Source organism: Phalacrocorax carbo, chromosome 21 (genome assembly GCF_963921805.1).
Source record: "Phalacrocorax carbo chromosome 21, bPhaCar2.1, whole genome shotgun sequence".
NCBI lineage: Eukaryota > Metazoa > Chordata > Aves > Suliformes > Phalacrocoracidae > Phalacrocorax > Phalacrocorax carbo.
Window position 1 is genome coordinate 2389812 of NC_087533.1, and position 260013 is coordinate 2649824.

The window sequence follows — 260013 nt, forward strand, 5'->3', positions numbered from 1 at the left end:
GGCTTAGAGCTCTTGAGATGAGGTTTTGTAATTAGTCTTGATAAACTACACTGGCACTTGATGGCAGAGCATCAGAAGTGGGAGGCAGGACCCTAAAGGCGGAGCATGGCAGGAGATGCAAAACCTTCCCGTGCTCCCCTTCGGCGATAGCAAGAGCGAACCAGGCTCATCTGGGAGGGAGTTCTTAATTTTCCGTGCTGCAGCTTGGGCTGTGAACTGCAGAACTGGTTTGCTGGTGGAGTTCAACTGGTGTGGCCAATTTAGCTATTATTTTTTAACATTGTTTTTGCTTCTGCTTCTGCAGAAGGGAGCCAAACCAGCATTCAAAGCTCCTGGTGGCTGTCGCTCACTCTGATGTTAATGGAGGGGGTTTTTTTGTACAAAGCTTAACGTGTACAGAGCATACGTGATCACCAATAAAGTACTTTAATGAACCACCTTGATGGATCTCTTTAATACGATGCCTTGAGAGTGAAGGCATGGCTAAGGTGATGTCCAGCTTCAAAAGGGCTTGTGGGGTGGGTGGAATATCAGAAGGATGGGACTGTGTGTGATTTAACATGGCCAGAACTGCCTGGAGAAAGGGGTGGGGGGCCAGCGGATGGAAGGGATGGAGCTTTCCCCATTAGCACTGTCGCGTTGCTGCTCCCTGGCATGTTTTTAATCAGGAGCTGAGAGGGTGAGTTAGATAGGTGAGGCAGCCTGGTTGCACTGGATTTTGAGGTGCTTGGGAATTGGGGTATTCGCCGGGCAGGGTTCAGCTTGCAGAGACACCCTTGAAGCAAGAAGATGGCTTCAGCAGGCCCAGGTTGGGCGTACGGATACTCCTGGTGAGTCTCTCAGAGCTGGGCCGTGCAGCAATCTCAGCTCAGGTGTGGCTTTCCTTCTCAGCCAACATCTTTATTCCCTCCCTGGAGCTGGTCGCTTCCAAACAAAACCTGTCACTTCTCAGTGTCTGCTTTGCGCTTGGCATCCAGCGGTACGTGGCTTTTTTCCTTTCGGTCTTTCATTTGGTTTGCAGCAGAATTATACAGGGAGATCAAGATCAAAACTGAATTTAAAAGGCGTCATTAAGCGGGATTAGTGAAAGAACAGCAAGTTCATCAGAAAGTTCGTCATCAACATTTAAAATGCTTGTGCCATATCCTTCACTAAGGGCTGGGCTAGGTGAGCAGGGGAGCACAAACAGCGTTGTTATTACCTTTTAGCACCTTTGCTGTACTCCTCCCCAAAGCTGTGCAGAAGACAGCTCGGTCTAAACCCTTCACTGCTAGTCTGCACAACTCCAGATACTCAAGGAAGCATTGGGAGGAAAGGAAAATCCCCCCCTGGCTCAAGCGGTTGCAATTCCCAGCCCCACAGGAGGTCCCTAGAAGAGCAAACACTTTGTATTTTATTGTATTTTCTCTTTTTGGAGAAGGGCTGGAAGGACACCAATGCTTTGTGCTGCTGGTGGCTGTCAAGGAAAGGACCTTGAAGAGCAAAGAAACCAAGGCGAGTGCAGTGTTTTGGGCCCTCACGTTTGGCACCCACACACGGAGGACCATTATTTGGGGTTGTAAAGCAGGCTGGCGTGCACGGGCAATGGTTTCCCCAGGATCTGGTGGGGAGGGTTGCCTTTAACTAGGGCTGACGTCGGTCTCCCCTGCCAGCGTGAGAGCTTCAAATGTGCTCCGTGGAGGTGATGTGCTCTGGTTATTAATAATCCTCGTGGGACCAGAAGCAGGGTCGTTCGGTCAACTTGTTATAGACTAGCTGCCATTAACGGGAAGCTTAGTGCATAGGTTATAACCTTATGTACTGCACTTTGATTGAAAAGAAAGGGAAAAAAAATCTCTTTCCCCTTTGATCAACTACTTTTTTTCCTAGGTGTTGTTGGTTTTTGGTTTTTTTTTGTCTTGCCCTGGTGTTATCAAGCTGAATCCCTCGCTTACTGAGGTTTTTGCTACTTAAAATGCCGGTCTTCAGCGGGGATGTTTCTTCTTCCCTTGAATAAATGTAAATAAAAGTGAATATTTAGTGATCTCCTAGCTGTGTGTTTTAACAGGCTTAGCAGGGTCACGCTGTGAGCCTAAAGCTAACGCACAAGGGTTTCTTCAAACAGGGCGCGCAAGATTACCTGTCATCTAGTTGGGTGACAGAGATGCCCCGTATCTGAGATGTGATTGACGTTCGTTGGGTCAATAGAGTAGAAAGAAATGAGGTCGTCGTGGCTGTAATTGCCTTTGCAGAGCAGTTCCTGGCTAGGGGGGTGTGGGGTTGGTATCTTCTGCAACAAGCCTTTAACCTAAAAGCGCTCTTTCCCATTGAAGGTGGAAGGCAACAAAACTCATTGTCTAAGTGCGGTATTGATCAGGAAAGCCGCACTGTCCACCCGAGACCATCGCTCTCCATGCCGGTAGCGTGTTACGGACAGACACGGGCGACCCTGAAATACAGCGGGAGCGTGGACCTGTGACCTCCTGCTCCACTGCGATCCCTGCCTCTCCGAGGTGGGCTATGATGTGTGCCCGCGTGGGTTTAATTACCAGAGGCCTCGTTGTTATCCACAGACCCAACCGATGCTGTTCCCTTGCTGATGTAGTGTTATTTTGTGAAGGACTCTCTGATTCCTTGTGATGCTCCTATGCTGTCGGTCCCCGGAGAGATAGCAGCGAGGCAGACGTGCCGCTCCACCGCTGAATTTTCTCTTGTGATGGTTCTGGATGTCTGTGGGCTGTGATCTACTCCTGGAAGTTACCTTGGCCAGAAGGTGATGCCACAGCTCTTTGCTGATTTGCACGTTATCAACTACCTGGTACTGCACGAGTCACGAGCTGAGGTAATACCTGCAGTTTATCTTTGTTTCCTGTCTATTAGCGTACAGAAACACTAAGGCTGGTGTTCTTAGTGGCAAATATTTTCTGCTGCACCATGAGACTTGGGAATTGATTGAGCTACCCAGAGCGTGTACGTGCTGAAGTGTTTGGAAGGAATAGAGACCCTCATGCTTCCAAATTCAGGTCAGCGAGTGGTTAAGGGCTGTGAGAAGACCACTGAAAGGGGGAGACGAAAGTTTTCCCCTTTCCACAAATCCTCTGCTGCTGGCAAATGTCAGGGACAGGCTTTTACCCTGGAGGAACCGGCTGTGAAAGCCTTTGGTGGATGGGCTGGTGACTGCGAGGTGTGATGTGGTACCCTCTTGCTGCAGCTGGAGGGAGGAGAAGCTTCTTGAGACCGTACGGAAAGGTGCTGCTAGAAGACCTGAAGCACTTTGCAGGCTCTTGGTACCTGACATCTTTATGCAAAACTTTTTTATTGTTATTACTGACAGACTTGCTGGAGATTCACGGTTTAAAGAAGAATTGAAATTGGTGCTTTAAGCACCATTAAAATCTGCTGTTTCTGTTTAATTAGGGAACTTAGTTTCCAAACTGAGTTTCCAAACTTAGTGCAATTGCTGTTCAGAGGACAATTGGATTTTCTAGGTTACTTTTCTCTTCCAGAACGTATAATATTAAAAAAGAAAAAATCTTAATACTTTTCTTGCCCATTAACTCAAGTGATTTAAATAACAAGAGTAAGCAGTATGTGCTTACACATCCTTGTAAGTAAGCGTAACTCGAATCTCATCTGACACTCACGGGTAGGCTACGTACGACACCAGCAGCCTGTAACGAACAATTTAGCAGTTTTAATGATGCAGTAGCATCCTGCCTATGCTGGCTGCTTGTGCAGGGCATTACTAGAGAAGGGGTCACCCGCTTGCTGCCTGCCCTTCGGCGTTCGGAAGTTTGGTCCAGCCCAGGGACCTCAGCTGCAAACAACCACGCCGGAGGGGCCAGGACAGGGCAGCTGGTAAGACTCGTGGCAAGCGGGACGGCAATATTCAGCCGTTTTCACCCCTGCCAAATGCATGCTAGCTGTCGTCTCGCGTATGTCAGCCAGGTGCAGCAGAGAAATGTTGGCTGAGGGAAGGTCCATCCCAGCTGCCAAAAGGCTGTATCGGTGCCCGGTGAGCTGTGCCTCGCAGTACTGTTGGAACCAGCACCCGCATCAAGCAGCTTTCATTGCAGCTGCCTGAAGAGATGGAAGAGGATCTCGAGAGGCACAGATCAAGATTGAAAACCCAAAGCCAGGCAGGTTCATCTACCCTGCCCTCCCTGCTGGCTCCCGCAGACGACTTGCATGAGGCGTCGCAGCCGCTGCCTTTATCTCCTGCGAAGTAAGAGGTATTTTTAAAAGAAGCAATTTGGGGTTAGGCTTCAGTGAGGCTGTAGAGTTGATGCCTCTGTGGAGGAAGCCTGATATTTGTTCTGGGATAAGCAGAGGGTCACAGTGTGGGAGGCCTGCTATATTAGTTGTATTTGAGCTGCTCAGATCGAGTGTAAACATGTGTGTCTGTTAATTTACAAACTGAGTATTGGGCTGCATAAAGAAGAGGGTGCAAGATTTCATGGGAAGTCAAAGTGTATAGATAAGTGCTGCCACGGAGGGGAGAGTTTTCCAGCTTTGGCTTGAGTAGTTTTTTCTGGTGAGACTGCTGGGGTGTTCACCTACCCACGTTGTGTTTGCCAAAAGATGGTGCAGGCGCTGGTGAAACTTGGTGAAAGGGTCCCGTACTGATGGTGGCCCTGGTTTGAAGGCTGGGTGCCTGATGAGTTTGGCCATGGAAGGTTTATTTCTGAGCGCTTGCTTGCAGACATGTTGGCCTGGGTGTTGGGATAACTGCAGGTTCCCTTTCTCCAAAGGGCTGGCTGTAAAGGCTCTGTCGTCATCCAGCCAAGGGTGTCATCATGCAATGCTGGTGGAGATGCTGCAATTCTGGTCTTAAAACTGGGCAGGCATGTGCTTTAGCATCACCCTGGGTCACCCACCTTGGTGGGTTGAATTCCCAGCTGGTGCGTGCTCACCGGCATAGGCCGGCACCTTGGCTGTGTCCGGATGGTGGTCATGAAGCGTCCGGTGGGAAGGTGGGGAGGAGGCTCCTGCTGCACGATGCGCCGGCTGTTCTCCTGTTGTGTAGTTCTCAGTTTAATCACGAGTTATACGATGTGATAGAGATGATAAACTAATCGTGTTTGTTAAAATATTTGTACTAAAATTCATGGGACTCCAGACGAGGGAACGTTTTGCTGAATGCCTGTGTCTGTGACATGGTGCTTGCAAATGCTGCATTTTAAGAGTCTTGGTGACGCTTGTGTTGGAGGGGCATTACTGAAATGATGTTCAGTTTTCCCTTGATAGATCATCTATGGGCTCTAACCTGTCTGGTACTGCTCAGATCGCTCCTGTCTTGCCTGGCACGTGGACGGGTGTATCAGTTTCTGGCAGGGATTTTTTCCAGAATTGCTTTGAAAATAGATAGGAGTCACTGTATGTTTCGAGGGGCGGAATTAAAATTAAACACCCCCCCCAGGTATGCCTATGTGTTTCACAAAACGCAGTGCCGTGTTCGGAGGGCATCCTTTGGTATCGAACAGCAGCACTGTAGATTTATGGTGGTTCAGCAAACAGGCAAGGTGTAACGTGCTTGTTACTTCAGATAAGAGCAGCTGCTTTGTGAAAGAGGGAAATGTGCTGGCAGCTTCAGGTGAGCCGAAAGTCTGGGTATAGTGGAGGTTATTTCAAAACATACTTAAAACAAACCCCAAACAACTACAATCTATATTTTATACTTAAGGTTAGTAATACCTGTTGGCCATACCGGCCAACACGTAGGGCTCACACGTCATGTCTACCTGCCAAGACTGGTCTTGGGCTACCGCGTTGTGCTGGAGGCCCAGCTTGTGCTGGTTCTGTGGGGCGTTCTGAAGTTCAACCAGAGCATCCACCTCCTCGCAGGAGGCACCGTTGATGCTGGACCAGTACAGAACCGTGTTGGCGACCCAAGAAGTTCCCAGGTCAACGTCGTGTTGAGAGAAGTTTTCCTTGTTGACTTCAGGCAAGTCCCTGCCCTTGTCGCTCTCGGTAGAGCTCGGCTGCACGTGGATATGTGTAGGAGGAACGTCAGCGAGACGGAGCCCCGCCAGCTTTCCCCAGCTATTGCTCAGCAGTTGGTGTGTCGCCGCTGTAAAGATCAAGGCAATGAAACACAGTAGGCAGCCAGGGAACAGCTGCGTGCACCGATAGTCGTGGTAAGTGCTAAGTGCTTTCAACATTTCCCATAGAGCAAAGCCGGGTCCAATGAGTTTGTAATTACCTGGCCTACTGTTTTCCTTAAAGAAGTTTGAAAACATCTCGCATGCAACTGCTAAAAGCTGGTAAACGGCTTGTCCTCAGAACGCCTTAGCAAACCTGAGGTCATCCTCGGCGTCCTCAGCTGCGCTAGCAGTCAGGCTTATCTCTGTGGCTCCTGTCTTGGGTGCTTGTGGCTTATTGCACGTGCTGAGGTGTAAGAGGTTGGGTATAAATATAAAGAAAGGGTTTTTTTGGTTTTTTTTTTTTATTGCTTAATGGTATTGTCAGGACGCTCCTGGTTTGATTGTGTGTGCTGGGTAGGAACAACCATGTGTGATAACACTGTGCTGGGGGCATAAACATGAAGTACCTGGCTTAAAGGGTGAGCTGCCAGCACTGCTTGGCGATGCAGCTCAAGCCATTGATGTTGTATCAAAACCTGGAATAGCTTTTATTAGCTATTCTCCATAAGTGGTGCCGTGATGATGAAAGAACAGCAGTTGCCTCTTACTCACCTCCCAGCTTTCCTCCCCTGGTGACTGTAATTGCCCCTCATTTCTCCAGGCGGAGGGTGACGCTGCTGGAAAATCAAACGGCTGTACTGCCTGCTTTGATGTGTGAGCTTAGCAGAAAGATGGTTTTATTTGTGACTCTATTAGATAACCCGTCACTTGATTTGCAGTGTTTCTGTAATACAGCTCTCTGCTGACCGGGCTGCCACGGCTCCCCGCGGCGTGGCCACTGCTCCGGCACCTGGTGAGTGCTGCCACCAAGATGCCAGGGCAGAAAAAAAAAAGGCTGTTTTATTGGGTTTAGGGCTTTTATTTTTGTTCTTTGTGGGTCTAGTGGCATCTGCGAGACGTGGTGCAGCTCTGTTTCCTCCTCAGTGCAAGACTCTATTTGCAAAACCATGGACAAAACCCACCCATTTCATGAATTTGTCTGAAAGACCCACCTGGGCAAGCTGTGGCAGGGCCTGAGGGAAAGGCTTAGAGAAGATGTCTGGGTCTTAACTGCAGCTTCGGCCCCAGCAGCATCACATAAATTTGTATACTGAGAGGTTTTATACTTGACCTCTTCTTACTATGAGCTTGATTTAGATTTAGCCTAGCTTTAAATTAAAAATATTTGTCTTAGTCCAACTGAACTACTGGTTGCACACAGAAGACCACAAGATAAGTGTTTGGGTTTAAGCTTTTGCTCTGTGCTACCACTGCACTGTAGTTCTGCTTTAAATTAACACTGCAACAAAACTCGTTGCTACAAAAACCTTTGGAAGGCGTAACCAGAGTCAGCCTAGACTTGTGCATCGACCCTGTCTTTCCGGGAAGATCCAGTGAAGGCTGGAAAAAGCTCAGCTCCTGTTTTTTCTTGTTGACTGAAGGAAAACTAGGTTATCATGCATGTGTGTGTCTACAGTTGAAGCCAGCTGATGATGTTCTATAGCAAAGTGCAGGTAAACTTTCTTTTTGCCATTTAAATCTGAAGGACTGGAGATGTACTTTACAGCTTAGTTCCTGGAGCCATGTGGGTAGCAGTTTTCTTGATTAACTGTCCCTTGGGGTTGAGACTTTGGTCTTTATAAGATGAATCAATTTAGAAGCTAGCTTATATTTTGGACCAGGCTTAGGCTCCAGCACTGCCCTTAAGAGCCAGCAATGGATTATAACCAGGACTGTAAAGCCCTTGCATTAGCTCTCTGGGGGTAAAGAGTGAGCAAGGAGGAACCCAGGGCTGTTCTTGTTCTGACGGAAAGCTTTTAGTCTCTGTTTTATGCTTTAGTCTAAGTGCTGTAAGCTTTCTCTTGTTGCTGTGATTCAAGAGGTAACAGGTATAAGGGGAGAAGCTTCAAAATAAAAATTACTTTTAGCAATGGCACAGGGTCTTTTACCTTGGTACAGTTTGGGTAAAGAACAACATGTGGATGCGGATGAAGGCATAAACCCCTCTGCAAGGAGTCACTTACTCTAAGTCTGGTCAAGTGAAATAAACCCCTAAAATAATAATGATACTAATAAAGAAAAAAATAATTTTTAATTTTTGTTTTATTTTTAAAATTAGAAACATAGGAACAACCACCTCAGCCATAGCCAAAACCCCTAATTGAATTGTTTCTCTGAAGGGAAATGAAAATTGCAGGCCCCCCCCGGGCTTTGTATATGGGGAAAAAGAAGTTGTCCCCCACCAAAAAAAGAAACACAGTCATGGGTGGGGGGATGATGATGATAATTTTTGTGCTGAAGCTTGTGTCTTTTATCATAAAGATTTTTCAAACGTACCAGTGAAGTACTGTGTTGCTGGATGGACTCAACCCATACTTCCTTACTGATTAGTCTGTAAAAGTAGAGAATGCTTGAAAATCTCAAAAATAAGCCCACATCTAAGTCCCTTGTCAAAACACGAACTGGCAGCACAGGGGAAAAAAAAGGCACCGTCTAAACCAAGGGCGTGCGACACCCAGTTCAGAGCGCGCCGCGGCCCTGCGGGCTACCAAAACTGATTCCTGGGGAAGATTCAACTCCACGAAGGATTTTGGGTCATGGGAAACGCAAGTGTTCTCTATTTTTAAAAATAATCTTCAGCAAATAGGCCTGACAGTAAAACGCAATGACTTTTTTTTTCCCCCCTTATCTTTGCCTCGTTCTTGATGCATCATCCTGAAAAATGAAGGATGCCTCATCACGTACTGCAGTAACATCCTCTGCGATGTTCTTGAAACTCACCCTTCAAAACAAGGAGAGAGCAGAAAGGAAAAAGCCTCCCCGAGCAGAGGGCGGCACCAAATACACATCATTTTTACAAAAGGGATTATTACATTAAGCAGCTGGAGCTGGGCTCGGTGACCCAGCAGAACAGCTGTGGTAACCGAGAGCTCGGTCCAGACGCTGCCGCGGGGGCACGAGCCCCGCGATCATCCTGCTCTGGCTCTGATTTTCGGTACCTGGACCGAGTTCCAGTGACTTGCTCCAAGCTTGCGTTGCCAGCAAGTGGTAAAACCAAAACTGAGCCCAGAAAAAACCCCACAAACCACCACGCAGGCACCCCCAGCAGAGAACAGCCAGACCATCCCTTTGCCTGCAATTTATTTCTCCTCCAGCACGCGAGTACTCACGGGGCAACGAGCCGTTCTCCAAAGATGCTGCGCGCGGGGTGTCGCCTCCCTCGCGCCTGCTGCAAACTCACGTCCACAATCGCGTCTTCGCAGGGTGAGACGAAATCTCGACGCTTGTAACGCGGATTATCCTGTTACCTCAAATAAAGAGCGACAGCCAGGCCCTTTCCCTCCGGGGAGGAGCAGGGTTTAGCATCGCAAGGACTGCATCCCCAGGAAGAGAGCGCCGCATAAATAATTACGTTTGCCCAGTGGAGGTAAAAAGAATGCATTTCTCCTGTGGCCCACTGTTAAGATGGAGTAGGAATTCACCTTTAGAGCTTTACTGACCTCATATAATAACCCACAGAGTTTTTTCATGCCCCAAAACCCGCTGATAGAGGAAGGGGAGCCGCTGCGGAAAAAAGCAGCGTTATATTCAACCGCGCAGCGACCTGATCTGACTTCAGAGTTGGCCCTTTCAGCGGGAGTTAGGTGAGATGCCCTCCAGAAGTCCTTTCCAACCTACATTCCTCCATGAGCCTGCACCAGCTGCAGGACTATTCCCTGCCAAACCGCCACGCCGGGGGAAACTATTATTACTCACCTTGCATTTGATTACGCGGTGCCGGCCCCGAGAGAATCGGCTCTGCTCTGTTCTTGTGCCAGTCGGTGCTGCAGAAACCAGAAGCCTGGGTAAACACGCAGAAAAACACCCCGGCCCCGTTCCCAAACGCACCCTGCAAACCCAGGCAGTGGGCTAAAAAGCCCACCGTGTAGAGCCTCTTTTCAGCTAGACCTCTTTTAGGACTGCCTCGCTTTGCTTTGTGTTCAAAGGCACGTCCTGGCACACCGAGCCCAGCTCCAGCCAGCGAGGTCGGAGAAATGCAGGTCGCCACTGGGTACCCTTCCCAGCAGCTCCTCGGGGAGCAGGCAAGGGAATCACTCCCCCCTCTGCTCAGAAAGCCTTTACACCCCTTTCTCCCTGTGAGTATTTTCTCTGAAGCAGCTGCGCTTTTAGCTAAAAAAAAAAATAAATAAATCCACCCTGGCACCATCCAACAGACCAGAATTTTCCTATATTCTGAGCTTGCCGTCGTTTGACCCCTTCACCGCCGCGACCTTGCAGGACGACGCACCGAACAATTGCTACGATACCACCCAGCAGGGCTGTTCGGTCCAAGCCAGCCACGACTGCATCTTCCTTAGCCCTCTTCTACGTTGTCCAGTGTGAGCAGCAGAGCAAAAAGGCACCCTCGGCCTCTTCGACATTAGAGCAATAAGTTTTACAGGGAGAGAATTTCAAAACTCTTCAAGCCCGTACTTGTTTCTCCCCACAGAAGAGCCCACCGTACCCGGATCTGGCGTAATCAGCAGACGAATGCGTTACTGCAGGGCACCCAGCCTCCTTCACGGCATCACCTCCCAAGGATTTAGGGTACGGAACTCAGCCCCACTGGGGAAAGCAGCCGGAAGGGTCCCTGCCACCCGGCAAGCCCGCGGGGCTCGCTATCGTGGGAGGCAGCAGCGCGAGCTCGGGGCCTCGGGGCTGCAGGCCAAGCGCTCAGGGTAGGAACAGGACCTTCTCAAGGCTACGGCACCAAAGCCACCTCTCATCATCTTCATATCTATATAATTTTATAATCTATAGGTATAGGACTCTAGCAGGTTGCTGGAGTCACTGTGGCTTATAGGCTAAGTAAAGTACCTTTCATCCTCATGATGAACAGCTTCCTTTCTCGCAGGAAAGGTGTCTTCTACTTCCTCCGATGGAAGAGACCCCACAGCTCCTGGTAAAATCAATGACGCGCTGCAGGCTCAGAGGTCGCCAGGCTTCGCGTCGGAGGCAGCCGCCGTGGGACACGGGAAAATCGCATCCTCCTCCTCGCTCCGCGCGCAGGTGCCTGGAAGGAGCAGCAACGCACACAGCCGGCGTGAGGAGTCTCAAAGTAAAAACAAACACATTCAAAACCTCAGGTGATTCACTTTCTGCTACGCAGCCAGGCGGGGAAAAGCCGCGGTTGGGGCACGGACTCAGAGGCGGTCCGTGGGGCCGCCCCACGGGCTCTCTGAGCATCCAACGCCGTCTCCAGCTGGAGAATAGACCACGTAACATTTGCAGGGGGCAGGTGAGGAGGCAGAAGGGCTGAGGGTGCCTTCGGGGGGAATCCGCGCTTCCACGTGGAAGAAGCGCCTGGTCCTGGGCAGCCAGCCTTCTTAGGTTTCTGCCTCCGGTGTGGCATCCAGCCCAGGCTCAGGGGAAGGATTTGGACTGGTTCACATTGCCATGGAGACTGCAGGGATTTAGAGGATGCTAGGAGAAAAAATCACAGGTAGAACTGGCTCCCCCGCCCCTTCTGCTCTCCTATCCAGAGATCAAAGGCACCGTCTATGGCGCAGCAAACGGGAGAGCTGCTAAGTCGGGTACCGTCCCGCGACGCGCGCAGCCAGGCTGTAGGACCCTCAGCTCCACCCAGCTGTGAGGAGGGAGGATGAGGAAGCGTCCAGAAAACAGGAATATCCCCAAATTGTTCCTGTCAGAGCTAGAAATTTTGGAAAAGAATATTAAGCTTCACAGGCCACGCTCCATCACCTCCTCCTCTTAGCTTTGCCACTGCAGGCTCTTTACCCTTCACACTGACATACCCGACGGCAACCTTCTGGGGAGATGGGGCTGCTTCCCTCAGGCCCCAGCCTTTCCCATCACCGATGCTCCCGAGCACCAGGGTTTTTCGGCACGGACACAGCAGCCGCTTGGAGAACCTCCCAGATGCCATCCAGAGGCCGGCTGATGGATTTAACAGCCAAGTCCTTTGGGCCGCAGCCTGTTCTCAAATTGCTCTCGGGGAAAGGAGAGCTGCTTCAAATAAACCAGCCTGCATTAAACTGTCCTGGCAGACCGCACGGAGAGCCCACAGGCCAGAGGTTAAGTGCTCCTGCAACAAAGCACAGGCTCCCCACGGGTCACTGGTAAATACAGGAAAACTGCTTTTTAACATGCTCGTTCCTGCAGAATCGTGTATACCCGCGTTAATGCCCCGTCCCTGCCACGACTGTGCTCAGCAGCGCCGTCTCACCACGCCGCAGCGAAGCTGCCAGTGCCCGCTGGGATCAAAGGGTGGGTTTGGGGAGAGGCATCCAGCACGTCCTGGTAAGCAACAGCACGGGTTAAGGATGCCCTGACTCCTGCACTGGAGAAACAGCTTTTAAGCCTGCTGCCTTACAGCTCCCCCGGCTTTCAGCCCGTGCTGTTGCTAAGGATGGCAGCCAGGTGATTTGCACATGGTCCCGCCGAGACCCCAGAGCACGAACAGCTTTTTACAGGGGCTGCGAAATGGCTGCGGAGCCGGCGCGACCCGGAGCGCAGCGAGCGGCAGCGCCTGGCTGCTGGGACGTCGGGTCAGCACGGACAAGATTATTACAGCGGCTGCGTTTGCCGTCGTGCGTACGGCGCGGGGATCAATGCTCATTTCCAGCAGCCCACCGTTTTTCAAAGGCTTGACTGATATATTTTCACACTTTCCAAACCACCCAACGTAAGCATTTAGCTCCGCTTGCCCTCGCTTTCCCTGCCTTACTCTTTATTACTCTGCTTGCCAAGTACTCCGTGCTATAAAAACGGGCTTTCTCCCGGCTGATCGCCCTTTGACCCTTGCCGTGCACATCTGAAAGCCTCTGCCGCTGCAGCAGAGCCACGAGCAAAGCGCTGATGCCAAATACCGACTTGCAACCGCTCTGGAGACCCACGCGAAGCAATTCCCCGCGCGATGACGCCGACTCCAAGCGCTGCACTAGAGCTGGCCAAAAGGACATACGATGCCGTAACACAGCCCTGCAGCTCCCACGCAGAAACACGGACGCTCAGGGCTAGAACACCCTGGGTCTAAGGACTGGGTTTTATGTCTCCATCAGGTGAACGGTACCTTTTGATGGAGCAGCGCAGAAAAGGCACCACATCGCCACGTGCTCCGGCTCCTCTCCTCGCACGCACCTTCCAACTCGTCTGTTGACCGGGGCTGGGTGTAGCGAACGTGCCCCACACGCACCTCGGTAAGTATTGCTTTCCACGCGAAAGACAAGCGAGGCTGGTAAAGTAAATCCGCCCACGTTACACCCACACGGCACGGTTTCAACGCACGCTGCCCCGCTGAACCCTCGGAGGAGCGACGTTAACCAGCAGCTTTGCAATAAGAAAGGGGACAAACTGAGCCAGCGCTTCCTCCTCTGCTCCGCGCTCCCCGTTACCAAACATCCTTTTTCCTTAACAAGGAATCACGCTGCTCCTCTTAAAAGGTAAACAGAGGACTATTTCTTTAAAAAAAATGAGTTTTCTTCTGAAATGCAGCTCCCTACAACACCCTGCAAGTCTTTTACCGACCAACGACTCCACTGAGCTTTGGATGATCTGATTTTAAGCGTCTTATGGCGATGAAACTTTTGAAGCTTCCCCCAACTCTCCTACGGCCTCTTCCCTGGGGTACCAGCCCTCCATTTGCGCAGCGGATACCAGTAGCTTCTGGGACGTGCCTTAGCCCCCATCTTCAAGCAAATACTTTTAAACATCAGTTTTTCAGAAGCTGCGGTCAAAAGCCGTCGTAAAGAATCGGTCCTGAGCCCTTGGCAGTCTGCGCCGAAGCACGTAACCGATAGACTTTGATTCCAGCCTGATGTATGTATTTTGTAGGACCAATAGAATTTATTGAAGGGAAAAAAATCTAATACCCGAATGCAATTCTGGAATTCAATCCGCAGCCTCTGTGATTTGTTTCTCTTTCAGGTCACCTGCATGCGGGGCGCAGTCCAAGAGCGAGCTTTGGACTGAAGATTTGCTCCAGCATCATTTAAGTGTACAGTTTAAAATCAAAGCTCTTTCCCAAGGAGTTGTGACAAGCCAACAGACGGCGTTTTCTAGGACGGCATCTGTTCTTTCCTGCGGAGTCTGAATAATTTAACCAGACCGTGGAAGTTCCAGTGGAACCAAGGAGCCCACGTCTAAGGAGAAACAGGGCAGCCGGTTGTTTCCTATTCAAAATTGCTAAGCTTTCATGTTTCCTCCCACCTCCTCTCCCCCTCCTCATTCAGACCTATTGGGAACCGCTCAGATCAATGCGAAGGAAGATTAGTTCTGTCTCTCGGCCTCCTAAACCAGCGCTCAAACGGCAACGACTCGCCGGTCATTTCACCGAGACGAGGAATTTGCGTTCAAGGTCACACTTCAAAGAAGGAAAATAGAAGAGGAATGGCATACAGGAGCAGAGACAGCTGTGAGCTTTACAGGCTGTTAGTTTTAGGTGTTCTAGAGGAGAAAGTTAAACCCAACAGTCAAGTTATTTCCCTTCGTAAAACAAAAGCATTGCAAGGGATAACAGCGAACGCTCACCATAGGTAGCCAATTACTGCCCCGCGCTCCTTTCGCCTTCAAAGTATTTCTGCCCATCCACAACGGGAAGCATTCAAGGAAACCCTGTCGCTGCTTGAGGCCTGCCTTTCCCTACACCCTCTTACCTAGGAATTTGAAGATTTCCTGCAGCCCCCCCACCCCGTTCACCCCATTTCTGAGGCTCGCGGGGCAACGCAGGCTCCGAGCAGCAAGCCAGCACAATCGCCGCGCTGCCCAAAGCCGCCTTCCCCACGCCCTGGATCTGTTCCTACAGCTCGCGAGGAAGCGCAGGTGGACGGCCGAGCGGCAGGAACAGCTTGCTTTTGCAGAGCGCTTTGGCTCTGCTCGCTCCGAGGGGCCGTGCCAGCGGCCGCCTTCAGCCGGGGTTTTTACCGCCGCAGAAGCGTTCGTCACCTCCTCTACAGCCAGATGGCAGAGAGCAGCCGCAGCTCTTCACTCACCTGCACTCCCGCGTCTAACGCTGCAGCGTGAGGGTGTAGCCTTACTCAGGAGTCCCGGGTGTTGGTTAAGCGTCGCACCTCCTCCTCTCCGCAAAGGGCTCCAGGAGCTGGAAGGACCACAAAAGACTCTGGGCAAGGACACGGTGGGAGCGGAGGGAAACTTAAGCGAGCCCGTGAATAAAGAGAAGCAACGATCTGGAAGTTAAAGTGTTTATTGATGTGTTTAAACTTTGTACATTCCCCACAGACCACACTAAGGAGTTTGCAGGTAAATCTGTGCATAGTGGGAAGAGACACGGAAGGGGGAAGAAAAAATAAAGTCACAGGAAAAATAGAAAAAATACACCACAGGTTACCAGAACCTCCAGATTTAAAAAAGCCGTGAGCATTAACACCAACTATACAAGCATTACAAAGACATGATGGTGAGTGGAACAACACCCCTTTTGTTCTTCTCGGGGCCTATGCATCCAATTTCCCTTAAAGCAGGCAGTATCCCTTTCCCAACCTACCCCTCTCTCAACCCCAGTTAAGCAAACCGCTGTTCTAACCCCGGTTAAAGCGAACTCCACGTTCGTCAGCCCCCAAGGTGCTGATTATTGCAGTGATTTGTCATTTCTGGGCAAACACCCAAAGCCGTGCCTATGGCCCAGCGTCACCGAAAGAGACGCGAAGGCTCAAAAACCTGCGTCTCAGTTACTTACCACGTCGGTGAGGCAGGAGAGCTGGGGAAAATTAGAAAGTAGTAGCAGGAGGGGGCTGTTAATGCCAGGTGAGTACTGAAGGAAACTGGTTCGGAACAGAGGATTTAAATTCAATACCAGGAACTTCCAACTCTAGAGCAGAACTGAATCTGGAAGGGGAATGTGCAGACCCCAGTATGCACAAACCATGTTCTAACATTCCACTAGAATAACTATAAACAGAGATGCTAGAAGCCTTTTAACTCCTTGCCTCCAGGGAGCCTTGATTCCTAGAGCCCAAACTGCTAAGCAGCAGGTGCACATCACTGGCGTATGAGGATGGGTTTTTTCTTTTTTTTTTTTATTCTTTTTCTTTTTCTCTTGTTATAAGGGGTTTTTTTTGTTAGATACCATTCCCAATTGCTTCCTTGCTTATGCTGTCATAGTTCCTATCCCTAAATTAATCTCTTTGCAACTCCCAGTGAAATTCACTTAAAAAGAAAAAAAAAAAAAGAAGGAAAAAAAAATACTGCTTTATATATAAAAGCCAAAATGACTCAAGAGCCACAACTGTCTCCTTTTTACAAGGCGGGCTGGTACAAATGACCCTCAATATACAGGTGGTCTATCAGAAATAAAAATCAACATTTCCCATTTTATATATATATAGAGCTTGTATCAGACAACAGTACAACGGAACTGGTATTTTTCAGATCATTTAAAAAAAAAGAAAACTACATCTCAGTCAAATATCTGCAATAGATCCATTTTTCCCATTTAAGGAGATTTATATATCATATTGTTATATTATCATTTCTTCACCCATTTAAAAGAATGGAAATTGCAACTCTACAGTAGTAATTATAGTCTTAATGATCCAGGAGTTCTGAATGTAAGATGAAGTCCTCTCGAAGCAACTGTTGGTCAGTAGTTGATCCAAAACGCTGGACCACTTTGGCCCTCCGCCCTGCTCCTTCCCCGGTCAGGGCTGCTGTATCTTCATCTCCTTTATATCTGCATCTGCTCCAGGTATTTGTAAGTGGGGTTCTCGTAGCCGTGGTTTTGCATCTTGCTCAGATGCCGCTCTTCTGGGGTAAGCATCGGGTCAACCTTTAGAAAGACCACATGGTTACCGGTCAAACGGAGGCACGTGTAGGCCTCGTTTCATAGTAACAAGAGGCGACAGACAAAGGCTGGATAAATACCGTGGCAGGCAGTAAAGAGGGAAAAAAAAGCTAAGCCACTAAAAATAATTTGCTTAAGAGAGCTCGTCATTCGGGTGCTAATGCCTCCTTGCCTAGCCTGGCCTCTCTGGGGACGTTCTCCGCAAACCTCTAAGAAGTTGGCTAACGTTACGAACCTGGGACCCGCTTCTCTCATTAAAGAGGTCGTTATAGTTTCCCGCATCGGTTGGGCAAAGGAGAAAAGCAGCTTTCTCCAGACGCCATTAAGTTGTCATTAGAAGCGTGCATGTTGGGAGCAGAAGGAAGGAGGAGGAATTGCTTCTCGGCGTTCAGCCGATCGCGCTGTCTTAATAGTTGTGCCATTAGTTGGGAGGACAAATTGCTATAGATTGACTGACTTACTCCGCTGCTAAAGATACCGCCTGAAAAGCTCATTTACTGCTAAATCCTACTCTGAGCCAGACAGGGAAGCCTAATTGAATTCCTGCGATAAGCGAATACAACCGCCAAGTGACAGGTCGCAGCATGGCACGCCGATGACCGATACCTGCGCATTAATAAATAAGCGATGAAGATGTTGGCAGCTACAGAGTTAAGTCCCGCCTAGCTAGGAGCAGAGCAGCTGATGGCTTGGCAGCTGCTGCCATCTTCGCCCCCTACACACAACATGTGATTCAATGCTGACTATTTTCATCCTTGGTTATGGAGCAGGAGTTGTTTCTCACCTCCACAATTCCATGGCTGATGGTCCCGTACTGCCTCTTCCTCAGCATCACCAGGCTGATGACTATAACAGTAGCTATGGCAACAGCAATCACCAGCAGACCAATAAGGGCGCTGCTGCTGAAACTGAAGTCATCGCGAAGGGAGTTGTCATTATCCTGGAGGGAAGAAAACAACGGAGCGGGTAGAGGAAGAGCGATGCGGGAGATGTGCTGCTAAGCGCAAACCTAAAAGGTGGCCACCAAGGTCTTCAACCGTCTGCGGCATCAAGACATGACTGATTACACTGGACAATGTAAATATTTCACCTCTAAATATTTCACCAAAAGGACAACGAACACACAAGCGTTTCCCCACTTTGGCATTCTGCACAGGCACTGACCCACGCCGCTCTCCTATCCCACAAAACACCTTTGCAACTGAAGAGCCAGGTTAGCATCTACACGCGTTGACTGTTTCCATCTTCGCACAGACGTGCCGTGCTGCATTATACTCTCCATGACCTCCCAGAGCAGTGACGTGGCACCGAACCCCTGGAATTCAGCACCACACAGGAACCGAAATCCAGCTTTAGGAATTTGCCGATCACTAGGCTAGACTCGGTAGCCACATACGTACCGGCTCGTCCACCAGCCCGCCGACACGCTCCGCGTTGAAAATCATTTCCTTCACATCAAGGGTTTCATCAATTACCTGAAAACAGTCACAAAAGCGTTTTATGAAAGGAGCCATACAAAACAGGTGGGAGAAGGAATACGAAGGCAGACAAGAGGCCTTTAACGAATACTAGGCAAAGGCTCCGAACCACCTACCATCTTTCCCCTGCTCTCAACAGTGTGGGATGTTCTCCAACTTTTAAAGCCACCCGAGTTAGTACTGCAACCATTTGGACGTTACGACTACCTCAAACTAAAGACCCAGTTTAAAAACTAGGCACTTGCCGTGGACACAGCATTTCTGTCGCGTCAGATCTGACCTGTGGCTTTAAAACAATTTTGAGGAAACACTCAAAAGTTGACTTGTTTTTTTTAAACCCAGGGAACTGAGGAAAGGCAGCTGCCACTCTGACCTAGTGAATTCTTTACACTGTGGGTAGAGCTAAAACCTACTGGGTCGCTCACCTTCCGAAGGTGGTAAGGCCTTTCTTGCCATGAGAAATAGGTGGGAAGCCTGATGGAACACACCAGCGTTCGGTGTGCTCCGACAGCAAGCTACCTAGCTCAAATAAAGGCGTATCAAAGGGTCTCAGCTTGGCAAAGCAGTCACTAAATCGGCCACTTCTCCAGCTCAGACTGTCAAAGATCTAGATCTCTCTCCTTCCCTCGCCCTCCCACCCTTCTGATGCTAATCAGTATTAAGAGCCTACAGTAGTCAGAAAACTGACTCCCCCACACCATATGGATAATGAATACAGTGACATTCTGGAAGCAGGAAAGGGGACATGGAAATAAGCCACTGCTATTAATTAGCGTCCACGGCAGACTTTGCTCTACAAAATAAAGGTGGAGGGCTCACCACATTTTCATCCACTTTGTTCTTGCTGTTAATCACTTTTTCTTCAGCGCCAATCAGCCCATCCAGCTCCGTCATGCCAGAGCCTGCACCAAAAGAGCAAGGCAGGGACCGTTAGTCAGCCCTCAGCGACATTTGGGAAGGGTTACCTACTCTCTGTAGAGCTGCCATGGCTAGCGTGTTTAACCGCATGGACCGCTGATTATTAATCTGTCTTCATGCTGTTGTGTCAGAAGGGGAGCTCATAAGCTATGCTACAGTGACAAGTGATTGGGGGGGGTTCTGTTAATGAGGGGAAATGAGGTGGCAATGAGAGGAGCAGACAAGACTCACCAAAACCAGGCTGAAGTGTAAATCCAGAAATACCATACTGTTAAAGTGCTGCTGTTAGAGAAGGTCCGAGGCAACGCTTAACACAAACTGCGAGCGCACAGCTCCTTCCTGCAAACGCCACCCTGGGTCACCCGCCACCACCTTGCCGTGACCCCCGGGACCGACGAACGCATCTCCGCCCCGCTGGGAGCCGGCGCGCAGGGAACGCTTTCCACCCCATGGTCAGCATCGCCCGTTCTGTTGGGATCGAGCGCAGCAGCAAGTGCCTCGGGAATGAGAATTTCAAGGTCGCCCAGCGCGGCTCTGTAATGAGCTGCTGTCCCGTATCTGGCACGAGCCCAGAAACAATAAATCCCAGGGCAAGGGAGGAGCAAAGCACTACACTAGCCTTTGTATCAGAACATCACTCACCGATTCTAGGCTGAAACTAGCATAGGCTCCAGAGAAGAATATCAATTAACAGAAGGCGGCTGCTCTGCACAAACTGTTTTGATCTGAAGCGTTTATAAATAGATTAGATCAATAACAGAAGAGCCTGATGCAAGATACTCAGAGCTAACCTAACGTAGCAAGTCAGAACGCCGGTCTTCCGTTACCAGTAAGCACAACGTAACGTCCTTCACAGCACCTGTGCCTCCCTAATGCAAAAGCAGGAGTGACAGCGAAGCCTCAGACCTGCAGCAGGGTCTCTCTGACGGGGAGCACAAGGTGGGGGGAAACATTACTACAGCACTGAACACCTTGCCAGTGATTGCGTACTCCTCCGCAAGCTGCTGAGCTTGCAGGTTGCCTAAGACATTATGTCAGCTGCTGCTGAAATTGGCAGCATGTTCTTTCATGAGAGGGAAGGAAAGGCTAGTTTGGCTCCAAGGCAAGTTTTTACAGTGACAAGCTTTTACCACCTGAAAACGCCAAGGAAAGTACCGTTTCACTCCAACTCCTCCCAAAAGAGACATCTCGGGTTTTAGGGCATCCCCTTTTCCTGTACGGTTCTTTGGAGACAGTAATCAGATTCCAGGCACGGCCAAGACTGCCAGTCTGACTTCTCACGGCTGTCGAAGCAGGTCATGTTATTGTGGAAGTCAATGATTGGGATTTTCTGGAGAGACTAGCCACAAATAGTTGTCAGAGAACTCCTGTGTCAGCTTTTGGCCTATGGCTGCTTTATTCAATTCTCAGGAGCCAATGTAGCCGAGTCTCCAGGGCCGGGAGTTCAGCTGCAGCACTGAGCTTTGCCATTTGTCACAGAGCGCCGTACCAAGTAACGGGCCCAGTTCCATGTAGCTCAAAGGCACAGTTTAGATTATACACTTCCCAGGGAAAAAAGCCCTGCACAAATAAACCCCAAAACTCCCTTAGCAGCCCTCGTGAAATGAAAAGGGAAGGGAGAGAAGGGGCAAGTGCAGGATATAATCTTGTACCCGAGTCATCAGAAACTCTTCCATTTGCCCAAATGGGGAGAACCAGCCCATATTTATTGTCTTTAAGCCAACAAAGCAGTTGCCAAAAAAAAAATTCAAACTAAAGGCTGTCCCAATTCTTTCCAGAGCAGTCAGTACACTGAATTAGCTATATGCTGTTCCACACGAGGGATGAAGGTGACTTGTATTTGTAGAGTAACGTTGGTAATGAGAAGAGTTTCGAGCTATCTGGCCTTCACCATGTCACAAAACTATTTGCGCTCATATTAAATGGTTATTAGCAAAATCCTTTGCTCTCCTTTGAGATTCTGCATAATTTTTTTGGAACCAAAGGCAGATTAAAATGCTGGGTTTACTGCCCACACATGCACCACTGCTCGGCAAGAGCATTTTAAGAATTAGCCTTCCATTTCTACTTCAGGAACTAGATTCATCGTACCAGATCAGCCAGGCCTGATCTCTACCTGAGACTGTACCTCTAGGAGAGGATTTAATTTAATGCCAGTATTACTGTGCTGCTCTTAAAGCCCAACCGGCCCCTTTTCAGCCAGGCACTGAGTTACCGCGGAATTAATAACAAGCTAAAGGAGACACAGGTAATCACACAGGACTTTGCTAGGTCAGATAGATGCTAAGTGTGAAAAGGTGATACTGAGAAGACCACCAACACCAAGAAGGAATCTCCTAATTTATCCCAGACTAGCTGCACTCGAGAATATCTATGAGGACATTTAGCTGGGAAGCACCGCCTATGTCTGCCGCAGCACGCTCATTCCCAGTTCAGTGCTGTCATCGGGTGGTAAGGACAGATTCCACAGTGGCAGAAGAGCCTCCAGACTATTTACCATCAGCACTGCAAGGTTTATTCTGAGAAGTGTCAAACACGAGTACCCATGGAGAGATGCAAAGTACTGCACGGCTGCAGACAGACTGCTAGGCCCACGTTTCTTGAGCTACTCCATGCACTCTGAGACACCTCGTGAGCCCATCAGGGAGGAACGTACACAATCAATTAGATGCTCAGACCAGCTCATTTTAAGACTAGACCTAAACAAGCAAAATCGAAAAGTTACTGATCTAAATGACAGCAGGGAAATGAAAACAAAGGTGAGTATGAAACTAAAATGAAGCTATCAAACACACTGAGAAGGTAGGAGAGTGATTGAAAGCACTGTGAGGGAGCAGCTTAAAACCAACCTTTTTTCATTGGATGGTACAAATCCGGCTGAGGATCTAGCAGAAGGGAAAACAAAAACAAAAATAGCAGAGAAAGGAGATTAAGAGAGAAAGGAAAAAAGGCTTGCGCATGATTTCTGACTCAGACCCTGGGAAAAGCTTTTAGTCTACAGATTCCTTTAAGCTCAGGACTCTGTTCAAGCATTTTTGAAGTAAATACACACATACACACCAGCTGTCAACACCCGATGACACAAAAAATATAGATATCTATTTAAAAAAAAAAAAAGAGAATTCCTGCAGCCCCGCAGCAGGTCACGGCACAAAGACTTAACGTTACATGAGAGCATTTTGGTTAAAGACTGAAAATTAATTCCAGAGCCAAGGCACGCAGTAAAAATTTAACACTCCCTGCAAAATGGAAAGAGATAAAACAATTTTGCAAAGAGAAGAATCGGAAAAATCAAGACAGCAGCTCAGTGCAAATTACAAGCAGCACTGCCTCTTTCCAGCGGACAGAGTCTGAGGGGTACTGCTGGGATGACTGCTTTTACTCTTAAATCACCCAGAGGGATGGAGCTTGCTGTTCCACCAAGCTGAGCCTACCGGCTAAGGAAAAGCACCTACGTTTTGTAAAGCCAGTGATCCCTATTTTCAGTTCCACATACCTTCGCTTTCAGGCACGGCTGGGAAGGTTTTCACCTGGAAGGGACGGAAAGGTTTGCCCTCCAGGGGAATTTCTTCGCTCTCCTCAGAGCTCACTCTGACATCCACCTGGGATTCAGAAATGGAGGATGTGAACTGATCCATGTCTGCACGTTGCTCCTGAAGCAGCTCATCTGAAAGGAGTAAGAGGAAACGTTACACAAACGGCATGAAGCCTGGCAGGAACAGAAAGGGGCAGATGGTCTGAACCTAGCTGAGGCAGGGCTGCAGGGGAACACTGGTCGGGGCTGCCAGGTTATCTTATCTTGCATGCTCTGAAGTCTCATCTGGAATTCTCAGGAAAGATGTTGGCTAGAAATACAAACAAGTAAGGGCCAAGAGGTTTGATGCAGCAAGAGGTTTTGGCAAGATGGGACTGAACTCCTAATGAAGTGGGAAAGTATCTGCTTATTTTTATGGATCTTTTATATCTCCCTCAGAGAGTTTTGCTATTCTGCATGCTGTTGACTATTTTTTTTTTAAACAGAGAGTGAAAGTTCTTAGGCACGAGCTATTCTGACTGCCTCTGTTGCAAAGCCCAGACAGAGAATATCTGCCCTGCGGTACCCACGCCTAAGCCCAAGCGTTGATGTGGGGGGCATCCCCTCACAGGAGCTAGCAGCCGTTCTGGAGCCCACTTTGTTTGGTATAAAAGCTTGTAGTCCACCACAGTGGCATGGGAGCTGGCACACCGAGACACTCACCAATCTCATCCTGGATTTCTTCAGCCACATATGGTACTTTGTAGAGCAGAGACAAGCTTTGATTCATCCGCTCCTCAATCACATGGAGATGTGTCATCACCTGCAAATGTACAAGAGTGTGTTGGAGTAGGCAAAGACTGTCAGTCACTCGGCTGGTACCGATACTTCACTTGTTTAATAGAAAATCTACTACTGGTGCATCTGCTGTGACAAACGGAATGGGACACGGGTCCATCTAGTCCAATTCTGATTGATGCTAACACGTCACGCTTCACTGGAACTGCCCATTTGCGTGTGGCGCTCTCAGTATTTTGGGAAAGGCTGGGGGTGAGAGGGAGGATTCAGCTGACTCTCGCTGTAACCACCTCGCCACTGGAAACACTGAAGCTGGTATTTCCCATATGCCAGATGCGGTCATAATTCATTTCCTGCAGCAGCTACAAGCAAGTGCTTTATTAAATGGATTATCATTCCTGACTACTAGAAAAGATACGTGCAAAGGGAGCAGACAATATTATTTATCAGCTCTGGTTTCTGAACAAAGGTGCCTTTCAGAACAATGGTGACATTACATTTGTCTTACACCCACAACACCCACCCACTGCCAACAGCCTTCTCCCTTCGTCTGAGAAATAAATTCGAACTCTGTGCAACCTCAAATCGCTCTTCCCTAGCATATTAAATTCACTGGTGAAATCAAGCCTGACCTGAAGAGGGTGCTGCATAATCAGGGATCATGCAGAACAAGAAAAACATTTATATGGATGGCCAAATGTTGGAAAAAGCTAAGGAGTTGAATGGACCTGTTTTACAATCTGACATGTGCCTGACCTTTGAGAGCAAGGATGAAAGCAATTTAATTTTACGTGTGGCAGCTTGTCAATCAAGGGAATCGATTGAGGAGCTTAAAGTGCATCTGAAAAGTGAAGCGAATGGAAATTGAACTGTACCACCCACATCCCTCGCATGTTGATTTGTTGACACTGCAGCCTTCAGAATGAATTAAGGACTGTTTGGGTTTTAGCTTAAGAATACAGTTCACACACTCCCTCTTGGGCTTTGGCGGCATCAAAACAAAGGGTCAGGGTGGACTGTGCTTGATATGCTAAGCTGCCTCTGAAAATGCTACCACATATTCCGCATCACAAGCCAAACAGCAGCGTGTAAATACCACAATTGCTACCGCTCCTTCTGAGGATGTGCGCCTTAACAAGAACCGCAGAATCGCTGGCAGACAACCCGAGAGACGGGGGTTGAAGGTACGCCGCCAGCATCCAGAAACAACACAGAGCCCATGGGACCAGGCACCTCCAAGCGTGAAGTTTGCTTCTAGAAAATCACTGCGACATTACTCTACACCTCACCAGAGATGACAGTAACAGACTCCAGTCCCTGTCTTCCTCTTAAACCACGACATTTCCATCTACTGATTATACAGCCAAGTCACAAAGCATTTTTCCCTCAGTGCCTGTATCTTTCCATTTGGCAGCACTGGGTGTGCTCGACCGCATTGTTGCCTTGCAGCTCTCCACTCTTTTCTGTTCTTGCACATCTTTCACACACTACAGAATTAAAAGACATTTCAGAGCAGCAGACCAGCCACAAACTGGGCCTGGTAAAACACAGATTACATTCCTACAGCTGTGAGCAGTCAGGTCTCTCTGCTTCTCTCTGAACGTGTGAAAGGACATACCCTTACGAACAGACTTTTCAATGTTAACAGGCCATTCTTAATTTGAATCTTAGGCCTTTCAGTACATCTTTCACCATTTTAAAAGTGGGTTGTAAAAACAGGAGGTCATTCAAAAGATTTGTGGAATATCTGCAATTACTCTTACAAGTACATCGGCCAGGTTTGACACCCGCTTGAAGTGACATATTCACATACACCACCCAGGAGAAGGAAAATGACTTCCTGGCTACTCAGGAGTAAAATACACGGCGACGGGACAAAATAAACTCATCAAAACAGACCTTCTAATAGAACTAACAATGATGATCAAGTGCTTGGCGGGGGATCATGTATTATGCTTTGGAAACAAGGCAATAACCCTGCGGAGGCACAAGAGAATTCCCACAGACCCAAAACATGGGCATCCTGAAGAACGAGCCTAATAACAGGAACACACGGGCGCGAGGTCTTGAAAGAAGTGAGGGAGCCTGTTCAAAGGTGACTAAGTCCCCAGAACAAGTAATTTCATGGGTGCTTGACATAAGGAAACACAAGAACAATACCGACCTGGTTCTAAACCCCTGGCCTTGTCCTTGTGACCAACAATAATTCACGGCTAAAACCAGAGTCCCTACTTTTAACACTGAGTCAAGCACCCAGGAAAACTGTACAGACAGCATATCTGGTGACAGGCAATATGCCTACAGGACGGGAGATCTCTCCACAAGTATGACAAGTTGCTATAGTACCCAGCAAATTTGTGTGAGGACTTGACGCATGGCTTCTAGAGTCTCCGATAGCCAGGGCTGGGTAACAATGCCTCCCTTGATAGAAACATCCTCGTACCTGAGATTTCATCTGTGCAGCCTTTTCTGGGTCAACTGCCAGGACGTGCTGGTAATGGCGGATGGTGTGCAGGCGGTCCTTGTTCTCAGCACGGACGTAGCGCTTCAGAGCTTGCAGGATGCGGTGGGGCTGCGGGGTTTGAAGAGGGGAAGAGTTCAAATCCATTTGATTCAAATAAAATTCACAGCTGAAATACAGCACTTCAGATGCAAGCCTGCTTTGTTAATGGACAGATCAAGGATCTGCGCTAACCTCTTATATATTTTCTTTTTAAATTAAGTCTGTTTGACTCAGAACACTATGCCTTATGAACACTAAACAAAGCGGAGGGTTTTTTAACCAGGCAGAAGAAGTAAGTCAATTAGGAGACCCACTGCTAGGTCTTCAGCACAAACTGACACGATGGAGAAAGCTGCAATGGGGACCTATTGCCAGTTCTGTACTGGCAAGTCAAGGGCAGTCTTCTCACCCAGCCGTTGCCACCTTCCACCCTACCCAGCCAACGTTTGCCGCAGAGAAGCTCACCCGCGGTGGGTCAGCCTGCAGGGCAGCCAGGTAGTTCTCCAGAGCAATCCGACGGCGATCATTCAACATGGCTTCCACACGAGCCAGGTGAGTTTCCACAAGCTGCTGCTTCTCACTTGCTGCCTCTTTCTCCAGAGATTTCACCATTGCCTGGAAGTGCTAGAACAAAGAAAGCAGTCAGCGTGAAATGCGCTGTATGCATCAGGGTCACCTATTCTCACTCGCATAACTCCTTAGAACAAATGGAGCCTGTCACACTGCACGGCCTAGGCGTTTACAGCAGGAGAGAAGGCACCAAGAAATGTTGATGCAGGTTTCAACTTTGCAAATTCAATAGTGACAATTTGCCTTCCAAACTTCCTTCACAACCCATTTCAAAGGTCTCAAGAGGGCACGTGGCCTTGCAGATAAAGGTCATGTTGAAACTGGGAGATGCAGGCTGTACTGAATGAATGACACCGCATTAACTCTTTCCCTCGACCCTGCAATACGGAAGCAGGATCGATCCCTTCAGCCTAGAGCATTAATATGCATTTGCAAACGTTTATGAAGGTATTGCATAGGGGTTTTTTCATCAGCACGCCTTCAGATCAAACCTCTATATACTCTATTACAAAGGTCATAACCCACATCTCCAGATGAACCAGAAGAGTCCATTAAGTGTTATTATGTTTCCACAGAGATGATGAAAAACTTTTGGACCTGCACAGATTTCCAAACAGCGGCTTACATTAAAAAATGTAGAGAAAAAACTATGCTCCAGGATAAAATCCAAAGAGGGCTTAAAAGCCGGAGTCAGTCACTTAGTTGTATATTGGTTTGAGAGAACTTCATATAGTGGTGGCTGCCAGAAGAGCCTGCCCCTAACAATCCCATACTGAGAATATCCCGATTAACTTCATCGTCTAACTGAACTCTCCTTGTAAGGCACAAGACTGGCATTTTGGCAGTAAACCAGCTTTATCTGCTGTCTAAGTAGTTTTCACTAAGTCTGCCCAAACAGGAAATGTGTGTCCAGAGATCCAGGGACAATCTGAACTGGGCTGTGAGGCCACTGATTAGTGCAAAATGGGCCACTGGTCTGAGGTTACAATTTGGCTCTGCTGTGGCTGCACTTGAGGGGTGAGATAGTTTCCTACTACTGGGCTTAGGAAAGGACCTGGCACAGTATCAGATCATCTCCAGCTTTAAGAACAAAGCACGCAATTGAATCAGATCTCCTCTGAAAGGCAGCTGTTGACAGAACAGGAAAGCTGGTATTCCATCTCAGTCGTCTTTTGGCTTTGAATATTACTACCTCTCATTTAGTTTATTGGGAAGACGAAGGCCAAGCTCCAGTAACTGTCTTCTTTTGGTCCTTCACCTCTTACCTGAATGAGAGTCTGCCTTTCTGCCTTGGGGAGATTTACTGCTTGGTGTTCCGCTTCCTCCCATTCCTTTTTCACCTGGACAAGAAAAGGACAACCCACATCAACAAGAGGCAAATTTACGTCTGTTTTTCGCGAGCTAATTTGCCTTCTCGGGCAGATCCTTGTACAGCCTGGCTAGGTTTTGAAGGCACAATGGAGCTGCTGTGGGGTTTAAACCTAGCACTTAAGCCCTCTGAGCAGCAAGCCAAACACACTCAGTGATTCCTGTCTCCCAACACTGAAGAAATGAAAATCTAACTGCCACTGTGTGGTCATATTGCAAGAAACACACAGAAGGCTAGTGACTGGAAAGGGAGTCAGTTCACTGTCAGTCATCCAGAAGAAAACCAGGCAGTGGCTATGCAGTGCAGCACCAAAGACTGAAGCTAGATGCTCACCCGGTCCATGCGGTTGTGGTGCCTGACCTCCAGCTGCTCCTTCGCCTTCTGGAAGCGGGCATGTTCGTTGTCATCAGCTGGGGTTTCAAAGTAGACATCCACATCATCAGTTGGCACTGCAAAGAGAGGGAACAATTAAGCAGAGGTTCAGAAAACTGTGATCCTGGATTGCAAAGGACAGGTAGGGAGAGGAACCTCCTTGCCTGCATAATTAACAACCTGGCAGACTGAGTTTACTGAACCGCCACCTACCAGGAGTCCATTTTGGTATCTTTAAGCTGCCAATTTACTGCACAACATCAGTTAGTTACATCATCCCCAAAACACAGCAATGCACTGCGGCAACCAGCACCTGTTCAGTCTTCTCATTAGCTCTGAGACGAGCATTATTCAGCTCCAGCAAGAGAATGACTTGGATTGCAGAATAAAGAACTTGTTTTCTCTTCCTTTTCACATTGGCTTTGGATAGTTTAAATGACATTTTGTGCATTAGCTGTTCGCTGACAAGCTGGCTCCAGACATCATTAATATGATTAGGGAGCCTGACAATAAATCTGCACAAAACACTACCCAATATTTTACACTTCAGACCTACCTTCCCTACCAGATGCACCATGCAGGACTAACAGGCAACGATATTAGACAAGACAGCAACAGAAGGAGGCTCAGTGTGACAAATTGACTTGTCCAATAAACTGGACGGTTTGTATCTTTAAGACATTTAAATCCAACAAGGGGAGAAATAAAATTTCAGAACTGACAATTTCAAGCATCTGCAAAATCCACAACAGGGGCTCTGTACTCCATATACTGCAGTTCAGGAAATGCTGAATGAAGTTTCTGTGCTACAGTTTTACAAACTACACATCCCAGAGCCCTTTCCGAAAGGATCCACAACAAACACGAGGCACTCCGTTGTTGTCCTTTAGCAGAGGGAGGGCAAAAGGGAAAGTTAAGGCAACCTTCCAACCATTTCAGAAATTTGGGTGGGGAAAAAACCTCCAATGCGTCACTGAAAGACAGCATTCTTCAGAAAAAAATTTACCTTGCAGTTTCGCATGCACCTGAATCCACGAACCTTTAACTAGGGAAGGAGTGGAAAGAATTGTTGCGTGCAAGGGCCGACGTCAGATCGGTACTGTATTCTGGGCCTGATCATGGCATTTCTGAACCAAGCTTGGACACAGACAACTCTCTCTCCAGCCTCAAATCCCTCTAGTAACAGGACAAACTTTGGTACAAAAAGCTCCTGACATCCGCATCTTTTATTTCACCACTTCAGTTAGATCAGCCCAATCTAAAGCACTTGCATGAAGCCCATTTTGTAAATAGGATTATGGCTGTATAGTCAGACTGCCAAGCCCCAGATAACACAAAAAGCCTTTCAAAAGGCTTTAATGGTAGCTGAAGTGGAAGTGCTGGAGTTCAACAATAAGATTAATAAGGAGGTTAAAATGTTTTTGGTAGTTTTATCATCTGACATAAAAGCCAGTTGAAATTGGTGCCAAAAACCTCAAGCTCTCAAAAATGCAGGGATTGAGTCATGATTCATATTTCAAATCGAGCTGAAAGTGGGAATCTGAGTTCTGTACTACTTCTCTGATACTCTCCCAAAATACAATAGCAAGAAAACGCCTACTAGCAGGAGAATGGCGAGTAGCAGCCTGCTTTTCAGGACCAACTGGTCAAACATACGCACGGTAACACAACTGGGGAAAGCAAGTGCTTCCTTCCATGTAGTTGGAAAAAAAATTGCCACTTACACAAACAGGCAAGCTATGTGTTTTCCCAAGAGGTTAGAGAGAGCCCCTGGTCCTTGCTATACATCTGGAAGATGACAACTAAGCCCGTAGCGAGAGCTGCAAAGCCAACGGTGAGCACAGTGTATGCCAAGAGCCACTTTCCCCAGGAAAGTTCACCCTAAAGACCTAGAGAAGCGGAGACAAGAGGAGACTACTGCAAAAGGACAGACAGTACTGCTGCAGACACCAGAACCAAAAGGATGAGCTACACACGTATCCTCTCTTGACCTAGGCAAGGAGGAGGAGACACCACACGCCAGACAGACAGAGGCTAGCTGCAAAAGGGCCAGTGGGAGGCAGGACTTACTCATCTTTTTACACACAGCCATACAATACTCCTCTGACTCAAAATTGTTCCTGTTGCCTCCGCAGCCTCCATATATAAAGCGAACGCATTTTCTCTTGTTAGGGTCGAAGTACCAACGAGGCCTCACAACCCGGCAGGGCCCTGTCATCGCCTCCTGGGAGCAGACAGCTGTGTGGAGACGGGTTAGAACATGAGCTAGTGAGGAGCACAGGCCTTGCCGAGCAACTTAGACATAGCAGTGGTGGCTCTAGTTCACACCTTCTTCTGGGGCACCAGCGCTGGCCTCAGCATCGTCACTTCACCGACCAAAGGGCTTTTGTCAGGTTTTGGGGTGATTTTTAGCATTGCAAAAACAGCCACTGCAAACAAGGGTTGCCAGCACTATTCAGGGAAGCGCCTGCACGTGGTGCTTTGGAGCGAACGCGCAGCCGTGGGCTACTCGAGCAGTTGTCTCGACATGGAGCTCTCATCTGCTAGAGTGATTTCTCCGTAGCTAGAGGCTGAAACACCATGGATCTCTTTTGCCGATGCCACAGCATTATGCCTTGGGTGTCCCAGCGGTGAAGCCTCCACTGTATAAAACCAACATGATGGAAAGAAAACCCAATAGGGCTGCTTAAAGCATTCAAAGATGCCCTACTCCGCTGCACTCTACCTGGGTAGACCTTCACGTCTTAAAAGGTAAGGTGTAAGAGCAAGCGAAAAAGCTAAGCAGAAGGAACATGATTGCCATGGCAATCTCGGCCGCTGGGTTTTTAAGTTTTGAAACATCCATACACTAAATATTGAAACTGCAGGTAGCCACAGCATGGGGACTGCTTCACAATAAGCGGGCAATATAAGCAGCCAGGTTATTTTGAGGCAAGAGAACACATACGGTGTACAAGTTCGCAACTGTTCATGGTACTTTGGGGGGAAAAAAGACAGCACACCCCCAAAACAGACACCCCAATCACATTTTTCCAATTCTGTTTCAACACCTGCAGATCTGTAACAGCCCCGTACATATATGAGCTAAGCCCTGTTTCAGCAAGTAAAATCATCTGCAGCATGCTGGCATTTTACCAAAAAGATGCAAGAACTGCTGGCAATGATTCAGTGATCTGTAGCTAATTGAATTTCATTCCCTCTCCCCTCCTCCTTCCTCTGCAGACACTTCTACACGTAAAGTATAGGACATCGTATAACGCTGAGGCCCCACACGATCAGCAGATGCCCTCTGCAATGGCACCTACCACTTAACAAAAGCTACCGCAAGTATAGTATATATTACTACCGCAGTAAGTATATATTACTCATGTAATAAAACCGGGCCAATTGTGTTGGCTGACTTTCTGTCACAAAAGAGAAGGGTTTATGCAAAGGCTAAGCTGTTAAGGCAGCACCAAGTATCTTCTTCAGACTCAAATGGCCAGATGGCACCTTTATGCCACCTCTGCAGAGCACAGCCCACCATTTTCAGCTCCCTTTTCCTAAACTGGTACAAAATACCAAATCCAAGATAATCACCCCAAACTAGGATTTTCAATTCTTAGCATAACCCCGAATACCTCTTCAAGATTTTTCCAAAATTAACCTATGCAGATATGCTTTTCTGACTCAAACACTGCACCTTCACGGAGGTGCTCCTTCAACGTGCCAAACACCGGGCTTTCTGCCAGCAGAACTGCTGTTTATCTGGAAACATATGGCCCATGCTCTAGAAAGTTAATTTCAACACTTGAAACATAAGCATCATCAGCTTTTCTCTGTTTGCTAACTTATCTGGCAAATAAAACTTCCAAGTGGCATTTATTGACTTGATCAAAAACCCATCACCAACTTACAGCCAACAAGAACACGCTCAGGGAAGCGAAAGGCCTGTAGGCTAGAACGTGTCTTACATTTCATATCGCTGCTGACTTCTTTTTCGGCAACAACCTTCTCGTTGCTAGGCTCTGTGGGGGTCTCTTCGTTGTAATCGTCAACTTTGTAGCTATCATAGTAGTAATTGCGGTCTTCCACCACGTCCTCCTCCTCTTCCCCTTCGTCGTCTTCATCCTCATCTTCTTCCACAGCTGTTCCTGTGAAGTCTTCTACACCTGCCTCTGTAGGGAACTCACTGAAAGGATACAGGTAAGTTAGGGGGTGAAGTCATGGCTAGCCACTTTGCAGCCAACCTTTAATGTACCAGATTAACAACTCTCTTTTCACCTGTTCTAGAAACACAAGAGATGGGAAAAATAAATGTACCAACTATTGATCACCCCATCGACTTCCCTCATTACAGACACAGCTGCTCCTGCAGGCAGAGCTTCTCCATGCCTCTGGCTTAGTGGGGCTTCAGTGCATCTTCTCATCAGCTTCTTTTCAGTAAGTGGAAGTCCCCCTTACCTGGGGGGGAGGTACTGTAGCAATCACTCTGACTATCTAAGAATGAAGGGAGCGGGGCTGCTCAGCTTCTCCAGTAACAGGAGCACTGCAAAGTCAATTGTCCTTCTGCAAGGCTTTTGCAGGCTCAGGACATTCCTTTGGGAAATTCAAAAGCACAGAAACGCTCCTCTCAATCCTCACCACAAGGGAGTCACTGCATGAAATATTCACATATGGCAACTTCACATACAGAGCTGTTAACGTCTATGCCAATAGGCACCTTACCTTTTATAAAGGTCATAGTCTTCATCCTCATCTTCATCCTCTTCCTCTTTGGACAGAGCCTCATCCACAACGTTCGTCTGAGGGCAACATACATATTCTGTTCCATGGAACCGGTCTACTCCACAGGGCAGCAGCATGCCATAACTGTGCAGGATCATCCCGTCTGTCAGACAGGCCTGAAAGAGGAACCCATTTAGGTCAGTTTAGCACCACGCTCTTACTTTGGATAAAGCTGGAGCCTACCTATCATTCAGCCCAAGAATGCTACCTATGGTCTAAATTTTACAGAAAAAAGACAAGAGCAGCATGCAACCTAAGTCTGAACATCACAGGAAAATGGATTTGAAACTTGTAGCCTAAGCAGAATCTGCAGGAAAGTCCCAGATCAAGAGCCATGTAGTGCTTCCTGGTCTTAACGTATCAAACACCCTCCAGCCCTAACGACTGCTGATTTGTCAGCCTGGCTAAGTTCAGGAAAAATAACTGCACGTTTTGTGCCAACTCAGGGGAAAGAGCACTTGAAAGAAACAGAACTGTTGTTTGCTTTTCTGGGCTGGCCATTTCATTAAACTTTATCTATTAAACTTTACACTGGAGTAAGTGAATAATCACTCAAACGGACTCTGTGTCAGGATTATTTTAACATGCTGTAGATGAAAAAAATCAATCGGGTAATTCAAGAAAAAGCCAAATGCAAACTGTGATTAGACATTATGTCTATACACTTCTCTTAAGCTAAGGAAATACATGGCTTTGTGGTGCCCCAGAAAAGGAGGAAGTAAGAAAGGGTTTATTATGTGCATCAGAACCCTTGTGTGCTTTGCTTTGTTATGGCACGGATGTAAAATGAGTCAAATATTTCTGGAAAAGTTCTCCAATTACATTGAAAGCAAGTGATTTTTAGATTTGCGAGACATTAACAAGTTTATCCTCAATTAAAAGGTGATTCCTCTAGCACAGCTTTATTTAAATGCGTGCTTGCTCCTGGGATTTTAAAGAAATAGGAAGTTTAACTGGTGCATCCGTAACCTCATCTTTTCTAGCACCATCACAACTAGCCTTTGTGTTGCTATTTCTACAATTGCTGTTTCTACAAAATAGAAAACAAGTACATTTCATCACAATATTGTTTTTATTACGCTCAGTTCAAACGGGTACACAGAGAATTTGCAACATTTTTGCTAGTCAGATAAAACAAACAAAAAAACCAATGCACAAAACCCCCCATGGGCTAGATTTATTCTGAGAAGATTATCCGTCTCTTATGTAAAACCTCCACTAATCAGTCACAACGAAACTCAGAATGTCCCCAGGCAAGCACTCCCAACCAAACCCCCAGCAGCAGCAGGTACATTAATGCAAAATGTGCAAGGGAAATAGGAACCATCCTACGACCACTGTAGCTCTCTGGCCTGGCAAGAGGGATGAGCCATCGGTTAAAGCGATATCCTAGAGACCTGACTTCAATTCCTCGAGTATGGTCTTGGGCAAGCTACTTAGGACAGCTTTTTGTGAATAAAAAGCCTGGGTAGCTAACTGAGCTAAGTCACTTGAGTACTTCTACATTTTTTTTCATTGCTCTCTGGCTCAGTCCGTAGCCTGCAACATGGGAATACCAGATCCCACAAACGCTGTTATGCTCCAATGCTACTACAAGCATCCAAGTGGACAGATCTAGACAAAACATTCCTGCCACAGCAGCATTACCTCTTTTGCCACAGTTTGCCAATGCTGATGGCTTTCACACACGTCCATCCGCTCCTTGTGGAAGAACTGGCACTTCTCTGGAACCAGCAGGACATCGCTTACAAACTCACCCACTGAAAAACAAGACACGTCCATAGTCCGCTTGTCTCATCACACAAGTCCAACTTCCAACAGAAAACAAAGCCAATATCAGAACTTCCCTAAAGTACGTACACTTTGCTGCAAGTGCCTTAAAGATTTGGTATATATTCTTAACAGGGACAGGTCAGACCGGCTGCTATCTCTGCAAATTTACAGAAAAACAGAGCCTCAGAGTTTCCAAGGTACAAAACAAGAGTAGGGGCCAATGGGTGAAACATTATGTGAACCCTAAGGCAGAACTGAAGGCAAAGTTTACAATGCAAATTAATAAATAGTTGTTCATGGAACAGACAGGATTGACAGAAGAGATTTCATGCAAATCTTTGAAAAGATTGCATCTGCATACGGAAGTTTTCAAACCACTTCCCCACCAATTTCTAAATGAGCTGCATCATACCAAAGCTAGTTCATACTGTCTGGTGCTGTAACAGCCTGGAAATGTTTATAAGCCACAAGCGTTATCTCTGTTTTCAGTATCTGGGTATCTGAGCAAGTCTTGTTTGGTTTTTTTGTTTTGTTTTGTTTCCAGATGGTTGAATTCAGGATCAACTACGGCACATTCCCTGACTCGGACAGTCCTAACCAAAACACAGAGGGCTGGAAAAATACAAACTATACAGCCCGAAAACCAGAGTACAACCTGAGTCAGCAAACAGACTGCATTCCAACATTAGGTAACCACAGCCTCACTAGCACAAGGAGATTTTGGTACACTCTTAAAACCAGACTTTTGCTTTTGAGGAAGGTGGGAAGGGCAGAGAGAGAGAATAAGTCTGCTCTACAGACTCTGCGTGAGTTGGACCTGAAAGCTATCCAGCCTAAACTTCCACCACAACTCAGCCGGGTGCCAACACACGTGAAGTAAGTATCAGAATTATGTGAGCATTGCTTTCTGTTCTTAGCCCAAGTTGCCACTGGAATCCAAAATGTGAAGTTTTCTCAAAGTTGAGATTCATTCTTCTTTCTTTCTTACAGACATAAATGCCGCTTCCAGTAATTTTAAAGTAAGGAGATATCTAGATACCCTGAGAAGATCAGGAAAAGATCTTCAGTCCAAGTGTTTCAAAGCAACATGCCTCGCACACATTACTGGCAGCTTTAGGGATCGTTTCTTAGAATTGGAGAAAAGATTTTGAGGTCAGAGGCCTTTTCTCACAGAGTCTCGACGGAGCAGAATTATTGGCCCAACCGATCTTCAACATTATCTTCTCAAAATAGATTTTAATATTTTGCATGACCAATTTTTTTCTGCAGTCCCTTAGTACCGATACCAAAAGCTCACGGCCACTGCTCCTATGCACAAGTCAAGTAGAGTTTAGGGACAGATTATCTGATGACAATCACAAGATAACGCAATCAACTAGCATTCATCACCCCTTTTAAATGGGTTAGATTTTGAACTAGTAGACACGACAGAGAAATGTTATTTTGCCCACTTCCTGCTCTTGAAACAGGCCAGTTACAATTTTGAGTTGTTAATCCTTCCTCCTTCCCTCTCATGAGAGGTCAGTTAAAAAGTTTTCGAGAAGAAAGCTAAAACTGACCAAACTTTAAAATCAAGAGACTGTGGTTCTGGGGACTGAAGGCAGAAGGCTCAAAAACTGATGAAATACAATAACCAGTAATAAACAGCAGCCAAACAGCTTCACTGTTTTTCAAACACTGAATCCTAACGCCTTTGCATTAGGCACACGGAAGGTCCTCTCCGTTCACCTAGGAACTGGCAAACCCCTACACACTGCGCGTTCATGGACACCTTCCCCATTCATGGCCATTGCTATCGAAAAAGAAAAATCCTCTCCCTTTTCAGATCAGCGCCGGCATCAGAGGCCCCTCCACGCCACCTAGCAGCTTAGCCAGAACTGTCAGCAGTTTGTCTTTTCACACCTCACCAGGCTCAGCCCTGCTCCCATCATCCTATTGTTACCTTTATTTTACAGTTCAGTGAGAGTGCTAATGGGTTCTCCTCTTCCCCCTCTTCACCTTTGAAATACAAAAGAGCTTTCGTTGGTGGGGGGAGGCACGAGAATGTTAAACTTGGTATGACAGCAAGATCCTGCCTCAAGATAGCCTGTGCATTACTGTAGCAAGGAAGACACAAGCAAGCATGGGAACAACAAAAAAAAAAGCCAACAACGTAGTTTGACTGTAATCAGAGTGTCATGTGCGCCCCTGAGAAACACAATCCACTTACGACGAGCCATTTGTGGACTGCTAAAGACAATGAAAAGGTATTTTATACATGTAGAGACTAACGACTTGTAATTCAGATCTGAAAACCAAAGCTGCCTTGCAGGCTGGGCCAAACAAGTCAGGAACACTGTGAAAGACGCTAATTAAAAACTTTAACAGATAGTTCAACGTTTAACAACTTTTAAGGCAGCGTCACTAAAATCAGCTTATTTTTCAGCTGGAGAATAGGCTTGGGGAGGATTATTTCTAAGAGAGATGACTCCTTATAAATCCAGAGATCTTGCTTTCATCCTTATTTCCATTAGAAGTTCTCTCTATAATCAGCTGGGTTTGGTTGCTTCTCAGACCTGAATTTCCACCTCTATAAAGAAATGCATCCTTCTCCCAGGATGTATCCACACCAAATTTCATTTCTTATGAAGTGCTTTATGATTGTCTAGTGGAGGGTGTTACATACAGGGGAACAGTACTCCTACAGTTCCACAGATTTTGCTTGTGTTCTCCTATGTCAAACCACACACCAACCTGAGATCAGATATGAATTATGAAAACCGGTTCCCACTGAATGCTCCCAACCACCAGATTCTCCAAGATTGTGCAAGCCTTCTTGCGGAACAAGTGTTTTCCAGAAAAAAAAGAAGAGATTCAGCCAGCTGAGACTAAGCTTACTGCTAAGAACACACGCAGTGCACCACAGTGTCAGGCGCAACCTACAGGTCAAAAGCTGCAAGGTAAACAAGCTAAACATGTTGCCTGATTCAAGTGGGTGGATCGATTCTGGAAAGCACCAAGAAATCCATCACAGTTTATCTCATATTCTTTCACAGTTCAAAGTAGGGACATGGGATGCAGCTGCAAGAAGCAGGGCCTCTTTGAAACAGCAAAGTTTAAATATAGTCGTTGAAATAGAATGGAGATCTCTTGCCAAGACCAAAGCAGGAAGCCTGAACACACTGAGCATTTAAGTCTCCAAGGCAACAAAATATTAAAGCTCCACAAAAATAGGATCAGAGTATTAAATCCCAATGTCTTTGTGATACTCAGATACAATAGCCTTCAGGTTTTTATGGCAGTTGCAGAGAGAATGGGGATTTCTTTTTCACGCCAGGCACCATTATTCCACCACAGCTGCTATCAAGCTGTCGATCTGTTCGAGAAAGGCAGAGTTCCATCTTGTGGAAATAAAAACGTGTAAGTGGAAGCTGGATGTGGAAATGGTAACCTGATACAAGAGAAGCCTTATGAAATGAGTTGTTCTCTCTGCAAGATGCCAGGAGGCAATCCTTTGCTCCTCCCACAAGAATGCACAAACACATCACACCAGGCACTCACCCAGGCACTTGTAGGGCACGACAATATGAGTGCGGTCTTTGCACTGTTTCTTCCCTCTCTTGCACCAGTTCTCGATGCTGACTGGTTGATTGGCTTCCACAACGTTCGTAATCTGAAGGTCTGGATACATCTGTTGAACAAGACACAGAGATAGTTTCTCTCCAGAAAAGGATGTCCAAAGTGGCTCCCACCCAGAAGTAGCGAGGCTGATTCTCTACACAAAAGCTAGTTCAAATGTGCATGTGGATACACATTCTCTTCTGGATCAAGCTTACAACAGCTGAAGACATAAAAAAATCCCCAGCCGTTTGTCACACAGGGCTCGAGGAACGGAATGTGTCATCACTTTCTTGGGGCAGCAGAAAGGCAGGTCAGGGGCAAGAGCCTTCATCGACACTAAGCTGAGGTGTTTGGCTTTGCACCGTAGCGGAGAAGTATTTACCTGTGCTATTCTGCCTGGTGCAGCACGATACCCTCTGGAAGAGGGCAATCACCAACAAATAGGGTTTAGTAACATCTTCAGACTCTCTCGTCACTTGCCAAGCACCTACCTCCTCAGGTTTCCCTACGCCTGCTCCATTTATGAAGCATTAATATGATCCCTACATCCTGCTCGAGTCCTCAAGTCCAGACTCTGACTTATATTTAGGCTTCCACTGCATGAAACAAATGTAGCCCCGGTTATATCAGCCTTGTAGAACAGTTTTAAACATTTTCCAGTTCAGACGTGGTGTGCTCTAACACTTTCCTCGCTTAAAAAAACACATTCCTTGTGGTATTTTACGTGCCTGCCACCTCAGAGGAGCAATTAAAGACACTTATCAAGGCCAATATGCTACAGTGTATCTGGAGCACATTGAAAGGAGACTATGTTTTTTACAATAAAGTATGAGCCTAAAAATACTGTCAACATTTTGATGGCAATATTTCTCTGATATGCTGGCTGATCTGAACACATCACTGAGAACAACACGGGCACGTTCTGATTAGAATAGGCATCACAGGTTCCATTTTGCACAGACACGGAGCGGATGCTGATTAACTGCCTCAGCAGCAGAACCTTTGAAGAAACCCCTGCAAAGACAGCCACCGATACCTCTCTGACTTACGGACCAAGGACCTTCTGTAGCAGCGTAAGCTGATCTGAATCTGTGATAGCCCCTAAACCCCACCGCAGCATCCCCCCTGCTCTCCCAAGGCAGTAACCCAGCAAGACAGTTCAGGGAACTGAGCGAGTCAAGCGCAAGTTAGTCTCCTGCAGGGTTAATTTGCTACTGACAGGCTAAATTGGAATCCAATTCCTCAGCAGCGGTGAAGATTCAGGATCACACAGACAAACTCACCTCCTGACAGTACTGCAGAATCTCTTCCTTTTTCCCAAAGCAGCTCTTGGTCCCGGAAGTGTCAGGTTCCCATTTCCCAGTCTGGATATTCACATGCATATTTAGCTTCCCACAGAACATGGCAATTTGAGGCTCTGGCACCGCAAACCCTGTCCCAGCATTGGCTGCGAGAGCCTGTGAAGACAAACAAAAACATGTTGATTGCTTTATCTGATCCAAAGCAGAACAGCTCAAAGAACCAGAAACCCTCTGGCATCTTCTCAGAGTGCTCCCGCTTAAGCCAGCTATCAGTGGAGTCTTGCAAACTTATTTCATAACCATATTCCTTCAAGCTGGTGAGCCCACACCAAGGTTTCACCAGTAAGGTGTTCGTTTTTCCAAACTCTGCTTTTATCATTGCAACAACAGCTTTCCAAAACCAAAAGTAATTCACACTTAAAGGTGGCACCCACAAAGGCTAAACCAGACGTCTGAGAAACTTAAACCGATACTTGAAGATAACTCACTCGTAACTTTTGGCAGAAACACTGCTGTGAGGTTACACACAAAGCAGGAATTGCTCCTACTAATAAAATAACTCCTTCCAACTGCACGGCGCCCGTTCAGCATTTGAAGCTGTGTGTTTCTCCCAAAATCTTCAAATATTTGGGATAGAAACACCTGAGCTTCTTGCCCAAACACACAAGTAAAGATGACTACCCTTCTCAATCAGAAAAACATAGCTGTTGCAGCCAACTCCTCAAAGCCTGCTGTCTCTCCTTCGGTGCACTCCTGTGGGTATTTGTACCGCCTGGTTTCTGATGAGTATTCTCTGCACTTCCCACCCTGCACCAGCAGACAAAAGCCCAACAACCCAGCCCCACATTCAGGTCAAACTGCAGACTGATCAATGAAAACAAGGTCAGGTTCCCTTTCTGAAATCTTGCTGGCTGACCAAAAGAAGAAAAAGGGGATTAAATTAAATTGCAGAGTTGGGGTTTTTCTGAAAAGACTGAGTGGGTGCTGGGAGCTGAACATCCTCTCCCTACATAACTACTAGCTTTTGTAAAAGAAAAAAAAAAAGAAAAGAGGTATGAGGCAAAAAAAACAGATGGACTCCTAAACCGAAAGCTCTTTAAGGTGTTTAGGGGAATGAAATCCATTTCAACTACTTCAGACAAGGCAGATTAGAGTACAGAGGCTTCGGGGCACCGCTGCCCCTAAGCTGCTTTCTTCCTGGCAGGCAGCACCACCCTCGGCCACCAGTCCCACCTTCATACTTAACTTTTCACGTACTCAAAAACGCATACATTACAGTGGGTGCTGTTCCCTCCCTGCTGCCTGCAGATCTCCATCAACTGAGAAGTCATAGAATCATTAAGGTTGGAAAAGACCTTCAAGAACATCAAGTCCAACCACCAACTTACATCAATACGTGTATGCTTAAAGCAATTAGAGGAGCGAAGGAAAGACTTCAACGGGATAGCCCCTGCGTACAGCTCCCAGTTGCTGGATATTAGGAAAAAATTAACTCCATTATAATTAGCCCATTTCTTCCCCTCCCCGTTTACACACAAAATCACTGCCTGGAGATAAGATGTTTCAACACTCGGAGATTCTTTAGTGCTGAACACATGGCTAGTGCCCGGGGCATAAAACCAACTTGAGACACAAAAGCATAAATTCATGTCTTGACTTCAGAAAAATTACCCCATGAGTTTTAAGAACTATTCCACTGCATGTCACTTAGGAGAAACAGTCTTACACAAGAAACAGGCTTCTATGCACTCTAACCCCTTCACCCAGCAGACGCTCAAAAGAGCAAGTTCTAGCACAGGTCACAAAGTAATGGGATATTGAACTACATGTAACAGATACTGGCGTCGATGTCCCAGGAACAAAATGCTTCCAAGTTATTCTATGCTTTCAAGCTCGGTGCAGGTACATTTGTTGTACTCTGTCCCAACCAAGGAAAGACACTTCAGGTACAGGAGGATTTCTGGTGAATACCCTGAGGCTGGGGAACAGGGTGCAATAACTTTGCTCTTTCAGAAATCATTTAATATAAAACGTGTGCTTGTAACAAGTGCCAACCGATATCACTCAGCAAAACCTAGGCTTTTGCACTGCCTTCCTCCCTGACCTATCGTTTCAGAAGAAAAAGGCAGACGTGGAACGATCCTTCATAACTCCATAAACACACACATACAGACTTTATAAGAGGGCCTTTTTATCTCTCTCCAAACAAACACCACTTCGGTACCAACAACCGCTTTCCAGAGAGCACAAGACTTGACACGTTAAAGGAAACAATCCACAACATGACTTTGTTTGATGACAAAACTACAGCTACATCCAAGATTCAAGCTGAACTCTGAAAAGAGCACGCAAGATGAAGCATGCACAAAGCATTAACCCACGTAAGAAGAACACAGTGCATCAAAAGAGAGTAACATGTACGTGTTATGAACAGTTTGGAGATCATTAGCACTGCCTATGCTTGAAATCTGTTCCCTTCAAAGCAAACTTAACAAGTATGCAGCAAAACAAGGTAACTGCATAGGCAGGAGGGGTGCAGGCTCCATCCCGAGAGGCAGAAACATCCATCAGTAATCCATTTGTAACAGCTCCCGCATGAGCAAAACTCCTGTTCAAACACATACCAACCTCCTGATATCATGACCACCCCCTATTTACATACTGATGCGAGCTTGTGTTTATTTTTGCTGTCTCTCCGGCCTGACACCTCCACACTGTGGCAAAGGTATCAGTCCTCCTCCGCGGATTGCTCAAATAGTTTGCATATCAGTAGAGTGCTGTTGCCCTAGCTACCAGAACATGCTAAGCCCCAATTCACAGCTGAACAAACGAGACTAATTACTTGCTTGATTTCATCACTTTTAATCAAATGGAAGGAATCTTTTCTTGAATTGCACTGTTAAGTTAATGAACTCTGATATACACAAGTTGAATCTTTAACCCCGTGACCTGCAAGATCAGGGTTTGAGTAATGGGCTTCAATTTTTCACCACTGACAATCCACTTCAGCCACCAAACACCTCAGTTACTTAATTTAGCATTTTCATCTCATTCTACCCGTCATGAGAGAATACAGCACAGCAAATTTCATCTGTAATGGTGGAGGCCACACCTTTAGCGCTGCTACTTTAGTGAAGAAAGTCACCCAGGAGAGTTTTCTGGGACAAAGTCAGCTTCTGTTGCTCCCCACAATTGCCTTCGGCATACCAAAAATAAAAGCAGATTGCTCGGGCTGGCGATGCCTGAGGTTAGCCAGTCTACATTCAAGCATCCCTTTGCAAAAGGAGGGCTGGGGAACATGTAAGCCAGCACGAAGCTTGGGATAAAGCCATGTCCTTAGTTAAGCTCTTCAGTACTTCAGAGAATTCTCCCATTCCACATTGCAGAGGGCTGAACAAACTGACAGCACATTTTTCTTTGGGAATTTCCCAGCCATAAATGGAAGCAGCCGCCTCTTTCAGCACTGAGGAGCAACTATCCAATCTCTTAAATAAGCAGACTGACAGCTCGGGAGGGGCAACATACACTTAATGGAAGAGAGTTCATCCCGTTGTGTACGTCCTTGGCTAACGTTATTTTAGAAGCTATTATCCTATTAATACGTATCCATAACACGAAGGCAAGATGAATGTTATTTGGGAAAAGACTGTTACATACATAAACCCTTACCTTCCTTGCTGGCACCTGCATTTACAAGATGTTTCGTCGTAAATGCTGCCCTGCCTTTTGGTATAATTCTGTAATTCAGTTTGCTTTCCAAGACCAAAGAAGTATTTGATTCCGTAAACACATAAATCTCTGGCCAGTTCACGACAGTCGAATTCCTCACCTTGTCATGCAGTGCCTGATTTACAGTCCTGAAACACTGCAATTCAAACCTCTAAATCTTCTTCTTCTCTGATGGAAGTGTCTCTGCCCAAGTATCCAGTCTTTTATTTACTACTAGCCCCTTCCAACTTGTGACAGCAGGTTTGATCGGTGAGCTTTTTCCATGCAGAGGCCTGGGCTCTATGCTCTGAAAAAAGGCTCATGCCTTTTCTTCCTGCAAGTATCTATCATCTCAAGGGAGGGATGCAAGGCTGGAGAGATTATGGACATGGCATTGCACAACAACATTCTTTAGGGAGGATTTTTTGTGAATTTAAGTCATTTCTGCTCTCTAGTGTTCCTCTACTTCAATGCAGGGAACAAAAATGCATCGGAATTCCTCTCAGCTTATGTGAAGTAACGAGTATTCGGCATCTACCCCCAAACTCATGCAATACACTGCAGTTCTGGTTCAAAAAAGGCAAAAAAATGAAAAACACAGTCATTTACTTTGCCTCATATTTCCAGGATCTGTTAAACCTTATCACAGCGTAGCTTATTGAGCATGCTGTCTACTCAGCTCCCTATCAAATGCTATTCAGGAAAGCCTTCTGGCATGCTGCTGGGGACTTTGGGTGACTGGAGTTTCTCAACAAGAGCGGTTGTTCATTATACTTCATATAAATGAGTTCCTGAGAGCTGTCCTTTATAGCACAGAGGTATCTGCAAAACGTCAAATTTAACTACATTCCGAATCTTCCGTGAGGGCAAACATTACAGCAGCCTTGCTCATCTGATCAGAGTAGCCACAACACGAGCCTTTACTCCAGCAGAACCAGAGTGGACGGGAGCTTCGCAGGAAATCTTAGATTCGCTTTTCGTTTACGCTAAAACGTTGTTCTCATCGCATATTGCTTCTAAAGAAAATCTAGGAATATGCATTACAGAAAAATCAGTCTCCCAGCTAACGCGTTTGGTGCAAACGCATCAGCTGCTGGGCACGTGGACTCCCTGTCGCACAAGCACAACGAGAGACGCTGGCCCTGGTTACAGGGCTGCAAGGTTTGAGAAGGATCGAGAGCCTGCTAGGAAAGCTCCTACTGCTTATGCTTTCCATCAGGCTTCCTCTGCAGCAATACACGAGCGGCCCTGGCCAGATGAAACCATGGAAGATTAAGTTGCTTTAAAACTGAAATGCCAGCCTCTAGAATTTATAAGCTGCTGGAAAAAAGCTCTAATTGTGAATTGCATTGACTTGGTGGCCAGAGAACACAGATTAATGGCTGCTGAGGGCATTCACTGCCTTTTGCAGGACTGTCTGCAGGTCCGATCGGATTTCCTCCTCAGAAGAGCTACAAGTGTTCCACAACTATTTGCTGCTCCACTGACAAAAAAATGCCAGGCAGTACTTTGAAAGATTACTTGCGCTGTTTGTTTTTAATTAAGCAAAAGCCCTCGAAAGTAATTCTGCTTATTACATCAGAACGCACGTGAACCACAACCTGAGGGACTTCAGAACATGCTGTTCAGCACAGTCCTTATCCAGATCAATCATGCTTCCCACCTTTATTAAAGAATGAGAAAAAAAAAGCTTTTCTGAATATATTCTTTTAAAATACATATCCTGTTCTATCAGTAGTGCAACACAGGGATGATAGCACTGCAGCTCTTCCTATACCATCCACAGATATGGGGGATATAGGTTGAACCCTTTCAAGACCAATGAGGAATTCTAACATTTCCTTTGATAAAAAAAACGAGTCTTGCTACCTTATCAGCCCTCCTGTGAGCATAACCCTTGAAGGCTGCTACTTTTAAATGTGTGAGTATTCTAACTTTTCACCCTTTCCTTGGCTGAAAAATTGGTATGTGTATTTGTGCAGGGACTTGACTGCTTCGAAACCCAGCTGCACACCCCACATTACTGCTGTCTACAAAGCTGAAGCTGTGAGCATTTCTCTTCTGTAAGGAGAGGCCAGCCCTCCTTGGCAAAATAAAAATTTAAAAAAAAAAAATCACGAAGAGATGCTTGTAGTCACAGTCTATCACTGCCATCTGATGTGAAGTGTTAAGCTGAAGCTTTTGGAAGGAGAACAGCTGGGTTGGAATTGTAAAGCTGAGCCTTCCTGGGTCTCGACGTACCACGCAGCCCTTAAACCTAATGCTCACTGCTGCGAACCTCACCTGTGAATTAATGGTTTATGGCAAGCTAGTATTCAGGAAACCAACACTTCAATTAAAAAGTAGGGAAAGTTGGCAGAAGGACTTTATGCACAAGAACTTCTGAACACAATACTTAAAATTCCCAGGTTTTGGATTTTTAACTTGTAAACATAAGCAGAGCTTTCAATTTGTGCTTCAAATTGTGTTTCACGCTTTGTTTTCCTTAGCTTCTCTTCCTGCTTTTATTCAGCAGATAGGTGGCTTGAACCCAGGAAGGCTAATGAATGCCTGACACAGCAGGCAGTAAATCTACAGACTAGCAGCTCATCCTAGCTTTATTGCTTTATTTTTTTTTAAATTGCTGATAATTACAATAATGCACATGGGCAGGGGTCCAAGACAGGAAGAATTATTGTCTGCAGGCAGATCTGGTGTGAGCTGATAATACCAGCCTGTGTTTGCTTTCGAATTTAAATGGCAGAAATCTCAGTAAAGCAGTCTTTGGCTTACTTTAACTTGCTGGAAGGGGTGGAGTTCTCATCTGCTCGTCCTTTATTGACTTTTGTGGTAGAGGATTCTGCACCAGCAGAAGACTGGAAACCAATGCAGAAGCTGCAAGGCTAGCTCGGGTGCAGTTTATATTTAGATGGCTGCTGTTCATGGCTAACGTGCAGCCTCGGACGCTCTGACGTTCAGCGACAGTCATCTATGTACTTTTGTATGTGCCGACAGCAACCGTAGCATTACAAAGAGCAAAACATTGCTGAAGCCTGAAGCATTCCTTCCTGCTATTGCACCTTCCTCTGCCTTTCTGCAGAGAAAAAGGGAGATTTCCAAGTACCTGTGACTCAGGGCAGCCTTTTTGTCCTTGAAATTTTTACTAATGAGTTAGCAGGTTACTTCCCCCTCCTCCTCTGGTTTATCATGCTCCATAAACCAAGCCTACATGAGTCATTGGGCAGATAATCTGCCGTCAGACATTTGCACTCAGGAACTGCCACATTCAGATAGGGAAAGCAATGCTGCAGGCAGTACTGGTGCCTAGCTAGTCTCAGGGAGCAGAGATCAAATTCAGTAAAACCACGATTCAGCCTAGCCTTGGTTTCCTGAAGTTGTTTGTGTAACATGGTTGCCTTTGGCATCCTCTCTTCTGTCCCCGGAGAGACAAAGTTCAGAAGAACTCAGTTGGAACATTCCCTGAATAAATGTTACTGTACCCAGAACAGTGTCCTTTAAAATAAGATTGATAGGCCTCAAGCTTTCAAAACTAAAGGTTGTGTGTAATGGCTGGGACTGCTGCACTTTACCAGAAAAGCCACCCTAAAAATATAAGGGTGAGAGAAGAGGTAGGCAGTACTATGATGCCGTTAACAGTTGTTACACAGCACACAGGCAGGTCCAGATACACCTGTTCGCTCAGGCTGCCTTCTGCTCCTCACAAGGGCATCAGGAACAATTTTCACACGAAGTATCGGATGGCTGCGCTTACGGCCACTTCCCCTTTTCAGCAAAACACAGCAAGGGTGCTATTTAAAGCACCTTTTCTTATGGAGCGATTCTAAGTCATACTACAGCACATGGAGGCTAGACCTATTTATTACTGGGCTAAACTAAGGCACAAAGTCAAGTGACTTGCCTGAGGTCACCCGTCAGTGGGCTCAGCCCGGTTTAATCCTCAACCCCTCATCGCTCCAATCTGTGTCATCATTCTGTCTTGCACAGCAAGACTAATTACTGCTTTCCCACATGAATTACCTGGGCATCTGAACCACAGAGACTCAAGATGTCTCGTTAGCTAGCCAGCAAGTGAAAACTTCAGTGCGAGTTAAATGTTTTCACGTACACTAAAAATCTACTGAAGAAAATGGCCACAGGGGAATTTTGCCTTCCTGGACAATTGGAAGGGAGATCCAAAACACAACGTAGGAAAAGTGGCTATGATTTAATAGTGCTTCACTCCGCTGAGGAAAAACATTTGACTCTCCTTTCAGATCTACCTTTCATTAGCGAGCTGTTAACGTGAACTATCTCCGTTCGTAGCACAAAGGCTTCACCGACAACAGCGCACACACGGAGGAGTACTGAGATATCATTTTTTGCAAGAAACTTCTCCACATGGTTTGGTAGCGAGTCCTTTCCATCTTAAGGCACTTCAGCTACATGAGAGTTAGTGAATATAATCACTGTGGTTACCAGGATACAGAGATTCCATAATACACAGGAAAGTACATTTACAAAAATCTTTCATCGCTTCAAAACAATTTGTTCAAAGCAAAAATAACTTCTGGACTAAAACTCATCACAACTCACACACACACAACTTGTCAGCTAGCTTTCCTAGTGGACAAAGTTGGCAGAAAGAGACCGAGAGAATAATTTATTAACATCAGGCAGGCAAAAAACAAACCCTTGCTACTGATTCAAAGTGATTTAGCATTCCAGGGGCGACAAAATCAAACCAAAAAACCTCCCCAAAACAGCATGAATATTTGTTTTACAGATTTTGTGAAGCTCATTGGGAGCTTCACAAAAAACCCTGCAACAGAGACCACTGTAGGAACCTGTGGTTACTCAGTCTAACCACGTATCTAACCGCTCAAACGACTTGAGATAAAAAGGCTGCACAGATTGTGTTTTCATCTAACACACAACTAGCCAAAAAACAAGCAGGAAACAGAGGGGCATATTTTAACAGAGCATCGAGAATTTGAAGTAGCAAGGGAAAATACCTGGGAAAAAATGCAAGAAAAATGAAAGGTAACAAGCGGGAACACAGCTTGCAAATACAGTTTGGTTTTGGTTTCAACCACTCGTGAGCTCAAGTATCCCTCTCTTTAAAGATGGTCACCATCACATATTGGCTATTTATGCGCACAGATTTGGAGTACCATAAAATACTCATTCAGTATCTAAAGGTCTTGCAATTAGGCTACACCCAAAGTTCCCTAGGGCACACAGGCATTGCTCTAACCCTGCTGAAGCTCTGCGGGTCATGCTGATCGCTTTCCACCCCCAAATTCAGTCTTCGTGGGGGAAAAGGGAAACCAAACCCCAACAAATCCCCCACCCCAAAAAAAACCAAACCCCAAAACCGAACAATTAATTGGTAATTCTGCCCTCCAAACAGTCCAGATGAAAATTCAAATCTGGAAAAAAAAAACCCATGATGTTTTTAAGTCTAACAACCATCTTTTGAAAATAGGAAACCCGCAGCTAAAATACAGGGCTGCTTTCATCTTTGCTGCTGCTGCTCCCGAGGCTTTGCCAAGTATATGGTGAACCAGACCAAAATTAACATGTTACCAAAAAAATTATGGAACAGACTTGCTGCTTTCAGCGTCCAAACTGAGGATATGTTTATAGTTAAAACTTCCAAAGTTCTGTCAAAAGTGCAAGTTAATTCTATAAATTACAGGTCTATGAAAATAGTCAGCAGTTAGTAGGTATTACCGAGAGCGGGTAACTGAATTCTAGCTCTTATTAAATATACTTAGGAAATAATGCAAATCGGGGTTTTAAACCAAAAACATCTCCCACGCACCTTCCCACACACCTCCTCCTGTTATTTATTCTGAGAACTACTTATGGCTTGTCACAGAGCATCTTTCAGGCAGCACCTTGTATCATTACTCGCACACAAAACAATCTTTTAAGACCCTTCAATGTCTAAGGGCGCAGAAATCAGTGCTTTGAAAAAAACCCCACACCTTTGTATTTGCTGTTTAAAAATTCCCATACTAATATCATAAGTTTGTTCAGCTACAGTAAATGACTTTTTTTCTTAAATAGAAAACTTCAGTGTGAATATTTCCCCAAGAAAGTTTAGTTTTCTGTTAGCTGCTCATTAGGAAAAGTTCCTACCACTTATGGCCAAAACACACCTGCAAGAGAATTAACTCAGTAAAACCATCTGAGAGTCTCACCAAAAACCAGTCTTTAATTTTCCTGACTGCAGCTATTTTTGATCCCAGGAAGCAGCAATGCAACTGAAGGCAGGCTGCCAGTTTCCTTCCACTAATGGTGGCAACCTGGAGGCGAGCGAGCAAGCGAACAAGAGCAGGATAAAGAATAAGCAGCACTTCTTACTTAAGTAGCAAAGAGGCTGAAGTGCAGGAAGATGGCTCACAGCAACATTGCGTACTTCCAAGAGTCAGATGGTGAAAGCTTTACTGGTTTATTTTTAAGCTTGTCACCCAATAGCCAAACATCTCTTAGAAGGGTCCCGGTATTATTAGCAGAATTTAGGCTCAAATCTCACAACTTACTTCCTTCTTCCAAAGCAGAGGATAAAAGGTAGACTTCTATCTATCCCTGAGAGCTCAAAACCCTAGAAAGGGCAGTCTGACACAAGAGAGAGGTTGAATGACAACAAGCCTTTTGAAGTACCCCTAAAGTTGTGTCAGCAGCAGGGTCATAGAAGGTGAAGGACCTCACTTACGGCTTAATGGATTTCAACTTTTTTACTCTATAAAAGCAATTCTGACTAATTTAGTAGCATTTTATTTCCAAAGCATTAATTTATCAGCTGGGGTTTAATAGTCACAGCGTCATATCATAGCTAGGCAAGCATACTGAAACTCTAATGGATGTATTAAACAGTTCCTTTAAGGGAAGCAACAGATCTCTACTTAGAAAAACTGCTTAATGCTATTAGAAAATTAAGTGGTAATTTATAGCACAGACTAAAGCTGGCTAGGCTGAGCTCCCCTTTACTGGTTTTGCTGATCCAGAAAGTAAAACTAGTTCAACAGAAGCTAACCTAGAACCTCAAATATTCCAGGGCTATCAGCACATAACATTTAACTGGCGCTGTATGTTGCCGACACACACCCGATTCTCACGTGCTTGAGTTTTATAGCTCTTCAGTCTACTGAGCAGTATCAGAGTGTGTAGCATCGCACCAAAGTAAAAACAAAACAGGAGAACTGATTTTTATCTTTGATAAAATGAGATTTCAACTTGCTAGCAATTTCTTCTGCGTTGCAGCGAGATGAATGAACCCTGTGTATGCTCATACCTATTTCCTTGAGGTCTCCTTAAGCATTTTCTGGACATTTTCAAGGTCGGGGATAGAAAGCAGCGCCTTCTTTTTCTGTCTACTTAGTTGAAGTACAATTGGTGGAAGAAGTTAAATGCTGCAGCTGCATACACCTGATGGTTGGTTCTTTGACATGTTTTAAGAAATGTGACACATCAGTAAGGGCTCCGAAGCACAAAACCATCAGGAGCTGAAAGCTTTATTACAAACGTGGAAGCAAAAACTGCCTGTTCTGCAACAGGGAGGGAAATTGTTCTTTGAAAAAGAGCAGGCAGAACAGTTTCAGACAATCTAGTTGTGCCTTAAAGAGGCAGTATACACTGAGAACTCCCATCACTTCAACAGAAATTCCTCTTCAAGGTCTCTGAAAGATACTACTATTTTTATATTTTTTTTAACCCTTTGTCCAAGCTGTCCATTGGGGCAGCAAAACTACTCCCCCCCCCCCCGCCAGTACTCTCCACCTGGAGGAACGGTAAAGCAAAACTTCAAGATGTGTTATTCTGAACATAAGGAATCCAAACAATGCTTTATTTTCCTGGTTGGAAAAGGCTATCAGACAGGAGAAGAGGGGAACTATTTACTTTTTCCTCGGAGAAGCTTTTTTGCCTGCTCAGACGCTCTCATCCAACATCACACACACTTGAGTGAGGAAGAAATAAATGGTCAGCCATCACAAACAAGTTTTACTTTCCTTGAGCCTACAAGCAATATGGACAGCAATGGAAATGCTGACTTAACACATAAACCCCATCACTCGGGCAAAGATCGGAGGGTAGATTGATTCGTGTATCGATGCAACAGGCCACTCACCATTTTCCTAGCCATAGGCTGAGTAGTTTCAATAGAGCTTATTCAAAGTCAAAGGATAAAAATGTTGCATAAATTTCTAACCCTGGGAGTGGTGGGTTAGGTTTTTTTCACTAGCTGACTTCAGACATGGCCCACTAAGGTGTTTTTTTTTTCACTCAGTAACATGGCTGTGTATGTACCTCAGCTGCAAATATTAACCTTGCCAGAATCTGCCAAATCACTGTTGTGGATTAACCCTATGGAATATATTCGGCTGTCTCACACTGTAATGCATCAGCAGCTGACAAAGCCATGTTGAAATTATAGCTTGATGATGCAATAGTGAGAGACAGCCAGAAACATATCTCATTCTCATATCCTTATTTTGGACATCTTAAAAGAGAAAAAAAAAAATAATTGAGAGCCTGAACGAGCTCCTTAACAGACTAGGTCTTAATTATCTTTGAGGCTGCCTCTCCCTGCACAGCCGCCAGCTAGCCTAGACAGCAGCAATACCAGCACTAGATGAATTTGCGTTATGAGGCTAGGAACATTTAGAAGACTCCGAGAACACTGCACTGAGAATTTTTCTATCCGATTGTAATACCGGTTTGAGGAGGAAAACAGGTTAGGCAATCGGCACAAAATGAATTAATGTGTGTCGAGGCTGCGCGCCAATTCTAAAGCCTGGACAGCAAAGACAAATGGACTAACTATCCAGCTGCACAATTCCATTAGAGGCTGTCTACACTTTCATAGTTATGCCTATCAATAAAAGGGGTGTGAATATTAGCCCAGAGAGGCCGGAATAATAAGAACAGTCCTCTGCTTTGGGGCCACTATTTGTTCCCAGAGTTAGTTTTCACCACTACAGCAAGTATCCTTACAAATACTGCTAAGCACACGATCGTAGGTTTGACTCAGGAGCCGAGGTGTTGCAGAGGAGACCTACCATCCGTTCATACAGAGGAGAGAAAATGAAAGCAAGAAAGTGTCTACAAACAACAGGCCGAGTGTTCCCATATGCAAACTCAGCCCCAGTTTCATCTTTCTGCAATATGAACATTTGAAATTTGGCTGGAGTTAAAGACGTTCACATCCTGATGCATTCCAACAGATCGCACCACTCCAGCGCGTTCAGTCTGTATCCTTATTTTGTGCTTCACATGACATGTGGTGTATTTTGCAGCTTAATGACTATTTTAATCCTCTTCATCACTGAAGAACGTCATTCTAGATGTGATGTAGGTACATAATGTTAGATGGATGCTGCTCAGAGATGTATTTGAAGAGATATTCCAAAGCACAGAAGTCATTCCAAGGCAAATATTAGAAAACAAAAAGCTCTGCTTTACTTGATCTGGAGTATTTAAAGCTAGCTGCTCTAGACAGTAAAAATCTACCAGCCCCCTGTTAGGGCATGACAAGCAGCTTACATGCAGGTCCTCTTAAAAAAAACTCCAAAGAATAACTATGTGAGTGGCAATGCATCTCAAAGTCAACACCAGGGAAATAGCTGCTGGAAGCGTAGCTACAAACAGCTGTGCACATTAAGCCCATCTTAGACAGTTAACTTCGCTTCCAGCTGCAGCTAAATGTTTGTTATGCCCTCAGTTACAGGATCAAAATAAATTTAATAATCACAGACTGTTAAATAAAATAACAGAACAGTGTGAGTAGAGCTATCAGCCACTTACATAATGGGGAATAACGATTTAACTGTCACAAAAGCCTTAGCAAGACAGCGACAGGAAACACAAAAAGCCGAATCGAAACCAAGGACAGCAAGGCAAAGGAAGCAAAGTCATCTTTGCTTTCGCCTGAAGCAAAAGGCCATTTAGAGCCTTGGAAAGCAGTGCTCCTCACTTTTTCTCTTCTACAGTACAAATGAAGCTTGCAGCCCAAAATTCTGTGGGAATCTTCATAATATTCTTCTCCGGAGCGATCAGTTTAGCTGTTTGCATACACACGACTAAGAAGTATGACACTGTCCGCTTCAGAACAGTAATGCTCTTGAAATACGTCGGCATCCATTACAAAAGGACTACAATGATGCATTCTAGTCAGTGCCCTGCAATGAAAGGGGGAATTAACATGCTATAGATGCCCTGTGGAAAACCTCCCATACAGTTATACTTTGAAAAGTATTATTCTCATCATGCTAATTCCCACGTGAAGCAAGTTGCAAAAGCTTGCTCAATATAACTGAGCACAACAAATCCATCCAAACCTAGGAATTTCAGCCTCAACTTCAAAATGCCTTTTGTCTGTATTGCAGATTTTATATTTAGGCAAATTTGAGATAAGGTTTCCTGCCACCTTAACAGCCCTGCTGCATCAGGAATCCAGCTCTTCTCCTTCGTTTACCTTGGAGCCATGTTGCTGAGTAAAGGACCTGGTGGACAGGGAGAGAAGACAAAAGGACTTCGAGGTGACCAGCTGGGTGATGGTCATTTCTTGGTCTCTTGACCTGAGAAACGAAGATGTTCTGAAGCAAGATGCAAGCATTTAAAATGAAGGATTAATTTATCTAAAGCACTACGCACAAAACAGCGCTATGGATTCGAATGTAATAGATATCAGCTCTTGCAGTTAGTGAGAGTTCTTATTTGCAAACTCAGGTGTATCTTGTACATGCATACAGTGAAGAAACCGATAAAACCAACAGCATAAGCAGGTGGCCAGAAGGTGAGGGACCTACGCAAATCACAAGCTGCAATTCAGACCATAAAGCCAGCTGCAGCCAACGCAGGGACACAGCAGTGCAAAATATTACATTGCATCAAGCCTGCGCTCTGGCAGGCCATTCATCTCCTGCCTTTGTTATTGGTAAATTGCTTCCGAGAAAGCGGCTGCTGCCCTGAACAGAATATCCACATACTGACCAGCTTTGTTGCAGAGCAAGTATTGATGCAATTTGAACAAGACAGCATTTATCAGGAGTGGCGGGGGCAGGAGCACTTTCTTCCCCGTTTTTAGAGCCTCCAGTGTCTCTCTCGTGCTGTGACGTGATGCTCCGTCCCAGGCCCAAGCTTCACGCATCCACAAGAATGCCCTAACTTCATCCTGTGACCCCCGTCAAGAATTCACTCGGCCTCCTCTGGGGGCCGGCTCTTGCCCAGGTAAGCCCGCAGCACCACATACGTTCCTGTCTGAAGGCTGAGCTCTAATAAACCAATAAGTCACAAACAAAATCCCAAGTTTTTTGGCTGGCTACCAAGAAAAGAGGGAAAAACCTCCCTTGCTTGACGTTTCCAGTGCTGAGGCTACAGGGCTTTACTTTAAGACCCTGGAAATGAAGCAGCTATTTGAAACCCTGCAACTCAAACTACTTAGAGGCACTTAATCTTATTCCAACAGTTCAAATGGGAGCTGCGAGCATCCTGCTGCATTCAGGAGTAATAACTGGTTTCCACAATAACGTGCGCCCTCAACAATTTCTCGGTTTCCTTTTTGCTGACAGGCAGCCACGTTAAGTACGTGCATGAGCACTGCCATACCCTACGCTTGAGAGTTCATCTTCGACCAAGACCATCACACCAAATGTGCTTCACTTGGATCCTGACACCGCCTCATTCCTTAGGCTTTCTGAACACGTATGCGATCTTGCTGCATAAAACAAAACAGACACCAAATTCAATTTCTTCAGCAAGAGCTTTGATAAATTATGCAGAGAAAGACTCACGTTCAAATGCCGATATACTCACTGGGAACTCAAACCACAGGTTTGAATCAACATTTTGCATTTAATCTTTTGAGAAGAATACTTAGCAGATTAAAGCAAATCTACCCCTCTCTATTTCAGGCTACAATTATTGAAAGACGACCAGCATAAAGAGTCAACCAGTGACTGGTATTAGCGAATTATACTAACTCATGCAGATTCCTCCAGGACCAATTCTGGCAAGTTACTAGTCTCAGTATGAATGGGAAAAGATTAAACACCAAGAAAACCCCCCTACTACTTAACTTAGACTTGGCAACGTGTCATGCCAAGTCCAAAACCATACAGAGAATTTGGTGATTAGAAGCTTTATGCTGGAGGTTACCGTATGTCTAAGCAGAGACCAGCTTCTGTTGTGAATAAGCAATCCAAATCCGCTTGAAATCTAACATGAGTGCATCATGTTTATTGTAACAGATGGCATCGGCTAGATTTTTCCTTTTGTTGCTGTCAGTTCACACTACGCAATGACATCATAACTAGTGGGATTCATCAACCCAAAATCCAAGAGAAGAGGGACAAAGCTTTTGGGAAGGGAGCTGGAGCTAAAAATAACATAAGAGCCTTTAAGGAAAAGCCCAAAGATTAAAAATGCAAATGTTTCGCTTTTGATTTAAGCATCTCAGTACTCAAGATAGCATGGGGCAACTCCTGGAAAATACCAAGTACTTTACCAAACCACCGTTTCATCTTTGCAACATCATCATCAGAAGATGATTTTTGAGGTCTCCTGACTCTTTTAGTGCTTTGAGGTGGCAGATTAAAGAACCCAAGCACAGCAGCTGCGTGAGAAATTGCAAGCCCCCATTATCATAGGGAGTTAATAGAACAATAAAACTCTCTAGCACAAGAATTTAAAACCCAAAACACTGACCAACACCTCAGATCGTATCAGACACATGAAAATATAACCCAAGCAGCAAATGTTTGTTGGAGGAAAAAAAAAGAGCTAAATGAGTAAGGGAACTTACAAGGTTAAACACTAAAACTTCCAACATGAAGTCATCAATAAGGAGATTTCTTAAATGGAAACCTCATTAAGTATCAACCTACTGTTACAGTAAGGAGGAACCAGGGCCCCAGCCACCTGCGTGCTTGCGTGTGTGGCTCCTCTCTCTGTCCTTGACCTGAATCAAAATACACTTTTGGCTGTTATGATTTCGTTAGAGAGAAGCTTACTGTACGAAATTACTTAAATGCATCCCTGTCGCTGAGCCAAAGCCCGGGACCCGAGAGCTGAAGCGCAGTTATCAACCACACTGCACCTTTGCGTGATACCATGTGTTCGTCACATCGTAAATAGTGGAGGTGACACTACTGATGACTCAGTGCCTTACCCCAGAGCTAAGGCATGCAAAGCTTTACCCAGACAACGGGGAAAGAAAAGTCAGCTCCCACCTTCTGTGTTTTTGGTTTTGTGGGGTTTTTTGTGTGTGGTTTTTTTTTCAGGCTACATCTAAATTACGCTGGCAATTTTTAAACCCTTCATATTTGGTGACCTGGAAAACTTGAATTCAAAGTCATCATTTCATAATGTCTTTCAGCTAGTCTCAAAACACAGAAAAGCCATGCGAGCCAAACAGTTATTGATTTTGTCTCCTCTGCAAACTTCTCTGAAGCTCGTGCGCTGCATGGAATAACAACTTCAGACCCCGCTTCAGAAACCAAAGGGCTCGTCTAGCCACAGCGACCTGCCGTACTGCCCATCTGTACAGGAAATCCTCGCAGTTGAAATAGCCGGTGGAACTCTCAGAGGTTTGGAGGAGGAATCCCCCAGAAAGGCAGCTGCAAAGAATAGTTTAAACTCTAGCCAGGCGCTGTTCAGGAGGCTTCAAAACTTTGACTTCCCCTAAACCATTGCTAAAAGATGTTATTGCTGGGCTTAACATAGTCATCTTTAGAAAAAATTCTGCAGGGAAAAAAACCACCTCAAGTGAAGCCATTACACTGGAAGCCAGCACACTGACATCGTGGTAGCCCCACAGCAGCAGCAGTCCTCACGGACTATTGTGCCAGTTTGGCCAGGATGTTTTAGATGATTCCTTCATCTAAAACAGACGAAGAAATACACACACGTATGTTCAGGAACCAGGTCTGCCTGTAACAGAAAACAAAAGACTTTCTGGACCGTGCCTCATCCATCAGTTCTCTCCCTTACAAAACGCAGAGAACAAACATGTGATTTGACTTTCCATTGTCGCCAATGAAAAAAAGGAAAGCGAAATAAAACATCAAATGCCAGGGAAAGCGGCAACACTTGACTCTGCAGAACACTAGTACAGAGCGACTAGCACACTGCTGAAGATATAAACCGAAATGGAAGGTCTGCAACGTTTAAATTTATAAAAGAACATGATCATGGCTGACAGCGTGAAATATAACAAAGCGTTAAAACTAAATTTAATACTCATATGGGTCGTTCTCTCAAAAATAACGAACGCATTCTTTTACCCACCAGGTATGCAGAAACCACCCACTGTAATACTGCAAAACGAAGTGCTGGTAAGCAGCTTAGCTGCCCGTGTTTCTTATCAGGTGGACACCCGATAACACAGAGCCAAGCAGGCTATGGTTCGCTGCTAGAAAGATCAGTTTAACAGCATTTGCAAAACATTAGAACATTGATCATTCAGCTCAAGTTGGAACTTAAACTTTTACAAACGCACAAACCCAATCAGACTGTGGAGCAAGCATTAGAACTTATCGACCATTTAAAAAGCCACGCTAGAAGGTGAATTTGACTTCTATCTTCTATTGTAGGTGGGTTTTCATGTTCTCACATGAGGCAGCAGAGCTTAGTGAAAGCGTGGTCAGAAACATGTATTTAACTCCAACTAAGAAGGGAGATCGGAGTCAAGGTAGTAAATCTAGTGCTGAACAAGTTAAAAAAAAGTGTGATCCACATGCAACGTCTACATGTTGATTATATCCCTGCTTACCGTTGCAGGGATTCACAGATTAGAAGAAGTGCACATCTAATGGTAAGAAATTACCCATAAACCCCTCCCCCCAGTCAAACTATTTCTCCCGAAATACATGTGTCCTTGTGCACCGCTGCTCAGGAGTCAAGGTTCAGTTGTTTCTTTCCCCTGTAGCACCCAACCTGCCCTATTTACGTAAGAGTAGTAACACGCTGAAGGTCCCTTTTAGCCTACTGTACCCAGTGAGGAGCCAGCCGCTCTCCTGAACCACAGGAAAGAAAGCAGGATGCCATTTTGGTCAATCCACAATAAAGAGAAGCCTGACAACCTGCTCCGCTCGCATGTTCCTTCTTACTGCTTATTAAGTATGTATGGAAGAGTTACTTTGAGACTTTGCGTAACGTTGTCAGTCCATTTCCCCGCCTTCTCCCCACAGATCTGAGACTTATTGGCACAGCAAAAAACTGAATATGCAAATATCGGCATGGAAGCTACAAAATTAGTCAAAGCACCCCAAGGACTCCATTTAAGGTAAGCAGCAAGGTAAAACCCATGATAGGCTATGCCATTTGCCTGTGACAAACTCGCTGCTAGTAAGAGAAACCCGAGCATGCCCATTATGGGCATAGACAACACTTCTGGAGACAAAAGGGGGCAATCTTGCAAGTTCAAGTACAGTTCTGAATTAGAAGCCTTAGCAGAATGGTTTCTAGGCCACTGCAAGTATTTGAAGCCTTCCAATTAAGAGCAAGCATCCTCTTAAATGAGCAACGTTTCAGAGGTGCTGACTGCATGAACTAAAAATCAATGATGCTAAGTTTTACTGCACATAAGCAACGTGAGAACGAGCATCTGAAGGATTATGTCAATTTAGAAAACCTAAGTAGTTAACGAGACTAGTCCGAAATGCCAAAGTGTAGAAACAGAGGTAAAGCAAGCCTTCGTTGTTCTAACAAGATAGATAATTGGGGATAGCGTATTTCTCTTTTATTTTCAACTGAAGAACAAGGTTATGGGTTAAGTACGTTCGTAGAAGCAGATGCTGCAGTCAAAATAACTTACGTTTACAACACTGAGTCCATACGCCTCCAAGAGACACACGCATAGCAAAAAAGCAAAGGCAGAATTTTTACAAGCGGCACCTAGAGAGAAGCATAACCGGTATATGGAACACCAGCAGCGCGCTAATCCTTCCCTGCACTGTAAGGTGCTGAAAGAGGAGCAGTACGCACCCAACAAAGCTCACATCCAGCTAAAGCCACCTACAGAAGAGGTTTTGAATAACTCCCAGGCTGTGCAACAGACATATTAACAAAAAACCATTTAATCCCTGGTAGAGATATTAATGCCTGACTAACATTTAAGAAAGGTCATAAATATTTCACACGTGAAACAAGGAGAGCTGAAGGCCTTCCCCAAAGAACAGAGCTTACCTTCATGTGGCATTGTACAATGCAGCAGAAATTCCAGAGCCTCTCTGCAATATCAGATGTGCACCTGATTTGCTTTATTTCTTTATACGTATCTCTGCTTCAGAGCAGCTTTTGTTGAAGCTTAGAAGAGGCATTGCATATAATCCCCTTCGTACCAAAGTGTATTTCCTAACACTTACCGGGAAGTGAAGTTTTAGGAACTGAAAGCAAACTAAAGGGCACACGCTCAAGACTGGAATTTTACTGAGCTGTTTCTGCTCAGGACTTCAACACCGAAGTGGAAATTTCCCCTAGGTGGAGTTCTTTGTTCAATGCAGCAGGCAATTAGAAGTCCCTAAGGTCTGCAGAAGCGGCACAAGACTGGTATTCTTGTCAGTGAAAATTTAAGATTACAATAGAAAAACAATAACATGAAATGCAAAATTCTGCTGTAAAACATACTGTTGTTCTTTCCCTCCCCAAATCCCGGTCATTTGAAACAAACAGGTAACAGCCATAAGCATTCGAGATTGCTTTAGAAAAAGACCACTAAAACCCAACATGATTAAAAAAAGCAATATCGAGTCTGCATCACCCCAGATTTGATTATACAAAAAGGTCAAGTGATAAAAAAGAAACTTTGCATCTTTAAAAGCCTTGAGGGCACAGCAGAAGTAGTTTATCATCGGAATACAGATCAAATTAGAATAGATTTATTTTCCTTTTCCAGTTGGCACCAGTCTAAAGTTCTCGGGGACTTCACAAGCAAAACACAGCAGTCACTGAATTCAGACACAACCCTAGGACACATATTAGTATGGAAAGAAAAACAGTAATTGCTGGGTATCAGTGATTTCTCCAAGCTCTTCTATTCAAATTTATTTCGAAGAGAGATTGTCAGAGGCTATCTGCCATCAACACAGGATGATCTGAAAGGGAGACCGACTGTCACCAACAACAAACCCTTGGGAACGCCCTACTCAGAGGTTCACGTACCAGCAATAAAAGAAAAAAACCTGCCACTCCCCTTCCTCTGCACAGGAAAGAAAGAAAACCAAATTGTAGTCGATAAGAAGATTACCGGGTGTTCTAGGGACAGGGACTGGTAGCTACGATAATCAAGCAAAAGAATATCCACCTAATGGGACCACGCCAATCCAAGTCAACTAATAATTGCAGGCATTGCTACGGATTTTCTTTAACTCCAGTACAATTTTTTTAAAAAAAAGATGATGTCTGAAAAAAAATCTCTTACATATTGTTCATCACATTACCTGATATCACTCAGTAACAATCACAGTATGAAAAACAAGTAGCCATTTCACTTCCTAGGCTCTGCATCCAGATACTATTCTGGAGAAAATCTGGCAGCAATAAAGACTCAAGAGCTGCAGTCCCCCACGGACAAGAAAATGGGAGAGGATGTTGCAAAAATAAGAATTAACGTGTCAGAGTTGACATTTTCTGTCAGCAGATTAAGGTGGCTGTCCTGCCTTCAGAGGGTGCAAATTCTGCTGCAGGAACGGCTCAACACATTGAAGAGGCTCCGAGGACGGCCAGGTGCGCTAACATAACCCCACGCTAGTACCGGTCCGTGCCAGTGAAGACTAGACTGCCGCAGGTTAGGCGCGAGCCCACAGCCTGTAAAACCAACCCGATCGCAATCCTCCGAGAAAGAATGAGGCAGAAACCGTTCCATTTGAATCCCTTTCAAAGAGGTCAACACCCCCATCCTCTGGAGCTGCCAGCCCCTCCTGGGGTGCCGAGGTGCGAGGCTGCTGCTCTCCCCTCTGCGCCAAACCCTTCGCCACTCCCGTGACCGGTGAATCCTGGGATCGGCTTCTTCACATGGACACAGGGGTTCGGAATAAGATTACAGCTAGATCTGTTTCCCAACTTGGTATTTTGTAACACACGTCGAAAAGCAGCAGCTTCCAGAAGGGATGTGCATAGCAGCCGAATTTGTCTCGGATAGGAGAGAGGAAGTGACCTACAGCTGGAGGAGTTTCCAAACAGATGCAAGAGATCGGATTCACCAGGGCCACAGCAGAGCAGCCCCCAACCACCAAGGCAATGCCAAGTAACCTGATCTTGGCATCAGCCAGACACCCCCGGAACAGCCCTCCCGAGTCTTAAGTTATCTTTCCTGCAAAATTAACGCCTGCACAAGTTTTTCCAAAGACAATTATCACCACGTTCCATTGATTTATTGAAATTTAACAGAAGGACTGGTAAAAAGCAGATAGAACATTATTCCTCAATAGTGGCCGAACAAGCAAAAGTCATTAACAAGATTCATTTCACACGACACATACTAAAAATATTGAAGAACCACGCTTATTGCCAGTTAGTAAATACCACCAGCTTCAGGCTTCAGATTTTCGCACCGCGCCGAGGTGCACGCTCTGCTTAACCACGCTTGTTCAATTTCACTGTAAACTGTCAAATGAAGCCATTCACAAGCAGCCACAAGCCTGTCCTTCATCCACCCCTAAACAACCCAGAACCTATACAAGACAGGTGTAGCCGCTTTGCATTTCCAAACGACGTTCAGGCGTAGATTATAAAACTCTATTTATGTGCCATGTTTGAAGCTCAGCATGTGCTTTACTCTTTGTTTTGCTGTTTCACTCAAGTAGACAGGAAAAAAAACCTTGGCAATTAAAAAACTTTGTGCTATAACCTATCCATCTTGTCGTTTAGATAGCTCCACTGCACAAAGTTTTTGTTTTCAGGGATAAAGTTAGAATTTCCCCCCTCCAATTACTTTTCTAGAGAGAGATACAAAGGTAATATCTATCCATATAGATACACCCCTATATAGAGATACAGATGTAATAGCTATCCATGTATACACACCTAAGTACGTAGGTGTGTGCGTGTATATGTGATTGGGGTGTTGAAGCCATCTCTACATTAAAAGCACACCCCCTGCACTTGGCCGAAGCATCCCCTCCGAAAGGCAACAGTTCAAACCCAAAGATTTACCTGGGATCTATCAAGCAGAGAGCAACCAAACGGATTGCTTTAACCGAGGCTTTTCTCTACGAAATTGCCCTCTAATACTCTTCTAAGCTTCTAGACCAATCTGAAACTCACGGCTCTTGCCACCGTGCCAAGAATGCAGAGGTCACTTCTCCAAAAGAAAACCCAGCAAACCCCAAGCATCCCAGCGAAACGAGGCTGCTACACCATGCGATCCTTGGGCAGATAATGCGGTGTCTGGTCGGAGCGCCTTCCCGAGAGCCGAGGGGAAAACACCGGCTCACCGCCGCCCACCCCTCGCAGCAGCCGGTCGCCCTCCGGCTCCTTCCACGGCAGCAGAGGCACCTTCAGCACGCCGCAGATTTATCTCCTGCCTTCACAACCCCAGCCCAGCTGCCGGCTGACCCCGGGCGATAACGCGTCCCCTCCCCGCCTTCGCTCACCGCCGAGGGGGGGCGGGAGAAACACCCCAGGAAAACGGCGAGAAAGTGTCCCCCCCGCCCCCCCCTTCGGCGGCGCCGGAGCCCCCCCCTCCGCCAGACAACGCCCGGCTCCCGCCGTCCCCCCGCGGGGGGAGCCCGCCGGCAGCGGGGCCGCGCCCGCCGCCTCAGCCGCCTGAGGGGACCCCAACGGCAGCCCGCGCGCCCCCGACGGCCGCCCGAAGCCTGGCCTCCCCGCAGCCCCTACTCACCTCGATGTAGCCGGCCAGGGTGACCGCGGGGCCGGCGAGCCCCAGGAGGAGCAGGAGGGGAAAGCGCAGCGCGGAGCCCATGGCCGCCGCGGAGCCCATCGCCGCCGCCGCCGCCGCCGCCACCACCTACCCTTCCGCCGCCGCCGCCGCCCGAGCGCGACTGCGGCCTCGGCGGCGCCTCGGGAGCCGCCTCGCGAAGCCCCGCCTCCCTCCCCGCCCCCTGCCCTATCGCGAAGAAGGAGGGACTGACGTCCCGCAGCCCCCGGCTGGCAGCTAATCGCTGCGCCGCCGAGGAAACCCCACCCCCGCTCCTGGGTAAGGAAGGAGGGCTGGGGGAGGCAACCGCGCCCCCTTCCCCGTTAGCAGCCAATAGGAAGGCACGGATCAGGCTGCCCCGCCTACGGGGAAGGGTTGTCCCGCCCACGGGAATGGTTGCCCCGCCGGGAAATGGCGGCGAGCTGGGGACTGAGGCGGCGGGCGGGCCCTGCGAGGAGACACCCCGGGGGCAGCGCCTCAGCCCTCTCGTCTCTTGAGGCCGATACAAAAATTAACCGCCCTGGCGAAACTCCTTACATCGAGGAGCCTATAAGGCGGCGGGGCTGTATGGCGGGATGGGTGCCTATGGACTAAAAGCCCTCGAGCCTGGTTGCTGTGATGAGGAGGGGGTTTCCTGAGGTGATAAAAGGATAAATGCAGCAGTTTCCTCATCTAAGAAGTAAACGATGCGGTTCCTCCCACTCTCAAAAGAAAACCATCCCCACATCTATCCCTGATTTCTTAAAACCCTTAACCAATGTGCAAGCAGCAAACGCCTCTCATTTTGGAATAAAAAAAAACAAAAACAGTTGTGGGTTTCTTTGTTTATTTCTTTTGGGTTTTTATTTTTTCTTAAAAGAGAATTATTGAATAGTAATCACAGGTTGCTCCATCCCACCACCAACACTGAGACCAGGTGCTCACCAGGCACTACCTGGAAGAGATGACAGCACGGGTGCTGCCGACCTCTGTAAACACAGCAAAGCTCCCCATAAACTTTTTAATTAAAACAGCAGGCACACATCCCAGCGACACATCAGCACCATCAGCGCCGCCTTCCCCAGTTTGTGTGCCATTCGGTGTGAAACAGCCATGCTGCCGGTTTCTTTTGAACAACCCGTTTCTTCCAGTGCAGATGTTCTGCCACAGCTGGTACCACTACATTTTTTTTCTGGCTTGAAAACCAATTGCTCTAAATTGGCATTGCTGCTATATCAATGTCACCACCTTACATATAAAAAAAAGCAAAGAAAATCCTTGTTAAAAATGTTGCATAGTTATAAAACACTTGCTTTCTCGACTCCAATATTCCTTAAGTCTCTCCTGCAAGTGCTATTTTCTGAAACAGTTAAAGGGAATATGGCTGAAATGTTGCAGATGGGGGTAAATCTGCACGAGAGATCAATAAGCAGCCCAGTTTTAATTAAAATAGCTGACTGGTCCACTAGTCACTTATTATAGTCTCTATTTCATGTTATTTGAAAACCTTTAAATCTCTTTTACTGCAGTCCTCTGGCATACATAATCTTTCCAACTGGGCCAAAGTCAGTTGGAAAATGGAGTTAACAAGTTCTTTTTGAAAACTGATACGTTTTTATGTAAATATTTATTGCGCAATATGAACACATGAGTACATAACAGGACATTGAGTGAAGCTTTTCTATTTTCTTAAGAAAAGGAGGTATTTTTCCTCTTCCCCAGGCCAAAAAGTACAAGCTCTTTATAAATCTTTGGACCAGAGGTTTCATTCGAGGTTGAATGTATATAACATTTAAAGTGCTATATAAATTAATACACTTTTAATTCTGAATATTTACATAGTGCTTGTCAAGTATTAATTAACTTTCACAACTCCTCTGTGAACTAACACATTTAGGGGATGGCAAAAAAGCTGAAAAATAAACAAAAAAAGGGCCTTGTTAATTTGGGGTACGTGACAACTCCATTTTTGGGGCACGGCAGAAACTGCAGTAGGTGGATGCACGTCACCGAGCACCTCCTGAAATCAAGTCGCAAATGCAAAGTATGAGGGCCCTCATGAGAGTCCGAATTTCTACAGCCACGTGGTGCCGGTGTCAGAGGTCCCAGCAACAGTACAACCAGAATACACCTAGCGCTCTACCTCAGTGTATTCAGAAATAATAATTTACGGGCAGGACAATGGCTGCTAACACAAAAGCAAGCAGCACCCCCCTACACAGGCATGACATACCAAACAGATACTTGATTCGCTTTGGGGTATTTTTACTGAGTTAGACTTGATTACAAGAGTGTTATCCTCGTTCTTTTGAAAAGCAGTTTCAGTCTGTTGACTTTTGGGGAAGTCTCACAGATAAGCACAAGGTATGACCTCAGCTTCATTCTCACCTCCAACGAGCACAGCCTTCTCCTGGAGCTACGCCGCGTAAGAGCTGAAGTCCCACCACAAGGCTGCAACACAGCATATTCCGCTTTGAAAGCGAGACCAGCAGTGCTCAGTTCACCATCTAAAAAAAACAAGCAACAAATTGAAATTTGAATTCATTAAGAAAACCTGATTTCCCTTCATATAGAGATCAGTCCTCTCCAGGGAAAAGGGAAAAAAAAAAACAAAAACAGGAAAAAAGTTCTAAGCACCCAGATCTTGTTCTTTCCTTGGTGGTCACCAAGAGCTCTGTACGCAACTGAATTCGTGGGTGGCAGGGAGGAAGGGCGATTGCCTCCAGCAAGGTGCAAATGCAATTCTAGTAGTTGAAAATAAGCCAAACACTTTCAGCAGGGAAAGGCTTTGGAGGTGGTTGCTTTCAGATGAGTACAGTCAACATAGGAACAGCAGGTTACGCTGCTGCAGGTATGATGACACTCACAATGGTCGTGGTTAATTCAGTACGTAGATATATTCCAAGTGAGAACTGGTAGTTATCTGTTGCCTGTGACAACAGTACCAGTTTGAATGAATGCTGCAAGGCTGCGGCATTCCCTAGAACACCTTTCCTGCTGTTAACCCTGTTTGGTAGGTGGCAGCTTTCATTTCTTTCCAAGAATCCCATTTTATGCGCTCAGTTCCAGGGCTTTTAGTGCCCTTTTCCCAGCAGATCTGTGCTAATGAAGCACCCAGAATCTTATCCTCACCTTTGGCTGCTACTGTTTATTCCATATGAAATGCTTCAAGTGAACGTCTCTACCCATTATCGCTCACAAGACCACAATGTGCGAACGGAAAGAACATATTCATGATTGCAAAAGCGTGCCCTGAAACGGCAATATTAAACTCTTGATAAAAAGGGCAAACGGAAGTCAGCGAGGAATGTGCCTGGTACCAATAAAGTCACTGGGAGCAGCAACTTTAGCAAACTGACACACTGAGATCCTGCCAGTACCTGGAGGATGAGTTCACAGAAACGAGGAAATCTTTGACTATTCTCACTATTCTCTTAAACTCCACAAATTAAATCATAAAATTGATCTTGCCTGTGAATGGTAATATTATGCAGGTCTCTTAATTAAAAAATTTGATTGAAGATTTAAATGGCAGATCATATCATTCGTACTAGCTCTATGTGACAGGTAGAGGTTGCAGAGGCAGAGCTGAGTCAGCCTTAGTTTTAGGAGGTAGAATGCAAATTGAATTTAGAAAATTACTCAAGCCCACCCATGCTGTGGTGGGCTTGAGTAAAGAGAGCTCCTTATTCCAGCACAATCCAGCAATCTAAGAAATACTGAACAGTGCTTCTAGAAAAAAATATGCCACCCAACTTGCATGAATGATATAGAGTTAACTTCCACAACTCATCACAAGCCATACTGCCCTTCGGAGAAGGCCTCTATCTGCTAACAAGGCTGTATGCAGGGCGTAAAGCAATGCAAAACTTGTATTAGCCAGCTAAAACTTGATCTGGCATCCAGCTATAGAAGTGCCTTTGGGAAATAGTACTTCTCCAAAATCCATAAATAACAGCAGAAAGTTGCCAGCCTACTCTGGAATTGGTCATCTATATTTAGCAAAATTTCTTTGTGGAAGTCTAGGGTTCCTGTGGTTTTGCAAATCAGTCTTCCATCTGTAACTCAAAAGGACAACACGTTGCAGACAAGGTGTAGAAAGTCCTGCAGCAATGAGATGAAGGAAAACGCTGAAGAAACTGGGCTTAAGATACACTGTATACACAGAGGACTAAGGTGTTCTGTAGAAAGAGGGTAACAGAAAAGATGCAGAGACCTTCAAGGCCTTGAAAGATAATGCAAGGCAGTCAGGAGTTCAAAAGAGAGAAAGGTGATTTCTGTGGGAATACAATGAAGCTTAGAGAAGTGAAAGGATGGAGAATAAGTAAGGACCGATGCACTGTGAGTGGAGTCGTACCTTATAAACGGGGATAAAAGGAGTAATTGCAGGTGTGAGGAAAAACAGCACAGGAATCTGTGCAAAGGAAGTGACGCAGTAGCTAGCGGTGGACAACAAGCCTTTCTGTTTCTACTCAAAGACATCTTTAAAAGGGCTTGGCAAGGAAGGGAGGAAAAGTCTACCCTTTGTTGTATCAACGCATCCTTAACTCTTGATGGCCATTTGCCTGCTGCTCTGTTCTGTGCCTGTAACAGAGCTGTTAATCTGGCTTTCACATAACAACTTCATGCAGGTATTCCGAGATTTTTCTGGGGGGAGATTTAAACAGCAGTTTGTGCTATGTTAATCTCAACCAGGGCAATCCTGGCCTACGGCATGTAACAGACTGTTAAGGAACCCCATCGTAACATTAACGCTCACTCTACTGCGACCGCTGACTTCAAAATCACGCCATCTTTTAGGTTTAGAAATATTACTGCTTTGCTGAAGCACATCAGAACAGAAAAGGTGGCAATGCATTGGCAAATGAAAAATACATCAATCGAGGATGCTTAAGGCTAGAACAACAAGAGCGTGGCTGCTAAAGGAAGCAGCTGCTCCGTCAGTACTCTGCATATGAATCTTAGCATCCGGAATATGTGCTAGGTCTATGATCTCCTCGCATTTTATAGATGGAGGGCAAAACCAACGATCACAGTGATTTGTTTGTCTGAGGAAGACAACTTCCAAGACAAATGCAGGGTCTGAAAGGTACAAGCAATCCTTTTTGGAATAGATTTACACATCTGTAGGATTCTATCCAGGAAAGGAAATTACCTCAAATATATAATTCAATAGAGTAATGAGCCCACGCTCAGATTTAGGATCCCAAATGCAAAAAGAGAAGAGAGCCTAACCACCTTTTTAGCTAACCATCGGTTTTCAGAAGATACAAATGGGTATTTATGCTGCTTGTTTTCTCTCTCCAGATGGGTGTGAGGTTTTGGGCACTGGCAGGATCTCAAGGCAGAACAACGCCTGATACTTCTTCAAAGAGCTGTAGCAAACACTTAACCTGACACACAGAACTCAAAAGGCAGGGGTTCTGGAGGTCTACAAATAAAGCATAGCCAAGACACTGCAGGGAGAGGGGAAGGAGCGGCTGTACTGCAGAAAATAGTTAGTAAACTCTTACCCACTTGCATTGTACAATGGGCTGAAGGTGTCCTGTCCTCTTTATCTCTTCTGGTCCACCTCTGAAGATGAAAGCATTGTTTAGTTTCTGAAGGTGGCAGGATCACCCGCTCATAGATCAAGGCAACCAAACCATTCCAACCTGAATAAGCTGAGCAGCGCAATTTATGGTAGAGAAGCCACATGAGACCTTAAAAAAAAAAACCCCACAATTAAAAAAACACAAAACACCAACAACTGAGTCTATTTTCCACACATATTGGCTCATTATGACGCTGAGATGTCTCCTCTTGTCCTTGTACAACATTTCTTTCCTCTCCTCTCGTCTGCTTGCTGGTCTCAGTCTCATTTGAACAGTGTGAAAGGTCGTCCATTTTATAGAGGCCTTTCATGAAAGATGAAAATTCAGATACATTATAATTAGCTGAAGTTCTACATAGGTCAGTATTATTGCAGCTTTTATACGAGATCTGAATTTGTCCCACAACCATGTGTATCAATATTACAGTAGAATGATTAATGATATCACACGTAACGGAAGGATTAAGCATTAATGCAGGAGAGTTGCTCAAGAGGAATGATATTAACTTCTTTCCACTCTTATTTTTGTCCTGTACTATAAAGGAAACCTGAAATTGAAAAAAAGGCTTGTATTACTGGCAAGCAAAAAGAGAAGATCTGATTCATGATTGAATTCTTCATTCAGTATTCATTGGTGGATTAAAAGCCAAATCATCTTAACAAGCAGCATGGCAATGAACAACATTGACTGTAAAAAACTCAGGACTTGTCCTGCTGAATAAACGTAGAATCATTTCCAGCAGCTTTGACAGTAAGTGCAATTCAACAACAAAAAATCCTCCCCTCCCTCCGCAATCAGGTCTGATTCAGCGCCTGTTACATCAGGCATCGTGGAATAACCTGTGCTAACAAGCTCTTTTATGGAACGCTGAAGTTGCTGTTATTTCCCTCCCCCCATCCCTTGTTTGGGCAGTTACTCAGTTTGCAAGCAACAGAGTGTGTTAGGAAGTATCTTGTGACACAGCAACAGACAATAAGGAATTTTAAGAAGTCTTGGAGGCATGTCATGTCTGATACTGCTGAGCTTTATTACTGGGAACTGCTGTTTTCCATCAGCTGCAGGATACCGTTAAGTGCTTATTTTTCTGGTGCACTTAAAAGCAAAATAACTCCACCAAAACCCCTCCTTACTCACTTTGATATTGGCATAGACAGCTGCAGTTTGCATTGTTCTATTTAAACAAACGTTAAGGTGCATTTCCTGTTATAATCATCATTAGAAGCCTCACGGCTCCCAACCCCACAACCATTCCTCTTACATCAACGTGGAAATATTTTAGTTTCTTGAAACGCACCCCCTGGAGACACGGGAATTGTGCACCAGGTCCTGCAGGGACCTGCAGCACCTGCCACCAGACCACACTCTGGGAAGGAGCTGAAGGGCCTTATGCCCATGAGCAGCCTAGTCTTCAACACAGTTAGGGGGAAATCAGTGCGATTTTGGAATTCCCAGGTACAGGAATTCATATTTGCAGGCCTTGCTCTACTGCTTCTTTTTTAAATGCCCCAAATACAGACAGTCCTCTCTAGTACTATTTATTTATAAACTCATTTAAGAGAGTGGCTTTATGTTCCACACTGGGGTTTTTATAACCTTTGAAACGTACAGTTCTTTGGAGGACCACAAGAAAGTAAGAAGTAGCAGTACTTTTACAGCTTTCAAGCTCCTGAGGCAGCAAAAAGTCAGAATATAGGTTCTCTTGGCGATAAGAAATAAAGAAATACATTTATTTGAAGTCTGTTTTGGTTGAATAAAGGCATACAGCAAGACACAGCTGAAAGGAACTGGGGCATCTGAGTAGATGAATCCCGATGTCTCCAAGGGAAGGAGTGGACCGCCTACAACTTCCACCCGAAAACCCATGGCCCGAGGGGGAGAACAGCCCCCTCAATTCCTCTCCTGAATCACATCCTCAGAAGGTGACTCAGCTGCTGAGACCTTTGTTTTAACAAAACCCATGTCACTTCTCCTGTAACTTCCCAGTTCTCATTTCCCATGCCTTGAAAATGGCTGAATTAAAAGTTGCTCTTTTTATTTTACAAGTCCTTTTTACTATGTTATTCCCTCGTGCAAGGGAAGAGAGAGTAGCTGTGCTCTAACTGTCCTGGTTTGCCAAAGGTTGAAGGTCCTTTCCCCCAACAATAAAGGCATTTTGCCCCACAGTAACAAAAACACCAGTTCGCAGGAGGGCTTTGCGCCAATACCAGCATATTCTGCATTATATGAAGAAAATGACAAGGCTTCTTCCAAGTCTCCATTTTCCTGCCTTGTCTCAGTCATTTGGTTGACTCCCTAAGGTCTCTACCAAGATGTAGCTCATTGGCTAAGTTATATAAAAGGAGTCTTAAGTAGAGCACTCTATTGAGGTTTGAGTTTTCCCTTTAAAATGCAAATGGCTGGTAGTTAATTCCCTTTTGGGATTTAAGAGCTGAATTTAAAATGGGAAATGATGATACGAAAATATACTTCAGAAAGCATCGCAGTGCGAGTAATGAAACATTCGCTACACGAATACAGACTCTTCTGGTCGGCCAGACATCTGCATTTATATGTCTTTTAATAGTTTCCCTCAAAACTGCTTTTGGCTAAATTTTTCCTCAGCATATTACCTGGTGCAGTCTCAGTGGACTACAACAAGGGCAAGATTTGGCCACGTTTTCTATTTTTTTTTAATATCTCATATGTCAGCACATTTAAGTATATCAATAGACTATCAGGTATTATAAATACCTCCCTCTTTTCTGTTAAGAAGTCTAGCAAGACCTTTTCCGTACTTCCTGAAAATATAGCTAGGTGACAGACCTGTTTGCCAGCTCCTTTGTTGACTGGGAAGGCTAAAAAGCTGTCCAAAAAAGTGTCTGCTTTGCAATGATAAGCCAATATTTACTTAACAATTTCAAAAGGAACATTTTCCATCTCACTTTTTCATAATTACCAGTTTACTTCTAAGGCAAAAAAGCATATTAATTATGTCTTTAGATCAATTCATGCTTAGACACAAACATATACATGTGTGCATGCAGACACACCCCGAGAACCTTACCCGGACCCGGGGGCCGCCAAGTGCTCTAACCCGCATTTAAAATTCAGAGTGCTCCCCTCCTTGCACAATCGGGCCTTAAGTAACTCAACTGGATTCCCTGTATTTGTTCTCTCTCCTGGAAAATACACCTTTACATAACCCTTCAAAAGAACTCATTGCACATGGACACCAGCACAAACACGCCAGTTTTAATAAGCCTTATACCAGCAAAGGATGGAACTCTGTTGTCACGATATGAAACTCACAGGTCGCGTGTCCGGAAGGGAGCAGCGAAGTTTCTCACCTATGTTTGGAACAGCCCAACTCTGATCTAGTTGAAGAACTAGAAATGATTTGTATTTGGATAGGCTCGCTTCAGCTGTGTGGGCGCAGAGCCGGGGCACGTGCAGTGGTGTGAAACAGGAGCAGATCACAACCCAGGTCCCCCCGGCCAACGCTACCGGCTGATCCAGCACCGACTGCAGTAGCCCAGTGCGGGCACACGGGTACGTCCCTCAGCAGGGTCAGCGATTAAGTGCCTACACCACCTCAAAACCTGAAAAACAAGGAATTACGCAAGTCCTGTTTCAAGATTTTCCTCTGTCTATACAAGATGAGATAGAATATATCAAATGCTCACACTTTTCCTTTTTGCCCCTTTTGTTTCCGTGTTTTTCTGCAAACGGCATACTGCCCAAGTTCTCCGGCCTCTGTTCTCTCTTTTTTTGTTAAAGACTGACTTCAATCAAACCCTGGATCTAAGAGTCCCCAAACAACCAACAAAGAACGTATTTCAGTACGTTAAATTTGAGAAGTCACAACAAGGGCCGTGGTATAATACTGTGATATCACTCACAAAGGACTATTACTTCATTGTGAATGAAAACAGCATCTGGCACGGGGCAGGAAATCATCTACCAAAAAAGCATCCAAGAAGTACTGCAATGAAAAATGAGAATCAAATGAGTTTATGGCTACGTAAGTTGTCTTCATTAAAGGTTCTTGTGTTTTGAAAACGTTTCTTTAAAGTAAGGGAAGGAAAAATACCGCGCACAGTAAGTCTTTTTTCCACCTTCAACTCAAACACTCGCCAATAGCTTTTCAACAATTGCGTGATTCACAATTGAGTATTTTCAGTCGTGAAAGAAGCCTGCGTTCTGTACGGTAGAGGGCTCTTTCATTCATTTTTATTTTGTATTTATGTTATCACAACCAACATGTCAGCTGTTAAAGAAAACCTGGTGAAAGACTATGAAGGGAGATAAACCCCCAGCAGGTGTTACAGAAATACTGAATTGCCTTTTAGTCTTAACTACACCTTTAACGTGCTTTCACTGTGCTATATTTCTATACTAAATGAAATAGTGTTTTGTAAAATATTTGCTCTACAGTTTCTGCAAGAGAAAGTGAATGGGTCAAAATAAAGCTAGGTAAGGGCCAAACCTGGGGAGGAAAAAACAAAAACGGACATCACCAGCAGGTTTCCTGGAAGTTCTGCAGGGAATTAGTGAGGAGAAGGCAGAGAAGGGGAGCCAGGGCTCTGGGATTCATTACCAAGAAGAACACGGAAAGAGAAGTCTCATTCCAGCCTTTTGCATTTGAGGAAGGCTGCAAAGATGTGAAGCAGCTCATGAAACTTATGAGGGGGTTGCTGAGTGACACAGAACTCGCTGGGGAGATTAATTCGGCCTTATCAGACTGATCTGAGAAGTTTAAAGAGACCTAGTCATCTTAGGCATACTCCTCTCCTTTGCCTTTCTAAATACGCCAGCAACAAAATAGTAACTTTGAAGACAATCTTACCACCGTGGCAAAAAGATATTTCAGTGTAAAAATTGGCTACTGATTGGATGGGCCTGCAGCTGGCAAGTCTTTCGATCAAAATGACTCCACATTTGCTTTAAGAAGTGCCCTTGCTATTTGTGTAGTCCTCCACTATTCACACAAATCCACTAAGCAGCAAATTTCAGAGCATTTTGAAAATCAGGGGTCAAATTCTGGGGTCCTTTGATAAAACGTACAGCCCAGATCCTACCTGAGCTCCCACCATAGCATGTTATCATTAACGAGAGTCTTCCCAAGCAAATGGATTTTAGAGCACTGGGAAATATCAATTCTGCTCTGACAGGGCAACCCTTGAAACAAGCCTCCAGAAGAATCCCTGCAAAATTAAGGCAGAGCAAACCTAACATGACGCAGGACACACAAACACTCTCAGCTGGAGCTGCGGCAAATATCTTATTGTGAACTGCAGCCTCATGCTCAGACAAGCAAACCCTGAATTTTTCCACCGTATGCAGGCTGAGGTTACAAGAGTTCAAAGCAATAGTTGAACAATTCTGTAATAACAGAGAAACGCTAAGTACTGTCACAACTGTTTGAAAGAATGCTCTCACCTTACCATGTAAATCCACCGCTCTGAAGAAAACGCCTCTGTTTCAGGTCAGGCTGGCCAGGTGCCCAGGCACACCTGGAATACATAACATTTGGGTGCACCTGAACAACATCACATGAGCTTTAACAACGAGGAGATTTTCCTGCAAGAAAAAAAAGAGAAGAAAAAAAATGAGACTGGCTCATCAGGTTACATTCTGTTCGCTGAAGGATTTTGGGGAAGCAGATTGATGCATTATTTCTTCGTAGCCTACAGTATCTGCATCCTTCCTCCGGTGTCATTTCTCTGAAGCACAGTCGAGGCTCTGCCAGAATTCCCTGCTCTGGGCAGCTCTGCGCTTTTTCCTCCGTGCAGCAAATTTTCATGTTTTTCCTGGCTGGCTGGCAGCTGGAGTTTTTCATTTGTAGCCATCTGCACCAGGGCAGAGGCTGCACCTTCAATCTTAATGGCTGTCTTGGGTGATACCATTTTCTGTCAGCTTTAGAGATAAAGCAGCATTGAACTCACTGACAGATCTTGGCACTTGCTATACATTTACTCCATTTGATACCTACTGTTCTCTTAAGACACTTGTTTTCAAAGGCATTCAGGTATCAGTCTATAGTGTGGGTGGAATACACTTAACTTTCAAACTCAGTTTAGCTTCAAAACATCCCCTCCTTTAAACTAATCAGTCACTAAAGTAAATATTTCCCTTCTACTGAGACAACTATCCTCTTGAAGGACACATCCAACTGTAAAGAACCACTCTGCAAAAATATCCTGAACGCAATCCAAAGCGACAACTAAATCGATGCAGCCCCGCGCTGCTGCGGGTGTCTGCTCGCACAGCGCTCGCTGCGGGGTCGGGAACTCACGCAGGACACTGCGGTCTCCTGTGCCAAAGATGCCGAGAGCAATGCAGCGCCGCTAACGTTGCAAAGGTTGGTTTCTTTCCCTTAGACTCAACCACAAAATCCCAGAAGCCTCCGGGAAAATTTCAGCAGCATTTTTCTTTCTGAAGGTCTAACTTTCTAATTGCTACAATAGAAGATTAGGGAAAAGCTTGAAAATAAAGCAAGCTAAGACTCAAACTTCAGAAAAAAGCAAAGCATACAACCTCCTCCAAAATTACAAGTGCTTTTTTTTGAGTCAGACCCATAAGCTTTTAATAAGTAGAGTAACAATATGAACATTACACTTCAGACAGAGCCTAAAGCAAAACTTAAGAACCAAAACTCCAACACCCTACTTTACTTAAAACCAGCGCTACTGCAAGGACAAAGCCTCACTCTCAGCACCCAAACAGCCACAAGAGCTCCCTGGCAGGGACCTGAGGCCACTAATAAATCTTCCTCAACCTGAGCAGCTTCACCTGGGGCCTCCCCACCAGGCCTCCGAGCTCTCTATCAGCTGAGCCCTGGGACCTCATGCTGTGTTTGAATGACCCCAGGGAGGTGTTGGGGTCCAGCTACCTGGCTATGGATCACCAATGTCACTTCCCAGCTTGATCTTGAGTTTGCTTTGTTATTATGGGCTTGGTAAGTGATTACTGGATTTTGCCTAATCCTGATTGTCATTACTAGGCTGCATCATGATCTGCAGATTTAATTCCTGTCTGAATGCTCAGACCTGCCTCATCCTCTTGAACTTGCCTGATGACCTGGATTTTTAAATGACCCCGACTACCCCTTCCAGGTAAGCCTTGCTCATTTTGCTCAGGTGCTGAGGGATGAGGCTGTAGCTACTTTCACAGGTTTGGGGATCCAGACTTTTGGGTAAGAGCCAGAGTCTTCTCAGAGGAAGATTTTTTTTTTCCCTTGGAACTCAACAGGGATTTCTAAAGCTGCTTTAGAAAATGCATAAGATGAAAGCTTCTTTCTAAAGCCCTGTTGCCCTGCTCCATCAGAGGGGCCAGTAAGGCAGATGGGGGAATGAGGAACATTTGCACAGGAGAAGATGAAAGAAATGTGGCTGGCTTAATCTAACAAAATAAACTTAAGGAGAGGCTATGACTGCTATCTATAAATACATCAGGAAAGTAAACACCAGGGGAATAAAAAGTTCCATATTTAAACTACATAAAAATGTTGGCACAAGAACAAATAACTAGAAATGGGCCTTGGGGGAAAAAAAAAAACCACAACAAAAAAACTTCATTGACATTTTTAGTCTCTTGTTCAAGGCTGCAAGAACGCAAGTTTCAGTTTTTTGTAAGGGAAAGCCTGCTCAGGTTATATACTGTGGTGTCTGTGATGGAGAGGACTCAGAAGCTCCCCTGCCGGTTCCTACATCCGTGAGAAAGTCAGAATTCTTCATTTCTAAACTCTGGGGAAGGAGGAAGACTGACCATCTGACAGATACAGTATCTTTGTCTTTATCCATATTGAAAAATCATACTGAGTTTTCCCAGCTGGGGGATTGACTTTTTGCTGTTCTATAAAAAGCCCAGATAAACAGAGTGCACAGTTGGCACATACACTAAATTAGATCATAAAATATGATTTTGTTAAAAATAATGTGGCTGCTGTTTAAACATCTACTGTGAGTTATCACTGAACTTTTCTCCATGTCGCCTCTCTTCTTTATCAACTAAGTATATCCAGAAGCAGGAGTAATATCTCTGCAGATCCCTTCTTTCCCAACAGAGGCTGGGTAAGACTGACTCTCTCATCTCTTCATGACCCATTTGAAAGCAGCTCTCAAAAGGATGTGCATTAACTAGTCCTTCCGCAGGGCTGGAGAGAGGGCAACTCTCTAGAAAACTTAAAAATCCTTTAAATCCCGTAAACCTTTACGATGATTAATTAAAGACTGCATTACAATGCCTAGATACAGTCATAATTTTAACTGAGAATATTCAACCTTTGTTTCTATTCAAATTTCTAGCAGACTTGGACTTATCAAAAAACATTGTTAATAATTTCCCGAGTCGTCCCAGCTTGCTTAATGGAGAGGGAACCCAAACAGCCTCTGTGTTCACTTTGCAGTGGATGCACGAATCATTTCCTACCACTGATGATACTTCTCCATCACCAGAACTGGATAGCAGCGACACCTGAGCTCGAGTGAAAAACCAGCCGATGAAGTCGGGTACTTTCGGTTGAGTATTGTAGGGCTCATCCTGGTTGAACATCTTTCCAGGAGAAGAAAGGCACGCGCGAAATAAAGAGTAATCCCAGGTGAAAAAGTAGTTGGCCTGGATTTGAGGTTGAACTGCATCTGTCCAGTGCAGACTTCTGGGGAATGCTCCAATAATTACGCAGTCTTGCAGTGCGAAGCACAACTCTGCTGCATCGGTGCTCCTGCCGTAGCCCCTGAGCTTGGACGCTTGTAAGTACCACGACCAGCTGGCTGCCTTGCTTAAGGGCCAGGACTCGGCAGTAGCAGCTGTGCACAAGAAGAATGAAAAATGCTTTTCTCACCCTGGAAAAGCTTGCAGACAGGCAGTTGACATCAAAACTTGCAAAACAATAAACTCTTGTCGTCTTTCCCTAAACCCAATGATCTCAAGACACCATCAGAAGCAGCAGCAGCCTTAATAAATATTGTTATAATGGAGCCAGGGAGATATCGGCGTGCGAGTGACAGAGTGTTTTCCCTGCAGGCATTTTGGCAGCCAGAACTCGCTTCTGTCCCTGCACCACGGCGTGGCTTCGCTAAATAGGTTTTCACGGTGAACTGAACAGATCCCTTTTCCTAAGGCTTGATGCACCTTTTACCAAACGCACAGTACAGATTACAGGGGGCTACACAAACCGTTTCCTCACCTATTGCCTATATTCCTTATGAAATATTGGGGGATAAATGCCATTTGGGTGGGTACAGAGCAGGCAAAAGGGCAGCCAATAGTGAATGTAGGTGATGAAATGCTTTCTGCAATGGTAGGTTTTTCATTTAGTTTTTAAGTAAAATGGCTTTTAAAATTTTGAGTTGATTAGGCAGATGCTATTAAAACACACAAACCCCCAGACTCCTTAGTCAAACCTTTCCTTGCAGCATAAGGGGATTAATTCAGTTCTTTTTCAAAAAACACTAGTTAAATGTTTGGATTTTTTTGTTGTTGTTTTTTTTTTTTTTTCTTGGGAGGATATGACCCAGAGAACTGAAACAGGATAACTTTGTTGTATTTCTATATGTTTTACATGAGGCCATCTTAATTAAATTTATTCTGGCTTGTGCTAAATCAGTAAACTCATATCATTACCTTCCCCATGTTTTGCATTCTCTGTGCAGGATGTAAAGTAATTACATTTCAGTTGCATTATAATTTAGCAGGTTCTAATGGAAACGTGGAGTGACCCGAAGTTTTTCCATCTTCTAGATTGGTGTTTTAAATCACAGCCAGCCGCTGACTCGCACAAGGGAAGCAAGATAGAATTGGGCTGTGCACTGTGGTACCAGTGGACGGATTAATTTGGAAATCTAGGCGCAAGTACCTACTTATCATGCACGGATGTAATCCGGGAGGTCAACAGGGCCAGCGAGGAATTGTCTGCTTCCATAACGCAAATGAGTTTACAGCACTTGAACATTTTTCTTAGTCATGTTTTAATCTACGTGCTTCTCAAAATGGGATAACGTCGTGAAGAAAAATCAAATAACCCCAACAAAACCAGGAAGAATGAGGTATAGACAGGAAAAGATGATAAAAGCTTTCTAGGAGGCGTGAAGGAAGGGTTGGGGAGCTGCTTTAGGGGACTGTGGTCCAGGTGCTGGAGATTTGCTTTTAAGGCAAAGGCTTGTGATGGGTTTTACTGGGTGAAGGGAATGGATAAAGAGGTTCAAATGGAAGAGTTAGGTCAGAAAGGTATTTGCAGGTGAATGAAATGGGTTGCAGTACGCTCTTCCACCTGGAGCGTGAAACGAGGGAGAAAAGAGCCCTTGCTGGAAGGATGTCAGTAGATGCGCTTCCATGTGGGAGACGGTGCTGCAGCCTGGAAAAAAAGAGCCTCGTTGTCGCCACGGGGGAGAGACAAACCAGGGGAGACAGGACAGATGCAGCAGAGGCGGTGCTGAAACAGCTGTATACAGATGAGATGATGCAGAGGTGGAGATACAGGTCTGATGACCTAGGACACGACTGGGAAAAGGAGGATTCAACAAAGGGTTATGGCACTGTTCCAGACAAATTGGCAAATGGGGAAATTTTATGTAGTTTATTTGAACTATGAAGATTAGAAGTAAATAAACTTAATGTGACGGCTTCTCTCTCTCTGACAGCGTGAGGCTGTTGGAAGAACAAAGCCTCAAAGTGCTGGAGTATCAGAAACAACACATTAAATGGGGGAAATACAATAGGCATTACATCAGATTCCAGATATTGCAGATGATGAATCAGAGCAGCACGCTTTTTCTGCATCTGGCAGCTTGTTGCATCCACTGTGCACTTGCACCAAATCCATCTTTCCAAGCTAAAAGGCGGGGATGGGGGGGAAATAATGTGTTGGAATAACTTTTGGAACGTGTACCAGGGAGGAACAACCCATGAGGTCCTGCACCAATTTGTGCCCAACTGTAGAACTACATGTTTGCATGAAAACATGGCACAGTAGCATGTGTCGGAAGAGCAAGGCTTCGAAATGTTAGGGAGACTCTCAGAAATCCCAAATAAAAATACACTGGTTTGAAAATGCTTTGATGATTTTGTTTAAATGAATCCAAAATGCTGTTACGACATACAGGAGATAAAGCAGTTTTGTTTGGTCTTGCGTATTTCCCCGTGCTATTTGTTATCCCAACATTTCAGCATGGTATAATGACATCAGAACTGTTTCGATAGCATAGAGGAATGAATTGACTCCAATAGCTTTTACAATTCAAGTTAAGAGAACTTGAGGAGAACTTAAGGCCCGGAGGAGTCGAGCAGTGTTGTGGAAGGGAAAAAAGAAACCCAGCTACTCCTAAGTGGGCAAGTAATTCTGCTCACTTCAGTTTTAAAATTGTCTCTTATCTAAAAATTTACGGTGAACTTACTAAACACAAGGTGGAAGATTCATATCTCTATTTTCATCTTCATTACTCATGGGAGAGGCAGTCAGTACAACAGGGGATGATTTCACTAGACACCCGTGCCTCTTAATTTGTAAGACTTTAAAAAGTCTTTATCAGGCTTTAAAAAGACAGACCTAGCGGAGAAGTTAAATGAAGTTAAGCTTATGCTTAACTGCACCAAGATCTGACCCTCCCGCTGTTCTCCTGGGGCAGAGAATGAGCAGAACCAGTTTTTGTAAAAGCAGCGATGTGATTAATCTTTAAGCAAAATTTACCCTTCCTCTATTTCGGGGTTCGGGGTTGGCTGGCCACAGCAGCCCATCACAGGATCCATAGCTGCCCACGCTTCAGTGGAACAGTGTTCGTTATGTACATGAAGCCATTTGGAATAAACTTAAATGGTATTTAACACAGAGATGGTCTTATTTAAGAAATATCTGCTCAACTATTACATCAAATAGCTTTCTGAGCATATGCTAATCACAAATAAGGAGTAAGAAAAGCAGTATTTTTCCATGCTGCTGTACTACAAAGACGAGCAGTGACAAAAGTATGGCAATAACCCCACCAGAATGACCAATTAGTCAACTTTCCGAACAACAGCAATTATTATGCTTCTCTGAGATGACATTTAGGACTTGGATGTGTACAAGAGAAAAAAAAATAGGAACACTAGCACTGATTTGGGTCCCTTTAGGCAGAAGGAGAGCTTTAGGGGGCATTTCCTCATGGGGTGACCCTCGACAGATATTAAAGTCTCTTGCTTCGGATTTTAAATTGTAAGTATATAAGTAAAATTTCAGTGAAACTTGTTGGAATGCTGGTTTTGACACAATTTCAGAGGGTTACACTCTGAAGGGCTGCGGGATGGGTCAGAGGCGGCTGCGGAGGAGCACGGCAGGGACCCCACAAGGGATTTGGGGCTCACCTCCTGGTCTAGCAGGGTGAGGAACACGGACCCGGCCCTCCCTGCCGCCTAAATTGGGGTTTGGAGGGGTGGGGTGGGGGGCGCCCCCGGCCGCCCCCCGCCCCGCTAAATCACTGCAGGGCGCTGGGAGGCCGCTCCTCCCCGCCGGCAGGGGGTGCTCTGCCCCGCCCGCCATCCCCCGCCCTCCCAGCAGGGGGCGCTGCTCCTCGTCTCCCCCCCACAATCCTCCTCCCCCAGCAGGGGGGCGGAGCGCCGCGATGAGACGCGCGCTCCCATTGGCGGCGAAGCACCCGGCGGAGCGGAGAGGGGATGAGAGAGGCGCTCTGATTGGTCACGGGTACCCATGGGGGGAGTAAAGGCCCGGGCAGGGGTCCCTGTCCCCGTCCCCTTCCCCTCCCCGTGGATCGGGGCCCCCCCCACCCTCCCTCCTCAGGCCCCTGACCTGGCCGCCTCCGAGTCTTTTCATGAAGACTTTTGTGCCCCGTCTTCGCGGGCGGAGGCGTTTCAGCCAATCAGCGTGCGGCGTCGCGGCTTGTTGCCAGGCAGATTATGGTAATGAGGCCCAGACGGCCGCCCGCCCCCCCCCCCCCCCTCCCGCTCTGCAGCTACCATTGTGAGGTGAGGACAGGTGGGGGGTTTGAGGCCGCAGCGGGGCCGGCGGCGGCGGCCGGGACGCGGCAGCCGCACGGGACCCCCTCAGGTAACGCGATGGGACGGTCCGGGAGGGAAGCCCGATCCGGGGGCGCCGCGGGGACCCGCCGGAGGTTTTGGACTTGTTGTTTTAGTCGCACCCAAGATGGCGCCCGGAGCTGGCGGCTCCTTAGCGCTGGGGACGGGATAAACCGTTCGCTCCCGCGAGTGGGGGGGGGTGGAGGGGGGGGAAGCAGGGCGCAGTCATTCCCCTTCCCCCCCCCGCGGAAGAGGTACAGTCCGCTTCCCCCCCCCTCCCCGCCCCAGCCGGGATCCCCCACCCGCCCCGGACGGAGAGAGAGGGGGCTGCCCCCACCCATTTCCCCCCTCCCTGGATGGTACGGTCCGGACCCCGGCACCTCAGTGGCGGGGGGGTGCTGGAGCCATCTTGTTCTCCCTCCCCAGCACTGTGGCCGCCTCACCCTCCTAACCCCCCCCCCCCCCCCCCCCCCCCCAAATTACTCTGGGCCTCACGTTCCCCTCGCCCCGTGGTTAAACCAGCTCCCCTACCCTCGGCTGCCAGGCCGCCCCCTCTCCCCCGTCCGCCTGCCGCCAGCCCCCTTCCTCCCCCCCCCCCCGCCATGGCCAGAGTGGTTGGGGCTCACTGATCGTTGGGCGCCCCCGCGGGGGGCGCCTCGCGCTCCCTCGGGGCTGGGGGGGGGAGGGGGGCGTGTGTTTCTCACACCGGGCAGCGGTGGCGGGAAACGAGCGCGGGGGGCACCTGCGCCTCCTGATTGGCCGCGTGACTCGCGCCCCTGCCTCCTATTGGCTTAGTTAGGGGAGGGGGCGTCGAACCCCCCCATTCTAGGATTGGCGGCTTTGCTGGCGGCGGTGGGGGCGGAGGCTATATAAAGGGGAGCGGGTGGAGGGGGAGTTCAGTCTGCCCCGAGGGGTGCGGAGGGGAGGTGCTGGTCGACTGTTTTTGTGGGGTTCTTCACACCCACGGGTGGGCCTTGGGGACCCTTTGGGCGCCAATGTTGGCCCCCACAGGGAGAGGCTGTGGTCTGGGGTTTGGTGTGGGGGGAAGGCAGCCCATTCCCCCTCACCTTGAGGTGGTGGCTTGCTTGGAGAGGCTCTCCCAAGGGCAGAACAGGGCCAAGATGGTGGGTTTGGGCCTTCTGATAGAGGTGGTTCCATCCATTGAAAGTCTGAAGGAGGGAGAGAGAGGCCTATGGCTGCAGGTGGAGGCTGTGGTGTTCGCCACTGTCTTGCTAATGTTGGTCTTTGTGGTGGTGGTTGCCTCTGCCAAATATGCCCTGTCTTGTGGTCTGAGGTATGGTTGTAGCGTGTGGCTGTTTGACTTTGGGGACCTTGTTACCTAGCTTTTGGTGTGGAGTTGCTGCCCCCCCCCCCCCCCCCGTGCCACAGTTGTGTGGAAGAACTACTAAGGGGAGCTTATTGTTAAGTTGGAATGGAAAAGCGAGGCCCTGGTGCTCTCTTTCAGAGCTACTCATCCTGAAGGGACAACTACAAGATGCGTGCCAGTGTTTGAGTTTCAACGGGAATAGAGGCTCTACTGAACTTTAGCTTTCTTCTGTTACATTTTGAATAATCCACTTTTCTTTATTGTTTAAGTTAGATGATGAAATGCTAATGAATCATCATCTGATTTTACAAGAGGGTTCTTTGGGTCTTTTGTGGAAATAAAGTAATTGGCAGCCTCAAGCCTTCTAATGCCTTTGTTTCGGGGGGGGGGGGGGAAGTAAGAGTTGTTATTTCTTGAGTCAGTCCTTAAATGGAGAACTTCTCTCCCGAATGGCAATGATGCTTTTTGGCACTTTGCTGCGTGCAGGCTTCTTTTGTGTGTTAGGTGTTTAAATTGAAGACAGCTTTATTATTGTGGCTGTGGGATGAGACATTGATGTCATTGCTACCATTATTATCTGATGGAATAATTGATAACTTGTTTTTAGAGAGAAATGGGTCTGTGTTGTTGCTCGATCCCCTCTGGCACCCTTACCACTAACCTGCAAGGAGAATCCCTGGGTGAACTCGCTTGTGGTAATTTGCTCCGTAGTCAGCAGCTACTTCAAGTGTGTTTGTGACCACCTGCAGCTGCTGTCAGCTGTGTAAACTGAATTTTAATTGACTTATAAGTGTAGCTAATTATGGGGGCTGTTTTAGCACAGTGAATTTTGCTGTGACTTAAACATGAGGTTGGGTCTGTTTGTCACTTTTGTTTCACACTAGTAAAACATATGGAAATAGAAGCTGTGTCGTAGCCTTAAATTGGTGTTGTGTTCAGTCCCTGCCTCTTTTAATATACAGATAGCCTAATTTGTTCTCTGTGGCCTGCAGTACTCCAGAGAAGCGGCTATTGTGGAAGAGACAATTGGGTTGTTTCTTTATGTGCAGAAATAAGGTCGTTTTATCTTCTGAATTTTAAGAGCCTGAAGTAGCAGGGTGATTTGGTGCAGAGAGGGAGGGAAGATGCAGCGCCATCCACTTGTAGGAAGGGGAATGACCTCCTTCTCCTCGTTGATGGTAGCTTTGGGAAGAGTTGCCTGAGCAGGAGAGGGGATGGGAGACACAAGATGGTGAGAGGGGGCCGGAGGGGAACTGAGCGGTGTGGTGGTGTTGGTGCAGTTTGGTTTTCTTTCTGTAAAAACCGAGTGCGCCCCCTTGACGGTTGCGTACGCAGCACTGCAGGTTTTAATACAGATCTTTTGTTTTCTGCTTTTGGCCGTGTCATACTTTAAATAAGTTTTCCCTGTTTTATTGCTTTATTGTATTATTTATAAACCAAAACAATTAAGTAGACAAGGGCACTGCCTCGAGCAGCCTGCGAATGGCAGCGTGTGTGATGCGAACAGGCGATGATGTCGTAGGGACCTTAGAGCATGAGACACTTGGAAGAAGATGACATGAAGGATGTGGTTGCGTGTTTGGGAAGCTGAGGACAGGAGGAAGAAATTAGTTGCTGGAGTGGATATATAGATGTTGAGCAAATGGGAGGAGAGGTGATCGAGTGAAGCGTGTGCGTGCAGGGGAGGGTAATTCGCTTGTCTCTTGGCACACTCAGAGGTGAGGGACGGATACGGTGATGAACGCGCAGTCGGACACAGTAACGGAAGCCTGGCCTTGCGGATCCAAGAGACCTCTTCCAGCTCACGGTTGCTTTGATTGATGTGCTGTAAGGATATAGATTGATTCATTATGCACAATTGCAGTAACGAGTGAGTTTGTGTTTGGCTGAGCTTTTCTATTATATGTCTAAATAAATTGAAGCCCTTTTTCCTTTGGTGGAAATAAATAACTTTAGCTGCCCCAGCCCCATGTATGATTTCCATTTCTAACTCACCAGTAAAACATAAATACTGTGGTTATATATTACCTGATTATTAACATTCAGCCAAAATGCACCAGAGCCAGAGTTCCTTGAAACAATATGCGCTTTTGATAGATGAGAATGCGGAGGAGGAGATGGCAGTCGTGACTCAGTCCTCAATGAGGTTAGAAACCTTCTTGCCGCAATGAAAGCGCGTTCTTGCCAAGGGATCTCAGGAAATGCACCGACTCTGCCTTCTAGGCAAGCCGGGGTAATTAACTTAAGTGTGGGATATAGCTTTTTGCAGGCATATGTGATGTTCCTTTTGAGCATAATAAATCATTTTCATATTAAAAGCTGGAGGAAGACCCGTAGTCATAAAAAAAAAGCAACAACCCCTTTTGTAACAATTCTTGCTGTCCTTGCATATGGTCGGCGATGGAAAAGAGTGGTGGGTGAGCTTAGTACTTAAAGGATTAAGCTAATAGCCCTTGCTATTATTGCTGCAGGGAACCCCAATCTATATGCAAGCCTCTCTTACACTGGGGAGTAAATCACATTAGCTGTTTTATGTGCCATTATTGTATAAGTGGATTCTCGTTTGAGATACTGCAGTGGCTTTATGGCTCCCTGAGCAGGGAGGTGGGCTTTTCCCCTTGCCCAGCTTTAATATTCCCCTGTTCTTCTCATCCCAGAGAGGGACAAAAAGGGATATTTGGCAGGCGCTGGCTGGGGCGCTTTCCCAGCAGGATGCCCTTCATTAGGCTTGGAGGGGCTGCTGCAGATGAAGCCCCCAGTCTGTGTATCTCCTTGTGTAGTCCCAGCATTGAAAGAAATTGTCATTACTTAACAGCAGGTGTGCCCAGAAAATGTGGTTACGCTTGGTTGTTTTTTTTTTGTTGGTCCTTTTCTCTGAATTTTGGAGCCCAGCTTTCCTTTGAAGCACCATGTGAGTATATTCAACTTGTATCAAAACATTGTTAGGTGCTGGATGCAAAATAAGGGTGACTTTGCTGGTTTTAGAGGTTTTTTCTTTTAAAGCGCTGTTTGCTGCCCTTCCCTGGGTGTTAGGGGCCATAGGTGCACCTGCAGGGTGACATGGCACGGGTGCTGCAATGGCCGAGGCTGCGGTGTCCTGCAAGGCTGACGAGGACGTTGCTGTTGGACAAGGAATGAGGCGCTTTGCCCTGAGCAGTGCTTTCTCATATTCTGGAGCTGAATACAATGGCTGGGGAAAGCTGCTGATTTAACAAGACCGCTTCGGAGAAAACAACGTGCTGCAGGAACAGGAGAGAGGGGTTAGAGAGTATTGCAGTGGTCAAAAGGATTTTTTGAGTGAGTTTTCCAAAAAGAACTGTTCAGACAGATGCTTTCCAGGCTTCAGGAGCTGCAGAGGAGAAGCTTCACTGTTAATGAGATTTTTTTTTGGATTGAATGTAAAAGGCCGTAGGTCTCTGACACCAGCAGGTCCCCAAGGGGTGTTGAGAAAAGGAAGGTCGATGTGAATGCGTAGTTAAACAACCCTGTTTTGTCTTGAAGAGGTGGTGGATTTACTTGCACTTACCTGATGAGGCAGACATCTGGATATTACAGGTGTGTGGGCACGTAGGAGGATATTCTTCCTGCCCCGCGTGTCTGCCGACCGTGCTCCAGCTCTAATTGGGATGCTCTCCAGTTGTACCAGGTTGTTCCTGCACTGATAAGCCTTGCCGAGAGACAAGCATGGCCGCATGCTGGTGCTGCTTGTGAACTCCGAGTGTGCTTCCGCCTGTGAAAAACGTGGGCACGTTGTAGGGAGCTCAAGGGCAGCACCCATGGGTGCTGCCTCAGATACAGCTCCAGCAAACACAAGTCAGCATGAGCTTATCTTCCACTGGAGTAGATGGTTTTTTGTGCCAGGATGTGCACCAGAATTTGGGTGTCTGCAAGGTAATCATCAGTGCTGAATTAAATATGCCATTCTTCTTAAAGTAATGGCAGTTTTGTGGGTTCTTGACTCACTTTACATCTTGATTCACTTTATATGTGACACGCTGTGTCTTGCCACTGGTGTACTGGAGCGATACCAGCTTATATCTCTGCCTGTTACCATTTCAGCTTGTGTCATCATCACCCAGCATGGACTGGGTGAGGCGTGCCTGCTATTCTGGGGAGGAAAATGCTGTCCTCGCAGTTTCTGTAAATGGTTTAGCCTCTCACATGTTGGCATTGCTTCCTGCTCACGAGCACGCCACTTCTCAGTTTGTACGCGAGCCTTGGGGTAGTGACGGAATTGCGGTTGATGTATTGGGTGGTGGGTCTCATAACATGCGTGCATCCCTTGGACGCAGCAGAACTTCCCCTGCAGGTGCTCGCCTCGGCATTTAGCTTGTCTGACAGTGTCTGATGTGTGTGAGGTATGGGGAGAAAACCCAAAAAATCAACAATTGTAAAAGATAATCCGAAGGATAATCCATGGTGTGGAGAGCAAGCAGAGAGCGTTTCCTTGTGTGCCAGCTGTTAGGCAATGCTTATGCCCAAAGTCTCATGTTTGTTTCTGCTGAAAGAACCAGAAAAGCTTCTGGCTTCTTCTCAAACAGACACTTTGAGAAGAAATTAGTATTTTCTTTACCTCTATCTCCCAAACTGGTGTTGCTAACAGGCTTAATGCAGATGCTGCATACCCCGACATACTCATCACGAGTCTTCTGCAGCTCATTTGAAAAAATACTGTGGCTGCGTGCTGAGCTGGACATCTGCCGCTTCCTTGTGCAGCGAGACGTCTCTGCTGAGAAAAGACCACAGGGAAATCATTAAAATCTTGAGGCACTCTGGCTGTCCGTGTCATGGCTGTAATGGATATTGAGAGGGGGATTTAAGGAAGAAAATAAGATCATGCAGGATTAATGAGGGAGAGCATCCTATGGAGGACTAGTGAGCAAAGTTATTTTGGACTCTTCAGTCATCGGTATTGGAAAACTTACTGGGGGTTTGTTTCCTGGCAGTTTTGTTGTTGGCGACTTTGGACCAGGTCATGTTTTCTAGCTCCTGACCTTAACTGTGGGTCTCGTTTCGCTATTGCCTTTCCTACCAGCCAAATTTCAGTGCTCGCTCCTGCCTCGGGCCCTCTTGATTGCCTGGCCTTGGGACCTCTTCGGGATGCGGCCTGTCTGCTCTTGCACCGACTTCTCACTTGGCACATCCAAATTTCTAGGGAAATGTGCTTTCCTCTGTATTTTGGTGGTGAGAATTCACAGCAATCCAGTCTTCGGTAGGGGTGCATGCCAGAGAGGCGGATCCTAGGATGTGTTTTGTAGTACAGTAGCTGAAAGCATCAGCAAATCCTGCAGCTCCTAATATTGTCTGATTGCTATTGCTACGCAATTGGCTGGGCTGAGCAGTATATTTTTTTCATTTCTGTGAAGAACAGCAATAACACTGATGTTCATAGAAACCACACCACCGAGCCACTGAATTTGGCCCACGTTGCTTAGTTTTTCATGGACGTTTCAGATTAATGCAACTTTTAAAACCATGGCAAATCTTGAAATGACACTTTTACTTCCTTTTCCAACTTTTAGTACTGTTTTTTTGCAGATACGAATTTAAATGCCCAGTTTTGCCTATTAAAGACCTACCTGAACCCTTCGGTCTCCTTTCCACTCAAGTTGTAAATTATTTGTGCCAAAATGAGTCTGCAGGAGTGAGTCAGCATCTTCCTTCAGCCCTTCAATATCTGCTTGTAGGGAAGGTCAGCCAAAAACTCTGCTACTTGTTGCACCATGTGGAATTAGCCAGAATTGTGTCTTTCTCTTAACTCAATCACTGGTTAATTTAATTGCATTATTACTGACAGCATAATTGTTTTTTTAAAATACCAAACTTTAAACCTGTAGCATTTATTTTTATTTTTCTAAGCAATTAGGTAATTGATTAAACCAATGACTATTGTTAGTGCAATTACCTGAATTGACTCTTGATTAATAATGACAGTCAAGAAAAAGAGCTGTTTGGGATAAACCAGCCAAAGAATAACAAGAGGATAGGCCTTTAATTTTATGTAGAAGTTGTTGTTTGGATTACGGGACTGACATAAATGCTGTGCTGTTTCACACAAGCAGTTCTAGACTTCTCGGTGATCGTATGCCTAGTAAAATTAACGATGGAGTTCAGCGAAAGTGGTGGATTAGCTATGAGAAAATCCCTGAGTTAATCCTTAATAGCTTAGCAAGTAGCTTTGAGGTGCCTGGCTGAAAGGTGCTATGTAGGGATGGGTGATACTTGATATATCAGAGCTTGTGTGTGCTGGAATGTGTATAAAAATATTATTTATTTGTAAGTGACCCTGGCTTTCAACACTTGGAGAGTAATGCTGGTGTTTATTAGTGCTAATCGTTGTTTGTGGCACTTCATTCTTCTGCACTAAGGAGATCCCCTAGCTAAAGCATTGTGCACAGGTACGCGTGTTTCCTTTTGCCTTTTCTCTTAAGTGTTTTTTTGGATGTTTTGTATCAAATAATATCAATGCAGGTAGGAATTTTGTTCCTTTATCCCAGAACCTAAGGGTGTATGTGTCTAATAAGAAATCAGAACAGCCACCGCACTGCTCCTCGGTCTCTGCACGCGTGGGGGACTGTGTGGCACGCGTGTACTGTGTTGCTTGGCGTGAGCAAGCAAACGTTGGGCTCTAGTCACCAATAATGGCATGACTTACTGCCTAGCGATGCCCAGAAGTATCGTTCCCAGTTTTTCTTTGTATATGTGGAAGCAAGATGATTCTTTTCCGCCATGCAGTTCAGTGATGTTAGCCTGAGACTTTTCTGTACTATTGATTTACACGTTCTGGCCAGGACCAGTGGTACAGTCAGTGCTCAGGTCTGCAAAGCTTATCTGTTGCTGGCAAAATCAGCAGAAGGCAGAAAGTGCTTGCTGCTTTCTCTTTTTTCATCATCTTTTTTTACTTTGTCAATGACAAGCCAACTGCTAGCATTTATGGCAATAAATTATGACTAAAAGAATTTGCATTTAAAATGCAAATGAACGAAAGCGTCAGCAAGGAGCCTTCTGCTTTCTTCCTGGTGCACAGGCGGGGTACTGGCATTGGATCAGCCCAGCAAGGCACTCGGTATAAAATAAAGTTAATTGCACTGGTTGAAAAATGAAATGGCTTCAGCCTCGCACTAATTCCTGGGCCTGTGATTTAATATGACATTAGAGACGAAGGATTGGGAAGGTGCTGAACCACTGACTAAACCAATCACTGGGGCTGTAAATTACACTTTGGAGATTCCCAATGGCAGATTGAGAGGCCCCGATAAAATTACAAGAGGTGAATAAAACCTAGGTTGGAAGCAATTTGTCTGGATCTTTGGGCTCATGTGAATTAGAGTTTTAGTTTCATTGTTCTTTTCCTAAAAGTTGTCTATTGTAACGCTGCCTGAATACCAACTGGGACTGCGGTTTTGCACAAGGTGAAAGCTGCCTGTGGATGTAAGCCAGTTGGTTCTTGAAGAAAACCTCTTTCAGATGAACCGAGAAGCTGGCGATGTCTCTACAAATGTAGTGTGTTCTTGCTGAAAGCTCTTGTTGTCAATTTTCTGCATCATTTATTGATTTCTGGCCCTGCAGGTGCCAGAAGGATAAGGTGAAGAATATTTTGTGGACTGCCTGTGGCCAAGGAAAGAAGTGGAGGAGGAATTCAGTATAATCCTTCAGTGCAATAGTAGCAATGGTTGACTTGGTGTCTCCTTAATAGGACATGGAAAGTATTATGCAGCAGAATTGAGTGTGGTAGATGGGGAAGCATGTGTTCATGAAGCCAAGCCTGCTTTACTCTGGCAGTGTGTTGCTGAAGTGCTGTAGCTGATGATACTATCTCCGTTCCATGCGTCATGCTTGTTTAATATCTCCGTCTCTTCTCTTTTTCTTTTATAGCCATGCTACTGAAGATTACCTTGTCTTCTGGAAGTAGAAACATAGTGAACAGATGAATCTATTCAGCCAGACATTCCTCCAGTAGATCTCTGTCCTCATGGAGCACCACAGCAGGGAGGAGATGGACTCAAAAGAGGAAAGTCCTCAGGTGTGGGCTGACTCTGCTGAGCAGGAGCAGAATACTGCTCAGGTGACTAGCGCCTTCCAGAGCTCTCGGTGTCTGCTCAGACCGGATCGGGCTCGGTACGGTGGCTCAGCAAGCAGGCGTTCCCATTCGACCGCTTCTTATGGTCTGGAAACTCAGCTTTCATTTGAGGAGAAATACAGACATGTCTGTGGTGATTTCAGATGAAAGCGTCAGAAAGTGGGCTGTGCAAACCGCAGCAGTGAATGCACAGACATCTGAAACAAACTAAATGCAACCAGCCAGCAGCTGTGGAAGTTTCAGTGTCCCAATATATGTATAACCTTGTGGGAAAGTGAAAGGGTATCCAGATTAATGAATATTAACAAAATCTGTGGTCTGTTGTGGCCCATTTTGATGGCATCAGTCAAATCAGTTGGAACTGTGGGTGGACCTTGGGGAAAGTAATATGTATACTTTTTTCCAGTCAGACATCTGGGTAGTGGGGAAGGGAGAAATGGTAATTGTTAGTGACTAATACAGTCGGGTTCTGATGTATGCAGCTAGTCCTTCTGTCTCTGAGACAGTGCAGCTGAGAGTTTCCAGAAGACCGTAAATTGATTTATTCTTTTGATATGTTACGAAGAGGGTGCTCCATGTCGTTTGACCCACAAGTCGAGAAATTCTGGCTCTCCTGGTAATTTCCAGCTTAGAAATTTGCAGAGAAAGGCACTTTTCAATGGCCTGTGTTGCATTATCTGTACAGTGGGATAACTGTACTGTTGGTTGCACATGGCAGTTACAAGGCTTAATTAGTACTTGCGGAGTGCTCTCCAAACATGAAATGCTGCACGCGTCCTTACCGTAGTGTTTGCGTGAGGATTTATTGTATGGAGTAGGCACTGAGCATCCTTGCGGGAGTACCAGCTGTCTTCTAAAACTAAAGCTGAAAGGTGAAACAAAGTAAATAAAATGGCACAGGTTTTTTTCTTTCACATATTTTTATGTGAAAACGTTTTCTGTGAGTATGGATGCTAAAACTAGGTTTCCTCGGAACTGCCCCACTTTACCCATGCACTGAAAATGGTTTTCAGCATGTAAAGGGTGTCAAAAGATCGACATGTTCCTACTGCCACTGGAATTAAACAAGCTGGAATACTGGAATACTTAATGTAGGCCACTGATCATCATTTATGACCGTAATATTCTGTCAAAATCAGCTTCTTTGGATTTAAACTGCTGCCCTAGAAGTAACTTGTTTCAGTAGTCCTTGGAATCATTGCTTAATGTTACAGTTATATGTTTCTCTGTTTAAATAGTTAAATTTTCTACTGATGCTGCATATCTGTACTAGGGAGAAGCAATCCAACATACACTATTGTTTCCTCATGATGGTGCAATCCTGTTACTTGAAGCAGTATCAAAGTTAATAGGTTCTGTTAGCCGTTCATCAAAAGGAAAGAATTGCCTCTAACTACAGAACTAGCTGAAGGAAGTAATTATCATAAATCCAGAAAGGAATATGAGCATAAAGGGGAAACAATATACTAATAAATCCCATAGATATACCAGTTCAGATCTGAACTTTCTTCCTCTTATGAATTTTCAAAGTGTCATGCAATAACTAAGAATGGGAAGGTGCCCTTTATACAGGTTAGGTATTGGGATAAAATGCAGAGTAAAACTGACGTTTGCTCTCATGTCCGGCTTTCTGTGTTGCTGGCATAAATCAGATGAGGTTTTAAATGTGTGTGTTGAAAACAGTTGGCTGGGGCACAAGGTGCTCTCTGCTTTCCAAGGCACCTCTGCACCAGATATGTTTTGTGTTGTGACCCATATGTGTATGACTGTGGAAGTTTCACTCCAGGATCTGTGTTTTTCCTCTTCCAGGTGCACTTTGTCCCTGAGGGCGGGACAGTGGCACAGATTGTGTACAGTGATGAGCAGGACCGTCCCTCGCAGCAGGTGGTCTACGCGGCGGATGGCACCTCCTACACCTCCGTGGACACCTCGGAGCACACGCTCGTTTACATCCATCCCGTGGAAGCTACGCAGGCATGTGTGGTTCTGAGCCCGCCCTGTTTTGGCACCTAGAAAATGAAAGGATCTTGTTTGAAATTAAAGCCAGCTACCAGCCAAGTGATATGACTGGAAAATAGCAGGCAGTTGCTCTTAACACTTTTTTTTTCTGCCCATTGCTGATCAGGGACTTCATGCTGTTCATTTGTCTGATGTGCAAATGTGGTAATCAAAGAATATCGAGGCTATGAATTATGAAATGCTGGTTATTTCACTGAAGGTGGATGAGATAATTAAATCAAAGGTGTTTTCCAAAACATGGATAATCTCTCCAGAAATGCTGCCTCTGCTGTATGCGCTGAAATGCTAAGAGCAATCTGTGTCTTCTGGAAGAGTCCTTGTTTTGCATAGCGCAGTTATAATAATTGATAGTTACAATAACAGTCGTGTCTCTTTGCAGAGCATCTGAGTGTATTTGCTCTAGTTTTGCAGTGTCTCTTCAGAGAAGTTGTTGACTTTATAGACCCGGGTTCTTTTTCTTGAGAATTATATCAAACACCCTTTATTTTCTGACAGCATGTGTTTATATGGGGTTAATAGGGTATGCATCTGTATCTCTGTGGACAGATAAAAAAGGGGGAACAGGCATGCTTTGTCAAGAACATTTTATATTGTCTTTGCTGATAGGACAGATTAGCAATGCTACGAGGTGCACGTACCTGACACCCCCAGCAGTGCTGGCGTAGCCTCGTGCGGCGTGCTCTCCCTAGTGCGGTTCTTAGCTGTTATATAAAAACAATGCCTACGTGGTGGGATGTTCTGAGAGGATGAGGTATTTTGAGAGGATGTCTCCAACAAAGTTACTGACCAAGTAACTCCAAACCTCTGAATACTATCATTTTTGTCAAAAGGAATGTAGCATTAAGACGCTGCCACGCAACTGAGATGAAATTATCAAAGCGCTAGTGGAATTTGTATTATGCCATGCCTTATTTTGTTGGAGCCAGACTGCTACAAGCTCAGGAATTTCAAGTTTTGGCCAAATAAGTAAGGATGACCTCAGTCAATACTTAGTTTTCATCTGAGTCTCGCTTTTCCCTCAGGGGAAGCCCTCCCATCAGGCCTGTTCCTGCAGACTACTGTAAGAATATTGGAGTTGGTGTGTCTTCTATGAAATTAAAAAACTGACATTCTGGCCTGATCAAAATCACATGTAGGAGATGCCTGCTGCTTTCTTCTGAGGAGCTCACTTGTGAATTTGCAGAAAGAGAAAGTTTAGTCATCTTCTGTCCTTTAATAGTCATCTTCTCTCCTGCCCTCAAGTATTACTTAGCTTTCATACAGCTATTGAATTTAATTCTGTAGAATTCAGTAAATTGGCAATTGGCAAAGTGATTTTGTATTTAAAAAAGAAAAGTCCCATGAAGCGCTTCAAGTATATAGATGAAAAGTGCCACATGAATATGATATTATCTTTTTATGGAGCACTACCTAATTTTAGTTGAACCTCTAGGCGTGTAGGTTCACATGGGTAAGTTGAATTAGTCTGCTGTGGCAATAGGCATGTTGGAAGTTAGCAGAGGATCGAACGTAGATCACTTCTTGGTGGCAGGGTAATATTTGTGTGAGTTGGAAGTAAACAACCCCAAGGCCGGTTTGATAAGCCTTTTTCACTTTGTCTAGACTCTGTTTACAGATCCATCCCAAGTGGCTTACGTCCAGCAGGATGCCACCACCCAGCAGGTAAGAAGGAGGCATTATTTTCCTTGGGCCTGAGACCGTAAGGGAACTGTTAGCCAGGGTAAAGGGGCACTGTGGTGGTGCTAGAGCATAATAACTATCTCTGAACTCATCAAATAGCAGTCATCAGTCATGGATGGTCATCCCAGTGATCAGGGGCAAAAAGCTTATGATAACAAGCCGCTATTCTCTTGGCTAGTTTGTTCATGAGTGACAATAAAAAGAGATTTTGAGGTTTTTGGTTTTGTTTCTTAAATTAATGTTCAACAAAAATACTAATTTGCTGTCCCAGATATAAAGAAAAATCTTTTAACAGTGTCCCTTTAAAGTCAGCAGGCTGATGTGGCTGACCTTATTGTAATGTTGTTTCGGAAAGACTGGGTCCTTGTACAGCTTCTGATCCGAATCCTCTAAATTCGTGAAAGATTCTCAAGGGATAGAAATTTTGGATCAAAATCTAGATTAACCAGAAACTTCGCAGGAAATGAATCATAAAACCTGAAGAAGTTCAATTACCGGTTCCTTTACCTTACCAGGGCATCCCAGGTCTGACGTGCTTGCCTGTGTGAGGTGGGCTAGGAACAGAATAAAACCAGAGCCTGTGTTTATAAGGTGTTGATGATGCCAAGTTTTGATAATTCTTCTTTTCTCATCTGTCACGGATGGGAGGGTTTTTGTTGCAAACTCCTGGTTTCTTTGGGGACTGCGTTGTGGTAATCGGGTCCAGGTGCTTCCAGCTCTACATCTCTAGTTCAAATTCTCCGCTTGTCATAGGGATTTAAAATCATTACTGCTTGGTGAGTCTTTAATGGCACGTGTGAATTGACATGTTAGATCTGAATCGTTACTAACGCTGTCGTTGAAATGCGTATTTATTGACAGTCTGGGGGCAGAGTGAGGGGTTGAATGTGCACTGAAAGTAAATTTTATTCTTGCTAAAAGACCTTCTAAACTGTTGGGGCAGAGGCAGGAAACGATATGATTGATGCAGGAAAGGTGCTACCTGTTTTATTCCAGTTCTCTGGAGGTATTTGGAGTGTCATTCTGGAATTTCTTGCCACATCAGCTTCCTTGCATTAAGAAACCAAAAAATCCGATTTAATTGTCTTAAAGCTCATTTAACAAATATATGATCTAATTAAAAGCAGAGATTGCTTCTGTGTGCAGAGCAAATGACCCTGGCAGCAGAGGTGGTGTGTCATTACTATCCCAGGTTGAGTATCAAGGGTATGAGCCCTTGTCTGTGTCCTCAGACCTTCCTCCCCTCCAACACTGTCTTGACAGCAGTCCCAGTGGAGACATTCATTTGTTTGTGAATGCTTAGTCCCTCATTATGGCAGCTCCTGCCTTTGCAGGTGTTTTTACATGAACGTTTTATGTGGGACATCCCTGAACTGACAACAAATGTTAAAATAATATTTAAACCTCCTCTTTCAAAAGGAAATTTATCTTAAAGAAATTGAAACGTTTTTAAAATAATGCCTATATTTCTAGCAGTGTCTGACATGGAAGTGAAAGCAAGGATACGTTTGAAGTGTGATTAGTAGTCAGAAATGGTAATATGAGGTACAAATAGACACAAGCTTGCGTGAACCTCTCATCACTGGCAGATCTGGAGGTGTGCCATTGAATAATGATGCCTCTTCTGTTGCCGTTTGGCATCAGAAATGTCAATACCAGACAGCTTGGTTCAGCTGTCGCCTTGGTGGTTTCCTCCTTGCTGCCACACGATTCCCTGAAGTCTTTCTGCTGAAGTTTTTTAAAGGGTTTTGTAAATTACTCTTAAGACCTATTTAAACAGAACAGCTAGATTTGAAGTTTTAAGACTGTCTATCTGCTTACGTTAGGGATTTTCTTGTCTGCTCCTTCACTGTTGGCACAATTTGCTGTTCTCAGTTTTATCTGCTATTTATTAAACCCTCTGTAGAGGGGCAGGGGATGCAATTCTAGTGGAAAAGCTGTTTAACAGTCAGAGGCACAAAGCAGAAGCCACACGGTGTTGACTAGAGAAGGATGAAAAGTCATGTGCGATAAGGGTGCAAATTCCTGTAAAGATCAGCAGGAAACAAAAGACAGGAAAAAAGATTCTTGGGCTCTTCATTCTGCTTTTTTTTTATTGCTGGGTGGATGGGAGCAGTATGGAGATATGCATTCATTTTCTTGCTACTACAAAAAAAAGAGAAAAAACCAAAAATGCATAGTGTGATCAAACAATGTAAAGAATAATTGTTGGAATCCTCTCATTTGAGTGCTTGATCTCCCAATGAGTTTCATACACCATCTTGTTTTTATAATGGGTCTTGGTTGGCTTGAGAAGGGAGGAGGATAGGCAAAAAAGGAGACACTTCTTTTTCCTTCTTTACCTTTTCCTTAAAAAAAGAAGTAAATTTGGAGATAGAAGAGCAAAAGACCCCAAATCACTGGTTTTACCAAAAGCTGAAGAGCTCCTTACATTTCTTTTTAGTGCACTTTGAACCCTGGCTGGATAGGATCTTAGTTTAAATCCAAAAGTGGGAGATAGGAAATTCAAAAGCTGCAAAATCTAGACTGAGTTTTGAAGCCTTTCCTGTTGCCCTGGGGTCTGCAGGTTTTGTCCAAGTCCATAATCCCTACTTTAAAAGAAAAAAAATCATTAATGCTGCAGGTTTTGATCTAGTGTAGGACTCCAGGGAGCTTTGCATGCAGGGCACTGCCCGTATGTAAGTGACTGATGGAAATGATGCAGCGCTAAAATGAGTGCCTATAATTTTAGGTAACTGTGCTCTTGCCTGCTGCTGCTCAGAGCATGAATCCCACCAACCTGTCCGTGCTCGGCAACGTTGCCGAATCCCCCCAGCAAATGGCTCTGGAGCAGGGTCCACAAGCAGATAGAGTAAGTTGCCAGGCACCCTTTTCTTTTAAATGTACGAGTACACTGATTTCATTGCTCCATTGTCTCAGGGGATGAACTATGTCTGAGTGAGATGGGAGGAGATGCGAGAAACCGTAGCACAGATTTGTACTGTCTTTCATAGTCTCATCATGGAATGTGTGGGGTTTTTTTTAGGGAGAGATCATGTATTTAATATACAGAGAAACCTGTTGTACAGATTGTTCTGTCTTGAGCAGCCACCTTAAAATACCCCTCGCAGCTTTGAAAAGCAAAGTTAACAGAAGGTGTAATGCTGACTGTCACATAGGACCAACATCCACTGGGTCTCTTTGCCAGTCTTTTAAGACAGCTTTCCTGTGTGTAGCATTTCTTGTTCTCTACCTGAGAAACTGGCTTGGGTGATGGAATACTTTGTGCAGCGCCCTTCAATTAATTTTTGCTTTTTTATACAGAAAGGATAAACTTTAAAATTAGTGAGAGAACACAATGCCTGCAGCTGTCCTCTGTGTCCCATAGTTTATATCTAGTCCCTGTGTTGTCTCATCCCTTGTTGATCTCTACATGTGTGCTCTGGGGATTGTTCTTGTTTGATTGGCGTGTGATCTTTTCTCTCCTATCATACAAAGTGTAGGATTCTCTCACTCATACAGAAGAAGTTAAAGCTTTAGGCTCTAGATAATTTCCACAGAGCCTGGACTTTGTTTCAGACCTTCTGTGAGGGTCCAGAACTTCTCAGATTTCAGTTTCTTCTCCTAAGTCAGTCCTTGACAGGGTAGAGCTAGGTAGTGACGCAGCTGTCCTGAGCGAGGCTGTCGGCGGCAGTGATGCGAAACATCCCTCAGCAATCATTTGTCGTGTCGCTTTGCTGTCGCTTGTCCTTCTTTCCATTGCCAAAGGAAACAGAAAGGGTAGGCTAGCAAGGACCTTCGTTGCTTGTCTTTGTAGGAGTTCTTTTTCCTCGTGAATCAATTTTGATTGTCTGCTGTGAATTCTCTCCTCAGGCATCGTTACCGGTGCATAACCAGGTGTTACCTCCTATGGAGGCAGTGGATGGTTCTGACCCTTTAGCACCTCTGCAGAATCAAATGGAAAGGATGGAAACAAAAGAGGAAGATGATGAGGATGAAGATGAGGATGAAGATGGGGATGACACTGACATGGATGAATGGGATCCAGATCCACCTCGACCCTTTGATCCCAATGATTTGTGTAAGCGCCTATAGTAGTCTGTAGTGTATCAGCTGCCCTCCCCTGTTCTCTTCCCCTCTATTGGCCCTCCAGTAAATGGAGTTGGAAGCCATTCAGACTGTAGTAGTGATAGGTAAACCCTTTATACCCAGAAATGTAGACTCATATTAGCCTGCTTTACTGAAAAGACAAGATTCTGTCTCAGGTGGAGTCTCTGAGCTGCTTTGTTCTTCACTTTGCAGGAGGCTGCCCTCTCCAATGTTTTAAAATGTAGACAGGCTATTGGAATAAATGTTCCCACAGCTGAGCCAAAGATGTTTAGAGGGAGATAAGGCTGTCTCTTCTGAGCCGGTGCGCGAGTGTCTGCCTGACGGTCATGTCCTCTCTGACTTTGTGTTGTAGGGTGTGAAGAGTGCAATAACGCACACCCCTCTGTGTGCCCAAAACATGGACCTTTGCATCCAATCCCAAACCGGCCTGTGCTGACCAGGGCGAGAGCCAGCCTCCCCTTGGTGCTCTATATAGACAGGTTTTTGGGAGGTGTGTTCTCCAAAAGGCGTATCCCGAAACGCACGCAGTTCGGACCTGTAGAAGGACCCCTGGTGAGACAAACCGAGCTCAAGGACTGCTATATTCATTTGAAGGTAAGGGGTTTTGTGCGCGAGAGGAGATTGATCAGTTTGTGCCTGAGCTTTAATTTTCACTAATTTTGTTGCTCTGCCTTGATCAGATCCTTCCCTAGATGTTCTTTTGTTACTCCCATCCCTGAATGTAACTCAGAAATACCCAGATTGCTTTGGCTTCAGATCTACCCTGTTGTTCAGGGAGACACTGTAATCGTGGTGAATATTCTGGCACTATGGCGTTATGATATATAGGATGTGTAACGTGGAATGCTGTGATTCACGCTCATGTGGGCTGAAGCAGCATCTGTACATAAAAATAGCTGCCCCATCTGAGGATGTTTTGCAGCCATTATTTTGTGTCATGCTGTAACCTAAGTTAAAAATAATTTTCTTCCCCTCCTCTCCCCTACAAGGCGTAGGGGAGAAGAGAGATTTCTCCTCTACAAGCCAAGTTGTAGATGTTGAGGTATCATGGATTTGACTGACTTTATCCATTTACTGGTTCCGTTATAGGAATTGGTCCTTTATTTGCTGCAGATTAGGTCTGCAGTCTTAGGAGCGCTGGTCTCTGGTCAGCGTCTGACAAGGAAGCTGGGAGGCAAATTCAGTAACCCAACAGAAGTTCAGCTAAAGAAGCGCTGCTTCCAGCTTGAGGCAGTGTCACAAGTCAGGAAATGAAAGGAGAAGTGGGTCTGACAGAAACATCTGACAACTGATGCTGTACAGCCTACTAAAGCTACGGTTTCTTGTGTGCCTCATTTATAGCCACATGTCAAGTAGGGTGCCTGACCCTCTTAATGAGCGCTTCTAGCCCTGGAAGAAGCCATGGAAGGGTCTATTGTGTCTCCTTAGTTAAATCTCAACCTGGTTTTAAGTATTTTTCGAAGTGCTGCCTGTTTCTGGATCCCTGTTAGCAAAGGGAAGATGAGCTATGCCTTTGTTCCTTTCCTAATGTAAAAGTTGCATGGTGACAGTAGGTTTTTTTAGAAACTCAAATTCTTTTGAACCTGCTGCCAGGCAGTTACAGTGATATGTAATTGGGTTTTGCTACAGGTGTCTCTTGATAAGGGTGACCGAAAAGACAGAGATTTGCAAGAGGACCTGTGGTTTGAACTTTCTAGCGAGGCGCTCTGTAACTGGATGATGTTTGTGCGCCCAGCTCAAAACCATTTGGAGCAGAACCTGGTAGCGTATCAGTATGGCCACCATATTTACTACACAACCATTAAAAACGTGGAGCCCAAGCAGGAACTCAAGGTATGACATCGCTCGTGTTTCGTGACTGATTTTTCTAGTGATGAAATAAAATCTTAGAGTTGCTACCTAGTAAGTGCATCTGCAAGTGCCAGAGATGATTGCTGTAAATAGTTTCAGGGCTTTTTTTCCTCTGATAAAGCACATGGTGGCCTGAATCAAATGTCACCGAAGTCAGTAAGTAGTTAGCCACCAAGTTAGGGATTTAAATGAGCTTCGGCTGAGGTATAAAATGAAGAAGTTTAAAATAAGAGCATGTAAATGATTTGTCTGTCACTGTCATGCTTTACACTGCCTATATTTTGCTGATGCAATCTAATTTTTATTGCAGCAGTCTTATTCTTTTTAGTTCTGGATGCCCTTTCCAGTTAGTCCTGTGTGCCCTTGACTTGTTTTCTGGTGCCTTAAGTGAATATGGTCTCTCACTTTACCTGGCTTTCCTGGAACTTTTGAAACTTTGCATGTGGAAAATGATAAAGGATATTGTGACTTCCCTGTGAGTTACTTTTTGTTCCCTCTAAAAATGTATTGATTACTTTGAGCTCAAAGCGGCGTTGCTGGCTGAGGTGGCCGTTGTTTTCAACATCTTTTGGGGAACTGGGGGTAACAAAAAAAACTTTGGTATCAGGAAATGGTTTGTTCTTCAAATCTTTTCTTGCATTTAAATTTCAACAATCTAACAAAAAACCCACTTTTAAACACGCTTAGCTAAACCAGGGCAAAAGCCTGCTTATACACTTGTTGCTGGTTTTTGAGTGGGATTCTTTTTGGTTTCTCTGAAATCGGTCCTTAACAAGGTTTCTAGTGATTCATCTTAACCAAATGAATACATTTTAACTGTATCCAAACATCATTTTCTCAACAGTTTTTAAATCAATTTGAAATCAGACTCTAATTAAACCTGTACAGACCTGCCTGTAGAAGAATCATTTTTCTTGCTTCGTGTGTTAGTAGCGTCTTTTGGGGTAAAATTGGTTTGATAATTGAAAGCTAATTACCTAGGCTCTGTAATGGGTTTTCCTCCCCAAGCAGATGTAGGGCATTTGTATAAACCCTGTCCAGAGATTGGACTAGGAGGATCAGTCAAAGTTGAGAACTTGAGTTGCATGACAGGTGAGTAGTCCAGGAGCTCCCGGCTTCCTCCTTTGTCCAGCTAGTGAGGTGCCTGCAAAGTAACCTGCACCTGCCAGGGAGTCTTTGAAGGAGTCAGAAGTGCCACTCACTGCTGCTGTGAAAATGCCTGTGGCCCACTACAAGTTTAAACTTGCCTGGGCCTTTCCTGCTGAAAATCTGTTCATGCCTTCTTCAAGAAATCTCTTCTAAAACTGAACCTTTTTAATCAAACAGTAAGACAAAATGAGAAACGATGCAAGAATTCTCAGCTCAATGTGAGCATCTGCTTCTAGGCGCTAATAAACCTTGTCTTTCTGCCTCCTGTGGTTTTTCTCTGCTGAAGGCTTCCTAAATCCCTTGTGTAACGAAAGCAGGTCCAGCATGCTGCAGCCTGGCAGTTCTTTGTGTTGGGAAGCAGGACCATATTGCTCCAATCCTTCAGAAGTTCAGAAACACCTTAAATGAGTCTCTGTGGATGGTGCTGCCTATTGTCTATGCAAAGAGAGCAGGAAAGAAGTGGGAAATCCCCCGAGTTAAAAACTTTTCCATTCCTCTTGGTACAACAAGTAACAGAACTCTGCTGACATCCATCCTTTTCAATGACACAGTTGGGTCTAAAGAGATAAATTTTACTTCCTTTAGAGCTACCGGTAGCCATGTGTGAGATTAACATTCATATTAGGAGGCTGTACCTTAAAATTAAATGGATATGCTTTGTGAGCAAAGCTCTTTTATTCCTCAGTGGGGGCATATTGATCTCAGTAGGCTTTATTATTGAGGATGAAAGGAGCAATAAGAGTCAGTGGTTGAGGCGAGTGAAGTAAATGTATTGCTTAAAAACCATTTTCAAATGAATTCCCCTTAGTTCTGGTTCCATCTAAGAAAGCGTTCTATTATCTTGTATATCCCTGCCGCAGGTGTGGTACGCTGCCTCTTACGCGGAGTTTGTGAACCAGAAGATCCATGACATATCTGAGGAGGAAAGGAAGGGTAACTTGGGCTTTGTCACTCGGTTTTTGCAGTGGGGGGGGTGGCTGGGTGTTCTACTTCTCAGTTGCAAGTATACGGCCTGTACAGTGCTCCCAAATTTCTGCTAGATTATGAAAAGTTAAACCAGATCTAGATTGTATTATTGGGACTTAGTTCTGCTAAGTCTTCTCATGCTAATATTACAGTAAGTTAACCTTCTGCCTCAGTTTCTGGGAAGCGTTAGGTTGCTGCTGGGAAGAGGTATGTTTCGGTACTTGATGTCTGATGTTGGGTCTGGGTCATAAACCAATGTGCTGATGCTTTAGATGAAGAAATTCCTCTTGACCTCCCCTAATTTATGCCAGAGTCACAATCCTGCGGGTGCTCTTCTGTACAAGGGTGTATTTCAAAATCTCCCTGAATTTCACACAGTGGATATAGTCCACATGAATTGTCCGCAGTGACCTTTTTGCCTTTCTGCGATGAGCTGTAGGCAGGCCACAGTGCAGAGGGGATAAAAGCAAAGCTAAATGGAGCAGTGCTGGGTGTTCTGCAGCTTGTCTAACCTTCAGGGGAGAAATACGGCCCACAGAGGACAGAAAGGCTTGGGGGAAAAAAATGAGGCATTTAATTGGTGGTGACTGAAATGCTGTTATTGACATTTCCAATTGAACATAGTTCTCAGAGAGCAAGAGAAGAACTGGCCGTGTTACGAGTGCAATCGTCGTTTCATGAGCTCAGAGCAACTCCAGCAGCACCTCAACTCCCACGATGAGAAGCTGGACTTCTTCAGCAGGTACTGAAAGTTTTAGCTTTGTCTGCGTATCACTGTGGTGCTTCCCCAAACTTGCAGAAAGGAGGGCCTTTGCCCTACAGATCTTACTGACCAGCTTGGGTGCCCGTGAGAGTACCCAGGCTCAGCACCAGGAGGTAAGAATATGGTGCCAGGAAGCTGATTGGTGTAAGAGTCTCTGCGAAGGAGGTAGCTTGAGGGGAAATAAATACCATGTTGAAATGGGTGAGATTTTCTTGCTTTGATTTTGGGTTTTCGCCCACGACTTACAAATTGCAGTATTTCGGTACCACAGTATGGAAATACCGATGCTTCTCAGATGTGTGTAGGAACAGAGCTTGGAGGACTAAACTTGCGGTGCTTTGGCTCCTCATTGGGCTGGCAAGATAGTTTATCCTGACCGAACCTACAAACGTCCATCAGAGAGCAGAACACATCGGTGCCGCCTTTTTCCTTAAACTCAGCAAGTGGCTGCATTTTTTTCTTCTTTGACACAGAAAATGGTGCTCGTGAGTTTACTGCCTGACATCAATGGCCAGGTGCCTTTTCGGGGAGGGATGTTATGGCTTCAGGTTTTAAATTGGTTTCCTTGTGCTCTTGTTCCGTCTAGCTGAAAACACTTTCCAGCACACCATACGCTGGGGTGTTGTGAGTAGGAGAGTTGCCATGGCAGAGGTCTTGTTAGAAGCCACTAGTCCTCTCAGTCCCACGATTAGTGAAATAAATTTTAATGCGTTCTGGACTTTGATTTCTCAGAGCGCAAAATAAATAGGTACCAGCCAGTGCCCTGTTTTTTTTCTGCCAGAATTTCTTCAGGTATTATTGTTTGCTGCAGGCCATCATTACTGACTTGAAGGGGGGAATAGCGATGCTGAGAAGGAACGCATAAAATCAGCGGAGATTGCAAATCCATCTTCTTTTTGTCTCTAACCTGGAGCACTATGTATTCTGCAGAGCTCGAGGCCGAGGTCGTGGGCGAGGGAAGAGGCGGTTTGGACCAGGCAGACGCCCAGGGCGCCCTCCCAAATTCATGCGTATGGAAGTAACGAGTGAAAATGGGGAAAAGTGTGAAGAAGGGACGCAGGTATATTTTTGGGGATGGGGAGGAGGGGGGCGGTGGAAATCACATGGGATTTACACTCCTGCCTAAACAAATTTGGGGCGTTGGTGCAAATTGAGGGCGTGCTTTGGACTTATACCCAAGTAATTCTTGGTTTTCTAGCTGTGATTCTCTGCCAGGGGAGCACGCTACTTTCCTTCTGTAAAAACTGTAAAATGACTTGCATTTCTACAGCAACTTTCATCCCAAAGCACTTAGCAGTGAGATAGGTTATTGCAGCAGTTTTAGCAGCATCACAAAAGTAATTTAGACAGTAAAACTGTAATGGGAATTTAGGTTCGTATTTGTCCTTTCTGGAACGTGAGGTCAGGATCTGCTCTATAACTGTTGCTGGTAGAATTAAATCAGTTTGAGCTATGATTCTTTATGATGCTTTAATATTAACAAAAGGGCCTCCTGTAGGCGTTCTTATTGCAAAATGTTCTCTCGCCTGTGCCTGTTGGCTATATTCGGTAGGGACCTAATGGGATGCATTTATCTAAGTAAAATGCTAAATCCCCTCTGATGCTGACCATGCTTAGGTTACCACCGAGTCCTTTTGTGAAAGGTGTCACAAGGGATCAGTGGCTCTGTTTTATGACTTAGCTGAAAGCTGATGTCTGGAGTGGTAATTTTCCTCTGGCATCTCGCTGGGTCACGGTTCAGTGCTGACTCAGAAGGAGGAATAGACACGCTGCCTGTGAATGCCTGCCGCTCGTTTTTTGAGCGTGCAGAACTGCCCTAAATGCTGCATTACATGCAGGCAGTTGGGAGATCAGCCTCTCTGCAAGCTGACGTGACCCAAGGCAGCTCCATTTAGACAAGTATGCACCATGCTGTTCCCAAACTCCAGAGAGACAGGGCTTACTGGGCACAGTCCCATGCTAATGTGCCTGCATGGCCTCTGGACTGGCGGTGGCTCACATCCTGCCAGCTTGGAGCACGGCCCAGAGCTAGCTCACGTGCGTCTATACAGTTGGGCAGGGCCATGGTTATGTCCCAGGCCTTTGGAGGTCTGCCTGCCTCAATAATGACTAGACGTGAGTTCATCTGCCTGAGAACTTGAGGCTCAGGATGCTGTGGGCAAGTGCAGTTTCGTGTTGGCAGGTGTGGAAACTTGCCACCTAGACCAGGACTGGACGTTTGGCTGGTATAGTGCTCTAGTAAGTGACCCTGTCTGGTAAGTGTTCACAGTTTAGCAGCTGCCCTCCTTCTGGCACCTCCCCGGTTTTCTTCTCCCACACCTGCTTTTGATTTTGACAGTACCAGCCTTGAGCTGATACACTTCTGTTGAGCTGTCTCCTAGCTTGTGCTTTTAAGTGTCCTGACTTGCATTAAGGGATGTCAAGGAAGGATCTATGGGTGTTGTTTTTTCTCATAATGCAAGAGGATTCCATCCCAGAGGAATTACAAGAATTTATACAGAAAGAATGTAGATTTTTGGTATGTGCTTTCTGCTCCCAACACCTTCCCTTTTCTTTTATGCTAACAAAGGAGGAAAACAGCTTTGTGTGATCAATATAAGTGATGTATGCAGCTGGGTAGGTGAGAGCATGCAGAGCTTGGAATCTGGGTAGCAAAGCACGTGGTGCACAGTAGAACAATCTCGTTTGTCACTCTGAGTTCAGCACTGCAGCTAGTTCATTGGAAAGGAGAAGACACTGCATAACAATTCATGGTAATATTTCAAAGTGACAAAAATTTCAACAAGACGGAAATTCTTTGCTTTCCCTGGTCTGTGCTAGCCGCTTTGGTCTTAATTTCTCCCAGGTCAGCCTAAATCACCTTTAGTTAAAGCAGTAATAGGGTCGTGAGTGCAGAAGAACTTGCTTGGCTGGGTTGTTCTGATTGTCTGTGTCCGATGGGACAATATGATGGCCGAGAGGGTTGCCTACCTGCAGCGCGTCTTCCCTAGTGCTCTGAATCTCATTGCTGTAGGTGGAGGTGATCTGCTGAGAGCATCAGTGGAACACAGCAGGAAAGAGCATAGACACATCTTCTTGATAGCTTTTGATTAAATATGTAGAAATCTTGTTGTCTGAGTATTATCGAAGCATTTTTCAGTGGGTGGGGGGAATAATCACTGGTTGTATGATTTGCGATTTCAGGACTTGCTGCATTTTTCCAGCAAGGGGCAGTTTGATGAGGCCGGACAAGCCACCCTGAATGGGCTGGAGCAGCAGGAACAGACTCCAGTGCCATCAGAGACGCAGTCGGCACTGGAGCAGCAGTCAGAAAGCCACCCGCTACAAATCCAGCCGCAGCATGATGAGAGCACGGTGCCTACGCAGAGCACCATGACAGCAGATGACATGAGGCGAGCAAAGCGTATCAGGGTAAGCAAAGAGGACGGCAGCTCCTGTCTTCTCTCACCCTCTCCATTTGCTGTAACCCAGAGAATGCCAGACCTGCCTGCCAGGACCAGCTGGTCTTTCTCCCACTGCCGTATCCATTTCCAAATCCTGAATAAAGCATCTCATTCCTAGCAATTTTCTTTGCGCTGAGAGGAAGACAAATCTCATGTAAAGAGCTAGCGTCTCATGAGATGCTGGTGAGAACTGGTCACCGATTGGAGCTGATTCAATTCCAGCACAGTAATTCTTTCATAGAAACGCAGTCCGTCCAAGCTGGCAAGCAGGAGTGCTTCAAACAGCCGGCTGAATCATGGTACTGTGGCACAGAGTAATGACTTGTTCACAGCACCATCTGTGTCTCTCAGAACTCTCGTCTTGCAAATTGTTGCCAGAGAGGAACCACGACCCCAGTTTAGATCCTCTTAGATGATGATGATGATGTTTAGCGATAAAGTCCTTTCTTGGGGTAGGAAAACCTGCCTGTCTTTGAGATTAAAACCTGTGCTAAGAGCTTTGTGTACTGACAGCAAACACTTTGAGCCTGAGCTTTGTGTCAGCTGGCTGAGCTGTTTTTCCTCTACTGTGTGTGGGAGGGAAATGATTCAAGCAAATAATCCTTCAAGCCGTGTAACTGTGAGATTGGTTTATTTAGCCTAAAATCTTTTTCTTTTTCTTCTACGTGTAAAATTTTGATTACAGAAAGGAACAGCTGCAATTGGGGTAAGACTCTGTTTTTAGGGGATGAGAAAGGATTAGAAAAGAGTCGAGTAACTGTTCGGTATAGGAAGACGTTGAGCCAGATTTTGCTCTCGGTTTATAGCAATATGTATGTGAGACCAGTGGTGGTGTTACCCCATAAATGCAGCAGCATGTCTTGACGGAAGACTCTGGCTCAGTCACATCAAGACGGAAAAATTTTTAACCATATAAAATGCCTGCGCTCTCTGAACGACGAGTTTATACCAGTACTTTGATTTTCATGTTAGAAGCTTGGGGGAATTTTACTGAGCATACTGAAGGGTGGATAATGGAGTACAAAGGCAGATGCAGAGTTTTGACAGTAAAGAGCATGTGGGTATTTACTGGTTACGACGTGCCACAGCTTCCTCAGTACAAAGCTGAGGCCCAGGTGCAGTGGAAAGAGAGTGTTGCCTGTTTCCCCGAGCTTTTGAACCCAATATGTGAACTTAAGATCATCTTAAAGAGTAAATGTGTGAAGAAAGGGATAGAATTTCTGAAGTTACTACTTAGTCTTGTGGCTTAGATTTTGTTCCCTGGAAATTCATCGCGAATGGGTGACAACTAAGAGGAGTGCAGTGGTGGTTTAGTCCTTGGTGACACGTTTGTATTGCAAATCTCCCTAACTTCCCATACATCTGGCAGCTTGTGTTCAGCAGAGTCCTGGAGATGTTTCAAGACAGGGGCACTGGCAGAATGGCAGATGGAGGGTTGCATAGGATCTTTCCACATTGCATCAGACTGTGAGCAATGAGAACTTGAAATAAGCTAGCAAGCGTTGCTTTTTTCTAAGCACTGAAAAATCACAGCAAGCTGTAGCACCCTATGAGCGCTCTTCAATTCAACTGTTCACAGCGCTGCCTATAACAACATGCACTTAACATTTTAAGCAAGAAAACATTTGGTTTTAAGGTGTGTACTACATCATTCAGTTCCAAAGAACAGGTAGAAAGTCTTGACTGCTAACTATGAACTGGAGACCGTGTAGCTCTAGTTCCTCCTTATCACATGTATAGGATTTAATTTTCAAAAATATTAAGTCTTTGTGAATTGCTTCAACTTTTCTAAGGTTGAAGGCAGTGATGAGCTCTGAGAGCTCTTTCACTCTACCTGGGAGCACTGATCTCTGGTGCCCCAGAGCCTAAGTCCTGACAGGATCAGTTCATTTTTCAGCCTCTGCTTTAGAGCCTGTGGAGCTTCCTTGGAGATGAGACCTTAAATATGGCAGTCATGTCCTTAGTACTGAAGAGATACACCCACCCTTCAAGATACTCTTGTAACAAATTAGAGGAATATGTGGTCCACAGCCAAGATGAATATTTGTTTTTAATTCGGTTCTCGGCAGTGTCCAGAGCATCTATGGGCTGATCCCAGAAACATCTGCATTTCCAAATTGCCTTTATTTATATACTAACCTGATCCTAAAATGTCCTATGTGTAGGTGACTGCTTTGCTTGGAGGAAGCAACTGGCAGGGATAGGGATGTGATTTGGAAAGCGCAGTCACTTCCTTCATACTGAAAGAAACGCAGCCGGTTGTATAACGAGGAGTAAAAACAGCAAGATGAAGTTAAAAAGAAGTCCCTACTCCTTAACTTTTTCAGTCTTCTAATCCTTGCCTTGTTGTCATCCTGCCCTAATTAATCCCTTCTACTAAAAGCATTTCATTCTCACCGGGGCTCTGCAGTACGCATTACATCATTATTAATCAACTCTGAGAAAACAAGAAAGGTCACAAAACACCTTCAAGATAATCTGTGGGTTTTATCTTTGCCCTTTAACTCCCCTTGGACAGTTATTAACTGCAGGGTAAACCTTGAAGATCTGCTTAGTGTTTCCTGAGGCAAAAACCTCCAAGGAGTTTTGCCTAAGAGTAAACTCCTGCTGGAAGAGCTGGCCCTCGTAGTGCCCCGCAGAAGCGTGACTATTGCAGGAGTCAAGGCTTCTGTTTCTAAAGTCCATTGCATAACATAAGTATTTTTCTCTCCCTCAATGCTGCCTGCTCAGCTGGAGCTGCAGGTAGGTTTGATTCGGTTTTTTGTCTCGTTGGGTTTTTGCTGTATCTAATCAAATGGTACGTAGCAACATCGCCTTCCATGTTGTTTTGTCCAGCTCCTGTTTAGTGTCTCCTGACTGACCCTGCATTGTAAATTGTCACATCTGTTCTTCAAGCAACCGATGTCCAGAACTAAGTGTTATCTGAATAACAATTTGCATTCGTCTAGTTCTTTTCATACTAATTGCCAGTTTAAGGTGAATATTATAGGAGAAAACTGCTTGGATGAAATACTATAATATCCATCTTAAAGTTTTGCCGGATTTGCTTATGCAGCTGGATCAATGTTATCAGTTAATGAGACAACACTTAGCTCTCTTTTTTTCTGTTTTTATAGCTGATAGTTTATCTAACCAAAGAGCAGTAAAAGATTCACCCTTCTGTAGCCTTTGAGATAGTAATGGGATGGTGTTGATTCTCGTGGTGTACGAGCCTGGCCTGCTGTCTCACCAGTCAATTGTTGGGGGTTACAAATAGCAGGGTACAGTAGTAGTGGAGGGTAAGGACTTGAAGTGCATCTCTTGGACTCTTCGGTTCATTAGCATATCCCTGTAGCTAAGGGGAAAATTACATACTTCAGACTCCAAGCGATGAGTTAATTTTCACACAGCACGTGTCTGTCTTCCCAGCTCACAGTATGACTTACAGCAGATCCTGTGTCTCCCGTTGTCTCCACTTCTCCACTTACAAAATGGAGAGTGGAGATGATGGCAATTCATGGGAGGGCTCGTTTGGGGCTGCTCTATGAAACTTAGCTTTTTTTTTATTTATAGCAAAACGGTTGCCCTCATGTTCCTTGTTCTGGAATGAAAGTGTAGGTTTCCCTCTGCAGTTCAGATGGTGAAAAGGATTGTTCAGGTTCACTAATTTAATCTCTAGTGCAGCATTTCACAGTATTCCCAAGCTGTTCCCTCATTCCAGCAGAAAAGCTCCTAACTTTAGTTTCTCAGTGTCAGCTGTTGGCACACGCTTAAGGGACGCGGCAAATGTCAGCCCAGGCATTCCCTCGAGAAAAGGAGAGAGGAAACCAGGGAAATCTGTTTGCAGAAGCCTGGATTTTGTGGCTCATGGAGAAGCATGTAATACTGTTGGCACCTATGCTTACACAGGTTCAATGTTCTAAGCGCTATTCCTCTGACTGTTGTGATGTAGATTCTGTGTGTAACATCTGAAAAGAGAAGACATCAACAAACGCCGATGTAGGATAGTATAGAAGAGTAAATCTCCCTTAGACTTCTTGCAGAGAAATGGCAATACTGCAGTTCACTTTCAGTACTGTATGGGTGGTAGCGTGCTGTGGGATTTCATGCGTGCGGAGGTATGACTCACTTCCAGTTTTGCAACCACCCAACATAAAAGCTCTCATCCAATATTGAAATGCAGGCGTAGGGCACACTCGCCTGTTTCTACAGGCAACGTGTCCAGCAGCATCTGTTCCTCCATCAGGCAGCGCTGGTATCGGGTCCGGCATGGCTCTAACCTTCTTCGTCTGAAGGGGAAAGGGAGGAAAGGAAGAGAGAACAATCACAAAATGTTACAGAAAAGGTAGACTGAAGGGAAGCGCACACACAAAGCAGGGACTGAGAAGAGAAATTGTGCACAGTAGGAGTGGAGAAAAACAGAGGAGAGCAGCCTGGTATATTAAATTTTAAAATGAATGTTCGCACAACCTGCATTATGCTCAATTCGCAATATTCTTAGTTTTCTCGCAATACCAGGAAAAGCAATTTCAAGTTTGACTGTGTGTAATCAACTACCCTTTCAGTAGACAACAGAATCTATCAGAGTTCCTCTTGATTTGGCATCAGTGTGTTTCTTTCATCTCTTTCTTCATTTTCAGGCTCTCGCACATGATATATGCTAAGTGGCAAAGATAGGCGAATTGCTCACAAGTTCTTTCCTGTTGCTTGTAAACCTGCCATTCTGCCCTTGCTGTAACGTTTTGAAACTCTATTCTTTTTGATAATAACAAAAAGATTGAATGTATATTCCACCAGAAGTTTTCCAGGCAATGCTAAACCACTGCTGCACATCTCTGTGGCGATCTTTGGTGCAGAAGCTGATTTTATAAAGGGCTCTAGAACTTCCTAAGCCCTGCTCCTGTGTGTAAGACAGGGCATTAGCTTGCCCTTCCTTTGTATGGTGGCTGAACTTCTGACCCAGTCCCCCAAAATCAGCTCGAATTGCAGCTTTTCTCGGGCCTGGGTCTGTACTTCAAAGAGGATTTGGGTTTCTTTTATGGAAAGATGCTATGCTAAAGACAAAAGTTAGCTCAATCAGCAGAAAAACAGGGCCTGGAGAGGCAACTCCTGCCTTGTGTTATCCTAACTTGGTGTGTGACTGCAGTGATATCCCTTAACTTCTGCCTGTCACAGCCTCCCCTTCTCTAAAATGGAGACAGCATCTATAATTATGTTTTTTAAGCTTAGGTTCACTGATCATCTGGTGTGTTTAATCTTGAAAATACTTGGATGTGGAATCTACACATAATAACAAAAGCTAATGGTCTCTCTGACGTTCCTTTCAGAATGCAGCTCTTCAGCACCTGTTCATACGGAAATCCTTTCGGCCATTCAAATGCCTCCAGTGTGGGAAGGCCTTCCGTGAAAAGGACAAACTGGATCAGCATTTGCGGTTTCACGGGCGGGAAGGGAACTGCCCTTTGACTTGTGACATCTGCAACAAGGGCTTCATCAACAGCAGTGCCCTCGAGAGCCACATGAAGTTCCACATGGACCAGAAAACGTACTCTTGCATTTTCTGTCCCGAGTCCTTTGACCGCTTGGATCTGCTTAAAGATCATGTGGCCATCCATGTCAATGATGGCTATTTCACCTGCCCTACCTGCAAAAAACGCTTCCCGGATTTTATCCAGGTGAGGTGCCCTACTGATTTGAAGCTCTGCCTTCTTGGGTCTCTTGCAAGCCACTCTGTTCATGAATTCTTCAGTACTGTTCTCATGTAACGCTGCGTGTCAGTTCATTCTCACAAGATAAAAGGGTCCGTATCGGTCAGAAATCAAAAAGGAGGAGCAACCAAGTGTTGCTAGATGTTGCCTTATTCTGTTGAAGTGCTCTTTGTGCTATATCATTACATGCAGTACTTCAGTCTGGCATGAGAAGGCACTGTGCTGTGGGAGGGGGTGGTTCCTTATCCCCAGAAAGTCCCTAAAGCAGAGGTCCCGACTACGTTTGGTCAGTACAGATCCACGGCACAGAAAGCAATAGTCATTTGCTGTATGCCGCTTGTGCTTGGATATACCTTGTCCTTTGTTTTTAAAACTCTGAACAAAAAAAGAAGTGGTTTTTACGTGATACAAATACCTTGTAATCCCTTGACTGTTTCTGTCAGGGTAATTCATTTGAACACCTTGCAGAAATGTCAGAATGGATCAGGAAACTCTGCTTCCTGACTTCCCCCCTGGGCTTCAGCTGGGTACTTTATTCCTCCTCCTCTCTGCACACTGCTTAAGAGAGGTTGCCCTGGAGTAGTGAGTAATGTAACGACTTAGTGCAGTGTGCAGAGCTGTTGGAGATTGTTAATAGAATTTAAGGATGCTATTTCAATGTTCAGTAAGAAAAAACTGAGGCGTACCACGTAGGTATTCATTATCCTTCATATGGACAAAGAGTGTGATTACATCTTGCTGAGCTGCCTGACTTAAACTGGATTTCTGTATTTCAATTTATGTCAAGTAATAGGAACCGATAGCCTAGCCGATAGGCTAAAGACGAAAAGATGGGGGAAAGTGATTTACTAATATAATTCCGTCCTGGCAAAAACCCTTTATCTTCTGTAAATGTTGAACAAGGAAAAATGATGATGGTGATTCAGAAATACTATACCGCAACCTAATTCCCCATAAACTTGCTCGTGAAACTGAGCCAGTTAGAAGAGGGTCCCATGGCTTTTTTCAGCTGTATTTTGGAATTTAAAGATATTTTTTTTTTTAATCCAGTGCAATGTGGGTAATTAAGGCTAGTCACCACAGATTGCTGCCTACTGAAATATTTCTATGTGGAACAGATAAAGATACCAAGTTGTTCCATATATGATCAGTATTAGAAGGTGGTAAAGAATTAGAGATCCATTTCTTGAGTAGTGTGTGGATTTCAAATGTCAAACCTCATTAGTTACTTTATTGGGGGTGGGGGTGGGGGGGCCACCAAATCCCACCAGATGCTTGAAGAGGTCAAGGATTGTCCCAAAGTATGCAAAAGTAATCACCAGTCAGGAATGGCATGCGAAGGCTTTTCTGTCCAAGGTTGGCTCTTTTGCCACTTGCAATTGCAAGCTCATTCTCTGACTGAAAGGAATCAGTCCTTGCCTTTAGACTTCTTACAAATGAAGTAGAGATAATGAACCTCAGATGAGCAGTGTTAACTCAAGGATGAGTCAGTAAAACAGGTACATCATTGAGTTGCTACCCGTTAAGTGCTCAACTGGGCAATGGCTGATGCCTTCAAGACCATTCCTGAGGAAATAAAATTGTCCATCTAGATAGATCACACAGATGTTATGGCTTTATAGAAACTATTTCCAAGATGTCAGCTGTTCTGATAAAACACTTTTTAAGCCAAAGCAGATTAGAGAACTCTTACAACCTTTTTTGTCGTCTTTTCTTTTTTTGCTAAGAGTTTCCTAGACTGTTCTACTACACGCTCTTCTGTTTTGAATAAATTCCGTTTTCCTATGATCTGCAATTCCAGGTCAAGAAACACGTGCGCAGTTTCCATTCAGAGAAGATTTACCAGTGTACAGAATGTGACAAGGCTTTCTGCCGTCCTGACAAGCTGCGACTCCATATGCTGCGACACTCGGACCGCAAAGACTTCCTGTGCTCCACGTGTGGCAAGCAGTTCAAGGTAAGAAGGCTCCTGACTGGATCATTCTTGATACAGGTGGAGAACACCATTCCTTGGAAGGTCTCCTAGAAGGAGACAAGCTCACCTTCTTCAAGGTGGAAGAAACGAACATGTGTAAACCTGCTAGACTTGCCTCCAAGTTGCACACACTGCTTTGTGTGATGAGCTACGACACTCATTTCTGATGGACAAGGGGTGAGACCTACCCCAGCGTGCTCTGCTGTAATATGGTGTCTCATCTGAGATGTTAATTCTAATAATTTAATAGCAAAGGAAGCTTCATCTGCTCATTAAGAATTGGGTCGTTATACAGCTCGATCGCCAGGTGCTTGGATTGTATTGCTTTTATCAGTTTAGTTAAGAAAACTCCAGCTGTACAGAGTTGAACACTAACTTTAGATCAATTCAAAGAAAAGCCAGAGCGGAGGGGTTTGTTCTCACTGAGGCTGCTAAATTAGCATTAGTGCGGCTCCTGCTTTTGTGGGTGAGCAACCTCAGCTTGGTTTGAAGTATAAACTTAAGCCCGAAGGGTTCCTGTTGGCCTGTCCAACACTGAGCAACTGTCTCACAGCAGCATTGGAGAGGAGAAGCCAAAGAGATCTCTGAACAACTTAAATTGTGGCTCGACCTTGTAACAAGCAGTAAGGCAGTAAGTGGTGCTGATATTTTGCTCCCTGATTGCTCCTTCCCTAGAGGAAAGACAAGCTGCGAGAGCACATGCAGAGGATGCACAACCCGGAGAGGGAGGCCAAGAAAGCTGATCGAATCAGCCGCTCAAAAACATTCAAGCCTCGGATAGCATCCACTGACTACGAAAGCTTCATGTTCAAGTGCCGACTCTGTATGATGGGTTTCCGCCGGAGGGGGATGTTGGTGAGTGTCTCTGTGCTCTAGCTTCTGTTACAACTTCCGTACTCAATTTTGATGAATAGTTAAGGAGTAAAGATGGACTTCCAATGGCTGGAGCACAAGGGTGCTGCAAAACTGGGAGGATTTCATAGCTAAGTTGAGATTATATATCTTGTTTTTTAAAACTGTGCATCTTCACTTTGGCAAATGTGTGTTTTTGCATGTTCATTGTCCGTGTTGTATGTCCAGTTGTCACTACCATGTCTCAACGCTAATGCTGATTGATGTGTAACGTATTAAGCAAAACATGAGATTAATGTAGTACCTAGTTCAGCCTTACTGCCTCAGTTTTTTTCCTGCCGCTCTTTCCTGGTTTTTTGTTTCTCCCCCTTCTTGAGGGGCCTCTCCTGGCCATACCTGGTAACTGCCACTGTGTAAAGGCTGTTACAGCAAGAGACCTTATTTGCAAATATTTCATGAGGGTTGTTATCCCTGCTAGCAAAGGCTGCTCTGGGCAGGGGTCCTTTACATTACCTCACTCTCAGCTGCAAGGGAGTTCCGGCGAGCTATTTTACCCCTTCTCATCTTAGTTTGATTAGAGACACTGTAGATGAGCTCTAGTAAGACCGTGCTTACCTTCAGCAGCTGATTTTGAATGCACAATAACCCTGCAGCAGCAAATGCTTCTGGTGCTGCTGGCTAGCATGACTACAGTTTTGGTTTGGCTCTTATCCATGTCTAGGGGAAGAAGCAATTGTTCAGCTTCTCTCTGTAAAATGCTCTTGTGATCTCTGTTCTTTTTTCTAAGGTGAATCATTTATCAAAGAGACATCCAGACATGAAAATAGAGGAAGTGCCAGAGCTCACGTTGCCCATCATCAAACCCAACAGAGATTACTTCTGCCAGTACTGTGATAAGGTATGTAAGGGAGTCACCCCACAGAGGGCACCTCGGTCCTAGACCTGTATGCAACCAATTTGTCTTTGCATAGAAACATTTAGCAGCATTTGTAGCTTTTTGAGGTGTTTGCCGGCAACATTTCTCTAGCAGCATCCAAAAGAAATAATGACGAAATGCGCTTAGGCCAAGGCAGCTGAATCCTAACTGAAACCAGCAGTTCTCCTTTTCTGCTGTCTTTGGAGTTGGTAAAAGTCAAATACTGTGGTCCCGCAAGCAGTCACCCACCATTAGTCCGGTATCACTTCTTGCAACCCAGAACTAAGTATCCTATCTGCCTGTAATTCCTGAGCACTAGTTTATTTTGGGTTTTTTATCACTTCTAAAAGTTAGTCTTTAACTCCTTTTATTTTAAGCTGCTTAATTAGCCACATGCCAGTAGTTCCCAGTGTTCAATGGAGCCTGATGCAGCTTCTGCACTGCCTTTAGGTTCCTGTTCTTACTCCCTGGCTTTAGCTTCTTGTGCATGTGGGCTTCTATTTACCAGGGAGCGTGTTTTTACTGAGTGTTCTTATCATTAGTACATTCTTCCATGATGCCTCCTTCCTTTTTCTTAAAGGGAAAAAAAACCTGTCGTTTTAAATAACATTACAGAATATTCATTTGTTGATATGCCTAAAAAAATATTAAAATATATTGATCACTGAAGGCTACTAAAACAATTCGATGCTTTGTGTGAGAGTGGAGGCATGATAAATTAGCACTGGACAGCTTTGGTGATTGGTGGCTTTGCTGACATTTGAACTTAAGCATCAGTAGAAAAACATTATCCTTTTACCTTCCTGTCCTGCTTTGCTTTGTTGTGGCACACAACACGTTCTCAGATGGCTTCTGCGTGCTACACAAGAAGGGGTTGCTTTTACAGGTTGATGAAACGCTGGAAGGTGTATGTCTATTCATGCATTATGTTGTAATTGTTTAGGGATTTGACTAAGCGTACTGTCTAAAGCAACACACAGACCTTCCAGATGAAGATAACTGGTAGCTGTTTTCTGCGCAGGCATCAGGATTACACTGTTTTCATGCCAAATCTTCACCCTGCAGGTGTACAAGAGTGCCAGCAAACGCAAAGCACACATCCTGAAGAACCATCCTGGTGCTGAGCTGCCTCCAAGCATCCGGAAACTGCGCCCTGCGGGCCCAGGAGAGCCGGATCCCATGCTGAGCACCCACACGCAGCTGACAGGCACCATAGCCACCCCTCCGGTCTGCTGTCCCCACTGTTCCAAGCAGTACAGCAGTAAGGTATGGGGATTGTCTCATAGCCCCGGAAGTCTGCCTCTCCTTGGAGATGCTTTTTCTACCACGGTCTCTGTCATCTGTCAGTCCACAAGCAGAGCTCTTTTAGTCTGAGTCAGAGTGCTGGTTTCATGCTGTGCGCTGACAATATAGGCACAGCCTGCTTGTTTTATGACAAAAAGGCTCCCTAAATAGAGGGCATGAGCTTCAGAGAAAAAATGGAAATGTTATCAGAGTGCGGTCACAAACAGAAGAGCTTGGAAACTGCTCACTGACAGTGATGAGGGAGAGGAGTAGGGAAACAAAACGTAGAAAAGGTGACCTCTGGAGTAGATTCCCAAAATATTTGGCTGTGTTGGGGTAAAAGGCTTACGGGTTGTGATGTGTGGGGCAATGCTTCAGTATCAGATAGCTCTAATCAGCAGGAGCTTTGTGATCCTTGTTTCCCTCTTGCTGACCAGAGCACCCTGTAGGGTGAATCTTGACGCTGCCTTACTTGAGGAAATCTTAAAGCTGCAATCCACAGCGCTGTTTGATTTCAGCTGGCCCAAAGCAGAGCTACTGACCATCTTTGTAATGCTCTTTTGCACCTCTCTGCAGACAAAGATGGTACAACACATTCGCAAGAAGCACCCGGAGTTTGCTCAGCTCCCGAACACAATACATGCCCCGCTGGCGACAGCTGTCATCAGTTCCACTCCTGCCGTTCTAACCACCGACAGCACTACCGGAGAGACTGTTGTGGTAAGGATTCAGGACACCTTAGATCAGGCCAGTGGGGGGAAACAAAAACAGAGCAGAAGCCCTCTGGTATTGTAGTCTCAGTGTTTACTTGGCAGGCATCATTTTAAAGCATGTGCTAGGACATGATTTGAGATCACTTCTGTTCCTGAGTCTGTGTGGCATAGCTTTGCTCTGCCAGCAGCTATGTATTTCTCTTTCTGGAGCTCTAAGGATTTGTCTGTCTTCCCTACTCCATTCCCTTCCATTCAGACCCAAATGCTACTGACTCCACGTAATACTTTCACGCACGCCTAATTATTTCAGGAATACTCATCTCGTGGATTTTCACTGAGACTGTTCTCTTGAGGTGCTTGCAGTCCTTGGGATCGAGAGGACGTGTTTAACGATGGCTGGGGACTGGATCAGATTGTTCAGAGGAGTCAAAATCTTCCTGTAATCCTTTGGACAGTGCAGAACTGAGCAATACGAACCTCCAGTGGCTGATCTCTCCACTGTTAATACATCAGCTGCTACAGAAGTCAAAGCTGAGACTAAAAAATCAGTCTTGTGTCTTTTAGCAGTGCCTGGATGCTGCAGAGTTTTAAAAATCTTAACCACAGTTTAAAACATCCTATTTGAAGACTGAAATGGGGTAAAAGACTGTTTTGCTTGAAAACGGGCAGATTCAGCCAGGATGGTGTTGGCTTCATAAACCTGATTGGTTAGGTGCTAAAAGTCTTTACACACTTCAGAAATACAGCTGTCAAGATGAGTATTGCACTGGCAGGTGAGGAGGAAGGGTAGAATGTCAGAGAAGCAGTTTTTGACTTGGAAATGAAGTCAGCTCTTTACAAATGCAGGTTATTTGTTGTCTAATAGAATACTGTTAAGTCTGAATATTAAAATAATTTTATTATCATAGTATGTTAGGTCAGCCCTGAGTGGTTCTGACCGGTGTTCAGTCAGCAGAGAGCAATCCGGGTACATGATCCCTGAGGATTGCTTATGACCCCGTCCTCTGTACACATTAAGCTCTTGTAAATAAATGATGAGGCCCAGTGACGTAAGCATAGATTCAGTGCGATGAAAGAAGTACAGCCCTGCAAAAGTATTTAATCCAGTGAACAATACGTGATGACGGTCTGTATCTCTCTACCTGCTCAGACAACAGATTTACTGACACAAGCGATGACCGAGATATCCCAGACCCTCACAACGGACTACCGAACTCCCCAGGGAGATTACCAGCGAATCCAGTACATCCCTGTGTCTCAGTCCACAACTGGCTTGCAGCAGCCTCAGCACATACAGCTGCAGGTTGTTCAAGTGGCCCAGGTAAGTAACCTGTTGGGGGACTCCAGGTGCTTTTGAACCCCCTCCATGTCAAACCTGTGCTCTGTTGTGGCTGCAGTGCTCAGAATTTTGTTAAGGAATAGTTACGAAAAGCAGTGCGGACTATTTTCTACAGATAAATTGGTAGGTAATGCTTAGGGTTCCATTGTAAACATCACGTACTGGGTATAAATAGTCCTGCCAGTCTTGATCAGCTTGCTGGAGACATCAACACAGTCCTAACTTAGTTCTTCTCATGTGGGCACCTTGCTGGAAATCCTTTCTAGAGCAGACTCAAGCAAATGAGAAAAGTGGGTCAGTGGGTGACCCATTTTTGCAGTTGAGAAGACTAATTTGTACTTTCTTGTTCTCAGTGAGCCAGAGTCAAAATTTGGAAGTACAGAAAGCACTTGCTTTTTCCCTTCGTATCATCTATTAGAATATTCATTCTCTGTGATGCTCAACAGCCTCCTAAAAATAAAAACCAGAGTGTAACTAGGGTAACTGAGCTGAGGAAAATAGCTCGGGCAGCTGTAAGAAATCACCATAGCCTTCAAATCTATTATCTGCTGGGTGAAGCCGAAGCTACCTTGTGTTTGTATTTGAATCTAAAACTGTGTGTTTTCTCTGGCCCCTCAGTACAAATTAGGTTATGAAATTAGTTAATAAAGGCCTAAACAATGGCGTCGGTTAATATTGACTGTGGCTCTTCTAATGAAACGAGCATGAATACTGATTCCTGCAGCTAATATTAATTTTATCAGGATCTGAGACTTGTAATTAGATTACTCCAATTGGTATCATTAGCAGGTGTTGGTCAAAAAAAAGCTTTTAATTAGTAAGACTCTGAGTACTTGTCTTGATAAATAGCTATGTCAAACTATTGGATGTGCAGATCCTGAGTGTATTTATAGAAAGATGCTTACAAAGAAGGATGGTCCAGTGGTCGACACTAATCCCAGGTTTCAGACCCTTTGATCTAAGTCCAGACTCTGCCACAGACAGCTTGTGTGGCCACAGGCAAGTCCTTTCCATTGATACCACTGAGGTGTAACCATCTTGGTGCCGTTACATCTGTTAAGCAGGCTTCTTTATCTCCCAGGAGTGCAAAGAGGGTAAACACAAGTGTGAACAAGGAGTGCTGCATGGTCTCAGAGGCTTATACCTCACTGTTCCAGACCTCGTATCACAGAAGAGGTTTATGTGGCTGCTTCTGCAAAGAATTTGAAGTATACGCCTCTGCTTTGACTTTTTTTTTCCAGGCTACCTCACCTCACCAGTCCCAGCACTCCACAGTGGACGTTGGGCAGCTTCATGACCCCCAGACGTACACCCAGCATGCTATCCAGGTGCAGCACATCCAGGTCACAGAGCCATCGCCAGCAACTCAGTCCTCATCGCAGGTACTGCAAACAGGGTCTTTTCTATGCCATTTAAAGGACTGCACGCTATATGGCTCACATGAACATCTCTGAGATCATCAGGGAGTTCCCAGATGTTCCTAGGGTGTATGGGCATGTTGTCGCTTTGTTTCGTTTTTTTGTGGTTGGTTTGTTGTTGGCTTGTTTTGGGGTTTTTTCTTAAGGTAGAGATAAATAGCTGGAAACGGACAAATTTGGAGCTTAAAGCTAGCCAATAGAGATGTAAATGGAAACTGGCATTCCTCAAACATTTGAAGTTGAGCTCTTCGTGTTGTTGGGTAGTATTTAGCCTCTCGTCTCAGTTCTCTGCCACAGACTCGCTACGTAACCCCTTGCAAGCAACATCCCTATTTCAGTTTCCCCGACCTCTGCGTACTAGCCATAGGGAAGCAAGTTGGAGGAGAGGGAGGAGAGCTTTGCAGTTCTTGTGCTCATAAGCTATAGAACCTGCCGCCTGCCCCCATGCTTCCCCTTGATCAGGAGGATGTGTCTGTAGCAGTACAGAGGTATGCAATCCGTAGCGCTCTGAGAACACTTACACCTTTTTTCTTTGGTTTTCTAGGTTGGGGGTCAGCCTTTGAGTCCTTCCTCACAACAGTCTCAGCAGGAACTCAGCCCCTCACAGATGCAGACAGCTACATCTACACCAAACCAAGCCCTCCAGCAGCAGCAAGGATCTTCGGTTCAGCACACGTACCTTCCCAGCACATGGAACTCATTTCGGAGCTATTGTAAGTGTCAGCAGTAGATCTCACCACTAGCCTGGCTAGTGTGTGGGACCAGTGCGTGCTCCGTTTCTCCAGCTACCAAATGGGATCGTGTTTTTGGAGCTCATTAAGCTTCGTGGTTCATAGAGGTCTAAGATGATAAACAATTTTAGACATATGAAAAAAGGTTGTACTAGCTTTTCTACTGTAAGTCCATAGTTATCCGATAGGCGGTTTGGGCAGGCAGACTGGGCTCCTTTATTCCAAAGAACTTGGATTCAGCAAGAATCCACGTGTTGGATAGCAGCTTGTTAAATGTGGATGGATGCTTGAAAGAATCATACAGAAGATGAGGGTGGCATGAAATGATTTCTCATGTCCATGCAGCTCTGGGTGGTAACTCTATGATTTCTTGGGTGAGAACAGGATGTGTTCTCTAGGCATGAGTTGCCAAATCTGCAGCTGATGTTAGCTGGCATAATTCTCTTGAGGCCTGTAGGGTTTTACAAGGCCTTGTAATTACAGTACCTGAATTTCTATTCAACAACCACTGTTTCAGGCTTGAAATTTTACTGATGTAAGACATTATCTGTCAAGGTGGGTTTTGAGTTTGACTGACGGTCTTGATTCTCCAATTTCCCTTTTTTTAGCATCTGAGATTCAGATGATGACCATTCCCCAAGGCCAGTACGTGATCACAGAGACCGCTGTGGGTACGCCGGTCACCACTGTCAACACAGGGCAAGTGAAGGCAGTTACACAGGTAAGGAAAACAGTCATGGCCCTTTTATTTTTTTTCATCCAGAATAATGTATCAGGCTTAAAGCCTTCAGTTTGAAGGTTAGAGGAGTGCCAAAGTGATGGCTGGGGCACACAGAGTAGAGGGTAACGGTGTACCTGAAGAGGTCTGGGCTGTATAGTCCAAAAGGGCACCGCCTTTCTGTAACAGCTGTAGTGAGTTCCTGGCTGGGCAGAATCTGTGGGCAAAACAGCTATGAAATGATATCGTGTGTTGTGTCACAAGCTGAGGAGGAAAGTGTTAGTGTTCAAACCTAGTTATGTTGCAAACTTCAGGTTACAGAAGGCAGGATATAATCCCATGAGCTTCAAGGAAGAGATTTGGTTGTTTTTTTTTTTCCTGAAGTAGCATCATGCTCCCTTCTGTGGTGATTACCAATAGTTTTCTGCATCTAGCCATTTACAAGGCCCCTGTTTGTGTGACTCCTTCAAGTTTAAAGTGTTCACTTAGTCACATTTGCAAGCTAGGGTATGATTTATTGGTATTGACAGTCTTAAAAATATTTAAGCGGTATCTGTTAAATCAAATTTCAGAACAGTTTCTGGAAACGTTTCTTATTTTGTAATCCTATGGATAACAAAGCTATAAAAGAGTAATGGCTGTCTTACTAGGTAAGCAGCCCTGCGTAGGGAGGCCTGCTGTTGTACTGCATTGATATTGGACACTGGAAAATAGGAAAAAAAAACCTTTCAGAATTGTTGTATTCAAAGCTGCTATTTCAATTTGTAGTGACGGGTTAATTGTACGATTAGGTTAACCATTTGTAACCATTTGTAAGTTAACCAAAAGCTAAGTCTCCCAATGTACTTGAAAACAAAGGATAAGGGTTATGTTGCTCTCAAATACATCTAAATGAAATACAACGTAATTTCAGAGTTCCTTGTTCCTACCAAAATGTCTTCCAGCACAGCCACAGGAGAGCTACAGACTGTTAGAACAGAAAAGTTTAAAGAACACGAAACAACTGTGATTTCTTTTCTTTTTCTACTCCCCACGCAGACTCACTATGTGATATCTGAAGGGCAGCCTGACCTGGATGTCAAACAAAACTCTTCGCTCTCCGGTGAGGTGCAGGTCGGTGTTTCCCAGCCGCCAGCCCACACGGATACGTTGGAACCGCAAGCGAGCAGTCAGCAGCAAACCACCCAGTACATAATCACCACAACCACCAACGGGAACGGCGGCAGTGAAGTGCACATCGCTAAACCAAGAACTTTCTCAGCGGAACATGAGTGAAGAAGCCTTGGGGTGTCACTTGCTTGTACTCATCACCTCCCCTGAAAGCCCAGATATATCTGGGTATCCTGGAGCTCAATATGTTTTAAAGTATACGCTCACTTACCTTCAACTAAAATCTTGGAGCTCTTGTTAATGCTTTAAGAGGGTTTAAGTCCCCAGTGACCGTGAAGAAGTACTCTCAAAATCCTTCGGGGGTGCCATTTTATGCAGCGTTTAACAAAAAGGACAAGAGAAGAAGCGACACCTCTGCTTGCTCTGGACTTTTTTTGGCATGTCTGCTGACCCTAATTTTTCTGTTTTGGAAGTGTCTCTGGTAAACAATTTTTATTTCGACTGTATGGGGGAAAAGCTTGCCTAACTAAAGGCTAACTGGCAGATTTTGTTGTACGTATACTTTTAATAGGAGCCGTTAAGCAGGAGGACATCATGTAAATTGCCAGAATACGGCAGATCTGCTTCCTGTGTCTTTGTTTCAGCAGCCAAGGTGAAAGGGAATAATATACCAGCTCGATGTGAGCAGACTGCCTGGAGAAAGAGCAGCAGCAGCGAGGTGGTGGCTCCTTGTGTATGTGTGCAGGGACGGATATAACAATGAAGCTGTGAAGATGTGCCGAAGCAGTCCATTAAATTATTTTTCCAACCCTCGAACTGTTTACATGCTGTCTGCCCTGCCCTATTTTACCCAAGCAGTTCTGGAAAGAAGGAAAAATGCAGTCTTAAACCCATCTTTGGAACAAACTGAAATCATAGTAGCACGTAAGGGTAGTACAGAGTCACTATCTCTTTTTCCCTCCAGTATCTGCAGGGAAAACTGCCTTTTTGCCTGTAAACAAAAAAGGCTCAGCTTAGCCTGCATAGCAGCTTCTGCTGTGACCTAAAGATAGTTGTGCCAGGAGAAAATGAGGGTAGAGGAGCACATCTCTGAAGAGGTGGGGTAGTTATCCCAGCTGCCACCTCGACGAGGATGTATTTTTCCCCTTGAAGACTGGATGGGAGAGTTGGTTACTTTTTTCATTTTCCAAATACCTTGTTAACAAAGCACTGTAATTCCTTCGGACAGTTCCATGAAATGACCAGCCCTGGACTCAGGAAACACAAAGAAACATGCTAGCGGACCACTATTTATGGGACACTGAAAGCCATCGGTGAGGCTTTGGTAGACCTGGTCTATGTACAGAATTCATGTTACATTTAGGGACCAGGAGAAAGGAAAAGAGAAGTCTTATCTTTTAAGGCAGTGTATATTTCCCCCCCCTTAAATAATTCTCCTTCACAAGTCTCGTTGGTTGGTTACTTAATGCATTCTGGTATTTGCAAGAATACGACTAAACTCCATTTTGTCCTGATGGGATATACTGTGTATGTCTAAACCTCCTTCGACTCCACTTGAAAACTCCTCCCAGAATGTCTGTGCATAGCAGGGTACATTTATTTGTAAAACAAAAGCAGAGAAGGATGTTTTGTCTTAATGGTCCTTGAGACTGAGGAACAGAGAGGGGTGTTTTATTTTTTCTCCTGCGCTGCAGTGAGTGAATGCGGGGCTCCTTTCCATAAGTGCTCCCACAGGTTTAGGTGAGGATTACGTGTGTGAGTAAGCGCTACAGATGTTTACAGGCTGTGGTAAAGGCCCTTGGCATGAGAGAACTTCACACTCAGACTGGACAAGAGGAAGTCTGGTGGCTTGTGGGCAAAGCCCTGTAGCAGGTATTGCTTTGGTAATTAACTTATCTGGTAATACAGTGCAAAATAGTGACCCTGTGGGGTAAAATAAATCAGATTGAAAGCATTGGCTAGCTCAGAACTGTTTTGGGAGGTAGCTTTCAAGTGACTTGCCAAAATATGGATTAATTTGTGCCTGGGATTTCACTTCTCTTGCTGTACCTCTGTCCTGGGGCATTAATGAGATTTGGTAAAGTTAATGAGGACCAGAGCTCCCATGTAGTCAAGTGCAGGGAGGAGTGTCTCTAAATTGGGTGGATTTGGGAGCCTGTTGACTTGAGCAGCATGGCCAAGCGACTGCAGTTCCCACTAACTCACTTGAAGTCGTGTTGCCGAGGGCTTCTGAATTACAGTGTTGGGTGTTGCGATGTTGGTGGTGTGGGTGAAGAGAAGGGAGATTTTTGTCTTGAATTTCTTCAGGCTGTTACATAATTTAATGATGAGTCAAAAAATGGTGGATGAGTAATAGAAAATAGGAGATGTGGAAATGGGGGTATGCTCCTGCCCTACAGGAGCAATTTTGAAGTCTTAAAAGGTCTGTATTCTTTCTAGGTAAACACAAAACTTTTTTCCCTTTTAATGGTACGGTAGCTGTGGGGCTTAAAAAAAATCATGCTCTCTTCACCTTTGATGGAAAGGATCACAGACTGAAGATGCGCGTATCGGTTAGAGCTGAAAACCACAAGGTGTTAAGAAAACAATTTTTAAAAGAGCCTCTTTGCACTCAGATCTTCCTTATCAAAGTTTCTGCTCTGTCCCACAACAACAGCAGTGCACTTGGCACATGTGTTGAGCGATTCACGGTGTCCCAAGTTAAACGAATGCCCCGTTGTGAGAGAAGCATCCCTGGATATCAAAGTATCATGAATTTTCCTTCCCAAGTAAGGAACTACAGTGATTGCACAGATGGCAGGGGCCTGCTTTTAGAAAGATGACAAAAAGACAACAGTTCGCATGGTATTTTTCCAATTTCTGCAGTGCAGAAGGTATAGGATTTATTATTGTTGTTACTTTTACCCAAGAGATGGGTCTTGGGTTGCTCTGGTTTAATGTCCTGCAGGAGCGTAACCCTGGAGTCCTCTCAGTTGCCTAAAGGGCTGTTGTTTTGCTCGAAGATGGGCATTGCTGTGGGCTTCTCGGAGGCCTAACGCTGTTCCTTGTAGGCGTTTTGGGTCTGATTCTGTATTTTCCTGGAGAGAGGAAGGGGGTAAAAAAATGCACCCTGAATTTGCACCTCGGACTGCTTGGGCTGGTTTGCTCTGCCCCTTCTCTTATTTAATTGTGTATGTTTGTTGTACATTCAGTGACTGTTATCGTGTTCATAGTCTTGTGCGACCTGGCAGGTGTAAAAAACCCGGAATTAATAAATCTTTTCCTTTTTTTTAAAAAAAAAACCAAACAACCCACTGGCGCCGAGTTGTCTGTTCACTGAAGCCGCTGGGGGGCGGGAGAGCGAGAAGGGGCTAAGCTACCCGCTACTCCCGCTTGTCGCGACGGGAGGAAGCCCCCGGCCGGGCCCTCCTCTTCCTCCCCGCCTCAGGGCGGTGAAGGCCCGAGCCCGCCCTCCCCGAGGGCGGCGGCGCAGGCGCGGCGCGGAGACAGGCCAACGCGCAGGCGCGGCGAGCGGCCGCCGCCTTCCGCCTTCCGCTGCGGGCCGCGTGCGGGGGCTTCCCGCCCCCGGCCCGCCCCGAGGGTCGCCGCCGGGGCCGAGGGGAGCGACCGGGGCCGGGGCCGCCTCCCGCCGCGGGGAGCGACGGCTGCCTCCCGGGACGGGCCTCCTGCCCCTCGCAAGGGCCGCTTGGCGGCCGGGCTGCCGTCAGCTCCGCGCACGGGGGAGCGCTTGTCGCCGGAGCAGCGTAGCGGGTATGAAATGGCAGGGTTTTTTCCCACTCCTGTGCTTTCTTACTGTTTTAAGAGTTTGTTTTCCTCCTCCCTGTTAATTTATTCCGCGTGGTTGATGCGTTTTTCTCCTAGAAGAAAGCCGGGGCAGCCTGGCACTGCTCTTTGCAACCGTGCCTGAGGGTAACAGGGCTCTTGGCCCTCCCGTAGCCGCCAGTTCAACCCGTGAGAAACCCTACCTTAGACCTGCCGCTTGGTTTTGCACGTTTAAACCCGCTTTCGGGATTTAGACGTCATTTTTTCACTGGCTTTAGCTCTGTTGACAACAGCTGCTGCAGGCGAAGTGAAATGGGTCGCCTGTACTTCCCCAGCCTGCCTGTACCGGGGCGCAGCCCGCGCTGCGGGCGAAGCGCTCCCCGGTTGCCGTGACTGGCGATTGAATGGGAGATGGACGCTGTAACACCTTGTGCATCTCGGGGCCAGACTCTGTAGCTCGTGTTTAAACAACTGCTTCATCAAACGCTGCTTCTCGGTCGCTCCTTCGCTGGGGACGCGTCAGGGGTTTGGGGTTTTCGGTTGTTGAGGGTTTCGCTGCCGTTGTCCAGGAGAAGGGTGAAGGATGGACTCTCTGGATCACATGCTGACGGACCCCCTGGAGCTGGGGCCCTGCGGGGACGGCCATGGCACACGCATCATGGAGGACTGCATGCTGGGCACCACCAGAGTTAGTCTGCCCGAGGACCTTCTGGAGGACGTGAGTAGTGCGAAGATACTTTTCCTTTTTGATTAACTCTTTTTGTGGGGCTTGCTGAAAAGAGGGGAAATGTTTCTGACTGTCCCGGAAGAGGCATCAAAAAGGGCTTTGATTGATCTTAGGAAAAAAAGCTTTTAAAGCTGTTCTGTTACATTCTTTTTCTAGATAACAGTCTCTCTTGTTTTAAAGGTGCCTTTGAGAACGTTTTTGTTCCAAGTTTTGAATCTGTTTTCTTGTTGCTAATAGCATCGTTTGTCCCCTCACCTGTCCTCTTTACTCTCTATTGTTCTTGGCTTTTGGTGAGTGCTGTCTTGTGACACTTGTTATTTAACCACGCAAAGCCTTAAGGGCTGGAAAATCTTCAAGGGCGGGATGCATTTTCTTCACTACTGTTTTTTCTTTGCTTTCTTTAGCCTGAGATCTTCTTTGAAGTCGTCAGCTTGTCTACCTGGCAGGAGGTGCTGACAGACGCGCAGCAAGACCACCTGAAAAAATTCCTGCCTCACTTCCCTGAGAACAACCGAGAGCATCAGAACAAACTCATCTCTGCGTTGTTCAGCGGTGAAAACTTCCGTTTTGGAAATCCGCTGCACATCGCCCAGAAACTCTTCCGGGGTCAGCAAGCGTGATAAACTTCTGTGTATTTTCTGAGTTAAGTTTTCAACTAGCAGTGATGAACGCGGAATTGTTTTTTACCTCTTTCTTACAGATGGCCACTTCAATCCTGAAGTTGTGAAATACCGGCAGCTCTGCTTTAAGTCCCAGTACAAACGCTACCTGAGCTCTCAGCAGCAGTACTTCTACCGCCTGCTCAAGCAGATCCTCGCTTCCCGCAACGTGAGTGTCTTTGGGGCACGGTCGTCGCTTTCCTGTGTTCTGTAAGGAATAGGTTGTCTCTGCAACAGAGCGTCTTGGTATTTGTGCGCTCACAATTCTCAGAGGTCTTTCCTTTAATGAACGTGGCTTTTCTGGTTTTCCAGTGGCCCCTATGGTAGGGGAACGCTAGAAACATTGTTATGTTTGCACATTTCAGGTTTTGAAACTCTCGTAGCTCTCACTTGTGTACAGTGTCTTTTTCCATGCCCACCTTGCCCCACGCTTCCTGTATTTTCCCCTTTACACCTTACTGTCCTATTAACGAGTCGGTCTGCCTTCGTTTTCTACCATTTCTGTCATTGTGAAACAAGTAAGGTTGCCAAATACATAGTTGTATGAATTCCCTAGCTTCGCTGGGGATTGGTATATATGATAGATACAAAGCTCTGGTTCTGGTGCCTGCAAATCCCCAGCAGAGTCTTCCTCTATGGGCACTGTTGTTAGCCAGTTGCTGCCAGCTGAAATGCGTTCGTTGCAGACACTTGCTCGCTTATTGTTTTGTTGAGCTTAGATGTTGAAATGTATGGGATGTGTGGATGAAGATGAAAGTCTGTCTTTATAAAACACCCCACAGTGATACGGGAAAAAGAATACAGAAGTGTGTAGGAAGCCATTTCCTCTATAGTCGCAAGGGGTAAAATATTTTCTTCAGAAGAGATGGTTTTCCAAGCTCATATTTGGCATGGAAACTGCATAATCCCAGATCCCTCTCAACAGTCCACAAAAAATGACACTGAGGTATTGCATGCGGGAGTGAAGGTGCAGAAGTTCTTACTAGATCCCTCCTTGCTTTTCCCCCCACTAGAAACGGTGGTCTGAAATGCTGGTTTTAAAATTGCATATATGGCAGAGACCGATGCTTTGTAAGGGTTACTTGAGAAAGAGCTGAGGTGCCTACCCCACCTGCTCCAAACGTTAAACTTGCTGAAAGTGTGAGAGTTGAGCTTATCTGTTCAGAGCTGTAGCTGAGAAGGCTAATACCGCACGCCTCTCATCTTCCAGTACTTGCTGGATTTAGCTCGGAAAGGGGGCCCTGATATGACCCTGAGGAGAAAGCACTTCTCACCGACGTATGACGCAGAAGAGCGAGACAGACGGACGCATCGGCGCTACTTGAAGATTCTGAGGGAAGTGAAAGAGGAGTGTGGAGATACAACCTTGTCTTCTGATGAAGAAGGTAATGCCCTGGGCTGAACTAGAGGCATGAATGGAGAAAGGTAGATTTTTAACGTGGGGACAATGTCTTTGATAGAAGAACGGAAACTGGACCCTAGTTTTATTAGCTGTGACCTAACGAACACAGGGTTGTAAAATTATGTAGGCTGGTGCTAGAAATAACTTTATTTCCCTCTATTTCAGATCTAAGCTCCTGGCCTCCAAGTTCTCCGGCACGTTGTCCAAGTCCACCAGTTCCCCTGAGAGTGATCCCCACGTTGTCAACCTTGGACATGAAAACAGCGGGTGAGAACCAAAATAGGGGTCGATATGGATTTAGGGGCAAGAATTACCTTGAGACCCGGCAAGAAATCGGTTTGAAAATCTGTTGTTTGATGGGAGATCTTGTCATGCTTCCTTTTTGCAGTCTCCATAACTTCTCCCAGCTTATTTAATATTTTTCTCCTTGAAAGGCTAGTATTTTAACATGAGGGTCTACAGTTTGTGTGATACTATTGATTTCTCTGTTATTTTGCCTTCAATGGTAGCATAAACTAGTTTGAAATATTTTGGTGTATGTGCCGGGGCTACTGTAAGCAAACCTGCAAACCCTTTGTGCAGCACAGCTGGTTCTCGCTTCTCTTCACTCCCGTGCTTGTATCAGCAATGAAATCTGATGACCCAAGGAAGAAACAATTGAAATAAATTGTTTAAAAGAATTAAATTCAAATAAGGAAAATTCAGTTACGGAAACGTGGAGGTTGTTGAAAATGTGAATGGATGAAAATGGCATTCTAGGAAGTCTGTAAAGTAACAATAATGGAAAACTGTGCAGATAATCTCTGACCGTGTTTTTATTGCAGACAAGATAGAGCTTGGGGAAAGTGATTTGAAGATGATGTTGAAGAAGCACCATGAGAAACGAAAACGCCAACCTGTAAGATGTCAGGAAGTCTGTGGGGCGGGACTGCGTTTTATCTGTTAGTCTTTTATCTGCTGGCCGTAAAGTTCAGGGTACTTCTGGGTGACAAAACGATTGCTACTCCTTTTGTGTGGAACCACCCTTCAGCCCTTTATCATAACCTGTATTTAGTTGTCAGTGTATATATGCAACTCCTGTTCGTGCTTACCGGTTTAGAAGGATTTTGTAATTTTAGTGATGTGTTTTGGAGGGACGGAATTTTGGATTTTGGGGTGAGAAGGCTTCCCGATGTTTATTGCAGTAAATGACTGATCCCGGATAAGTTGGGGGCATTTCAGTACGCGGGTTATCTTCTGTACCCTTGTTGCTATCTTAACGCTTTGTCCTTTCCCAGTTTAATTTCTATCCCCTTGTGCTGCGTAGGACCACCCTGATCTTGTGACGACAGACCTGACTCTTGAGGACATTATGACTCGAGTAAACGCTGGCAGGAAAGGTTCCTTAGCAGGTCAGCGGCTCGGACGCGGTACTCGTGCGCTGCATGAATGTGGGTATCCTCTGTGTGAAAAGCCGAGGGCGAAAGGTGGTCTCGGTAGATTGTTGTACCCTTTTGCTCCTCACATCGCTGGCTGAGGTTGCGAGTTGTTCCTGCTCTGTTGCTCACAGGCAACTCCAGTTGCCACTGAAGGCGCTTCCTTCAGTGAAAGTTAATTCCGTGGTGAAAGTTAATTTGTGTCTCTGCTCTGAGCAGTCGCCTTTGCCTTTCTAATTTCGTAGATGTTGGTTTAAAAACTAGAGGTTTTCTATTAAAACAGGGTGCAGTGAGGGGAAAAGTAAAGATTCATGGAAATGACTGGGAGGATGGAATGAACTGGTGGTGAATGAGTGCACGCTGCCCACTTTTCTGAATATATGTTTAAATACATAGCTAGTTTATGATTCTCAGTGAAATACGGTACGAAGTTTTTCTCATTCTTCTTCCCTTTTATTATACCTAAAGCCTTATTTGACCTTGCAACTCTCAAGAAAAAGGTGAAGGAAAAGGAAGATAAGAAGAAAAAAAAGCTGAAGATTATTAAATCCGAGGTGGAAGATTTGGCTGACTCTCTTGGCAACGCAGATGGAATCCCAGCAATGTCTCAGGATCCTTCCCCCATCCCTCTGTCATCTGTCAAAGAGGAGTAAGTGCTGCACAGGGCCCCGAACGCCTTGCACGGATGGAGGGAGCAACAGATGCTGCAGCTCAGATTTTTGTGGGACTTTCGCAGGCTTTGGTTTTATGCAGCTTGGGATGTGTGAAATGTATAATGTTTGGCTTCGTGTACGAAGGTGAGTATTTACTCAGGGAACTTACTCTGCTTGTGTTCTCTTCCATTTGAAGGCCCCTTGAAGAGATGAAGCCGTGCCTTGGAATAAATGAAATATCTTCCAGCTTCTTTTTCCTTCTTTTGGAGATACTGTTTCTGGAAGGACCTGCTACTCTGTCTGTGGTAAGGAGCCACCCACTTATCTAGGAGTCTTTGCAGAAAGCAAAATTAGGGGATTGAGGGATTTATAGCTACGTAATAGTGATTTTTTTTTTTTCCCCAGAGTTGTCCCGTAGTAAATTATATTAAGATGTTGATTACATATTAAAGAAATAAAACCCTTTGGGAGTGCATACCATGTTCTGGTTTTAACATGTTTCATAAATGTAGTCAGTTGCATCCGTTGGTCTTGCCATACCCATTCTTTAGATCATGGTTGAATATGTTCTGTGTATTAAGGGCAGAGATGGTGGGGAAGTGTTTTCCCCTTTTTGGTGTCTGTTGTCTCAAATACTATGTTATGCTCACCTGAGAAAGCCAGGTGATTTTTTTTTTTTTATATATATACATAAAAATCTTTTTGTCCCCCAGATATGTTTAGCTGTTTTGTCTCCATGAAAACAGTTGTAGTTTAAAGCGTGAGATCCTTAATAGAATATTTCTTTTCCCAATTCAGCTTGAAGACAAAGTTCTAGATTGGCAATCTTCTCCTGCCAGCGCACTAAATAACTGGTTCTCCTTTGCCCCTAACTGGTCTGAACTGGTTTTACCCGCCTTGCAGTACTTGACGGGAGACAGCAGAGGTAAGAATGGCTGTTAAAAATACTAATGATGCTGTGCCTCAGTTCTAATCAGTGCTGGTTTATATTATAGCTCAAGTCAACTTTTAATTCATCGCTACAATAAATCATTGTGTTGGTGACAGTGTTTCTGTGACAGGCTTTATGGCCTACGTGCCTTGACTGCAGCAGACTTGTTTTGCATGTAGATAGTAGATAAGACCCAGCTTGATTCCTGCATATGTGAAAATGTAAAATTGCCTCTCGATAGACAGTTTCTCCCGTTCAGACCACGCACTTGAGGTGGGGTGTTTGAAGGAGGAAGAAATTAGTCTCTTCCTGGTGCAAAGACGTTGTGGTTGTCTTCAGAGATGACAAAAAATAAACTAGACACGGCTCCAAGCAATCCGCTGGAAACATGAAGCTGGCCCAGCTTTGAGCTGGGCCTTGGACCAGCTAAGCTTCAGACATTCTTTTAAACTGACCTATTCTGTGGTTCTCATTTGCTTAGTGGGAAGTTTTAAAGGGAGGGACAGTGTAGATCACGGTGGCCTTTGCAGCATGGGTGCTTCACGTTCTCCGTAATGCCGGTGCGCGCTGTAAATCCCGAGTTCGCTTCCCACGAGCCTGGGAACAGTCACCACATAGCAGCGGTTCCTGCTGCCTCACAGCATGAACAGGATCCCATCTGACAGCCTGTAGATGAAAGGCTCGTTATCCCGCGCTGTCCTTTTCTCGGGCTTGCACTGTAACTGAGGCGCTTACCTTCCCGTTGGGCGAGTATAAATTTAGAGATGGGTTACATAATGGCTTAAAATGCTTTATCTGTCATTATGAGTCTAACTCAACAGCTTGCATTACAACAGGGTTTTGGGGGTTGGACGATTGTATGATGTCTCCGACATCCCATTTTTCGTTGTAGATGTCCCTTCCAGCTTCTCTCCTTTTGTTGAATTCAAGGAAAAAACTCAGCAGTGGAAATTGCTTGGTGAGTACTTGTGCTCGTCTGTGATTGCTGATGCAGTAAAGGTTCCTTGTTTTCTCCAGAACTTTACTTTTCAGCTCGCTGCAGCCCAGAGGGAAGGACAAACAGAGCTGTTAATTCATTGGTTAGGCCTTTTCTTTTAGCTAAGCAAAGAGGTGTTTGGGGTTTGAGGTTTTCACAAGACATCAGCAGCAGACTGACAATAAGTGAGCAGAGGCGCTGGGCTGTATTTCTTTATGTTGCTGACCTAACCATGTTTATGTCCCCCTTCAAATCTGCCTGAACACCTTTGTGTTTTCCCTTCTGTACAGCATACCTTCCAATTATTCAGAGTAATAGTTATTACAATTATATATGAATTAAGCTTCTCTGTGGAGCAAACAGATACTAATCTCGTTTTTAAAAGTGGGAACCAAAAAGCAAATCAATAATTGATGTACCCAGGTTCGTACTCACTGAATTACAGAAGTCTTGTGTTTATGTTCGTCCCTTTAGCTACTAGGCAGAATTTTCCATTCTTAACTACAGTGGTTCTAGTGATCGTACTTGTAGGGCTTAAACTGGCAGAGATTTGGAGTCAGGAAGCTGTGCCTCTGGTCCCTCTCACAGTTTTTGGTGGAGGTTAGGTAGGCATGTGTTTCTGCTCATGGTCTCGGCGGCTGGGATTACTTTGGAGAGCGGGAACCATCTGCAAGGGTCAGGTGGCCGTGTCTCAGACAGGATCCTGCTTGCTGTGCCAGGAGTTGAAGCACCGTCCTTCGTACCCGGCACAGGAGAATAACTAGGTTTTAGCACTTTCCTAAGCCTGGATGTGTTCAGGTGTTGAAACTGGATCATCTGTGAAGTGTGGAAGATGCCTTGTGACTGTTGATGCATAGAGTGGGGAAGGGAGTAGGAGCTGACTGTGAAGTACAAGCAACCAGCTCCATAACAAATCAAGGACTTCTATTTCCTAATTTTTCCTGATTTCTCGGACTAGGTTCTTGCCAAGACCATGAGAAGGAATTGGCAGCGCTGTTTCAGCTCTGGTTGGAGACCAAAGACCAGACGTTTTTCAAAGTGAGTCAGAAAAATCACCTTCTAGCAGTACAAAACCTGACTGAATTTTATCCAACATTGACATTTCTGTTTTTCGATAGGAAAATGAAGACAGCTCAGATGCCACAACACCGGTTCCCAGAGTGTGAGTATATAATACTGCTTGAAAGCTTCTGCAGTGCCTGCAAAAGTTTGCAGCCCTGCACCTCTGGATCTGAAGGGCTGGTTGCTTAAAATAGAAAGATTTTACTCCATGGGGCAGGAGGGAACTTGACAGTTTGATTTCATAAATGCAGGAACTACACTTCACAAAGCCAACTGGTTTTTCTCCAAGTTCACATATATTATCAGAGGAAACATGTAATCTAACTTATGTCCTGATTATCTGCAGTTCTAGCTTACCTTCAGGCAGTGCTTAGAGTGTGTTTTAAGATCTCTGCAGGACTTACTTGTATTACCAAATGCTTTCAGAATTTGTTCAGAAGAATTTGCAGAAAGGGTGAGGTGACTAATGCTTTGGGGGATGTTCTTTGGGGCTGTGGTGGGCTGCTAGTTCCTCAGACTGATGGTGACCTTTGTTTCAGAAGGACTGACTACGTAGTCCGACCTAGCACCGGAGAGGAGAAACGCGTGTTTCAGGAGCAGGTAAGACTTAATTTTAAACACACGTGTTGAAACAGTTGGCCATTAAAACAAGAGGGTTTGCATGGTATTAGGCAAAACTAATTGCAGTCGGTAGTGCCAGCCTTTCTGTCTCCTCTGCCATCCCCCAGCGTGTGAGGATGACTTGCCTCTCTATTTCTGGGGCATGTGCGTGTACAAGCAGAAGACAAGCGGCAAGAAGCGCACCCATACACGTAGTTGCCTTGTCTGAGTAGATGCCAGTGTGTACTACAGGGTAAACATGTGACGATGATGATTCTCCCTGGGTACATGTGCTGTGTGGGTGGAAGAATATCCAGGTTAAATTTTGGAAATCTCTCTTTCACTGGATTAGAGGAGGAAGAAAGGGCTGCTTGTTGCTGGTGGAAGGGGTGTTTGCTGGGCAGAAGGTGTATCTCTGGCCCCTCTCTAGTATCCGCAGCTGCTTAACAATGAACCTGATGTATGTATGGCACCTGCACGCTTCAGTTACGTGGTGCTTTATATTCTGCTTGAAGTAGTTTGTGCTTGTCTTGATCCAAAATCACTTTATACAGCAGTATTTGAACCTTGATTTAAAAAAAAACGCTTTTTCTGGAGAACTATAACTTGTAATACAAACGTAGCACAAGCTTTAAGACTTCGTGCTACATGTTTCCTTCTTAATTCATTCCTCTCTGTTTCCAAAAACAGGAACGTTACCGTTACAGCCAGCCCCACAAAGCTTTCACTTTCCGTATGCATGGCTTTGAGTCCGTTGTTGGTCCCGTGAAGGGGGTGTTTGACAAGGAAACCTCACTAAACAAAGCCCGAGAGCATTCTCTCCTGCGCTCAGACAGGCCAGCGTACGTCACCATCTTGTCCCTGGGTAAGGCGAAGAAAAGGGCTTCCCTGACCCGCCAAACAATGATTCATTTTAAAGGGAAAAGGTGGGCAGACTGGGATGAGATAAGTGAAGAAGAGATAAATTATATGGAAGAGAGGTGATGAAATGCTGGGAGGAGGGATAACTAGAAAAGAAGGCGTCTGTGCGTTGCTGTTGGTCTGAGAGAAGATGGGAAATGGAGAGGAGAGTCCATGGAGCTGACTGAAGATAGGGCACAGGTAACTGGAAAACGGAGTGGTGGTTTCAGTACGTTGTTGTGAAGCTGGGGCATTGCGAAGTCATTCTGGGGCTCAGAGCTGTTCATCACTCCCAGCACAACGCTGGCACAGTTGACGTACTTTAAAACAGTCCTTCATAATCTCCGCTCGTATCTTTGAGGGATCGTGGGGGCTAGGTTTTAGTGAGCGAGTAGGGACTGTGAGAGCGGGGTTAAGGGAGCAACACTAAAACATATTTGCCAAAGTACTTGAATATGGCTACCTAGTTACAGCTGGAAGTTTAAGATCCAGTTTTGTATTTCAGTTCGTGATGCTGCTGCTCGGCTTCCTAATGGAGAAGGAACTCGTGCTGAAATCTGTGAGCTGCTTAAAGATTCCCAGTTCCTAGCTCCCGATGTCACAAGTGCTCAGGTAAGTTGGGTGTCACGTCTAACCTCAGACAGATTCTCCTAAAAATACACTGCACAGAGCTGGGCAGTATTCAGTGGCTGAGGCCCAATGAGTTTTTTATGCTGCTTTGACTAGCAAATGAGAGCTATGTTCTGCTCTGGTGAGCTGCTGCAAACCTGCGCCGAGCTCTGGGTGACCAAAAACAGCTAGAAAGGCCACAGAATTAACACTGCCTCATATATCTGCCCTCATTTTGGATCCAGAAAGTCAGTTTTCAGAGCTCTCAGCTTTGGTGGAAGCTGCATTTAATCCAAGGTGGCAAACAGCGTCCTCTGCGGTAACATCTGCTCTCAGTCAGTTCTTACTCAAAAGGGTTGCTAGCAGCTTCCTCAGGTTTTGTGCCAGATAGGATTACTTTTCTATTCATGACTTTTTGATGTCCCAACCAGGGACATCTTGTCATTCTGTGAATTCTGAACTTCTAGGTTAACACTGTGGTTAGTGGAGCTCTGGATCGATTACACTATGAGAAAGATCCCTGTGTGAAATATGATATTGGACGCAAGTTGTGGATCTACCTGCACCGGGACAGGAGTGAGGAAGAGTTTGGTAAGCCTGGCTTGGTGATATCTTAAGAATCAAAAATGTTGATAAATCTCTTGAGCTTCTTCACTCCAGCTGGCTAATGAACATTAATTTGTCAGTCCAGTGGTTTTCCGTAGTCAGTTTGCTAATGTTGGCCCATCAACACTTAAATCCAGTCTTGTGGAGCAGTGTGTCAGTTTGAAGTATTTGTTTGAAAAATAGCATCCCGGGTACAAGAACTGCAGATGCCTGTACATTCACAATGTCTTATGTGCCCTTGTTTTCAGCCTTCTTGGCTAATTTTACTGGGTATTTTTCTTTGCACTGTTACGTGACAATGTGTGTTTGATTTCTTGTCTGAAGATGAATTTACAGTTCTGAACTGGGCCCTTTCTTAAATCAGTTTGCTTGTGTTCAGGAGCTCTAATCGTTAGTTTGCATTTGCAGAACGGATCCACCAGGCTCAAGCTGCTGCAGCGAAGGCCAAGAAAGCTCTTCAGCAGAAGCCAAAACCTCCAGCTAAAATGGTAAATTTCTTTGCACGGGTGCTTTTGGGATTGGGAAGGAGGTACGGACTTAACTTAATCCATAAACTCTGCGTCCGTAGTGGCTGATGAAAATTACCACCTATCTGAGTTACCAGTTCATTACGTTTATGGATGTTGGTGTTAGTCTAGCACCAGTGCACAAAATGAAGAGGGAAAGAAGGGACTCTACACCTCCCGGCTTCTGCTATTATCCCTCTTGATCTCAGCAGAAAGATTAATGGAATTCATTTGTGCTCCCTGCCTTAGGCATGGGGGGTAAATCTCTAGCAGTGTGTGTGGAACATGCCTGCTGCTGTCCCCTTCGCTGTGCTGAAGCTCTCAGAGTTTGGATGTCTTGTTTTGTTTTGGTATTGATATCAAATATCGCTAAAGTAGTTGCTGTTGGGAAATTAACCGAGATGGAAATCTGCACGTTATGAATGTTTGTCCCTGCTGCCATGTGCTTTTCCCTGAGAACAGGAGCAGCCAAACACACCGGCCCATCCATGGCTGCAGGTGAGGAAAGCAGACAGTCGGTCACCTGTAATTGCAGGATTTAGCACCGGGGCATCACTCATAAGCACACAGAGCTCAGCTTAAACTGCTCAGCCTGCTCTCTAGAGTGCAGCGATCAAAACCAGCTTTTGTGAAGACCTTCATGCTTGACGTGGTTTCTTTGCAGAAGTCTAGCAGCAAGGAGAGTTCTGCGAAAGCGCTCCCCAGCAGCACATCAGAGCCCAGTCAGCTGAGCCTTAGTGACTCCAGCATGCCACCAACTCCCGTGACTCCCGTGACACCGACTGCACCAGCGTTGCCAGCAACGCCCATCTCACCCCCACCAGTGTCTGTGGTTAGCAAGAGCGTCTCTAGTGCTGGATCGGAGCCAGCAAAACCCAGCCAAAGGTACTTCTGTCTCATACATCGCTTGTGAATGTTACTCGTTCTTTCTCAGCCATCTACGTCTTTGCCGACCCGCTGGTTTTATCTGTTCCGTAGCGTTCTTCTGGTATCATCCCCTACCATGCCACAGCTTGGGACGTTGCTTTCCACAGCCCAGAGCTCACAGACACAGCCGGGCCCGCAGCCTCCTCCCAGCCGGGTGGTAAGTCATACCACCTCCTCCGGACTGCCCCAGGTCCGGGTGGTCACTGCCCAGTCCAGCCTCCCGGCTGTGTCTCAGCAAGCCCCGGCGGTAACCCAGCAGCAGCAACCTACGTCAGTGCCTCAGATACGCGTTCCAGCTACGGCCACGCAAACCAAAGTGCTCCCTCAGGTGAGTTTGGCTGCGTGGAGTAGCTCTGACTTCTAATCTGAGTTCTTCTGGTGTTTCGGTATGGTGCACAGGGATTCCTCGCTCACACAGAACGTGTGGTAATTGCAGGGCAGGAGCAGAGAAACAGTCGTGCATAAATAACACCGTTCAGCGCCCCTTTTTTCCTCCCTGTTACTTATTTATGTGGCACTGTTGAATTGTGCGTTACAGTAAAAAGTCACTAGGACTTGCAAGCTATAAAGCACGAGACAAAAAGAGGAAATTATTAGTCTGCTAGCGTGGTGTTAGCCTGCTCATAGGCTGCCTCTGTGTCTTTCTGTAGGCTGTGATGACTCTGCCGGTAAAAGCTCAAACCAGCCCGGTGCAGGTGCAGAGATCAGGAAGCTCCGTCCCGGGACAGACGGGCATCACTGTGACAGGACTGTCCGCAGCGCCCAGTCCCGCTGTAAAGCCAGTAACCAGTTCTCCCGGCAGTTCTGCTACCAGCACCTCCTCTACCACTGTCATCCAGAACGTAGCTGGCCAGAATATCATCAAGCAGGTGAGAGAGGGACATGGAACTGGGCTCCACGACCCCGTCATTTCTTCTTTGTTGTGACAGACACGATAAGCCGATGCAAAACGATAGTGAAAACAGTAGCGAGCCGTAACCTGTACGAGTTACTGACCGTACAGATCTAGGCGGTGGCTGTTTGGTGTGTGTGAGCCCCGTTTTCATGTACAGGTCAAAGATGTGTTAGCCCAAGCTTAACTATCTGCAGATGTTGATCTCGTTTTCATTCATCTCATTTGGAAAAGCAGCTCCATGGTATTTCATATTTAACGTGGCCTTGGGAGTGCCATCTGATACGCGACCAAAACTTACTTTCAGTAGCATACTGAATGCTAGCACCACGCCACTTCAGTTCTGCTGGGAGCAAACGTCTTGTTGGGAAGTTGGCTTTGACTGTGCCTTGGACTGTGTCCTGGTTTGATGCAGCCGTTTCTCTGATCTCTTCCAGGTGGCTATCACAGGACAACTTGGCATGAAGACCCAGCCTGGAAGTGGCATCCCGCTCACAGCGACCAATTTTCGGATCCAAGGAAAGGATGTGCTGCGCCTACCCCCGTCCTCTATCACCACCGATGCGAAGGGACAGACTGTGCTGCGTATCACCCCAGACATGATGGCCACCCTGGCCAAATCTCAAGTCACTACTGTCAAACTGACTCAGGACCTCTTCACAGCAGCTGCGGGAAGCAGCGCTGGTGGGAAAGGCATCTCTGCGACTTTGCACGTGACATCCAATCCTGTCCAGACTGCTGAGTCTCCGGCCAAGACTAGCGCGGCCACTTCTGCTTCTTCCAGCCCAGCTGGAAGCACAGTGGTTAAAGTGACTCCTGACTTAAAGACTGCAGAGCCGACGAGCTCCGCTTTCCGGCTGATGCCTGCTCTGGGCATGACTGTGGCAGATCAGAAGAGCAAAGCCATAACTACGGCGGCATCCACTGAGGCCAAGCCGGCTGCTACTATAAGAATCGTGCAGGGGCTGGGGGTGATGCCGCCCAAACCTGGGCAGACTATTACGGTAGCTACTCACGCTAAGCCCTCTTCCTCAGCAGTGAGCGTGGCCGGCACAGTCCATACCTCAGCTGTCTCTTTACCAACCGTGAGTGCCACAGTGTCGAAAGCAGTTGCTGTGGCCTCGGGAGCTGCTGGGACTCCCATAACTATAGGCGCAGGAGCCGCTGCTGTGCGGCAGGTACCCGTCAGCACCACAGTAGTATCTACATCCCAGGCAGTAAGTAATGCTAAACTTCTTTGGGAGGTGGGTGAGGAAGGGGAATGGTGAAATGCGCTGCTGGTTGATGTCTGAAAACTTCTCTTTACGTCCACAGAGGCTCAAATTAAGTACTGTAGAATGTGGGTCTGCAACTAATTTTGTGGTGTTGGAATTGTAGCTAAATACTGGATGACCAGAAAGCAGTCAGATATGTCTTCCCTTACCGCCTGTTGCGAGTGAATGAAATAAACTTTGCTTATCTAAAGTCCTACCTTGTGCAGCTCAGCGTCTTGTCCCGCACCTCTGAAATAATTTCCCTTGGAATGGTGTCAGAACTAGAAGTGCATGTTACTTTTGTTAACTTTTTTACTGAATTCCCCATTTAATACAATTTTAACGTCCAAAGCTGAAGGCACCGTAGAGTGTATTGTGAAAGCTGAATAAGCTAATTGAGATTACCAGAGCTTCCTAAAGATAAAAATCATGGATGGATGCAATGAGCCTTCCCAGAGAAATACTGTGGTGCAAAGATGGTGCAGGTTTTCAGGGCTGAGGCAGCTTTGAAGTGAATGAGATGGAGGTGAATTTTAATGAGCCTGAAATGGAGCACAGATTTCATCAGCAAAGCTGCTGTTGGTTTCTACTCCCAGGACTCCTAAAAAGCAAGCTGAGTGGTAATTGCATGTTGTCAAGCAGTTTCTTTGCTGAACTCCCCACGGCTCCTCACGTGTACTTCAACTTCTCTAGGGTAAACTACCAGCACGAATAACAGTGCCTCTGTCAGTGATCAGCCAGCCAGTGAAAGGCAAGAGCGTGGTGACTGCCCCCATCATCAAGGGCAACCTCGGGGCCAAGTGAGTATTTCACATCTGGTCCTTTTTGCTTTAGAAATAGGCTGAGGAAGGTCTGTGTTCAGTAGGTTCCTGGGGACGTAGGGAGCAGAGGGTGGAATAAACCTGCTGTCTGTTAATAGGTCCATTAGCTGCAAGAAACAGAATTAATGTGGTGTCTGGCAATGAGAATATAATCTTTGTTTTGGTGCCCTGAGGTGTAGGCTCTAGCAAATACACTGAAGAAAAAATGTTCTTTGCCTTGAAACCAGCTATGAGATTAGTTCTGTGTGTTTGAGCAAGAATTAACCTGGTGACATACATAACATACATGTAATCCTAGGCCATCTCTCCACGGAAGAAACTAGGGAGGTGTTAACTGCCTCAGAGAAAATTCCTCTGGCGTTCAGATATTGAAGCCTTTTTGTTTATTCTTCCATGAATTCCAGTAGTGTCTCCCATAGTTAATATTTCAAGGCAGAACACTGTGTGCACGGCTATTTTCTGCCTTCCTTGAGGAGTGTTCAGGTCTGATCAGGCTAACCCAGTGATGTGCGCAGCCCAGAATTAGAGGGTTTAATTCATGTGATAAAGTAGTTCTCTGTGGTAGTGATAAATGTTGACGTAAACTTGTCACTCGTGTATTTGCCAGTTTTGTGGGGGGAAGAAACCCCGCTACTTAAAATCGTTAGTAAATTAGATAAGTAACTTTAATCTCCTGGGAACTCAAGAACAATTAGCGAGTCTGAAAGACCTACCCTGCCGTGCTGTTGACTAACCTTTCGGCAACTCTTTCCTCAGCATCAGTGGATTAGGTAGAAACATCATCCTGACTACGATGCCAGCAGGGACAAAACTGATCGCTGGGAACAAGCCAGTGAGTTTTCTGACAGCACAGCAACTACAGCAGCTGCAGCAGCAAGGCCAGGCCACGCAGGTAAGGGCACCTAGAATGATAATATTAATTGCTTTTTTCATGACTTAACGTCTCCAGAGGACACTGTGAGCCAACGGTATGAGATTCAACAAGGCCCAGTGCCGGGTCCTGCCCTTGGGTCACACCAACCCCAGGCAGCGCCCCAGGCCTGGGGCAGAGGGGCTGGGAAGTGCCCGGCGGAGAAGGCCCTGGGGGTGCTGGCTGACAGCCGGCTGGGCATGAGCCAGCAGTGCCCGGGTGGCCAAGGAGGCCACCAGCCCCCGGGCTTGTGTCAGCCCTGGTGTGGCCAGCAGGAGCCGGGCAGGGATGGGGCCCCTGTGCTCGGCCCTGGGGAGGCCCCACCTCGAATGCTGGGCTCAGATTTGGGCCCCTCGGGACAAGAAGGGCCTTGAGGGGCTGGAGCGTGTCCAGAGAAGGGCAGCGGGGCTGGGGCAGGGTCTGGAGCACAAGTGTGCTGGGGGGCGGCTGGGGGAGCTGGGAGGGTTTAGCCTGGAGAAGAGGGGGCTGAGGGGAGACCTTATAGCTCTATACAACTCCCTAAAAGGAGGTTGTAGCGAGGCGAGGGTCAGTCTCTTCTCCCTAGTAACAAGTGACAGGACGAGAGGGAACGGCCTCAGGCTGCACCAGGGGAAGTTTAGGCTGGATATGAGGAAAAACTTCTTCACCGAAAGGGCTGTCAGGCATTGGAACAGGCTGCCCAGGGAAGTGATTGAGTCTCCATCCCTGGAGGTATTTAAAAAAAGGGTAGACGTGGTGCTTGAGGATATGGTTTAGTGGTGGACTTGATAGTAGTGATAGGTTAGCGGTTGGACTCGATGATCTTAAGGGTCTTTTCCAACCTTAACGATTCTATGACTTTACGCTTAGTACATGGGGTTCCATAAAAAGCAGAGGTGCACAGCTTGGCTGTGGTGTCGGCATTAAGCACGTGAGTGCATCATCTCCTGTACCTCCCCTCCACCCAGATACGGTTTTTAAATGCTTTTGAAGTTCTGATTGTATAATGAACGTAAACCCAAAAATCCCATCAGGAAACGTTCCTGGCTGCTTGGAGGATTGTTTCCATACGCCTGGCTCTTTGTAGTGCTTTGTACTTTGGCTTCTGTGGGTCACCATTTCTTGAAGAAATCACACCGCTTCTTTGCGCATCCATCCTTCTGTCTGGGAACTTAGTGTTCTGTAATTCCAAAGAATTAACCCGCACTGAGAGCTGCTAGTAACAAGTCTGTGGAAGCGAAGAATCCAATGGATCTGAGTCCTTCTTCTGAAAACTTGCCAAAGAAGCTGTTACGAAGGTTTTTATTCAAACTAGTTTTTACTTGTTTCTCTCTAATCTTGGGATCTCTTGCCCCCATCCCTTGTGAGCAGTGGATAGAATGATCTTCTTGGCACAGATTCCATTCCTGATGCGTTTTGGTGCTTGGTCTTATCACATAACTGAATTTTTTTTGCAGCAGAAAGAGATGATTTACCAGCGCTTCAGAGCACGGTGCAAGTGCGATGTGTCACCAGGTTGTTCTTGACATGAGTTGAATGTTTTTTCTTTCCTTTTCAAATAGGTTCGAATTCAGACTGTACCAGCCTCCCATCTCCAGCAGGGAACGGTGTCTGGCTCTACTAAAGCAGTTTCCACTGTGGTTGTGACAACAGCTCCGTCTCCAAAACAGAGCCAAGATCAGCTGTGAACACTGATTTGAAAATGGATCGCTTTCCAAGAACATCCCCGAGCCCGTGGTCGCCCTCCATCCAAGCACCCAAGAGCACCGAACCGCAGTCGTGGCTAGGGATCGGGCTGGATTCTGCCACGCTGCTTCTCTGGAGTCAGCATTGTGATGTCTAGGTAGAAACTCCGCAGCAAAAGATGCCGTACCTACAAGGCAACGTTTCAGTCCAGATGTGTAAAGCCACGTTCGGTGGCATTGATCATTTTAAGAAACGTCTTCCTTTTCTTTGTTCTCCTCCCACCCGAAGGGCTTTTTGTGAATATCATTTCTGCGCGTTTTGGGTTGTAGGCCAAGCGGTTGATCTTGGGTCTTCCTTAACCAGGGAAACTTGCTTGGAAGGGGTAATTCAGACTTCTCAAAGTCGTGAAGAAGATGCCTCCTTTTGCTGGCGTCTAGCTGTCACTACTTTGATATAGGTGACTTGGGATGGTGGCTTGGACAGCAGAGTTGGTTTGTAACATAGCCTGGAAGTAGATCCCTGACACATTTGGTGTGCTATTTATAGATGTTTTGAATGCCTCTCCCCTGTCTCTGAGCTCGGACTTCTTTAGAACAGACAACCACTTCCATGTCAAATGTCGGTCAAAGGCAGGGTGAGAGTCAAGACGGTTTTTGCTGTAAAAAAGCTCGTAACCGTGGGGAAGAGAGAGGAGTGGAGGAGTCATTGCATGGGCAAGCCTGTCAGCAAATGGGAGTATAGCGGAAAGGGAGAAGGAAGTGTTCACCGGAAGGATCCTCCTTTAGTTCTCCTCAACAAATAAACCTTTTTATCAGTCAAAAACGACTGTAGCTTCTTTTAAAGGTTTGGAATATGTTTTCAAGTATACCCAAACTGTAGTCTCGTGGACTCAGAAGAAATATTTTAACCCATGGTCCTGGACTTCAGTTTTGTTTTTACCTTTGCAATTTTATCTCTCTATGTAAATTTGTTTGAATTTTGCACATACCGGAGGTGAATTTGTGGCTGTTCTGACATGACCTTGAAGCTTTCTCGGAGTGAGATCAAAAGACATGTTGGACCAGGAGAAGAATAAAAGGGCAGAAGGCCTTACAGATCCCGCTGCCATCTCCTTTCGGTTTTGTACAGCTTGTCGTTTTGTGTACGATGGTTGTCTGACTTGCCAAGGGCTAATAGATTGTCCATCTTCTTTGTAAGATGGTTCTTTTTAACCTGGTTTCTCTTGTAGTCTTTTTTTTTTTTTTTTTTTTTAATGTGTGGTTTGCACCGAGTTACATGTTATTGAATGTAATTATTTAAAGAATCAAGTCTTACAGCTGGGCGCTCGCCGGCGCCGGGTGAACCGCGGGGCTGGAGCTGTTCAGAACCGCCGCACGCGAGCGGAAGCAGGCGCCTGTGCTGGGCTTTAGGCTGGGCCTGTCGGTCTTTCTGTACAACAGCTGGCTGCTTCGGGAGGAAATCGGGTGCCCTACTAAACCAGTGGCTAGCTGCAGGTATTAAATGAGCAGGGCACATCAGTACACCGTTTTAAAGCGAGCCTTGAGTCATGGTTCATATCCCTCGGGAACAGGATTTGGAGTGATAAAGGTTTTCTGAGCGCCTTGGCCTACTTTGTCGATTTTTGTACCCTTTTTTCTACATAACCATCGACTAAGGGGACAGCAGAAAGGCTGTGGTTTGGGAGGGAGGTGAGGACGTTCTAAAGTCCTTTTAGATGTGAAGATAAAATAAGAAATGAAGGAGAAGGCACAAGACTTCCTGGTGTTGCCTATGTGAAAGAGCCTCTAAATCCAAACCATAATGAAGATAATCCTGCTGTGTTAGTTCTGTTCGTAATTAATAAAGCTCTTCAGTGTTAAAACCTACCATCAAGTGCTGAAAGATGGTTACAGTGTGAAGCCCCTTAAATTTCTGTGAATCCTCTTGCAGTAACTACGTGAAGAGGGACACAGGGGCTTTGGCAGTCCGAAGTTTAATAAAACAAGAAAGCTCCGTCTAATCCTGCGTGTGTCCCAGATTGTTCCTGCTGCCAAGTTTTTAGAGTCTTGCAGTTCAGGCTGACCCCGTCTCCTCTCTCCCATATCTGTCTTTGCTAAACTGGGTGCTGAAGCGCAAGCAACCTCTGCGTTCCTCGCTGCTTCGCTGAAGCCTTTTCTGTTTGCCTCTGGAGCGTGTGATCCTTGGGGAAAGAGCATCAGTCGCTCTGTGGGCTTCTTATTTCGAGGGACTGTGTGGCTGGCTGAAACAGTACGTGTTCAGTCCCAGCTTTTCAAGAACAAAGTGCAGCCTGCTCTGTGGTTCAGCTGCCACCTGTCTGATGAGTTCCCTCCGCTCTGGTTGAAAAATAACCCTTAAGCTACTGCAAGAGCCCTTGTTTTTAATAAGTAACCTTTAACTTCTGCACAGTAGGCTGAAGGGCAGAGAGGGGCTCAAGTTACTCTTTCGGTGTCTGCTGGGACCGGATGAGGGTGTATTTAAGCTAGACCGTGTTCCACGTGGTGTTTGCTCCCGTGTCCTCTTGCTCTGGCGACCGAAAGCCGTTCAGGTGAGTACCGGAGGAGGAGCTGCACAGCGGCACGCGCGTGCAGAGGAAGAAGGCGGAGAGAAAGTATCGAGCCTATGTTACCCGTTTTCCGTGCCTGAGACTGAAGGGGCTTTCAGTCTGACGCATCTTTGCCATCACCTCTTTTAGTTAGAAAGCTTTCCTCACAGTGGGGTGCTCACTAGTTATCCAAGAACCTTGATTATTTCTTAAAAACTGCAGATTAGATACTTATTTCCAGCAAGAGAATACCGTGTCATCATTGCCCGTGAGAACTGAGCGGGCTACACAAACTGCCAAAGGCCATTTAACGCCTTTCTAACTTTTTTTTTTTAACTGCTCTGTTATATTAAAATCATGGGGGAAATCTCTATTTATATTCCTCAGTAGGATGCCCTTGTAACCCAGTGAACTCACCTTGGGGTTACTTTGAGTGTTCCTTTTCAAAAACAATAGCTATTTGGCCATCAACCTGCATATTTTTAAGAGTTCGTCTTTGTTTTCCAAATGCCTTGCAGTCACTGGCATAGTGTTTAGGTCGATACAGAAACATCGCTGCTTCTTTTTCACAGGGCAAACCTGAACCACAGAAACTAGGACAAAATCGCAATAGACTCGGCTCTTGTACCCGGCCCTGCCTGACGTGAGCTTGGTACGTGGGGCCTCGGGACCTGAGCGCTGCTCGCAGAGCGCTACAGGATGCCAGCCTGGAATTTCAGGCTGGAATTTTGCCCCGTAACCTCCAACGCCGCGACTTGTTGCAGGTTGGGCAGAGCCGTGGGGAAAGGAGGACGTGCTGCTGTGTCCGAGGTGGAAACTGGCTCGGAAGGAAACGTGGTTTAGTAACTGTAGCTGCCGGGTAGCAACTAGTTTTTCTCCATCTGAGATTTACCCGAATCGTAGTTACGTGGGTAGGTCGGATGTGTCGTACATCAGAGGGGATCCGCAGTGCTACGCGGGATCGCTCGCCGGTAGCCTGATATCATTCGCTCGTTCGCTCAAAGCTTCAGGAAGCATCGTTACAGCCAACGAAGGTTTTTGAATACGAACTTAGCATCGTCATTTAATGGGGGTTTTGTGAATGCGTATTGAGACACGGGGGCGTTTTCGCAAAACCACCCTGCCTCTCGCTGTCCAGCCCTGCTACGGGCCAGTAAGTGACCGGATAGGTGAGGATAACGGGGAGTAAAATAACCATATCGTTTGCAAAAGGGAAATTACACTATTTCCCAGCAATGATGAGCTGGATTCATCTTTCTTGAGCATTGAACTTCTATGTAGATAAACCTGAATTGCTCGCTCTCAGCTGCGTTGCAGCCACCAATACCTCCGGAGGGCAATATGTTGGACCTCCCACCAGCCCTTGTGAGATGAATCACCCACTGGATATAACTGTTCCTTTCTGTGGACTATAAAAAGAATTCTGGATGAGTAGCTCAAATTTGGGCTGTCAATTTAATTCAATTTAATTTCAATTTTAATTTAGGGATGGTGCATCTTATGTAAAAAGACCCATTCAATGGGGATTAATCCATTTGAGCATGGACTAACCTATGTGGCATCCCAGTTCGAGGCCTGAAAACTGCTAAATCAGGGGTAAATGTTTTAAGAACTGATTTGTTTCCTTCTGCCTAGAAGCGATCACCAGTTTGGTAAGCCTCGCATCCAGATCTCCAGTCATTACTTTTTCTCGCCGTTCTCCGGTTTGCAAGACCCGAAGCAAAGTAACTCCGCGGCCAGAGCCAAGATCCTTGAAGCGGAAACAAGCTGGTCTTTAAGAGTTCTGGGATCGGGAGGTTTCGCAACAACACTTAAAGAAAGAGCAGGAGGTGCCAACCGAATACGGGAAGGAGCATCAATAAGCGGATGTGCCGACCCAGAGCGAGGCCACCACGGCCCGGAAAATGAAGAGCAACCGTGCTGAAGGTCATGCTGTTTCACCTGATGCTGCTGGAAGAGTTAACGAGGACCTGGAAGCGCGGCCCTGCAAAGATGCTGGCGTTGTTTGAAACTCCCGAAGCGACTTTAACGCGTTGATGGGTCGTTCCGACTGAATTTTTTGGCAACGGGAAAATGGGTCAGTTTGTGCTTGGGGAAACAACGGCTGCCTGGTATTTCGGAGCCACGCATGGAAAAGTATCCTTCTATACATAGGAAAAAGTGCTTGATTACTCAAAAATTGTTTGCGCTGAGGACTTCCCAACTGCCTAAGCAAGCTGTAAGTCAGCCTATGGTGAGAATTTTTCCTCTGTTCTCAGTTATACAGTGAAAATCTGGGTGTGGGCAGACAGTCAGAAGCCCTTGAGTCACTGCAACTTTATGAATTACCGATCTCCCTTTGCACTGCTTTGCTCGTGCAAGGAAATAACTTCTGTTTCATAACTGGGGTGGCCCGAGTAGCTTAAATGATAAGCAATAACTTGGTAAACCATTGTATCGAGGTTTGCTTTTAAGTGCTCATGTACTGAAAGAGCACTTCCAGCCTCGGCCGGCCCCTGGGACAGCTCTGAAGGGGTCTTAGAGCGGGTGCTGGTGCAGAGCAGAGAGGGAGGCCGTTGCGTCGGTTTTATTGTCGCAGCGCCGCATGTGTTCTCTGCAGGAAGCTGGGAGCTTACCAAAAATCATAAACTTCACTGGCCTGTTGTTCCAAACATGCTCTAGGACAGCTGGGCAGGCGGGAAGGTGCTAATGCGCAAAGCCGAGGATTTCTCCAGGGGCCCAAAGTCCTTTCTTGTCACAAAAATAGCACCCTATTCCTCTGAAGGGCGACGTGAAAGCTTGGCCTGCGTTATTAGATAGCTGTGACGGAGAGAGCGAGCCTCCAGTCAGAGGGGTGAGTCCTTTGGAAACAGGATGTGGAGTTTGTGTCTGGTTGAGAGGATTTATTCGATTTTATTTTTCAGCATGTGCTGTGGAGGTGAGTCGAAGTGACGTGGGCCGGCTGAAAGGGTACTGCATCTGTTCAGAGCCAGCAAACCTGGGAGCTCCTTCCAGCAGGGATAAAGCTTTCAGTGGCTCTGTCCACCCACCTGGGTTTTAACAGTTTTGGTAAGGAGGATCGGAGTTTGCACGAGGGCTGCGTTTAATCCCTGCTTTCTTTTATAAGTCAAGCATCACGGAGAGCAACAGTTGGCAGGGAACCACTTCCCAGCTCGTTCAAGAGAAGTACTCTCTTCCCCCGGTGGCTGAGACGGGTTGCAAGGTGAGGCCGCTTTCCCAGCATCTCCCTGCCATCTTGTGGAAGGAATCCTAGGGCTCTCCTTCCGCTCGGGGACAGCCTTCTCCTGACAAGCTGCTTGTGAGGCAGCAACAAATGTCCGACCTTCAGAGAGCTGGTAGAGGAGCTGTGGGAAAGTAAGGGCTTACCAGTTCCTCATGCAGTGAGGGAGGTGGAGGTACCAGAAGTAAGGACACCTTAGTAGATTGTCTTGGGAGGAGGGGAGTTTCCAGGCAAACATTATATGTAGCGATCCTACTTTTGGGGTGGAGAATGGATTAGAGCAGGTCTGCAAGCCTGGGCCAGTCAGCAGGGTGTTTCATCCAGCCTGCCACCTCATCCCGGAGAGGACCAGCATCATCTTGGAGAGCATGTATTGCTTCTCACCTCTGACAGACTGAACTCTGTGGGTGAGTTCGCAGCCAGCTTTCCTGCTTTAGGGTGGGCGTGTTACCGGCATGTGCAGTCTCACCATACCCAGAAGAAAATCAGGCAATTAGTTGTCTGAAAGACAGTAGGAGCTGGACCGTAAAACAGCAAAAAACCCTGTGCCACATCCCTTTGACCTCTGCACCAACAAAGTGAGGGAAGTAAGAGGAGTAAGTGAAAAGTCAAAGCCGTGTCGTTTTGTTTTGGTTGTAAGCAGGTGAGGTCCCGCCAACACAAAGTCTGAACTTCTATTTTCTGTGCAGAATAAGGTGGCAAGGCAGGTGCGAGCATGGGTCTGCTCTACTTGTTTGTAATAAACCAAAAAGCAATGGCTAATTCCAACGCCTTGTCTGCATCCCTCTCCCCAGCCAAGTCACAGCCTCAGCTTGCACATTCCCAGTTTTAGGCGGGCAGGACCTTAACTGACTTTGAATCTTGGGCGTGCCTGAGTGTGCAGCCAGGTTTCAAAATACTCGGTGCCAGAAACCAGGCAATCAAGCCTGACCACTCTGTTGTGCTTACAGTTTGGCTGGCAAGCGCTGCTGTTGCTGATTCAGAGCTCATGAAAAGAGGTTCTCTGCTTCCACGAGCCACAGAAGAGCTCAAGAGAGAGACCCAGCTAATAGCGTAGTCCCGGGAGCAAGCTTACATCCTGTGGTATGTTTCCTAGGGCTTGGGATTCCCTCTGGAGTTCCACGACTTGTCAGGTGGCGGGCACCACCGGCAGCAGGGGCACAAGAAACGATTCCCCTTAATTTTGAGACAGTGTCTCGGAGCCGCCTGGGAAGCGACGGAGGGCTGAGGGTAGACTTTCTCATTGCAAGCTGCACGCTGTCAGGTCCTTTGCTCGCTGCTCCTGCCCGTACCTTCCACAGGATGGAGCTGGTCACTCGTGACCTCTGTTCTGGCCGGCTTTTGTGACCTCAGGAGGGCAAAGCTACTCGTGATCCCTGCCCGAGCCATGTTTTGGAAGCAGGACTCTCACTCCCAGAGCTCTTGAGAGAAGGGTTTGAGATGAAAGGATAGGTTCCCATCCAAATCACGCAGTAATCCTCGAGCAGCTTTCTGAAAAGCAGCGCCAGGGCTCAGCGCTGCCTCCAGAGCAGCCTGTGGCCAACTGAGGGCAACTGGCTGCACTTCTGCGGGTCCCATTCTCCAAAGTGGGTAGTTATTCTCCTTGGGTTACAGATGGAGAGAGGCTGAATCATACCAAGACAACTTGCCTCAGGCCCGAAAGCAGACAGAGCTGTCCCTGTGCCGAGCGTTCACCTTTGCTCTCTGGGGGCTGCCGGTTCAGCTGGAAACCGCAGGGCTTCTGGATGACGATTTCCTCTCCTCCCACTGAATCAGCCTTTTATTTACTCTTTGGAATGCAAAGTAACAGGACACCCGCTGAGTTTTATCTCTCTCCCAATCTTTTTGTCAAAGTTGCCGGACCGGATTGAAGGTTTTAACAGCAGACACAGCTGGGGTGGTTTCGGGGCTGTCTGGCAGGAATCTGGGTGGGAGGGGTCTGCTGGTGAAATTTGAATTTAGGAGGCGCTGCGAACAGAATCCTTGGGACACGCTGCAGGGAGGGAAAGCCTTTGTCGCTGCCCCTTTGAATCCGGCCCTTCGCTGGCGCGGCAGCCTGGATGGATGGTGCTCCTTTGCGGGGCTAGAATTACTGGGAGCTGCCTCCACCAGGAGACTTTTCCCCTGCAGGCAGCCTGCCTTCGTTCCTTGTGTAAGCAGCTATGATTTCCCTTCTTTCACGTGGATGGCATTCCCAGGGCTGGGAGCTGATGCTGAAGCATCCTGCCCGCTCAGGCGGCGCTTGCTGCTCCTGCAGCTAATCCCTGCCTCCTCTGGGACTCTGCCGGGGGCCGAGCTCACGGCGGTCTAGTTCTTGCAACTTGCATCCAGTTCTGACAAAGACGGACTCGGGTTCTCAGATTTCCAGCGGTGCCTAAAGCGAGCGCTCTCCTTCCTCCTAAAGGCGTGTTACACCTCGGCTTGCTGCTCTTGCGGCCACGCTGATGCGAAGAGACAACGTTAGGAGGAGGAGGTGACACCTTTTATTGAATGAACTGATAGAAGTGGGAAGAAACAGAGGTTTCGTTGCTGACTGCTGCCGTTGCACGCGGGTAAGTGCCTTGATCTTTCTGCTTCGGTTACATCTTTTTTCGTGTTGACTCGCTGGGGCTCAGCATCCTCCGGTGGGATGAGGCACATGGAAGTGTCTTACCGCAAAGGCACGTGGAGGACTGCTGACTGGGAATTGCTGCTTTGGGACCGTGCAGTGCCCAGAAAGAGGGGGCCCTCACCCACCGTGGTGGCTTAGCAACACAGCCGTAAAATAAATCACTGCATCCTGTCATTTAGGGCTCAAAACCAGCTGCCTCCCAGCTATATTATACTTTAAATTTAGCACGTGTGTTGCTTTCTTTCCCCCACCCCCCCCCCCCACCCCGCCCAGGTGATTGCATCCCCTTGTTCAAAGAGCGAGCTGGGATGCTGAATTAGTTTGTAAAATGTCAGTGGCTCGAATGAGAGGAAACACCGGGCATTCGCAGCACTGAGTGAAACCAAGGGCTGTGGACCTTTGCGAGAGACACCGTAGGCCTCAAAGAGTGAGCCTGCATCTTGCCCTCTTTAGCCACATCCCTGAGCACCGGCGTTTGCCCGGAGGAGGTTAGTTGAAGAGGAGAAATTTGCAGAAGCAAAGAGCACTGGTTCAGCTCGGACTAGGTGCTTTATACCTAAAACGTGCTGTTTCATGGGGGTATTAAGTGAGGCTGGAGCACCTGCAGCCAGCCATGCAGGGAGCGGCTGTAGGACGGGAGCGCTGGGCAGGGTTGGGCAGCAGCGGGAGAGCCGAGAGCAGCTCCTGACATCAGCCAGGCGGGCAGTTTCAGCAGGCTGACTAACAAAGCCACCTTTTGAAGGGGAATACCTTGAATCCGGGGAGATGCCTTGCTGTGCGGTGCTCAGCGAGCCGGTGGGATTCTGGTGGCTGAGGGATGAGGGAGCGGAATTCTTTCTGGAAGAGCACAGAAATTACCTTGTATTTGTCACCTAAAGAGACAACGGTAGGATCAGGGACCTGGCACCGTCTCTTTTTTTCCCCAGAGGAACACCCGTAAAACTTGCGCTTTGCACGAGACGTTTTAGAGCAAGGGGAAACAAAGGTAACCCAGCAAGCATCTCCTTGCGGGTGTGAATCGGTGGGCAACTCCTGTTACACCAAAAACAGCTTTCTGGGAAATTTAAATGTTCAGATGTCGAAAAAAATCTGTTTCCGGGCTGGACTGAATTGGTGTAAAGGGGATCAGACCAGCAGCGGGATGGCCAGGTCAGCTTTCAGAAAGATTGACGGGCATACCACGTGTTGGTATAGACTATCACATCTAAGACAGAGAAGGGAAGATCCTTTCCAAGAAAGATGATGTCGGTCCAGCTATCTTGACCTGTTCTCGAATGTGAGAAATCTAAATATTGGAAGGGGGGGGAGTCATCTTTCCAAGAAGGGGAAAATGATGGAGTAAGGCTGTGCCAGGAACGCAAGTTTCGGTGTTAGAAGCCCCCTTTCCAACCTGCCTTAGAGCATTCTCAAAACCCAGGGCTTTGCCGCAGGTCCTTCCTTTTCTTCTCCGGGGGCATTGTTTAATATCACACCACAGAATCCCTGGGAGCTGTTGCTGGTATGTGAGCAACTCTGAGTGCCAAATTTGGATGCATGTGCAGTTTCTGCTGGACTGCTGCGTTGCTCATCACTTTGCATCTGGTCTCCTCTGTTTGGTAAGAGGTGGCTCATTCCTACAGTGCTGTAGCCTAGCTGAGAGCAGGTTTCAGGCTGGGATAAAGGAAATACTTTGTTTTGGCAGCCCCTGAGCGTACAAGATGTTTTTTGGGAACAGCGGGTTTGTCCCGGGGGCAAAAGCGCCTGTGCATGCTGGAGAGCGCCCTTTTCGCAGCGGAGTTTGAGCGTGTTGTTTTATGTCACCCGAGCAGGGATAAGACCTTGGGTACATAAAGCTTTGCCCTGGAAGCTGTTGTGTACACGAGCGCTCGCAAGCCCCGCTGCTGGCTGCGGGGCGGCTTGTGTTGGTTAAAGATTTTTCTGGTTTCATTTACTAAAGCAAAGCACGTGGCAAAGAGGGTCTCTTCGGATGACGCCGAGCCTGCGCGGGGCTTTTGGGCACAGCTTTTCAGGCATGAAGTTTTCCTTAATTTCCCTGCGGACGCCTGCGAAGCGGGGGAGGTGGGAGCCGCAGCTGGACACGGGTGTGTCGGGGGACCCGCGGGGTGTTTCCGGCTTCCCGCACCTGCCCGGAGCGCGGAGAGGAGGGGCCGGGCACCATGCCGAGCCGTGCCGTGCCGAGGTGAGGAGCAACCGCGCCATGGCGGCCTGAGCCGGCACGGCAGCCGCCCTCGCCATGTTGCAGGGCCCCGCGGCCGACGGTGCCAGCATGAGGTACAGCGCCCAACTGCAGGTGAGAGCAGCACCTGGTGCCGGGGGGTGGCGGGGCTCTCCCAAAAGCCGTCAGCCTTTCGCCGAGCTGCCTCACCCTCCCCTCGCTCCGGTTCCTTTGAGCCTCGCAGGTCAGGACTGCCCAGGGCAGCTCTGCATCCCTCGGGAAGCTCGGGTAAGGTCAGGAGAACCTGTTTGGGGGACGCTGCCAAGCCCAGCGGAGCAGGAAAAGAAAAACCAGCTTTAGGAAAGTGGAAATCCCCACCGGTCGCGATGCAGCCGTCTGTGCTGGTGTTAGACCGCCTCGATGGCAGCGCTAACGTCGCTCTGTTTTGGTTTTGGCTTAAGCTAGGCGCTGGGGATGTGAGTGCAGATAAAGTACGGGGAGGTGAACTGCTGGCAGCGCATGGGTCCGGGTTGTTTAGCAACAGATCTAACTAAACCTGTTCAAGCCGTCAGAAGGTCTGACTTTAACCGAGGACTTTGGGGCTTTGTTAATTAACCGATGCATTATCAGTGTGCTTTGAAACTTGAGTGAGCTTAAGCCACGGTCTTGGCTTTTCGTGGAGGTCTTCCTGGCTGAGGGTCGGGCAGGGGCCGGTGGTTTTGGGTTGCACCTCCAGATCCTGTTCTGTGCCACAGAGCTGTTTCAAAACTGTGTTAAAGCAGGACAGCAGTGATTTCCAGCTCACCTGCAGGCTGTCTGGTTGTTATCTGGCAGTGGCAAAGGTGCTAGCAGCTTTAGCACCGATCAGAAAGCTGGCCTGCAGCAAGGAAAAGTTTCCCTTGCCTCCAGCCCCGCTGTCGTGCGTGTGTCAGGACCACGGTGACTGCCAGGAGCGGGAAGGAGATGCTCTCGCTGATACTGTTCAGCTCGAGCTCCTTGTTCCCTGGCTGGGTCAGGGTGACACTGTTGTGTGCGGCGTGATCTTCCCTGCCCGGCTTGTTCTCTTGGCAAAAGGCAGGTTTGCGCGCCGGTGTGTCTTTACGGCAGGGCTGAGTGCTCAAGCGAGTCCCTTCACACCAGGGCAGCGGCATGCCAGGTCCTTTCCCCTGGCTCTGGATCAGTTTTCCCCCTGCATCGGTTCGAGAGGAGCTGATCTGATCCAGGGGGACTTCCCCAAAGACGGCACCTGTTGCCTCACATTAAACAGCCCGAGGGGTTTGCCACTTGTGGACCGACTGTCGTTGGACTTGGCTCCCAGTAAATACGGCTGCAGAGCAAATGTGAGTTGTTTTGCAATGACTGCGTCTCCTCCTGGGGCGGCAGAGGAGCTGTGGCAGTTCCTGGGCACAGTGAGGAGAAGCTACTCCTCTTCCTTGGAAAGGTGCAGAGCTTTTCTTTGAGGTCTGGCTGCTGCTCAGGCCAGTTTTGCGGCTGCTGGTGCCAAAGGCAAACAGGGACAAGGAAGGCTCAACGAGAAAAAGGCTGAGGCCGATCGACGCCAGACCTTTGCTCAGCAAACAAAAGATCACTTTGTAAAACCACTGAGGGAGCAGGGAGACTGTTTTTGAGGGCCTGGCTGCGGGGAAGGTATCAGACCAAAGGTTCTCGCCTTGCCCAGGGTAGGATATGCTGTTCCCATCCAAAGGCCGCTGGAGCTAGCCTTGCAATAAGGCACTGTGATAGCCGGGGCGATAGGCTGGGGCGGAGGAGGGAGCAGCCAGGGAACAGAGAAACGCTTTGCCCGGTCGGAGGTGCCGGTGTTTCTCCTGCTGCTGGCTCCAAACATTGCGGTGTCGCGGGCCAGACCCACCGCAAAGCTCTAAGAGTCGGTCGAGAGCGTGGGCGAAATGTAATGATGAGCGTGGAGCATTTAGTCAAGGTCTGGAGGACAGATGTGTGTGTTAGGCTGCTGGAGGGCATTTTTGTTGCTCAGAGAGCACTTTCTATACCAGGAAAGATGTAAGAGTGTTTTAAATAAGCTATTTGCATCTGCAGCATGTTTCTTTTCTGGTCTTGGGATGTAAGTGTGTTGTAGGGAGGAATTTCATGGCTCTTAGCTACGAGTATCAGGCCTGTAAGGCAGCTTTATTTCCCACTTCTCCCCGAGAACTGCTAAGTCTTACATGTAAAAGTCTCTGCTGCAACAGAAACACAATTAGAAGCGTGGTGGCTTTTTTTGAGCTCTGTTGTGTTGCATGACACAGCTGCACCGATAAGCCTGTTGCGAGGCAGCAAGCCAAGCCTGTGCTGTCCTGTGCAAACATTAACTTCAGTTTCTTCTGTAATAAACCTAAAGGAGTTTGGTTTCCTGAATGACTCAGGATGGTCACAAGACAACTGAATGCTGTAGAGGATTGAGTTTGAAAGTGGTGTGTGACTTGTATCTTTTGCTATTGCACTTGCCCTCTCTGCCTGGAAGGTAGGCAGTCTGGAGGACTCTCGTGTCCTTTATTTCCTGCTTCATATTCATTTGTTAGTTCTGGTGTCACCATTTTATAGTGCCATTACCCTTAATAAGGAACTGAAGACAAAAAAATAATACGCTGGCTAAGTTTCCTCAGTGCTTTACTGCCCATATTGGGGCAATACAGCACAAGCATGCCTTACGGAAACTTGACTGTTAGGCGTGCAGTTTCCCTGTATTTTTTATCAAGAACAAGAAGAGAAATGAGATTATTCATGCCAGATCTCTTCCTGGAGGAGTATCCTGGGTTTGCAGCAAGAGTTGGTGCAGGAGCTGGTCTCAAGGGTTGGGTAGCTGCACTTGAGCTACTTGGGTGAAGCGAGGAGCACGTGGTGCATACCACGTGCCAGCAGCTTTTAGATCTTTTGGGTTTTTTCTTGTGGGAAACAGGCTGTTTCCCCTTATGCCAGCACCACAAAGCTGGTGTTAGCTTTCAGTATGATCTGGGAAAACCTCAGGTTCTGAAAATATAACTTTCTTGGTTCTTTTGGCTCTTTCTGCACTGCACAAGCCCACCCTGTTGGTCTCCCAAGCTCCCAGCCCGGCTTGCTGGCTGCGTCCTGAGCTGGTTGATGAGTTTGACGGCCGTCGTTCTTCTCGTTTCTTGCGTGATAATTGTTTTAGTTTTTATTGTACGCCACCTGAGGCAGGTGCGGCTGGAAAAGGGGAGGTGGGAATTGCCTCTTGGATACACAGGCTGGGATCTGCAGGGTGTAATTACCAAGCAAGAGTCTGACCACATAGTCCGATGACTCTGCTTCATCTGAGACCTCCCCAGGCCACCTCAAAGTTTGTACTTGATGGGTTCCTTTTCTTGGCTGTGTACATTAGTGCCAGAAAATGGGTCTTTTGCAGCGAGACTGCCTTGGCTGCACACTTGCTCTTACCTTCTGTGATCTGTACAGCTTTGGCCCTGAGCAGTCCTGTGGCAGACGAGCTGAGGCTGGGAGGTGATAAAGGTCAAGGGAAGCAGCTGACTCTCATAGCTGCCTTGTGCTGGACAAACAAATAAACCACCTGTGATAGGGGACAGGTGAAACTAAGGGCCAGGAGCCCCCTCCCCCTATGGGTCAGGGTCCAGGGAACCAGACGTGGGCACTGAGTGAGTTATGGAGTACCTATTTTGGAGGAGAGGGGAGCAGTGAGGGCCTTTGGGGCCCGGCACACACCAAGCTGTCTTGCTGGAACCGCCGAACAAGCCAGAAATCAGCCTTTATGGGAGATGCTGGGGTCAGATGGAGCCCCGCTTTGTACACATCTCAGAAATCTTCCTGCTGGAGGCCCGTCCTAGCCTTTCTGCCATCCCCCTTTGCAGCAGGAGATCTCCGCTTTCCAGTAAGTGTCTCCAGTCCAGAGTCAGCTGTAGCAGCTCCCACCGTCCCCGTGTGCCTGCTGAATTTCCTGCTGACAGAATTAGTCACTTCTGCGTCTGGTTTGTCCAGTCTGGCAGAGTACGGTTGCTGTCTAAAAATATATCGTGCGGCTGGCTTACGGAGGAGGAGTGGGAAAGTTTGCTTACGCACCAGAGTTCTGTTTGAGCTCTCTGCAGCGAGGAATTGCACGCAGGAGACCTCCAAGCTCTATAAATCCTCCAAGATATATAAATCTAACTGCGCACGCTCCTTTTCCGGGTTTCCCCATGGAGTCTCTACTCCAGGGGAAACCGAGGCGTGGAAGAACTGGGGCGATGCCTTTCAGCCCCTTCACTGGATTGGCATGTGGCTTTTCTGCCAGGGCTCTGCGTGGCGGCAGCCGCCACGCCAGCCGGGCTGACGCCGTGAGCAGAAACCTCCGATCCCGCCGTGGGGAGCCCCGCGGTGACGGTGGCAGTGAGGGCTGAGCGAGGAGGAGCAAGAGGAAGTAACTGAACCTGTGACTAAGGCGGAGAGAATATCAAGGAAGGTTTTCTGTTAATAATGTTTATTGGAGTAGTTGCCTCGAGAAGGGCGGGAGAGTCAGACCTTGAGTCACATTGTGCTAGAGACTCTTTCTCAGGGAATCATGGACAAGGTGAGAGCAGGACGTGCTTTCAGATCCTCTCTGGTTTACATCTGCCGTTGCGATGGACTCTTCAGTACACGCGAGGGAGATGCACAGAACTGTTAGAGGAGATTAAAACTGTAGTCGTCTTTTGCTTGATTTAACTATGATCTTTCGAGCTTCTCTTGCTTTTGATTCCATCTGGTTCCCGCCTAGCTTAGGGGATGGTGGCCAGCACTGCGGAGGAGCTATGTTGCCCCGACGGGCAGGAGTGGCGGCAGCAAAGGGGATGCGCAGCACAGCGAGTGCGCGGAGCGGAGGCTGAGCCGCGCTGTTTGGGTGCAGACAAGTCTGGTACTGAGGTCGAATGGGTGCTTTTCCTGCTCACCGTGGGGAGCGAAGATTCAGCCTCTTAGTCAGATGTCGGGACATGGGGCCTCGACTGGAGCCTTCCTCGCATGACCATATTTTGGCATTCCTGTAGTGCTCGGGGGATGCTTCACATCCTTCGCCTTCTATTGGGAAGAGAGCTTGCAGGAATCACTGTTGCTTGCCCAGGCTGTGACACGCGACAGCTCTTCAGAGCAGCTTCACACAAGTGCCAGAGCTGGCTGGGGAATATAACGGTGTGCGCAAGGTATGAGGATGGGAGAGGACGAGATCTGGAATACGAACCAGAGGGCAGGGAGGGAAACCTCTTTGGATCCAGTCTCTCATCTGCCTCTAATCACTGGGTCATGTCTGGCAAGAAAGAGTGTCAGTGGCTGCTTTATGCACCTCGTACAGGTGTAATAACAAAAATAACCTCCCTAGGAGTCCCCATGCTCCTTTAATGCCTCTCGGCGCTGTAGGTGTCATTGCTGTCTCAGCTTTGGAGCAAGAACAAACTGATACAGGTGTGCTGGAAACTCTCGCAGTTTTAAGATCCGTTTTTTTCCAAGAAGGGCAGAGAAATTTCCTAAAGAAAGATCAGATGGTGAGTTTTCTTGCCTAACTTCCTCTGGTCATGCTGCAGCCGCGGGAGCAGTGCGTGTGTTTGTATGCATGGAGGCAGAGGGAAGCTGTGTTTTCCTTCTGATCTAATCACGGTGATGAGTTGCTCGCCCCCCCCGCCAAGAGTTCTCTCTCTGCAAACACACAACCTTTAGCTTGAAGAGGATGTTAAAATGCGTCGGCCACAGCGTTGTGCAGCCTGGCCTCGTACAGCGGTACCTCCTGCTTGCAGCTGAGCCCCGTTTCTTTTTCTGGCAGTTTGGTGAAACTGGTTCTTGGGAATTTTGCAGAGGGCTGAAGGTACCCTCAGCCAAAGGGTATACTATTTAAAATTAGGTTTTTCCTTGCTGTCCTGCTAGCCAGAGGAGACCCTATTTTGTTGTGCCGGTTTGCTGCCACTACCCCCCGCAACGTTACGCCTCTCACGCAAGAGGTGTGTGATGCCTCTTTCAGGGAAGACATGCCATCTAGCTGAATTCAGCCTGCCAGGGGAGTGTCTTATTAAGGCTGAGATTTAACAGCTTGTGCCCAAAACCTGTTACTCAGAAGAGAGAGACGCAGCCTTCCACCTGCGAGCTGGAGGCAGACAGTTCTTCCTCGCTGACCCCAGGGAGCCTGGGAAAGCTGCTGCTGTCTGAACAGATATATCATGTAAACCCCTGAGGTTGTTTCCTTGCCGCAGGCTCCTGCAGGTGTTAGAAGAGAATGAAATGCTTTTCTTTCTGCTAACAGCAGTAATATATTGGGAGTCCTGGGAAGGCTTGGTGCTGCACGCAGTCGCATGGTGGGTGAGGGGAGACGCTTGCGAGGTTTGTGACCCGTTACTTCTCTTTACCTGTTTTGGGGGTATTTCTTGCTTGTTTGGAAACTGACGGGAGCCAGATCGCTGTTTTGAAGATGGCGTGTTGACTCCAGGCAATCTTGACTTCAGTTGAAGAGTTTCTTGATTTAGGACGTCTGTATGTGTATTTAAGCTTTATTTTGTGTGTCTTCTATTTTGATGTCTCCTTGAGTTACGTTGTCAAGCTTTTCCTGTACCATCATGGAAGGCAAACAGGAATCAGAGCATCCCCCGTGGGATTGTCCTCTGTGGCCCTGCTAGGTCTTTTGTTTCTTCTGCGTGTTGATGATAGAAACAGCCTGGCACCTCAGAGGTGCTGTGCTTCACGCTGGTTTCTTTTTGGCCAGCCTTAGGCAGTAAATCTCTCAAATGAGTGGAGGCTTCTTTCCCCATGCTGGAGCGGAGAGCTGTCAAATGATACACTCAGATTAATCTGAGAGCAGATGGTGCAAAAACTGGTGGGTTCCTCTGGTCTCGGTGACCTTCTAGTGTCTGCAGAGGATTAAATTTAGAGTCCTTTACAAAAATGTAGGGTAAGGTGCCTGCCACATCCCTTTCTTTTGTAAAGGGCCTCCGGCGAATACCGCAGGGAGGAGAGGCTTTGGTGAGGTGTGGAGGGTGGGAGGAGAGGACAGAGACTGGGGGAAGAAAAGGGCAAAAGGAGCACGGGAATGATGCAAGTGGGAGCTGGGCTTCCCTGCAAAGTGGGGCTTGGGAAAGATAACATGGTGAAGCCATTGCACCTAAGGGAAGTGCAGCGAGGACGGCTCATGGCCTGGGTCTGCACAAGAGGGCAGGGGGCTCCGAGGTCCCTCTGTTTCCAGGATGCCCTTCGCTGGGTGTTCTTCCTGACTTTCAGGGGCTTGTCATATTTGCATCAAATTAGCCCGAGCCGTTAGCGTACGTTTGTGTCAGCCCTGGGCTGAGAAAGGACGGGCGGCATCTGACCCGGCATCATGCTTGGAGGGCAGGAATGCGTTTGAATACAGCGGATTTGTGCTAGTCGGCACTTTGCGCCCTGGCGTCCTGGCTGTCGTCCAGAGCCCGGTGCCGCTGCCCAGGAAGCTGCCAGATGCCTGGTAAAGCTCGGGAGAGGGAAAAACGGGAAGGTGGTGACCAGAAAGATGAGGCGCCCTCATGGTCTGGGCGGTTTGCAGCAGGGGGAGAGCCCTTCCTACCTGAGGGGGGCACAAGAAGCAAGCGAGTGATGTGGTCTGCTCTCCCAGCTGGGTTAGCCAGCCCCGGGGTGGAGAGGAAGTGCTGGGGTAGCGGGTGCGGATCCGGGCCCCCGACGTCTGCCTGCACCGAGGATGCTCTGGGCTGCGTGGCGTCCTCTGAAAACATCTGATTTCTCCCCAGGCTGGAGGCGCAGGGCAAGGATGGAGGGCAGGTAAGCCAAAGGTGCGAGAGAGTGAAACCCCGGGGCACCGAGGGTTTTGCATTGCGACAGAGACTTTCCTCTTCATCACCCGGCCCAGCGTGGGGTGGCGATAGCAGTGAAAGCTGTGAGCTACAGGTGTATTCCTCGCTCAAGGGCGGCTGCCTTGAGGACCCGCTCTTCGTTAGCCAGCACTTCTTGTCCTGAGAGTCTGTTTGTGGGCTGCGGGGGTGTGTTGTGTGCTCATCTTCGTTTTTTGGCTTACTTCTTTTAATGGGTGTTTGCGCCGAATGGGAAATCCCAAGCAGAAATGCAGGAGTGTTGTGTTGGCCCAGGAGACACACAGAGATTATGAGAATGTAAAGGGAGGAAGTAGCTCAGTTTCTTCTTTTACAGGAATGCTATTTATAGCGTGCTGTGCCCCATGAGTTGTGGGTGACACACCTGCCACACAGCGAGCAGTTTGTCGGGGTGAATTTTTGTCTGCAGTTTCATCTGCTGGCAGGCAAAGATCTTGGAGGCTGTGGGGTTGTGACCTACCACGGTCACGGGGGCTGCGTGGACTCACCCCTGAGTTTATTCAAGCTGATGACCTTGTCTTAGGCCCAAAAAGGAATTAGGTGTGTTAGGAAAAGCAAAGCAAAAGTCTTCAGGGTTTGTCCTGCCATGGGGTGGCTGCGGAGCCGCCGGCACCGAGGCACGCCTTGTGCTCTCGGTGATGGGGAGCTGCTGCGGAGAGGTAGCTCTGCTCTAGTCTGCTTTGTGGTTGGACCTCTCCAAATCAGGCTTTGGGAACTCCTTTTCCACCGTCCTGCCCTCTCTCCTCTCCTAGGACATGAACAACCTGGAGGAAGGGGTGGAGTTCCTCCCTGCCATGAACTCCAAGAAGATGGAGAAGCGTGGCCCAAAGCGGTGGGTGGTCGTCACCATCGTGATCGTTGCTTTCCTGCTCATCTCCCTCGTCACCGGCCTCCTGGTTTGGCACTTCAAATGTGAGTATGATGTCTGGTGGGTGGCGGCATGTAGGGTGATACCCTGGGAGCATATCCTCATGGAAAAGCTTTGTTACGTGGTGTTGCTCGCACGTGCCCTCTCTAGCTCTGGGAAGGCTCCCGGAGATGGAGGGGACATAATTTCCACCCCTCTGCCCTATTTGCTGTCACTGGGGACATGCTGTGCTGTGATCCCAGCCCTAACTGTCCTTTCTGCCTCTGGTCTGTTCCCTTCCAGACAGGAACGCGGCCGTCCGGAAGGTTTTCAACGGCCACTTACGGGTTCTGAACTGGGACTTCCTTGACGCTTACGAGAACTCCAGCTCATCGGACTTCATCGTGCTGGCCAATAAGGTGAAGAGCACGGTAAGAGGTTTTTTGCATCCCTCCTCCTGTGAGCAGGACTTTTTCCTCTTGTCCCGTGGCCCTGGGGGATCCTGCATTTAAGACCGCTTGGAGCTTTCTTGCTCCTCTCATCTCTTCCTGCCCACTGTGATGCACTGAGCTGGGTGCAAGGAGCCTGCCTTTAAGCTGGGTCTTGGCATCACGGCTCCAGCCCAGTGTCACGGTGTCTCCCTGCCTCTGCCCACCCAGCGTGTGCCGTAGGAGGCTGCCTGGGAAAATCCCAGGGTCGGTGGATGAGGCAGGGCTGGGGGCTGAGGCAGGAACACGTCTGCGCTTCCTGCTGAAGCTGTGGCCGGTCTTCCCTTTCCCCTCAGACTCAGGTATTCCTTGTGCTTCCCCCTGGGAAGAGGGGGGTGAAATGAGTCAGAGCAGGCTGTGGTGTGCAGGTCTGGGCACTTCTGGGACTCTCAACTCTCCCTCTTCCTCTCTTTGGCCCCTGCAGATTCCTGCAGCCAGGGATGCTGGGTATGTGCCCTGGTTTTCCATCGCGGGCTCGAAGCTCTGTCTGTCTTTAGCCTTTTCCCCCCTCCTCAGTTCTAGACGTGCTGAACACTCTTCTTTAAACCTTTCAGGTGGAGGATATCTACAGGAATCATGAAGATATTGGCCCTTACCACAAAGAGACAGTGATAACTGCGTTCAGGTGAGTGTTAGGTGCTGCCTGAGCCCTGCCTGGGAGTGGTGGAGGGCGATGCCGGGATGCCACGCAGCCGTATACCCGGGCTGCTGGGGATGGAGGCACCTCAGTAGTCACCCTGGGCGAGACAGTAAAGGGTAGGCGGTGAATAGTGACCTGAAAATGCATATTGTTTTCTGCCAGTCCTCATCACTGTGTGCTGAGGGCGATGTATTGGGAAAATCAAGGTATGGTGCAGTTAGAGCCCTATCAACCGCAGTGGGTGGTGCCTGGCAGCTTTGAAAGGGACTCCCCAGGCCGTCAGGGGACTTTGCTGGGCGTAGTTTGCTTAACACATCATTGAGACTCTCCCTTCCCTATGGCCATCCTCCAAAAATGGCTCATCAAGTAGCCTGGACCTTTCTGCTACTGATACTTGTGCCTTCCTGCACCTGTCCTTGCTCTCACCCCATTATCGCCCTTTGCCTGCAGTGAAGGCAGCGTCATTGCCTACTACTGGTCAGAGTTCCTTGTCCCCAAGTACCGGGAGGAGAGTCTGGACAGGGCGATGGCAGACAGGCAGAGCCTGATCCAGAAACTGAACCCCCGCCTGCGAAACCCCGTGCTGAAGGTGGAGTCGGTCGTCGCTTTCCGTGAGTGCTGGCTCTGCCATCCCTGGGCCTCTGCGTGGGACTGGGAGGGGGGACATTTTGCTGGAGCGGGGAAGCTGCCGGTCACAGCCCCCGCTGGGATGCCTTCGGCTGTGGGGACCGCTCTAAGGGCGAGCGTAAGGACCAGGCTTTTGCAGCACTGCTTTGATGGGCCGTGCAGACTCGGGGAGGCAGCATGGACCGGATCCCCTTCCCTCGAACGCTCTGTGTTCTCCTCTGAGCCCATCTGGAGAGGGACAGGGATGCAGAGGAAAAGCTTGATCACCCAGCTCCCCACAGCCCAGGCAGGAGCAGCCTGCTCCCAGCCAGCTTGCGGGGAGAGACCCCACAAGCAAGGCCAAATCAATGGGGGTCCCAGGGACCGCTTCGGCTTCGCACCCAGGGACTTTGCACAGCCCAAAGGATGACAACATCTCTGTTTTCTCCTGCAGCTGCTGACCCCAGCATAGCTTACTCCACTCGGGACAGTAAGTACACTACTTCTTCAGCCTCCGTGTGTCCCCAGACCTCTTTGGGGTGGCAATTTCCCTTGCGGGGTGGGGAAGGGCCTGAAGAGAGGTGCTCTGTGTGCAAGGCAGACCTTCATGTGCTCCTTGGAGCTGGTTTGGGGTCAGCCAGACTGCAGCACAGGCCTTGCTGTTATCTAGCAGCCGCCCTGGCCGCCCTTCCCCAGTGCCTGGCTTTGTAGGTGGGACAACCTGCGAGCAGAGGAGGGATTACAAGTGCTGCACTCTGCGTCTCAGGGAAAGGCAGGGCAGAACCTCCTCGTTTGCCTTGTTAACTCTTCCCTTCTCTCCTGGGCAGATAGCTGCATGTTTGCCCTCCACGCCAAGGAAGGGGAGGTCACCAGTTTCACCACGCCGGGCTTCCCCAACAGCCCGTACCCCAACAACGCGCTCTGCTACTGGACACTGAGGGCAGATGCCAACTCCATCATCAGCCTGACCTTCAAGACGCTGGAGCTGGAGCAGTGCTCAACTGACAGTGACTACATCAAGGTGTACAACTCTCTGAGCCCCGTGGAGCCCCACGCTTTGGTCAAGTGAGTGTCTCTCTTAGGTTCCTGTATGGCACCAAGCCCTGGAGTGAAGTGAGAGGGTGGTACTGAGAAGTCCTGCTAGTAACTGAGCTCCCGTCCCTGCTCAGAGGTCATCTGTGCTGCTTGAGGGTCTCTCTGCAGCTGTCTAATGGATTTTGTGTCCTTTGTGTCCTAGGCTCTGTGGGAATTACGCCCCTTCCTACAACCTGACCTTCCTGTCCTCCCAGAACGTCATGCTCGTCACGTTGGTTACCAACAAGGAGGGGAGATTCCCTGGCTTTAAGGCTGAGTTCTTCCAGCTCCCCAAGATGAAAGGTGAGCAGTGGCCTTGGCCCTGTTTCCCCGCACCTCTCCCTGCCGCGGGCAACTGAACTGGGAGGCGCAGCTGTGGCTGCGGTCAGTTTGCCAGGGATGCTCCCAGGGCCGGGAGATCTGGAAGCAGGTCACATCTTGGCTCTTGGAGCTTGCCTTGCCCACGGTGCTCTTGGCTGCTGTAATGATGTCTCCTGAGGAGGGCAAAATAAAAATATATTGGATTAGATGTGCAGATTGATGTATGCAGGAAGCACCTAATTGATCTCCTGGGTTCTCTCCAAGCCTTGGAGCAGAGCTGCTCTCTCCAGAGATCGACTTAACCTTGTTAGAGACTGTTGCTTCTGCCTCCCTTCCCACCCCGGGTGATAGCCAGCTAAGGCTAGGGAAAACCACGTCTCTTTACATCTTTAACCTGTTTTCATCTTCTTGCTTATCTTCTAGCCTGCAGTGGGACTCTGAAAGGAGAAAGCGGCACCTTCACAACTCCCTATTACCCAGCACACTACCCCCCAGCCATGGACTGTGTCTGGAACATAGAGGTAAGACGAGGTCCTCTCTTTGCCTTAATTAGTCTGTCAAATGAACTTGGTTATGCAGGACACCATGCAAGCGAGCTCACAGCAGGTGCTGCGTTGAGACTTAGAGTCTGATATGACTGGAATCATAGAACTGTTAAGGTTGGAAAAGACCTAGGATCATCAAGTCCAACCCCCAGCCCAACACCCTCAGGCCTCCTAAACCATGTCCCCAAGTGCCACGTCTACACGGTGTTTGAACCCCCCCAGGGACGGTGACTCCCCCACCTCTCTGGGCAGCCTGTGCCAGGGCCTGACCCCTCTGGCAGGGAAGACATTTTCCCTCATCTCCAACCTAAACCTCCCCTGACGCAGCCTGAGGCCGTTCCCTCTCGTCCTGTCACTGGTGACTTGGGAGCAGAGACCGACCCCCCCTCACTCCAGCCCCTCTCAGGCAGCTGCAGAGAGCGAGAAGGGCTCCCCTCAGCCCCCCCTTCTCCAGGCTAAACCCCCCCAGCCCCCTCAGCCGCCCCCCAGCACACTTGTGCTCCAGACCCTGCCCCAGCCCCGCTGCCCTTCTCTGGACACGCTCCAGCCCCTCAAGGCCCTTCTTGTCCCGAAGGGCCCAAACCTGAGCCCAGCACTCGAGGTGGGGCCTCCCCAGGGCCGAGCACAGGGGCCCCATCCCTGCCCGGCCCCTGCTGGCCACCCCAGTGCTGACACAAGCCTGGGGGCTGGTGGCCTCCTTGGCCACCCGGGCACTGCTGGCTCATGCCCAGCCGGCTGTCAGCCAGCACCCCCAGGGCCTTCTCCGCCGGGCACTTCCCAGCCCCTCTGCCCCAGGCCTGGGGCGCTGCCTGGGGTTGGGGTGACCCAAGGGCAGGACCCGGCACTGGGCCTTGTTAAACCTCACACACTTGGACTCAGCCCATCGATCCAGCCTGTCCAGGTCCCCCTGCAGAGCCCTCCTGCCCTCGAGCACATCAACACTCCCACCCAACTCTGTGTCACCTGCAACCTCACTGAGGGTGCCATCGATCCCCTCATCCAAATCATTGATAAAGATATTAAACAGAGCTGGCCCCAACACTGAGCCCTGGGGAGCCCCGCTCGTGACCAGCCACCAACTGGATTTAGCTCCATTCACCACAACACTCTGGGCTCGGCCACCAGCCAGTGTTTTCTATGATTCCATGATTCTAAGACTGGTGGGGGGGAAACCTGCCCTGGGAGAAGAGACACTGTTGACAGAGGTCTGGCTTCAACCCTGCCTCTGCGTGCTTGTTTGATCTGGGATGCCAGGCTCAGCAAGCCGAGAAAGTGCCTAAATGACAGTGTGAGCATAGTGGCTTTTCAAGAAGGTGTTTCTTTTTCTGCTGGACTTCTTTCCTGTTTCAGTTACCTTCTGTCCTCCCCCCAAACCATTTTCCCATGAAACTTATTCCCATTTTCTGTGCTCCAGAAGATAGCGTGCCACTGACTCTGCTTCCTTTTGCAGGTTCCCCCAAAAAAGAATGTGAAGGTGCGTTTCAACATGTTCTTCGTGCTGGAGCCCGGGATCCCGGTCGGCTCCTGCACCAAGGACTATGTGCAGATCAACAGCACGAGGTAGGTGCCAGGCGCAGTCCGCACCTTCGGGCAGCGTTTAGTTGTGTGGCGCCTTGTGCTTTCCTTAAACTCGCTGCGGGAACAAGCGTGCTGGTGCTTTTTGGGATGTGACGAGGCAGGAGGGTGCTCGGGTCTGACCTGCTCTCGTAGCTCGATGCCTCGCGGCGAGAGGGCAGCAGCACGCTTGGTTCTGGGGATTAGACCCTGGGTTTGTTGCATGCAGCAGCTGAATCCCCCCCCCAAGTGCTGTGGAACGTCACGTCACATGCCTTGTGTGCAGAAAGGCAGAAACATCTGGCGTGGTTTTGCTTGAATGAGCAAATCTCCATTGTTAGGGTAATTGCGTTGTGTTCTGTGATGCATTTACTGTTACGTTTGCCGTTTGCTGTTACACAACCTAATGGAAGCTGGGTCAAAAAGACAACTCGGTACTGTGTAGGGGAAGTGAGCAGTGGTGTTTCACAACATTTTGGGGCAAGGGAGCTGACCCTTCCTTGAAGAGAGAGGGTTTCCAAAGTCAGCACCTGCATCCATGGCCCTGGCTAGGTCCTGCAGCGGTGCTGGTGGAAGCAATTCCCACCAACTTGTGGTGGGACGGGATCCTGCGGCCTTGGAGGATCCGAGACATGGCAGATCTGAGATCAGAGGCATCAGTCCCTGTGTCAGGCAGGGATTTGGATGAACTCCCTCCCAGTCGTTTCCAAGGTCACAGCTTGGTGGTGGTCGTGACTGGCCCAAACCTTCTGCCACTGGCAGCAAAATTTGACTCCCGTGTGCAGAGCTCGAGGTCCCGCAGCTCGTGCTGGAATCAGCCCTGCTCGCTGTTCTCCTGCCCCCGTACCTGCCCGGGGGCGCGATGGGGAGGTGAGGGATGGCAGAAGGGCTGCCCTTCTCCCCTTCATCTTTGCTGTCTGTCCCTGCAGGTACTGCGGGGAGCGTTCCCAGTTCGTGGTGATCAGTACAACCAACAAAATAGAGGTCCGGTTCCACTCAGACCAGTCCTACACGGACACTGGCTTCTCTGCTGAGTACCTCTCCTATGACTCCAGCGATCGTGAGTCGAAATCCTGAGGCTGTGGGGGGAACCGATCTGCCCGAGGTCTGGCGGCTGTCCCTCCTCTGCGGTTACGCTGCCCTGTAAACTGGGAAGCGCGCTTTTCCAGGGGATGGGAGCATGTCTTATTTTCCCGCAAACCTCCTTATATTCCTCCTTTGCTGTGAGGAAAAGGTGTTTGTAACGCTGGACGCTGTAAGCAGCCGTGGGGAGAATGGTGTGCTTTGGGGAAGGGACGTAGAGGGGGTGGCTGGAAGGCCCATGTGTCATTTTATCCCTTTTCAGCCTGCCCTGGCAAGTTTGCCTGCAACACTGGCCGCTGCATTGACCGAAGCATGCGCTGCGACGGGTGGCTGGACTGCGTAGACGGCAGCGATGAGAGAGGCTGCAGTAAGTCTGCCTTTCGGTTCTTTTCGGCTTGTCACGGGAAGGGCCGCGCCGCCCCGGGGTGGCCACAGGTATTTGCTGTGGGCTCCTTCTGGGTAACTAAGCCTTAGAGCTGAGGCTTTGCTGACCAGCTGCCGGTCTCCCTGCTCACTAACAGCAGCGCTGCCTCATTCCTCTGGGCTGCTGTTAGTGAGAGGCACTCGGCGTGGGGATCAATTAGGGAGCCTTTCCCAGCGTAGGGGCTGTGGGTTCCTGCTAATCTAGACCTCTCCCAGCGGAATCTCCTTCCCTTTCCAGTCCCTCCCCGCTGGGAATGTGTTTTTCTCTCTAATCCTGGTGTGGATCTGGCTGAGCTGGGTGGTAAAAGGGATGTATTTTATTACCAAACCGGGCAGGTATTGCAAAGCACATCTGGAAAACCCATGTGAGAGGTGGGAGCTGGTTCTTTGTGCCACAAGTTTTCCTCTTGGGTGAGCAGAGCTAGCTCACAGATAGTTTTATTGTCCAGGGTCTGAAGTTAATTAGAGAGGAGGGGATCCCCTGGTTTGGGATCTCATTTGGCCTGGCTGCCAGCACCGTGATCTGGGAACCTCAGGTGCTTTCCCACTGGCTGTAGCAAACTCTTCGCTTGAGTTGTCACCTCTGGCCGTCCTGCTGCTCTTAGGCTGGTGCCATGTGAGCCTCAGCCACAACCACCTACGGCATTACAGCGCTCCAAATGCTGTTGTTCTCCAGAGCGGTGGCAATGCTGTGCTCTAGCCTAAGTGCGTTACGTATTCACATACGTGTGTGCTGCGTCGCTCTGCTTTCTGGCGCGCTCGGTCCCACGCGCTGGCCCCGCTGCTGGGAGAGCTGCCCAGGCTCCCCCCGTGATGCTGCGGCAGGCGCGATGGGTCGCTGGGGACTCCACAGGTGCCTTTGCAGGTCCCTCCCCTGATTTCTCGCTCTCCCTTTCCAGCCTGTACCGACAAGCAGTTCAAGTGCCAGAATGGCTGGTGCAAGCCCAAGTTCTGGGTCTGTGACAACGTGAACGACTGCGGGGACAACAGCGACGAGCTGCAGTGCAGTAAGAGACTCACCCCACGGGGACAGAAAGGGCTTGAGCAAGGCGAGGGGGGCGATGGCGGCTCAGGGCCAGTGCTGTGCTGGAAACGAGCGGGCAAGAAACCCACGATGCCAGCCTGCTGCAGGGCACGGCAAGGTGCAGCATCCTAGAGCCCACACCGGCGCCTCGCGTGAGAGCTCGGATGAGCAGGGGTGTAGGAAACATGTGGGCTTTTGGGAAAGGAAGGGTTGTATAAATCAGTGTTGGTGTGGAATTTAGAGCAGACAAGACTGGGGACACAGGAAATAGGCGTTCGTCTGTTGTAGCTGCAGGGACTTGACTTGTCTCCGGGAGGGAGATGGACACAACCACGTGCTGGAGTTACTGTGGGATTTTGTGCCCTGCCATCTCTCAGGAGCTGCTCTTCTCCCCAGGCTGCGCAGCCGACAGCTTCAAATGCAGCAACGGGAAGTGCATCCCCGACACGCGGAAGTGTGACGGCAAGGACGACTGCGGGGACGGGAGCGACGAGGGCAGCTGCAGCAAAGGTGAGGGTGGGCTGCGGCGGGGACCTCCCCTCAAAGGCAGCCTGCTGGGGCTAACCCTTCTCCCTTCATCCTGCCTGCAGTGGCCCACACGACAGTCCCCTGCAAGGAATACACGTACAAATGCCGCAGCGGGCCCTGCATCAGCAAGCAGAACCCGGAGTGCGATGGGGAGCGGGACTGCGAGGACAACTCTGACGAGGACAACTGCAGTGAGTACCCTGGGGGAATGGGGGGACACAGGTTTCTGGGCTTGACCTCTTAGAGCGATGCTTGTGGGGGGAGCCCCATGGCTTTTCTGTGCGATAGCTTGGCTATTTTCAGATCAAGCTATGTTCAGAGTGTGTGGAGCATCTGTGGTGTTCAAGATGTTTAGAGAGGGTTTACACGGATAATACAGGGGTTTCGCTGCACATTTACTGACTTGGCTAGTAAATGGTTTAGCAAACTTAGTGTTTTTGCTCCCATGCTGATGGCATCAGCCATCCCTGACGTGGGTAATGTGGTGTTTGTGCTGTGGGAGGTGTCCCAGGGGAAGGATGGGGAGGTGCTGAAGAGGCACAGGAGTAACCAAGCACCCCTTCCCCACCCCAGACTGCGGGATCCGCTCCTACACGAGGAAGTCGCGGATCGTCGGCGGGCAGAACTCGGACGTGGGAGAATGGCCGTGGCAGGTCAGCCTCCACACCAAGGGCCAGGGCCACATCTGCGGGGCCTCGCTGATCTCTGAGAGGTGGCTGGTGTCGGCGGCGCACTGCTTCCTCCAGCTGCAGGGCATCAGGTAGGGGGGAGCCCTTCCCTTTCCAGACATTTGCCTGAATAAGAAAAAAAAACCCCAGCTTTACAGGCACTTCTAGGAAACAGTGTAAGACAGTGAGCTAGCACATCTGTGAGATGGGGCCTCACCCTGCCCTGTGTTCTGGGACTCACGCAGGTACTCGGACCCCAGCCTATGGACAGCCTACCTGGGCCTGACCAACCAAGGCAACCTCAACGGCGCCAACGTGCAAGCGCGGAAAATCAAGCGCATCATCTCCCACCCCTTCTTCAACGACTACACCTATGACTACGACATTGCCGTGATGGAGCTACAGAGCCCCGCCACCTTCTCCTCCGTCGTCCAGCCCATCTGCCTGCCCGATGCCACCCACAACTTCCCCGTGGGCAAGGACCTGTGGGTGACCGGCTGGGGAGCGACCACGGAAGGAGGTGAGCGCTGGCCCTGCTTTGTGTTGCACACGGCAAAACAAGGCAAAAGGGGGGTGCTGGATGGATGCAATTTGAATGGATCAGCTTGCCTTGAGACTGGACTCAAACGAGATTCCCTTGGTGAACGTCTCGGCCCTGCTGGAAAAGAGGTTTTAGGAAAAAGCAGGTTGTTGCAATGGGGATTTCCCTAGCAATGAGTTGGTCGTTCAGAGCCTGAACAAAGTGCACAGGGGAGGGAAACGCTGTGTGTTTTTACTTACGCCGCACCTCCCTCCTTGCAGGCAGCGGCGCCTCCATCTTGCAGAAAGCAGAAATCCGGCTCATCAACCAGACCGTGTGTAACGAGCTGCTGCAGGACCAGCTGACGCCGCGCATGATGTGCGTGGGGATCCTGACGGGCGGCGTGGACGCCTGCCAGGTAGGCCAGCGGTGCGGCGGCACTCGGGTTTATTGCTGCGAGGAGGAGCCTTAGTGAGGAAGCCAGGCCCTTTGCTCAGCCCTTTTTATTCTGGTACTTCCACTCCTAGCCCCGTACTTAATATACAACAAATTTACATCGATCCTCCTTGATTCAGACAAGCTGGAATGGGTGTGAGCAGCAAATTGCATCGACGCATGACTTGGTCTCAACACTGTCTCAGCAGCTAGAACAGTGCACCTGTGCTCCAGGTTGTTACCCAGAACCTTAGCTGGCAAGGCAGGGCACGGGTTTAGCTCTTTATTAGGGCACTCTGAAATAAATATTTACAGCAATAAGCATCAGATATATGTACAATTTTTTTTTTCAAATCAGGGAACAGCCAGGAAACTGTACAGACAAGTGACTTCATCTCAGAAACACTTATTTGGCCTTTGGCTGGAATTAGTGATCAACACAAAGTGATAAACAGAGTAAATCACAAACTTAAGACAACATCCTGGCTTGGTTGGTGCTTAAGCGACTGTTTGTGTCTGCAGGGAGACTCTGGAGGGCCACTGGTCAGCGTGGAGCCCAGCGGTCGGATGTTCCTGGCCGGTGTAGTGAGCTGGGGCGACGGCTGCGCGCAGAGAAACAAGCCTGGCGTCTACAGCCGGCTCACCAGCCTGCGAGACTGGGTCAAAGCACAGACGGGCCTTTAGGGACACGCTCACCCCTGCGTGGACACGGACACCTCTTATACACCGCCGGGCAGAGACGCTTGGGATTGTCATTTCCTCCCGGCAGCGCACAGCCTCTACTGTGAACGTCAACCCTCCCTCTACCTCGCCGCAAGTGCCTGGGACTCCACGTGCGTAGTGAACGGCCGGAGCTGAGTAGTTTAGCCCCGAGTATTCCCACAACTCAGCTTAGAAATCAACGTTTGGAATATAAGAAATTTCCCTTTGTGGGCAAGCCGGAGCAGCTCCCATGAACAACTTGAATGAGTGGTCATTCAGGTTATATATAAAAATTAAACTCAATAAATAATTAAAGAAAAAGACAAGGCAAACACTTTGCCTCTAAACACACACGCTTTCACAATAGCGGCTCTTTGTTTTCAAACTGCCGTCCGCACCCCTTTTTCTAGTCTTCAGTCATGGGGGCAGAGGGAAAGAAGTTCTGACCATGGTTCTGGGGCAATCCCTCCCTTGGCAGTGTCCCGGCCCATGGTCTCCTCCTTCCGTCCTCTGCCTTAGCTTCTGCTCGCACTGAGTCCAAGGCTGTCGGAGTGAAAGAGAAAAAAGCGTGGCTGAAACACGCCGTCACTCACCCCGAGGGAAACGGCGCGGGTCTGCTGGCGCGGACGGCCGCCTGCCGCCGCGACCCGGGCCTGCTGGCATTGCCGCGCCGCGCCTTAACGCTCCGCTCAGGTTTAGCTGGCGCGTCTTCCCCTGAGCTCCAGCCGCTCGGCCGCGTCCCCTTCCTCGCTGCGACGAGCAGAAGGGCAGCGCGAATGTGGTCCTGGAGCTTGTCCCCGGCAACGGCCAACACAAGTCTTAGTCCCTTCTTAGTTTTGTAAAGAAATACACAACAATGTGACTTGTGACTGTGTGATTTGATTTCTTTTTCCCCTGTAGCGTGGCCCTGAGAAGAGCACACTCCAATTGAGTTCAGTCAGCCCCCTCCTTGCCTGTAAATACGTTGTTTTGTAAAACTCTATATGAAGTGGAGATGCTCTAATAAACTGGGATATTTTCTAATACTCTGTGTGGTTCTTCCTGAGCTTCTGTGTGAGCGGTCCTGACCTGGGATTTCTGCAGCACAGATGCCCATTGCTGAGGGCAGAGCTGAGTTCCTCAAAGTAAAACCTTGTAACCCAGTAACCCCTGCAGGGCAGCCCCCACCCCCCGTGCTGTTTTGGGCACCCTTAAGTGAGCAGCCAGCATTTTCAGGGTCCAGGGAGATCCAGGACTGACGCTGAGGGTCACACTAAGCAGTGGTTGAGGCAGCTGTAGGAATCATCCCCACAGCCCAGCCCAGCCGACTCATCCTCTGTGTCAGCATCAGCCTGGCAGGAGCTTGTGCTGCTTCCCTCTAAGGGCAAAGAGGCTCTTGGGAAGAAGCAGAAGGGAAAAAAACAACCCAGAGAAACGAAACAAAAACAAAAAACAGCTGCTCTGTTCCTGCCAGCTTCTTTCTGCCAGAGATGGGAGGATTTTAATTGCTTTGCAATCTCACCATTGAGCTTCAGAGAGGGCGATGGCAGGGCTGGCGCATCTTCCCGGGCACAGGGGCTCGCAGGAGGAGAGTCCATGTCTCAGATCTCCCTACGCAGAAACAGAGTTAGGGAACGCTGTTACATCTGTGCGACCAACAGAAACATGATACAGTGCTGCAGCAATGTAAAAAGTGTTTACTGTGGTCGCTCGCTGACCGCTGGTCTCTGGCCATGCCCAAGTTTGGTCAGGCTGGGCACCACGGCCACCCTGCAGCCCCTCTGCTCAACACCACATCGGGGAGAAAACTGCCTGTTCCGGCACAGTCTCCCCAAAACCATTTGCAAGATGCTCTGGTAAAGGGCGCCTCTGCCTCAGAGCGCTTCAGGAGGGGGGGTGGCTGCAGTGTGGGGGGCACCCGATCTCGCCAACACAGGGGTTGGGCACTGCTGGGACTGCAGAAAACACGCACGCCGCAGGCTGGGCACGCACGCCGCAGGCTGGGCACGCACGCCGCAGGCTGGGCACGCACGCCGCTGATGGCACACTGCTGCGTTCCTCCCCTGAAGCTGGCCAGACTCGGCCCTTCTGTTTTCCCCAGCAGCAGCAAAAGTGTTGCCATAGGCACAACTTGCAGCTCTGAAGTAATTTGCTGCTTCTGTGTCCAAACTGCTCCCGCTTCCCTCCCTGCACACATTGCCCCAATTCCTGCAGCTTCTCCTAACCCTGTCCAGACCCCCACTCCCATCCCATCGCTGGGGTGGGCTCCAGGCACGGGTGCCAGATGAGTCCTGCGCTGGCTGATCCCCACAGCCTAGACCAGGCCAATGGTATCACAAAAGCAGAAATTGAGAAAGAGAAAAAGTCAGTCAACCCCCAAAACTGCTGCTTCCCACCTCCCACAACTGCTCCTGACCCATTGTCATCCATAAGAGACCAGAAACCCATGCTGGGGGGCTACAGCTGCCTCCCCTCAGGTGGGGCACTTGAGGGCTTCCAGCCACGCAGTGCTGGAGCAGGAGATCCCTTCTGAAAAAGCTGCAGTTTAAGAGACGCCATGCGGGCTGGTAGCTTGCGGCAGAGGAACCTCAGCCCTGAACGCCTGCCGGCATTAGGCAGGTGGTGCTGGACGGGACTCACCAGCCCTGCCTTGTCCAGAGGCAGCTCCCTCCACGCCGCTGTCAGAGCCAGGGTCCGTGCAGGGCACAGAGAGGATAAATAAGCACCGCTTTGCAGCGCTGAGCACATGAAAGCACGAATGGTTTAGTTCCACAGTGTCCCAGTTTGCAGTTAACCCTCCCCAGACACATCCCCTCCGAAAAGGTTTCCCTCCACTTGGTGGCTTATAGATGACATCCAAGAGACACCTGGGATAATGGGGACCGAGGACCCCACCCCAGGAACCTCCATCCATGGCACTAGTGTCTTGAACGAGGGATGCTGGCATCGTGCACTCCTTGTCCGGGCCTCCTGGAGCCAACTGGACTGTACCAAGAGCCACGCCAGCCACCCCATCTCGTGGAATATTTGGGAACACCAGTTCCTCCATGTACCAGCATGGCCAGCACAGCCTTGCTAGCTAAATACCACAGCCAAATCCAACCCCCCCCCAGGGATACAAGTCCTCCCCGCACCAACCACACAGGGAACCCATCCCATTTTTCTCCTCACATTATCTTACTGGCAAAGGTCCCAACATCACGCTCGCCACCAAAGTTTCCACCCTCCATTATGCCCAGTCCTGCCTGCTCCCCCCGTGTCCCAGGGCGCTTCATCACATCAGTTACAGAACAATCCTGCCGGGACTGGGTGCCAAAGAAAAAAAAGTAAGGAGTAAACCAGCTCACCCGAAGGCATCGAAGCCTGGTGGTTGGCTCCCTGGCACCAGCCCACAGGGGAATTGCTGTGGGATGCTTCATCACCTGCTGAGCACGAGACGCAATGCTTCCTCGCTCTCCGTTGCGCCCATGCGTGGGGCTTTGGGATCCTGCCTCAGCCAGGAGGAGAGCTGGGCCGAGCAAGAGGAGTGCAAGAGGTCCTTTTCCCCAACAGAAGCGTAAATCCTGCACGAGCAAAACCAAATCAAAGCGTGTTCAGACAGGTTTTGTTTTACTGAGTGCAGCATGGCCCACCACAGCACCTCTTTTCCTCCCTAAAAGCCCTGACGACAGACAGGCACCAAGCACATGAGGGGCTTTGGGGAAGCCAGCTCCATCCCAGGCAGCGCCGATCCTCAGTGGCAGGGGGTCTCTGAGAGGCCGGCTCAGCCTCTCAGCCCTTCCTTGGGGCTCCCTCAGCCATCACGCTAAATATCACCTGCCCTGAATTATCGGAGTGGTGGTGGATTTCCTAAAAGCCTTTTTGGCTCAGGCATCAAATTCATCCTTGCTTTTGCCAGCACATTTCCCCTATGCCCCAAACATGTGCATGTAACCTGGATCTGATTACCTGGGAAGGCTGCACTCGCTTCTGCTCCGAGAAACCTCTTGGCAAATCTGCGATGACGGGCTCCTTCCTCCCACCGCTGCAGCTCACAGCATCCACCCTGCTGAAGGGGGGTGACTGCAAGCCTTGTGCAACATCACCCAACGCACAAGGGGGCAAGCAGAGATGAAAACACCGCGTTCGCTCTTCGCATCGCTTTGGACATGTGTTTACTGTGCCTGTAACTCAAGAGGGGTCTTGTTTGGATTGAAGTCTCTGGTGCTCCAGTTTGGCAAAGGGGATACCAGTGAAGTGGTTGGGAACTGAGAACATTACGGGGTGGCTCAGCTGACTCCAGTGTCACCTTCCCCTTGTCAGAGTAAGCCCAGTGCCCTTAAATCCGCCTTCAGGGTTTGATAACCTGGTCTGGGGTATTTCCATTGCACAGAGAGATAAGCGAGGGCAATTCTCCCTGGAAAAGGGAGGAAGCTGGCATTACAATGATCGCCCTACCCCAAAACCTTTGCAAGAACTCACTGCTTTAAAGCCGTGCAATAACTGCTTGGTTCCCAAGCTGCCCAGCTTCCGTGCTCACCACCTCCAGAGGACTGGCCGGTGCCAACACGGAGCTGTGACTCCCTCCCAGCTAGAGCAAGGTAACATTGGGGTGTCCAAGACCTCCGGCCACGACACCCTGGCACGTACAGGAGCCAAGAGCGAAGCAATGAAGCGGCAGTGCGCTCCGGTTTGCTAGTGGCACCCAGTTCCCACCCTGGGTGCTGCCGGCTGACCCGCAGGAGCCCCAGGAAGGGTGCATAGGGACCGAAGGGGCAGGTACTTTCCTAAGAGGATCCGATTTCCTTCTCCCTGGCAGCTGCACCTCTCTGTAAGCCCTCTCGCTCACCCCATGTTCCTCCCTGTCTACCCAAGCTCCACGGTACAGGAACGGCTGCACCTGCTGAGCCTTCCCCAGCACCAAACGCAGCTCCCTCCGCCCGGCTGGGGCCTCCTCCGCTGCCACACTAGAGAGGAAAGATAATGCCAAGACCTCTCTGCTTCCTCCTAGGAGGCACCTCGTGGGACCAGAGACCTGCGGGCTCCGGCGGCGAGGCAGATGTGATTTCTGCCCTAGACAAACCCCGCCGTTCCCCAGCCGTGCATGAGAGCACAGAAATCCTTCCCCTCATGTGCTTTCCTCCCTGCTGCCACTGCTGGTGGCTTATTGCAGCTTATTAGAGCGAGAAGAGGGGGAGGAGGAGTGCCAAGAGCAGGATTTCGGCAAGAGACAAAACATTAAAGATTAGCCCTGCCTTGGGGAAGCTGGGAGACACACGGGGGGCTCCCAGAGGCCTGGATCCATCCAAGACAGGTCCTTTTGCCATCCCAGCGCCATTTCACAGACGTGTTCCTCTCTGGTGCTCCCCTCTGTGAAGGCAGACTCTTTCCTTCAGCACCCAGGTGGTGACCAGTGACTACCCGAGGGCCCAACACACCTTGTCACAACACAAGATTAGGACAGAAAACACCCCCTCGCCGGAGGACAGCCACCTCCAGAGACTGTCAGGGGAACCGAGAGCCCCAAGCAAGATTCAACCAAGATTCTCAGCACCAAGTGAGAGAAAAACACCCAATGAACTGGCCCACCAAAGGTCCGCTTTGCCCCGAGGCCATCAGTTCAGCAGGACTACTCAGAAAACTCAGCTCCTGCTCCTATAGAAACCAGCCCTTTGTAAGGATTAAAAAAAAAATTATCAATAAAAATGTGAGAAGTAAAACCACCCCAGCCAGGTCCCTGAGCTCCGACCCCACTAGATGTCTCTCTCGGCCAAGGCACAAGGGCTCCCGAAGCATCACCAGGAAGGAGCTCCAGGGAAGCAGCGAAGGGGCAGGTCTGCAGGCTTCGAGCCCCAGACCCCTCTCCCAAAGGCCAGAGGGGAGGGAGCCGAGAGGAGAAAGAATGAGTGGGCAGGGAAGGGAAACCAGCGTAGGCAGCACTGGATGGAGAGCTAGGCAGCTCGCCTTGCCTGCAAGGTGCCCGAATGAGGTACTTTGGGGGGAAAAGCAGCTCTGAATCAGCCTGGAAAGTCCCATCCCTCAGGTTAAAAGGTCCAAGTCCAAGAGTTTGCTGATGGCCAGCAGCCCACTTGATCTCCTCTTTTTCCCCACCCAGTCCAAGAGCAGTTCCCAAACTACTCCCCCGCTGCAGACTTTCAGCCTCAGCACTCGGAGGTGTCAGAGGAAACAGTCCTCCACTTGTTTCACATTAAAAAGAAATGAGTTATCAGGCGCCATGTGCTGCGTTTCATTTCTGATACCACGGGATTTAGGCAACACAAACCCAGCCCCAGTTTGTGCTCAGAGCTAGCAGGGGTAGGATGGTGCTGGGATGGGAACTGTTAGCAGTCACACCGAGAAGCGGCAACACGAGGGGTTTGTATAATCCAGCAGCAGCTTGGAGGTGGAGCAGAGTCAGACTTGTCCCCAGGCACACAAAATATAAGAGGGTCTGACATTTGCGTCTTGTCGCACCGGTCGTCTTAGAAACTGTGAGAAAAGTAAAGAGATCAGGGAACCCAATGCAATCATTGGGGGCAACCTCTCACCCCAGGAAGCCAACGCAAACAACGGGGTCAGGGAACAGGGAGGAGAGAGGATTTCATGCTGCTGGGAGCTATTGGAATACCTCCGGGGGTTAAGGGGGGAAAGGAAAGGCTGCATCCCCTGGAAGAGAAGGCAGGCAAGGCTGCCTGGAGGTCAGCACCCCGAGCGGCCGGTCCCAAATGGGAACAGATGACTTGCAGGAGGCAAACCACCAGGAAACACGCCAGGTCTTCGGGAGGAATTACAGCTGACGAATCAAAGGAAAACATCCCACACAATGGCTTGGAAAGCCTTCTCGCACAGCCTGGCCGGGGCAGCCCAGCTGCTCCCATGGACGTGCACGGCAAGAGGACTAGGCTAGGGGTCTGCCTCTGCGCCCTGAGCTACGTGGACCATCCTGCTCCAAAACCCTGCCCTCTCAGATGTCACATGCTATTCCAGGCAGTTTCACACCCACAGCAGTCTTGGGTGCTTCAAAAGCCCCTTTGGGGTCAAAGAGGATTTGACCCAGGGCACATGAAGCACTTTCTCTTACCATTTTTCCACCTAGAAGACTTCAGTTTTTTTCCAGGTACGGCATTAAGGCTCAGCCTTGCTCAGAGAGCCGCCCTGCAGGGCTCCAGGCTGACACGCCGCAGGTTGCAGGCTGTGCTCGTTTTGTGCCCCACCACAATCAGTGGGCACAGAGGCTGTGCCACGCTCTGCTCCGTGCCCGGGCTGCCATTCGCTCCATGACATGTGGCACGGCGCCCGCCGCCCTCCCGGCCCCGGATCTCGTGCCGGCTCGCCTTCTGCTTGGCCGATGCCCACTCCCCTGCCCTTCTGCTTGGCTGATGCCCACTCCCCTGCCCTTCTGCTTGGCCGATGCCCACTCCCCTGCCCTTCTGCTTGGCTGATGCCCACTCCCCTGCCCTTCTGCTTGGCTGATGCCCACTCCCCTGCCCTTCTGCTTGGCTGATGCCCACTCCCCTGCCCTTCTGCTTGGCTGATGCCCACTCCCCTGCCCTTCTGCTTGGCCGATGCCCACTCCCCTGCCCTTCTGCTTGGCTGATGCCCACTCCCCTGCCCTTCTGCTTGGCTGATGCCCACTCCCCTGCCCTTCTGCTTGGCCGATGCCCACTCCCCTGCCCTTCTGCTTGGCCGATGCCCACTCCCCTGCCCTTCTGCTTGGCTGATGCCCACTCCCCTGCCCTTCTGCTTGGCCGATGCCCACTCCCCTGCCCTTCTGCTTGGCCGATGCCCACTCCCCTGCCCTTCTGCTTGGCCGATGCCCACTCCCCTGCCCTTCTGCTTGGCTGGCCCCAGGCGTCCACGCACGCCACGAGTCCCCCTTGCTCTTGGCTGGCCCTTCTCCCAGCAAATCTCCTTGGTCCTCACAAAGAGCAGCCCCACTACCTATACCTCACCATACAGGATCACATCCTCCTTTACATCCATTATACCCTGTTTGCTCGCTCCTGCAGCTGAGCATGGCAAGGTTGAGAGAAGACCTCGCTTCCTTCTCACCCAGCACGTGCACAGTGGGGATGCAGAGCCTGCACGTTGCCCAAGCAGAGCTGAAGCGGGGGGACACGCATTTTAGGGCTTGTCTTACCTAGGAAACAACAGCCTTTCACACAAACACATGCGCCTGCCCACCAGTAAAGCATCAGTTCACACTACCATGTGCTGTAACGCTAGCCCATCCCCACTGGTTATGACCTCTCAAGGAAGCAACTAGATAAAAAAAAGCAGCTGTGCAGCGCCCAATGTCCCTCACAAACCAGTAGACTCGAGCTCTTGCCTCCTTCCTCCAAACCATTTTAGGCCTTGCAGCAAGTTATCTTTGGCCTTCAAATCACCACTTGTATTACGGCTTTGCAATCACATCCGTGCCAGCAGGGAGAATCTCTTCACATGCCACTGTCTGTCTGCTAATTTGTTTCCCACACGTATTCCCCAGCTCACTGATGGGGAGATGAGCAGGGGGAAAAAAAAAAAATAATAGAAAAAATTAAATCCAGCACAGCAGCCAAGACTGTAAGTGGATTGTCTCCATAACATCCTTCAACAGCAATGACCTCAATCCACTAGGCAGACTTTCTACCTCACAGTCAAACTCTTACCTTATCGTGGCTGAACGCCCGCTGTAAGTGCCGAACGCCTCTGCCTCGCTTGGTTTCTCTGCCCAGCGGCTCCAGTCCGGATCATGCTGCTAAACTGGGGCTCGGCAGCCTGGAAGGGCAGGTTCCCCCTCCTTCCCTCCCTCCCCAGGCCCAGGTCCTGGATGCAGTGGGTGAACCAGCTCCCGCCTCCTGTCCCATTAGTGTTGCAGCACCACCCCAACAGCAAGAGGGAAACACCTTTTGTCCCCCTTGGGAAACACCAAGTGACACTATTTGCAGACACGGCAGCCGCCGCGGAGTTCCTGGGGAGCGCCTGACCGAGCACACGCCGCAGCCCGGCTGTCTGGCGCAGTTGGCAGACACCTCAGGAGAAAGCCAGGGCCGGTAGAGCAGAGCAGGGCCTGGGGTGTGCTGGGTGGAGGGTCTGCCCGGGCTTGGGAGCACAGACTTGGGCAGAAAGGCAGCAGGAATGCCCCTCGACAGGGAGCAGACAAGCAAACCACCTGCGCAGCGAACCAGAGCTTGCACCTAATCCAGCCCTTTCCCTTCCAAGGCTCACAGTGCGGGATGAGAATGACAGCAGCTTTCAGAGTTCAGGAGCACACCGTCACCCACGGGGAACACGAGATGCTTTGGCTAAGCCATCTCTTACCATCACCTCATTTAAGTCCAGCTGTCGGGCGTTTCAGCTGCTCTGAGACAGTGGCTTTGTCTCCCTCCGAGATTGGAGTCTCTTACCACACACCGATGACCCTAATATCAAGAAGGCACATTAAATACCCATTTTTAAGCAGGCGAAACTTGATAGATATGCTCTTGGGTCCATATACAGTCTAGTGGGGGGTGTCTTTCTGGAGGAAACAGGGAGTTTTTCTCCTCCCTTTCTCACCCCAAAGTACAACCCCCTCAGCAAGAAGAAAACACCAGACCCCAGTTTCTGTATTACCAATAGATGAACCTGAAAAGGCGACGTAAGAGCAGCCTCTCAGTAAGCCACCGGAGAGAGAAGAGAGACTTCAAGCCTTGCAGTTCCAGACGGAGTTTTGGCAGCGGTCAGCATCACACTGACGGAGCTCGTTTCTATTCAGTGCTGAGCGTCCTTCAGGGCTAGTCGGAAGACAAGGCATCCGCACTACCCGAGTTACAGCCTCTCTTAGAGCAGGTCAAAGAACTTCTTTAGGGGACACTGGAGGCAGGTAATTGCCTGGTTAAACATCTACGACAGAGAGCATGGCTGCTCCTCCAGAGCAACGCAACCGGCAGCTTCTGCTCCAGAGAAGCCACTATGGGACACGACAGCCTGAGCCGCAGCTCAGTTGTTTCCTTACGAGGAGCATCAATGTTCTAGTGCTACAAACAACTGCAGGACTGGTAAATCCACCTTGGGATCCATCATCTGGAATGAATCCTTGCTGTGGCCGGCGCTGCACAGCCCTGCCTCAGCAGAGATCTCCAGCGATCCTCACGGCAGCCCAGTCTCCTCTTCGTGCAAGCAGAGCTGGCTGCAGACGCAGCCACAGGCTCGGAGAGCACGCAGAGAGGGTAACTGGCAGGAGAGACAGACATTTGGTGACACAACGAGCAGACGGACAGGCTCTTTCAGTGGGAAGCGCTATGCCCGAGGCGCCATCGCCCCGTAGAGCAAGGGTGTCCTGGTCTAGAGTTCATTGGCACAGGTAAAACCTTTCACATCTGCTGCACTTACAGTAAGAAGGATGACAGCTTCTTTACGAATAAGCAGAGGTTCCAGAGAAGAACAGCATGGAGGGTTGCCTTGGAGACTGCAGTAAGCAACGTGCTGCCAGATGACTGGGTCTCATACCACAGCAGGCACTTGCCAGAAGGGTGATCTCAGCGGTGCGCGCTGCACTATCAAACATTCCTGGAGGAAAGACTGCATCTGCGCAAGGATCGGGTGAATCAGGCCGCGCCGAAGGTGGTTCTTCTTGTTACCATTAGTCATGTCCTTTGGCTTTGCCCCCGCAGCATGGCCACGGCGCTCGTCAGGGCAGAGAAACCTCTCTTCCCCGCAGAAGCAGCGGTTCCTCCCTTTGCACCCAGAGGTTAGCGGGACCGGTGCGTGGTGCAGGGCCGTGAGGGGAGCGCAGACTCACGAACCACCCTCCATTTCCTTGCAGAGGTGAAAATGCAGCATCGCTCCCTATGCCTGGTCAAACCAGGGGGGAGAATAAGGGCTGAAGACCCCAATGCTCGTTTCATGAAACATGAAACGGTTTCCCAAGCGAGCCTCGACAAAAAAACAAAGCTTCCCATCGCATGATTTACTACCCTACCGCAGACCTCTTAACCGCTTCCAACTTTCCACCCTGCCCTAAATATTTCTGGAATTATCTTAGTGGTGGACCATTGGACTTGCTTCTAGTTTCTGTCCCTTGCATGGCCACGCTTTAAACGTTTATTTCCCCCTTCTTGCGCAGGCTCCCATTTGACAGTGTATCCAAGGTCTGATCCCACTCGTCTTTCATGGAAAATGGCTTGATCCCATCATGACCGATCTATTTAGCAGACAATATTTTAAGAATTACTTCAGCATTACAGTCAAGCTACTGGTTACATGGCGTTGGCAGCACAGACAGGCTAAGCAAAGAAAGCGATCCATGGGAAAATCCTCAGCTTGTTAAGTCAAGAGGCTTGATTTTTCTAAGTGTTAGGCACAAGCAAAGCCTAAAAAACAGCCTCTTCCACGTGTTTGGTTTGCCATTTAGCTCAAAATTTCAGGGCTGGTCTTCCCAGTTTCCACCAGTTGCAAGTATGCTTATATTCTGTAGAAGAAAGCCTCCCACAAACCTATAACTCCTATAAAGAACCTCAGCTCTCAGTACTTACATTACCTACACTATCAATGCTTGTCAGTCTGCAAGGTAAGCATGACCGTAGCGGCAGCCTAACATGCTCTTTTCTAAAGCCTTTTTATCTGGGACATGCATTGAAGCGACCCAGAAAGAGTTAATCAGTCCTCAAGTAATTCAGTGAGCATTAACCCACTGAAGCTTTGCCCTGTCCACTCTTCCAGTTCGAGGCTGGAATCAAGGAGGGGAACAGATCAGGTGGAAGATTAGGAAAACATCTCTCATGGTGAGAAATCAGCCAGGCTCCCAAGGGAAACGATGAAAACCCTGCTGCTTGAGTCACTTAAAACTGGACCCTGTACAGGAAAATCTAGTGCAGGGAACAAGCCTTCCCCCATAGGGGGAAAGTGGAGAAGTTGGATGACCTCAGATCTTTCCCATCTCCAGTTTTTGTGGTTCCAGAATTTTGCAGAGGCGATAGCTTACACATCACAGAACAGGTAAGTCAGATGATTAAGAGTTGCTACCAAGCCTGCCAGAGTGAGTCAACCCGATCAACACAGCTCACACAACAGCATCTGGGGCCTGGACTGCTGGGACCGCACGCAGCTTGAGGTGAGGAGAGGCTTCTAACGGGAGAAGAAACCTCAGCATCCACAGGAAAACCCACAGCCTGTGCAACAGCCAGGACAACAAAAACCACTGAGTTTACCACAGCCACCTTAGAGGCTTTTAATCTCGACTGGTCAAATCTCCAAGCTCAAACATTTGAGACAGAAGCCATCTGACAAGGAACTTACACTTAGCATAGCGGAACTGTCTTGATTACGTGTTTTCAGATTCTTCCAGGTACTTACTAAGTCCGAGGCCTCAGAAAAGCTAATAGTCAAGGAAACAACCCCAGTAGTACTGAAGAGGATGCTGCTGGTTTTGTTGTTGCTTAAGAGCCACGCTCTTCAGAAACAGAGTTGCCTATTACCAGCTGGGGTGAGGAAGAAAACTCCGGTAGGAAAAGCTCATTCCTTGATTAATATCAGCCTCTCATGCTTTCTTCCAGGCTGCTAACGCCTGGAAGATACTGGACTGGACAGATCATTAGTTTCCGAGGAAATCCCAGCAAGCACAGGATAACTCGAACGCACGGTTCATCCATCAGAGACCCGCGCTGGCCGCTGCATTCCCCAATACGCTAGCAGATAAACCCTCAAAGAGAAATCAGCCCCCTGAGCCTGCCTGGATCTCTGGAAGGCAGCAACTGCCCATGCAAGGACACTTGCCCTTGACAGAGACTTGGCAGAGCGGCGAGGAGGTCCATTACTATTGTCATTCTAGCAGAGAGCCAGCCTGCCTGTTAAAACGAAGTATTTGCAGGATGATGAATTCTGATTTCAAGATAATTTATAGCCTTAGTAAATAAACAGGCTTACGGCTGTTTAAACACTGTTTAAACAGTCATATACAATAGCCCTGGGCAAGCACACTGCGGAACAGAAATGTTGCCTGAGCTGGGAAGCGATAGCAGAGGAAAGCGAGTGAAACTTAAAACGCTCCCCATCAGAAATGGAATTCCTTCCCTCTCAAAAACACCCACCTCACCCCTGTCCCCCAAACAGTTCTCATCCACCCTTCTTTCTCTGCGCCAGAAAGCCGAGACATCTTTTATATATAAATATATATTGTGTGTGTATATATATAATCATCATCTAATGTAACAAAGCATCACTTCACCTCTCGCCATGTGCCTTTTTCACTGCTCGATCCAACTTGTTGCACACGAGTTCGCACCGATCTCACCCCACCTCTTTGGGCAGCTGTAGTCAGTAAAACTTGTAACTTCTGCTTTTCCAAGCTTTTGTACTTTTTTGTGTGGTTTGTTTTTTGTTTTGTTGGGTTCCCCTCCACCCCCCCCATGGGACTGATAGGACTAGAAAGCCTGCAGACTGGCTTAGACACCAAATTAAGACACCTTTGAAGTCAAGGTGGTGGGATCCACTTCATTTTCGATCCGTTACCAGAGGTGCTTTGGAGGGGCCGCGTGTTCCACAGCACAACTACAGCCACGGTCATCGGGGCTGGGGCAGAGGCAGGGAAGGAGCAGAGATGTCCTTTGCTTCATTTCAGATGTATTCCTGCAGGCGAGCTGCAATAACCTGCTACACCGAGAAACGAGAAATTATTAAGGGCTGGAGGCACCAACTTGGGAGAAAGCAGCTAAAAAGCACAAGAAAGGAAACAGCCAGCCTACAGATACAGAAACACACTAACCCGCTGGACAGTGGAACTATTCTGGACAATGCAAGGGACGGGATATTCCCTAGCAGTCATGGGCTGAAAGGAAAAGGAAAATTTCAGCTGCCTACCACGGACTGCTCCCGGGAGGATGGTTCAGATGAATCTCTTCTTCCAGGGAAGGGACAGAGCGTTCTCCCTGCAACCAGCTTATCACCCCACCGCGGCACGCGGGGGAAATATAAGGACTGCCCTTCCGCGGCCAAGAGCACGGAGGAGATGAACTCATTCCCTCCCCCATGTGCTTGTTCCTATAGATCAAGCCACTCGGAATATTTATCCCATGTTTCGACCGTGCCTATGGGCCTGCTTGGCTTGCCGCCCTGAAGAGATTACAAGCAGGGAAAGGTAAATTGCTAGCCAAGAGCGGCGACGTCTCTGGCCCCACGCTGTGGCTAGGATGTGTTCAGCAAGACTCCCACCCCAAGCCAAGCTCGTATAGGCTCGGAGCGGCATGCCCGGCCGTTTGCTGCTGGGCTTACTGGCACCTAGGCCAGGGATGGGGTCAAGAGCAGGAAGGAGAGCTCAGCAAGCTGGAAAGTCAACCATACCTTACACCATGACTGAAGGAAAGCATGAGATAGAGACAACAGGAGACACGATGAGGGAGAAGAGAGTCTTGTCCATACAGGATCTGAATAGCCTCCCTTGGAGAAGAGACAGCTCCTACGCCAGCCTGTGCTGCCTTGTCAAATAGCCTCGGGCAATCTTCTCAGCCCCTCTGTTTCCTTCTCTAAGACAGGACAATACTTCAGAACCACCTTTGTAATGAGAAAACACCCGAGACATTACTATTACAGCAGATGACCTCACACAGGCACGCAGAAGGCTTCACCCCAGCAAAAGTGTTTCACAGAGATGACGTTTCCTCACCTGAGGAAACAGCGCAGGGCTGGCAATAGCTGCCAGGAGCCTTAAGCGTCGGTCCCTCTCCAATTACTGCATTTCACCCAAAGCGATCACAGCTCACACCGCGAAGGCTGCCAAGGCTGCCCATCCCTCCCTCGCCCAGCAGGAAGGGTTCACGGATAGGTGGGAGGAGAGCTGAGCACATGTCCTGGTCCTGGCCCAGCAGGTCGTCATCAGAGTTCACACGTTTGGATTTGGAGCCGAATTGCCACAAAACTTGAAGAAGCTCAAGATGCAGCCTGTGTCACGTCTATGCATGCGCTATGCCTATGCCCGAGCCAACTGGAAGTCCTGTGGCTGTTAACTGAGTGCCAAGTCAGCACTAAAGGATCCCACCTCTTAACTGAGTTCACCGCTGCTACGTGGTGCCAGTTCAGGCCTGGTTCCTGTCCAAATGTCTCGGAACACAGGCAAAGTGAACATGCATCTACCTGCAAAATACCTTTACCGAGGCACCCAGAAAGAAACAGGTCAGGTTCAGAGCGAAGTCAGTCCAGGGACACCATCTCAGTCTCCCGAAGGTTAAACCCCCAATATCCTGGAGCATCCTGCCCAGACCACAACGAGCCGCGGTAGCAAGTTAGCTAAAGTCACAGGACACACAAGAAAGATAAACTCAGGTTTGCTAAGGCTTCATCTCCCATCTGACCCCGAACACCGTCAGAATAGCTCCGGTGCCCAACACCAAGCTAGGCCCTAGCTGGTGCCACACAAAACACCCAGAGACGCCTCTAACTGATTTACTGTCGCTTCTTTCTCAGAAACGTAGAGAGAGGTTTAGGCTATTTCCCAAACCTTCCCACCAGATCTAGTTTCTGCTCACAGGCGTAGGTGTTACTGAGAAGTGCTGCTGCTGGGAAGAATTGTTCAGCAAACAGGCTTTGAACAGGATCCATATGGAAGAGGTTTGTATTTCCTGAATGGAAACGAAACCCCTTTATATAGGCTGGATTGGAGATTCGATGGCCAAACTGTTCCCTTCAGACCTTATTTTCTTTGGACCTTGAGTATACCCCACATGAGACATCTGGCACAGAGCTCACAGGATACGGTTTGCTTTGGCACTGGCTGGGGTCTGGAGCTCAGCGTTTAAATGGGATTTTATGAATTGAACAGTCTCACTCTCTTCTGTAATGCTTCAAATTAAGGTTTCCACATATGCCTTTAATAGAGATTCACTAAGACACTTATTGCATGTTAAATAAACATCACTTTGTGAAACAGAACACCCTCATTGAGGATTAACAAACATACAATTCAGTCAGGCTGCAGCAGCTGTTAAACCTCAAATACAACTTCAATGTCATAATCAGTCATTTTATTAAGATAATAATTACCCTATTAATGCTAATTAAGTGACTAATGCCTTTACAGTCCTGCGACACTGTTCACTGATAACCCCTAAAGCAGAGCGTCGCGAATCCCGATTCAGGATCCGGGCGACTGCGTGGGATTGACACGAGTAGGCGATTTCGAGCACCTAAGGGGTCACCGACAGAGATATTGGCAGAAGTGGTTTTAGTACGGTGTTGTACAAGTACAGCTTAAAAGGTCACCCTATTAATTACTGCATGGAAGAAACATACAAAGGAAAAGTGAGTTACACTCGAGTTCGAATGATTCAGAGGGAGACCAGGGAGGCAAAAGGGTAAGGAGGACCCTCCCGTTGAGCCACGAGGTCCAGAGTAGACCCTCCTGCTTTCTAAACTCCCGGTAGAGCTTAGGGGTGGCTAGGTCCAATCTTAACCTCAAGACTTGCACTGCAGTTTGTGTCTAAGGGATTGTACATGGAAATTGTATGTAAAGTTTCATTCGCATCAATTCAGCGTGCGAAGCTACCGAGACGAAAATCAAAGTTACCGTACGACAAGGTTATGCGCGATATCGGTCACTTACCAAAGATCTGTTGTCAGTAAAAGGTCTCTCTGCCTCAAGGAACAACTTTGAGAGGTGTCCCAGCTCAAGGGGACATCACCGCCACGCAGCCTAGCGGGGAGAGATTACATGGGATGGAAGAAGGTATGCATGCGCCTCCTCACACCGACAGCTTGCTTTGTGGCCTTGATAAATGAGTCTTGGAAAAGCCACCCGCTATCGATGTGCCAGTGGCGTGGTTGGTGTCCCAAGCTCGTATGCACCGATGCTCACACTGCCACTCTGCGGGCTTTCAGAGAACAGACTGAAACGAGAGGAGTTCACAGCCCAGCTACAGCTCAAGCCTTTACCCTTTCCAGAGCCCGCACCAAGCCACCGCCACGGGGTCACGCGCATCCATCGCACAAAGGCGGCAGTCAGCTCCATCTCCAGAGGGGCCCAGGCTAGTTAACAGGGGAGCTGGAGGTTGCTCACCGCCCACTACTCCAAATAAGCTTCCAGACAGAAGTTGAAGCAGCATGATTTGGTTTTTTTGGAAAATGAAGGGGATGTGCACAAAAAAATTGAACATTTCTCTGAAAATTAATTCTTTGGATTAACTAGCCTGCCCATGAGACCCCCAGGCTTGGCTTTAAGCAGGTAAGCAGGGCAGAGGAATAACTACCGGCCAGCATCACCAGCTATAGAGCTAGCAAAGCAGAAAGGGGTCGCTGCCCCAGCCGCACGGCCTCCTTACACGTGCCTGTCGTGCCGAGACCACCTCCCCAGGTCCCTGTTCGGAGGGCTGGGGAAGCCCAGGCAGCCCGCAAGCGCAGCACTCTGCTCAGAGGCGCTCAAGCCATCCGGGAGGTCGAAGGGGAATGGGGGGTGCCCACCTGCAGGCTGCGCCTCCCAGCGCGACCTCACAAGCTGAGCTCTTTCCCCAGGAGCATCTCGAGCTATGCAGCCTCCCAGCCCCGGGCTCAGGACACCAGAGGCAGCTGTTCAGCCCCCACAGTCTAGGCACTCGTGCAGTAGTCAGGATCAGACCCGGTTGCCTGGTTCACGCTGACCTTCCGTCGTGAGATGGACCAGATGTTCCAGCATGGGCTATGGAGGGGCTCAGCAGCAGCCGTGGCGCCTGAAGCCAAAGCTCTGCTGTAACACTTGGCTGCCTATGCAGAGAGATTCCCCTGCCCCTCATTCCCAGATTTTTGGTAATGTTTATTACTTTTAAAAAGTTTAAAATAAAGAAAGCAAAAGTGGATTCCTTGCATCCTTGTCATTTTAATTGGAAGAATATCTTTACCATAAATGGTAAATGTAATTGACCTCATCTCAAAAGCGGCAGGGCGGAGCACGTTGTCACTCAACATGTGATAGTAACCTTTATTGTAGCTCAGGGATTCAACCTATTAGCACAGGCAGGCTCCCATTTGTTAGGCTATAAACCAACACATTGCCAAGCCCTATAATGGGCTGCAGGTTTAGATATTGATTAATTGTTCAAGTATCTCTGAAATGTACGACGTTAAAAGGGAAATGACCTCACATTTCCTTTGAGACTCTTCACCTTCCTCCTGCTCCAAGAATTTCTACAGCATGGCTTGCTGCGATCCCTGCCATCCCCTTGCTACGTGGGACTTGCAGGAGCCCCTTTTCAGAGCTCAGGTCACTCTCTAAAGCAATGCTAACCAAACCCAGCTCAAAAAACCCCTAAACACACTCCTCGGTAGTCTGTTCACCTCTCACTCGAGAGAAAAAGGGAAAGAAAAAAAAGGGGAGGGAAAAAAAAGTCCGTTTCAAGCCAAAATGTTTGTAAAGACTGACCTCCACAGTTCAGGCCGCTTCGTAACTAGACACGCTGTGGTTTGAACATAGAAAACAAGAATGAGAGGGAAGACAGAGCTTTGCTGATCCCTTAAACATTTTTCCACAGGAGGCACTGACTGTACGAAGCCCCTGAGCTCAGGCACGGTACGGGGAACCAAGAGCCCACAGGTCCACCCAGACACCCCACATCCCTGCCCAGCTCCCAGACACCGGGCTGCATCCCTAAGCATACCCAGAGGCCATTTTTATTCCATTTGCTTCTCACCTGTTCTTAAGAATCAGTAAGAGGACAGGGGCACAAACGGCGCTTGAGATAGCCAAGCACACGTAAGCATCACACCAGCGTGCCAAGGTAGGCACGCTTGAAACTCAAGGCGCTCACATCAAAGCATGATCTCAACAGGAGAGAAAAACTGAATCCTGCTCCAAGCCCGAGGCTCCGGAGAAGACATTTGGCAAGACCAGGAAGGGGAGGCCGGTAACCATGACAACCACTCCTTTCTTAGTATCAGACAACAAAAGTGACTCCTAAAGACACAGACCCCATGACCACCACCTCCATTTCCCCTGTCCCGGGAGGGCTCTCCATTAGTGATGCCATGCACAGAGCTACGCCTAGGAACGTAACACGTGCCCCCCTGTAATTCAGAGACCCCAACAACCACCGTACCTCCTCGCAGCACACGCTGCCAAATTTCATACTTCTGGGTCACAATCTTCCCCATTTCACAACTAATACGGACAGATGCCGGGCAGCCATCTCCGAGCGCTTGGCTTCCAAAGGCTGAGAGAACCAAATGGAAAAGCCGTATGAAAGTTAACGACGTGGGTGCTAAGAAACAGACAGAGCTTAAGGAAAGGCACCGTTTTGTGGCAGAGCTCCATCCATCTAGAACGGGAGAAATGATTCTGAAACGTGCAACTTAATTCTCATTGTTATTCACCGTACACGTCAGGTAAGCAGCTTTCATCTCCACTGGGCAACCACATCACTGATTTTTATGATCTGTGCACAGCACAGATAATTAGGAATAAAATTAAAACTATTCAGATCTCAGCACTAGCACGACTGTGGCGCAGGCGAAAGGCACTGCGCAAAGCAGCGCCCTCGCCCTCCCAGCCCACCTCCCAGGCATCTTAAGCAGCTCACACAAGTAAATTCTTCCCCCTACCCTTCACAGCCTTCGTGCCAGCTGCATCTTCCCAGCACTTAGGGTACCTTCTGATCGTGTTGTCCTCTCAGCATGTTCATCCGGATACAAAACAGAGAGCTGCTCCAATAAAAGCTTCACTTCTTCAGGACAGCCATTTCTTGTAGTTATCTGCCCCTGCTTCAGGGAGAGAAAAGGGATTCTAGATCCCTGGCCACCCAGGGGAGGGCTCCAGCAGCTGGCCAGGTTAGAAATGGAAACTAAGGAGTGGGGAGAAACCCTGCATTATTTTTGCAATTGCAAAACTGAGATTTGCATTTTCAATCCTGGCCCCAACTCAGGCTTTTTCTCAATTACCTTTGCTTTCTCAAACTGAGGGCTTTTTTTCAAAAACTCAAACACATCCCCCCTTGCCTCCTCTCCCAGCAGCACTGCCGAGCTCTCTACTCCCCAGAGCACGATGACATAAAAATACAGTCACTACACAGCTTTACCCCCCGCCCCAAATCCAATAGCATTTGGAGCTCAGCATTACACCATACTACTCCCTTTGCCCCTTGGTTTTCCTGCACGCAGGACCCTGAGAGCAGCGCACCTCATTCTCCTGGATCTGATGCGGAGGAGTTTCAGCCTGGGTCACATCAGCTCCTGCAAAACCGTATTCCCCATTGAGCTCCTCTCCTTCAAGCTTCCCGTTCCCCAGGAAGAGCCACAGCAGCTCACCAAGCAGAGGGCAAGGCTGGCCACCTCTCCTCCCCGAGGAGCAGCAGTCAAGCCCAGCCAGATGCTCATGTTTAGCCTAATTGGCAGGCTTGGGTTGAGCCGCACCTGGCCCCAAGCCAAGCCTGGCCTGAAGCAAACCCACCTTGCCCCTGCAGAGGTACACAGACATACACACCCCAACGTCCACCCAGTGCAGCCGGCCGCCCACGCAGCCTCCTCCGTGCCAAATACAACCGCCCCGTGGGCCGGCTCCCAGGTGACCAGCGAGCCAGCCCAACCGGGAGTCGCGCTGCCTGCGTTTGGCTCCTGGCTCCGTGCAAGTCACGCCACCTCCCTGCGCTAAAGCTGCGACCCCAGGGTTAGGTATTTGCTCTGTGGGGGCCTCTGGGTGGCTACGGACCGGGACACGCACCCTTCCCGTGCTAACTCAGAAGCTGACGCAGGGCAGCTTCTCAGCTGCTGGCAAGCCCCTGCCTTCCCACGCAGCTCGGTCTCACAGGGCTGCGGTTGCCTGTTCGGATGGGAAGACCAGCCGACGAGAAAACAGCCCGAGAGCCTGTATTTTCCTAGCTAAGGGTTCATCGTCCTCGAGCACCTGCTCTTCTGGCTTGTGCTCCTCGCAAGGCGCTCCGTGCAGTCCGTATAGCCCAAAGAGAAGCTCTGTGCCATAAAGAGAGCCAGGACTGTTTCAGATGTCAGTGTCTACAGCTGCTGTGTTGATTTTGAGGGAACAAATGTGCCTAGTGAAGCAGAGAGGTTAACATAACCCTGTCACTGCTCGACGCTACAAAAAGCATTAAGGTTCAAGGAGCGAGTAGAGAGATCTGCGGTGAGCAGGCGAAAACCTTATTTGGAAATGTACTGATTTAAACACGCAAAAGAATAAGGATGGAAACAAAATGTACAGAATTTCAAAACCGGCATCAAATGAGCTCTGCTGAACGAGCTTTTATCTAAACTATATTAAAGGCCTCTTTATCAGAAAAAAGGACAGGGACTTAAAGCTGTCCTCTTTGAAAGATTTTTGTCGACTAGCTCTTCGCATGGGGAGGCAAAAGTTGCTGGGGGGTTGAGTTTTGAGTAGGGGAAGCCAGGTTCCCCCTGCCTTCGGCAAGAGCAGCAGAAAGGAGAGGAAGGCGGCACTTCTGGCCTGGGACGTCGTCCGGCTGAGCCGGTTCAACCCCTTGCTTTTACGACTAAGCTCAGACCACTCGAACAGCAGCCCTCGGGGGAGCTCAGGGCAGCGTTTTGGGCAGAAGAGCCAAAAGCAGTCAAGTGGTCTGCTTTAACCCCCGCGCTGGGGTCCTGTAGGGCTTTCTGTCTGGAGAGCAGACTTGCACATGTAGGTTGGGAAACTGGGAGGGGGGAGGGAGAAGATACGCCGGGGACAGGAAAGGGGAAAGGCGATTATGGTCTACAACCCCGTGCTGTATTTTGAGCCCGTGGCTGCAAGTTTGTCTTCCTTTACTTCCAAAATACTCTTCACCCAGCTTTGCCAGGTGCTTTGCAACAGGCAGTAAGGTGCTGTGTGAACACAGGGTCTCATATTGCCTGGGAGCCCTTCAGTTTTTCAAAAAAAATAAAAGCAGAAAATGAAATTTTAAAGGATCCCACAAGCAACAACAAAAAATACAATCAAGAAAAAACCTCTGCTGGACTAAATAAGGAAATGAATTCCCCTAATTACCACAAGATGCTCCCCAAGTCTGACAGTATCTCTTGGAGCAGATGTGTTCAAATAATATTTCCTCAGCCTCCAGCCTGCGTGGGCAGATTCCAGCACCAGCCACTAAAGTTAAAAAGTACCTAATGAGCATCGACATTAAGAAACTGCCTTGGCTTTTGGTGTCTGCATTTTTCCCATCCTCCGAGCCAAGCTGCAAACATTTTGTTGGTATTATTCACATCAGAAAGCACTTGATTTAAAAAAAAAAAAACCAAAACCAAACCACTAAAATCTGGATCCATGAAAGCAATTGCTAGAAAGGAAGGACTGGAGCTCTTGAAGCTCTTCTGTAGACAGAGTAAGTGTAAAAGGGGCAGGTCTGAGCTTTTTCTAGCTGTGACAGCAAACCCTGCCTGCCTTGCTCAGAAGCCCCTGCAGATGTTATTCAGGGATGAAGAATGATACACTCTCACACGTACATGCCAAGCAGGTTTCTCTCACTAATTCCCCGTGTGATTAGCTGTATTCCAAATGCCGCATAGCGGCGGAGGTTCTTGGAGTCATATCTTCGCCGATAAACAGGCAAGTTTGCAGCTGCAGAAATGCAGCAGATGAAATTATGCCAAGTTTTCCTCCACTGTGCTTCCCTGGCTGCTTGGGAAGGGACCGTCCAAAGACCTCAGGGATTCTGTAGAAGACCCAAGAACAAATGTTGTGAGTTCTGCCATCGGCCGCCTCCCCTCTACCACCGGGGTTATATAGCTGCTCTACAAATGTTTAAGTGGAGATCATTATAACAGCTTGTAAAGAACGACTTCACAAGAGTCTCTTTTCCTTCTCCCCTCTCCCCACTCCCGTGTTCAGAGCAAGCGCTCTCTCTTTCTCTCCTCAGTAATCTCCATTAAGCTCAGAAAGCAACTGCTTTAATTAGACAGTGATTGCTTTAAAGGGGAAAAAAAAAATGCACTGGAATGAGGAGGCTCTGGGAAAATCTGCCTGTGCCTGCGGTAGCCGCCTGACCTCTTATCAGAGCGATGCTGGGCATGGCCCTCGCAGGGCACCATGAAGACAGGGATAGGATTGCTTCTTGGGACAGCTGGAAATGGAGAAATGCTTCTTGAAACCTCGCCAGTTAATCCTTCGGCGGGTGATGGACAGGTCCCTACAGCACGACGCGGACCGCAGGTATCTTCCCTGCTTGTCCCGAATTCAGAGTCCAAGATCTTGTCCTCCTCAGGGCCCCCTCCCTACCCCCACTCTCCATCCTCATTTCTGAACGAGCTCCAAGGTTGATTTCCTGCGTGCTTGAATAGGACCAGCTTGACACAGCCTGCCTTGGGATGAAATCACCAACTTGGCTTGCCTTCTGTCTGAAAAACAAATCCTTCTGCAGGGCTTTCATCTAGAAAAAGGACAAGGATTCTGAAACACAGGCAGGCCTCTGCCAAGTTCCTGTGAACTGCTGCATGAGTAAAGATTATGTTTGCTGTGTATTTAGCTCAGCTTTAATGAAGGCTACCTCGCTGAGATTTTATGCTAAAAATAAGCAATGAAACTCCTCCTGTTTGCTCCCCTAGCAGCTCAAAATGAGGAACAGAAACACAGGCAGGTGAGACACGGAGTGCTCGCAGGGACTAGCTGTTTCCCCAGAGGAGTGGGAAACCGTGCACGGGGAGGTCTCGCACACTGTGTGAGCAAAGGCCAGGGCAAGCTCGGAGAAAGGGAAACTAAGACACCAGCCTCAAAGCGAGAGGACCTTCTCCCATGACCCAATCTTCCAAGGTATTTAAGTCATGATGGTAATAACATCTTCTGAGATATCTGGGCTTTGGCTTTCCTATTACTCTGCAGGAAATGGTGATGTTGGCGCCAGCTTAGGGGGAGCCGAGAGCCCTGCGCACACCGTATGCGAGCAGTACCGTGCGACGCGCGGTGGTAGGGCACGCTGCCCACTCCGCTTCCTGCGCTGCTTTTGGGACGGGGTTCCTTCTACGGCGGTCCTCAGATTGGACAAGCAATTCACGGGCTGTTCTAGCCAGTGATGGTAGTGTTAGCATCCTCAATGAGTGAGGTGCCAAAATTAAAAACATACCTATTGGGCTTGGTTTGCCCCTAAACCTTGAAAGTAGCCCAAGGCCCGTCTCCGCCCTTCCCCAACCCCTCCAATTTTCTTTCCCAGAACAGAAAACACTGCTTCTGTGCTCACACGAAAGGAGCAGAGATGGGCAGTACGCTTCCCTCTCCCAGCGAAGTGCTGGAGCAGAGAAGTGCAGTAGGAGCCGTGGGCTCAGTGACGAGAGTTTGCTACATGAGGGTTCCCGTGCCGCGGGAACGTCTCAGCCAAGCTCATCAGCCCCATCCTCCTCAGCTTATGGGAAGCCGAACCACGAAACAAAGCACTACAAGCGCACCAGGGTGTGATGGTGTTTGCTGGGCACATGCAAGCAGCTACAGGCAAGGCTGGGTTACCCGTCCACTCTGCAGGAGCTCGCTAACACTTCTCCTCGCTGGAGAGCTGGGGTCTGAAAGCCACCATATGGTTATCATTGGTACCGGCGAAGCATGTGGCCAGGACATGTGTAACTCACATTTTCCTCTGGACCACACTCAGCCTGCACTTGTTTATTGTGGGGGTGGGACTGGAAAAATCATTGACTCACCGTCAGGAAGAAAACATTTAAAACCTTGAATTGAAAACGACTCTCTTGGTTTTTTTTTTTAACAAAGCTTTTCTGCTGGTGCAGAGGAAAGGGAACAAGTTCTGGGTGGGAAAGCTTGGGGGCTGCACAGTGTTTTCCCGCAGTGGATAGGCGTGGGAGGGACATTCCGAGGGGACAGCTCTTTCTGGCACTGCTCTAGCCGATGCCAGGTTTCTACCCTGGCCTTGCTCTAGCCTGTACCTGGCTGAACCCATACAGAAAAATAAAGAGCCACACTACCTCTATTCCTCAATTCGTGCCTGTTTTGGGTATCGCTGCACTTAGAAATGTCGCCATCGGGAAGGAAACTCAGACGGGAACCCTGCATCCCAAACTGCCCCCCCGCCAGGCAGGATATAATGATGCAGGCACACCAAAACTGCGCTCTGCGAAAGGCCCGTACGGTGCTGAAGCGCAGCGTGCTGGGAGAGGAGGGGATTAAAGGTTTAACGTGGCGTTCGGTGCATTTCAGGTGCGATACGCCCCTCTGCTAAACATTTACTGGCAACTATGCCCGTGTCATTTTGCAGCTTTGTGCCTCAGCTTAGCGCTATTGACGGGTCAAAGCTTGCAATGCACGTGTAGTTCTAACAGTCTTGTATGATCTACGGCGGAATAAGAAAATAAGTCTGTAGAAAAATCAAAGATATAAAATGGCTGTGGGCAAAAAAGGCCTCAAATTTGGGCAACGCCACCCTCTGCCCTGTTCCACAGCTGAACTCGACAGCTGCACTTGTGCCTGGTTCAGTGAGGCTGGCTCAAATGCATTCGTCTACTTACAAAGCTCCTGCAGGCCTAAGAAGGCTCTGCTGGGTCTAAGTTCTGAGCCAAGCTTAAGCCTGGATTCTGTTGCATCCAGCTCCATTTGCCACGATGGACTCTGCCAAGCTCGCCTGAGCACGGGAAAGGCTTCCAGTTGTAATTCTCAGCTCTGCTCCCTTGCCTCTTTCCGTTCTTCCTCTCTCATTCTGCTGCCGGAAAACAGACAAACAATGGAGATTAGCCAGAGCTCAAAGGCCTTTCAAGTGTTTTCCAAAAAGCACGAAACCTCTGCCTCTATGCCTTGCTGGCGTCACACAAAGCCAATTCTCCCCCCACCCCACACACTCTCCCGGACATCTGAGAACAGCAAGTGCCTCACATAACTGAAGGGGGTTCCTGTCCTCAAATCTAACGAACAACGAGGTGCCTGAACATCTGGAAGGAACAGATGCTTCTCCTATCCCCGGATGGCGCGTCGCAATGTGTACTTTATGCCATCCAGGGCTGTCTACCCACAAAGAAAGGGAATATGGGCTGCTTGGCAGAGCGGAGCCCATCACCATGAGTCAGGAGCTGCTGGTTCACCAATATGTAGATGTGCAGTTGGTGCCTCACTGCAAAGAACAGACTGAGCAGCGCTGTTCACCTGGTGATCTCAAAGCGCACGGCAAAATATTGGGAGGTATTCACAGCACGTGGGGGTAGGATAGGCCAGGAATAACTGGGGGTGAGCTGCTGGCTGAAGATTGTGCAGACAGGCACGGGCAAAATCAGCGGGCTCGGCCCAACGGCCCCATGGCCCTTCTCTTCAGAAAGCCTTATCTCTCAGCTCACGGCAGGGCGCACGGAGAACTGGTTCAGCCTGTGGAGTCTCCAGTCAGAAAAATGACACATATTTGCAGGTAAATTGCAGGGACTAAACCCTCAACCATCAACGGCAAAAGAGCGATCTCTTCTTGCAGCCGAAACCACTGCTGGAGCGGGAGCCCCTCGTCTCCTGTTGCAGACCGAGAGCAGACAGGAACAAAATACACCTGTCCATTAGCTGCGACATCTGAGCACCCTGCTCAGGTGTCATGTTTTCTCTGTCTAGCACCCAGGGAAGCCGGAGCCGCTCGCTTCATTTTCCAGAGAGTGAGCCGCAGCACAGAGCCGCTGAGGCTGCGGAGCCAAGGTTTCACGGGCAGGACACTTTGAAGACTGATCCTGCACTATTTTCACCGCCCGGCCCTTTGCGGTCTCACCTTTGGTGATGGATGGGTGAGATCATACCAGCTGGGTGAGAAGGGGGAGAGCTGTGCTGAGGAGTCCCACCTACCGGCACCGGGAAAGGGAGATGAGGACGCTGCAAGCGCCGCAGCTCTAGTCTGTGCTCAGCTAAGCCGAGCTCCCCAACTCCAATCCTGTGGAAGTTTACAGTTCAAATCCACAAGGTATTAATCTAGTTCAGTCACTTCCAACACAGTCACTGAGCTGCCAAGCAGCAGCGTGGGGAGTTACATAGAAATAATCCCAGCCTGAGCTTCTTGTGGCATCATAAATTGCCTGTGTCATCAGTCAGCAGAAACCTGAGATGAAATTCTTTCCTTTGCAGTTAATTATTTCCAAGCCTTTGCAGCCTTAGCAGAACTGGTGAAAGGTGCTGAACTGACAGCCCTGGAGAAACAGGCTTTCCATTTGTCCATAGAGACGGGCAGAAGCGAGCCAGTAGTGAGAACTTCAACCTGCTCTGCCAATGTGCTGCAAAGCTCGAGCTCCAGTTGGACGGCTCTTCTTTCCTACCGGTCCCCGCTAAGCAGCTCTGCTTGCGTGCCCCTGAAAAACCACAGCCTCGGACTTATGCAGCTTATTCGCAGGGCGAGACCCAACGTGAGTTTTAGCCCGTGTATCTGGCAGCCCTCTAAGGGTGAAGCAGCCTCCTCCAGACCCGCTGCTGACGTTCAGCGTGGCCAGGTGCAAATCTTCTTGCACTGGCCTAGCGCCATGAGACCGGCATGTTTTAAAGAATTTCACCCTCCTACCAGACAGTGTTTTTCAATATTTTGCGTTAAATCTTCTGCTGTATTTGATTAGCCTGCAGCAGCTGTTTTCCACTCTCACAACAAATCATAAATCTATAAGCTTATGTGTGAGAGACTGTCTGTGCCTAAGAATGCTTGTGTCTGAGAAACCGCGTGGCTGCACAGCTGTGTATGAGCCTATACCTGAATAGAGGCTCGAGTGAGAAAGAGCAAATCAATAAACCTTCACCTGTAATCAAGCCTGAATCTACGTCGGAGGCCATATGATTATGCGGCGTCGTTTATATATGTTTGTGTATGCCCGCGTGCAAGAATTCCCACTTGGATACACCCACAAATCTGTGTAATTCCTTAAACGAGAGCTCCACACTGAGAACATGAGAATCAACGTTAATAACCACTCGACCGCACCAGTGTGAGCGCGTGCACGTGCACATACTGCTGCGAAGGAAGGCCAGGTTTAGCACAAGCATGAACAGCACAGGAGCATGGGAATGTGGGAGCGCAGGGGAGAAAGCACTGCGGCGCCCGGAGGCCCCCACCCCCCCATGCACAACACCACGGGCCCCTGTGCAATCCGGTTTGCGACTGCGCGTACTCCGTCAAGGACTGCTTGTTGTGAGGCCAGCATCTCCTGTCCCGTGGCCAATTCAGATAAGGGAGAGCGAAGGGCTGAAAGAGAAGGGAGGGGGAACTGCCACATACATTAAAAAAAAAAATAAAAAAAAGAAAAGGCGTTATTCAAAGACTATAAAAGGCAAAAGTTTGGATGAAGGAGAAGAGAGAGGGTTGCCAAGCCGTTACAAAAAAAAGAAGGAGCAAGCTGCTGCCAGGTCTTGGCACGTGTACTTTTACTTGTATAAATCAGTCACTCTAGACCTATGGTAGTTCTTGCTGACAAGCTGTCAGGCTCCTTGGCTGGGGGAATAGGGCATGTGCTTTACATGCACTTACAGAATAGTAAACTGTTATTAAAAGTGGGGGAAAAAAAAAAAAACAAAAACCACACCAGTCTGATTTACTTGTGGTTTTGCTTGCTCGGCTGTATTATCACAGAACAAATTCACTCGTGCGTGGAGTAGTCTGGGTGCATGGAAAACTACAGGCTAACCTCCCTGTGGAAGCACTTGACCTCTTAAGGGGATAGGCAGAAACAAAACATCTCCAGGAACGGAGAACGTTAAATGAAGAAAGGGGCTGAAGCCACGGCAATGCCGTGCAGGCTTCGAATAGCCCAAAGCACCGAGGGACGTGGTGGTTCAGCCATGCTTTGAACCGGAGAGACACCTGTGAATGTCTCAGCCTGGGTCAGGAGATGGGGAAAGCACCTCTAGTCAGGCTTAGATCGGGGTTGGGATTGGGCCCGCTGCTGCGTAAAATCCAGACGCGGTAGCTGGGCCCAGGGCAGAGAAACTGCATGAGCTCAGCCAGCAGCCAGGAGCCCTGAGCTGCCCGGGGCAGCGGCCAAGGGAGGCGAACGCCGCCGTTTTCAACGATGAAGGGACTGGGGAGGCGTGTGCCAAAGGCCGCTGGGACCACTGGTGAGAATGGGCTTTAGACGGCAAAAGATAGGAAGGATGGATGGTCAGCTTAGGGGAGGAAAGGAGAATTAAAAGCAGAAAAGCCAAAAAAGGATGTAGAGAGATGTTATATGAAGAGAATAAATAGATAATTGTCTGTGGAAAACCTGACCAGACTAGTTCTCTGCGTATCGACTTTGCAGCTAAGCCCAGCCTCAGTGCTGCCTTTCCACGGTACGGGGCATTCATCTTGTTCTGTCGCTCAGCGAGCGGCACAAATGCACGCACGGATATAAATACAGGCCAGCACCGGTGTGGACGACCTGCCCGCGTTGCCCCGCCAAACCACCACCACGTCGGCACTCATCCCGACTCCCACGCAGGACCTGTCAGCCTTCCCAAGACAGATGCCTGTTTTTCTAGTCTATCCCACATAACCCCCTTTTCGGACGATAATAGGTACGGCTCTCCCAGCGTCAGTCCACGCACCAGGCTTTTCGGAAACATGCTTGTCGGGCTATTCAAACCTACAGGAATAAAAAGTGAAACCCAACGAAGATATGAAATTTTACGATGCCGACTGTAGCAACACTCCCAAAGCTAGCTTTGCCTGGGACGCAGAGAGTTGGATCACGCTGATCCAAGACCTCAAAATACACAGAGCATCCTATTGGAAGAGGTGGAGTTTTTCTGTATGTCTTTTACTGTATTCCTCGGTTTATGGGGTGTAACCCCATACCTCTGCTGTAACCTGTTCTGATCAGTCCCCAGGGCTGGTTTGTCCTCAACAGCACATTTATGCCACTCTCTGAGTTTTACTGGTGATTTATTGTAGGCACGTTCGGAGGAAAATGCTTGTAAGTCGAAAACAGAACCGTTTTAAAAAATAACTGTCTGCTAAAGAAACAAAACCCAACAACTGCTGCAGCCTAAATCTCAACCCAGATCGAGAGCTTATTTCAGCATGCAAGCAGATGAAATTCCAGTAATAATCCTACCACTAATTCACAGGGAGTACAAGTTCTTCAGGACATGGACTGTGGATACAATGGAAAAAAAATAACCAAAACAAAACAAAAATCGAGAAAATGAGATGTTTGTGTGGATTTGCAAAGCAAGGCTGCAGCCAAATCAAGCACTCAGGGTTTCCAAATCACAGCTCCTGGCCCCAGCTGACAGACTCGCTGCCTCGCTCCTAAGACTCCAGCACATGACCAGAACAGCGCACAGGGATGCTTTGAAATGACTCGTGCTGCTGAGGTCTCAGGGTGGATCGTCGGGAGAAGGTCAGACTTGTGCAAGACTCATTAAAGTAGGTCACTGATCCAACCCATCCATTCAGGGTGATACGCCTTACCGATGACTCCAGCATCTAACTGTCTTGACAACACCAGCGAGGAAGCACTGCTGCCAGAACATGAATGGATCTAGGGCAAAACCCAGCCCGGAGCAGGAAGCCAGTGTAACACCCAGGCACCTTAACCACCTCCAAAACAACGCTTAACCAGGACCTGGAGTTCCTATAAGCGAACCGAAGCGTTAGCAAGCACGCTCGCACCAACAGTTACGCCCCGGGGGGGTCTCTGCAGTCACATGGAGGGATGCATGTAACACGTTCAACAACACTTCGGCGCGTTACCGAGGATCGCTGCCCATCTTTTACAGATCGGGACGGTGAGGGGCTTGCCCACGTGGTGGGTCGTGCAACAGAGAACGGTGGCTGGGCATCATCGCAGCAAACATAGGCTCTTTCTGAACAATAACAGCATACACCAAAAACTCAAGCACAAACACCTCAGTTGTCAAGTACATAGTTATCTCAGGTAGTTTACTTTGGTCCTCTTTAAAAGGTGTGGCTGTGAACAAGTCATGAGGCATGGGGGATTAAAGGAAGGGGGAGTAAGAGGTTAATTGGACTCTATTTGGAGAGGGATTTAGGTTGGCTGAGTTTTTTCAGTCAGCAGTGCATAGTGGAACATGTCACTTGTAATTGAGCTAATGAAACACCTCTGGAGATAAAAAAACACCAGCTAAATTCAGACTTGGCTAAGAGACTTGAAGTTCATTCACCACAAGGTTATGCAGAGAAGTAACTGCTTTGTTTAAGGACAGGGGGCTGGAAAGGTAACGGTGGAACTGGTTTTACTTTGCAAAATCTGTTTTTTTCTCACTTGGGGCTGCTGGACCTAGGGGTAATTAAGCAGATTATTTTGTTATGGAGGCTCTTCCAGGCCAGGAATCTAAACTCTGCCAATATGCTAATGCAATTTACAAACTCCAGCCTCTCTCCTGCTATAATGGTATTATATTTGTTTTCTATAAATAGAATGGGGAGGGCAAGCATTTTGCGCCATGGTTATGGCAATGGAAACACACGTGGCTTAGTCGAAAGAGGGCTGCGAACACCTGCCCTTCTCGATGCACGCTTACGGTGGGCTGCCGTCCTCCAGCGCAGCTCCTTTGGGTTTTCACAAGGGGAATTAAGGGTTTGTTTTCTAGTCGTCAGAGCCGTGACAAACCCCCCTCTGCCCCAAAGCCAAACTACCAAACATGACTTGAATGCAAGGAAGGGAGTGCTGGCTCCGAGCGTGCCAGAAGGCTACGGCAGGGTCCTGCAGGGAACCGCGTCCTCTTTGTGAGACGTGTTCATGATCTGAAACTACCTTGTCTTCCAAGTCAGGAAGAAAACCTTTAATAGCAAGGTATACCATGGAAAAAAAAATCGGAGACATTTTCAGGAGGCTATTTAAAAAACATAGAGGTATTTTGTTAAAAAAAAAAAATAAAAATAAAAAGGTTTGTCTTTTCCAGATGAGCCACCAACTCAGAATGAAAGCTACTTTCTAATTGAAAAGTTGCAGTGAAAATTAGTTTCCAGTTTTGCGGGTTCTATATTCTTGCTTTGGGGATGATGACAATAAACCAGCAACTTTCTTCCCAAGACACTTTTAGAAAACCAAAACTCCTCTTCTTCATTCCCCGTGTCTCCCTTCAGGAGTTTAAGCATAAATTTAGCTTTCATTAGAAAAGAGGACGTACTTGAAAGCCCTGATTTAAAAAAAAACAAACAACACAGTAACGAGTTTTATGCGGTTGTATAAAAAATATTACAGGCACGAGGCCCTCAGCCTCTGAGTGCACTAGACCACTTTGGTGCCAGTGTCACTACACAAGAGGCCCTGAAACGACGTGGCTGCGCCCCGTAACAGCACACAGCATTGCATGAAACACCGAGTTACTGCACGAGGAGACGCAGTGTAGACTTACGCCTATAGCCCCTGCACAGACGGAGATGGCAAGGGGATCCAGGAGGCTGTTCTTCTGTATCCTGGTAAGAGTGATGTTTGTTCAGCAGGAACTGCCTCTTTCTCTTTGATTCCTCCTGCCTCGGTTTGATTCTGCCCTTCTTCTGCGGTTTGATTCTTCCCTTCTTCTGCGGTTTGATTCTTCCCTGCTGCTGAGGTTTGCTTCCTCCTTCTCTGGCTTTAGGAAAGAAGATGGATAAGTAGCTGCCTGGTCTACTAGCAGGTACCTAGAAAATGGAATGTCTCGGGTTAACCAAGGGATCAAAACGGCCCAGGTGCTGAAGGAGAGGAAAATGTGCCCTGGTACGTCAGGCAAGCTGCATTCTGTGCTGTCGGATTCTTTGTCTCTCCCAACATCCCGCTCAGAGTCTCTGTGTTGGACAGCAAACAAAAGAAAGGCTTTTTCAGAACACGGGTCCTGCAAACCCGCTTTGAGTTGGGAATTCAGGCTGCAGGCTTTCTGGCATCGTCACTAGCAATAAAGACAAAACCAGATCGTGCCCAGTTACGGCTCTGCCGCTGATTCAGTGAATTTGCACAAACGGCAACTGACGGGGAAGAGGCACCGTTGCCACCAGAGTTCAGCTAATGGTTCAGCTGCCAGTTCTTGAAAGGAAGGAATCCGGTTCCCTCCCCCAGAGCTGCATGGCTCCTATAGCGCGGAGACAGAGAGGGGCGAAACCAGTAGCAAAGAAGCTACTTAAGAGATCACAAGCAGCAAATAGGATCATCTCCATGGAACGGCTTTATTGTACCGAGGGCTCCATCGCCGGCTCTTGATGAGAGCCATACTCTTAACTACAACCTGTCCTGGGTTATAAACCATATAATATTTGAGGAGCCAAGAGCTTGCTATTTCGCATTAAGTGCTATTAATTGTTCTGGTTCTCATGTTGTGCAGTTTGACCTAACCTACTGATTTCCCGCCCCCCTCCTGCTGCAAAGCATCCATCACTTTTTAAAGGGTTACATAAAGCTACAGGGAAAGGTTCTGGTTTGTGTTAGCTTGATTGCTATAGACTTTAATAAAGCACCCATCACAGCTGCCTAGCTGCACTATAGATCAAGCTCCTATAATTCTTTTCATGTCTCCAGAGGAGAAGGCTAAGCAAAACATAAAATTTAACCTCCCGGTGCTTTATTTCTGGCTTGGAGAGATGTCAAAGGCCATGCGAGCTTTCGCTTTTCCCTCGCTCCCTTAGAATCCACAGCGACAGACCGAAGGAAGGAAGCAGGAAAGGCAAGCAAGGACAAGATAGCCACGCAGGCTGCACTCTTCACGTCGCCTAACAGCACGCCAAGGGTCATATGCAACCCTGAGCTACTGGCCCAGGAAAGGAAAGCGTAAACAAGCGGCCTTTGGAAACTCAGCAGCTGAGGTAGGTAGCTTTGAGATCAGCTTTTTTCCCTCTACACCAAGGCTACCGGGGACGAAGCCACCTGTCCGGCGCCTACTTGTGGCAAACCTGGCAGGGAATCCAGCACAGAGGCTCATCCCAGCTGAGCGTGCGCGTACGAATAGCGAGCGCGCTATTTTCTGCGGGTTTTCTTTGGCACTTTGCTCACCGAACCTGTTGCGTAGAGGGCAGCGAATTCCCCGGATGACTCACGCTAGCATACGTGTCAGTGGGATGTGCAGCAAACCCGTCTTGCGTAGGAGCTTCCAAAATTGCTTCCTCCTCTATCAGGGGAAGCAACAAGCTCGAGGCTCCTCTGCCTCTACTCAGGGTGGAAAAGGCGAGGAGGAGCAAAGAAACAACAGGATTCATTCCTGTCCCCCGTCCCCTCCTGGGTGCGTTATCCCCTGTATCGACGGGAAATCCCGGAGAAGCAGAAGACGCCACAGGATTTCTTTGATAAAAGATCCACCCCGGCATTGTTTTTATACACCCACCTCCGAAGGGCAAATTAACTCCGGGAGGTTAGCTCATGGCCGCACAAAGCCTTTGATGGTACCGAATAATTGCGTCCTCTCAGGTCACAGAACACGAGTTGGGCACGACTCCCGTACAACACGGGCAGGGCTCCGGCTTTGCCAGTACAGCCAGCCTGAGCTTTCTTTACACGAATTCAAGCGCTACCAAGTGGCATTTGCTCGGAGGAAGCATTCCCCTGGGAGACAGGGGACGCTGCCCGTGCAACGCGCAGCGGCCACGTTGCCTTCGTTTCCACTCGAAAACATCTGAACGCCTGCCAGATGGCGAGCGGAGGGAATCGCGTGTGCGCACACACGCGTACGGGGGCCTTCCCCGCAGATGGCGTCAATCAGCGACACTGGAATCCCGATACCCAGTGCTACGACGTGTTACAACAGGTTTTATAAAAAAAAAAAGAGAGTTTTAAAGTAAAAGGAACTTGAGCAAAATTCAACTATTGAATTACTTCACTGTCAGATTAGAAAAAAATGAGCTGTAAGCCTTAGAAGATAAACAAAAATCTGCCTCTAACACAAATAGAATTGTTAAGAGCAATTCACTTTGCCTCTTCTTCAAGATTTTTCACCCTGGGCTTGCGCTCACTTTTGAAAAAGAGGTTGACCCGAGCTTATTTTTTTTATTATTTATTTAAAACATAACGAGTCAACCCAAAGCCATTTCTTTTTGTTTGGCTCTTTCTTGCTCTGTATTAATTTCAATTCAATCAAGGAGGCGGTTGCATAACTGTTGTTTATAATTGCTGTCACGTCAACCCTGAAACTGATCACTGCAACGCTGAAGTTATATAAAAGGTTTTGTTAGGATTTTTGTTATTTTTCTCGTTTAAATTGTGGGAAGATGAAGTCCTACCCTGGAGAGATGTTTTGGTTTTCTGAGCTCTGTTGCCTATTAGTCCTGTGCTTTGGTGTCTTTTCTCTCCCGCTTTGTTTTGCTCAGCGCGAGGGTCTGTTTGTGCACATCAACTCTCCGAAAACGGTTCTGTGCACCCCATTGATACACAGGCTATAAAATACACCGCGCTGAGTCAGAGAAGCAACTGGCAAAAGTGAAGTCCACAAAGCGGGTAAGCTCTTCAGGAGTGATTTAAACACATTTTGGGGAAGGCAGGCTCTTTAAGTGCTTAAGCGGACTGGGATTGTAATTTACCTTGCTCTTCTGAAGCCAGGGGGCCGTTACCCTTCAGTGTTGTAGTATCAAACCCTGAGGGATCGTTTCTCCTTGTGTCTGTGTGTGTGAAAATGTCTCCTCCGCTTACACACATGAAAGCGATCCTGGAACTGAGTCACCTCCTCCGCCAGCCCACAACCACATCGTGGTTGCCTCGCTCCTCTCCCAGCGCTTCGGGTTATTCCCCAAGGCGTACTCACCTGGGAGGCTTCTCCCCTGCCTCCAAAGAGCACAGGTGATCCATTTTACCGTTGGTTTTCTGTCTTCCTAGAGGCACGAACGCCAGGGGCATACCCACAGCTATCTTGGGCCCAAGGTGGTTTGAAAGCTGTACTGCACTGCAGACGCAAATGCTTTAAGGCAACAGATAATGAAGAACTGCACTTTGTTTTGGCGTAAATGAGTACTGCCCATACTTATTCGATGTTCCTTCATACTTAACAGCAATCTGTTTGTAGCTGACGTTGTTTTTTCTTCGAAGTAGTCTGGAAAATGTCAGAGTCTACGCGGAGAAAAAAATAAAGCAGGGAATGGTACTGAAGTACCATCAACGCTCCACCCCCCCAAAAAAAAACCCCACAACCCTCTCAAGACCACAAAACGTATCTGCTTCCTTACAGTTAATAACTTGGCTGTAAATCCTGCCTCCCTGCGGAGGAGAACCTTGTTTAGAGATGAGCACAGGATCGCAGGAAACCGCGCCTCTCCTTTTCGCTCCAAACACGAGAGGAGCTTGTGAGGGCCGGCAGCGGAGCGAAGCGAGGCTCTTGCTGGAGGTTTAAGCTAGTAACCTGTTGGATCTGCTGAGAGTTAATCAAGACGACGACAGTACTACCAGCTGTTCCTGTAGGGAAGCAGCAAGGAAAGAGTTGGTCAATCGATGTTTTATGTACGGTCGTTGGTCAAAATTCCTTCTGAATGAGCACATACAGATCGCGTGTGCGCGCGCGTGCGTGTAGAGGGGAACAAGCCGTACTTGGTGAGAAAAAAAACTGTTATCATCTAAACGATGGGAGCATTTCAAAACGCAGGGCCCGAGCATCTAGCTTTACGCAGGCACATGGAAGACTGGGAATGCAGTTTAGCCAGACGCAGCGGATGTATCCTCAAAGATAACTCCCACATAAATCCAATCCGTTGTGCTCGACCCCGGGGGTGCGTCTAAGGGTCGGCGCGAGTGTCCAGCCGCACAAATTGAGTCGAGCGAAGCACCTCTCTTACATTGACGTCTTTAGCTTCAAAATTTGGATGGAAGAATTCAAATTTCAATGCTCAGAGGTAAAGGTTCACGCGAGATCCGCACGCAGATGCCCCAGGAGTTGCTCTCTAATCTTGCCGGGAGACCTTGTGACTGAGAAAAAGGCAGCTCATGATCAAAGGCGATTAACTCACGCCTTCACAGTGGTTTTCAAACGCAGGGTTTTCACTCTGGGTGATGTGGCCTATTTGTAAAGGATGTGTGAAAGGCAATTTTAAGAAAATCAGGGCTACTCTCAGTAAGCGTGAATCTGCTATTCAAGAACGTATCTCCTCTGTAAAAAAAGCGTTAACTGATCCCCAAAATCGGAACGACTGAAAACCTCATGTCTCCGAGGCTCTAACAGGTCCACACTTACCCCTGCTCTGCTCGCCCATGGTCTCACAGCGATCTCTGCTCCAAGAACGGCGATGACAAGAGTTACGCTCAGCGCTCCGGGGACGCAGCTTGCGCAAGCAGCTCGTGAACAGCGCTTTGTACATAATCCAAGCAGGCTGCTCTTAGCAGCTTCATTTCCACCAGGCCATGGTGTAGGCAGGAACGGTGCAGTAAGCCCTGGGAGAACACTGTTCCCTGCTCTACTACATTCTCGGGAGCTGTGAGTTCAACCTCATCTCAGCCACTCTATGCAAAAGGAATCGTACTTCATTACCGTCAGGAATAAAACGCTTGAACGCTATAAGGAAGCCACAGAAAAACTTCAATAGCGTACACTTGCTTTGTTAAGGGCGTCTAAAAGATGTTTCATGCTAAACTTAAACACGTGGCTGTGCTTTGGGAAAACCCGCCCGAGTCACAGGTCTGAACCTCGATATCCATCAAAGGTATATGTTTTAGCAGCCTTTGCCTTAGCTTTGTGGTAGTGTATGTCCCTACACAGCCGTACAGGCTTTAGATTCGCAACAGTCTGCCAAGCATCACCGCGTGCTCCCAACTGGGTCTGTCTGTCTTCAAAGCAGCAGAATTCTTGCTTTTGCGGGAGACCGACAGAGTCAAAGCGTTTACATCTCAAGCTTCACTCGCTCCAAAGCCTTCACCAGGTACGCCCCCCTCTCCCAACCGGGCTTTTGATAAAATACTTCCGTCTCTACGCAAGGTCCTTAGGCAAATGGGAACTCGGAACCCAAAAACCCTCAAACCCCCCGCTCCAAGGCTCGCTGTGGCCGCTTACTCGGCACCGTGGAATCCTTCCCCATTTTCGTTTTCACTCCTGCCAGGGGCTGAACACGATTTGACTGCCAGCGTATTCATCGCACCGGCCTGCTTGTTATTCACACAGGCTACCGGGCAGAGCTAGAATCATTTCAGCCAGGCAGTTACAAAACTTCTGTTTCCCTACCTGTGCCCTAGCTCTGTGTTGATCCAGCCGGCATTCCAGCTCGGTCAGACAGGTGGGTCTGTAGGAGGCAAATTAATTTAATTGCAAGGGGTGCCAGGAAGAGCAGAGGTGTGTTTTAAGTCCCATGACTCTAGGTTGTTTCATGACTATTTTGAAGCTCACAGCTGTGACTGTGATGACTGTGTCTACTGTCCTTTTTAAAGCCTCTCCTGCTTTGGCTGATTTGATTAGGCTCACTCCTGGCTGGCTTTCCATCAATAAAACCCCGTTCAAAAGACGGCCCCACCGCTTTTGCAGAATACGGCCTAAAAGAGAACATTAACAAAAGGAAATGTAATATACAATGGAAAATTAAATAGCAGTGTGTACTTTCTTCTGAATACTCGTCACTCATGTGACTTCTCCAATCATTTATTAACACTTGTTTTGTTTTAAACTACCTTCCTCCCACTGACGGCTGCGGCAACAGTGACGTTCTCCTCATACTCAACTATTTTGAGACTAACTGTAAGCAAAAGTTACACGAGAACACAGCTCTGGCAACAGAGCTGCACCTTCTTACACGAGGTCAAAGCTGCTCTTTTGCACTGTGAGACAAGCGCTGCTATACTTAAATAACGACACAAAGCAAAGATATACTCCATAAAACATTAATATTTTAATGAAAAATCTTAGCTTCATGTTTCTATCCAAAGACACTCAAAACTAGTTTTTCTCCCCCCTTAATTTTGACCTATAATGGGACCGGTTTGGAGATTTATTTTTTTTTGTATTTTAGAACATTTTTTTTTTAAAGATTAAACAACCAGGCTAGCAAAAAGGTACCCAATACATACTTTTCTTATATCAAACAAGCTAGTATTTCAATACAATGTAACTATACAGAATATATACATTACACATATGATCACAAAGCAAACACTACAGGCTCAGAACAGATTTGAAAAAACATGATATTCACATTGATTACAATAACTCTAAAAATGATTGTAACGTTGAAACGGCACTTAGTTTACAAAAAAAGTCACAAAAATATATATAGCCACCAAGAACTATGGTTCCTGAAAAATACTAATAGCCAGATAGTATTATATAAAATGTGAAGTGTATTTAAACATCGTATACATTAAAAAACAAAACCAAAACCAAAAAACAATTCTGTTAAGTCAATAAACATGCCAAGTAACCTAGCTGTGGCCAGCATCAACAAGAGAAGCTGTACTGTGGATGAGATGACGACTGGATATACGGCTGGTGATCGGAGACTGGCACAGTTAAGGGGGTTTCACTGTTACTAAAATGCACAAAGAAGCCCAACAATAATTTAATTCACATTTTTTTTTCCTCCAGCTTACTCTTTTCCCTCTTCGGGGTTTCACCATAGGGCAGCACCTAGAGCGAAGGCACTGCAGGAACAGGGCAAAGAAGCTGTCCAAGAACTTTGTGTAGCCAGGGCTATAAGTCAGAATATCAAAAAGCATGCATCAGCTAAACGAATGGTTAAACAAAATCACTCCTCTGGGGACTTCAGCAACCCTCAGGAAGACTGCAGGTACAGTTGCCACACAGGCTGGCAGCACCAGGAACTGACTCGGCTTTATACTTTTTTTCTTTTTAGTGCAACCAGATTTGTAGTAGAGACCTGTGGGACACTGCATTACTGTGATAGCACACGTCGAGTTAACAAAAACCCAGAGCAGTAACTACTGTTGCATTAAAAAAACTTCACATTTGTTTTTTTATGGTACATTTCCTCAAACACTTTGAACCGACTCAACTCACTAGGGACCTCTGATGTGGCTGAGGTGCCGTCCAGCCTTGAACCCTCTTATCTGTCATCGAGATGCTATGGAATTTATTATGTCCATACTTGGAGATGAGAACCCTCCAAAACCGGGTTTCACCTTGCAAGCAAAACTTGAACGTAATCGATCTGAATGAAAATCAGCTATTTTCCATATTCTGATGGTGTGAAAGTTGCGACGGATGTAGGAGCAACAGGTGCTCCTACACCTGCATTTTCTCCATCCCTGCAGGGTGCACAAAGCTCCCGTTCTATTTGCATATAAAATGCTTCATGGTTCGCCTCAGAGAGAGACCGGCAATAGTCTCAGCGCTCTCACACCCTGGGGCTGGAGGGGAAAGCCAGCAACCAAGAAGCGACTGAAGCCCTCGTATAAAAACTTTAAACCATAGCTTAAAAACAATAAAATTTTATCCCGTAAGGGACATATAGGGATCATAGTCTTATAAAATATATTCTACTGCATTGGCAGCTATTACTTTTTTAAAAAGTTTAAATTCACACCTTTTAGACTCAAGATACACGTGAACCCAGACCACTTTCAATAACCTAGTCTACTAATCTCTCAGTATGAGAGACTTGACCATAGTATCTGCGAGCCTGACAACTGAACTCAAACTGTAGTAAGACAGACGACTCATCAGGAACACACATCTTCTCTAATGTGGTGTAAGAACAGTGACAAGCAGTTCTGACGGGGAGCTTGATTTGCTAAATGTGTAGGCATCCCCACGGGTTTCCAGGGGAATTTTGCTATGTGTCTGCACTGAAAAACACAACAAACCCTTACAGCACGGCCCTATCTCCCGCACAGCTAAAGCATCACTTCTTTTTCTTCCGCTCTTTGCGGGGAAATAGAAAGCTTCTGAATTTTTTTCCCCTCTCCTGAAACACCACATTAAATCAGGAGAAAACCTATCCCTTCCTTTCCCGTTGTCCCCATCAGACGTACTGCTCTGCACAATATGCAAGGAGTAAAGACCCTGCATGGACTCTGAGAGTCCGGGTCCCCGGCGTAGAGCAGAACCTCGCTAGTTCTGTGGTAGTGAAGGCACTCTGCTTGTAAAATAAATGGGCGAGGGAAGGATTTTCCCACTGAGTGCAAAGATTGGTGCCACGTGGGAGAAGGACACGCAAAAGCAAGGCATAAACCACTTTTGTGAATGAACGTGGAGACAGCTCCTCCACAAAGAAGCTCCCGCAATGGGTTGTGTGTGTAGCTATTTGGGAGGAATTGTAAGCAACTTGTGAGGGCCACAAAGATGATGAAGGGACTAGAGCATCTGCCACACAGACTGAGAGTGACGGGACTGTTTTGTCTGGAGAAGGCTCAGGGGGATCTTATCAATGTGCACAACTCCTGGATAGAAGGGGGTAAAGAAGAGGGAGCCGGACCTTTCTAGTGGGCACAAGCTGAAATACAAGAAATCCCATCTAAACAGACTAAAACCGTTTTTTATGGTGAGGGTGGTCAAACACTGGAACAGGTTTCCCAGAGAAGTTGGGGAGTCTCCACCTTTGCAGGCATTCAAAACCTGACCGGGCTGAGCAACCCATTCTCACTGGCTCCGCTTTGAGCAGGGGGGTTGGACTAGGTCGCCTCCAGAGGTCCCTTCCGATCTCAGCTATTCTGTGATTCTGTGATCCTTGTCACACAGAAATAAACATGCATGCCAAATAATGTAGGGGAGAAAAAAAAGGAAAAAAAAAAGAAAAAAAAAGAAAATGCACTCCAGAGTTCAAAACCCTCTGATAAAGTATTGAAAGAAATTTATGCTTTAGGTTTAATCCCAAGTGTAGTTTAAGGCAAGGTCCTTCGTTTCTTCTTGCTTAGTTAGAGATCCATCTCGTTCAGTTTGGAATTTAAGCTTAATAGCAACAAAGATTATTTAAGACGTCCTATGTTTTTACACCTCTCCTGTGAAGAACACCAGCATTTCAAAGAACTGAACACTTCCAGCAAGTTAGGGAGTAGAAGTAAAATGATAATTTGTATTTAATCTGTGTCCACCTCTATGGAGAAGAGAGATATAAACAAGAAACAATTACAAACAGGAAAATTAACAAGTAAACCCAACCTGAAAACAAAGAAAGAAAATCCTCTAAGAACCCTATTGTTCCTGCAATTGAATCAGACTGAAAAGTGAGAATGAAATTAAGATGTTACACAGAGATTACCAGGTCAAAAAGATAATGTGTAACACAGTGCAATGAACAATGAAACCCATGGCTTGCTTTGTACCAAGGCGTTAACAGTTAACTCATTTCTTTTCAAGGAAGAACAGATTAGAGCTACAAAGTCTTTTTAACATTTTCCCCCCTTTCTCTTTGGTATTCAGAAAGCAGTTTGCCTTCCGGCACAAAATTTTAAGTCTTAAAAATCCAATAGCCAGACGTGTGCATTCTGTATTTGCACATCTCCCCACTGATTAACTGTTTAGCAAAACAGCTGATGGGTGAAAACGATCGGATCCTAACAGAAGACTATGTCCACCTCTACCTAACCACCTTTGATTGTGACACCTGTACAGCCTGGAAATGTGCTTTGTGTAAGCACTTCTTACTACGCGATCACAAAGGATTCTCATATACCTGCAAAGTGGCGTAACACCAGGAAAAAAAAGAAAATTGTATATTTGAGTTCAGTGTCATAGCCCTGTAATTCAGGATAAAACTCAGCAAAAAGGCATTTTCTTGTCTCGCTGGCTTCTCAGTTACAGAAACCAGAAGTGGATGAGAACTGGTCTTTAAACTCAGCCCATCGACAGACACTGGACTAATTCGCAGTACAGCATCCCAAAGCCAGAACTACTCCTTCGAGCCCTTTTAAGAAGATGTACACAGGTAGACACACGAGAGTGAATTGTAGCAGAGAACCTCTTTGCAGCATGTCTCTAAAACGCCCTTTGGATCTGGTGGAGACACTTCATTCCAGTAACTTGAAAAGGACTTAAATCCCAATGGTTTTTGCTCTATTTAACTAAAATGTGTGGTTTTTACCTAAAACACAGTGGAGAAAAATTGCTAAAGTCACTGAAACCCTTTAAGCTCTTTCCAAAGGGCAATCAACTTTTGTCCTTACCAAAGTCTATTAGTAGAAACAACTCAGACCTACGGAGCATCAGAGCTGCCTAAGCTAACTGAATGCAAACTGATCTTGCAATATAATATGACTTTTGTGTCTTCTGTTTCTTCAGGAGCAACCTCTCTCTATTGGTTCCATTTCCTCCTCATGTTTGCATAAAACAAATCTGGACAGAAAACAATTTTTAAAACCCCAAGATTCAAAACTAAGGGTTTTTTTATCACGCCTTTGGAATACTAAGATCAAGTAATACCTACTCGCTCAGCATGTCATCTGTAGGCGACAGGCATTTGGCATCAAACACTGAGTTAACTTCAAGAGCAAGAAGAAAAATCACAAACCTCCTAATGTATTTCCTAATTTAGGTTTCAAAGCAGTACTCTAGCCCAAACAGCCTCGATGAACCAAGACTCACTGCTCTGAAAATCCCACACCCTAAATTTGCAGCTTTTTCTAAATATGGAAAAATGAAATTGCAAATCTTTCAATTTATTGCGTACTTGAGCTGCGTACGTAGCTGGAGTAATGGCCTTTAATAAACCGAGTTGGCAAGGATTTAAAATGTTTTGTAACAGGAACAATTCATCATTGCTATATAGGCTTTTTGTAAACAACCCCCTGTTGGGTTAGAAAGTTGGCCTCTGAAGAGAATAAATTGCTTGTTTTGTCCAAAACAGACTAATAAAAATCTGAGAAACTATACATGCATATGTATAAACAAAAAAATGTGCAATAATGCACAAAAGAGCTCATTTTTTCCCATCTGTAAACTCCCTCTAGCTAGCTTCTGGGGATTAGTAAAAATACAGTATATATGATAGGGGGGAAGCGACCAGCATTGCAAACACACTGGCCATGATTTAAGAATTTCAGCTTGGGACAACCTTCATTTTCATACGTGGTTCCCCTTCCACAGAAAGATACAGTCGCGAGATATTTGTCAGGCTTGCACGGATATATGCTTTTCCATCATCCTCGATTCAATATGTACCATTAGACTTCTCCTGACCATAGAACTTCCACGCCTAACCTTAGATGGGCAAATCTGGACAGGCTACTCGATCAAGCAGTTTCTAAAAGGACCGGAATATAAGAAGTACACCTGGCATGACATCATTTGGTTTGTTCAAACTGATTCATCTGAGATGAAAAGGGACAACGTGTTTTTTAAAAAGAGCGTGACTGTTAGTTTCAAAAATGCTTACCATTTCCAAGAAAAGGGCTACAGTAAGCGCTTTGAAAAACAGCAGGCACAGAGATAGGAAGTGTCATTTTTTTTTATGCAGAAGATTAAAGCATCCACTCAAAACTAGTCAAAACTGTTCAATAATGATTTCCAATGCATCCTTTTGTTTGTCATTTTAAAAAGGTTCCCTCTGATTTCTTTCCCTTAACCAGAGGGTCTGCAGAAGCAAGAGAAAATTAATGAGCTGCTCTAACTGTGGCAGAAGAAATAGATAAAGTGATCTGATTCAGTTGTTCTTCTTTAGAAGTGTATCACAGCTTCCATGATGTTCTGACAAGATCTTTTTGTGCATTCAGTCTTAAATATTTTCACAGAAGTGATCATTCAGTCATGAAAAATAATGTAACATCTGTTGCAGTTTTCTGTTTAAAGCGTAGCTTACAAAGTAAAAAGGGAAAATCTCCCCACTTTTGTTTAAAAAAATTAAATTAAAATGTACAGGACCAAACACAGGCACTTTCCAAAGAACAAAAATTAAACCAAACCATGAATTATTCAATAGTAATGGATGACAGCTCCGGTTTCGGAGGGTCACCCGCGGCTGCCTCAGCAGTGGCGTTAGTCTTTGGCTGCTCTGGCACATCTTCTTCCTTCTCTGCCAACCCACCCAGAGACCCCAAGGGGAAAGTGCTTTCACAATTCTGAGTTGACGACACCTGTGAAATGACAGGCATTTGGACAGAAGAGTTGCTTTCAAAGCCATGCTCCCCTAGCTCATACTGCCCGAGGGTCTCTTCTTGTTCCTGGTTTAAGTAGTCCGGTACTAGGAAGTCACTAGAAGAGGGGCAAAGGACAGAAGAGAAATGTCATTTCTCACACAAACATTAGCGATACCAGTTTCATCACACAAGCTACATACTGCATTGCACAGAAAACAAAGATATTCATTTCACATTGCTCTAAGATCATCACAGCGACATACTTCACTAAGCACTACAACCTGGTTCTCATTTAAACACAGAGAATTTATTCAAATGCATCTATTTCGCGTTGTTGTGCATCCATACTTCCTACACAGCAACTTCTTATTATTTAGATCGTATCACCTTGATGAGAATGAAAGTTAATGTCTGGAACATCATACGGCACTGAAAACCTCACTGAAAAAAGGGAGCACTCAACCTTTAAAAACAGAAACAAAAATGAGTTCAGCATTGGCAAAGATGTGGCCTTTTCCACCACCGAGGTAAGATCCACCCAAGAAACAGCAGCGGCACTCCTCTCAGAGTGGACAGGCTGTAAACAGAAGTGTGAGGCCAGGAAGCAAGGGTTGTGCTGAAAGCATAAAGAGGCTGCCAACTACAGCGGCGTTTTGTGATGCTGACACATATCACGCTACTGTGAAAAGAACGGAATTGCGTTTCCTTCCCATTCCAGTCCTTTCTGGACAACAGCTCTGCAACTTACTCTTACCAACTGGTGGCTGAGCGTATCCAACGAAAATATACCAAACTCTCCAGTAGTATTTTCAGAGCGTGAGCACATAACGAAAATAAAATTTCTTTGCAAGTTTTCAGCACCAGACATGTAAGTTCGTACTTGAGGCAAGTGTGTATATATATATATATTACATACATGCACGTTTGTACGCTTTGGTTCCTCCTTGCAACAATCCCTTTAAAAGCAGTCCTTTTCTTAAGTGACAGCAGCATTCACCGCTTCAAATTCACAATCAACTACGCTAAACATAGTGTTTATAAATTCAAACTAAAGGAAGGCCTACAGCAACTAAAATCACACACCTTAATCTGTCTTTAATTTGACAACGACAATGAAGCGCTTACCACAATCATGGCGTCATCCCTTAGACTTTTTGCCCTAGTTTTGGCACAAGCGCCAAGAACTGCGTAATCCCACAGGTATGAAACACTTGTACTTTTAAATGATATTCTGCTGGAAAACCCGTGACTGGCTTTCCGGGTTTGCTCTGCAGTTCTTTCATCCTACATCACTTCTGAGATAACCAAATCAAACAAATAGCTGAAATGTTTTGTAGGGGAAAGGGCATAAAACCTAGAAATCATGAGGGATGGTATTGTAGATGCCATAACATTTACGATACATTTCCTTTGCATTGCTGAAGACAGGTCACTTATACACACCGAGCTGCACCCTCTCTATAGATTTAAGAGCTGAGAGATCTATCTTCCTCCAATTTCCCTTACCCACTTTCATATTTTTCTACCTCAAATTCCATTGGTTACAAACATTTCTTTCAATATGAGAATATAGTGTAGTCTCACACCTCAGAATCCTTTTAATAGTCTTTAGTGAAGTGCATTTGTGAGCTATGCCAAGTCTTTTGTGCCCTGATAAACAAGAAATGCCCAACTGGCCCTTGCTATTTTGAACGCTATTAGCCTGATCATTTAGTAATATGTTACCTAGAAAATGAAAAAAGAGAAGGTATGAAGTCATGCAATCTTCCCACAACCATCAAGCATCAAGCAAGTACTGCTGTCATGCCCGTTCCCTATGTAAGTGAACAGGCTACGTACGAGATTTTGAATGGCAAATATTGTACAGAATTCCACAGATACTACAAATAAAGAACACTATGGCTTAACACCATTAGCCTGCCCATAGATACTACTGCAAAGAGAAATTCGGTAGCCCAGAAGCAGCTTCTGCATATCGCTCGATTCTTCGGTGCCCTCCTATATAGCTTATAGCTGTAAGACAGATCAGATATGACAGAGTGGCGCAAGAATGGATTTGGCTGGAATTAACTGGCAACCTGATGAGAGGCACAGCAGGCTGCCCTGAAAGCAGGAAAAGATGATTTAGAAAAAAAAAAAAGAAGGAAGGAAAAAAAAAAAAAAAAGCAAGTTTCCCTGTTAGGTTTTTGCTGTGCACCTCACCTGCTCTGGAAGTAGTTTGCTAGCTCTGACGCTTCATGGTTCAAGCTCCTCAGGTGAACGATTAAATTTCCAGAGTTGGTGAACATGGCGCCACATGTTTTGCACTCGTAAATCCGAGGCTTGCGGATAATATGCCGGGAAACCCGCATGTGGTGTTTATATTCCCCGAAGGAAGTGAAAGTGGCACTACATATCTGGCACCGGAAACAGCGTTTACCTTCGTGCTTCAGGCGATGCATCTTTAGCGAGTAAGCTCGGGTGAACTTTTTCCCACAGCGGTCACACTGAAAGGGTTTAATGCCTGCGGAAAAGAGAGCAAGAAAAAAAACGTTCACCTTCTGTAATGAGAGGTCACTGGCAAAATCCTTCCAGGTTTCTAACAGCAAAAGGGCAGCAGCTGTGGCCAGTCACAGCGAAGAGCTCTTTTAGGAAGAAATTCTCTGGTTAACTTTAGAACGGCAGAAACAATTATCGCAGAGCTCCACTTTCTCAGAACCAGCTGCCAACAAATTTCATAACAATGTGACCTGTCCGTTACGCTTACACGTCTTCTTCCCCACAGTTTAAAACGAGCATAAGCCTCCATGGATTACACATTGGTTAAGATCCTGAGCCGCAGCCAAAAAGTATCCGTTGCAGCAGTCATCTCAAACCATTTTTCATTCTCCCTTTGATCTCGGGAGATTCTTGTGCCAGACTGGTTCCCAACAATGCAATTATCAGACTACCCTTAATTGCAATGTCTTTTTCTGGCTGCCTTTGGCCTCAGAGAAGTGTTCTGGCAGGGGGACTTGTGTGCACAAGGATGCCCCTGTAATGCTGCAGGAACGGTGATAAAAGGGTGAAGTAGAAGCCTTTATATTGCGTGGGAACCTTTCTATACAAGAATCTTCAGCAACTTTGCATAACAGACAGCTCTCTGAGACAGTTTAGGTTCATGCCTCTCATTTTTTTCCTGTATTAATTTAGGAATTCTGTCAGTAGTTCGTTTCTCATTTATTAGAGGCACTAATAAAACCCTAAAACATACGAGCTCTGCAACATGTTGCAGTGGCTGAGAGTGTAATCACACCCAAACAGAACGACTACAACAGAAAAGACTGAATCACCAAGAAGCTAAGATTTAATAAGAAGTCTGAACTCCAGAAAGTGTGGAAATCCAAACGTGAGGCCAAAAGCCTGGAATATGGAGCTCTATTCATAATAGGGCTGTCAAGGAATAATAAAGGTTTTTTCAAATGCTGAATGTGCATCAGCCCAGGCTGTTAATTCCACCAGTCTTTCACTCTGCTTTCCTTAACGTTCAAAGCAGGAGCTGAACTTTTAATTGGGGCTTTTACACAGTGAAAGCTGTAGTTAAGGTTACACGGAAACTCCTTGTTAAGCATGTGAAAACAAGTTAATATACTAGAATATTGTCTCATGGAGCTAAAACTTTTCATGCTTTCGTACTGCCCAAGGGCGTCTACTTCCTCTGATAGTTTGAGGAAAGCCTCTTCAGCCATTTTGCTTATGTGAAAACAATTTGAACATTTACAACTTTTGAGAGTTTCTTTTGCACACTAATTACTCTAAAACTGCTATTCAAATCTCTCCCAGCTTTGCCCAGGGGCTGCCAGTTCACAGGTTGGCTAAGAGACGCTTTGCTGAAGAGACGCTCTGTCTGCTCTCAGCTAAGACTTTAGCAATGGGCTTGGGACGATTTTGCACCCGATACACCCACAGTGTTTGCTTTTTAAAGTATTAAATACATACTATTACCGCTGGCCTAAACATAGTACTGTCACTTTGCTTGAAGGGATTTCATGAGTAATTGCTTTCAGTGAAAAAAATCTGACAATTGTGGTTGCTCTGCCCAAAAATGGTACAGCATCTGTGGGCAGGTAAGAGTCAAGCTCAAACCAGGAGATGCCAAACCATGAGGCTTAGCGCTCCAGCGTGATAACCCTTTAATATTCCCTTCATTCACCGAAATGTCAACGCTATTGGCAGATAACGCTGACAAGTCTTGAAGAACACTGATAGCAAAGATGTTAGAGGTTCATACTGAGGCTGGAAATCAAAATGAATGCAACAGCTTGGGGACGAAGACTCGGAGGAGGCATTCACACAAACCTTTTGCTACTTGTACTGTCTGCAGCAGCCAAATTGATTATCAAACCAATTCAGTTGTCCTGCAATCTCTCCAAAAATTCTGAGATCCAAAGGCATACAGCACTCTTCAATGCAAGGACATAAGACAGATAATATTTTCTATATTATCTGCAAGTCTTCTCTAAAACACAGCGGACAATTACATGTAAGAGGAAGAATTTCAATCTACATCACTTCTTTAGTGTAATAAACAAGCCAGGTATAGTTCATGTCAATCTTTATCATGAAAATGACTTATTCTGAGGCGTTTCAGGCAATCAGATATTTTGCAGTCCACACAAACGCTAATCAGCCATGAGCAGAGCTGTCAGTCAGATCTGATGCCTCAAAACAAGCATTCAGTGAGATATACCTACCCAAGCTTTCTGAAATCAGTTCTCAAGCACTTGGCAGGTGATTAAAAAAGAACTGCATTATTATATTTTCTGCGCAGCGAGCAAACCTCTGTGAGTCTATACGTTAGCAATGCTTGGAAACAGTAACGTTTCTTACCTGAGTGGATAAGCATGTGTTGTTTTAAGTTCTGAATGCGAGTGAACCGGACCCCGCAGGTTGGACACTGAAAAGGTCTGTCTGGACCATTTGGGCTGGGTCTCTCTGTGCTGCTGGTAGAAGGAGCAATGTAGAGTTGGTAGGGATACTGAACGTTCTCCAAACTACAAAGAAAAGATTCACTGATTTACAAGCAAGCTAGAGGGAAAAAAATAAGAAGCCTTGCCCATGGAAATCTGAACCTTTAACACATTTGTATGTGAAGAAGAAAAATACTGCTCTTTTGCATTTCTCTTGAGATCTATACGTACGCCAGAAATCTCTGCCTCTATAGCAACACGTCTGACCTGCATCTGAAGTCTTATAGTCTCTGACTTTGCACACTGGAACAAAACCAGAGAAAAAAACTGTGACTTCTGTTTCTTTGGGCAACAGGTCTGAGCACCAGCTGCAAACTGGACTTTGTTTTCCAGGCATGGACATTTTCTCAAGCATAACGATGATTTACGATCAGCAAACAGTCCCTGAGGAAGAATTTAAAGAACTGAGCAAACTGGAAAGAAGAGGAGTATTTTGCAGCTTTAATGATATTTACAGACGAAATTAAAGCCGATTCGTTTTCATTTCAATCCAAGTTCAATGAACAAACATTATTATCTACAATTTTGTATTTCTAAGTTTAAAATATTAATCTAATTAATCAATACTTGCTCCTTGTCTGATTCAATTGGCTCTACGAGAACAGCTCAAGCACTGCATTTAAAAAGCAGCACAAAGACTGTAATAAAGGAACAATTTAACTTTCACAGTAATTTATTTAGAACTGCCTAATTGCTCCTACAGAGCCCCTAGCTAAAAACTGGTTAAGGGAACTACAGTGTTATAGTCCAAGTCCTCTGGCAAGGAACTTGCTTCGCTAAAGGGCACAGTGAAATAAAAACAAATCTGCTGGTACCAACATAACAATAGGAGTTTGCACTTACCTGGGGTTTCCCTTTCCTGAGCATTAAGGTCTACATTTTTTGTTGAAATAGACATTTCAGCTTGCTCACAGCCTGATGCTGTGAAGATCAGATGTCACTGGCAGCAGGGAACTGCTCTGACCCTGAATATTTCATGGCCAGAACAATGTGATTTTAGTTTTACTAAACTGTAATGTCTGAAATGTCTTCAGAAAAAAATACAACGATGTCTCCTGTTGCACATAGTCAGAAAGTCTCCCTAACTGAACAAATCCTTTTGCTGCTCTGCTTCCACCTCGAGCCCACATTGTTGGTTTCAAGGTTGCGCTGAATTCGTGGACTTCTAACGTCCACAGGAATGAAACCTAAACTTTGCACCAATAGATTCTCCTACACATTATACAAAAATCCACAGACTAGAGCAGCACAGGAGGACAAGAACTAGGACCGTCTCTTTAAAATCAATATCTTAGTTGTCTTTGTCTGCTCTGGAAACAGAGGTCAATATAACAGGGAGAACTGGGTACCTGAATTCTGAGTACAGTGATGGGTCTCAGTAGCAGAAGTTCCAGTTATAAAATTTATCTGGAGAGAGAATGCAGCCAGTATCTCTCGATACACACAAGAAAAAAGAGCTTCCCGCAGGAGTTTAGTATCAACCAGTATGTAAAACCCATGAGGATTTCTGGTCTCCCATGGAACTGGAATAATATTTGCTCTAAGGAAGAAATTTGATTGTTTTTCACCTCTTTTTAATACACAATAGGGTCCTAGAGAGCTGTGGAAATGATAGATGCTGACAGACTTGTTGATCTTTGCTGAAGGGAGTATTTGCAAGAGGCAAGTTACCAGCTCATATCCTGGGCCAAAGGTAGTTAGTTCACTGCCACTTACAGGTCTAAAAAAGCCAACTGATGGCTCACCGAATGCACCTGAAATAAATGAGGGTGTTTTTCAACATAGGCTCTGATTTCTATCTTACCAATGAAAACTCCATCAATATAGGCTAACAGACAAGTATGTTATCCAAAAATAAATACTAAAACAAAAGAACAACATTGCAAAATAAGCATAAGACATAGAAGTCCAGCTGCCACAATAACCTAATAACCAAATGGCCAAACTGATTTGGGCCCAGGATGGACAACTTTCCCCGCATCTGGTATTTGACAAATGTCATGCAGTCTGGCTAAGGGGCGAATCCCTTCAGAAAAGGTTTCCTCACGCTCCGCTGACTGGAGAATTCGCAATTGAAATTTCCACAGCTATGTGCCAACAGAAGTGACAGCCGCAGTGCAGGGGTGATAAAGGGATGACCGGCTGGGCAGCACAAACCCCTGCTCTTAGATGTACATATAGATACGCACATCTCATCTAGTGCGCTCAAGTAAGAATTACATTTTGGGTTTTTTGTGACAACATTTAACCTGCTTTATCGAGAACTTCATCTTCTGGTAACATGTGTCTTAGGTCCTTCTTCCCTCACTCCTGGGTTGGGGATACTGTGTAAGAGGCATGTAAGGGATACTGTGTAAGTACTGTGTACTTACTGTGTAAGTACATTGTGCTCCTAGAGATTTCTAGGGAGACAAACTAGGGCAGAAATTAGGAGTCACAGCTCTCCTTTCCTTTCCAGCTTCCTCGGGCTAGCTCATCCTCAAAGCCTGTGCTGGTGCCAGCTTCTCTGCGATAGAAACGGAAAGGAGAAGCGCTATGGGGACAACCTCCCTAGAAGAAATTTAAAATAATGTTTGGTTTTTCCTATGTAAAAGCTTCATGATGAGAAAAGCAGATAAAATGGGAATCATGAGGCTCTCCAGCTACCAGTGACTGGCATGTTGTTTTCCATCCTTACGCTGCGAGCAGGCTGAAATACCTATTGGTGACATAACCGCAGGCCTTAGCACAAAGAAGAAATTACATTTGAAACACAATTAAATTTTCCCTCCCCTGCTTCTTTTTCCCCATATGTACTCAATTTTTCGTGACTTGCAATTTGTGATAAACATGGCAATTAACAGTTGAGATGCATTTAACATCTCAGAGAATTTCTGTAACAGCTAGATAAAGAGATAGGTTTAAAATGTTTTCACTGTAACGTTCAAGTATTCCACTTGCAATTTTTTCTTCTTTTCACCAAGAGATGACATACATATTTAACTATGTAGAACTAAACTCCGACAAACGTGAATGCTGGAACGCTCAGTGAGCCTAGAAATCTTCCCTATTTGTAAACAACAATTATTTTAGAAAAGTGGAGGTTCTCATGATATTGGATCAGAGACATCTTTTATAATTGAGCCTTTGTGACTCCTTTTTAAAAACTCAGCCACGAACTGATACAGAGACTAACTGTTAAACCGGCCACGGCTGAATTACAGATCTCTGCTAGCAAAGTGTATTGCAAACCAAATGCAAAATATCAGGGAAAGGATATATCAGGCTTCCCTGTGAAACAGTAGTTTTAATACTTAACAGGTTCCTGTGTGCCTATTAAACCGACAAAAATTGCATGTGACCTGATGTTTATAAAACACTGCTTATTGGGGAGGATCGACTAATTATGCTCATTATTTAACACAGAAACTCAAGAGATAAGATATCCTAAACTTTGAAATATTTATGATTCTTTCCACAGTGTCATACTGAAAGACCTTCAGATGGAACAGTCTTTTGCTCTTTTTTATGAATAGAAAACTCATCAATACCTATTTTTCAGTATAAATTTGCACTCTCCACTCACAGCTGATTTTGACATTTTGAGCATCTCTACTAATACAGCAATGTACAACCTCGACTTAAACTAAAGGTGCATTAAAGAAAATACCAAACAAAAAGTGAGGGCAACTTTCTCCATCCGTACGATTTATTAATCATATTTTCATTTGATTCAGCTAGAGCTGAATGTTTGATTTCATTCAGAATTCTGTATTATCTCATTTTATGCACCAAAACCCATGTGCCCACCTTGCCGCACAGTGAATGACAGGCCATATTTATTTGCTGACATGCCCATCCTGTGCTTGAAATGGGAATTCAAAGGCCCAGCGCTCGAAGGACTGTCACAGCGTATCAGAATGCACTGTCCCATCCCAACAGGCATCTACACGCACACATGTGAAAGAAGACTTCTTAGGAATTGGAAGCACCGTTTTACACATTTAAATGCTTGACAAAGTACAGTCTTGGCACTTTCATTTCAAGTTATAAAATAAATCACTTGGTAGAAAATTTTAGTTCTAGAGACTAAAATTCTCATAAATTCCCATAACTATTAGTTACCTTATTGTTATATAAACAATGTGCGAATTCTAGTTCATTTTGCTGATGCTTCTGTTACTCTGAGACTAATTTTTTCAAACTTGGGCACAAACTAAGGCAAACGTTCTTCCCTCCTCTGCACGGAAGATATTTTAGTGGGAATTTTCAGTGCTTTAAAAGGATTTTGTATATTTTGAATTTTCTACGCAGTTTGTGTTGAAGCCCTAAGATTTTATAGGATATTCCTGAAATAATCCACTGCCAAAAACCACTTGACTTTAGAATTACAGGTTTAATCCAGGATTAAATCCAGGTTTAAAAACCTGGATTAGTTCTAGTGCAACACGTGCTCCTACTATCAGTTCAAACCCTAAATGCTGGGTTTTATTTTTATGCTGAGGTTTGTTAGCAGATAGGTAAAATTCACTCCGTCATACAAAAAAAATCTTATCTAGGCAGTTATTTTCCCTTCAGATTTAATCCTGCAATGGGACAGGTTTTAGATGGGAATGGCACGAAAGATTTTATGAGCTATGAAAATGCAGCTCTTGATAGTTATCTCTACAGGGAGTTTCACTTGACACAGTTTCTGGAACAGCTCCCAAATGCTCACACGTCTTCCTCAGACCCACTTGTCTAACAAACTACTGTGCAAAAGCCAGCTTGTCAATACTTTACAAATTTTGCTTAGAAAGGGAATGGCTGTAAGGCATATTCGACACATACCACAAAAGCAAAGGAACAGAAGTCAAAGCAGTTGTGCATACCCTTGTATGCCACTTGCAGGTACATCACTTCGCTCTAACAGAGCCACAATACGTCTTTGACCAAACAGGCCCATTTTAGTTCCGCCTTCTCTGCCAGCCTTCCCTTATAAGGGATTCCCTTAATAAATCACTCATCCCAGCACAGCAAAAGACCGCTAAAAATTTACAGTAAGCTGACACACAGCATCTTGGCAAGAAGCTACATGCAGAAAGTTTGGGAGACAAGATTTAAGGCTGCTCTGCCTGCTCTGCGGTTTATGGCAACAGCAAACGCTGGTGAAGTCAAGACTAGGTACTTGTTTTCATTTTGTTGCTTTTGTGGCTTTACGTCAGCTTTAGCATGCGTGCAATGACCACACCTGTTTCACAGTAAAGATTTTTTTTTAAAATTTATTTATTTATTAATAAAAGAGCAGTGATGGAGAAACAGCAAAACCATGAATATCTTTCTTCACCAGTGTTGCCTGGAAAAAGACAGGAAATGAAAAGCAGCAAGCAAGCAAATTCTGACTTTCATCACCTACATACTTCTAAAGCATCTGATCCTTCAGGCACTGATTGTACTTTGATCAACACAGAGAATTAGATGTACAAACAACTAAACATTCTGGGATTAAGGGTGGGTAGGTTAATTACAGCATAGCACTTGCTGCAGAACAGTTCGCACACTACATTGGTACATACCGATCATCATCATCTGCATGAGCGTTAGTGCCAGAGGTACTTTGGAGTGTGGGTAATCCCTCCGTAACCCCCTCATCTATTGAGCCTAGGCAAAGAAAAAAGGGCAATTTAATGCAAATAAGTGTTCAAAAAGGGTTGGGGGGGCAGGTAGATACACACAAAGCTTGCTTTCCCAAATCTCTGAGACACACTGCTTCCTGGGTGACAAGATACTAGAGTTGTCTTGGGAAAATCATTTAGAAAACCCAGAAGCAATGTGTTCCTACTCAGATTCTCCTCTGCACAGATTATCTAGCAAATGGACAACTCAATAAAGGGCAAATATTTGGCACACCTAGAAAATGGAAAGAATCTATGTTAAATACAGCCAGAGTTTTCAAAACACATCCAGTACTAACACTGTAAAGCAGAAACGTTACCTTTGCCTAAAGGGTCTATTTCATCAGTTTTCAAGACTTCTTAAGCAATAAAGAGTTCAATCCTGCTACGCTACATTACTTTTGTGTTCCAAATCTTCCAGATATATTTTCATCGGTAATGCCTTCATTTATTGATAAGATGCTTAGAGAGGAAGAGCCCTCTGAGAAATCAGAAGTGCAACACAAAAGAGACCAAACATCTGTTTGTAAGAGAAATGTATACACAGAACCATTCCAGAGCTTCGTTCAGTGCACCAACAATCAACCAAACGTAGCTCAAGTGGGTTTTGGAAAGAGAATCTAAGGTAAATGCAGCACTAAAGCAAACTATGACTTCATTCACCTGATGTAGCTGTTGCTCAGAGGGGCCTCCCTCATTACCGCTTAGAGTTTGGCATTCAACCCTTGTTTAAGCCTATTAAGCAAGGTTATTTTGGCGTGATATCATCGTAACAGAGAAGGAAGTTGGCAGTATGGTGCTAAAACAATCCAGACAACAGGCACGCACCCCCCACCAACCATACCCCTTGGTTTGGTTACGTGTGACCATTTACATAAACCATGTGTTGTTCCGTCTTTAAGCTGAGTGCAGAGAGCAGACTGGATCTCCTCGCATTCCTCCTTTTCCTCTGATGATGTCTACAGGTGCAATGGGAGACAATAAAAATGAATGACTGAACTCCACCAAATTTCAAAAGGATCAGAGTTGCTGTCATTCCTGTCCAAAACAGGGGTACCCAGACCATGACGTATGTATGATTAGTAGCACCAGAGTCACTTGGAAGTGGTGCAGAAGTAATTCCGTCTTGCCTCCTCTCCCCTCTGTTGAGACTGAGCACTAAGCACCGCTTGAACTTTCCCCAACAGCCAAGTAGCCTTTGGGTTTCTACCACTGAATCCATGTGAGATGAGAATGGACGGGGGAAGGAAATTTCTCTCTCCACACCTAGATCTTGAGAACAAGTGAGGCTTAGGACAGTGCTAGGAGCTCTTGCTAGTCTGGTAAAAATGATTCTGCTTATAAGAGAGTGGTACATGACTAATCTAAATTTGGGAACCCTTCTCTAACGCTCACTAGGAAAATCAAGTGTCATTAGGTCTACAATGACAAGTATGAGACAAAATGAAAAACCAAAGAGAAGGAACAAAGACATGGAAAGAGAAGCAGAAAATGTGCTTATTTTGCCAAAAAGAATGAGAGCACTGTCTCCAAAAAAGGCTGTCCCTATGAATGACAGCATGTGCTACGAAACCTTACTGAAGTGAAGGATTATTGCCTTAACGTGACCTCATATTACGGGGCCAGCGACGGCAGAAAACTTGCACCTCTAGCAGTTTCAAAACAGCACTAGTAGAATAAAAAATTTTAATTTTGTTACAAGCTGACAAACTATGTTTGAGAAATTCAGCAACGATGCGATCTATAAAGTGACAAAAGTTAATCCCATTTTGATTTATCCTTCTTTAACTGAAAGTCTACTGAAAAATTAGCCCAATTGCTCTTAGGTTAATTTTTATGCCTTCACCTCTCAAATGGAAACAGTGTTAATGAGTTACGAAAATATCTTCTCAGACATAGCTATTGTTGCAGCCATAATGACTTATTTATCAAGGCCCTGCTTCACATCTCCTTCCACATTATAAAGTGCTTCCAAATATAATAAATTGCAAATGAACAATTCTTGAAATTGCCCAAAGAGTGAATAAGAGCTTTTTGCAAAATCAGAGAGGCAGGAATGCCTTTATAAATGCACTATAAAACACAGAGATAAATACATGCAATTATACAAGGAAAATATGTTCAGGGAGAAAAAAGCTGTACTTTAACATATCTTGCTGCCTCCATTTACTGTTCTTATATTACTGCATAAGAAAATACATCTTCGGGAGGCAAAAAGTGCTTTCTAGCTACAAGGCGTGCCTTATCATATATTAGTTACACGTGAACTGTGCTAAAAGCAAGAGCACTATTTCTCTTTACAGCTAAATGTGAATAAAAACTATTATGAGGATAGTTAATAATGTTATGCAAAGACCACTAAACACTAATTCAAACATATTCAAGGACAAAGAGCAGATTTGTACTTTGAAGGTTTGGGGGCTAGCGTTTTTCTTTGCTCTCTGTAGCCATTTTAAGGCAGAACATGCTGTACTAATATCCTCAATAACAGACATTTAAGTTTAAACATTATAAGCACTGAAGCCTAAGATCCTCTGCCCCATGCCGTAAAAATGGTCAGGTACGTGACCTCAGTGGTACAAAACCTAGAATAGGAAGCAGAAAATTGAAAACTTGCCCAAAAACATCACATGGCTTCAAAACAGACACCTTTAGAGACAGATGTGCAAAGTTGCTTGCCAACAGAAATCGTTCAGGAGACTAGCTAAAGCAAGAACAGAATTCAGTGAGGTGCCTGGCTACGGGAGTATGTTTCAAAGTAATTTTTGTTTAATACCAAGACTCTCTTAGAAAAGTAGCTGTTACAGCACTCAGTGGCACCTCTCTCTCCACAGTTCCGTCCTAGTCTCACATTTGCATGGCCCAATTCATTCAAACCACTTTTGACTATGCAATTTTTCTGGTATTTCTAACACCAAGAGATGTCCTCTGAAAACTCCTGTAAATCACACGCTACTTATCTGTAGCCTAGAATTTACACTCAATTTGTCCTTTTAAGCTGCTTGGGTGTGATAATTATAGTTGGTAAAACTCCCTCCTTTCACTTGATAGGTTATTTTTAACTTTCTCCGATAATTATTTCTACTTGTTCTGTTTTGCCCGGTCCAATTATGCTGATGAAATAATTTGCATCTCTTATCACATGGCCCTGGCGAGGCCTTTCCAAAGTTCCTACTGTAACAAGTTTAAAACTAAGTCAAACTAAACCTCTTCTTCAACAATGACCACTTTGCCTGGAGACTACCCAGCAAACAAATTATTTCTTTTAGTTTTTGATCCATGCACTATTTTGGCAAACTGCATTTAAAGATTTGTATTTAAACTGATCTTAAGTCTGCTTCTCCGAAAAGGTAAACAGCCTTGTCTCCAATAAATAAAACATTTTCCTTTGGAAAAAGCATTACCAATCTAAAGTATCAACACACGAGCTACGCAAACAGACAAACAAAACCAACAATATAAAGTCTTGAAGGATGGGATAAATGGAAGATATTTTAATTTCTTTTTAGTGAGTATTACCTGAATAGTTTAACACTGATTATATATTGCAATCCTGGAATGCTCAGGCTGATCTAATGCTCACTTTCTTCAGAGAAGGCACAGTGTTACGCTGACCAAACAAAACAAATAATGCAAGCTACTAGGCTACATTTATTTACTTTGTTGTAGTTTATTTTTTTAATTAACCGAAGCAGGCTTTCATGTATACATTACTTGAATGAAGTAGTCCAGTCCATTTGCCATTCTTATGGTCTTCAAACAAAACAGGCTTTATTAAAAATCTTTCAGTAAACAAACTCTACCGAGCACAGGTCAAACCACTTAACTGAAAGCAAAACAGCTGACTTAGGCAAAAATTTGGCAATTAAACTAGAAATATAGCAAACCCCATCTTCTGACTTACTAAAAGCCATTCAATGCATTCTGTGCAAAGAGGAAAAAGAGGATTGTTACAGTATTAGCTATTAATAAGCAACAGCCTGCTAGAAGAACCCAAAATTGGCTTCAAATTGTCTTTCATGGAAAAAAGGTTTCTCTCAGCAGTTGGCAGTATTTGAAGAAGCAACTTGAGAACCAAATCCCACAGAAATGGAAAGATTCTCAATATTATGACTGTGTGGTTTTGCTTTCGTCTGGGGCATTAGGATGACAGTGTTCCACCACTTATTTTGCAAATCTTCTTACAAAGGCTCTCTGTCATGATTATACAAGATTTTATGTCTGATGCAAAGTACCATTCTATCCCTCTGCGGCTACAGCCACAAGTCTTTCAGACTTGGTGTTGCAGCTCAGCTGAGATCATGCCTTTTGATGCTACTGGAAACAGAATTCTTTTGCCCAGTCAAGCAAACAGAGGTTAAAAAAAAAAAGGGGTTATCAATCTCCTCTGAACAAGGAGGTCTATCAGCAGACTTACCTTTCTCAGCTGCCTTCTGCAAAGTTATTTGAAGAGCTCCAAGTCCCGTCCCCCCACCAGGGGTTTATATGTCACATTGCATAAATCAGGAAACAAAGCGCAGCTTCACAAAAATAAAGCATGAAAAAACACAAAGCACCCTTCCTCCAATAAAATCGCAAGTGCACACATACCTATTTGTACGTATATCTAACCCCAGAAATGGTCATACCTATAGAGGAAGACTGTGGGCTGATCAGGAGATCTTCCTGCACTTGCTCGCTTCCTGGGACTGTCTGTTGATCGCTCAGAGAGCTCTGGGATGCGCTAACAGGCTGCGATACCTCCTCGTGAACCTCCTCATCGCTTAACCTTTCCACTTTGACACGCACGTCTTCTTCAATCACGAGGGGAGAACTGGCTTTTGTGCTCTCACAAGTCACGTAATCTGCAATTCTTCTGTTGGACTCAGAGGGCCCAGGCATTTCCAAAGTCCTAGAGTTCTCTGCCTGCTTCACCTTCTCTGACTGAAGTCTTCGATCAATTCCAAAAGGAAAAGTCCAGGGAAAAGCTAAGGACGAGTCCACGGGCTGATTTCTGGACTCTGGGTAAGAAGTTGAAGGATTCAGCACTTGGGGAGAACTCGTTTGTGTGTTACACTTGAGGGGGCTCTCGGGAGACATAACTATGTAGCTTTTGCGCTTTCTTCGCGACTCTCGGCAGACAGGAATGGTTCTCTCCACCACGCTGCACTCAGAAGAAACCGGAGAAAGGCTGCCGTCTCGAGAAGTGAAATTGCAGTTTGCGCTGTTCTCCTGTCCCGCATCCAGCACCTTCTCTTGCTGGCTGTTGGGTGTATTCCATAAAATGCTGGACTTCATGAATTCTGAGCACGTGCTAGCAACGCTGAACATCTGCATGTAGCTGGCTGCAGCCAACACATCAATAATGTTTTCTGTATTAATAGATAGCGTTGCTGTGTAAGCGTACTCCAGAAGGGGTATAAAACCAGTCACTGTCACGTGGTGCAGGTCTAACACGCTCTTGCTCTCGTCATCTGCTTGGCCAACGAGTTTGGAACGGAAGAAGTCGCTGCAGGCTGCCAAAACCACCTTGTGCGCCCTGAAGATTTTGTCCTGGACACGGATGGTGATGTCACAAAAATGTCCATCGTTGCGGAGCATGTTCAGCTTCCCCAGCATCTCCTGACTGTGAGCAGGGGAATTATGAGTGAATGTTTTAACACCCATTTTTTCACCTTTCTGCTAGTGTTCCTTCCACATACGAGAGATCACAGGTATCCTAAAACAAAGAGGAAAACTTGTCATTTTCATCTCCGAAAGCAGAAGTGAAGTGGCTTCACAATTATGAGACTCTATGATCAGCAGGATTCTCTAGGGTGAGCTTTTTCTAGGACCCAGACTCTGCAATGCACTAACTCTACAGAAATGCAATTACCTACTCGCGATTTTCAGAAATGCAGATCAAATTATTTACAACCTATCACTAATACCATCTTCCATATTTCTGCCACTGCCTGCTCAAGACAAACTCCTAACACAATTGAAAGAAAAACAAATGTCTGTAGTACTAAAAAGCAAGCATTTTTGAACCTCTCATCTGCGTAGGAAACCTCTATTTTTATTTTCTGGGCTCAGGAAACTATTGCTCGCAGTTCTTAAACCTGACAGACTTTGTTGCATGTTTCTTTTAAGTGAAAAAGACATTAGCTTGGGTCTGCTTACAAGTGTGCAGGAGCAAGCAGATCTCCCAGAGAAGGTATTTAATACCAGAAAAAGCTTTAGAGAAACTACAGCACAAATTTTCAGAGGACAGAGTTCAAGCTAGTAAACATAAAACAGCAGTTGCCAATAGCTCTCCTTTCCTGCCATAGTGCAGGTACTGATTGCTTAAAGCTGCTTTTAATAAATAGGTTTCGAATAGGATGAGAAGTTACTGAACATTCCTTCAAAAACACAATGGATTATAAACCTCAAAGGAAAGTTTAAGTTTAAATCAAATACACACAAATTGGTTTTATATATGTGATAAATAATACAAGGAGGGGAACTTTTCTTCTGTAAAATACAAAACTGCCTTCTTGGGGTCCAGTTCTCTCCTACGTGTGGGAGCAAATGCATGGTTTTTGTGCAAGGTCCTGAAGGAGCAGAAGGGACTGTATGCCCCATACTGTCTGCAAGTTCTAAGGTGGCAGCAGCATCCGAAAACCAAATGCCTCTGATTTGAGGAGGAGGAAGCTGACACACATTTCGCTCCCTCTGCAATACAGAGGCGAAACACGCTGTGCCAAGCTAGGTGCAGTATATGCCTAGACACCCTCTGCCCCTGCAGTGGAATGTGTGGCCATCAAGGCTGTCTCTCCCTGCAGAGAGTGGAGCATCTCCGAACCAGGAAAACCAGCTCCTGGGTTTGCTCCAGTTATTTCTGAATTATTTCACTGTAAAGGAAACATAAGCCACCGTGTTTCACCTTCTTAAGGCCCCCCCAAGCTTCCACGAAAAGCCTTCTGTGTTCTACACGACTCACCAAATTAACATGATATAGAAATATCATCTCAGTAAAGTCAGTGGTTAAACATCAACAACATAATTGCATCTGATTATTTCCTGGAGTCAGCCAGCTTCTTCCCATCATCCTTCTCCTTTCCCTTACACGTATGCAAAAACATACCACGCTTGGAAATTGCTCACGCGGATCTTCGCAGATACAAAGAGCACTGCACGTTTGGAACAACTTAACCACAAATCTCACCAGTCTTAGCACATATTTAAATGGCAGCTGTCAGAGCCTACCTTGTTCCACAGACATTTACACTTGGCGGTTTCTTGTTCCTATGGTTTCATTTTTGATACTGCAAACCCTTCCAGACAGAGGAAAAATATCTATTTGAGAGAACAGATTAACTAACACTTAAGAGTAGATATATCTAAAGTCTGAGTGAAACTATAAGGGCCATTTGGGTTTAAAATGAAATTTCACACTATTGTGAGGAAGAAGTTAAGCACAAGCAAAACACTCCCTTCAGTGAAAGAAAACATATCCACCTCAAGAGGCATCTGAAGATCCAGACTGTTTGTTCTCTGGCATGAATCAAATGAAAAGCATGTTTAATTGATCTTAGACCAAAACACTGCAGAAAAATCTTGTAAAAGCACATTCTAAAATGGCCTTGGGATACTCTCCCTTCTGAATGTGCAGTCACTGCAGCAACTCCTTGGCCCATCAGAAGCCCAGAAGTACTTCGGTTCAGCAACTGCCTACAAAAAGAATAATACATTTGCAAGGACCATCAGCCATATATCTGGTATTTAGAAATAGTACCAATACGTAATTATAAACCAGGAGAAAAAGCTAAGCAAGCAATACTCCCAATACACCCAGAACACTAACCCATTTTCCTTCTCTCTTCCTCCGAATGAATAACGCTCATCCCTCCAGTCTCGAAGTGCAATAGCTCTACTCTGCTCACCTCCTTCAAACCCTGTTCTGAACCATTCCTTGTCCTGCTTCCCCCTTCTCGTGCGCCTCTCCCTTCTTCTGGCTTCCTTTCCCCTTCTCTTTTCATCTTTTGCTTCCTTGACCTTGATCTGGTTACAGAATTTAAAATAAAATAGCGGAAGTCAGTGATGTGCAGTAAGTCGATTTGAATTTATTACAGGAGCAGCGTGCCTGCCGTGAGTGTGGGATATCGCTCTGTTAAGTCACTTCTGTAAAACGACGTTCCCCCTCATCGCACTGACACCACCATTCAAGCAAGTGGCTCCTTGCACAGGCTCCAGTGTGGACAAGGGACACACACATGTGATTTTCAGCAAAATCAAAAGGGGTGGGCTGAGGAGGGGGAACGAAATCAGTTCTTTACAGTTAATGAGGTAGTAAAGACATCAAATATTTTTAGAAGGTAATTTAAACAATATGAAAATACCTTCCACATGAAAAGACGAGCGTGCCAAAGCTCAGCCGGTTTATAAAATGGTTCGATTCTCTTTCTTAGTCTTTTAGCGGCACAGGGCACTTTTACAGCTGTACTAAGTCATGGTGATGAAAGAGAGCAAAGGGCTGCAACTTCACCTCAAGTCTAACATCTTTGGATCATCACCATTTCAAAACGACATTTTGTCACATCTTATTACCTATTATTAGGTAGTCCGTGACAGCAGTTGTTAGACCATAAGGTATAGGGCGCTACATTCAGGAGTGATTAAAGGACCATAAACCAGAATTAAGTATACACGGTACCTTGGGAGTGTTTGGGTGGGGAGATCAAGGTGCGCACATAAACTACGCAATAAGTGGGTCAGGACTGGAAAAGTTGTTCATCTTCGAGCCACAAACCATCAGCGATTCTCTAAGCAGAGACTGGGGCTGACAGCGAAGAAATGGTGGCTTGCTTTTCCTTCCCAGCTGCTGGCAGCACGGCTCCTCCTCCCCACAAGCCCCACGCATACGTTTATACCCTGGCCCACAATACATGAGAGTATTTCTAAGTTCAAGAAAAACACGGTGAAATTCAAAGACACTTTAAGAAGTTTTTAAAATATTCTCAGCAGAACACTTCAGCCTGTATTTAATGGGCCGTATTTAACCTTGCACAGACACAGTTTGAGAGGATGGTTTTTCCAGCGTGCGTTGCTGCATGGGAAGCATGTTGGGATCCACCACCAAAGCACAGATCCCTGGACAAGGTGAGAATTCAAATGCGAGTGCTTCAGGACTTCCAGAGCAAGGAGAATTTCCTCCACTGTTAGATGAAAGCATTCTGAAGGTAAGTGTTGCTGCACTGACATCTTTGTTAAAATTCATCTGAAAATTAGTTCTTCCGTGTTTTTTTAATCCTAGGAGCACTAATGCAGATCTGACCTTAAAGTAGTTCAAAGTAACTTAGCTCATTCTTACTGTTTCAAGGCTACTGAAAACCAAGTTTTAGCAACAGGTACCAATTCATTTACACTGCTTTGGGACAATGATTAAACACATCATGTTTCTCTACTTAGAAACAGTAAATGCGAAAGCGTACACAAGGGTAAAGAAACAGTAGTAGAATTTAAAAATATTGCTATGTGACCTGCCTGCTTCCATGTACCCAGAAGTTAGCTTCTTATTCACCTCCTGCCTAACCCTATGGCTCAGGCTCAAATAATTGGTTTTGAAGCATAGTATGTATAATAATACATAACATAATTTCATTTTTTTCCTCACAAGAGCCAGTGAAGTAAGCTCATAGAGCTGTTCATGTTTAGTTTCTTGCGTAGCTACATCACTTTACAACAGAAGTGAATAATTTTTGAACACCTCAAAACTACCACCCCACCTTTAACCACTGTAACCTGACCCATGACAACTTATAAAATATCATGAGAACACTAACTTTTCCGAATACTAAAACCAACCGGCTTCAGATACATAAATGCCACGCTAGCTTTAGTGCCCAAGAAGCTTAGGAAATTCCCATCCTTGTGCTTGCCAATCCCTCAGGCACACTCACTCAACTGTGAGGCTGTGATGTAAATGAGATCACTAGTTTTTGGGGTTTGGTTTGTGTTTTTTTTTTCTTTAATTTATTTTTAACCCAGACCACTCATCGGGCACTGGTTACAGTGGTTACAGCACCAGCCCACAAACAGCAGGAGCAGCCCAGGCACAGATGAATTTTCCCCGGAGATAAACACGTGACCTGGACCACCTCATCTCACTGTACTACAAGGGTACCAGCACCCCTTGCTCCCTCAAACTTACTGGTTAGTGTAATTAAGTTCATAACTGACTTAGAACAACTGTTCTTAGGGTATACATAACTTTAAGTTCGCTATTTCTGTTTCAGAATTGAAACACTTGTGTATCTAAACAAGCATCTGTTTCCCCCAACACCAGCTGGCCCAATAAAGGTACTATCCCCTACTACAAATCTTGCCTTGCTTCGCTTGACAAAACTGCTGGCTGAAGCTGCCAAACTGTTCTCATTTCAAACGACTCAACAGCACTTTCTAAACTTCGTATTTTAAGTCAGGTCAGTAAACCTAATTTGAACTCAGCCCACCACTGCCAAGCCTGATGGTCTTTATGAAAAAGACAAGGCAAACACAAGGTTCCTGTGCTCAAAATTACGTCAATGTGCAGCATTCACTTTGGTCTGCTGGAATCTGTGGAATGCAAACCTGTAACCTTTAGCTGCAGCGAGTGACTAGACCAGGGAAATGAACCATCCAGATAAGTATGCAGTGTTTCAAAACTTCAATTTCCTCTAGGACAGCGTGCTTCAAACTCTAAGTGCACAAAGGAGCCAGTGTTAAGTTAGCTACTTCATAAACACCGTTATGTTAAAACCTGAAATAGATGCTGAGGAGCAGACTATAAATGGAGGCTGAGGTGATCCTATACCCTGCAGGAAACAGGAGAGCATTCAGAACTGGGGCTGACCTGGTCCCTGCTCGCTCTCATCGGGAACCAGACCTTTATTCTCCGAACCACTCCCCCTGAAATAACCTCAGACACTGAAACTGCTCCTGCTCCCCTTTCCTTCCAGCTTCACAGAAGAGGACAGTTTTCAGGCATTTTCTGTTTTAGGGAGTTTGTCAGGGGCTTTTGTTCTTGGACAGTCCTCCAGGAAGACCTCTGTCTACCCGGGAAAGAACTGCTAGCAGCGAGAGAAGTAACTCTGGAGAACTCCACTTGCAAGCTGCAGCAGTAGAGCAACTTCATGGAGCAAGCTGAAGATGTGAAACGCTACAATCCCTCTATTTATTTTTAACAGTAATACTGCCTTTCACAGGCAGAGGCATATAAAAGAGCGTGTTCTGCTTTTCCTACATACTCCAGAAGTACTGCATTTGATAAGATAAGGCCGTTTATTTTGCAGAACCGGGGTTTTGGCACACGACTTTTGACAAGTTCACACGCCAGAGCTTTTGAGGCCACTGACTCCATCCACCATTAGCGTTGCTCACGAAAAGCATTTGTTAGCTTCTTTGCTCTCACGCACAAGCTTGTACCTGTATTCACTGCTTAACTTTTTTTTTTTTTTGGCAGGAGCACTTTCCAAGGATGCCACAGTGGCAAATTGCTTCCAAAGCAGCCACCTTGTCCTCGGAAAAATTCCTGGCAAACAGACTTCCCAAAAGAAGATTTTCCTAAATTTCCATTACGGACCACCAGAAGCTGGTGCAGAAGGGTGCGGGCAGTGTTTCAGAACTAGAGTTAAAGCTTCACAGCGGCAGACTAAGACACCAGCAGGAAGCAGCTACGGTTCAAATGTGTAAGTGCACACAAATAAAGCTAACTGATCCAGGCCTGTGGAAACAGCTGACATAATTTTCAGATTATTTCAAATTTCAAATTGAAAGATGAACTCTATGCACCCAGGCCTCTAACTGTTTAACACGTGTGCAAACTGCATCATGGCAAAGGGCTCCCCCCCAGTCTTAAATGAATTTGTAAGGATCTAGCGAAGTTCCTTGCCAGCACTGTAACAGCTGAGGCTTAAAAGTCAAAGGACCAAGGCTGCAACTCTTCACAAAAAAAAACTGTTGAAAAGATCTGCACATCTGGAAATCCTGAGCTGCACCAGGGTCCATGACACCTTCACTTGCTTGGTACCAATCAAGGTAAAACTCTGCAGGGCAGGAAAGAGAGGCAGGTGCAAAAGCACACATTTATTCCTTTACTGTAAATTCTCTGACAGACCAGGAATAGTCCGTTATCTGCAAAGGACCGGGAGAAAAAGCATCCAACAGCTCCTTTTCCAAAATAATTACTCAGGAACAAGGAAGGCCCAGAGTATCCCTGAAACACCTGTTTCGTATTCCCAACAGATCTCTTAACATTGGGGAAAGTTAAACCCTATAACAATAGAAAGGAAAAGCTTTAACTGTAACATGCCATAAGAATGAAGATGTGTGAGGGCACGGCCAAGTCCTAGATCACAGTTACAGCACTGACTCACATTATCATTGCTACTGAAAACATTAATCTTTAAAGCGGGTAGGAAAAGAACAACCCAGATGATGGAAAAGTGGATTTGCATGACGCAAATCTGGTAGGTGCGTTTTAATTCTCAGAGCTGGTGAAAGCATTGAGACAAGTCGTGGGGTGCCAAAACCAGCAATTTATTCTACAAAATGGTTTTACTGTAAATTGAGATGGTAGGTCAGCTGCAACAGAGTAGTTCTGAAGGGATAAAATTAGAAAACATTTACATATACATTTTAAGGGAAAGTTCAGGGTGTCATTTTTGCAGTAACAACAGACTTCTTTCCCCTTCTCAGCAGAATGCAGACTTAAGACTGGTTTGTTTAGGCTGAAGCTTCAGCTGAGTGTTGAATTTTGAGCAAGCTGATACCCCTCCTCTTCAAGATACCATGGCTCCCAGCCACTTACACCCCCTGCAATTTATCTTTCAAAAGCCAGGTACTGGTTTTGGCAACCGCGCCTTAATTGCTGCTTTCTTATTTTTTTATTTTTAAAAGAAGTTAATCTAATTAACTTCTTGAAGTGTATTCCCACACAAGAGAGAGCAAAAGATTCACCTATTCTGGCTTTCTGTTTTAACTGTTGCTAGCATCAAGGCGTAAGCTTCGGTCAGAAACCAACGCTGCTGCTGAATGCACCGAACTCGAGCTCTCCACATGCTGCAACATGTGGTTTACTCAGTGGTGAGGAAACTGATACGCACCAGGTATGAGGCTAATGAAAGAGCTCCCGTTCTGTGCAAATTCCTAAAAATAGTTACAAAAATTCTCCACTCTCTCCTCAGCTTTTCTCATGATGAGCCCAGGGCCTACTCACCAAAATCATTTTGTCATCCTCATTCATCACCTTGAAGTGGGTTCCAGAGCTTTGACCGAGCAGAGGGTGCTCCTGGCCAGCACCCTTTCAAAACTCCAGCAGCCTGTCCCTCAACTGCCGCTGCCCTCCTGATGTGCAGGGCGAGAAACACGTCCGCTTAGCGCGGCTGTCTTGAGTCAGCTGATCTGAACAGAACTGAAGGGGCCTGTGAGAGAAGCCAAAGTATCTTGCTAGAGACCCTGGTAACAACATACTACCAAATCTCTGCTGTGAGGCAGGACAGGGAAAGGCACTGTTTTTTCCAATCCGCTTCTGTACATTCCTGTTACCTGATCTCAACTTTGTTTGCCGAGAGATAGGCAGTACCTTAGCATGCTCTTATATTTCCTCTTCGGTTTTGCAGGGTTTTTTTTACACCATGGATATTAAACACAAACAGCACAATACCTGTTGTTAAAGCAATAAAGACCAAGAATAGATCAGGAATATTTGCTTAGTTCCAAATGTCTCATTGTACCGGTTCTAAACTGTGACGCTCCAAGTCAAAAGCGTACAGATTCCAGAGTGAGAAGACCAAAGTCTTCCTCATGCTACAAGACTGCCTCAGCATATAAAAGCAGGATGTTTGCTGGATACGTGAAAAAAGCTACATCTCATGTAACGAAAAAGAGGGGACATGCCTACTCTTTTTATTTTAGAATATTAAAACCGACATAAAACACATCGCAGAGCTGTTGTTCTTGTACTGTGAGGTCAAAACAACAGAAGAGCTGTAAACCAGTAGTTAAACCATTCCTATTTTTCAAGAGTTGCTGTTTCTACATATAAGCATGAAGCACAATGTGTCTTAGGGATTTTTGTTTTGTTCTCCTGATTAGTCATTTGCATGGAAATGGGGAAGTCAGATGTAAAAATTTAGCAGTCGTGTTCCAACAGCGTGGCAGGAGATATCAGATGTAGAGAGCCTAGGTGCAGACTGATAGGAAGAGGAGGAGCCTACATTAGAGCCCAGCACACAGCAGAGGACGGAAACATGTGCACCCAAATGGAGGTGGATCTGTTGATAACTACACCCCCACAAACCTTTGAAAACTTCCCAGTGATGGAACGGAACAAGACACAGAACTTACCAATTTGGGCCGACACATCTTCCAGCTTGTCTCTTGCAGACTGTATCTGTTTGAAAGCTCCAAGCATGTCCTGGAACTCAGAAAGGAGCTCTTCCAAACCCTGCATCTGGCAGAATTAAGAAGTCATCTGCCTGACTGTAATAGATTACAGATGCCAAGGCCACATTCATTAACTTCACCAGCAGCCGCATACTTGCAGCAGACTTTCGTGCAGCTCTGGCTTGTTATTTCCTTCTGAAAGTGACACTTCTAGATTTATTCTTGTCCCTTATCATCCCGTATATATGGCCCACAGGAAGCAGCCTGCAGGAGTTTCTTCTGACTGATCTCAAATTGGCAAGAGAATTTAATCCTACTGTAAACCTTTCTTTCTAATTTCTATTGCAGGAACTGCACACCACTTATGCCTCGGGCAAATGAGAGGCAGATGATGAGTTTTGGTCCCTACAGCTGACAAACTCACAGCTGTCATGAGGCAGCGCTATAGCAGATAACTGATTCACAGATAAATCGGGAAGTTATTAACTGTGGAAGTGTCACAGAGCTGGAATTCAAGTCACACGTAGCGAAATTTAACCTGCTAAATGGTCCCATTGGCTTCTGGGCAACAAAAATCAGTCTGCACAGCATTGTAAATGGCCGTGGCCAGCAGCAGGGCCTTCTGACTAATGGGGAAAGCTGAGAGCTGACAACAGCTTGTAACCAAAAAATCTTGGGAACCACTGACAGAGAGCTCTGTACATAGGCACTGAGTGTGCTGGATTAATACAGCAAGAAGATTAAAGCATAGCTACAACTCCTAGTCTAGATAAAACTTGAAGATTAAAGATCACGTTGTAGGTGTGTAAAATGTGTTACCACTCCTTTCATTAGAAGTCAATCTAAAAATGTCTCCATCAGACACTGCTGCGATTACAAACACGCAAACCGATACTTTAATTCTCAAGGAAAAGGTGCTAGCGTACCAGGAGAGGCAGGCCTGTTCAAAGACTGTCTCGCTTTGTGGCACACACCTGCCAGAAAGCTTGGCAACATTCACACTGTGTTCATTTCATCTCTCAAATATTTAGTGCAGAAACTCTGATTATTTAAAAATATAGAGATGTTTTCACCTCTCAAAGATACATGATTATAGGTGTTTGTATACAACTGCAGAAGTCTGGCTAAATGGAAACAATCTGAAGAAAAGAATGAAGAGTAAGAAAACAAACAGAGACTGGGACACCACCTGTGTTTACTAAAGCTACAGTGTGTCAAACTGCCCTGATAAGGTGTTTTTCAGAAAAAAAGGAAATGCCACGTATGATGAGAACTTCATTAAAATGTTTGAATAACACAACTTACGGAGCTGTTAGAGAAAACAAGGAGATGAACAGACAAGCTGCAGCTAAGGAGCCAGCTGTAGAGACCTAATTTATCTACCTGAAATAACAGGTTAAAGAATTTACCTGTGAAGTGCCACAAGGACTTGTTTTGGCAATGATCTCTGACTGTTGCCGTAAAGGCACTGGCTCAGAAAAACGCTGATGAAAAGGTTAAGATTTATACAAGCCTAAAAACAAGTAACTGAGAATTGGAGCCCCAGGAACAGAACAACATTCACGGGAAATCCAACAGTATGAAATTACAACCTCAACATTATCCACTAGGGAGCTAGTAACTGACTTGGCCTATCATCTGGAAGCTAACCAGTTAAAAGTGACTTTGGAGAAACATCCCTACACTATTAAATTAAATCGAACAGCTAACTGAAAGGCCCACAGAACAACCAGACTATTTCAACACCTCGTTTTTTTTTTTTGTCAGGTATTTGTCAGTATCTATTTTAACCTCCTGAAAGGTTCTCAAGAGGGGTTTGGGGCGGTTTTCTTCTCCGTGCAGCTCCCCGTCAACGAGTCTGCAAGTAAACTATGCTTAGATCTTTTCAGCGCATCTGACTTAACCAGACGTTTCAGCTAGAAACATGTACTAGCTGGAACTGATAGGGCATACAGTAAGTGCACTGATCAGCAAGACAGCTCTTAATCTCAGGATCTAATTAAAAGGAGAGATTACAATAATCAGGGCAGTACAGTAGTGTGTGCCATATGTAAATCGTCGATATGATGCCACAGTGTTTTTATGCAACAACGAGAGGACAAGAGAGATACGTAAAGAAGAAAGACATCATTTTCTTAAAAGACTGTACCTTTCTACACAACTGAAGTTCGCTGGCTCCACCAAATTCCGTGTTTGATGAACCAGCTGAATTCTTCAGTAAGATTTACCTGGGGAGAATTTAGAACAGTATCTTTGCACCATTCTGGTGCAGACAGGGCAAAGAGCTTTGGGAACGCAATCAGGTAAAATATTCTGGCTACTCGTTATTCCTAACGACACGCAAGAAACTCCGCACGCTTTCTTAGCCTGCATTTCCGCCGTCCGTGCCCCAAGGCTTGTTTTTCCCTAGCCACGACAGAGTTTTTCAAGTTTTGGTGTGATCATTTGAAGTCAGCTCTTTCAGAGGATAGAACGTCACCACTCACTACTTCAAAGGACCCAGATCTAACTTGTTGCCTTTTTGAAGCTGCAGTGCAAAGTATAAACTTTATGTGCCTAATATAGCTTTCACATGGTTGAATAAGCAAACTAGATAAATGCCACTTTCCCCAGCCTCCAGCACTTTGAACTTTTCATTGCAGGAATCTCACATTAGCGTTCCATATAACACATAAAAGCGAATTTTCTGATAGTACTTAAAACTGAGGCTCATTTAACAATACGAGCAGTAACTGCTAAAAGGTCTTGTTATATACTGAGTTACATTTATTCTCATAATAAAAATTAATGTGCAAACTTCACTAGACAGAATGTATCAAGATATTTCACAACGGATTCACTGCCCTGCAGTTTCTGTTTTTCACCAGTTCTCTGAAAAAACACATGATCAAACTATTAGATGGCTAGTTTAGCAGTGGCTTGCCCTGAAAGCACACACTGGAGATGTTTGTGCCATCAACGTATGAGCAAATCTCCATTGGGTGGTGTTTTTTTTTTTACTGGAATAAAAACAACACTTGAATTCATAGCCCTCTTCGTATCCCCATGCAGGCAAGCCCCACAGAATGTAATCAGATTACACTGAATGGACTGATGTGTTACACTTCTGAGGCAGACATTCAAATTTAACCACTCTTTCCATGACATCCTTCATGCAAAATTTCTATCTGATTTTAATACCTTCTTTACACTTTTGCTCCATGTAAATTCAGATTAAATTTTTCCCAAATTTCTCAGTGTAGAAAAGCCATTACACGACCATTTCCCACCCTGCGTAATAAAAAGCAAGGCTTCCGTTTTATAGCCTTTGGTCTTTAACAGCAGCACAAACGAATGACACAAAACAAAAAAAAAACACCAAGTTGAACATTAAATTCTTCCAAGTACTGCAAATTGCCAAAAAATATCCATAAAGTACTTTTATTTGTCACGTGGCAGCTAGCTTCTATAGTTCAAACTAATTCCAGAAAGCTATTTTTTCTTGTTTTGCCATGGCTACCCACAGCATTTCAGTCTTTCTTTCAGAAGCTCTGCAAGCGTATCAACAGAAACTTAGGAAAAATACACATCAAAAACACTACTCGAGCCAACCTCCCAAATTAGTAACAAAAGCAACACTCTCCGAGCCCCTTTTGGTGGCACCGTGTGAAAGAAATATCAAGGAAAATGGCATGTTTTTGCTATCCACATACCAAAATATTCTAGCAGGGTTCAAGAGGGTTCTGGTAGCATTTCTGCATTAGATCCATGAAAAAGTCTAAGGGAGAAAAAGAAAAACAACAAAACCATCCGTGCTTCCTCACACACGTGTGCACTTATTTACAGCATAGTGCCAAGTCCTACTACGCGCCTTTGAAGAGAGGAAAGGGCACATGCTTTGTGTTTTCAGAGAGAAAAGGGTCCATTTCAGGCATCATTTTTACTGATGGCACAGTGAAAACCACGCTTGGAAAAGAAATCATTTCTTCATTTCCTCCAAGACAAAACCGGGGCCTAACTGGGTACGTTACGCCCCAGGAGCTGGCAGCCGCAACCAAACTGAAGATTCCCTCCTCTCCGCTCTCACCCCAAGCTGTGCCTCCCACCTTATTGTGCGCGAGGCTTTAATTTTTGTCACTTGGAAATGACAAACCTGTCTCCTCATTTTACAGAAACAAATGACTGTAACTGCATATCACAATCATTAGGTTTGTGACAGCCAAATTTTGGCTAAGTGCTAGTTTTTACTAGTTCAGCACAAAGCTTACCTGTCAACCCTTTTGTTGTTGGAAGTATTCAGGTTGATTACAAAAAATGACAGCTTTCCTTCTCTCGCTTTTATTCCAGATTAGCAAGGAAGCGTTACACCTTAATGAAATCCACGTTAACTACAAGAAATGTATTTTTCTCAAGTCCAATGCAAATCTTAAATCTCCCTGAAGCACGCTAGCCCCATTAACGCCCAAAGTACTGGAAGCCTGCGCTGACAAGCAACGCCACGGAAAAACCTGCATAAAGAGCAAAGGGGAAAGATCAAGGCAAAGTCACACATCGTGCACAATCTGAAGAGGCGAAAAGGCATCGCTAATCCAGACAGCATGGACTGTGGCCAGCTAGTCAAGGTGTCACAGACACATAAACAAGCAGCCACCTTTCCAACGGAAGCTGTTATAAAGAATCCTGAACAAGTTTAAGCAAAGCAGGAATGTGGTTGTGTCATCACCCTTTTAACACTATGCGTACCCTTTACTTTCCTAATGACTCATTTATGCAGATAAATGCCTAAAAGGAGTCCTTCTTGGCCCTGAAATCTAAAAATCCTTCTATTTATCCAAAAATCACATTATCACGTGAGCACCAACTACACAGGCTTTCTAACTTTCTTCCCTTGTATGGCCAAACCTGGCCAGCAGAACCGTATCCACTTAGAGTAAGTCTTTCTTAACAGGGGTATTTAGCCACTTGGGGAGGGGGGGTGGGAAAGACAGTGAAAGAAAACTGTGGAAACTGTCAGACCTGCAGAGCTCCAACGCTATGTAAATATCTTCCCACAACATGGGACCAGCTTGTCCCGAACCCAGCAGTTATTCCCAAACCCACTGGTGATTTCTAGGGCTCTTGGGTTTCCAGAGAACATGACACCGTCATGCTTCCAAAACCGAGCAAAAGCCTTAACCCTGCCAAGCACCCACCGTAACTGCAGTTTTTCCATAAAGCGCTCTTGGTAATATCCAAATATAAAATGCCATATCAGCTACCATGTGTAGCTGGATTGATAAACTAAGATCTTCAGTATCTGTAACTGCACTTCCACTAAAAGAGCTCACACTACAATTACTATGTTCATTTGTACTTTGGAATATAAAACATTACACACAGTAAATGTTTATAAAGTTATCACAGATGAGCTACAAAGTGTCCCTTTATTAGAAAGCATCTCTTAATGCTCTGAAAAAACTGCCTTTATTCAGTCTTCTTGGGCAGAGCAAGCAAACAAATGTTGTGGTCAAATCACCTCAAAAAATATAGAAGAGCTCAAAGGAAAAAAATGTAATGTAGAACAGCCTCCGCAGACAGATGTACTAAACAGACTGGGACAATACAGCTTGGAAAAGAAAAAAAAATGAAAAACCAAAAAACCAAAGAGAGAAAACTGAGAACAGAAAGATCTACAGAATTGCAAATGAGGTGGTGACTGGAAAAAGATTCTGTATCCTTTCTCATGCTATAAAAACTAGGAGACACTCATCGCATTTTAAAGTTAAAAAAACCCAAACCCCAGGAATTATTTTTGCACAAGTTGTGGGATCCATCGCAGGGTACACTGTAGAAGCTACCAGTATAAACTGTTCAAAAGGCCTAGGCAAACCTGTAGAGGACAAGTCCAACAGGCACCATCAAGCATGACTGTCAGCACATACCCCCTAGCTTGGGCCACCTCCAAACCCTCCACCACTGGCAGATGCGCCGAGAAACGAGTACTGGGCCGTCCACGTATGCTCTTCCACTCTCCCCCTCACAATTTACTTCTGGCCACTGTCACGGAGTACACGCTGAGCCCAACGCACGCTTTGCAGTCCTTATTATCCCATCATTCACGCGCTCTGATAAACCTGCTCATGTGAAATAATTACTTCCCCAGCTCTAAATTGGAATATATTAAAAACACGCTCTCTACAAATAATGCACAGTTTAAGCCACTTCCTTAACTTGATTAAATGGAATGTAAGAATTAAATGAAATGCCGAGCATTTACAATTCCTCTCTTCCCATCCGTACGGGCGAATGCCATTTTATCAGGTTTGCAGTTCGTTTCCTACCACCACCATTTCATTCGGGCACCTCGTACAAAGCAGTACTAGACATTTGTTTTCGTCCAGTGAAACCATTAGGAGAATCAATTTGATCTCCGAGTCAAGTTAAGAGTAATGGACTCCTATGTTTACTTAGCAATAAGTACACAACTGTTTAATTAGATCTACATGCTAGAAACTGCATCTTTCGAGGCAACAGCAGCAGCCACAAAGAGCGAGGCATTTCAACTTCTTACGTAAATCAATGTTTTTGGCTGTTTTTTTTTTCCTGCTTGTGACTGCTGAAACGCTAACCACCTACTTCCATATCGAAACGCTATTACAGGTAGAGGCACATCTCCCACCCGGTTTTGTTCCCACAACCTTACACAACACTTTTTCAAAGAAACAAGCAATTAAGTCGCTGCCCCTTTTCAGCCACACACCATTCCAAGATCGATGTCATATTTCAAGCGACAGACTGTGAACGCACTCTGCAACCATGGCATTTAATTTAGAAGTCAGCACTTGACACGTTGAAACATTTGGAATTCCTGAAGTCTGGCTGTCTGCACAGTTGCATAATTTGAGCAGGGATAACCTACTTATAAGTGGGCGAGATAAAAGAATGTCAACAGGCAACCCCTTCTACGTCAAGGGACATCTCCTTCCTCATCACATGCCAGCAAGAGCATCACTCCTTTGTCACAGTTTGACTTTCTTCTTGTTTAAGCTAGTGGATTACAACACCCCAAAGGAGCGAAGTTACAGACACCGCCAGATCTTCCCCCAGAAATATACTCAAACGCCTCAAAGACCATTGAAAGAGAAGTTTACCAGATGTTAACAGACAATGCCAGCGAAATGCTAGATGTGAAGCGACCGATTCGAGCGCTAAGTACCAAAGACCTTCTCCTTGCCCGTGCCAAGTCACACAAATACTGTTTGCCTCGCGGCACGGGCATCACGCGTCCATTCACAAGAAGGACATAAAAATAAAAAGCCTCCTTCGAGCACGTCATGGGATACAACCAAAAATAACGTTCGGACGCTTATTGAACTTCACTCGAGGGTGGGGGGAGCTGTATTTGCTTTTGATCCTCTTGGCAAACAGCTGACCAGACCCTCCTAACAGCACACATTTGCTACAGACACCACAGAATGAAACCACCCCTTTTAAAAGTTGCCAGAGTTTATGATTAACCTCCTGTTGCAACAAACATGGCAAGGATTCAGTTTCACTTGCTGACTACTACTCTTACGTATTACAGAAGAAATACATAAGGACACTCCCCCCCCTCCAAACCTCAGAGTCACAAGAGGAGGAATTCTCTCGCCCTGTAAACAAAACCAGCGCGAAACCTTCCGTGTGGGAAAGTGAGCATGATCCTCCCTTCTGACAAGTCAGCATCCGCGCACCATCCACCTGGGGAGACTAAAGTAGGGCTGGAAATTCCCTTCCCCTGGAAAGGGACTGCTTGGAGTGTTCGCACCAATTAAAGTTTTGGATGAAAAACAGCTGTTTAAATAGGAGTAGTCCCTAGGGAGAGACACTCACAGCATTGTAACCGGTTTCTGGTATAAACAGTTTTACATCAATGGAGGCATTTATACCGGCAAAGCTGTGTCTAAGCTAAGCCAGCAGGTTAACACTTGTTCAGCTCTACCTCCTTAAACAGACGCACTTAAACCCAGGCAAGGTCTCCAGGTGCCTCACACCTTGGATGTGCGTTACACATAGACGTCAAGCTGCAGGAAGAGACCTCGACAGCAGAAGACAAGCACATCTCACTCGAAATACCCTAAAAGACTCCTGGGTGCCAGCCTGTGACACCCCTGGCACTGGAGCCATTCCCATGCAGTGTCACCTTGCAGGGTTGGCGCCGCAGGCGTGCCCCACGTGCAACAAACAACATGTCACCTAGTCTATGAAAACACGCAGCTATAAGCCAGGGATCAACCCAGGAGGAGAACCTGGTGACCTCCACCTAAGCGACAGTTGAGTGTACTAGACACCCCACCCAAGGATAAATAAAATAAAAATTTAAAAAAGGGGAAAGGGAAAAGCCTCACGTCAGGGGAAGCACAGAGAAAAATCAGGGGCAAACACCTACGTGGGAAACCCGAGAAATTCGCCGTGTGGGTATGGCAAACCAAGGACCTCATGTGAGGAAGGTTATGAAAGCAGGAGGCTTCTAGAAAGATGCAGAATAGATCCTGGACTGGACAAATTACATACATGACTGGAAGACAGAAACTGAATATGCTTTAGACCTACAGTTTCCAACTTGGGATCTGCAGATACCTAGGAAGTACGCCGACTACTTCTTTTTGCTCTGGCGGACCGCTCAGAAAAGAAAATCCAGAAGCCAGAAGGAAAAACAAGGTAGGCTTAACCTGACTGTATCGCACTGTGGTATCGGCAGGGCACATGAAGAAAGGGTTGAAAGTCTCAGTCATGAAAGATGTAACAGGCAGGCGAGAAGAAATAAGAAATGGGTAAGAACGGGTGACCTCTCTGGCACGTGTAGCAAGGAAGTACGACGGTCTGGGGGCAGGCACCGAAACAGCTGCCGCTGGGTGTCTGCAGGAACATGCAAGACATGAAAGGACAAACAGTGGAAACCTTCTCCCTGGAAGCGTGTCGGAGAAATGCCCGTCCGCCTCCCCAAGGCGACCGGCAAAACACTGCCCGTGCCTTTCCTGCTGTGTGCAAACATCCACAAGGCAGGATGCATTGGTTTTTGGTAGGGAGTCAGAGGGATAACCCCGGTGTGCGTAAATATATATCTGTAGGAGGAGACAGACCCTCCCTCTTCAGTGGGCAGAACAAGCTCCACAGTGCAAACAGGAGACAGGCTGGAGGAATCGTGGAAGATACCTGCATGTCTATTTGGGTGGAAAAACTAAAACCTAGCAGCTTTTCATAGACAGGAAGAAGCCTCCTGGGGTGTGTGTTTAAGAGGCTGCGGTGCTGGAACACGGAGGCATTCCCCAGCACACCTGTGTGCAGAAAGACACAGAGCAGATTTTGCAAGGCAGTGGTAGCCTTGCCCGATGCGTATGAAAGGAGGCAACAGGCTTTTGGCAAGCAAGACGCAGACTATATCCTCCCCTTGCCCCCCCCCAGCATCTGCCAATGTTTATGTTTGTATATAGGGAAATAACCCCGAATCCGCGGAAGGAGAGCAGAGAAACACGCAACAGATCTTGGCAGATGAGTGCTATGATAGCCTCACCACGCGTGGACGCGGGCGCGAGGAGAGGCAGCACTGTGCAGCCTGGCAGACGGGCAGTAAATAATACGCAGAAAGGGGTGCTGTAGGGGGAAAAAAAAAACCAATAACAAAGGGTCGGCAAGCTTTGCCTAACGGACAGCGGGAATCCCTCTCTTCCTCCATAAGGAAAAGGGAGGCAGCAGGTATCCTGTGGGATGCGGTGGACGACACAACCCCCCCACCCACCCCACGGAACCACGCGTTTGCGGGTGCCCAGGCGGCCGAGGGAACCCACGGGCTTCGACGGGCAACGCAGACCCCCTGGGATGGCTGTAAACACCGGGCACGACGGGAGGGGACGATCCCCCCGGGTAACACACACACACCCCCGCCCCAAGAACCCACTCGGGAAGCTCGAGGGTGACACGGTCCCCGTGGGAGTGGGACACACGTGTGCAGGCGGCGGAGGAAATGCACCGCGCAGTGCAACCCCCCCGGGATGGAGGAGGGGGTGTGTGCATGGGGGGGGGCGCCAGCCGCAGCCGTGCAGCCCCGGGGACTCCGGTCACGCCAGGATCCCCGCCCCGCCACGGGAAACACGCGTGGACAGAGCGGCGCGGGGGGGTGGGGGGAAGCGGGGGGGGAAGAAGAGGGGGGACGGACCCGCGGGGTGCAGCAGTCAAAGCCCTCCCCCGGGTGGGCGCCCGCCTGCGCGCGCAGGGGCGCCATCCCCCCGCCCCTGAGGGGAACCAACGGCCCCAACGGCCGCCCCAACGGCCCTCAACGGCCGCGCCCCCCCCTCCCCCCCGCCACAGGCCCGGCCCCCGCTCACCTGCGGTCGGTGGGGCCGGCGGGCCCGGGAGGCCAAGCCCCCTTATCTGGGGCCGCGCCGGGGCCCTGCCTGGGCCATGACGGCGGGCGGGAGGCGGCGGAGGAGGACGAGGAGGATGAGGAGGATGAGGAAGAGGCCGCCGCCGCCTCCCCCTCAGGCGGCGCGCGGGGGGGGGGGGGGGGGCGGGGGGGTGAGGCGCGCGCGAGCCCCCCCGCGAGGTGCGCGCGCGCGCGCCGGAGGGGGGGGGGCGGGGGGGGGGGGGGACACGCGCGTGCGGTCGGAGGTGCCGCGCGCGCCGCGCCGCCCGGCCGGGCACTTTGTTTGTGTCCCAGAATGCACCGCGGCGGCGGGGGGCGGGGCCGCGGCGGCGGCGGCAGGGCGCATGCGTAGTGCGGGGCGGCGGGAGAGACGGGGGCACCCCGCGGGGACGGGGGCGTCCCCCGGGAGCGGCGTGGGCAGAGCCTACACACACACACCCCCCCCCCCCCAATACGGGGTCCTCCGGTGCGTGCACCCCCGGGGCCACGACTGTGCACACCGCACACCCTATACCCACCCCCAAACACAGGGTGCTCCGGCGCGTGCACCCCCGGGGCCAGGACCGCGCACAGCGTGCATCCTACCCCCCCCCGCAGAACACGGGGCGCGCTGGTGCGTGCACACCGTTGGCCCAGGACCCTGCACACCGTGCATCCCTCTTCCCCTCACCGGGCACAGTGCACCTACCCCCCAAGGCATGCATCCTACATGCCACCCTCCCCCCCCCCACCAAACGGGGTGCTCCAGTTCGTGCACACCCCCTTGCCCCAGGACGGTGCACACCGTGCATCCGACCCCCTCCAAACACGGGGTGCTCTGGTGCATGCACGCCATTGGCCCAGGACTGTGCACGGTATGCATCTTATACCCCCCCCCAAACACGGGGTGCTCCGGTGCATGCACCCCTTTGGCCCAGGACAGTGCACACCATGCACCCCTCTACCCCAAGCACAGGTTCTCCAGTGCATGCACCCCTCGGCGCCAGGACCGTACATCTACCCTCAGCAAGTGAGGTGCATGCACCCCCTTGGTCCAGGAGCATGCGCAGCGTGCATTCTCCCCCCCCCCCCCCCCGCAGAACATGGGGTGCTCCAGTGCGTGCAACCCCTTGGTCCGTGCACCCCCCCCAAGGCCCAAGACCGTGCAAACTGCCCTCCAGTTTACATCCATCCCAATCAAGTTTAGAGTTAACGAGTCTCTAATTAAATCACCCCCATAATTTAGTCCAAATCTGCTCTAACTCATGGTAAGCACAGCTTAATTTAACATGATTAGTGCAACCATTTGCTCCACGGCTTGTTTTACGGGGAGGGTTTTTTTTGTTGTTGTTGTTGGTTTGTTGGTTTTTTTTGCGATGAGCGCTCAGTAAATTGAAGCAGGAAACAGACTGAAAGGCCGCCATCCAAAAATGTTAATCAGCAGTAAAAAATTTAAAACCAGCCCCTGGAAAACGCCACACGGCTCCGTCGGCAAAAAAAAACCTGAGGCCAAATTACCCTTGCTGTAGTAAAAACCCTGGGACCGTTTTAGATGATTACTTGCAAAATTAGGGAGAGAACCAGAGCCCCAGCCATCTCCAGGGTTGGACTCTCCGCTGCTTAATTCTCCTTTAGCTTTGTCTTGCTTTATATTGACAAGGAGCTGTATTGCAACCCCGATGCACGACAGCCTGCCGCTGCAATCTACTCCCGTGCAATGCAGGAGAGAAATAGCACCGATTCCAGCAGGTTGCACGTGTGCACGGGTTTGCTTGCGCTTTAACAAGGCATGATTTGCACGGTAAGGAAGAATCTGCTCCTGGCTATCCATGGTAACTCCTGAATCACAGAGGATTAACAAAAAAATTAGGGGTTGCCATCCCTCACCTTCAAAATGCTGCTCGGGAAAGTGTTGAGCTGGGGGTGTTTGATGGTGAAACTGCTGTGGATTTTAGTCGACCAACAGACGCTGTTTCCTGAAGATGCTGAATCTGATGTGCCTTTTCTCGCCGACTCCGTAGACGTGGGTGTAACGGGTTGTGGAATTGCTTCGAAATGCTGATTTGTGACAATTTCACGAATAAAAGTTCAGGTTCGTGCAGCAGAGACACTTGGTCTCAACAAGTGGGTTGTGACGCTTGTATCCCGCTTGAGGCTTGCTCTGAGCAGGTCGTGGGCTTTGCACGGGGGGGAAATAGGGTCTGAACAACCCGCATTCGTGTCTGGAAGAGAGGGAAATTCAGCGTGGTCTATGTCGTTGCCACACTTCAACAAAATAACAAAATCCTACAAGTAAAGCATTTAAACCAACATCTTTTAAACCTGCTACGTGGGGCCTGGAAGTAAGTCATAAAACCACGCGGCTTTCCCCCCAGAAAAACTGGTGTGTCTTTGGCCATTCAAAAAAATAAAGCCCTTCATTTAATATCTTTCTCTTTCTGCCTCTTCCTTACCACCTCTCGGCCGCCATCTCCGCGTGGCTCGTAGGGTTTCCAATTAACAGCGGGGTGTTTGGGTGCGGGAAGCCAGTAGGTTTGGGGTACAGAGCGCCCTGCATGTCGTCACCGTGGAGGAGCACATCGGCCTCCCCAACCTGACTCCAAGATGAATTTCTTCCCACTCCAGAAGGAAAGGCTGCTTTATTAATAACAATTCATGCACCCTCGATACCTGAAGAGGTCTTCCAGCGATTCCCAGAGCCGCATCATTTGCTGGAGTAAATCTGGGAGGGAGCCGTATTGATTTATGCCTGCCCGGGTTTCCTAAGCTACCAGGCTGTCCTTTATTACTGTTTTTTCTGCAGAGTTGGAGTTTCTCGGCAATGACTTGCCAAAACACCGACTCCCGGTATTTTCCTAGTAAGGGGATTTGCTCTTATGCCTATGTTACAACATTGTGGCCTCGATTCATGGACAGAGATGGAGCAACATTGATGTAAACCCTGAGTAATTCAGTGGTAAATCTGCTCTGTGCGGCTGTTGAGGGTGAGCCTGTGTGCATTTATAGGGACCTTGGGGGAAAAGGAGGGACACCGGTGGGAAAAGGAGGAGAAAGCCTCGAGGGGACTCGTAGCCTCCACCTCTCAAATAGGATGCGAGCTGCTGGAGCCAGGGATGCTTAGCAGAGCCATCCTGCGTTGCTTTCGGAGCTTGCTGCCAGCGGCTGCTGCGAGGAAGGGGATCCCATCTGCAGCACGATGGACGTGGCAGGAGGCTGTGCTGTCCCCTTAACGCCCTCCTTGTCTGTCTAAACAGAAATCGTGGTTTCCCATCTGCCCAGAAGACACCCAGCTACACCTCCTGTCCATCACTGGGGTCTGGCCCCTCGCTTCAAACCTTGAATCTTTCCCTTCCTGGCTTGCTCACCCCATTCCAGCAACCAGAACATGCAATTCCCAGCTGGAGGCTGGTTTACCCTCTTTTTGCAGCCTGTGTGATACATTTTCCTTTGCTAGAGCAGCTCTTGGAGCGGATCCCGTGCTGCTAGGAGCCTGCTTTCCTGCTCCTGGCAGGATGCATCCATTAACACCAAAGGCAAATGACACCTTCCCTGCACAGCCTTCCCCTCCCCTTCCTGACCTTGGCACCTGCAGAGGGAAAACCATTTTGCTCCCACCCTTGAGGACTCGCTGCCTACTCCTTAATTTAGCACCGGTGCACAGAGGCCATCTCCTCCCCGTCCTCCTGCCTGTTGCAGACACCAGGGCTCAGGTAATTTGCTTGAGCTCAATCCTGCTGACTTTTTTCTTTGGCTACCCCTAATTTTGTCCTGGCATCAGGAGGATTTGGGGTTTATGTCCTCTCCAGACCAGGGAGCGCTTTGCCTGGTCCCCAGCAAGCACAGTCCCAGGGGTTAAAGCATCCTGGTCGGCAGGGGAGGAGGTGGAAACAGGCAGTTTAAGAGAGGAGCCTGTTTTCTACGATGCTCCAAATTGCAACAGCCCCTCTGAACTGCCATCGCCCAGGAGCTCTGGGAACCAGACCGCTTGCTTGGCCGTCTGGGGATGGATTTGACAGGTATCCGTATGGAGAAAGAAAGATCTAGATCAGAGGGGTTGTAGACCAGGATGGACGAGCTGAGCTGAGCAGAAGATAATGGCAGAAAAGGGACATTACGGCCCTAGGACATGTCAGGAAGGACGTTTCCATCAGGAATAAGGAAGGATTTGTGGCTGGAGCACCAGGTGCTGGTGTGTCCTTGCTGGGACGCTGTGGTCACTCCTGTCCAGGGATAACAAATTCAGCCCAGAGCTGCGGAGGGTATTTTATGAGCTGAGCCTACAGAGCTTGGCTTGCAAAGTCTAGCAAAATAAGGTTGAAAGAGGGCATAACTCCTGTCTGCAAACGCTTGGGAGCAACTATCCAGCAATAACTGGGGTTGGAGATCAGGAAAGCCCAGCCCTTGGAGGGAGGAGGCTTTGCAACAAAGGAGCAAACAAGCATTTCAACACGTACCTGGTGACACTGATGCACGGGGGAGCAGCCTGTGGTGTCCTACATCCTCTGAAAGTGCCTTATAAGGAGGAAATATGTTGATAAAATATAATTACCCCTGATCAGGGAGCAGCACTATTTGCAGCACGGGGTGGAGAGGTCCAGCCGTGCGTTGACCCTAATAATTTCCCCCTGGTGGGGTTACAGAAATGCATCTCTCTGCCTGCTGGTCCCCGTTGTCTCTGGGGTACCACTGTGGATACACTGACAGAGAAGCTCCCGTAAGGTTTATTTTCTCACCCCACTATTCATAATTAGAAGTTAAATTATGATGGTTACGCTGCTATGATTTATTCAGGGCTTTTTTCTACCCGGTAATATCCCAAAGCCTTTGGCATTGTTTGAAATTCCAATTATTCGACTCAAACCCAGAGATAGCAACAAAATG

The 260013-nt window shown here is 47.0% G+C and overlaps 6 protein-coding genes and 2 long non-coding RNA genes across 51 annotated transcripts in view; 4 read left to right on the top strand and 4 right to left on the bottom strand.

The window, feature by feature from the left end:
• Window positions 1-428, top strand: part of LOC104045001 (transmembrane protein 45B-like) — a 3229-nt gene extending 2801 nt beyond the window's left edge. Inside the window, exon 5 of the mRNA XM_009504926.2 lies at window positions 1-428. This exon is cut by the window's left edge and continues 166 nt beyond it. The gene's annotated coding sequence lies outside the window, so the exon portion shown is untranslated.
• A 14859-nt stretch (window positions 429-15287) lies between these two features.
• On the bottom strand, window positions 15288-63564 carry APLP2 (amyloid beta precursor like protein 2). Of its 5 annotated transcripts, XM_064470986.1 has the most exons (18): window positions 63396-63564; window positions 39845-40018; window positions 38502-38631; window positions 34836-34948; window positions 33129-33304; window positions 32375-32592; window positions 30492-30659; window positions 28383-28498; window positions 27946-28020; window positions 26576-26734; window positions 26051-26179; window positions 23533-23632; window positions 22792-22962; window positions 22145-22180; window positions 19197-19279; window positions 18300-18374; window positions 17684-17839; window positions 15288-16884 (listed from the first exon to the last, which is right to left on the bottom strand). In XM_064470986.1, exons 1-18 carry the CDS (start codon window positions 63492-63494, stop codon window positions 16783-16785), a joined length of 2280 nt encoding a protein of 759 aa, XP_064327056.1. In that variant the 5' UTR covers window positions 63495-63564; the 3' UTR covers window positions 15288-16782. The 5 variants fall into 5 exon arrangements, with proteins under 5 accessions (XP_064327056.1, XP_064327052.1, XP_064327055.1 ...); XM_064470982.1 differs by lacking the exon at window positions 63396-63564 and having other exon boundaries at window positions 19200-19279; XM_064470985.1 differs by lacking the exons at window positions 30492-30659; window positions 63396-63564.
• Window positions 63565-64256: 692 nt separating this feature from the next.
• LOC135316699 (uncharacterized) lies at window positions 64257-81855 on the bottom strand. 3 transcript variants are annotated; one of them, XR_010375972.1, is made up of 5 exons: window positions 81765-81855; window positions 74428-74563; window positions 68928-69112; window positions 65799-65917; window positions 64257-64640 (listed from the first exon to the last, which is right to left on the bottom strand). It is a non-coding gene; the product is annotated as an uncharacterized LOC135316699 (long non-coding RNA). The 3 variants fall into 3 exon arrangements; XR_010375971.1 differs by having other exon boundaries at window positions 64262-64637; window positions 81765-81854; XR_010375973.1 differs by lacking the exon at window positions 64257-64640 and adding an exon at window positions 64650-65322 and having other exon boundaries at window positions 81765-81854.
• PRDM10 (PR/SET domain 10) lies at window positions 81856-124917 on the top strand. 7 transcript variants are annotated; one of them, XM_064470969.1, is made up of 24 exons: window positions 83719-84374; window positions 85035-89010; window positions 91194-91383; window positions 93208-93372; window positions 95020-95079; window positions 97829-97948; window positions 98950-99157; window positions 99539-99780; window positions 100816-101019; window positions 103047-103119; window positions 103777-103894; window positions 104846-104975; window positions 107099-107326; window positions 112665-113012; window positions 114847-115002; window positions 115696-115875; window positions 116660-116770; window positions 117854-118054; window positions 118649-118792; window positions 119936-120106; window positions 121366-121506; window positions 122087-122255; window positions 122882-122994; window positions 124030-124917. In XM_064470969.1, exons 3-24 carry the CDS (start codon window positions 91291-91293, stop codon window positions 124264-124266), a joined length of 3612 nt encoding a protein of 1203 aa, XP_064327039.1. In that variant the 5' UTR covers window positions 83719-84374; window positions 85035-89010; window positions 91194-91290; the 3' UTR covers window positions 124267-124917. The 7 variants fall into 7 exon arrangements, with proteins under 7 accessions (XP_064327041.1, XP_064327038.1, XP_064327036.1 ...); XM_064470971.1 differs by lacking the exons at window positions 83719-84374; window positions 85035-89010 and adding an exon at window positions 81856-81874; XM_064470968.1 differs by lacking the exons at window positions 83719-84374; window positions 85035-89010 and adding an exon at window positions 81911-81940.
• A 2663-nt stretch (window positions 124918-127580) lies between these two features.
• NFRKB (nuclear factor related to kappaB binding protein) lies at window positions 127581-146593 on the top strand. 2 transcript variants are annotated; one of them, XM_064470964.1, is made up of 26 exons: window positions 127581-127851; window positions 128433-128581; window positions 128995-129196; window positions 129291-129418; window positions 130460-130634; window positions 130817-130918; window positions 131476-131549; window positions 131958-132042; window positions 132535-132715; window positions 132916-133024; window positions 133518-133644; window positions 134543-134608; window positions 135585-135664; window positions 135745-135788; window positions 136228-136288; window positions 136979-137153; window positions 137694-137800; window positions 138265-138388; window positions 138812-138891; window positions 139574-139794; window positions 139888-140164; window positions 140487-140705; window positions 141166-141945; window positions 142675-142781; window positions 143559-143694; window positions 145254-146593. In XM_064470964.1, exons 2-26 carry the CDS (start codon window positions 128447-128449, stop codon window positions 145377-145379), a joined length of 3921 nt encoding a protein of 1306 aa, XP_064327034.1. In that variant the 5' UTR covers window positions 127581-127851; window positions 128433-128446; the 3' UTR covers window positions 145380-146593. The 2 variants fall into 2 exon arrangements, with proteins under 2 accessions (XP_064327034.1, XP_064327035.1); XM_064470965.1 differs by having other exon boundaries at window positions 136231-136288.
• A 4228-nt stretch (window positions 146594-150821) lies between these two features.
• On the top strand, window positions 150822-176182 carry ST14 (ST14 transmembrane serine protease matriptase). Of its 7 annotated transcripts, XM_064470979.1 has the most exons (21): window positions 151014-151546; window positions 152090-152222; window positions 153544-153691; window positions 164454-164613; window positions 164852-164979; window positions 165591-165661; window positions 166127-166287; window positions 166737-166772; window positions 167110-167347; window positions 167520-167659; window positions 168101-168198; window positions 169673-169782; window positions 170706-170836; window positions 171122-171226; window positions 172182-172289; window positions 172703-172816; window positions 172897-173025; window positions 173408-173594; window positions 173748-174022; window positions 174304-174440; window positions 174980-176182. In XM_064470979.1, exons 4-21 carry the CDS (start codon window positions 164457-164459, stop codon window positions 175139-175141), a joined length of 2487 nt encoding a protein of 828 aa, XP_064327049.1. In that variant the 5' UTR covers window positions 151014-151546; window positions 152090-152222; window positions 153544-153691; window positions 164454-164456; the 3' UTR covers window positions 175142-176182. The 7 variants fall into 7 exon arrangements, with proteins under 7 accessions (XP_064327051.1, XP_064327049.1, XP_064327047.1 ...); XM_064470981.1 differs by lacking the exons at window positions 151014-151546; window positions 152090-152222 and adding an exon at window positions 150822-150967; XM_064470977.1 differs by lacking the exons at window positions 151014-151546; window positions 152090-152222 and adding an exon at window positions 153200-153291.
• Window positions 174727-195725, bottom strand: LOC135316698 (uncharacterized). 19 transcript variants are annotated; one of them, XR_010375956.1, is made up of 13 exons: window positions 195513-195714; window positions 194972-195262; window positions 194683-194794; window positions 194134-194247; window positions 192527-192771; window positions 191673-191955; window positions 189419-190360; window positions 188545-188731; window positions 179087-179534; window positions 178486-178701; window positions 177779-177876; window positions 176661-176749; window positions 174727-176533 (listed from the first exon to the last, which is right to left on the bottom strand). It is a non-coding gene; the product is annotated as an uncharacterized LOC135316698 (long non-coding RNA). The 19 variants fall into 19 exon arrangements; XR_010375957.1 differs by lacking the exon at window positions 177779-177876 and adding an exon at window positions 188939-189006; XR_010375965.1 differs by lacking the exon at window positions 177779-177876 and having other exon boundaries at window positions 189419-189600; window positions 189741-190360; window positions 195513-195712.
• Window positions 195726-213647: 17922 nt separating this feature from the next.
• ZBTB44 (zinc finger and BTB domain containing 44) lies at window positions 213648-255315 on the bottom strand. Of its 7 annotated transcripts, XM_064471019.1 has the most exons (7): window positions 255116-255314; window positions 237636-238100; window positions 235055-236124; window positions 230328-230412; window positions 224654-224817; window positions 222008-222308; window positions 213648-219920 (listed from the first exon to the last, which is right to left on the bottom strand). In XM_064471019.1, exons 3-7 carry the CDS (start codon window positions 236070-236072, stop codon window positions 219638-219640), a joined length of 1851 nt encoding a protein of 616 aa, XP_064327089.1. In that variant the 5' UTR covers window positions 236073-236124; window positions 237636-238100; window positions 255116-255314; the 3' UTR covers window positions 213648-219637. The 7 variants fall into 7 exon arrangements, with proteins under 7 accessions (XP_064327089.1, XP_064327093.1, XP_064327092.1 ...); XM_064471023.1 differs by lacking the exon at window positions 237636-238100 and having other exon boundaries at window positions 224654-224763; window positions 255116-255315; XM_064471022.1 differs by lacking the exon at window positions 237636-238100 and having other exon boundaries at window positions 224654-224766; window positions 255116-255315.
• Between the last annotated feature and the right edge of the window lie 4698 nt (window positions 255316-260013).

Bases quoted from the DNA above. Each gene is read 5' to 3' on its own strand.
- ST14 (XM_064470974.1), top strand. From the start codon at position 159,495: ATGGGTCAGGGTCCAGGGAACCAGACGTGGGCACTGAGTGAGTTATGG. The intron at 164,980-165,590 runs GTAAGAGGTTTT...TAAACCTTTCAG, and splicing joins CCAATAAGGTGAAGAGCACG to GTGGAGGATATCTACAGGAA. The intron at 166,288-166,736 runs GTGAGTGCTGGC...TTTCTCCTGCAG, and splicing joins GGAGTCGGTCGTCGCTTTCC to CTGCTGACCCCAGCATAGCT.
- NFRKB (XM_064470964.1), top strand. From the start codon at position 128,447: ATGGACTCTCTGGATCACATGCTGACGGACCCCCTGGAGCTGGGGCCC. The intron at 129,419-130,459 runs GTGAGTGTCTTT...CTCATCTTCCAG, and splicing joins AGATCCTCGCTTCCCGCAAC to TACTTGCTGGATTTAGCTCG. The intron at 135,665-135,744 runs GTGAGTCAGAAA...GTTTTTCGATAG, and splicing joins AAGACCAGACGTTTTTCAAA to GAAAATGAAGACAGCTCAGA.
- PRDM10 (XM_064470971.1), top strand. From the start codon at position 91,291: ATGGAGCACCACAGCAGGGAGGAGATGGACTCAAAAGAGGAAAGTCCT. The intron at 103,895-104,845 runs GTACTGAAAGTT...TGTATTCTGCAG, and splicing joins AAGCTGGACTTCTTCAGCAG to AGCTCGAGGCCGAGGTCGTG. The intron at 118,793-119,935 runs GTAAGGATTCAG...CTACCTGCTCAG, and splicing joins CTACCGGAGAGACTGTTGTG to ACAACAGATTTACTGACACA.
- ZBTB44 (XM_064471019.1), bottom strand. From the start codon at position 236,072: ATGGGTGTTAAAACATTCACTCATAATTCCCCTGCTCACAGTCAGGAG. The intron at 230,413-235,054 runs GTATGACCATTT...TTCTTTGCCTAG, and splicing joins CCCACAGTCTTCCTCTATAG to GCTCAATAGATGAGGGGGTT. The intron at 222,309-224,653 runs GTAAGAAACGTT...TCTTTTCCGCAG, and splicing joins ACACATGCTTATCCACTCAG to GCATTAAACCCTTTCAGTGT.
- APLP2 (XM_064470986.1), bottom strand. From the start codon at position 63,494: ATGGGCTCCGCGGCGGCCATGGGCTCCGCGCTGCGCTTTCCCCTCCTG. The intron at 33,305-34,835 runs GTAATGCTGCTG...TTCCTCTTTCAG, and splicing joins GGCAAACTGTGGCAAAAGAG to GCCTGTCTGACAGACGGGAT. The intron at 30,660-32,374 runs GTAAGACACGTT...GTCTCCACACAG, and splicing joins AGTCAGCAGCGATATGAAAT to CTGTCTGCTCCCAGGAGGCG.